Source organism: Acipenser ruthenus, chromosome 1 (genome assembly GCF_902713425.1).
Source record: "Acipenser ruthenus chromosome 1, fAciRut3.2 maternal haplotype, whole genome shotgun sequence".
Lineage (NCBI taxonomy): Eukaryota > Metazoa > Chordata > Actinopteri > Acipenseriformes > Acipenseridae > Acipenser > Acipenser ruthenus.
This window is the reverse complement of record NC_081189.1, coordinates 118,396,121-118,684,478: the sequence shown is the minus strand read 5'-3', so window position 1 is coordinate 118,684,478 and position 288,358 is coordinate 118,396,121. Positions and strand designations below refer to the sequence as shown.

General features: G+C 41.8%; 1 protein-coding gene and 1 pseudogene across 2 annotated transcripts in view; both read right to left on the bottom strand.

Moving 5' to 3' along the window:
* Positions 1–25,971, bottom strand: part of LOC117421122 (cytochrome P450 26B1) — a 32,098-nt gene extending 6,127 nt beyond the window's left edge. Inside the window, exons 1-5 of one of the 2 annotated variants that reach the window (XM_034035085.3) lie at positions 25,908–25,971; positions 24,680–24,917; positions 10,337–10,561; positions 3,861–4,136; positions 2,709–2,864 (exon numbers count right to left, since the gene is read on the bottom strand). In XM_034035085.3, the coding sequence (XP_033890976.1) occupies positions 2,709–2,864; positions 3,861–4,136; positions 10,337–10,561; positions 24,680–24,883 (861 nt within the window). In that variant the 5' untranslated portion in view covers positions 24,884–24,917; positions 25,908–25,971. Of the gene's footprint in view, positions 1–2,708; positions 2,865–3,860; positions 4,137–10,336; positions 10,562–24,679; positions 24,918–25,178; positions 25,887–25,907 lie in introns of those variants that run through there. The other variant, XM_034035084.3, reaches the window with a different exon arrangement.
* A 47,846-nt stretch (positions 25,972–73,817) lies between these two features.
* Positions 73,818–260,781, bottom strand: LOC117421123 (exocyst complex component 6B-like; annotated as a pseudogene).
* Positions 260,782–288,358: the final 27,577 nt, after the last annotated feature.

The window sequence follows — 288,358 nt, the reverse complement described above, 5'->3', positions numbered from 1 at the left end:
TTCAGTGGGCGTCCTCTGATCCCACGCAATTCCCCACACAGCTCAGGAGAACTGAAGGTTCAGTGGGCGTCCTCTGATCCCACGCAATTCCCCACACAGCTCAGGAGAACTGAAGGTTCAGTGGGCGTCCTTCGATCCCACACAATTCCCCACACAGCTCAGGAGAACTGAAGGTTCAGTGGGCATCCTCTGATCCCACGCAATTCCCCACACAGTTCAGGAGAACTGAAGGTTCAGTGGGCATCCTCTGATCCCACACAATTCCCCACACAGCTCAGGAGAACTGAAGGTTCAGTGGGCATCCTCCGATCCCACGCAATTCCCCACACAGCTCAGGAGAACTGAAGGTTCAGTGGGCATCCTCTGATCCCATGCAATTCCCCACACAGCTCAGGAGAACTGAAGGTTCAGTGGGCATCCTCTGATCCCACGCAATTCCCCACACAGCTCAGGAGAACTGAAGGTTCAGTGGGCATCCTCTGATCCCATGCAATTCCCCACACAGCTCAGGAGAACTGAAGGTTCAGTGGGCATCCTCTGATCCCACGCAATTCCCCACACAGCTCAGGAGAACTGAAGGTTCAGTGGGCATCCTCCGATCCCACGCAATTCCCCACACAGCTCAGGAGAACTGAAGGTTCAGTGGGCGTCCTCTGATCCCACGCAATTCCCCACACAGCTCAGGAGAACTGAAGGTTCAGTGGGCATCCTCTGATCCCATGCAATTCCCCACACAGCTCAGGAGAACTGAAGGTTCAATGGACGTCCTTCGATCCCACACAATTCCCCACACAGCTCAGGAGAACTGAAGGTTCAGTGGGCATCCTCTGATCCCATGCAATTCCCCACACAGCTCAGGAGAACTGAAGGTTCAGTGGGCATCCTCCGATCCCACGCAATTCCCCACACAGCTCAGGAGAACTGAAGGTTCAGTGGGCGTCCTCTGATCCCACGCAATTCCCCACACAGCTCAGGAGAACTGAAGGTTCAGTGGGCATCCTCCGATCCCATGCAATTCCCCACACAGCTCAGGAGAACTGAAGGTTCAATGGACGTCCTTCGATCCCACACAATTCCCCACACAGCTCAGAAGAACTGAAGGTTCAATGGACGTCCTCCGATCCCATGCAATTCCCCATTGCTGCTCAGGAGAACTGAAGGTTCAGTGGGCGTCCTCTGATCCCACGCAATTCCTCACACAGATCAGGAGAACTGAAGGTTCAGTGGGTGTCCTCTGATCCCACGCAATTCCCCACACAGCTCTGGAGAACTGAAGGTTCAGTGGGCGTCCTCTGATCCCACGCAATTCCCCACACAGCTCAGGAGAACTGAAGGTTCAGTGTGCATCCTCCGATTCCACGACCAAGCCCGCTTCCTCTTTTACACCCAGGAACTCGAAAGCAGATGTCAGCGAGCTACCAGCCTCTGGAGGACAAAGGCCAGTCCTGCAAGTGTCAGCCTGAGCTCACTAGGCACCTGGCCAGCAGGTTTTGCCTTGCTTCCCCGTGGGAGTGCCAGAGCCAATGCAATCCTACCTCTGGAATCCCCAGCGAAGACCAGGACGCAAACCTGCACTCTCCCAAACTGTATGACTACCCTGCACACCACACAGCTGTGCTTTCACCAGGGGAGCCAATATACAAAAAAATCTTTCAGGTTGTATACTGTAGGTTCAATACATTTGTTTTGAGGGATTTAACAAAAAGGCTGAAATACAAATATAATTGTTGAGAACTAAAAATGAAAACTTAAGATGTGCCCCAAAATACTTCTAATCATGTATTATTATTATTATTATTATTATTATTATTATTATTATTATTATTATTATTATTATTATTATTAAATATGGGTTTGTTCTTATGCTTTTACTGTATTATTTGTAGTTGCGCTGAATTGCTGCTTTTTGGAGGTGATATATCATCAGCATGCTTCTATAGATCATGTTGGAATGTGTATTTGCAAGTGAAAACAGTTTTTTATTTATTTTACACACACTGGTTTAAAGAGAAAGCCTTTGAAAAAGGTCTAATGTGTATTACTGTTTGGATTAGCAGTAATAAAAACACAACCCTTTTTAAACTTAATTAAACTATCTTCCCAGTGTGGAAGTATACCATATCAGTAACATACTGTATGCGGGCAGTGTTGGGAAATACATTCGATATCTGAGCCAAAATTCAGAGGTCAACAAACACGAAGGAACCTCCTTAAGTATTCAATGGAATCTACTAGGTTACACTGTATTACAGTACAAGAGAACCTGCATGGAACAAGGTCCTTGTGGTGATCTGTGAGTACTACCTGTCTGGAGGTGCCATAACCACATCGGAAACGCATTCCAACTTCCCTGCACCAGCAGACTGTGCTCATTTTACTGCACATTCGTTGCAGCTGATTTTCCTACAGATATCCTTTGATCCAAAAGACATGGCTTGATTATGTTTTGGTAGGTTTTGTAGTATGTGATGTAGTTTTTCCCATCCAGTCCAATAACCACAAGGACGTGGGGATTAACACTCTGAGCAGCCCAGGGAGCGGACAGCTTGGAAAGCAGAGCGAAAGACCTGAGTGCCTCCACTCCCAGAGCTAGTCAATTAATTGAACCCTGAGACACCAAAAACCCAGGAGCTTTGTGCGTTTAGTGAAGGGCTTGTGAGTCATTTGCTCAGATATGTCTAGTAAGAAAGTAACTGCAGTAGGTGTACCTTGAGCTCCTGCATGCTCAGCTCATTGCCGTGCTCCTTGCCGCTGTCAATGAGGATGTCCAGGGCGTCTGCATAGTCCTTCCCTTGGGTGCTCTGCAGCTTCTCCCTAATTGCCTTCTCTATGCCCTTCTGGAGGGTGTCCCTGGCTCGGATACCCTGGAGGAGAATAACACCCGCAGTCTGGAGAGCTGATAATACACACACACTGATAACACACACACCATACACACACTAATAACACCCACAGTCTGGACAGCTGATAATACACACACACTGATAACACACACACCATACACACACTGATAACACCCGCAGTCTGGAGAGCTGATAATACACACACACTGATAACACACACACCACACACACACTGATAACACCCGCAGTCTGGACAGCTGATAATACACACACACTGATAACACACACACCACACCACACACACACACACATGCAGTCTGGACAGCTGATAACACTCACACACACTGACAACACCCACATTCTGGACAGCTGATAATACACACACACACTGATAACACACACACCACACCACACACACACACACATGCAGTCTGGACAGCTGATAACACTCACACACACTGACAACACACACAGTGTGGACAGCTGATAACACACACTCACACACACACGCACACACACACACGGTCCTGTTCTGTTGAGTCCTGATGGAGGAGAATAACACACGCAGTCTAGACAGCTGTCATCACACACACACACACACACACACACACACACACACACACACACACACACACACACACACACACACACCATGCAATATGTTCTGATACGCAATAGATTTCAGTAAACAATACACTACCCTACTTTTGCCCTAAGCAGATACACGGTTCTCTGATATATACAGTAAGTAACAGGTAAGTGTGGACGTGCAGTTCAAATACTGTAACAAAAACAAATAACAAAACTAAATTCTCCACCTGCCTCTGTTATTTTAAAACTAACAATACACTATTTTCAAAGGCACACCTTGTGTGTCCTTAACCCTAGATTTGAATATTACAACAACATTCACAAAGCAGTCACTGTGCAAATCACAGAAGAATCATTTTGCTAAACAGAATGCGTTCGAAGGCAATGGCAGGTTTGTAAGAACACGAAATCAACTGGGAGGCTCACCTTGCGGTAGCCGCTGAAGGGCAGGTCGAGGGGCAGGGAGAAGACGTTGTTGACAAAGTCCTGGAAGGTGTTGAAGAGGTGCCTCATCTCCTCGTCTGAGACGCGGAAGCCCAGGAGCACGCGCACGGCCATGTGGAAGGAGAGCCGCTGGGACTCACGATACACGCTGATGGGCTCCGGCTTGCTGCTCCACACCCTCACAGTGTCCTGGATCACCTGCTGGATCTTCGGCAAGTAGCTCTCCAGAGCCTCGTGGCTGAACATCTTTGCAAACACCTGCGGGGAGGGGGGGGCAGAAGGGAGATGGGAGGAGTCAGCGGCTGGTTTGTTGCAATGCTGCTTGTGCTTTCTGCATTGGATTGAGACAAAGTTTGCCCCCAGATATCAATCCTGCCTATGGCCAAACCTCCCTCTGTCAACACTTGAGTGTATGTGAGGGAGTGCTGTGTTGTGAGTAGTGGTGTTCTTTGGACTCAGTCATCTAAGTTAATCCAATTTGTTTTCTTTTGATCTCTAACTTTCAAGTAATATTTGCGTATAGCCATATAGAACAAGAAAATCTAGATTTTTCAGTCGCACAGAAAATCCTTTCTTCTCTTCTTCTTCTTCTTCGAGTGCACAACAGATTGAACCATTTCTTAAAAGGAAAGTGGAGGTGAGAGGAGTGGTGGGAGTGGGAGTAGCAGGGATTAAAGACTTAGGTTCACAGGAACATTTTGTTTCTTTTCCATGACAAAGGAAAAGGACAAGGGTGTCAGTGAATTGACTGGTGGGAATTGAGTACTGTGTGACAGATCTACAAAATCTACATGAAAAGTGTGTACAGAACATAGGGTAAGACATGTTTCCATTAACAATGTGAACCCTGAAATCCACCTGCTATGCCTGCTACTGCCAGGGGTCATTCAGGGACAACCAGTGCAGTTACGAAGCTGTATCGCAATGTTTGGAAAGGTCTTTTTCCCTCCTAATGTGGAGTAGTGGTTAAGGCTCTGGAATCTTGACCGGAGGGTTGTGGGTTCAATCCCAGGTGGGGGACACTACTGCTGTACCTTTGAGCAAGGTACTTTACCTAGATTGCTCCAGTAAAAACCCAACTATATAAATGGGCAATTGTATGTAAAAATAATGTGATATCTTGTAACAATTGTAAGTCGCCCTGGATAAGGGCCTCTGCTAAGAAATAAATAATAATAATAATAGTAAAGCTGAGTAGGTACCAACCAGGTTTCCTGTTTCCTCATCAGTGCCCTCCAGTGGGCTAATGTAGAACTGCAGTAAAATCTGCTCCCAGCAAGTGCTTACCAACATCTGCCAAGACCCCCCCAGTACACAAGCACATGCGGACCGCAGTGTGTTTACTGTTCATATTCGGATGCCAAGTGAACATTTAATTGAATCTGACTCTTCTGTTTCAATATGGAAAACCTGCTCTCTCTCTCTCTCAGGATTGTGGGGCGTGGGAGTCTGGGAGCGTGTGTGTACGTTGTTGCCAGTCGGCGCGCAATGCATTATTTTGAGTTTTTAAACTTTAGCTTTTGTTACTTTTTGTCTACATTATTTATGTATTTATTTATCTATATATTTATTTATTTATACCACAGATTGGTAGATCTGCGGAACCCGATGGGTTCTCACTCGGGCGGGGTGGGAGGGTTAACCCAGAGACACGACTTCAGGTGTGTTCCTGATAGCTCAGCTTCTGTGGAAGAGGTGCTGTTAATGTTGAGGGAAACTGTTGGCTTTCATTTGTTAAATCTGCTTCGAGGATGAATAAGGCCCTTGTTGTTTTTTTGAGCCAGGAGCGATTGGTAAATCACATAGTAGGAGGCTGTGTGGTCCAGTGGTTAAAGACAAGGGCTTGTAACCCGGAGGTCCCCAGTTCAAATCCCACCTCAGCCACTGACTCATTCTGTGACCATGAGCAAATCACTTAACCTCCTCGTGCTCCGTCTTTCGGGTGAGACGTAGTTGTAAGTCACTCTGCAGCTGATGCACAGTTCACACACCCTAGTCTCTGTAAATCGCCTTGGATAAAGGTGTCTGCTAAATAAATAAATAATAATAAAAATAGTAAAAGAGGGTTTTTCAGTTCACAATTCCCTAATTACAGCAATGGCTTTGTCGACCCCTTCACTAAAGTCGTTATTTCTAATGTCCGTCCCCCCCCCCCCCCCCCCTCTTTTTTTGTCTCGCTATGGAAAGATCATGTCTCCTATTAAGATGATTCCGCTGGGCTGAAAAACAGAGGCAATCAAACACGTCATGTCTTTTAGGCAGCAAGTGTTTGTGTTGCTATACAGCCCCGATACAGTGCTAAATGTTACATGGAAATGTAGTGTTGATGGCAGAGATTATGTTGTGTTTGCCACGAGAGACATCATGAAATGTTTTAATTGTGGAGCAGAGTGTCATCTTAGATTGTCCCCTGCTATTGGGATAGAATTAACACAGCCTGTTCATAGTTCGGCACTAGTTTCCAAAGCTTACCATAACTGGAAGTTGTGTTGAACAACATGAAGGCTTTTTAACATTTCCTACCTGAATCACAACATTGACGGCTTGAAGCGGTTTGGATTTGCATGTTGGTTCAGCATTGTACGACCCTGAAAGTCACTGCGTCTCCCTGCTATAGCTGATATCCCCCAGTTGAAGAACAGATTTCTTACAGTACTAGTTGAAAGGGCAACATGTGTCCACATGTCTGAAATGCTCAGTATCAATTGATTTATAAAAAGAAAACAGAAAAAAAACGTAAATAATATTACTCGTGTCAACACATTTGCGCAAACACAATGGGTTGGTCATATTTCCATTTTTTTGTTAAAAGAAAATTTGGAAAATCTTTGTTTGACTGGTGTAGAACTGAAAGCAAGCTCACTGAGCTTGGTGGTTTCTCTTGCTGTGAGCAGTCACAAGAAAGGTAAGATTTTCCTGGCCTGGGCTACACATTTCTAATGCGCCTCTTTTGCAAGGGCTTGTTTGGTAAAATAACATCCAAGTTCCCGTAAAACCTCAGCTCCGAAGGTTAACAATAGCACTTTTTATATGAGATCCCAGCATGATCTGACCTCCAAATACCTTGGCTAAGGAAGGTTTTCCTAACTTGTAAAACGGAGAGTAGTTCTAAGCCTGTGAACTTGCCTTTCTCTCTCCACCTCCCTCTCTCCCCCCCTCTCTCCCTTCGCTTTGTGTCAGTGCTCATTCGTTGATCTACGAGAGAAGACTTTAGCAGTGCAACGTGAAAACAGCGTTGTGGTGTAATTATTTTCTTTAGTGTGGCGGAGAAACTGTCTGAAATATTTGAAACGAACATTGCTGCACATGAATTTGAAGGCAAAAATCCAAGTCACTGTTCACCATAAATTACATAACTGATAGATATTAGAAATAATTATCATCAAGCGTTTGCCTTGCACCGATTTACCACATTCCCAGAATTTGTGCGAAATGTTCTAAAATGGCACGTGATGTGTGGGATAGTAGGGATTAACAATAACATAAAAAAAACAGGATCAAAGTGCAGCTTCAGATTTTGTAAGCTAGTCAGAATCGGGATACAGGTGGAGGTGTGTTTCACGATTTTCAAACACAGGCCCAACTTGCAAAGTACATGGTAAGTATAGTGATCAACGTTTTGTTTTGCTGTGATCCTAGTATTTTCTGTTATGAGGACTGTAATCAATGAAAACCAAAACAGTGAGTTGTTTTTTCTTGTACAATGCCCCCTTTGCTAAAACATTTTGAAGAGTTTATATAAGTTAAATGTGAGTTTTAACTTGCGTACGCATCTAAAAATAAAAAGGCAGAAGTAAACCACAGTAATGATATTACTTCATGAAAATGTGTCTTTTGCCACTTTGTTTCTTGTGCAGAAACCACAATACCAGGGATAAAATAAAATAAAAAAGTCTATTTTTATACTGTTTCTGCCTGAAAAATCTTTTTCTGAAATAGATCGTGGTAATTAATCTACACAGAAACACAACAGAGAAGCACACAGAACATATTATTGTAAAGTATTCATTCATTGTGCATATCAGTACCTGCAAGTTTTTGTTGAGAATTTCATCCCTGCCAGGAATGTATAAAAACATGTATTGTTGGAGGGTTAAAATGCAGTTTATTATAAAACGTGTCCTTTAAACGCCCAGTGATGTATCCCATGTGTTTTAAAATCCTGCTAGAATGTTCAGGGCTTGTGGAAGTTTTGTTTTTTTCTGAAGGATTTTTTCTTCTTTCTCCACATGGGCAGTAGCACAAGGCCTCATGCATGCCTTTGGCTCAGTTAGCTATCTGTAGAACAAAATAGGTTTGCCCTCTACTGGGCCTTTTGGGAACTGCAGGCAACAGAGAGACACTGATGATTCATCACGGATGGTCAAAAGAGTTTGTCAATTAGGTTCAACGACATGAATCTGGCGCTTAAATTATAATGTATAGGATCAAAAGCATATTAACATACTTGCCAGCATTTGGAAACTGTTCATTGGGACACTTGTTGGGGGTGTGTTGGGTCATACACATTAACAATACAAATGCAAGCAAAGGCTCATTATCATATAAGCAATAAACTTAATCTCCACTCCCCCCCCAACTAAACACTACATGACCATCAGGATAATAAAAATACATAATGAAGCGTTCTTCCCTTTGTATAAGTTAGTAATCAGCAGATTTGTCTGCCATACGAAGAGTTCAACGAGCACTTTCTGTTTTATGTTGCTTTGATAGATGCCATTTTCATTTTGCTGGACCGGACAGGCTTTATTTAAAATACTGTACATTATATCTCAGAACATCCAATCATTATGAACACTGTATGAAAAAGAAGGTTGTAGCTAACTCCAGTCCTTCGCGTTCCACTGGCTCCCACATTTTACTTTTAATCATACACATCAAATCATATTCAATCAAAGCAGCAACAGTGACAGAACAATAAGCTTCTCCAATATGACTAGATATGACACGTCAATAAACTGAGATCTGGTCATGTGAACACAATCTCTGCCACGCAGTGCCGTGCATGAGGCTCAGCAGCCAAAAGAAAAAAACAGTACAGGGACGAGAGCGAACACCGTAGAGCTGTGAAAAATTTCCAAGGATAACTATCGGGATTTTCTTCCTATGCATCGAGACGTGGGACATTTGCTAGGAAATCGGGACTGTCCTGACCAGCCACTTTTTCAGGAACATTGGCTTGAAACCTGGTTCCAGGAGACCGGGAGACCTAGTTTGAGGCAATTTTGCACCCAAGTCTCCCCTGGTGTGCCATGCTTTGGCCTGAAACCTAGTCTCCTGAAACCAAGTTCCAAGCCACAAAGTGGTGCTCCCTCAGCCTAAACTTACAGCCCTGTCTTTCACTATTACCAGCCTGGATGCCCAGATACTGTATGATCCTATTCACCATGCTCGATATTAGTCAACACAATGCCGTGACGCAGTAGGATCCAAGAAATGTAATTTCAATGGTTGGGGACGGGACAGTCTGTACCAAAAATGTTACAGTACTAATTATATATCATTAGGTGCTGTGTGATGGATTTTGGTAAAGAAGGGATTAGCTGTTGATCACAATCCATTTACATTTCAATAGTACAGGTGTGTGAGGAGAAACATGACCCTCTCGGATTCCACACACTGGCCGAGAGACAGGAACGTTCTGTCTACGAGCGGGGGGGGGGGGGGGGTTGTGCATTCAGCAATTCAGTGTTGCACAGTCCAGCTGAAGAGACACTTCCTATGCAATCTGCAGCACTGGCTCGGCGAAATCTTCATCCCATTCATCATGACACGGCAAGCAACACTGTTGTTTTGGACCTGTGACTGAACACGGTTTCTCACAGCTATACAACGGCACCCTGCAGAGATGCTTGTGATAGAGATGTCATGTCGTTGAAATGTTAAGGGATAGTTATTTACTACGGGGAGAGGGGCTTTCAGGGATCTGCAATGCTTCTTTCCCAATCCTGCTGCAATTTCATCGGACACACTGCAGGTTCTCAAATCCATTTTGTCAGTCAATCCTAAGCAGACGACACCTTACCTCTCACTTAAAAAGCAGTTGCAGTGCAGAATTAATTTATTTTCAACAGTCTCATCTATGAAAAATCAGTATATGATTCATCAAGTTTTTGTTTGATGGGGTTGAGTTAGTCTTGTATTTTTGCTGTAGTACCCCTCTTCCGAATCCGAAACATACAGAGCAGCTCCTTAAAGAGTGGTATTATTAATTATTCATATAAAGTATAAGCAGCAAAGCCCTTCTAACAGTTTACTACAGTGATTTTGCACACACTTTGCCCATGATTATAATATAATACTTTTTTTTTATTTGTAGGCTTTACTGTACCCCTAAGGGCTTTACAATGCTTACCTTTGCTTCACCATGCTTTATTGCATGTTGCTAAGGAAAATGTTTCCCATGCTATTTTAACATGCCTGAGTTCCCCGCGCCTGCGTTCCTCCCGACCTACCTTCCTCTTGTTGCGATGGATGTCCCCGATGGAGTTGGCCAGGCTGTAGGGCCCCAGCAGGGTGCTGGTGCTCTGGGGCCACTCGGCGCTGACCAAGCTGTGTTCTCCCATCAGCACCTTCCTGATGTTCTCAGCCCCTGTGACGCGGATCAGCGGCCGGCCCAGCAGGTGCGTCTTGAACACGTTGCCATACTTCCGCCTCCGCGAGGAGTGGAATCCAGAGCCCTGCACCAGGTGACAGAGATGCCGCTGTTAACGGCTACAGCACAACAGCACGTGGTGACTGTCAACATGCAACATACAACCGGAACAAAGTGGCAGGTCTCCAACACAGACCACCAGAACTCCAATGCCATTTCCAATGTGCAGATTGGGAGGTTAATATTAATATTCTATGGACCTCTTCTAGAAGAGAAAATATGGTCTCATTGAAAATAAAAATTGCAATCACAAAAGGGGCCGCAAAACTACTTTATGCATGTATCATTATTATTATTATTATTATTATTATTATTATTATTATTATTATTATTATTATTATTATTGTTATTATTAAAATGATGTAGTAATTGTATCAGAAATCTGGAAGAAATATTATATGGAGAAAGATGTTTACTCCAGAGAGTAAGTTACAGACGTAACATGCTGTATTTTGTGAAAGGACAATAAAGCTGTCCATGTGCAAAAGGGACTAGGGTTAGGATTAGGATTAGGATTAGGGGTAGGTTTCGGGTTAGGATGAGGGTTAGGATTAGGGGTAGGGTTCGGGTTAGGATGAGGGTTAGGATTAGGGGTAGGGTTCGGGTTAGGATGAGGGTTAGGATTAGGGGTAGGGTTTGGGTTTGGGTTAGGATGAGGGTTAGGGGTAGGGTTAGGATGAGGGTTAGGATTAGGGTTAGGGGTAGGGTTAGGGTTCGGGTTAGGATGAGGGTTAGGGGTAGGGTTAGGATGAGGGTTAGGGGTAGGGGTAGGGGTGGGGGCAAGCATTTCCAGTCAGATCCTGGGCTGCTTGGGTAGGACTCAAATGAATGTAGGGATGCACAGGTACTGTATGCATTTTCCTTTAGCAATTTAAAATGTGGATGTTTTCAAAAAAGCATACAGCCATCTGGATTTTTTTTTTTTATCATTCTGTTTTCTACATTCTTTCCAGGCCACATTTAACACTGAAAACAATGAATTGACAATAGGTTTTTAGGCACCTTACGCTCCTGTTTTCTCATTCCAGGCAGTGCATGCCTCGGCACTCCGAGTTTCAGTGCATTATTGAGCATCTGGCTGTGTGCCAAGCCTTCACATAGACTGAGATAATCCGATTGTAATAAATAATACAATATGGTTGTGTCTAGTAGGGTGTAACGAGTAGCTAATAACACATTAAATGTTTCAAAGGGAACTAGGCAAGACAACCTAGACTCCAATGCCAAACGCCCAGTCTTTTTATAATCCTGCTGCACTCTGCTTAGTTATTAAAACACCCTGATGAACTAATCATTTATTTTGGTTCTAAAATGTTGTCAGTTTAGTCTTCATGAATGTTGAGGGACTATTGCATTGACACCATAAGAGCTTCAGCTGACAGCTTGTGCAATCCTGTCCAGCCTGATCAATTCTGATACATTCTGGGGCAGCATCAGAATCAAATCAGTCAAGTCAATTGATATATGTTTACTAACTGATACACACACGATATAAACGGCCAGGATTTTCCATGGGATAACCTTTGAAGCACAGCCTCTCTAAATCAGTACTGAAAATAAACAACCACTTTAAAAACCCCAGCTGCTTTTCTTAATATTTCAACAAGTGGTTCAATTGCTACGTATGGTACATGTATCTACCACATGCTGAAAGAGTGTATCGAGAATACCTCCCAGTTTATACCACATTTCCAGTTCCTTATAAATTACAATAAATAAATGGCTTGAACTGCTTGCATTTAAAACACTGCACTGAACTACCTCATCATTAAAAACAAATAGAAAGCAAAAAAGAAAGAAAGAGATGATGAGGTTAAGAGGATGAAAAGAAAGAAAGAAAGAATGAATAGAACTTGGATAAGAAGTTTCTGTAAGATCAGAAAATATCTCTGCAGCAAGGTTTGCTAAGCATTTCCTGTTGGGTTTTGAAAAAAGCACCATCCACTTCATGTCAGACAGCACTAAACTGAGTTCACTGAGAACGCTTGACACATGCCACATTACAAAACAGTTGAATGTCATATTACATGCACTCTGCAGGCTTTCTCTTAGTGAACAAGGCTTAATGAACGCAAACAGTGGAGCAAAGTCCTCACACACTGGAGACAGTTGTGTTAATATAAATAGTCCTGACAGTGATTCCTTACGCCACGAAACACATACCGTTAGTGGGTTATTTTCAAAGCTTTTTACTCCCAAATAGAAGGTAAAAACCAAGTTTTATGGTGTTCTTACTTATCAACCTTATCACTGGTTCAGATTTCCATTGCGATTAAATTATTTTGCCATTGTTTGGTTTGTTTAATTCTCTTTACAGAATGACTTACTGTCACTGGGTCAGTTTTCAACTAGACCATTGCATTGAAACTGACACGGAACACAGGAAGTGATAATGCACCAGGAAGTCAAAGCAAGTTTCCTAGTATTAAGCCGAGTCTGTGTGGCTGAGTTGCAAACCCTGCTTCCTCTCTCACTGGTCTGACTCCCGCTGAGATAAACACACACATTGTTTGCCAGTTCCACCGCATAACGATGTTCACCTCCAGTCAACACCTTTATGATGGCATTAACAAGACCTGCTGCTGCTTTTCTCTAACATTAGTCATATAAAACACAATTCTTCTGTCAGCTGAATGGTCTATATTGTGCTTAATCACTTAATTATTATGAGACGTGCAATGTTTCGATTGTTATATTCTGGTACGATTATCTGTAGGTCCCCTTCCCCCTCCTCCTGCCTCCACATCCTGGGTTAGTTTACTGATCTGAATGTATCTCCCATCGACATTTTACAGCAGAAACCTGTCTGGGATTGTCCTCTGCAATGCCCAAACTAGAACAGACACAAAATAAAAGCTGTGTACAAATTTAGCACAGGATTAAATGTTAAGGGAATCATGCCCAACATCTGATAGAACATGAATGTGTTAAATGCTGTGTTTAAAGCTGCAGAATACAGTACAATGCAGACAGCCCTTGACAATCCCTTTGTATGTGCACCCCTCATAACTGAGTCATACATTCTGATGAGAACTAGAACAGCAACATTGCAAGTCGAAACAGCACATTCCATGAATGGCATTGCATAATCTACTGTAGAAGCCTCTCAAACTGGCCTCAACCTGACACAATGCTCTGTAACAAATCCAGAATGAAATGATTAGGTATGAAGGTATAGGTCACCAATTTAAAGCCATTTTTACTGGTTCCCTCCAATAAGAGAAAAAAAATAACGAACCAAAAACAACACACGAATACATGAAACACAATAGTGTCTCCACAATCTCATCTCATCTCATCTCTGCTAATAAAATTAACTGGCATTCGTGGAATGTATTTAAGTGTATTTATTTGACATTCTTAAATAGAATGGGACTTGTTCAGAATGGTTTCATTTAAAGACAGAGTATAAAGACATGGGTCCTAAGATGCCTGAGACAGACAGACAGATACATACATAGATAGGGAGATTAACAGACAGACATACAGACACACCCATTGATATGCAGGTGAACATGCAGCTTGTTCAGAATACTGCTGCTAGAATTCTGACTAAAACCAGGGAAAGTGAACATATTACCCCTGTTTTGGCCTCTTTACACTGGCTCCCAGTGCAGTATAGAATTGATTTTAAGAGTTTGCTGTTAACGTACAAGGCCCTGAATGGATTAGCATCTAGTTGTTTGCAGGAGTTATCTTCCAAACCGCACTCTGAGATCACAGGATGCGGGGCTACTGGTTATTCCTAGGGTCAACAAAATCAACATTGCCTACGTTTGTCAGGGAAGCTGGGACCGTTACAGTTTTCAAGTCCAGACTAAAAACGCACTTTTATAAAATGGCTTATCTTAGTGGGTTTTAATGTAACTTTAAAATTGCTGCTTTGGTTTGTTCTTTTTTCTGCTATGTACTGTACAGTGCTTTGCGATACTTTTGTAAAGAAGCGCTATAAAAATGCAATAAATAAATAAATAAAAACAGCCAAACAGATATACAGACAGACACATAAATAGGCAGGTAAATAGTTGGACGACAGCTACACAGATATGCAGACAGATAAACAAACACACAGACAGACAGACAGTCAGAAAGATACAATTGCAAAGGCTTTAGCAAAAGAAACTATTCCAACCCCTACCTGAAAAATAATCCCCAGCCTTCTATAACAACACCCTGCATGTGTCGGAGCTGAAAAACAACCCCTAGCCTTCTATAACAACACCCTCCTTGTGCCTGAGCTGAAAAACAACCCCCAGCCTTCTATAACAACACCCTGCTTGTGCCTGAGCTGAAAAACAACCCCCAGCCTTCTATAACAACACCCTGCATGTGCTGGAGCTGAAAAACAATCCCCAGCCTTCTATAACAACGCCCTGCTTGTGTCGGAGCTGAAAAACAACCCCCAGCCTTCTATAACAACGCCCTGCTTGTGTCGGAGCTGAAAAACAACCCCCAGCCTTCTATAACAACGCCCTGCTTGTGTCGGAGCTGAAAAACAACCCCTAGCCTTCTATAACAACACCCTGCTTGTGCCTGAGCTGAAAAACAACCCCCAGCCTTCTATAACAACACCCTGCTTGTGCCTGAGCTGAAAAACAACCCCCAGCCTTCTATAACAACACCCTGCATGTGCCGGAGCTGAAAAACAATCCCCAGCCTTCTATAACAACACCCTGCTTGTGCCTGAGCTGAAAAACAATCCCCAGCCTTCTATAACAACGCCCTGCTTGTGTCGGAGCTGAAAAACAACCCCCAGCCTTCTATAACAACACCCTGCTTGTGCCTGGGCAAGGCTGCCTGGCAGTGACAGGGTTAAGATACAGCACTCAATCGTTCTTTTAGTTTTTTAAGGGGTGCCATAAAGGGGTTGCTTTTTTTTCCATAGACTCCTTCCAAACAGAGTCCAAGACTAAAAATACAAATTTTTGTATAAATTGGACACCGGTCGAAACTCCCACCACATAAAGGTAGCCTTTGTGCAGCAGTGGAAATGTTATACAAATGAGCCTTTTATTAGCACCACAAAAAAAGTGCTTTAATTCTATTTATTCAGATCAGTACCAGGGGTTACCCTAACATAGGAGTTCACAGCCCGGGTTTGTGTGAAGCAGGTACATCGTGGAATCATGGCTATCAAGGGTATAGTATATACACGGAATAATACTGCTACTGTATGATATTACAGCATATAGTGCATGTGTGTTTGTGTGTGTCTATGTTTGTGTTTACTCAGTTCAGTTTAAGCATATTATTCTGAGATTCTGAAAAGTACACAAATACCATGAAGCTGTCTTAAGAAGGGTCAATTCAGACACTGACTTTAAGAAATAGGGATCAGGTTTAGGAATTTCCCGATTAGAATGTATTTATTTTTCTATAACCGGTACAATACGATTATATTGATAATCCCACCAGGACTTTTCAAAGTATTGATTACCAACATAATGTGTGGGTGTATATTTCACAGGCATCATTATTGTTTTTCAGCAAAGAAAAATAAAAATGTAAAGACAGAGTTTTTCAGTATCAATACAGCATTTTGAATATAGTTAACAGAACTCAACACTTGGCTCTAAACATAAAAACAGACAATGTAACACAGACCAATATCATAAAACTGCTCAGTCAAAATCCAAAGGTAAAGCTTACAAGAAACTGAGTGAAGCAGACAAACGTTTTGGCTTGTTCCTTCTTCAGTGTAAACCCATTACGCTGAACACGACCCTCACTGAAAGGGCTGTCTATTTCACTTAATTTCATCAAACAATGAAAGACATCATCCTCCATATACATCTGCACACTACTGAGTACCTGCTGTCAAGCAAGCAATTTAGGAGAATAAAGGGTTAGTGATGTTACGGAGGAATAAAAAGAAGGTATGTTCGAATTCTTTATTAATTCCATTAACATTGCTGTACAGCCTGACTCAGTAGGGAGATTACCGCTGTACAGCCTGACTCAGTAGGGAGATTACCGCTGTACAACCTGACTCAGTAGCAAGATTACCGCTGTACAGCCTGACTCAGTAGGGAGATTACCGCTGTACAGCCTGACTCAGTAGGGAGATTACCGCTGTACAACCTGACTCAGTAGCAAGATTACCGCTGTACAGCCTGACTCAGTAGGGAGATTACCGCTGTACAACCTGACTCAGTAGCAAGATTACCGCCGTACAGCCTGACTCAGTAGGGAGATTACCGCTGTACAACCTGACTCAGTAGCAAGATTACCGCTGTACAGCCTGACTCAGTAGGGAGAATACCGCCGTACAGCCTGACTCAGTAGGGAGATTACCGCTGTACAGCCTGACTCAGTAGGGAGATTACCGCCGTACAGCCTGACTCAGTAGGGAGATTACCGCTGTACAGCCTGACTCAGTAGGGAGATTACCGCTGTACAGCCTGACTCAGTAGGGAGGTTACCGCTGTACAGCCTCAGTACAGATTACCGCTGTACAACCTGACTCAGTACAGATTACCACTGTACAGCCTGACTCAGTACAGATTACCGCTGTACAGCCTGACTCAGTAGCAAGATTACCGCTGTACAGCCTGACTCAGTAGGGAGATTACCGCCGTACAGCCTGACTCAGTAGGGAGATTACCGCTGTACAACCTGACTCAATAGGGAGATTACCGCTGTACAGCCTGATTTAGTAGGGAGATTACCGCTGTACAGCATTATGGATATTCACCTTGGGGCCTCCGTTGTGAAAAGCCTGTAATTGTGCAAAGCCAGGCCTCATTATGTGGCTGTTTTGTCTTTTAAAACAGGAGTTGTTTGAGGAAACTTTGGTTTCCATAAGTGAACGCTGGGGCATTGGACCACAGTGCCAGCCAATTCTTAATCTGGTCAATCTTTTAAAGAAAGCAAGAGCTGCTCTCTGTTCCTGTGGCACACACAGAGCTAGCACGGGCAATGCGATCAGACTGTCGAGGGGTTCCCAGCGCTAGTGACAACATCCCCTCCTCCAGCAGTGGAGCTCTGAGACCGCACTGTGAGCCCAGGACCCACGTGGAGGTGTTATTAATAACAAGCCAGAATTGGCAACCCCTTGGACAGCGGGCCAGGCCACCCTGCCACAGTGCTGTAGGCTCAATCAACCCAGGCCACAGACTGAACCCAAGACTACAGGTATGACATCATTAGAATATCAATAGGAACATTATTCTTGTCTGACAAGCAAAATATCTCAAATTCTTAGGCGGCACTTTTTCAGGAGCACTTTATAAGAGATGTATGTATAGATAGTTGTGCATTGTATTTTTGCAATAGAGGAAAAAGCGTAAGCATTGATGCTAATTGATGTGAGTGGGTATAATAACATATCAGGTTTGATGCAAAAGTTTACTCAGTAAATCACAGCTCACTGGCCTGGGGGTATTCCATCTATTTAATCCCCAGTACCCAATATGGTTTCAAACATTTTGGAAACAACATAAAATCTACAGTCTCCAATGGGTGTCAAACGTCTCAGGTATTTTTCTAAAACAGACCCCAGTGTGCTATTGAGCCTCAGCATGGATGAAGAGCTCATTCATAAAATTGGAGGCAAACCCCGTGTGCAACTCCCCCCCGATCAGCAGCAATCTGCCTGTCTGGCTGCTGCGAGGGAGCTGTTATTGGTAACCTCCCACACAAGGACTACAAGTCAAGCTGCATCCTAATGAACTGTGTCTGCCTAATGCTACAATCAAGATCTGGAGGCCTGCCATGTCACTAAATTAGCTTTAGTTACTCCTAGCCTAACAAGCTGGGGACAAGGGTTCAGGCTTGTGGTTTAGTGGGGTCAAACCAGCAATAGTACAAACTTCAAGCGGGAGTACATTGTTAAACAAACAAATAATAGCGTCTGCAAAGGTGGTGATTACAATGTGATGGAGACCACGTTCCACTGTGCTGGGGGCTACTAGAAACACACGCTTTGGGAACTGAGCCAGATCAGTGCAAGCCAGCGGTGGTCTGACTGAATTGGGAATAGTGCATGAATAGTGTGTGAAATGTGCATTCCAGATATGTAAAGCAGATATTTTGGAATGCCTGTTCTGTTAACACTGCTGTTTCTACACTATCCTGGGGTTTCCTGGGTCCTCCTGTCTTTCTATAAATAATCAATTCTTCTTCACTGGATAGCAGAGGGTCTCTCAGAATGAGGTCAGTATGAAAGGAAACAATATTAAATAGAAGCACAGATTTGTTGTGTTTAACAGGACAGACGTTCATCATCACGGCAGCTAGTCATGTTTAAAAAGCACTCAAAACAACATCATCTGTAGGAATGGTAGAAAATAATACAGCAGGGTACTGCACTGAAACACATTTTATTTCAAGAACGACTTTGTAAATCAGATGTTATCTTAACTATAAAAAAAAAAAACTCAATACAATTCAAATGAAATCAAATGATAAATTGAAGAACGTTGTCAGTTTGACTGTATACTTCTCATTCAGCGTACTGAATACAAGAAGGTTGAAACAGTCTTTCCCCCTTTTATGCTTTGCCCCTTGTTTTGGAATGCTCTTTGTGATGGGAGACCCACGCAGGCAGCAGATAAGAATGAGTTCTTAACAGAGTCGTGGGGAAACAGCTCCCTGCAAGTGAAAGGAAAGCACTTCCGTGAGATACTAACAGCACTGTTACAGTTGAACAGCCCACAGATCAAGAGAGCGAGTGGCTTCAGATCCAGTCTGAGAAATACCATGCAAACAGAATGATAATGCTGCACACTGAACCCTGAATGTGAAATTACAGACGTGCTCAAATTTCTTGGTACCCTTACAGCTCATTGAAATAATGCTTCGTTCCTCCTGAAAAGTGATGAAATTAAAAGCTATTTTATCATGTATACTTGCATGCCTTTGGTATGTCATAGAATAAAGCAAAGAAGCTGTGAAAAGAGATGAATTATTGCTTATTCTACAAAGATATTCTAAAATGGCCTGGACACATTTGTTGGTACCCCTTAGAAAAGATAATACATAATTGGATTATAGTGATATTTCAAACTAATTAGTTTCTTTAATTAGTATCACACATGTCTCCAATCTTGTAATCAGTCATTCAGCCTATTTAAATGGAGAAAAGTAGTCACTGTGCTGTTTGGTATCATTGTGTGCACCACACTGAACATGGACCAGAGAAAGCAAAGGAGAGAGTTGTCTGAGGAGATCAGAAAGAAAATAATAGACAAGCATGGTAAAGGTAAAGGCTACAAGACCATCTCCAAGCAGCTTGATGTTCCTGTGACAACAGTTGCAAATATTATTAAGACGTTTAAGGTCCATGGAACTGTAGGCAACCTCCCTGGGCACTGCCGCAAGAGGAAAATCGACCCCAGATTGAATAGAAGGATAGTGCGAATGGTAGAAAAAGAACCAAGGATAACTGCCAAAGAGATACAAGCTGAACTCCAACGTGAAGGTACGTCAGTTTCTGATCGCACCATCCGTTGCTTTTTGAGCGAAAGTGGGCTCCATGGAAGAAGACCCAGGAGGACTCCACTTTTGAAAGATAAACATAAAAAAGCCAGACTGGAATTTGCTAAAATGCATATTGACAAGCCACAATCCTTCTGGGAGAATGTCCTTTGGACAGATGAGTCAAAACTGGAGCTTTTTGGCAAGTCACATCAGCTCTATGTTCACAGATGAAAAAATGAAGCTTTCAAAGAAAAGAATACCATACCTACAGTGAAACATGGAGGAGGCTCGGTTATGTTTTGGGGCTGCTTTGCTGCGCCTGGCACAGGGTGCCTTGAATCTGTGCAGGGCACAATGAAATCTCAAGACTATCAAGGCATTCTGGAGCGAAACGTACTGCCCAGTGTCAGAAAGCTCTGTCTCAGTCGCAGGTCATGGGTCCTCCAACAGGATAATGACCCAAAACACACAGCTAAAAGCACCCAAGAATGGATAAGAACAAAACATTGGACTATTCTGAAGTGGCCTTCTATGAGTCCTGATCTGAATCCTATCGAACATCTATGGAAAGAGCTGAAACTTGCAGTCTGGAGAAGGCACCCATCAAACCTGAGACAGCTGGAGAAGTTTGCTCAGGAAGAGTGGGCCAAACTACCTGTTAACAGGTGCAGAAGTCTCATTGAGAGTTACAGAAAACGTTGGATTGCAGTGATTGCCTCTAAAGGTTGTGCAACAAAATATTAGGTTAGCGGTCCCATCATTTTTGTCCATGCCATTTTCATTTGTTTTCTTATTTACAATATTATGTTGAATAAAAAATTAAAAGCAAAGTCTGATTTCTATTAAATATGGAATAAACAATGGTGGATGCCAATTACTTTTGTCAGTTTCAAGTTATTTCAGAGAAAATTGTGCATTCTTCGTTTTTTGTCTGCATGTGTTGGGTTTTTAGCTTTCATTAGCTACTATTAGCTTTAGTACATCTTTTGTACTTTCTCTTATATTTGCAATGTGTGTTCTGTGCAACCTGAACCATTTTATTTGATTTTCTTTTTACTGTAACTGCTTGGGAACCTGACTCTGACAGGTCTACGGAGCAATAATCAAAGCTGGGTTAGCTCTTCAGAGCTGAAAATCTTTCAGGTAAGACTTCCGGGAATTTGCAAATTAATGGTTATGTCAATCCATCAACAACTACTTGGCCCCTCCTTTAAATGGCACATGTCATTTTAAGGTACACCTAACTACCTTAGAAGTTGTAATACAGTACATAACATTCCAGGCAACATCGACTGCAAGTACTTTTACTTTTACAATCCTCCCCCCCCCACACACACACACACACACACACACACACACACACACACACAAACATAACCACACACACACACACACACACACAAACATAACCACACACACACACAACCACACACACACACACACACACACACACACAACCACACACACACAAACATAACCACACACACACAACCACACACACGCCTGAGCACACAACCACACACACACAACCACACACACACACACAACCACACACACACACACCTGAGCACACAACCACACACACACAACCACACACACAACCACACACACACACGCCTGAGCACACAACCACACACACATACACACGCTTGAGCACACAACCACACACACACGCAACCACACACACACATGCCTGAGCACACAACCACACACACACACGCCTGAACACACAATCACACACACACACACAACCACACACACACACAACTACACACACACACGCTTGAGCACACAATCACACACACACATAAACACAACTACACACACACAACCACACACGCCTGAGCACACAACCACACACACACACATGCCTGAGCATACAACCACACACACACACCTGAGCACACAACCACACACACACACAACCACACACACACACGCCTGAGCACACAACCACACACACACACCTGAGCACACAACCACACACACACACAACCACACACACACGCCTGAGCACACAACCACACACACACACAACCACACACACACACATGCCTGAGCACACAACCACACACACACACACACCTGAGCACACAATCACACACACATAAACACAACTACACACACACAACCACACACGCCTGAGCACACAACCACACACACACACCTGAGCACACAACCACACACACAGACACACACACACACACAACCACACACACACGCCTGAGCACACAACCACACACACACAGACGCCTGAGCACACAACCACAGACACACACCTGAGCACACAACTACACACAGACGCCTGAGCACACAACCACACACACACACACAACCACACACACACACCCACACACCCACACACACGCCTGAGCACACAACCACATGCACACACACGCCTGAGCACACCACACACACGCCTGAGCACACAACCACACACACACACCTGAACACACAACCACACACACACACCTGAGCACACAACCACACACAGACACATGCCTGAGCACACAACCACACACACAGACACATGCCTGAGCACACAACCACACACACACGCCTGAGCACACACAGACACACGTCTGAGCATACAACCACACACGTGCCTGAGCACACTATCACACACACAGACACACACACCTGGGCACACAACCACACACACAGACACACACACCTGAGCACACAACCACACACACACACAACACATGCCTGAGCACACACAGACACACACACACATTCCTGAGCACACACACATTCCTGTGCATACACACAGGCACATGCCTGAGCGCACACACACACACATCTGAGCACACAACCACACACACACGCCTGAGCGCGCACACAGACACACACCCACACACACTGATTCCTGAGCACACACACACACCTCAGCACACACACGCCTGAGAACACAGACATGCACCATACATGCCTGAGCACACACAAACACACACATGCCTGAGCACACACAAACACACACATGCCTGAGCGCACACATACACGCATATGCCTGAGTACACACAGACACGCATGCGCACACACACACACACACACACACACAATTGCTCTGAAAAGGGCAAGGTAACCAGTTCAGATCTTACCTGCCCCTAAACTGATTGAATGATAATAGGTGCATACAGGGTCTGTGTCATATTGAGGTACAGTAAAGCCATTCTTGTAGAAGAATGTAAATAAACGAAATAATTAAAACTGGCATCTTACTTAGGTAAACTTTAAACACTTTAAAGTATGCTAGTATGCACTGCACACTACATACATACATACATACATACATACATACATACATACATACATACATACATACATACACAGCTGTGGCCAAAAGTGTTCACCCAGAGAATTAACTAATTATGCTTTGAATGAAATCGACTGAATAATGTTACATGAACACATTGAATTACATACCGCTTGGTAATTCTGAGAACAAATGAAAAATGTGACATTTTGAAATCTAAATACTGTACTACTATTATGGCTTCCGGTAGGCTTTGGCAATATCATTTTGTAGTTTATTTGATTACATGATGTTAAATAAAAGCTATTGTTTTGTTAATTATGTCTCAATCCTAAAATTCTAGGTGATGCAACACTTTTAGCCCTAGCTGTATACATACATACATACATTACACATACATAGGCTACTATGTAATATAATTCACACAAATATTTGACTAAAACCCCCTTTAAATACAGTACACATCTGATAGAATGTACCCTAACCTTGCGAAGCGTGCGAATTGGCCGGCAGTTTGGGGAGCTTAGACAAATGCCCCTTTAAACGCAGGGTTCCGTATCAATCGCTACACCGCCAGAGACAGCTAATTAGTGGTGGTGTTCATTTTTACTGTATAACCCGATATGACACATGACACTGTGACTATTAACACTACACAGCTTATATTAATATGTTTATATGTGTTTGTTTATCTTAATCTTCATAACCTGCGCGAAATGTAAAAACTGCGTCACCACATGCGTCAGGTGTGGGCTAGATCAAGCAGAACAACTCATCAGAATACCATCACTGGGTATGTTGCTACCACATGTGCTGCAGATCGACATATATCTCATTTTTATTGAAACAGCAATTGTAACTGTGAAATACATCTGTAACAACTGTCAATGTAGCGTTTCTGATTTACCCAAAACTACAGCATAGCTACACAGCAGACAGGCAGCTGACCTGCTGAAATGTTGACTTAATATAACACATATTTATTTAATTACGAATTAATTGAATGTTGCTGGAAATTAAGCACAATAAATATCCGCGCACAACACAGAGGAGTAAATGCGCATTATACGAAATAATAATAATAATAATAATAATAATAATAATAATAATAATAATAATAATCGACAATTTAGCTAACTGACATAAAATAAACCAGAAAATGACAGGCGCAAACAAAACACAACAGATAACCACGGGATGGTCTTAATTAGTTTTACACACCATTAAGTCTTTGAGAAGGTTTTACCGACAGCAGAAATCAATATATCAGTCTCGCTAACAAATTGCATGTGGCAGCCATCACCATCGCTTTCAAGCTGCCCCGGACCACCTAGGACAGAATGAACCAGCGTGCGGTGCAACACACTGCCGCTGCCGCGCAGTCGAGAAAGTCAGGCGGGCAGACAGACAGGCAGCGACTCAACACAGAAACTCAGAGGAGCCCGTAAGAAAGGACGTCCTTCTTACCTGGAAGAACCAGTGACACGTCTCTCCGATGACGGGGAAGCCCATTGAGCCCTTAGGGATGGGCAGTTTGCAGCTCTTGTCCCGAGTGGATGTCCATCGAAGCTGCCACAGTTGCTGGGATACAGCTAGCAGGAGAGCCATTGACACCAGGCAAGCGGCGACGGTGGCCAGGACAGACACCAGGTCAAAACTTTCAAAAAGCATGGTGACGCTGGCTGAGGAGTCCTGGATCACTTCTCTTGATTTAAAAATGTCACAAAAAAAGGGATTTCAAAGCATTACAAATGTATCAATGTACCTGAGACCACAAGCAACATAGCAATATATATATATATATATATATATATATATATATATATATATATATATATATATATATATATATATATATATATATATATGTGTGTGTGTGTGTGTGTGTATATATATATATATATATATATGTGTGTGTATTATATATATGTGTGTGTGTGTGTGTGTGTGTATTTAAAAAAGTCACCTTGTATTTTGCATCCTTCGTGAAAATAATGTATTGTTTAGAATAAAAAATAAAACAAAAATAGCCAAAATAAAAAAAATCGATGCTTTCTGTTATTATTATTTTTGTATTATTAATATTATTGTGTTTAAATTTAGTCAGCAGTTAGGGTTTAAAATGATTAATATAACTCCTTGCGCATCCGAGGTGGATTATTAGAAACATCATCTTAGCTTGAGGCATGTATTAAGGCAAGCCTCTTCTTTAAACACAATATATTTCATAACCTGTATCTATAATTGTATCTATCAACAGGTATATATTAAATTAGTTTGTTATGAGTATTTATTTTCCATATGAAGTTAAATACAAAAAAGAAACGTTTTGAAAAGAATGCACTTGTTGTAAGTTAAATTATTTATATATAAAAAGTTTTGACTCCAAAAAAAGTTATATATATATATATATAATTTGCCAATAAAAATAATAGTAAAAAAACTGTGTATTTTAAATACAATTATTATTATTTTTTAAATCTTATATATTCGCAGAATACAGTAGCACTTATATCGCCCTGCTATAATAACTCCCTTGCAGCTTCCCCTGAGTTGAAGTATTGTGGATGTGTTTGAATTTTTCTGATGGTATAAAGTTAAAGATTCATTCTCTCTCTCTCTCTCTCTCTCTCTCTCTCTCTCTCTCTCTCTCTCTCTCTCTCTCTCTCTCTCTCTCTCTCTCCCACTCACTCACTTTTTTTCCTCTCTCTCTTTTTCACACACGGTCTCTCAATGTGAGTTCAAGTCGCAAAGCGAGACTCCAATGTGTGTTTATATAGTAGAGGCTGCGCGGCGGGCAAGCGGCCAGGCTTCTGGCTGCTCCCCCCACTCTGAGGCGGGGTGAAAAGTCTGAACGGGCCGGGCGCTGGAGCGTGCGGGACCTGGACTCGGGCCCAACAGAGAGAGAGAGAGCTAGTGCGAGAGAGCGACAGACAGGGAGAGGGAGAAGAGAGCGAACTTCTCACCTGCAAATCAGAAATTTTGAGGCTGTATAAGAAGACATTTACTCACAGCAACTTTGCTCTGAAGCTTGCTGTAGTCTACTACTACTTTATTACATTGTTAATATAGTTTGTAACAGGATACAAGTCAACATGTTATACTGAATATACCACAGTATTCTTTTTAAAGCATTTGGCAGTTATAACCTATATGTTATTCCTACATCTAAAAGTCATATTCATTTTATTAAAATGCGTAGTGCATACACAGCATGCTTATAGTGCGGCTCATTCGTGATATTCAGTAATACATAGATTATATATATATATATATATATATATATATATATATATATATATATATATATATATATATATATCAACATTATTATTATTATTATTATTATTATTATTATTATTATTATTATTATTATTAATTTGTTTATTTGTCATGTAGGCCTATGTTTGTTTGCTGTTAATTTTTTTTTCACATCATTGTAGTGTAGGAAGCCTGTCCAATAGCAGCTGTAATCAAGCCTTAATCGATTAGTAATTCAGTTGAGGAAGATATTTAATGATCCGGATCTTGTTGCATTGATTTATATCCTCCAAAATGAGCCGCTATCAAGGGGAATTGCACATCGCTGCTCAGAAAAGTCATAACTTGGTTATATTTCATTCATGAAATCAGATAGAATGAGTCGTTGACTGTAGCAATAACAACACCTACAATAAATAAATTACTACATGGAATGGTGGAGCTCGTGTCTGAGGTAAGACTTTTACTGTTTCTTTAATGCTGTCTGTGGTAACTTTGGATTTTCGCCTCCTTCTCTTTCTCTCTCTAGTTCTCTGTCAGTTTTTTTGCCAAAGTAAATGTGCCCTGTGTTTGCACCGAGAAAGACTCGCTCTCCAGCACAGACATAGGAAACATTTCTCCCTGCCCTGAAATGCCGCCTTGCGGACATCTGCGAGATAGCAGTCTTGTAATATCAGCGGGTAATTCTATAGCGGCGCTTTAGTGCAGAGAGACGGGTTTGAGTATAAACTGTGTGCATTTATACTCAATACTCAAGCATTTGTGAGAAGGATTACCTGTGTTTACAACACGGGACCCCGGTGGAATCTGCTGTTACTTTCATAAGGAAATCGAAGATCAGACATGTCTTTTTCATCAATTATAATTATTAACCCCTTCCTTTTGTGTATTGCAGAATTATCTTGTTCATGTAAACTCCCGAAGACGTGGAACTGTATCCTTCATAACATGAAGATGCAATCTCATACCTTTCGTTCTCTGGTTTTAAAGATCGTATTAGGGAATTGTTTAGAACCTCCTGCAAATGCTTCTCCTCCAGTCCACATGAACACATAGATGTATATTATTATCGGCTGCTATTCTAGATCTCAGTATGCTGCTAATTAAATTTGAACCACGCTTGTTTTTATTGTGTTGTTTGTGCTCTTTTTTTTCCGGGACCCCCTCGAGAAACGAGACATCGGTCTCAATGGGTCAGTCTCCTGCTTAAATAAATAAATACATTCATTTGAACATGATTTTTAGCGGCCGATGACCAGTTTACACTGGGTATCTGTTTCGGTTTAAAGCGTTCACCGTCTGCTTGCCTCTTTAGAAAACTCAAACAAACCTGAATATTATTTTTTTTCTAGGACTAATCAGCTGCACTTCACAGAACTATAGGTGAAAAGTTTGTGTTCCTAATCGCTTAGTTATATATATATATATATATATATATATATATATATATATATATATATATATATATATATATATATAATCCAGGTATCTATCATTATTCACAATAAAAACGGAAATACAGCTCAGTCATTGCTATAATGGATTTGTACTTGTGTTAATTAAAATGAAACATTCCCGAATATATTGTTTCACTGTAACTGTGGTTCACCGGTTCCCACTTTGTTGCGGCTTCTGAGTCATTTGGAAATTTTCAAACTTTTTTTTTTTTTTTAACATACAATAATTTGACTAGAGCGCCCTGACTGACCTGTGCGAAGACATACTACTCGTAAAATATTCTTTAAAGTTGGTTATGTAAAATAAAAGTGCAACTCAAAAAGAATAGTTGTGCATGAAATACACTGCAGCAGTGCTGGTATCGCAATCCAAGTTTACACGAATTCACTTACAAACCAACTCTGCACTTTTTAACTACAGTTACGGCAACATAGGCTAATGCTACAACGCACCCTATGCTGCGCTGATTTTGCAAGTTGTACATACTTGTATGTGTATGAACAATGCTTTGTCACATTTAAACTTTCCAAGACCCCTGTCCCAGTGGTATTCCTGCTTTGCGCATGTAATTCATATCATTTCTATGGCACTGTTTTTTTTCAATTTCATTAAGAACCCAATGCTCTCCAGAAATTACGTATAATGGGGCACCCCTGCTAAACGACTCGAGTTATTGGGGTTCACAGCAGCTGAGAAAACCTTCACGATTTATTTATTTAGTATTGTATTGTTTTTCTAACAAATAAGATTCAAGTTGTGCAATTCCAAAATCAAGTTTTATTCAGTTCAGGGATTCCCTGTTGTTGAAACTAGACCTGTTTGGCTCTCCAGTTTATTTAGTATGTTCACCTGCAGACAGAACACGCCTCCCTCCCCATCTCCCTTCCTCTGACACCCTCCCCTCCCTCTCCCCTCCCTCCTCCCTCCCCCTCTCTCCCCCCTCCTCTGCCCCTGCGCTAAAAACAGGAAAAGGAGCAATGTCTTTTTATCCCCACATGAGGGTAACATTTTATAGGAAACAGTATCTGCTAAAATACAACTAAAAAAAACTATTTGCCTATTTTGTATATTATTAGCAAAGAACTGCCCACACACTTGTACTGCAGGTAAATACGATGCACCTGTACTGCAGGTGAATACGATGCGCTATACTGCAGGTGAATACGATGCGCTGTACTGCAGGTGAAAACGATGGAATGTACTGCAGGTGAACACGATGCGCTGTACTGCAGGTGAATACAATACACTGTAATGCAGGTGAACACAATGCACCTGTACTGCAGGTGAATACGATGCACCTGTACTGCAGGTGAATACGATGCACTGTACTGCAGGTGAACACGATGGAATGTACTGCAGGTGAACACGATGCGCTGTACTGCAGGTGAATACAATACACTGTAATGCAGGTGAACACAATGCACCTGTACTGCAGGTGAATACGATGCACCTGTACTGCAGGTGAATACGATGCACTGTACTGCAGGTGAACACGATGGAATGTACTGCAGGTGAACACGATGCACCTGTACTGCAGGTGAATACGATGCACCTGTACTGTATTCACGATGCACCTGTACTGCAGGTGAATACGATGCACCTGTACTGCAGGTAAATACGATGCACTGTACTGCAGGGGAACACGATGCACTGTACTGCAGGTGAATACGATGCACCTGAACTGCAGGTGAATACGATGCACTGTACTGCAGGTGAACATGATGCACTGTACTGCAGGTGAATAAAGTGCACTGTACTGCAGGTGAATACGATGAACCTGTACTGCAGGTGAACACGATGCACTATACTGCAGGTGAATACGATGCACTGTACTGCAGGTGAATACGATGCACTGTACTGCAGGTGAATACGATACACTGTACTAAAGGTGAATACGATGCACTGTACTGCAGGTGAATACAATGCACTGTACTGCAGGTGAATACGATGCTCTGTACTGCAGGTGAATACGATGCACTGTACTGCAGGTGAATACGATGCACTGTACTGCAGGTGAACACGATGGAATGTACTGCAGGTGAACACGATGCACTGTACTGCAGGTGAATACAATACACTGTACTGCAGGTGAACACGATGCACCTGTACTGCAGGTGAATACGATGCACCTGTACTGTATTCACGATGCACCTGTACTGCAGGTGAATACGATGCACCTGTACTGCAGGTGAATACGATGCACTGTACTGCAGGTGAACACGATGCACTGTACTGCAGGTGAATACAATACACTGTACTGCAGGTGAACACGATGCACCTGTACTGCAGGTGAATACGATGCACCTGTACTGTATTCACGATGCACCTGTACTGCAGGTGAATACGATGCACCTGTACTGCAGGTGAATACGATGCACTGTACTGCAGGTGAACATGATGCGCTGTACTGCAGGTGAACACGATGCGCTGTACTGCAGGTGAACACGATGCACCTGTACTGCAGGTGAATACGATGCACCTGTACTGTATTCACGATGCACCTGTACTGTATTCACGATGCACCTGTACTGCAGGTGAATACGATGCACTGTACTGCAGGTGAACATGATGCACTGTACTGCAGGTGAATACAATGCACTGTACTGCAGGTGAATACGATACACTGCACTGCAAGTGAATACGATGCACCTGTACTGCAGGTGAATACGATGCACCTGTACTGCAGGTGAATACGATGCACCTGTACTGCAGGTGAATACGATGCACTGTACTGCAGGTGAATACGATGCACTGTACTGCAGGTGAATACGATCCACTGTACTGCAAGTGAATACGATGCATTGTACTGCAGGTGAATACGATGCACTGTACTGCAGGTGAGTACAATGCACTGTACTGTAGATGAATACGATGCACCTGTACTGCAGGTGAATACAATGCTCTGTACTGCAGGTGAATACGATACACTGCACTGCAAGTGAATACGATACACTGCACTGCAAGTGAATACGATACACTGCAGTGCAAGTGAATACGATGCACCTGTACTGCAGGTGAATACGATGCACCTGTACTGCAGGTGAATACTATGCACTGTACTGAGGGTGAATACGATGCACATGTACTGCAAGTGAATACGATGCACTGTACTGCAGGTGAATACGATGCACTGTACTGCAGGTGAATACGATGCACTGTACTGCAGGTGAATACGATGCACTGTACTGAGGGTGAATACGATGCACATGTACTGCAAGTGAATACGATGCACTGTACTGCAGGTGAATACGATGCACTGTACTGCAGGTGAATACGATGCACTGTACTGCAGGTGAATACGATGCACTGTACTGCAGGTGAATACGATGTACTGTACTGCAGGTGAATACGATGCACTGTACTGCAGGTGAATACGATGCACTGTACTGCAGGTGAGTACGATGCACTGTACTGCAGATGAATACGATGCACCTGTACTGCAGGTGAATACAATGCTCTGTACTGCAGGTGAATACGATTCAACTGTACTGTAGGTGAATACGATGCGCTGTACTGCAGGTGAATACGATACACTGTACTGCAGGTGAACACGATGCACTGTACTGTAGGTGAATACGATGCGCTGTACTGCAGGTGAATAAGATACACTGTACTGCAAGTGAATACGATGCACCTGTACTGCAGGTGAATACGATGCACATGTACTGCAAGTGAATACGATGCACTGTACTGCAGGTGAATACGATGCACTGTACTGCAGGTGAATAAGATGCATTGTACTGCAGTTGAGTACGATGCTCTGTACTGCAGGTGAATACGATGCACTGTACTGCAGATGAATACAATGCACTGTACTGCAGGTGAATACGATGCACCTGTACTGCAGGTGAATACGATGCACTGTACTGCAGGTGAATACGATGCACTGTAGTGAAGGTGAATACGATGCACTGTACTGCAGGTGAATACGATGCACTGTAGTGAAGGTGAATACGATGCACATGTACTGCAGGTGAATACGATGCACTGTACTGCAGGTGCATACGATGCGCTGTACTGCAGGTGAACACGATGCACTGTACTGCAGGTGAATATGATGCGCTGTACTGCAGGTGCGCTGTACTGCAGGTGAACACGATGCACTGTACTGTAGGTGAATACGATGCGCTGTACTGCAGGTGAATACGATACACTGTACTGCAGGTGAACACGATGCACTGTACTGTAGGTGAATACGATGCGCTGTACTGCAGGTGAATAAGATACACTGTACTGCAAGTGAATACGATGCACCTGTACTGCAGGTGAATACGATGCACATGTACTGCAAGTGAATACGATGCACTGTACTGCAGGTGAATACGATGCACTGTACTGCAGGTGAATAAGATGCATTGTACTGCAGTTGACTACGATGCTCTGTACTGCAGGTGAATACGATGCACTGTACTGCAGGTGAATACAATGCACTGTACTGCAGGTGAATATGATGCACCTGTACTGCAGGTGAATACGATGCACTGTACTGCAGGTGAATACGATGCACTGTAGTGAAGGTGAATACGATGCACATGTACTGCAGGTGAATACGATGCACTGTACTGCAGGTGCATACGATGCGCTGTACTGCAGGTGAACACGATGCACTGTACTGTAGGTGAATACGATGTGCTGTACTGCAGGTGCGCTGTACTGCAGGTGAACACGATGCACTGTACTGTAGGTGAATACGATGCGCTGTACTGCAGGTGCGCTGTACTGCAGGTGAATACGATGCACTGTACTGCAGGTGAATACGATGCGCTGTACTGCAGGTGAATAATATGCAATGTACTGCAGGTGAATACGAATCACTGTACTGCAGGTGAATACGATGCACCTGTACTGCAGGTAAATACGATACACTGTACTGCAGGTGAATACGATACACTGTGCTGCAGGTGAGCACGATACATTGTACTGCAGGTGAATAAGATGCACTGTACTGCAGGTGAATACGATGCACTGTACTGCAGGTGAATATGATGCACTGTACTGCAGGTGAATACGATGCGCTGTACTGCAGGTGAATAATATGCGCTGTACTGCAGGTGAATACGATGCGCTGTACTGCAGGTGAATAATATGCGCTGTACTGCAGGTGAATACGATGCACTGTACTGCAGGTGAATACGATGCACCTGTACTGCAGGTAAATACGATACACTGTACTGCAGGTGAATACGATACACTGTGCTGCAGGTGAGCACAATACATTGTACTGCAGGTGAATAAGATGCACTGTACTGCAGGTGAATACGATGCACTGTACTGCAGTTGAACACGATGCACTGTACTGCAGGTGAATAAAGTGCACTGTACTCCAGGTGAATACGATGCACCTGTACTGCAGGTGAATACCATGCACCTGTACTGCAGGTGAATACGATACACTGTACCTCAGGTGAATACAATGCACCTGTTCTGCAGGTGAATTCGATTCACCTGTTCTGCATCGTAATGTAAAATAATAATGATAATAATTTGAATAAATAATAAAGGAAAACAGTAACACCTTAAAAGGGTAGGGGTTTATTTATTTCATTCAATACATTAACTGTATTCCTGTTTTCCAATAAATTATTACAAATCATTGTCTTTTGTTTCTTATCTAACGTACTAATGCTTTGCTTTTCTTTCCTCTTTGTATGCTTTTTTGTAAGTTTTATTTATTTATAATTCATTTTGGACATCGTTGTTCTTTCATTCTTTATTTCCCTTCCTTTTCCGTTTCCCTCCTAAACTGCCTCTTGTCTCAGCCTGTGTTACAACAGCCCTAGCTGTATGAAACACACTCCGCTGTTCACTGTGCAACACCAATGCACCAACAACCAGTCGGGTCTATTGTGGATAAGGAGGTGCCTTTTTCATACCTCTTCTGGCATTAGTTTGAAGTGAATTGTTTCTGCAATGGATGTGCTTTGTTGGTATCAATGCACAGCAGTAGATGAGCACATACTAGTCATGTTACAGTTGTATCCTCACAATGTCGATCAAACAGTAGATGAAGGCATGGGTTAATGTTGTACCTGCCTTTTTAAAAGCTTCCCACAGTAATTGTCCCTTTCCCGTAGTTATACTATGTTTTTACCATAGTTTACCATGATTTGCCATGTCTTTTAATATGCTTTAACATACCTCTCTGGGCTTTACCATGCTCATATTCACCAACTATGCCACCCAGCTCCTGGTCCAGGCCCTGGTACTCTCCCGCCTAGACTACTGCAACTCCCTCCTGGCTGGCCTCCCTGTGTCTGCCACCCGTCTGCTCCAGCTCATCCAGAACTCCGCTGCTCCCACGCAACTCCACTGCTCCGCTTACTCCACTGGCTCCCAATCACCGCTCGCATCCAGTTCAAGACTCTTGTACTAGCCTACATATGCCTTGACCAGACTGCACCCAGCTACCTCCAGACCCTCATCTCTCCCTACACCCCCACTCGACCTCTCCGCTCCGCCTGCACTAGAAGACTGGCTCTACCTCTGCTGCGCTCCCCTGCCTCCATAGCCCGCTCCTTCTCCACCCTTGCTCCGCAGTGGTGGAATGACCTTCCTACAGATGTCAGGACTGCCCAGTCCCTGACCACATTCCGGCACCTCCTCAAGACTCACCTCTTCAGACAGCACCTGTAGAACTCCTCTGTTTGTATCCTGGGACACTATCACCCTTCATTTAAATGTGCTTTATTTTGCTCTTATCTGCCCCCTATTTTACTGCATTGTAATCTGTCAAGTGTTATTTAATCTGTAGTATTTTGTATTTAATTATATCCTGATGTAACTATCACTGACACTGTTATCTGCTCCGTTATTGAATCGTATTTTGTCATATTCTTGTACTTGCTAGAACCAAAGTCATTGTATTTTTATCTTGCTCTTAATTGTATTATTACTTGTACTGTGATTCTTGAAATGTATTTTTGTTAGACTGTAAGTCGCCCTGGATAAGGGCGTCTGCTAAGAAATAAATAATAATAATAATAATAATAATAATAATAATAATAATAATAATAATAATAGCAGCAGCTGCATATGCTACCTGTACTACTTTAGTGCAGTTAGAACATAACATAAGAAAGTTTACAGACGAGACGAGGCCATTCAGCCCATCTTGCTCGTTTGGTTGTTAGTAGCTTATTGATCCCAGAATCTCATCAAGCACCTTCTTGAAGGATCCCAGGGTGACAGCTTCAACAACATTACTGGGGAGTTGGTTCCAGACCCTCACAATTCTCTGTGTAAAAAAGTGCCTCCTATTTTCTGTTCTGAATGCTCCTTTACAAAGTTACTTTATAAATGCACAATATGCACAAATATATATATACACAAATACATATATATATATATATATATATATATATATATATATATATATATATACACATATATATATACATAGAAATATATATATATATATATATATATATATATATATATATATATATATATATATATATATATATATATATATATATATATATATATACATAAAGAGAACAATACCTGCTAATCATAGATCTCCTGATCACGTGGTTTGTTTCCTAGAAAAAAAGAAATGAGTTATTGAAATTGATTCTGCACCACATAAAGTCCAATATAATAATATATGTTAATATAGTGTTTATAGCTGTTTTCTATTGATATTTTGTTGATGTTGTGTTGCTGTTCTGTTGTTTGTCTTCTACGTCGTTGCATATTTTTTCGAACACTAAAAGGTCTTATTGCTGTAGACTGGGGGTGATGTTTCTCACTCTGCTGTGGTTCCGATCAACCCATTATGCTGTCAGTAGAACCAGTCTGAAAAGAATCTGCTGCGATTTCCAAAAATATGTTGCTCTTTGTTTTTTTGCAACAAAAAAATAACTAAATAAAAAAAAATCAGACATGTTTGGACACATTCGGCAAAATAATAATTTTTGCGAGGAAGTGATGAATTATGAATTATGCCAACACAAACAAAGCCATGTCTAGGGTTTCGATTACTTAACAAGATAATCCACAGCATTGTTTTTCTATATGACAAAATATCAAACAGAATCCAAGTGAGGTTGTTGGCTGTCTGAGTGTGTCTCAGGCTGTCGGCTGCGCAAGCATCCAGTAAAATAACCAGCTACTGTACATAAGTTAAGCATTCCTTTTGTGGAAGATGCGAATGAATAAAAAATGAAGATATAGAAGACTGATGACATTACAAAACTGTTTAAATGAGCCCCATGTCTCTTTAAAACCAAATGCCCATATACTTGAACTATTAACAATTATTAATTGTTTCAGACATTGCCAAATAAAAAATAACTATATGCAAAAAAAAAAAAAAAGGGTTAACAAAATAAATACCAGGCCTGTGAGTAAATAAATGTGGATTAAGATCTGACTGACTGGCACATCAACTTTGTGCTGAATTACTAAACATTCATGCGCTCACACTGTTTGCTGGCCAATGTTGCTTGCAGGCAATATTTTATTTTGCTGTTTATTTTTATTTTATTTTATTTTTTACTTTTCTTAGGTAACCATTAAAAATGCAATATTGCTATTTTTAGAATTACTAAACAAAAGGAGAGGAGTAAGGAACCACTATTTGGGACATATAAAGGAAATATATGTTCCGTTGTGTTCCGTAATGTGTGGAAACATAGAATGCTATATCTAGTACAGCTGGAGAGAGTCCACCAGACAGATAAAGAAAAACAATAATTCATTCCTTAAAATGTGGGGCCCATTTCTAAATGAATTACAAAAATAGATTTTTGATATAGATTACTGTTGACTTACTACAGTGACTTTAAAAAAATGTAATCCTATTATGTAATAATCACTGAAAGTATGGGTGTGGGCTGTGGGTCTAGATTTGTACATGTATGAATGTTAAAGATATATTTGAGTATATGTTTGCATTATAATATTGCATGTATGTTATTTAAAATTGTAATTTAAATATTTATGAAAAAGTATGCAAACAGCTAGCATTTTTTTCAGTAAGGGATTCAACAAAACGTGCAAAAGAAATGTGTGAACAAATGTGTTTTGCTTAATAGGCATGTTAAACAGTTCTCACTCTTACTAAATGAAAGTTCAAGCGAATCCAGGTTTTGCAGTTAGTGCTTAAACCAGAATGTCCTAAAATGTGTCTTATTATGGTAAATAAATAATAATAATAATAATAATAATAATAATAATAATAATAATAATAATAATAATAATAATAATAATAATAACTTGCGTACCAGTTTAGAACTGTCCTCCGTACTAACCACGGGATCATCCCCAGTTAGGACCATCCTCCGTACTAACCACGGGATCATCCCCAGTTAGTACCGTCCTCCGTACTAACCACGGGATCATCCCCAGTTAGTACCGTCCTCCGTACTAACCACTGGATCATCCCCAGTTAGGACCGTCCTCCGTACTAACCACGGGATCATCCCCAGTTAATACCGTCCTCCGTACTAACCACAGGATCATCACCAGTTAATACCGTCCTCCGTACTAACCACGGGATCATCCCCAGTTAGTACCGTCCTCCGTACTAACAGCGAGATCATCCCCAGTTAGGACCGTCCTCCGTACTAACAGCGAGATCATCCCCAGTTAGTACCGTCCTCTGTACTAACCACGGGATCATCCCCAGTTATATCGTCCTCCGTACTAACCACGGGATCATCCCCAGTTAGTACTGTCCACCGTACTCAGCACTGTGACATCACAGTGGTATGGACCACTGGGACCACTCAGCACTGTGATGTCACAGTGGTATGGACCACTGGGACCACTCAGAGCTGTGACATCACAGTGGTCCGGACCACTGGGTCCACTCCATCAAAGTGGTTTGGGATTGGCTTTAATGGTATTATCACATATGTATTATGATAGCCTTAAATACAAAATAATAAGAATAGGAATAAGCATGCTGTATCAAATTTCTTGTAGTTTTATAGAGATATAGTTACCAAAGAGATATTTTAACCATAGACACACACATCTATTAATGAATGTTTCGTAAAGTGTTGCTTTGATGTTTAGTATTATACAAATAGTTTTGGGGTGATTGTGGCTGTGTATGAATAGTTCCTGTATAATTATATATTGCTAATAATTTCATAGATGCATGTCTTCATGCTTTAGTATTTTTTACTTTGAAAGGTATTCTATATAGCTTGTTTTTAAATCAATATACAAACCTCTTACACTTATGAACAGTTGTACAAAAGTAATTTACATAAAATCTGTGATTTAAAAAAAAACAACAAAACACAAACATGTTAAGAATTAGTGGAAAATGTAAGAGAATGGAAAATGAATGGTCAATATTGTGGTTGCACAGTTATACCCATATAAAATAAACCAAATTTATTTCATTTCCTTTAATGCTTACTATTCTGTCTTTCATAACTTTCTTATGCATTGTTCAGTTATGTGACAGTATATGTTAATTGTAGCATGTCACTTATAATGCACTGTGAGATCCCTGTCACCTCCCAATAAAGACAACACAGCTGAACACAACTGAAGGCCACATTTATATTAGATTAAATACAATTAAATTAACATAAACCCTAAAACTCTATACAGAAATACAATGATATATCATTTTACCATATACCAGTGAAGCAGCTTCAGCCTTGTAGTTCAACTACCTCATTTGGATTGCACTATGGACTGAAATAAATGATTGTGCATAGCACTGATATAGCTGTAATGGATAAGATGGATGAGGCCGTGATGTCATTTTCGTTTACTCCAGGCCTAGCTGTCCTGCCAAGTATGCATGCTGCTGTATTAACCACATACTTACCTTGATCATGCAGAAGGCCCATGAAATCACAAACTAGGCGGTAGAAGGGAACTGCACCAACTAATGCTGTGCTGGGACTTTCTTCTGCCTGGGTGATATTAGCTACTTGCCTTATAGACATCAAGCATTGGATGTCACAGCATTTTCTAGTTTTGAATTCAGATAAAACAGAGGTTATGCTAGTGGGCTCACAGAACCAACTAAAAGGAAATATGGGATCACATGAGCTTGACCCTTGCAGTCTCTCATCAAAACTTAAACTAGAAATTGGGGGTCATCTTTGATCTGATCTCTCATTTGAGACTCATATTAGGGAAGTTGCTAAAGTATCTTTTTACCATTTGGGAAATATAGCCAAACTTAGACCAATTATTTCTGTATCTGATGCTGAGAAACTAATGCATGCCTTTGTTTAATCTAGAATTGATTATTGTAATGCACTTTTTTCTGGTGTCTCAATACGTGTGGTATCCCGCTTGCAGCTTGTTCAGAATACCGCTGCTAGAATTCTTACTAAAACCAAGGAAAATTGAACATATTACCCCTGTTTTGGCCCCTTTACACTGGCTCCCTGTGCAGTATAAAATTGATTTTAAGATTTTGCTGTTAACCTACAAGGCCCTGAATGGATTAGCACTTAGTTATTTGCAGGATTTACTGACCCCGTATCTTCCAAACCGCACTCTGAGATCACAGGATGCAGGGTTGCTGGTTATTCCTAGGGTCAGCAACAGTAACACTGGAGGAGGGAGGGCTTTTTTTGTAGAGCTCCTAAATTATGGAATGCTCTGCCTTCGTTTGTCAGGTAAGCTGGGATGGTTACAGTTTTCAAGTCAAGACAAAAAACGCACTTTAATAAAATTACTTTCTTATATTAGTGAGTTTTAATGTAACTTTAAAATACCTGCTTGTGTACTATGTATACTGTTATTTAAATGGTCTGACTGTGGCAGTTGTATGTGTGGCATGCTATACATTTGTATTCTGGTTTGTTCTTTTTTTCTGCTATGTACTGTACAGTGCTTTGCAATACCTTTGTATAAAAATCGCTATATAAATGCAATAAATAAATAAATAAAATTATATTAAATCAATCTAACGTTTTGCAATGTTTTTAATCACAGTATATTTACGATCTTTCATATTGGACCTGCCGATACTAATGCCACTTACATATACACACTTGCATTAATTATAGAAACAGGCCAAATGGAAAATGAATAATAAGTAAAGCTCACAATAAATAGAGGGAATTTCCAGGTGTAAGCAATCACATGGTCTATTCAATCAGGCAAGGCCAGCCTTATGCCTTAAAGATTACAAATACATTTTCCTAGCTATAACGGCAGCAAAGTGCTTTATCGAATCTGAGTATTCTAAATTATTTTCAATTTCGCTCTCATTTGACAGTATGGCCACATTTGACAATCTTTTTTGGGTCATTAAAAACATAAAAACATAAATAAGTTTACAAACGAGAGGAGGCCATTCAGCCCATCTTACTCGTTTGGTTGTTAGTAGCTTATTGATCCCAGAATCTCATCAAGCAGCTTCTTGAAGGATCCCAGGGTGTCAGCTTCAACAACATTACTGGGGAGTTGGTTCCAAACCCTCACAATTCTCTGTGTAAAAAAGTGCCTCCTATTTTCTGTTCTGAATGCCCCTTTATCTAATCTCCATTTATGACCCCTGGTCCTTTTTTCTTTTTTCAAGTCAAAGAAGTCCCCCGGGTTGACATTGTCTATACCTTTTAGAATTTTGGATGTTTGAATCAGATCGCCACGTAGTCTTCTTTGTTCAAGACTGAATAGATTCAATTCTTTTAGCCTGTCTGCATACGACATGCCTTTTAAACATGGGATAATTCTGGTTGCTCTTCTTTGCACTCTTTCTACAGCAGCAATATCCTTTTTGTAACGAGGTGACCAGAACTGAACACAATATTCTAGGTGAGGTCTTACTAATGCATTGTACAGTTTTAACATTACTTCCCTTGATTTAAATTCAACACTTCTCACAATATATCCGAGCATCTTGTTAGCCTTTTTTATAGTTTCCCCACATTGTCTAGATGAAGACATTTCTGAGTCAACATAAACTCCTAGGTCTTTTTCATAGTTTCCTTCTTCAATTTCAGTATCTCCCATATGGTATTTATAATGCACATTTTTTTTGCCTGCATGCAATACTTTACACTTTTCTCTATTAAATTTCATTTGCCATGTGTCTGCCCAGTTCTGAATGCTGTCTAGATCATTTTGAATGGCCTTTGCTGCTGCAACAGTGTTTGCCACTCCTCCTATTTTTGTGTCGTCTTCAAATTTAACGAGTTTGCTTAATCTAAATCATTAATGTAGATTAGGAATAGCAGAGGACCTAATGCTGATTGATCCCTGTGGTACACCACTGGTTACCTCACTCCATTTTGAGGTTTCTCCTCTAATCAGTACTTTCTGTTTTCTACCTGTTGACCACTCCCTAACCCATGTGCATGCATTTCCTTGAATCCCTACTGCGTTCAGTTTGAGAATTAATCATTTATGCGGGACTTTGTCAAAAGCTTTCTGGAAATCTAAATAGACCATGTTGTATGCTTTGCAGTTATCCATTTTCAATGTTGCATCCTCAAAGAAGTCAAGTAGTTTAGTTAGACATGATCTCCCTTTCCTAAAACCATGCTGGCTGTCTCCCAGTATATTGTTACCATATAGGTAATTTTCCATTTTGAATCTTATTATAGTTTCCATAAGTTTACATATAATAGAAGTCAGGCTTACTGGTCTGTAGTTACCTGGTTCGGTTTTGTCTCCCTTTTGTGGATCGGTATTACGTTTGCTATTTTCCAGTCTGTCGGTACAACCCCTGTGTCAAGAGACTGTTGCATGACCTTGGTTAGCGGTTTGTAAATAATTTATTTCATTTCTTTGAGTAATATTGGGAGGATCTCATCTGGCCCAGGGGATTTGTTTATTTTAAGAGCTCCTAGTCCCTTTAACACTTCTGCCTCTGTTATGCTAAAGTTATTTAAAATTGGATAGGAACAGGTCGACATGTGGGGCATGTTGTCCGTGTCCTCCTTTGTAAAAACCTGTGAAAAGTAATCATTTAATATATTTGCTATTTTTTTTCTTCATCTATGATTTTGCCATTTGTGTCTCTTAGACATTTAACCTCCTCTTTGAATGTTCTCTTGCTGTTATTGAGTGCAAATATGTCTTGATCAATTTCAGCCTGGAAAAGCTGTGCTCCCCAGTGTAAGAGGTTTGATTTCTTCTAATAGGTCTTCTTCAGATAAAGTCAATCAAAAATAGCTTATTCAAGAATCAAAATGCAGCAGGAACAAAGCAAAGGAAATGCGATGCAGCAGTGATCTCACACACAGGCCTCAGTTGATGGTGTTTCTGAGCTGGCATCAGTGATCTCGCACACAGGCCTCAGTTGATGGTGTTTCTGAGCTGGCATCAGTGATCTCACACACAGGCCTCAGTTGATGGTGTTTCTGAGCTGGCATCAGTGATCTCACACACAGGCCTCAGTTGATGGTGTTCTGAGCTGGCATCAATGATCTCACACACAGGCCTCAGTCGATGGTGTTCTGAGCTGGCATCAGTGATCTCACACACAAGCCTCAGTTGATGGTGTTTCTGATCTGGCATCAGTGTAGAGGTTATTTTCTGAGCTGAGCTTTCATGGCATCAGAGATGTTGTTTTTTTCTGAGCCGGCATGTCATAGAGATGTTAGTTTCTGAGCTGGCATCAGTGTAGATGTTATTGAGCTGAGCTCAGAAATTACTTCACACAGCACAGATATACAGCTGGCTTACGTAATTTCCGTGACCAAATTTGGTCTTATTTCCCTAGCATGATGCATGGTGTGAGACAAAGCACATTAAAAGTTAATATTTGCGTTTCTTCTTCACTTTAAGAGTTTTGCTCACATCACAAGGTCAAACAACAAGACTGGTGATTGCAAAATACTGATGTGCACCAGCTATGTACAGCTTGATTTTAAAAGTTAATTAACCATGCGTTGATTCAGAGCTTACATTAAACACAGGAAAATCACACAATGTTTACCGACAGTTTCAATGATTTCTCACTTCCTTCATCATTTAAATGGGAAGCACAAATAACGGGTTGTATAATGAAAAGGTACAAAGGCTGATGAAACAATAAGAGCTGGTGCACTTTAACTGTAACAATGTGTACACAAGGTGCTTGTTCCAGTAGTGTGTTATTATGCATTCTATGACACTTACCGAAAGTTATAGCATGTCACTTTTGAGTTATGAAAAGCCGGTCACTCCAAAACAGGTGTATTCCAAGCTAAAGAGCAACAAGGTCAGAGAAGCAACCGTCACTGGAACGTGCAAACTGCTGCTAAACTATTTTGAACGTTTAGCACCAGAGAGCCTACTGGTGTTGAATTATCAACCGCTCCCATCCCTCTCACCTATGGCAAGCCTGTTATATTATTTAAATTTTTTCTTAGAAGAAAAATAATTAGTAAACAAAGAGGGTGTTTTAGATGAATAGATGTCTACAATTATTTATTTCAGCAATTTTTAATTTTTTTTTTGCAAAACTCAAAAAATGCTAATTCAAATGCATTCATACCCTTTAATGCCATGATAGTATTGTCTTCAAGGTGCTAGAATATAAAATAAAATATAATGGAGAACCTAATTCTAGAAACGTCTAGAAAATGATGGCTTGTAGGAGAACATGGGCAGCAGTGTGGAGTAGTGGTGAGGGCTCTGGACTCAGTGTGGAGTAGTGGTTGGGGCTCTGGACTCAGTGTGGAGTAATGGTTGGGGCTCTGGACTCAGTGTGGAGTAGTGGTTGGGGCTCTGGACTCAGTGTGTAGTGGTGGTTAGGGCTCTGGACTCAGTGTGGAGTATTATTATTATTATTATTATTATTATTATTTATTTCTTAGCAGACGCCCTTATCCAGGGCGACTTACAATCGTAAGCAAATACATTTCAAGTGTTACAATACAAGTAATACAATAAGAGCAAGAAATACAATAACTTTTGTTCAAGCAAAGTACAAGTGTGACAAACCACAATTCAATAATACAGCAGATAATAGTGATAGTTACATCAGGATATGATTAAATAGTGATAGTTACATCAGGATGTGATTAAATACAAAGTACTACAGGTTAAACACTTGGCAGATTACAGTATTCTGAAGTACAGGATTAAATGCAGTAAAATAGAGGGCAGATAAGAGCAAAATAAAGCACATTTACATGAAGGGTGATAGTGTCCCAGGATACAAACAGAGGAGTTCTACAGGTGCTGTTTGAAGAGGTGAGTCTTAAGGAGGCGCCGGAATGTGGTCAGGGACTGGGCAGTCCTGACATCTGTAGGAAGGTCATTCCACCACTGCGGGGCGAGGGTGGAGAAGGAGCGGGCTCTGGAGGCAGGGGAGCGTAGCGGAGGTAGAGCTAGTCTTCTAGTGCAGGCGGAGCGGAGAGGTCGAGTGGGGGTGTAGGGAGAGATGAGGGTCTGGAGTAGCTGGGTGCAGACTGGTCAAGGCATCTGTAGGCTAGTACAAGAGTCTTGAACTGGATGCGAGCGGTGATCGGGAGCCAGTGGAGCGAGCGGAGTAGTGGAGTAGCGTGGGCGAAGCGAGGCAGAGAGAACACCAGGCGGGCAGCAGAGTTCTGGATGAGCTGGAGCGGACGGGTGGCGGACGCAGGGAGGCCAGCCAGGAGGGAGTTGCAGTAGTCTAGGCGGGAGAGTACCAGGGCCTGGACCAGGAGCTGGGTAGCATAGTTGGTGAGGAAGGGTCGGATTCTTCGGATGTTGCTCAGGAAGAATCGGCAAGTGCGTGCCAGAGTGGAGATGTGCTGGGAATAAGAGAGGCAGGGGTCCAGGGTGACTCCAAGGTTCTTAGCTGAGGAAGAGGGAGAGAGTGTGGTAGATTCCAGAGGAACAGAGATAGAGAGATCAGAGGAGGGGGAGGAGGAGGGAAAGAAAAGGAGGTCAGATTTAGAGAGTTTGAGTTTGAGGTGATGTGAGTGCATCCAGGAGAAAATAGCAGACAGACAGGTAGAGATACGGGAGGAGATGGTGGAGTCAGAGGTGGGGAAGGAGAAGAAAATCTGAGCATCATCAGCATAGAAATGGTATGAGAAACCATAGGATGCGATGAGGGGCCCCAGGGAGCGGGTGTAGAGAGAGAACAGGAGAGGACCCAAGACTGACCCTTGGGGGACTCCAGTTAAGAGAGGGTGAGGTGTGGAGGTTGCTCCACGCCAGGTTACCTGGTAAGTGCGGTTGGAGAGGTAGGAGGAGAACCAGGCCAGAGCAGTGCCAGAGATCCCCAGGTCAGCTAGAGATGATAGTAGAATAGAGTGATCAACAGTTTCAAAGGCTGCAGAGAGGTCGAGGAGAATTAGGACAGAGGAGAGAGAGGCAGCTCGGGCACACTTAAGTGAGTTGGTGACAGACAGGAGGGCGGTTTCAGTGGAGTGAGCAGAGCGGAAGCCAGATTGGAGAGGGTCAAGCAGAGAGTGGTTGGACAGGAAAGCAGAGAGCTGGCGGCGTACAGTCCGCTCGAGGGTTTTGGAGAGGAAGGGTAGGAGGGAGACAGGACGGTAGCTCTGGAGGGAGGTGGGGTCGGTTTTTTGAGGAGGGGAGTGATAGAGGCTTTTTTGAAGGCAGAGGGAAAGATACCAGAAAGTAGAGAGGTGTTGAGGAGGGAGGAGATGAAGGGGAGTAGAGCAGGAGCAGCAGCTTGAAAGAGGTGAGTGGGGAGGGTGTCCAAGGCACACATGGTGGGTTTGTGACCCTGGAGCAGGGAGGAGAGGTCAGAGTCTGAGAGGGGCAAGAAGGTGGAGAAGGAGGGCGAGTAAGTAGGGGATGTAGTGGGTGTAGGGGTTGGAGCAGGAGGGGGTGCGGGGGAGGGAGAGGTGTTAAAGAGTTTGCGGATATCTAAGATTTTAGAAGAGAAGAAGGAGGCAAAGTCATCAGGGGAGATAGAGGAGGGAGGAGGAGGGGGGGAGGGTTTAGGAGGGAGGAGAAGGTAGAGAATAGTTTACGTGGGTTGTTAGTGGAGGCTTGGATTACAGATTGGAAATAAGCACATTTAGCAGAGGAGAGAGTAGAGGAGAAGGAGGAGAGGAGAGTGCGGTAAAGGTCTAGGGCAGCAGGGAGTTTGGTTCTCTTCCATTTCTTTTCAGCAGATCGCAGTGTGATTCTTGCCGAGCGGAGCGCAGAGGAGAGCCAGGGATGGGGAGGGGAGGGGCGAGCAGGTCGGGAGGTGAGGGGACAGAGGGAGTCGAGGGAGGAGGTGAGTGAGGAGAAGAGGGTGGAGGTAGCAGAGTCTACGGAGAGTTGTGAAAAGGAGTCGATAGGAGGGAGGTGAAAGAGAGCAGTGGAGGCAAGGATAGAGGGGGAGAGAGAGCGGAGGTTACGGCGAGAGGTGACAGTGGGGGTAGGAGGAGCAGGGAGAGGGGGGAGAGACAGAGAAAAGGAGATGAAATAGTGATCAGAGAGGTCCAGGGGGGTGACAGAGAGGGTGGAGGGGCAGCAGGCCCTGGAGAAGGTGAGGTCCAGCTTTGTGGGTAGGAGGGGACGGAGAGAGACAGAAGTCGAAGGAGTGAAGGAGAGGGAGGAATCCAGCAGAGTGGCTGGGGTTGGAGAGATGGATGTTGAAGTCACACAACAGGACAGTCGGGGTAGACAGAGAGGGGAGGGAGGAGAGTAGATAGTCGAGTTCATCCAGAAAGTGAGTGAGAGGCCCAGGGGGGTGGGGTTAGGGCTCTGGACTCAGTGTGGAGTAGTGGTTAGGGCTCTGGACTCTTGACCAGAGAGTCGTGGGTTCAATCCCCGGTGGGGGACACTGCTGCTGTACCCTTGAGCAAGGTACTTTACCTAGATTGCTCCAGTAAAAACCAACTGTATAAATGGGTAATTGTATGTAAAAATAATGTGTAAAAAATAATGTAGTTGTATGTAAAAAATAATATGATATCTTGTAACAATTGTAAGTCACCCTGGATAAGGGTGTCTGCTAATAAATAACAATTCTTAGAGAGTATCAAATGGTTAGGCATAGGATGATTGCTGTCATTACCAATAAGTCAATATGGGAAAAAGTAAAGAGCTATCTGAAGACCTTAGGCAGAAAATTATTTATTGTAATAAAGATGGAGAAGGATACAAGAAGATTTCCAAGCATTTGAGTATCCTAAATTGATTATATAATGTATATATATATATATATATATAGTGCCTATAGAAAGTCTACAGCCCCTTCACCTTTTGTTGCCTTATAGCCTGGAATTAAAATGCATTAAAATAGTTTTTTTTTCATTTATCTACACATCCTACCCCACAGCTTCCAAGTGAAAAAAATATTCTAGAAATTTGTTGAAAATTTATTAAAAATAAAAACTGAAATAGCTTGGTTGGATATGTGTCCACCCCCCTTGTTATAGCAATCCTAAATTTGCTCAGGTGTAACCAATCGCCTTCAAAATCACACACCAAGTTAAGTGGCCTCTCCACATGTGTTAAATTGTAGTGATTCACATGATTTCAGGATACATTCAGCAGTTCCTGTAGGTTCCCTCTGCTGGGTAGTGCATTTCAAAGCAAAGTTTCAACCATAAGCACCAAGGCGCTTTCAAAAGAACTCTGGGACAAAGTTGTTGAAAGGCACAGATCAGGGGATGGGTATAAAAAAATATTAAAGGCCTTGAATATCACTTGGAGCACGGTCAAGACGATTATTAAGAAGTGGAAGGTGTATGGGACCACCAAGACCCTGCCCAGATCAGGCTGTCTCTCCAAACTGGATGACCGAGGAAGAAGGAGACTGATCAGAGAGGCCAATGGCAACTTTGCAAGAGCTACAGGCTTGTGGCCAATACTGGTCAAAGTGTGCATGTGACAACAATATCTCAAGCACTGCACAAATCTGGCCTGTATGGTAGGGTGGCAAGAAGGAAGCCATTACTCAAGAAAGCCCACCTTGAATCCTGTTTGAAGTATGCAAAAAAACACTCAGGAGATTCTGTAGCCATGTGGGAAAAAGTTCTGTGGTCTGACGAAACTAAACTTTTTGGCCTAAATGCAAAACGTTATGTTTGGCGCAAACCCAACACAGCGCATCACCCAAAGAACACCATCCCTACTGTGAAGCATGGTGGTGGCAGCATCATGTTATGGGGATGTTTCTCATCGGCAGGGACTGGGGCACTTGTCAGGATAGAAGGGAAAATGAATGGAGCAAAGCACAGAGAAATCCTTGAGGAAAACCTGCTTCCCTCTGCAAGAAAGCTGAAACTGGGATGGAAGTTCACCTTTCAGCATGACAACGACCCAAAGCACACAGCCAAAGCTACACTGGAGTGGCTAAGGAACAAAAAGGTAAATGTCCTTGAGTTGCCCAATCAGAGCCCCGACCTAAAGCCAATCAAAAATTTGTAGCATGACTTGAAGATTGCTGTCCATCAACGCTCCCCAAGGAACTTGACAGAGCTTGAACAGTTTTGTAAAGAAGAATGGTCAAATATTGCCAAATCTAGGTGTGCAAAGTTGGTAGAGACCTATCCCAACAGACTCACAGCTGTAATTGCTGCCAAAGGTACTTCCACCAAGTATTAACTCAGGGGGGTGGAGACTTATCCAATTATGATCTCAGTTTTGTATTTTTAATATATAATTTTTTCTCAATAAAAACTTTTTTCCCCTTAAGAGTGTGGCGTGTGGTGTGTAGATAAGTGGAAACAAATCCTCATTTAATTTGCATGAAACTCTGAGGCACTGACACAACAAAATGTGAAAAAAGTCCAAGGGGGTGTAGACTTTCTATAGGCATTGTATATACACACTATATTATTATATTATTATATTACACAATGAAAACATTTTAGATATAAATTGTTCACGCACTTATATTTAGTAAACTGCATATTTTAAAGTTTCACTCACCATTAATGGTTTGAGTCGGATGTTTTAATGTGAGGTATGTCTGGAGTGAGATTTGTGGCTGAGAGTTGCAGTATGTCACGGAGATGGGCATCAGTTAGACTTGCTCTCAGGCGATTCTTGTTTAAAGTAATTTTAGAAAATGTTTGCTCACATATATATGTTGAACCGAACAAGCTGAACATTCTTTCTGCATGTCATCTCAAATGGAGGAAATGGGTCTCGTCCAGACACTTGTAAAATTCTGCCAAGGCAAAGCGTGTCATCACACTGCAGTTCAATTAGTTCTAACTGCAAGTTTTCATTTGTTTCTTCAATATTTACAGTGAAGGGGCAAGAGAAAATCTGAATCTCCTTGTCAATTGTTGAAAAGTCTTCAAAGTGCTTGTTGAACTTTGCAGTTAGGGCTGATATAATCGACACGTATTTCCCCATTGATTCTGAGATACGTTCATTGAGAAAACTGTCAATGAACGATTTTAATGATGGGAAGTGCACCGCGTTGTGCATTTGTGAAACGATGGCATTTCTCCCTTGGAGGCTAGTATTGAGCACATTACATTGCCCAGTGAGTCAACTAAAAAGCCAAGGTCTGCTAATCATGCAGGATCTGTGAGGTCGTTAAGAGGCTCTCTCTTTTCTCGTAAGAACTGCTCTAATTCCAATCTGAGTGAAAAAAAGCATTTCAATGCTGAACCTTGACTGAGCCAGCGTACATCACAATGATACATTATGTCACCATTTTCAGCTTCCACTTGATTAAGTGCTCTCGACTGAATAAAATGTATTGTTGTCATTACGTTTCCCAATTTGATCACTTTGGCACACACAACTTCCTGATGAATTATACAATGCAGTTAAACAGCCTGACCACCGTCTTCTAAGACTTTGTTGCAAAGCATAGTTGCCATCCCATTTCCCTCACCTATCATTGCTGAAGCGCCATCTGTTGTTACACCGCATAACTTGTCCCAAGGCAAACCAAACATTTAGCGAAACTGATTCTGCTTCGAAGAGATTGGACCCCTTTGTTGTCCCACAAAGGCTCTGGAGATCAAGGAGATGAGGAAGTTGAAGGGAGCTTGAGAGCAAATACGCAATGTCATTTTTTTGAATTTGTTTTATTGTGTATTAATTCCTATTATGCATTCTAATGATAAAATTGCATTGCTCTGCGGGCCAGATGAAAACAGCTTGCGGCCCGTGTTTGGCCTGCAGGCCGTAGTTTGGACACCCCCTGGGCTAAAATAATTGAATCTGTTCAGTCTTGAACAAAAAAGACTATGCGGCGATCTGATTCAGGCTTTCAAAAGGTATTGACAAAAAAAGAAACAAGGACCAGGGGTCACAAATGGAGATTAGATAAAGGGGCATTCAGAACAGAAAATAGGTGGCACTTTTTTTACACAGAGAATTGTTGGAGTCTGGAACCAACTCCCCAGTAATGTTATTGAAGCTGACACCCTGGGATCCTTCAAGAAGCTGCTTGATGAGATTCTGGGAACAATAAGCTACTAACAACCAAACGAGCAAGATAGGCCAAATGGCCTCCTCTCGTTTGTAAACTTTATGTTCTTCTTATGTTCTTGTTACATTTGGAGAAAGTCTGGTGAGGCACACAAAGAAAAGAACACCATACCTACTATCAAGCATGGAGGTGGTAATATTATTCTATGGGGCTGTTATTCCTCTAATGGCAGAGGAAATTTAGTTCCAATACATGGTCAAATGGATTCCATAGCATACCAAAAGATATTGGACAATCATCTGAAACCCTCCGCTACAAAACTTGGTTTAAAGCGCAACTGGATGTTCCAACACAACAATGATCCAAAGTACACATCAAAATCTACTTCAGAATGTTTAAAGAATAAAATCAAGGTTCTGGAATGCCCTAATCAAAGTCCCGATCTAAATCCGATTGAGAATCTTTGGTATGAGTTGAAGAAGGCTGTGCACAAGAGAAGTCGCAACACAGGACAGGACCACTGCACAACACAGGACGGGACCACTGCGCAACACAGGACGGGACCACTGCGCAACACAGGACGGGACCACTGCGCAACACAGGACGGGTCCACTGCGCAACACAGGACGGGACCACTGCGCAACACAGGACGGGTCCACTGCGCAACACAGGACGGGTCCACTGCGCAACACAGGACGGGACCACTGCGCAACACAGGACGGGTCCACTGCGCAACACAGGACGGGACCACTGCGCAACACAGGACGGGTCCACTGCGCAACACAGGACGGGACCACTGCGCAACACAGGACGGGTCCACTGCGCAACACAGGACGGGTCCACTGCGCAACACCGGACGGGACCACTGCGCAACACAGGACGGGACCACTGCGCAACACAGGACGGGACCACTGCGCAACACAGGACGGGACCACTGCGCAACACAAGACAGGTCCACTGCGCAACACAGGACGGGACCACTGCGCAACACAGGACAATGAATGAGAACTGCTTGAGTTGTCTGTAAAGTATTAGAAAATTACATTTTTTGGAAGAGCAAATATTAAACAGCACTTTTAAGAGCCAAAAAGTAATTCCTAGTAGTGTCTTCATTACCGCTGCTGAGAACCCAACAAACAAACACACCCCTAATGTACCGTAGTTTTTGAAAATACAAACTTCTACAAAAACTTAGCAGAAAAGGCAACAGTGTGGAGTAGTGGTTAGGGCTCTGGACTCTGGACCGGAGGGTTGTGGGTTCAATCCCCAGTGGGGGACACTGCTGTTGTACCCTTGAGCAAGGTACTTTACCTAGATTGCTCCAGTAAAAACCCAACCGTATATATGGGTAATTGTATGTAAAAAATGTGATATCTGTATAATGTGAAATAATGTATAATGTGATATCTTGTAACAATTGTAAGTCGCCCTGGATAAGGGCGTCTGCTAAGAAATAAATAATAATAATAATAATAATAATAACACAGACGTTGTCACGCCCTGTGACACCTGTAAATGCGGCTGCCAAATAAATACATAATAATAATAATAATTAGTACCTTTCCCAACACTGTCAGTCTAATTACACTCAGCACTGTTTATTTTTTCTTAAGGGTAAGATCGTAGGCCATTATTAAACATGAAGGCAGCAACCCCGTCTCTATGCTCAGCAAATACACAAACACGAAATACAGTACTTAACAAGTTTATCATTATTATTAATGCATTTCTTTGTTGTAATTGAGATACACACAAGGCTTATCACAGATCAATTAAATGCACTGGTGATGATGGGAGTCTGTGACCTGATCTGTCTTAGCCTTTGCCAAATAGACAGTAGCTTAGCTTTTTTATGCCAAATAGACAGTAGCTTAGCTAGTCAGTTTAAAAAAATACAAAAGAAAAAAGAAAATAAATAATTTTTACAGCTGAATTTAGCTCATGTCGGGGACGGGTTCCATTTAAATAGTATTACATGTCTATTTACAGGTTAGCAATACTGCCAGTATCATGTGATAGGCAAAATTCAGATTTATTCTGGATATATATATATATATATATATATATATATATATATATATATATATATATATATATAGTTTTTGCTCAAAAGAGCCAACTTCCCAACATTACAAAGGGAAAGTGTGTTTGAAAACAAACAGTGGAGGTACTTATAGGCTTTTGATGCCATAGTAACCACACTTAAATATATTAGTATGCTTGTGATGTAATTTACAACATAGTTACTGATGTAACAATCTACTATTCCTTTCTATTTACATTTTTATACATCATGGCATTGAGTATCCATTTATTTACCTTTATTCTTCTATATTGTACATTATCAAATGATATTTCTTCTAAAACTACAAATTGTAGGTCACTATGTTATGTTTATTTTTTATAAAGTATATGATATATACACACACACTGTATGTATATTGTTAACGTTTAATAATTTCATGATGCTTCCTCCCTCCCTCTCTCTCTATAATCATCACACATTATTTTGTTTGAGGAAATGAGAACTTTGTGGTTACAATGTCTCCGTAACGAGTCCACAGATGGCTGGATTACCAAACTGTCACTTAACTATGAAACTGCTGCTCCAGCAAGACGCTTACAAAGATACCAATGCCATTCTGTTTCAGGGATATCCATCAAGCCAGGTTTGTGTGACAGCAACATTTAATTACAAATCTGGCGTTATTTATTTTCGCTCTGATCTTTAGAGCCATGATTTAGCTATTCCCAGTCCATCATTTTCTTCAGGCAGCTGAGAAACTGGAGGGGATGTGGTTCCTGTTTCTCAAGAAATTAAATCAACAGATGCATGCAAAGTGAAGCAAAGCCACATGAAAACCTTGAATGTTGTGGGTAGTAAACTTATCTAGGAGGTACTTTGAGTGTCCTTTACAAATATGCAATGGCACTATTCCAATTGCTCAATATCAGCTACAGACAGTATGCCTGGGAGTAAACTTCAAGTGTGATTCAGACTTTTGAAATGCAGCCCCTGATCTACTTCCTGATTCATAACATACATTAAAAACAAAACATGAAAATAAATAATACTTCAATCTGAGAACGTGTGATGGGAATCTTTCCAAACTTAATTGACTTGACACAAACATTTCGGTCGAGCCAAGCCTAGTCTGACATCCAAACCGCAAACGCTCTGCCTAAAACACATCTAACCAGGCAAAGACCAAAATGCCATTGGGAAAATTCCAGTTACCATGTTAATAACCCTGTCCCCTGCAAATGTAATGTGTAAGGCCCTGAATCAGTACAGCTGGGTCTGAATTATTTTCTGTAAGTCTGAGTGTCCATCATTAACCATGATGGACACTCACACTGTCGTGGCAGGGTAGGATTGAGGTTTAAAAAATAAGGTAAACATGGAATTAACTATTACTCTATAAGGATGAGACCAGACCAGGCTTCCAATTTTAACAAGTTCCAGAGATGCACATTGCATTCTACATCGAATGTTTTTTAGATACAATACGTGACACTAGTATTAACAGAGACAGGCAATTGATCACATTACCTGAACCCCTGGAAACAGCCTCAGATGCTACACCAATGGTTCCAATGATCTGGAGGTATTGGGAGCTTCTCTGTCTGTGTCTGGTATTTACACTGATGATCTGGAGGATTGGGAGCTTCTCTGTCTGTGTCTGGTATTTACACTGATGATCTGGAGGTATTGGGAGCTTCTCTGTCTGTGTCTGGTATTTACACTGATGGTCTGGAGGTATTGGGAGCTTCTCTGACTGTGTCTGGTATTTACACTGATGATCTGGAGGTATTGGGAGCTTCTCTGTCTGTGTCTGGTATTTACACTGATGATCTGGAGGTATTGGGATCTTCTCTGTCTGTGTCTGGTATTTACACTGATGATCTGGAGGTATTGGGAGCTTCTCTGTCTATGTCTGGTATTTATACTGATGATCTGGAGGTATTAGGAGCTTCTCTGTCTGTGTCTGGTATTTACACTGATGATCTGGAGGCATTGGGAGCTTCTCTGTCTATGTCTGGTATTTACACTGATGATCTGGAGGTATTAGGAGCTTCTCTGTCTGTGTCTGGTATTTACACTGATGATCTGGAGGTATTGGGAGCTTCTCTGTCTGTGTCTGGTATTTACACTGATGATCTGGAGGTATTGGGAGCTTCTCTGTCTGTGTCTGGTATTTACACTGATGATCTGGAGGCATTGGGAGCTTCTCTGTCTGTGTCTGGTATTTACACTGATGATCTGGAGGTATTGGGAGCTTCTCTGTCTGTGTCTGGTATTTACACTGATGATCTGGAGGTATTAGGAGCTTCTCTGTCTGTGTCTGGTATTTACACTGATGATCTGGAGGTATTGGGAGCTTCTCTGTCTATGTCTGGTATTTATACTGATGATCTGGAGGTATTGGGAGCTTCTCTGTCTGTGTCTGGTATTTACACTGATGATCTGGAGGTATTGGGAGCTTCTCTGTTTGTGTCTGGTATTTACACTGATGATCTGGAGGTATTGGGAGCTTCTCTGTCTATGTCTGGTATTTATACTGATGATCTGGAGGTATTGGGAGCTTCTCTGTCTGTGTCTGGTATTTATACTGATGATCTGGAGGTATTGGGAGCTTCTCTGTCTGTGTCTGGTATTTACACTGATGATCTGGAGGTATTGGGAGATTCTCTGTCTGTGTCTGGTATTTACACTGATGATCTGGAGGTATTAGGAGCTTCTCTGACTGTGTCAGGTATTTACACTGATGATCTGGAGGTATTGGGAGCTTCTCTGTCTATGTCTGGTATTTATACTGATGATCTGGAGGTATTAGGAGCTTCTCTGTTTGTGTCTGGTATTTACACTGATGATCTGGAGGTATTGGGAGCTTCTCTGACTGTGTCAGGTATTTACACTGATGATCTGGAGGTATTGGGAGCTTCTCTGTCTATGTCTGGTATTTATACTGATGATCTGGAGGTATTAGGAGCTTCTCTGTCTGTGTCTGGTATTTACACTGATGATCTGGAGGTATTGGGAGCTTCTCTGACTGTGTCAGGTATTTACACTGATGATCTGGAGGTATTGGGAGCTTCTCTGTCTATGTCTGGTATTTATACTGATGATCTGGAGGTATTAGGAGCTTCTCTGACTGTGTCAGGTATTTACACTGGTGATCTGGAGGTATTGGGAGCTTCTCTGTCTATGTCTGGTATTTATACTGATGATCTGGAGGTATTAGGAGCTTCTCTGTCTGTGTCTGGTATTTACACTGATGATCTGGAGGTATTGGGAGCTTCTCTGACTGTGTCGCCTCTAGGCCTGATTATTTATACTCCAGTAGCACGTGTGTTTCAGTTATCTTACTACTTATAATAGAAATTAGTTATTCAGCTGTTACTCCATTCAAGTGCAGCTAACCACAAACTACTCTCTGTTACAAGGTTACTGTTTACCATAGTTCCACCGTCCCCATAGATTCTTGCACACGTTTTATCACTTTAATCATTCTATGCCTAAATTGTCTTAGCAACTCTACTCATGCTAAAGTCACCTCCAGCAAACTGGTTCAACGCTACCAACACATTTTCTCTCATATGATTACCAATACATTTCCATTGTGCAGGACGTACAGTTTTAAAACTTTGAGACAGTTCATCGTAACAGAGTGAGTGAGCTACGAGATCTTGATGCTAACATTATTATTGAAAACGAGATGCTCCACCTTATCCCAGTTCTCTTCTCTAAAGACTGTACTCTTATGTAAGTGTGCTCTTTGATTGTGGATGCAAAATGTTCTCATCAATCACAAAACGTATCGTGCAATGTTATTGGACATTTTAATCTAATAGAACTGTTTGAGAATGAGATCAACCCCATCATCGTACCCGCATCTAGCAAAAACAATTATGAGAAAAGCATTTTTATTGTATTGGTAGGGCTCCGGATTATATTAAAGGGGATTACTTCTAATATTGAACATATGGCAGCAGTTATGAGATAAACTGGCTGACACATACTCATTTACCCATCACTCTAACTTTAAGAGCCCCTTTTAGAATCAGCTCATTGAGAACTATGTGAATCATGCTGCCACTTAGCCTAAGCACACACGGCCGTGTACAATAGGCAGTATTAATTGTGTTATTATCTCTGTTCACCGACAGTCTCTTCAACGTCAGAGCACACTTCAACCAAAGTTGAGATGTAAAACACGTTTTTATTTTCTTCATTAGGAAGACAATGTAATTATAAATGCTCAATGAGAGAACGTAATACATGCAGTAAAAGAAATGTTTCACATTGGGAAAGACTTTGAGAAAGTTGAAACGTTTGTCAAAGTATTACAACATAAGTAAATAATTAAAAAATCCCATTTGAATCGAAAATAATGAATTTCACCCTAAAGGGAATATGGGTTTTCTGTGATTTTGCAGTCGTTGCAGATATGATTGGTGAGGGGGCCATGAAAGTTGCATCGTCGATTTTGGCTGAATGTTTATGCATCTGCTTCAGTGTTAATTGTTACTAACTACAAGACGAGGGGAATAAAAGTAGGGCTATTCGTAAGATTAATCACAGGGTGATATTTTTTTCAATGCAACAAACTAATTCTAATGGTAACAGCACTTGGACGGGTATCTTGTTTTAGCAGGAGAGCCAGAGCCAGCTGTCCACCCCCATGGCATTTGAGTAATGATAATTGGTGTATGAAAATAATTTCTCTCAAAGTTTTTAAATTACACTTTATGCAATTTTGACACTTCTATTTGAAGACAAAGTTGTTTAGTAAGCTTAAAGGAATGAGCTATAAAGACTGAGGTAGTGGGGTGACTTAAAATCAGTTAACCGTTGTCAATACTTTAAGCACAGCAGGAAAACCAGGACCAGAGGACAATGTTGGAATTAAGAGGAGACAGACCTAGGACAGAGGGTAGGAGACACTTCTTTACACAGAGAGTGGTGAGGGTCTACAATGGCTTAGCTGTCCAGAGTTTTTAAGTAAATCAGAAGACATAGAAGTTTTGAGATCAACCAGGCACTGATGGGCCAAATGGTTTCCTTTCGTTCCAAATTTTTCTTATGGTCTTATGTTTAATGAGTCATTTCCTAAAACATGATGTGGCCTAATCAAATGCATACAGTGTCAAACATTAGCACAAACTAAAGTTTTCAATGCAGCTGTCATTTTATTTGAATGCTTTGGAGCCCTGGAGCGAGGTTTCGATCATGAGTGGAAGTCTTGATTCAGTAGCCTCAATAGATAAAATATAAAATGTACTCACATTTTGCCTCAGTTGGCACTGGCTGTCTCAAAGTCTGCTTATTATTAGTGGTGGGACATATTATAATGAATCAAAGATTCAGCATTTTTATCTACCAAGACAGAGTGTCTTGGAATAAATATGGAGACAGACGGACAGATTGGCAAGCAGACTGGCAGGCAGGCAGCAAATGTCAAATGATTTCCACTTTGTGCTTTTTTATTTAATAAAAGAATAAACAGAATTCAAGTTTAAGGGCATTACCTGACATTTATTTCTAAATCATATCTAAAACTTATCATCAATCAAGCACAGATTTAAAGTAGAAATTTAAAACTTTTATTTTGGGCATAAGTCTTCAACCCACCAACATATACATACAAGATACTAGAGATATAGACAGACAACTAAATAGATATCTAGGCAGATAGATTCATGAATGATAGATAATGATAGATATTCTCAACAACAGCCCAATTACATCAGGGCTGGGCAGCACATTGGAAATGAGTAAATATTCTGGATAATTGAATACCTTATTCACTTAAGAGAAAACAAGACTGATGGCACTATGATAACCCCTCTCCATTCTGCCTGACACTAATAGAAGCTCCCTGCTTTGTTGCAATGGAAGTTCCATTTGCATTTACAAAGGCTCCCCCTGCCACCCCTCTCCCTAACCTGCCTCCCCCATGGCTGGATGACGGATGGCAAGAGGATGGAGAAAGCCTCCGAATTGGAAAGTGTTCATCTGTGACTGCGTTTCAAGCACAGCAAGGCGGCAGGCTTCTTCGTATTCTTCTGGTGTGGCGGCGGCTATTTTTAAAAAAAATCCTTTTACACCTGGCAGACTTGGGCTAAACCAGTGTTTTGTTTCCTTAGCCTTTCACCCCAATCCCATCAATAAGGAGCGCAAGGCTGCAGAGAGAGGCAAGTCTGGGAAAGACCCCCTCATTGATCTTCATTACCACGTCAGAATGTTTGCTGTGGCTGTCCAAGCGTGCGGGCTCTCTTGTGCTTCACTGCAACACAGTAGCTAGCCTGCCAGTCTGCATTTCCCCAGCCCCAGATTGTGCTCCTTCTTGTAAGCAAGGTTACACTTCATGAGGGAAAACTTTAAGAAAGTAACGTTGACAATCTAACACTAAAGACTTATCCCAAGACTTAAAGAAATTACCTATGGGTTGAGGGAATTTAAGAAGAATTAGTGGGGACTTGGTTGAAGTCTAAAATTATAAAAGGAATTAACAAAAGTTTACCCTTGCCAATACATTAAGTGCAGTACAGAAACCAGTATCAGAGGGCATAGAGAACGGTGAGGGTATGGAATGGGTTGCTTAGTCATGTAGTTGATGCTGAATCATTGAGATCCCTTATGCAAGACCTGAAATTACAGTTCCGTGATCAAATGGCTCCTCTTTGTACATTTTCTTATGTTTTTATATTCTTATCAGTGAATGAGCTTTAGAATTGCATATTGTATTGGTCTTGCAAGGTAAAGGAAAATTAAATTTCCTTAGTGAACAGTCCCAGTGTGGAACTTACTAGTGCTGACAAGGAAAAGTGCCCTATCTTACAGTGTCTGAAGTAATGAGTTACAGTTTCTGACACTGTACACTATCTCTTCTCCAAACATAGCCACATTCAGGGTTTTCGTATACTGACGTTAGAAATACAGAATGCCAGGCTAATTTGCTGAGAAGAGTTAAAGAACTATAAAACTAGCAATAAACAACTTTGTAGCAGGAGGTAGCAGTTAAACTAGAGATCTGGACAGTTACTTGCTAGTTTTATACTGTAAAATTGTTTTCATTTTACTGATATTTTATATATTTCAGCTCACCAGTCACACAAGCTGGATTAAATGTTGCTGTGACTATCTGACCACTTTCTAAGTGCTGTAGACTTGATCTTCTCCAACAGTCTGCAGTCTGGCTGTTCAAATAGGCTTGATTGTTCAGGATCAATTAGCGCTGGCCACTCCTTTGTGTTTGAGAAAGCTGCCGGATAGATTTCCGCGTCCTGAAAGGCAGTGGCTCACTTACACTTTAGCCGCCAATGCTACATGTTAGTTGTGTGCATCCTAAACAACAGTGTCGTTTAACCCCTAGAATGTTTCTGATCTTGTGTTTTTGAAGGAATCCGACGCTGAGAAAGCGCCGACAGGCATGTCTGCCCTTGAAAGGGTGCAACAAGACACTGCTGACAAACAGGCTGCCCTTTGTTCTACGCCGAGAGAAGACCCAGAACCCAGGCTCGCCCTTTCAATCCCCTTGAGAAGTGCCGGCTAGGCAGTAATACTTGTGCCTTAGAATCGGAGAAACAACCCAGAAGCAAGATGCAGTTCTACTCATTTCAGTGTGAGAAATGACAGGCTGGGTCTTGCTCAGGGGGTCGTTCTTCAAAGGAGATGACTCTCTCTTTGAATTAATGTCAGCTCATCCTGGTTCAAGGCCACATGTTCAAAGAGCAAAATAAATTCAGGAAAAAGGCAAATGATAGAGAAGCTGCAAGAACTGAACCTATTTAGCCTAGAACAAAGAAGAATTAAGAGAAACCTGATTGAATCGTTATAATATTAAAAGAAGTCGACAAACTTAACCATATCTTATACTTTAATAAATATTATATCATGGAATATTGGGAGTTTTATTAGGTGTAGACCTGTTAAGCATTAAGCCTCTGCATTTCCACTAAACCTACCATTACTACCAACCAAGTTCATACAATTAGCTGTAGCAGGATAGTGTCCGAGTCGGGAAAGCTGCAGTTCAAGTATGTATGTGCACTTTTAATAAATAAAGAACAAAACAGGTACAAATAAACGGCACAAGGGCCAAAATAAAGAATTTAAACACAAAACACAATAATCAGGACTATAGAGCCAAAACTTAAGGCTGGTTCATACTTCAGACTCTGACATCATTTCTGGTCGGAGTCGACAGGTCAGGATTACGTCATCCACACTGTGTGGATTACGTCATCCACCACGATGTGTGTCTTTTCTTATGCATCTGCGACCTGAAATCGCATAGGGTCAGATAATGTTGAGAAATGTCATGGTCGGAGTGAAGCTGCACAGCTTTCATAGCTGTCTGCGCCTGATGTATCACATTCACCTGCAAGAGAAGTATGAATCAACCCTTACGCGGGTCAGGCTGGGCAGTGCCTTCACTGGCTTTTCCTTTTTTTTATACATGTGGCCATTCCCCAATTAGCACTGAATTACCTAATTGGGGAATGGCCACACCTTTGATTGTTGGCAGGGACAGATTTAACCCCATCCCTGCCTTTCGCCACAGTAGCCTATGCATTTTCGCATTCCTACAAAGCAATCTGTTTTTTCTTTACATTTCTGTTACTTTCCTCCTGTTGCCAACAAGTCACCTTTGGAATACACATATCAGACAAACTAACATATCTTTCTGCTTCAGTGCCACTAAATGAATGGATGCTCCATTCCTCCATACTGATGCTCAAAATAATCAAATAATGCTTGTACCTTGTATTCAGCCAATCACCTCTCTACAACACCTGCCTCTAAATTACTTTATAATCAAGAAGGAACCAATTACCCTATCAACACTAAAAGTACTTAAACAATATAACATTTACGCAGCAATGACTTAACATAAAAACAAATAACATTAAAAATCTCTTGGAGTCATATATTTGTAAAAAAATCCCTTAATCTCGAATGAAGCATTAGTTAGACCTCCTGTCTTGTTAGCTAAGGTCACGCTAAGATTATACAATGCCCAAGTTAAGACCCCACCTAGAATACTGCATCCAGTTTTGGCCACCTCACTACAAAAATACATAATTGCACTCAAGAAGGTACAAAAGGCAACTCGGCTGATCCCAGGACTTAATGACATGGGATCAGACAAAAAAGGGAAAGAGGGGACTTATTTGGTCTTTAAAATCATAAATGGTATCGATAAAGTTAACCCAGACACTGCTTCAAATTTAGAAGAAGAATAACAAGGGGGTATAAATGAGAGCTAGGTAACAGTAAGTTTATAACAGAAGGTAGGGAGCACTTTTTACAGGTATAAATGCATGGAATAGCCTACCAGGTGAAGTAGTAGGATCTAAAACACTGGGAACATTAAAAAAGATTCTGTGCTTTTAAATTAGTTCCCCCAGTAGGGCAGAAAGGTGATACCCACCAGGGATTGAACCCACGACCCTCCGGTCAAGAGTCCAGAGCCCTAACCACTACTCCACACTGCTGCCCCAGTTACAGTAAATAATGTAACATTACTTTGGCGTGGCCCAAAGAAAATAATTAATTTCAGTTAGTTAATGTAGTTAAGGGCAGCAGTGTGGAGTAGTGGTTAGGGCTTTGGACTCTTGACCGGAGGGTTGTGGGTTCAATCCCAGGTGGGGGACACTGCTGCTGTACTCTTGAGCAAGGTACTTTACCTAGATTGCTCCAGTAAAAACCCAACTGTATAAATGGGTAATTGTATGTAAAAATAAAAATATGATATCTTGTAACAATTGTAAGTCGCCCTGGATAAGGGCGTCTGCTAAGAAATAAATAATAATAATAATAATAATAATAATAATAATGTAACAGGCAGTGATGTGTGCTACACTGCTGTTACAGATTCTGTTCTGTCCCTTGTTGATGCAATGCAATGAGATGAGGTTAAAAGCTCTATAACGTAGGGTATTATCATAACCATGGTTCCCTGAAATAGAAATGTAACCATTACCGAATGGGTATTTACCTCCTAAAGACCCGGAAACCTGAATGAGATATATCAAAGCTGCTCACCGAGCCTGTGACACAATCATGTCCCACCCCCGAGGGCAAAAAGGGATTTTGCGCACAGCGCCCCAGCCCATGCTGGACATGTCCGTGGTGATGACCTCTCTTCTGGTGACACTGCCCAGTGCTGTGCCTTTAGACAGTGCTGAGACACTGTCAACAGGCGGTCGCCGTTCAACGCGGGCTGAAAAACCCTGTTGTTCAACCAGGCTTGGAGAAGGTGCATGCGCAGGAGACCCAATGGAAGGGTCTGGGAAACTACTGCCATCACGGGAGAGGTGGTTGGCTGATCATCAAAGATGGACTGCCTTGTCTCACCTTGTGTTGACCAGGACACTTGCAAGACTGCAGTGGCCCTCTGGATCAGCGGTAGAAGCTCTGCTGACAGGGAGAGCTCAACTGCGGAGGACATGCTGTCTGACTTCATGTCCTCAAACAGGAACGCCAGCTCCTGTTTGTCCCCCAGGTGGCGTTGGACAGCATGGGGAAGCACACTTTGCAGGAGTAAGGGACACAGAGCGACCACAACTGAAGCAAGTATCTTGGTCCTGCGGAGTGCTGTTGAACCCAACAGCTGCTGTTACTACACGTATGCCATAGCACGTTGCTGACAGGCCTGCGCTTAGTCTCTGTGAATACAGAAAAATAGAATGAGAAAAAGAAAAAATTCTCAACTAAATACAGTAATAACAATCACCAAAATTTAACAAACCATAATTTTAGCGAAAGCCAAAACGATAATAACTACAGCCGGAGCTATTGCAGTCTGTCACAACCTGAGCACAGTCAGCCGCCTTATGTAGCTTGATCCATGGGAAGGAACGACTCAAGCCACTGGCTTCACACGGGGCACAAGGCCGCAGTGGGACATAGCAAACAACAGGCTGTAGTGTACAAATATGCGTAATTAGTAAAACTAATACAGCGATTATTTTAATTATCACATATACTTTGTGTAAAAACACAATAAATACAAAATATATAGCAGAGAAAGTAACAAGTACTTATCTAAAACAGCTCTCCTGTCAGGTCAGTTCTTGAAAGGAAAAATGTCGTTGAGGTCTGTAACCGCAGTGTTTTTATGCCCTCGGGGGCAGGCAATGACAGTGTCACAGACTCGTCAAGCAGCTTTGATATATCTATTCAAGTTACGGGTCTGTAAGGTAAATACCCACATGGTAAAGGTTACCTTCATACTTGAAAGGGAACTCATAACTTTCCCAGAGTTAAATTTGACACAAAGATTTTGAACATAAGAACATAATAAAATGTATGGACAACAGGAGGCCATTCGGCCTATCTAAGCTCGCCCGGTTCCTAGTAGCTGCTCCTAGAAGCTCTTCCACTTGATCAAGGGTGGATGTTCGGGGTCCCCGAGTGGCTCATCCAGTTAAAGCGCTGCCGCTGGGAGTGCAGGCTGAGTCACACAGCTTGGACGGCGCTGGTTCGCGTCCGGGCTGTGCAAAGAGGCTGAACTTTGCTGGGGACTCCGAACGGGGCGTCACATTGGCTCTGACGCTCTCGGGGTGGGGGATGCGCAACAGCGAACCCTACTGGCCAGACACGGAGCACATTCAGAGTGGATAAGAGGCAGGGCTGGTCTCTGTTCTCCAGGATCGGTAGCCCGCCCACCTCTGCTCTGGTGTAAAAGCGATTCTGGCTTTAGGCTTGTGAGATCGGAGGATGCTCACACGTCCTTAGAATGTCTGTGCTGTGTGGGGTCTCACTGCAATGAGGAGAAAACACATAATTGGACTTTCCAAATTGGGGGAAAAATAAATACAAATAATAATTGGTCACTTTAAATTTAAAAAAAAGTGGATGTCCAATGTCTACCTTTGGCAACTTTATTTTTGTTTGTGTGTGCATTGTAATGAGGTACAACAGCTACTGTACATAAATGTTATGAGTTGAGAAAACTAATAAATATATTGTAACACAGCAGGGAGGGGGTTAATCCTCCCTGCATGGAAAATGCTCAGTAGTTTAATGTAATTGTTTTTGTTTATTGATTAATTATTTCTGTTAATTGTTTTATTGTTAATTATCACCTGCACCTGGCTATGATTGTAATTTAGAGCCAGGTGCAGGGTTTATTAGGAGAGCAGTCAGTCTGTTCCTGGCTGCTGAGTAGAAGGAAGCAGAAGGCTGTGTGTGCTGTTTCCGAGCAGTCTCCTTTGTAAGTACTGTGTGTAGGGTTGTGTGTTTGTCTGTCGGTAAACAGCTTAGCTGTCCGGTATGGTAGTTAGGGTGAGCCTGCCTGTTTAGTTAGTGCTCTAAAAGGAGCTAGGTGTTTGTTTTGTTTATTTTGTGTTTTGTTTATTTTGTTTATTAAAAATATAGCACGTCAGCGCGTAAAAAATCCATTCCTGCGTTCTGGGTCTGATTTTAAAGGGGCAAAGAACCGTGAATGGTGCTGGCCGGTTCACAATGTAATAATTAAAATAAAAAACCAAAGGCCTGTTCAAGTTTGAAGCATGTTATTTCCAAAGTTGAGTTTAATACAGTTTTACATTCTGAATATACAAGTCTATTAAAACATGCTAAACCACAGACCCATCTGCTCTTTATATTCACACAGTTATTTTTACACACCATGCAGCCCCCCTTCCTAATAATTGTGTAATGTCTCAGTAGCTTTGTTTGTGTCTGTTAGGAGATAAAACATTCCCTTTAAATCTCCAAAATCTAAAGAGGTCTCCTCCCTCCCTACCTCAACCCTCATTGTGCAAAATATTGTGCAATATAGCTAATTCACATTATTCGAGAGAGAGATGTGGCGACCTGTCATAACCTGAGGGACAAGCAGTGAAAACGTCACACTAGAGAGGGAAAAGAGAGATAGGGAGGGGGGTACTGTTTAATATAGAGGGAGGGAGGGGGAGGTAGGTACTGTTTAATATAGAGGAAGGAGGGATGGGATACTGTTTAGTATATATATATATATATATATATATATATATATATATATATATATATATATGTATATATATATATATGTTTTCTTTGTCTTTATATATTTTAGTTGTTTGTGCCATGTATGTGCTTTGGCAACACAATTCCTTTTATTGTCATGCCAATAAAGTCAATTTGAATTGAACTGAATTTAATTGAGAGAGAGAGAGCTGTCCAGTTACACATTAGAAACATGTGCTGGGTTATACAGTGACAAGTTTACTGTTATATAGTTGAAGTTCGACAGCATAAAAAAACCCCACACAAAAACATTCTAAAAACATTCCAGTCCTTTGTGCTGACACTCAAGTCTTCCTGTTTCTGCAGGTAGTCTAAAGATCGTTGACTGGCAACGTTTCTGGTGTCTTGGTTGAAAACAATGACTTTGTTAACTCCGGGTTACAGTTCAACCAGACCTTTTTAGAATGGTGTTGCACAGAGTGGTGAGGGGAAAGCCATCAGTTACACAGCAGACAATGCGTCCTGGGGCCTGGAGACCCATCGCTGGTTCAAGCTTGGTTTTCAAAAGGTATGTGGTCCCGTTGGCAGAGGCAGGCTGTGGAAACGGGGGGCTAGGTAAAGTGTCAGCTGTTCCTGAGCTAGCAGAACAAGGTCTGTTGTAAAAACTAAAGCAACTTAACAGGAACACATTTGTTTTCCCTGAAGTTGTCATAACCTGCTGAAGATACTACCCTGTAGAAGCGGGTACCCAGTTACCTTAGTACTGTCACGTGTGTTAGTCATTGTTAGTACGAATCGCCCCATAGACTTACACAAATGTTGTGCTTTACCCCGGGTGCATGTGACTGACAACCACTGGCACAGCTGAACACAATCACTGAAGTATTAAAGCCAGAGCTCTTTATTTTGGAGACACTAATTCGATTTTTTTTTTTTTTTATCCTGCTGTTTCGCTGTCAAATCAAGCCACTTGTAGAACAGGAAGGTTGTTCCAGCTAACAGAAATACTGTCGCCAAATAGACGTGTAACCTGAACATATTAATTGAGAAATCACTACTATACACAATTACACAGTTGCTTTTACAGACAAGGAATATTTTTTTTTTCAGCTGTCCATCTGCCTGTACAGGTCTCACAGACTCATCGCAGGGGAATCAAGTTAATCCCCGCGAATCATCCTACTTGCAGGTCTTGCTGGATTTACTCCTGTATTATAAGCTTAGCAGTTCTCCTTTAGATGTGTGACTGTTATAGCATCGTGCAATATTAATAGTACTTTAACAGAGCTTGAAATTGTAAATAAACCCATCGACAGTAGCAAGTAAAAGCAGGAGATTACTTATGCTGACCATGCAGAGTGTCTTTCTGCTGATGTACCGACATCTAAAACCACTTGTTGGTTACATAAACAAACTGGACTGTCAACAAGCGATGAAGTAAAGCACTCAATATGACAATGACAGTATGCTGCAAACAGACCCCAATTGACAATGTGCAATGTAGAGCGGACAGTGGTAGTTGTATACAGCATATATACAGTGGCTCTCAAAAGTATTCACCCCCCTTGGACTTTTCCACATTTTATTGTGTTACAACATGGAATCAAAATGGATTTAATTAGGAGTTTCTGCCACTGATCAACACAAAAAAGTCCATAATGTCAAAGTGAAAAATAAAATCTACAAATTGTTCTAAATTAATTACAAATATAAAACAGAAAATAATTGATTACATAAGTATTCATCCCCTTTGCTATGACACACCTAAATAAGCTCTTGTGCAACCAATTGTCTTTAGAAGTCATAATTAGTTGAATGGAGTCCACCTGTGTGTAATTAAGGTGTTTCACATGATTTCAGGTTAAATACACCTGTCTCTGGGAGGTCCCACAGTTGGTTAGTACATTTCCTAACAAAAACGACATCATGAAGACGAAGGAACATTCAAAGCAAATCCGGAATACGGTTCTTCAAAAGCACCAATCAGGGGTAGGATATAAGAACATTTCCAAGGCATTGAATATCCCCCGGAGCACAGTAAAGTCCATTATTAAGAAATGGAGAGAATATGGCACAACTGTGAATCTGTCTAGAAGAGGCCGACCTCAAAAACTGAGTATCCGGGCGAGGGCACCAAGAGGCCTATGGCAACTCTAAAGGAGTTACAGTCTTCCACGGCTGAGCTGGGAGACACTGTGAATACGGCAACAATAGCCGGGTGCTTCACAAAACTGGCCTTTATGGGAGAGTGGCAAAAAGAAAGCCATTGTTGAAAAAAACTCACATCAAATCTCGGCTAGAGTTTACCAGAAGGCATGTGGGAGACTCTGAGACCAAGTGGAAGAAGATTCTATGGTCTGATGAGACCTAAATAGAGCTTTTTGGCCTCAACGCTAAGCGTTATGTTTGGCGCAAGCCTAACACCGGACATCATCCTGAGAACACCATCCCTACCGTGAAGCATGGTGGTGGCAGCATCATGCTATGGGGATGCTTCTCTGCGTCAGGGCCTGGAAAGCTTGTGAAGATAGAGGGCAAAATGGATGCAGCAAAGTACAGAGAAATCCTGGAGGAAAACCTGCTGAAGTCTGCAAGAGACCTGGGACTTGGGAGAAGATTCATCTTCCAGCAGGACAATGACCCCAAACATACAGCCAAAGCCACACTGGAGTGGCTTAAAAACAAAAAGGTCAATGTCCTGGAGTGGCTCAGTCAAAGCCCGTACCTCAATCCAATTGAGAATATGTGGAAAGAGTTGGAAATTGCTGTTCGCCAAAGGTCCCCATCCAACTTGACGGAGCTTGAGCAATTTTGCAAAGAAGAATGGACAAAAATTGCAATGTCCAGATGTGCAAAGCTGGTAGACTTATCCAAATAGACTCATGGCTGTAATTGCTGCCAAAGGTGCCTCTACCAAATATTGACTCAAGGGGGTGAATACTTATGCAATCAATTATTTTCTGTTTTGTATTTGTAATTAATTTAGAACAATTTGTAGATTTTATTTTTCACTTTGACATTATGGACTTTTTTTGTGTTGATCAGTGGCACAAACTCCTAATTAAATCCATTTTGATTCCATGTTGTAACACAATAAAATGTGGAAAAGTCCAAGGGGGGTGAATACTTTTGAGAGCCACTGTAATAGAGGGATGTCTGTCTTTTGTTACAGAAACATGTTTTCTGTTGCCTGTAAGCAGGATTCTGTCTCCTGTGTCTGGATGAACAATATCATTTTCATATTTGTCATTCCAGTTTGTCTCATCCCAGCGGGACGTTTAAATGAACAATCCGGGTCCGATTTTACAAACTTAACCAAATCGCTTTCCAATAGCTTTGAGGTGTACTGTACATGCCACTCAGAGAGTGGTGTCTTATTGGATTGCATTTGAAGCCGAGGGGCCCTGCACTGTATAGTGTTACATTCACAATGGTGTCTGCTTCAGTGTTATACAATGTTGTTTGCGGATTCATTACTTTTCACTTCTAAAACAGTGTTACAGTTTATAGCCTTACAGTTCATTGGGCAAACACCAACGAAGCAGCACTGTTCCCTGTTCAGGTGAGTCCAGTATTAAATATGAGAAGAACAAAAAAAACAGGTTCAGATTTTAACACTTTAAGTTACAAGGGTCATATGTGTCCCACAAACACAATAATGCTAATGAGGCGCACGAAACACGGATTAAAATGTACTGATCTGGTCATCCAAATGGTCAGTTTCTTCCTCATGATACTCGAGTCCCTCTCAAATGTATTTTTAAGAAGAAACCGTTTGAACAAGCACTCAACTGCTTGTGTACCTGCAGGGGTAAAGGAAGATGACTGGGTACCCTACAGCTTTGCATCAGTGAATGAAGATGACTAGGTACCCTACAGCTTTGCATCAGTGAATGAAGATGACTGGGTACCCTACAGCTTTGCATCAGTGAATGAAGATGACTGGGTACCCTACAGCTTTGCACCAGTGAATGAAGATGACTGGGTGCCCTACAGCTTTGCATCAGTGAATGAAGATGACTGGGTACCCTACAGTTTTGCACCAGTGAATGAAGATGACTGGGTACCCTACAGCTTTGCATCAGTGAATGAAGATGACTGGGTACCCTACAGCTTTGCACCAGTGAATGAAGATGACTGGGTACCCTACAGCTTTGCATCAGTGAATGAAGATGACTAGGTACCCTACAGCTTTGCACCAGTGAATGAAGATGACTGGGTACCCTACAGCTTTGCATCAGTGAATGAAGATGACTAGGTACCCTACAGCTTTGCATCAGTGAATGAAGATGACTGGGTACCCTACAGCTTTGCATCACTGAATGAAGATGACTGGGTACCCTACAGCTTTGCATCAGTGAATGAAGATGACTGGGTACCCTACAGTTTTGCACCAGTGAATGAAGATGACTGGGTACCCTACAGCTATGCATCAGTGAATGAAGATGACTAGGTACCCTACAGTTTTGCACCAGTGAATGAAGATGAGTGGGTACCCTACAGCTATGCATCAGTGAATGAAGATGACTAGGTACCCTACAGTTTTGCATCACTGAATGAAGATGACTGGGTACCCTACAGCTATGCATCAGTGAATGAAGATGACTGGGTACCCTACAGCTTTGCACCAGTGAATGAAGATGAGTGGGTACCCTACAGCTTTGCATCACTGAATGAAGATGACTGGGTACCCAAAAGCGAAAGGCAGCATAATTTACTGCAGTGTGGCTCAGCAATGTAAATAACCATACCTGTCTGTCACTTGGAAGATATTATTCATGTTGCATCAGGAAACTGCAAAACCATATGATATTGAGTAGAGTTCTGACCACAGCTTAGCTATAATCACACAGCCAAATGGGATTTAACGAGATACAGAACCCCCTGCAGAGGTTACAAGAAACACTTCACCTTTGCTGTGTCCCGTGTCGTCCATATCGCAGCGTTATATTTTGAAGCATATTGCTGACTTTTTTATAATTTGTAATCATCAGGGATCCTAGGAATCCGTTTGCAGCGGAAAAACACACTGTCGGAGAATTTTTAGTTTTACGTTTGCAAAAAAACATGCAAGGCTTTTTTTGGTTGTTTATAACCAAGTCAATACACTTACCATATACAATGCTTCTGGTGAACGAGACACACTCACGTCACATTCATACTGAAACGTAGCTGCAGTTTACTTCAGTGCGTTTTTACTACTCAACAAGCTGTTTAAAGATGCAGAAAAAAATCACCCCTAAAGACCAGGTCAATGAGTTTGGCAACAGCCATCCAGGTGACAAAGACTAACTCCAGATAAACTAATATAAATACTATTTTTTGTTTTTTATTAGTAATACACAGACGTATTTTTAATGTTTAAAGTAGAATTGTAGGTTTGTTTATATTACTGATTGATGGCACTCTGGTGAGTTTGTAACTTCCTTCGAATTTGAAAGTGTACCAATAAATACTTCCTGTAAAAAATAACTGTTATTCAATAGTACTGTTTATGTATCATATAATCTGACCGGGGGCGGCACTCGATTTTAGCGTTTTATTTTAATTGCGGAATAACGCAGATTTTTTTTTTTTTAATCAGAGAATTTCGCTTTTTGTATTGCGGAAAACTATGATCCCTGGTAATTATACACCAGGGGGGACATAAATCAACTGGGCAACACCGTCCCCCGACAAAAAAAAAAAAAAAAAAATCTCTTGAGGATCGCAGTGTATCCAGATCACGCTCCCTACTGCAACAGTGCTGGTTTTCTGTTCCACTCATTTCAAACAGAGCACCAGCATTCCTGCAGGAGGGAGCAGGAACTGAACACACTGCCATGTTTAGAAATAAAATTTTAAAAAAAAACATTCCTGAATGTCCGAGCAAGAATTCTCTAATTGATTTTCCTATGATGTGGGAATAAAAACAAATATCAAAACCCTCTGGAATATGCTGAAAAAAACACTGCTGTGATAGACACAACACAGGATTCAGCAATGGTAAAGTAACATGTTTCTGGAATCATGAGTATGGGTATGGAGTACAGCATGGTATCATTTATGACTCCCCTTCTCTAGCAGTTTGACTCATTCCAGATTTTAGCATGAGCTTAATTAGACAGGCAATACACCTTAGTACAGATAATGTGCAATTCTAATAGGAAAACCTGGAACGACTCAATTCTCACAGGAAAACCTGGAACAACTCAATTCTCACAGGAAAACCTGGAACGACTCAATTCTCATAGAAAAACCTGGAACAACTCAATTCTCACAGGAAAACCTGGAACGACTCAATTCTCATAGAAAAACCTGGAAAGACTAAATTCTCATAGAAAAACCTGGAAAGACTCAATTCTCATAGGAAAACCTGGAACGACTCAAGCCGCTAAGCAGAAACAACAGTGGGGGCACTGGTCTGTTTAAAAGTCAAACCAAGTCACTGGCGCTGGTGGACAGACCGTTACGACTCTTCCAGTTAACCAGTCTGACCCCCAAAAGCATGATCTGTTACTTCAATGAGAAACTGCAGACCAGCAAAAAAGCTGGAGCTTAGTAGAGTAAAGCAGAGTCGACGTGGCTGATACTGAATAAAGTGTGCACAGTCTCTGCCTTGCATCACTAACTGTGATTCGTAGGATTGCTGCTGGATTTAAACAGCTCCTTTAACAGTCATTATTTTGATCAAGTATTGAGAAATCCTAGTTTACTAAACAAGTATTTAAAATGTCAGGATATTAAACCTAAGACAGATTGAACAGTCCTTCGTATTGAGGTGCTGGTGTCAGAATGCAGTTGAAACACAATAGCAGCCTTTTGTCATTACTGTAGTGGTACTTTGTAAAGTCATAGCAGAGGCACTGTATGCACACATTACTGTAGTGGTACTTTGTAAAGTCATAGCAGAGGCACTGTATGCACACATTACTGTAGTGGTACTTTGTAAAGTCATAGCAGAGGCACTGTATGCACACATTACTGTAGTGGTACTTTGTAAAGTCATAGCAGAGGCAGTGTATGCACACATTACTGTAGTGGTACTTTGTAAAGTCATAGCAGAGGCCCTGTATGCACACATTACTGTAGTGGTTCTTTGTAAAGTCATAGCAGATGCACTGTATGCACACATTACTGTAGTGGTACTTTGTAAAGTCATAGCAGAGGTACTATATGCACACATTACTGTAGTGGTACTTTGTAAAGACATAGCAGAGGTACTGTATGCACACATTACTGTAGTGGTACTTTGTAAAGTCATAGCAGAGGCACTGTATGCACACATTACTGTAGTGGTACTTTGTAAAGTCATAGCAGAGGCACTGTATGCACATATTTCTGTAGTGGTACTTTGTAAAGTCATAGCAGAGGCACTGTATGCACACATTACTGTAGTGGTACTTTGTAAAGTCATAGCAGAGGCACTGTATGCACACATTACTGTAGTGGTACTTTGTAAAGTCATAGCAGAGGCACTGTATGCACACATTACTGTAGTGGTAGTTTTTAAACTCTCTCCCTCAGGAACTTTTGTTATGAGGAAGAATGGCCACCCAACCTCATGCAGACAATAAATGTTTGCAGTGCCAGGTTATCCTGTGGAACAGTCACAAGTCTCCTTTGCAGGTCACAAGCTGGCAAGAGTCAGATGTTAAATGAGGGTTGACATAAATCCAATTTCTGTCTCAATTGTATTAGCATTATCAGTCTAATTCCAAGGGCACTTAGTGATTAGTTTAATGTAGCAAAAGAGATCACAACCTGCCCATTGAAGATGATGGTATTAAATTAGGGGGGCCTCTCTAATGCGCCGTATGAAACACTTGCAGGCTAACAATCATGGGGTTTCCATGCAGGTCAGCTTACATATGAAATGGCGATGCGCTTGCACGTTTGGGAGAATTACTCATGTAAATCAGGTTTGTGGCAATTTTGGGAACGAACGAACGCTTTCCGTCCGGAAAGGTAGGGTTTCTAAGCCAGGGTAGTATACATAGCATCACCTGATCCCCTATATTCTGTATTGCCTGAATTAAAGGGAAATATATATATATATATATATATATATATATATATATATATATATATATATATATATATATATATATATATATACATATATATATATATGAGTCGTAAGATAAATTAGTTGAAACAGTATTCACTACTAATGACATGACACCCCATTAATGACATTTGAAAAACAATTTGGGCAAGAGCAGTAAAACACATTATTAACCAACCAGGCACAAGGTATTTTTCTTTATTACAGCAGCTTAGATTCACTTGTGTACCAGTTCTCTGCGCATGTAAACCACATTTTCACAACATAATCTTCAGAAACAGCACAAGCACTTTACGCATAGCTAATTTACATATCAACCCCACCTTTCCCATTCATTTGCATGACGTCGGGTGATAAGCCCGGTTTACTCGAGTGAAATAAACTGACCGAACGGAAACCCAAAAAGCACTTTATACGAGACATTTTTCTCGTGTAAATGTCTCAAGTTAAAAAAAAAAAAAAAACTTGCATGGAAACCCTGTGAATCTCCCGCTTGCCCAACACACTGCATTGATTTTAAATTAAAACTGAAAGCAAGTTGGCTAAATCCCATCGCGGAGACCCCCTATCCAGATCTCTATACGCAGAAAGAAATAGTCAAGGCATATATTCCTTTTTTTGGTTGCCTATTCTAGGCTTTTATTACACCAACTCCCAATGGAACAATAACAACATAAAAAGTCCACGTTTCTGAAAAAAAAAAAAAATCTTACATTCCCATCCCTGTAGGGGGATTTCCCTTTCCCCATAAGATTGCATTTCAAAGTAATAGAAACTCCACTGAAATATACTATTGCACCTAAATTCACAGCAATGACCAACAAGTTATCAGATGATCATAGCGGTGCTTGCGATATGAACCCCACATCCCCAGAAAACAATGCAGCTGCCTGTCTCCTTTAAAAGATACTTGCAGCTGCATTACAGCAGTCGTTTGAAGATCATTTTCAGGACCCAGAGAAATCTGTATTGCTGTAGCACAGTAAGCACTGAAGGGAGCTGTCTGGCAACACGGAAAGCTATTGACAGTGAAGAAGGAAATATGATTCGTTCCATTTGCTGTTCAAATGGAGAGGCACAGTCCGAGGCCTGATTAGCTTGCTTTGGGAGTAGAAAGCAGTGTTGAAAGTCTTCACAAATCTAGACTAATGACGAAGCAGATCTGCCAAAGCTGGATGGCACAGTGACTGTAAGCTGGTATTAAGTGTTCTTAAAACCACAAACAGATCTGAACCCTGCAGAAATCCACCAAAGGGAGCTGAATTGCAGGTTTCTTATTCCTGTTCCGTGTCGGCATGGGTTTCTTTATTTCTTGAACCCTGTTCAGGTCCTGTTCCTGCTTTGTCAGCAGCAATCTTCTTTTCTTTCTGATACTGTATATCCATTGTCAGTTTGATGTGCCTATTTATTGCCATCAACTTGTCACAGCTGCCCAGGAGAGTGGGATTTGAGCAGTTAGTGGCATTGGTGTCTTTCGATGTTTCCTTATGGTCTAACTTATATCCTAATTGCTAAAGGGCTTTTCTGTTTTCTGCACTGCCCTACCTTTATCAGAACTAGGAACTGGACAGAACTGGCAGGACAACACCAACCTTCTTCTATCCGCTGCATCAAGCTTGGGCTTTAGCAGATAAACAGTGGATCTACTGCCATGGTTCACAGAACCCTTGCTGCAAACCCAGAAGCAGACAATAACACACAACTGTAGACAGTCCCAGAAGGGTTATTTTAGTTTTGTTGGGCCTCATGAGTATAAGAGAATGTGAGCTAGGTGCCGCTGAATCCTGGCCATTGAAGCACTGCTCGGAGCAAACAGAAGCATTAAATCTGGAGTATATGGTGCTGCTGGTACATCTGCATAGTCAGCCAGCATTCCTGCTGTCATGGCACATTAGCACTGCTCCCCTGGCTCAGGAAGTTGGCATGAGGAAACAACTGGGGGTTTTCATTATTAATTGGAGACATCTGGTATTTACTTGGCCAGGGTGGGTTGGAGGGGAGGGTTAAGCAGAAAAAAGGGGTGTGGCCTGCCAAACCAGGCAGCCAATCATTAGTGGTGGGCGTTGATGAGGCTCCTCAGTTGCTTTACGACAGTGTCGACCAGCTTCTGCTTGTCACGCTCGTTTTTACGGAACTGGGCAAACGTTGTTCTTGCGGCTTGTGTCTTTCATCCTGGGAGGAAACAGGAGACAGGGGGGTTAGTTTGAGATCCACCGTCATATGAACTCTATGGAAAAACATATACACGTTATACACATTATAAAGTATAGCATAGATATGAAATTTAACATGAAGTGACCAAAAAGGGTATTGTTGAAATAGCCATGCACTGCAGATGGGTTTTTTTCGTGTGTATCGAATACTATGTAGCCCCACTTGTGCTCATTTTAAGGTTTTCTTTCTACTATGCATTTTTTAATGCAAGAGCCATCTTTAAGACTGCAGTCTCCAGTATGTTGTTTAGCATCATGAGATGTGATGAATATTAAAAGATGACTCCAGTATGTTCATCATTATGAGATGTGATGAATATTAAAAGATGATCCCAGTATGTTCATCATTATGAGATGTGATGAATATTAAAAGATGACTCCAGTATGTTCATCATTATGAGATGTGATGAATATTAAAAGATGATTCCAGTATGTTCATCATTATGAGATGTGATGAATATTAAAAGATGACTCCAGTATGTTCATCATTATGAGATGTGATGAATATTAAAAGATGATTCCAGTATGTTCATCATCATGAGATGTGATGAATATTAAAAGATGATCCCAGTATGCTGTTTAGCATTATGAAATGTGATGAATATTAAAAGATGATTCCAGTATGTTCATCATTATGAGATGTGATGAATATTAAAAGATGATCCCAGTATGTTCATCATTATGAGATGTGATGAATATTAAAAGATGATTCCAGTATGTTCATCATTATGAGATGTGATGAATATTAAAAGATGATTCCAGTATGCTGTTTAGCATTATGAAATGTGATGAATATTAAAAGATGATTCCAGTATGTTCATCATCATGAGATGTGATGAATATTAAAAGATGATTCCAGTATGTTCATCATTATGAGATGTGATGAATATTAAAAGATGACTCCAGTATGTTCATCATTATGAGATGTGATGAATATTAAAAGATGATCCCAGTATGTTCATCATTATGAGATGTGATGAATATTAAAAGATGACTCCAGTATGTTCATCATTATGAGATGTGATGAATATTAAAAGATGATTCCAGTATGCTGTTTAGCATTATGAAATGTGATGAATATTAAAAGATGATTCCAGTATGTTCATCATCATGAGATGTGATGAATATTAAAAGATGACTCCAGTATGTTCATCATTATGAGATGTGATGAATATTAAAAGATGATTCCAGTATGTTCATCATCATGAGATGTGATGAATATTAAAAGATGATCCCAGTATGTTCATCATTATGAGATGTGATGAATATTAAAAGATGATTCCAGTATGTTCATCATTATGAGATGTGATGAATATTAAAAGATGATTCCAGTATGTTCATCATTATGAGATGTGATGAATATTAAAAGATGACTCCAGTATGTTCATCATTATGAGATGTGATGAATATTAAAAGATGATTCCAGTATGTTCATCATCATGAGATGTGATGAATATTAAAAGATGATTCCAGTATGCTGTTTAGCATTATGAAATGTGATGAATATTAAAAGATGACTCCAGTATGTTCATCATTATGAAATGTGATGAATATTAAAAGATGATTCCAGTATGTTCATCATTATGAGATGTGATGAATATTAAAAGATGATTCCAGTATGTTCATCATTATGAGATGTGATGAATATTAAAAGATGATTCCAGTATGTTCATCATCATGAGATGTGATGAATATTAAAAGATGATTCCAGTATGCTGTTTAGCATTATGAAATGTGATGAATATTAAAAGATGACTCCAGTATGTTCATCATTATGAAATGTGATGAATATTAAAAGATGATTCCAGTATGTTCATCATTATGAGATGTGATGAATATTAAAAGATGATTCCAGTATGTTCATCATTATGAAATGTGATGAATATTAAAAGATGATTCCAGTATGTTCATCATCATGAGATGTGATGAATATTAAAAGATGATTCCAGTATGTTCATCATTATGAGATGTGATGAATATTAAAAGATGACTCCAGTATGTTCATCATTATGAGATGTGATGAATATTAAAAGATGATCCCAGTATGTTCATCATTATGAGATGTGATGAATATTAAAAGATGACTCCAGTATGTTCATCATTATGAGATGTGATGAATATTAAAAGATGATTCCAGTATGTTCATCATCATGAGATGTGATGAATATTAAAAGATGATTCCAGTATGCTGTTTAGCATTATGAGATGTGATGAATATTAAAAGATGACTCCAGTATGTTCATCATTATGAGATGTGATGAATATTAAAAGATGATCCCAGTATATTCATCATTATGAGATGTGATGAATATTAAAAGATGACTCCAGTATGTTCATCATTATGAGATGTGATGAATATTAAAAGATGATTCCAGTATGTTCATCATTATGAGATGTGATGAATATTAAAAGATGACTCCAGTATGTTCATCATTATGAGATGTGATGAATATTAAAAGATGATTCCAGTATGTTCATCATCATGAGATGTGATGAATATTAAAAGATGATCCCAGTATGTTCATCATTATGAGATGTGATGAATATTAAAAGATGACTCCAGTATGTTCATCATTATGAGATGTGATGAATATTAAAAGATGATTCCAGTATGTTCATCATTATGAGATGTGATGAATATTAAAAGATGATTCCAGTATGCTGTTTAGCATTATGAAATGTGATGAATATTAAAAGATGATTCCAGTATGTTCATCATCATGAGATGTGATGAATATTAAAAGATGATTCCAGTATGTTCATCATTATGAGATGTGATGAATATTAAAAGATGATCCCAGTATGTTCATCATTATGAGATGTGATGAATATTAAAAGATGATTCCAGTATGTTCATCATTATGAGATGTGATGAATATTAAAAGATGATTCCAGTATGTTCATCATTATGAGATGTGATGAATATTAAAAGATGACTCCAGTATGTTCATCATTATGAGATGTGATGAATATTAAAAGATGACTCCAGTATGTTCATCATTATGAGATGTGATGAATATTAAAAGATGATTCCAGTATGCTGTTTAGCATTATGAAATGTGATGAATATTAAAAGATGATTCCAGTATGTTCATCATCATGAGATGTGATGAATATTAAAAGATGATTCCAGTATGTTGTTTAGCATTATGAAATGTGATGAATATTAAAAGATGATTCCAGTATGTTCATCATTATGAGATGTGATGAATATTAAAAGATGACTCCAGTATGTTCATCATTATGAGATGTGATGAATATTAAAAGATGATTCCAGTATGTTCATCATTATGAGATGTGATGAATATTAAAAGATGACTCCAGTATGTTCATCATTATGAGATGTGATGAATATTAAAAGATGATTCCAGTATGTTCATCATTATGAGATGTGATGAATATTAAAAGATGATTCCAGTATGCTGTTTAGCATTATGAAATGTGATGAATATTAAAAGATGATTCCAGTATGTTCATCATTATGAGATGTGATGAATATTAAAAGATGATCCCAGTATGTTCATCATTATGAGATGTGATGAATATTAAAAGATGATTCCAGTATGCTGTTTAGCATTATGAAATGTGATGAATATTAAAAGATGATTCCAGTATGTTCATCATTATGAGATGTGATGAATATTAAAAGATGATTCCAGTATGTTCATCATTATGAGATGTGATGAATATTAAAAGATGATTCCAGTATGTTCATCATTATGAGATGTGATGAATATTAAAAGATGACTCCAGTATGTTCATCATTATGAGATGTGATGAATATTAAAAGATGATTCCAGTATGTTCATCATTATGAGATGTGATGAATATTAAAAGATGATTCCAGTATGCTGTTTAGCATTATGAAATGTGATGAATATTAAAAGATGATTCCAGTATGTTCATCATTATGAGATGTGATGAATATTAAAAGACGACTCCAGTATGTTCATCATTATGAGATGTGATGAATATTAAAAGATGATTCCAGTATGTTCATCATTATGAAATGTGATGAATATTAAAAGATGATTCCAGTATGTTCATCATCATGAGATGTGATGAATATTAAAAGATGATTCCAGTATGTTCATCATTATGAGATGTGATGAATATTAAAAGATGATTCCAGTATGCTGTTTAGCATTATGAGATGTGATGAATATTAAAAGATGATTCCAGTATGTTCATCATTATGAGATGTGATGAATATTAAAAGATGATTCCAGTATGTTCATCATTATGAGATGTGATGAATATTAAAAGATGATTCCAGTATGTTCATCATTATGAAATGTGATGAATATTAAAAGATGATTCCAGTATGTTCATCATCATGAGATGTGATGAATATTAAAAGATGACTCCAGTATGTTCATCATTATGAGATGTGATGAATATTAAAAGATGATTCCAGTATGCTGTTTAGCATTATGAAATGTGATGAATATTAAAAGATGATTCCAGTATGTTCATCATCATGAGATGTGATGAATATTAAAAGATGATTCCAGTATGTTGTTTAGCATTATGAAATGTGATGAATATTAAAAGATGATTCCAGTATGTTCATCATTATGAGATGTGATGAATATTAAAAGATGACTCCAGTATGTTCATCATTATGAGATGTGATGAATATTAAAAGATGATTCCAGTATGTTCATCATTATGAGATGTGATGAATATTAAAAGATGATTCCAGTATGTTCATCATCATGAGATGTGATGAATATTAAAAGATGACTCCAGTATGTTCATCATTATGAGATGTGATGAATATTAAAAGATGATTCCAGTATGTTCATCATCATGAGATGTGATGAATATTAAAAGATGATCCCAGTATGTTCATCATTATGAGATGTGATGAATATTAAAAGATGATTCCAGTATGCTGTTTAGCATTATGAAATGTGATGAATATTAAAAGATGATCCCAGTATGTTCATCATTATGAGATGTGATGAATATTAAAAGATGACTCCAGTATGTTCATCATTATGAAATGTGATGAATATTAAAAGATGATTCCAGTATGTTCATCATTATGAGATGTGATGAATATTAAAAGATGATTCCAGTATGTTCATCATTATGAGATGTGATGAATATTAAAAGATGACTCCAGTATGTTCATCATTATGAGATGTGATGAATATTAAAAGATGATTCCAGTATGTTCATCATCATGAGATGTGATGAATATTAAAAGATGATCCCAGTATGTTGTTTAGCATTATGAAATGTGATGAATATTAAAAGATGATTCCAGTATGTTCATCATTATGAGATGTGATGAATATTAAAAGATGATTCCAGTATGTTCATCATTATGAGATGTGATGAATATTAAAAGATGACTCCAGTATGTTCATCATTATGAGATGTGATGAATATTAAAAGATGATTCCAGTATGTTCATCATTATGAGATGTGATGAATATTAAAAGATGACTCCAGTATGTTCATCATTATGAGATGTGATGAATATTAAAAGATGATTCCAGTATGTTCATCATCATGAGATGTGATGAATATTAAAAGATGATCCCAGTATGTTCATCATTATGAGATGTGATGAATATTAAAAGATGATTCCAGTATGTTCATCATTATGAGATGTGATGAATATTAAAAGATGATTCCAGTATGCTGTTTAGCATTATGAAATGTGATGAATATTAAAAGACAATACTGTTTAAAGATGGCACCTACATTAAACATTTTACTGGCTTGGAAAACAATTTGAATAACTATCGCTATATTCCTGTCTAACAGCTTGTCATGGGTATTATCTGGTCGTAGATTATCTGGTCATAGTTTTGGCTTCAGGTTGCAAAGCTGCCACACTGTCCTGATATGTTTTGCTAAAATAAATCCATCTTCATAACACTTAATGTGTTGTATCAGTTCAAAGCGTATTTTCTATTTGAACCGTTTCTTCTGAGACAAATGTTAATAATAAGCATACTCTTCTAAATGGCATGTGTTTTTTTTTCCTAAGAACTGGCACCATGCAGGAATCTCATGATGTAATGAGTTGTAGTGAACGCAAAAAACAACAGGAATATTGCAAGCACATCCCATTGTAAAAACAAAAACATGCATTCCACCCCTGTAATTTTGGAATTATTGCTGTCACAAAATTATTTGGTGTCCCTGTATGCAATGCTTCTCATGCTAATTGTAACAGAAATCATTAAACAGGAATGTGACGAGGTACACTCCGCCCCTGTTTGCAGTACACAGCAGTAAATAAAAGAACAAACCACAATACATTTGTATTGTCACACTCAGCCCATTTAAATACAGACTTAAACAGTATACACTATACAGAAGCAGCAATTTTAAAGTTACATGAAAACTGTAATGATCCCAGCTTCCCTGATAAACAGAGCATTCCATAATTTTGGAGCTCTTCAAGAAAAAGCCCTACCTCCCATGTTGCTTTTGTTGCATCCTGTGATTTCAGAGTGCGGTTTGGAAGATACAGGGTCAGTAACTCCTGCAAATAACTAGGTGCTAATCCATTCAGGGCCTTGTAAATTAACAGCAAAATCTTTAAATCAATTCTATACTGCACAGGGAGCCAGTGTAAAGAGGCCAAAACAGGGGTGATATGTTCACTTTTCCTGGTTTTAGTCAGAATTCTAGCGGCAGTATTCTGAACAAGCTACAAGTGGGATACCAAACGTTTTGGGACACCAGAAAAAGTGCATTACAATAATCAAGTCTAAATGAAACAAAGGCATGCATTAGTCTCTCGCCATCAGGTACGGAAATAATTGGTCTAGTTTGCCTATATTTCTCAAATGGTAAAAAGATACTTTAGTAACTTCCTTACTATGAGTCTCAAATGATAGATAGGATCAAAGATGACCTCAAACTCTTAATTTGTAGTTTAAGTTTTGATGAGAGACTGCAAGGGTCAAGCTCATGTAATCCCACATTTCCTTTTAGTTGATTCGGTGAGCCCACTAGCATAACCTCAGTTTTATCTGAATTCAACTTTAGAAAATTCTGTGACATCCAATTCTTGATGACTGTAAGGCAAGTAGCTAATAACACCCAGGCAGAAGAAATTCCTGGCTTTAGGGACAAATATAGCTGGGTATCATCAGCATAGCAATGGAAGTTCACTCCGTGTCTGTGGATGATGTCACCCAACGGTAGCATATATAATGAAAACAACAAGGGACCTAGAATGGAGCCCTGTGGAACACCACAGACAACTTCCGATAATGCAGATTTTACCTGCCCAATAGAGACAAACTGAAACATATCAGAAAGATAAGATTTGAACCAGGATAGGACAAGGCCAGACAGTCCCACTGAGCTTTCAAGACAATACAGTGGGATGGAATGGTCTACAGTATCTAAGACAGCACTTAGATCTAAAAGAATTAAAACTGATGGAAAGCCTGCGTCAGAGCTTATCAGCAGATCATTCACAACTGTGACAAGGGCCGTCTCGGTGCTATGTGCAGCATGAAAACCAGACTGAAACTTCTCGAATATACCATTAAGAGTTATGAGACCTGACATTAAATACACACACACACACACACACATATATAAACCAAGCTGGGACTTATTTTGATAGAATATGGTCAGGGATTACTGGTACATAACCTTTTCAGTAAGTCCTTTTAGCCAAATAACATTTGACAAAAAACACAAGGGGCCACATTCATACTGTATTTAACACTGTGCTAAGTTAAGACATTTGGTTTCTAAAAAGAAAACAAAACACCGATGTTAAAAAGGTTTCAAATAACTAATGAGTTGAATTTTACACACACCTAAGCTTTTTCTTGCTAGTTCTGTAACATAAGCAGTTTGTTTTCATACACATACATATATCTCATTGCATCTCCGAATGTTAAACACCAAATTGGCAGCAGGGTTGGGGGTCAATTCCTGTTTTTCAATTCAAGTTCCTTTTTAAAATACATTTTAAATTCTAATTCCAATTTCCTTGTAATCAATTCCAACAGATCACTGATCAAAATTGCAATTGATATTCTGTTAAAACAAGCTTCTCACAGTGGCAACAAATTACTTCAATTGTCATTTCAATTGTCAATTGTCAATTCAATTATCTTGAAATGAAAGCAATTAGAACATAAGAAAGTTTACAAACGAGAGGAGGCCATTCGGCCCATCTTGCTCATTTGGTTGTTAGTAGCTTATTGATGCCATCAAGCAGCTTCTTGATGGATCCCAGGGTGTCAGCTTCAATTGAACAACTCACAACAATTATTATGTCTCTAAAATATCAATTCCAATTCAAAGGAATTGGAATTGCTTTTAAAAAGGAACAGGAATTGACCCCAACCCTGAAACCAAGTTGGCCTTTAACATTCCGAGATGCAACAAGAGAAAGACAGAGGCCAGAGAGAGAATGAGAGAGACTGAACTGGAATCAACCCTTGACTGCCAGGCTTAACTGAAGCACAAAACAGATTTAGAGTACCCAGCCACCGCAAACAGCTGCATGTCAAACATTTAGTATTTTCACAATGGGTCATCCAAACCAACACCAGAAGTTACGGGTTAAATGCAGTATTTCAACAGTGAATTTGAGAGCACATGACACAAAGCCAAATATGTGTGGGAGAGAAAAAGAAAAGAACAAGTCACACAGAGCTAGGAATGGAAAGCACTTAAGAGTCCAAAGTTGACTTTGAAAGGGACAGACCATGACGTTTCAAAAGAACAGCAGAGCAAGTAAAAGGACACAATGCGAGTCAGACAGAAAACAAGCAAAGGCAAGAGAAAGCCAAAGAGCGCTCAGGTGTAGCAGACGGCCAACAAAAACACAGCCAAGCAGCCAGACTGTCCGAAGCTGGAAAACAGAAACAAGGACAGAGAAAAGGGGACAAGGACAACATGAACGGAAAGGGCAGGCAGCAGGAAAGGTGCTTCCGCTCTAGACATTCTTTTTAGAAAAGGCCAAATTTAAAGAGAGAGAAAGAAACAGACACTGGTGAGTAAACTGTACCCTCCACAGTCGCACCACTTAAGATATACAACAGCCACCCTGGCTCTCCATGCCTGGTAAAAAGAGGCTTAGTAAGGAGCAGCTTTGATATAAGTGCTCAGGTGATTCGTGCTGTAAGATATCTATCCCATTCGGTAATGGTTATATTTCATACTTGAAAGGGAACATCCCAACGCACAGTGTATCATTGTTTTTACGGTGAAAGACAGTTAAACTAGTTAATTCACTATTTCACTGGTATTATTCTGTTCTGTGGTGCACTGTTGAAAGGGTTACTCTTACTTAATAAAGTTTGGGTACTCTTCAGCTCTCAGCATTTACTTGTAGGAGAATTGATATGCCATACTGGATGTCCAAAATGGAAATGGAAATGTTCCCTAAATTTAAACGGCGTGGCAGTCTAAGTAATCTACACCGTCTTGCTAGAACCATGTTTCATGTGGGGAAGTCAACAAACTGCTTTCTTTAGGTTTGACAAGTGAGCAAGTAGAACGGTCTGGCGGTCCAGTGGGCTACCAGGAGCCAATGGCCTATACCCTACCAAGTATATTATTAATACAGTTCCACAACTACCTAATTATTACTAGTTACAAGAAGGGAATTAACCTCTAATGAGTCATACAGTCCGACTCTTTTGGCCCTAATATCTATCTTTCATTTCCAGGAAGATTGTAATCATTCTTTTTACAATCCCACTAATGCAGTCTTAGAGCCATGTCTCTTTTTGTCGATAAGAAAACAAAAGATCTCTGTTTGCCTCTCTGACTCAGAAATGCCTGCTCAGTGAACTAAATGTTGACGACCAGTGGACAGGGTTTTGCTGTGTACAAAGGGTACGGAGTCAGTACACGCAACGTGTTTTTTCTAGTGTGTATCATGGCTGGTTTTAAATGTATTCTTTCTAGTTTCAGAAACAAACCCAAAGTTTGTATTTATTTTAGGTTTTAAAGGATGGCTGCCCATGTCAGTTTCTTACCTCTTATTAGCTTTACTAACATTTTATTACTGATCCCTTTTTTTATTGTGTTGAGAATCTTTTAAAATGTGTTTTTTTTTTACATTCATTCAGAATATGCAATGATTTCAAATGCTATCTTTATCTACATTGCTATAGATAAAGGTATTTTATATATCTGTATTTTCCAAAATGAAATATAAAAAAAAAGAAAAAAAGAAAAGAAACAAAAGAGCTTCAACACAAAACAATGGAACGGGGAGAGATTATCCCAAGAACGCAGAAACAACACAGGAGAATCCTGTTTAACCGCTGCAGGTACACAAGGAATTGAACTCTTCTGAATGGCTTATAATACACAGAGGATATTGAATGATCGTTTATGGTATAAGGTTTGTATTCACCACAGGTGGATGTCCCAGTACACCACAACATGGGTGAGTGGTTTATGTAAAGACATTCTGCTCAGATGAAATGCGTATACCATGATCGATCATTCAGCATTCTGTTTATACCACATGTATATATATATATATATATATATTTTTAAATAAATAGCAATACAATTTGCACATTTTTTTATATTAAATCAATTCATTTGGGGATTAATTTCATTACTTTACTTTCATTGTCAACAGACTGTACTTCGACGTGGATTCGTTTCGAACCCTCCTTTTAGCTAAGTCAGATGAAGGCAGATTGGTAACTGGCATTTCTTGACTAAGAAAATCGGAATCCAAATCAAAACAACAATAGAAATTTGAAATTTCAGACATTTCCAAGTTGTTATGAAACACGTGTCGGTGTCAGTAATGTTTGAAGTATCACAGCGCGGCTCCATCCTGAATTCCAGCAGCACACCACCGGATTGGAATGGGACAAAGGCACATTCGAAACTAGTCTGGGTAAACATGTTGTTCCTCTCATGAATAGTGAGACGCTGGTGGTATAAACTCAGATACTCACTTCTCCAGCAGGGCCAGGGCTGTGTTGGGGTTCACTCGGAGGTACTTGCAGGTGGGGCGTCCGTAGTCAGCCAGGTATGTGGACCAGTCCCACTGAATGAACAGGTCCAGGAGTTGCGGAGGAACACGTGATAGGAGAGGGTAAGAAAGAGTTAGGGTTAGGATTTAACCCTAACTGCCTGCTAGGGGTTTAATGATTCATGGCACATCGATGATACTTTCTTTACATTATGTATCGTATCGTAATAGAGTCATGTATCAAGGGTTGGGGTCAATTCCGTTTTTTTTTTCAATTCCAACACCATTTCCAATTCCTTTTAATATAGATTCCCAATTTCTACTCCATTACAGGACTTGGAATTGATTAAAAAAAGGAATTGGAACTGCTTACGATTGTAAGTCGCCCTGGATAAGCGTGTCTGCTAAGAAATAAATAATAATAATAATAATAATAATAATAATAATAATAATAATAATAATAATAATAATAATAATAACTGAAAAATAGGAATTGACCCCAATCCTGCATCTATCATTTTTATCGCAATACAAGACCAAAAACACAACATAGCTCATTGCAGTTCACCAAATGGTTCTTGAATAAAGAATGAGAGGGTTTTATAGTTGGTATGGATACATACCCTCCCTGTCTCATTTAATTGTCCATTGTTAAATGATCATTTGATCTTATTATGCATCATAAATGTATCGTGATATGAATTGTACCGTGATCTGCATACCGTGATTATTATTTTATTATTATTTATTTATTATCAGACGCCCTTATCCAGGACGACTTACAAGTGTTACAAAATATCACAGTACAAAGTATTGCATTACAAAATATCAGCTTACAAGTTATCATAATATAGACAAGAGCAATTATGAAAGTAAGATCAAAGATCAAATTTAAGAGCAAAATAAAGACTACAGTAAGGTATAATTAAGAGCAAGTTTGACTGAGAGCAGTTAACACTTTTAGTAAATATTCAAAAATAAAGAATGAACAGGTAGTAAGTATGATAAATGGATGAGAATGATTTCAAATAAGAGCAAGTACAAAAACATGAGTACGGTTACCTATGAGAGTAAAATCAAAGATACAGTTATAGTTAGGAGCAGTAGTTGAATGCGACAAGGTATGGAGCAGTTCAGTGCAGGTACAAGCTGATGCAAGAACTGTTACAATTGGATGCCATATCTGTAGGTAGGTCGTTCCACCACTGAGGGGCAAGGGTGGAGAAGGAGCGGGCTCTGAAAGCGGGGGAGAACGAGGGGTGGGTACAACTAGTCTGTCCAAGGTGGAAGGGCGAGACGGGGTGTAGGGAGGAATGATAGTCTGGAGATAGGAGGGAGCACAGAGGTCAAGACAGCAATAGGCAAATACAAGTGTTTTGAACTGGATGCGAGCAGCGATAGGGAGCCAGTGGAGGGAGCGGAGCAGTGGTGTAGCGTGGGAGAAATGAGGAAGGGAGAAGACAAAGTGAGCAGCAGAGTTTTGGATGAGCTGGAGCAGGCGGATAGCAGAGGCAGGGAGGCCAGCCAGGAGGGAGTTGCAGTAGTCAAGGCAGGACAGTACCAGGGCCTGAACTAGGAGCTGCATGGAGTAGTTGGTGAGGAAGGGGTGAATTCTGCATTTGTTGCTGAGGAAGAAGCAACAGGAGCGTGCCACAGTGGAGATGTGCTGAGTGTAGCAGAGAGAAGGGTCAATATGTATCGTGTCGTGGCAATACTGTACCGTTACACCCCTACTACCTCAAAATACAGTCAAATCATCTCTCTGCAGGTACAATTCTACATTCTGGACAATTTAAGTGCAGGACAATAAGTAATTGCATCATACCGTTAGATTAAAACTTGTAACCCTATTGCCTAATACAGCAAGCTGTCAGGTATTATTGCACACTGTCTGTCACTGTTTTCCACTATAAAGCCTCAACCCCATAAATGCTAGAGATACTACCAGTGCTGGAGAAGTTGCTTTTAAAAAGCAATGCATTACAGTTACAAGTTACTAGACTAAAACTGTAACTAGTTACAGTACAACATCTAAACAGTTACAGAAACATATAGTTACTGCTCAGGAACAGTTTACATTTCATATCGAATTGGTCAGGCTGCAGCTCGAAATATCTACGAAGATCCAGCTGTCATGATTTAAAACGCGTGTTCATGTGACATGCGAGGTTTGACTTGCATGGCTGAAGCGCTGTCTGATTTCCATTTTATGCATTAGCCGTAATCTTTTTTTCTGTTTTCTTTTTTTAAACGTAACTAAAGGTAACTATTATTTTTTCACATTAAATGTAATGCAATAATGCGTAAATGTAATCTGATTACGGATGGGTTTAATGACCTTCTGAACAAAGAAGGTTGGAAAGTCATCCACAAACCAGTTCTTCCATCGCAAAGGGAAAGGGTTCATTCGTACAATCTCATTGTGAAAATGAATTGTGAAGGAATGAAAGGAATGCATGCGATCTGACTGCTTCCTTATGAAATTCTTAAAATTCTCATAAATCATGCAACCGCAGTGCAGATCATAGTCTGAAATCTGCAACATCAATAGTGTTAACCACAGCAAGGCATTTAATCAGGTTTGGACAACCGATTTGCCAAGCTGGGCGAGTGCCTTCGCTTTGCTGCACCTGACTGTGTTTCATACCTGTTTACAGGAGCCTGTGAATGACAAACACAACCCAGCTGCTTACAGGCGGAATCAGCATCACATTCCCTATTGGAGTATTGGACAGGTAATAATCAACAATGCCTGGAGAACACTTTATTATTCACAAGCAGACTCTAGACTTCACAAAAGACTACAAATACACTGAAAATATGCATGTGCTTGTAATAATTTTGATGTGAAGCCCCAATTAGGGTGCCGGAGAATCTGATCAATGAATGTTTAACTGAGCAGAACAAAAGTAGAACAGAAACAAACAACATCAAAACAACTGCAATAATAACCTCTACTTTAGTGATATAAAGGGTGGTGGTACAACAGCATGGCACTGTTTAGATCGATATCATTACCCATGCTTTGTTAGATCAATATCTAAACCCACGCTTTGTTAGATCAATATCATAACCCATGCTTTGTTAGATCAATATCATAACCCATGCTTTGTTAGATCAATATCATAACCCATGCTTTGTTAGATCAATATCTAAACCCACGCTTTGTTAGATCAATATCATAACCCATGCTTTGTTAGATCAATATCATAACCCATGCTTTGTTAGATCAATATCTAAACCCACGCTTTGTTAGATCAATATCATAACCCATGCTTTGTTAGATCAATATCATAACCCATGCTTTGTTAGATCAATATCATAAACCCACATTTGTTAGATCAATATCATAAACCCACGTTTGTTAGATCGATATCATAACCCATGCTTTGTTAGATCGATATCATAACCCATGCTTTGTTAGATCGATATCATTACCCATGCTTTGTTAGATCGATATCATAACCCATGCTTTGTTAGATCAATATCATAACCCATGCTTTGTTAGATCAATATCATAAACCCACATTTGTTAGATCAATATCATAAACCCACGTTTGTTAGATCGATATCATAACCCATGCTTTGTTAGATCGATATCATAACCCATGCTTTGTTAGATCTGTATCATAAAACGCTTTGTTAGATCGATATCATTACCCATGCTTTGTTAGATCTGTATCATAAAACGCTTTGTTAGATCAATATCATAACCCATGCTTTGTTAGATCGATATCATTACCCATGCTTTGTTAGATCGATATCATTACCCATGCTTTGTTAGATCGATATCATAACCCATGCTTTGTTAGATCAATATCATAACCCATGCTTTGTTAGATCAATATCATAAACCCACGTTTGTTAGATCGATATCATAACCCATGCTTTGTTAGATCTGTATCATAAAACGCTTTGTTAGATCGATATCATTACCCATGCTTTGTTAGATCTGTATCATAAAACGCTTTGTTAGATCGATATCATTACCCATGCTTTGTTAGATCTGTATCATAAAACGCTTTGTTAGATCAATATCATAACCCATGCTTTGTTAGATCGATATCATTACCCATGCTTTGTTAGATCGATATCATTACCCACGCTTTGTTAGATCGATATCATTACCCATGCTTTGTTAGATCGATATCATAACCCATGCTTTGTTAGATCAATATCATAACCCATGCTTTGTTAGATCAATATCATAAACCCACGTTTGTTAGATCGATATCATAACCCATGCTTTGTTAGATCTGTATCATAAAACGCTTTGTTAGATCGATATCATTACCCATGCTTTGTTAGATCTGTATCATAAAACGCTTTGTTAGATCAATATCATTACCCATGCTTTGTTAGATCGATATCATAACCCATGCTTTGTTAGATCGATATCATTACCCATGCTTTGTTAGATCGATATCATTACCCACACTTTGTTAGATCGATATCATTACCCACACTTTGTTAGATCAATATCATAACCCATGCTTTGTTAGATCGATATCATAAACCCACGCTTTGTTAGATCGATATCATTACCCATGCTTTGTCAGATCGATATCATAACCCATGCTTTGTTAGATCGATATCATTACCCATGCTTTGTTAGATCGATATCATTACCCATGCTTTGTTAGATCGATATCATAACCCATGCTTTGTTAGATCGATATCATAACCCATGCTTTGTTAGATCGATATCATAACCCATGCTTTGTTAGATCGATATCATTACCCATGCTTTGTTAGATCGATATCATTACCCATGCTTTGTTAGATCGATATCATAACCCATGCTTTGTTAGATCAATATCATAAACCCATGCTTTGTTAGATCGATATCATTACCCATGCTTTGTTAGATCGATATCATTACCCATGCTTTGTTAGATCGATATCATTACCCATGCTTTGTTAGATCGATATCATAACCCATGCTTTGTTAGATCGATATCATAACCCATGCTTTGTTAGATCGATATCATTACCCATGCTTTGTTAGATCGATATCATTACCCATGCTTTGTTAGATCGATATCATTACCCACGCTTTGTTAGATCGATATCATTACCCATGCTTTGTTAGATCGATATCATAACCCATGCTTTGTTAGATCAATATCATAATCCCACGTTTGTTAGATCGATATCATAACCCATGCTTTGTTAGATCGATATCATTACCCATGCTTTGTTAGATCTGTATCATAAAACGCTTTGTTAGATCGATATCATTACCCACACTTTGTTAGATCGATATCATTACCCACACTTTGTTAGATCGATATCATAACCCATGCTTTGTTAGATCAATATCATAAACCCACGCTTTGTTAGATCGATATCATTACCCATGCTTTGTTAGATCGATATCATTACCCATGCTTTGTTAGATCGATATCATAACCCATGCTTTGTTAGATCAATATCATAAACCCACGCTTTGTTAGATCGATATCATTACCCATGCTTTGTTAGATCTGTATCATAAACCCACGCTTTGTTAGATCGATATCATTACCCATGCTTTGTTAGATCGATATCATAACCCATGCTTTGTTAGATCAATATCATAAACCCACGCTTTGTTAGATCGATATCATTACCCATGCTTTGTTAGATCGATATCATTACCCATGCTTTGTTAGATCTGTATCATAAACCCACGCTTTGTTAGATCGATATCATTACCCATGCTTTGTTAGATCAATATCATAACCCATGCTTTGTTAGATCGATATCATTACCCATGCTTTGTTAGATCAATATCATAACCCATGCTTTGTTAGATCGATATCATTACCCATGCTTTGTTAGATCGATATCATAACCCATGCTTTGTTAGATCGATATCATAACCCATGCTTTGTTAGATCGATATCATAAACCCACGCTTTGTTAGATCGATATCATTACCCATGCTTTGTTAGATCGATATCATAACCCATGCTTTGTTAGATCGATATCATTACCCATGCTTTGTTAGATCGATATCATAACCCATGCTTTGTTAGATCGATATCATTACCCATGCTTTGTTAGATCAATATAATAACCCATGCTTTGTTATATCAATATCATAACCCACACTTTGTTAGATCGATATCATTACCCACACTTTGTTAGATCGATATCATAACCCATGCTTTGTTAGATCAATATCATAAACCCACGCTTTGTTAGATCGATATCATTACCCATGCTTTGTTAGATCGATATCATTACCCATGCTTTGTTAGATCGATATCATAACCCATGCTTTGTTAGATCAATATCATAAACCCACGCTTTGTTAGATCGATATCATTACCCATGCTTTGTTAGATCAATATCATAATCCCACGTTTGTTAGATCGATATCATTACCCATGCTTTGTTAGATCGATATCATTACCCACACTTTGTTAGATCGATATCATAACCCCACGTTTGTTAGATCGATATCATAACCCATGCTTTGTTAGATCAATATCATAAACCCACGCTTTGTTAGATCAATATCATTACCCATGCTTTGTTAGATCTGTATCATAAACCCACGCTTTGTTAGATCGATATCATTACCCATGCTTTGTTAGATCTGTATCATAAAACGCTTTGTTAGATCGATATCATTATTATTATTTTATTATTATTTGTTTATTTAGCAGACGCCTTTATCCAAGGCGACTTACAGAGACTAGGGTGTGTGAACTATACATCAGCTGCAGAGTCACTTACAATTACATCTCACCCGAAAGACGGAGCACAAGGAGGTGAAGTGACTTGCTCAGGGTCACACAATGAGTCAGTGGCTGAGGTGGGATTTGAACCGGGGACCTCCTGGTTACAAGCCCTTTTCTTTAACCACTGGACCACACAGCCTCCTTGTATCATAACCAGTGCTTTGTTAGATCGATATCATAAATCCATGCTTGTATTACTGTTTTTATGATTGCTTTTGTTGTTTGTCACAGTAATTGTTTTTGTCTATATAAACTATTTGCTTCTTTTTTGCTATTGATTTTATAATGCTATTTTCTTGTCGCCTTTTCGTGCCAAGACCCCCTTGAAAAATAAGATGTATATCTCAAGAGTTCTATCCCGGTTAAATAAAAAAAGAAATCTGAATGTATGTGTTCTGTTGCATGCACAGTGCTGTCACTGCTGCACCCAAGTGGCTTTGAAAAGATTCAGACAGTTTGTAGGCCTGGAAAGCTGCAAGGGTTGGATTGTTCAAGGCTGAGAAAATCCCTGAACTCCTCTTTACCCTGACGATCGGAGCGGGCTGAGCCTTCACCTCCCTGTGAACTTCCACTTCATCTCCATTACCGGGCTCACCTTGCACTGAACTCCAGCATTATCACAGCGATGCTGAATAAACAACACTAAACTGTAATGAAGGGAGTGGGAGAAAGGAATTGTTATTTCCTCTTATGGTGAAGCAAGCCACTTCACTGACCCTTATACAGTATCTGGGCTTTGATTCACCAAGGCTTAATCCAACCTTCTCCTAAATTGTTTTGATAGATCACGCCACAATGTCCTGATGTTGTTTTTAGGGCACACATAGGATGCCTTTCTCAATATTCATAATGATAACGTGTTTAAGAAAGCACTGACTTTTTTGTTTTGCATTTTCTTTATTACAAGATTAATTGATTACTTTTAACATGAACACAGAATGTCTCTGAATACCAATAATAATAATGAAATATAACTAAGTGACCTATAGTATACTGCATACAATGTGAGAGCAGGGCTGCCTCCTTTGTGCTTCAGAAATCTGCAAATTTTTAAGGCCTTAGGTAACAGTTATTGTTCCTGTGCTACTAACTATTACAAATGCAGGCAAATGGATGCTTTACACTTCTGTGTATGAACTGTGTCATAGGGTCGCATAAATAATAACGACACATTTCATAATTTATTTATTTTTTTTATTTTTTTATGAAAGCATAGTTGCTGCTGTCATGAAAGACAGTATAAATGTTCTCTTTAAACAGTGATTTAATATATATATATATATATATATATATATATATATATATATATATTGTGACAAAGCACAACTCACTCGGGTTCGTGCCCCTTTAAAAATACGACCCAGAACAATGAATTGGAGTTTTAAGCGCTAGTGCGCTATTTTTAATAAACACAAAAGTAAACAAAAACACACAAAATACAAAAGCAAAATAAACACCTAGCTCCTCTTGGAGCACTAACTCAACTTCCAGGAACACCCTTCCTAACACGGGACAGCTAAGCTGTTTTCCCGTCCTTACAAAAACACACTGGTGTCACACCACACTTACTTCTTCTCTGGCTACTCGGAGACAGAGCACCTCTCCTGCCTCCTTCTACTCAGCAGCCTAGAGCAGACTGACTGCTCTCCTTATAAACCCTGCACCTGGCTCTAATTTACAATCATAGCCAGGTGCAGGTGATAATTAACAATAAAACAATTAACAGAAAACATTCCGCACATGTTTTTACTGCAGAGAGGTTTTAACCCCCTCCCTGCTGTCTCACAATATATATATATATATATATATATATATATATATATATATATATATATATATATATATATATATATATATATATATGTAAGGTAATATTTAAAAAAGGTGGCATGAACTACAAACTTTACTTCCTAATAAAATTATATATATATAGATTCAAAGTGATAACTCAAAATGTATGTGTATATATATATATATAAAAGATTTTAAAATGTCCTCTTTAGTGCCCTTGGAATAAGCAGAGGTCCCTGGATAGAAGCTTTCCCCTGGTTCAGCAGAGCTGTGCAAACACCAGAGTACCAGAGCGAGAGCCTTGAGCTCTGAAGCAGCAGGCTTCACCACGCCTTCTCATCCGCACCTTTGGATGGCCTCCGAGGTGCTACAATGTTTTCTAAATTCTTTGGCATTGGAACTTTGCCTGGGGTTTTATGAAACTAATAGCAAGATAATAATAACAATAATAATAATATTAATAAGAAAAATAAAAACAACATAAATCAGATAGCTGCACACAAGCTCTCTAGCTCTAGAGGAAATGCAAACATCAAGCCCTGGCTGTATAACAGCCCTAGCCATTCAGGGTCTGGGCTGCACAGCCACCAGGATCCAAACAAGAACTAAAACAGTGCTGAATCTCCGTGGGATCAGATCCAAACCCTAGTTTGAAGTGGTTACGTTATTCATCCGGAAACTTAAGAAACACTCCATGGAAGTTAAGGAGACAAACATTTTGGCCAGTGCATTCCATCGCTGAAATGGTTAGTTACGTCTGAGTCATGATAGCTAACAGTAATTAAAACAAGAGGTGGAACCATGGAAACCACAGGACGTTTGATCAACATGTGGCATTGATTCTGCCAAACACCATAGAAAGATGGGCAAAGGAGAATTTGCCATCTCCTTTAGAATTCAACAGTTCTGCAATTATTCCACTGCAAATCCTGCTGAATGCTGACACATGTGAGACCATGCCTATGTCAACAATGAAGGTACTTGTTCAGACTTTCAGATTTCATTTCAAGTTAATTTATTTTAAGTTTTCCATTTTATTGTGTGGTCCAGTACCCTACCATATTAAACTGAGCACCCCTGAAAATAGTTACCAGATACTGCTGTGTTTGTTTCTGCTCAGTCTCATGCTTATGTTGTGTCACAGTTTGGTATAAATGTCAATGTTGTTTCAAGACTGCTTATTTTAACATGACAGAGCACTGTATTTTGTATTTGTTTGACAGTGGCTTTAATTATTGCCCTTTACATTGCTGTGCTCTGCAGCTGTCATCTATCTCTTTTAGTTATTAATTCCAAGCATTGAAAAACAGAAATGAAATTAATTTGGGGTTGATGGAGTATATTTATAAAACAAAATTGCAATAATGAATCAATTTTGCACCACTTCAAAGAAACAGGCAATGAGATTGTGAAACTGGATGGGAATAATTAGACCAAAGTTCCAGCACTGACCCCACTGATTTTCAAAGCAGCCAGCGGAGATTTTGAAGGAAACAGCGAGAAAAAGAAAACCCCACGCTGCGAAACTCACAATTAACGCCCTGCACCATTCTCGTTCACCTGCTATCACCTGCACCATTCTCGTTCACCTGCTATCGCCTGCACCATTCTCGTTCACCTGCTATCGCCTGTACCATTCTCGTTCACCTGGTATCGCCTGCACCATTCTCATTCACCTGCTATCACCTGCACCATTCTCGTTCACCTGCTATCGCCTGCACCATTCTCGTTCACCTGGTATCGCCTGCACCATTCTCGTTCACCTGGTATCGCCTGCACCATTCTCGTTCACCTGCTATCGCCTGTACCATTCTCGTTCACCTGCTATCGCCTGTACCATTCTCGTTCACCTGCTATCGCTTTCAGGAGAAGTGACGTGGTGCAACTGGAATGAAGCAGAGGGAGGCTGCATTTCTTTCACATTGTTAACATTAAACGAGTGCTTGCCAAGGTTATAAGATCCATCTCATGAACCCTAATAATATCGTCCCCAGTCCCCCATTATCTTCTGCTGAAAATCTTTAGCTTCTTTGTTTGTTTCGGTCTGCTTTGATGTGAGACATGCAGCTATTTATAAATAATACAAGGCTAAAGATGCTAAGCTCCAAGTACCTAATCACTGTCTGGGCTACTGTTCAACCTAACACCTGTTGTCCAGCTGTAATCAACCTCACTATAGCACAGGTACTGGGGTGCATAATGGAGTACTGGTTGTTTATACTGTATCTCTCCTCTTGATTAAAATAAATAGATACTGTATGTTTAAACCTGTAAATTAAAACAGCTGAATCTGGAGAATGACTTTCCTTCCATCAAGCTCTGCATCTGCTTAGCAATGCAGTGTAATTTGCAACAGTGAGGTCATTTTATTGTTGTATTTGAAAGTGAGAGCCAGTTAAAAAAAAAGAAGTAATAAAAGAAAATCATGCATCAGTGGTGAATATGAAAAACTTAAAAGCTAGAACTCAACACAGTTTATCCATTTACTTTAATTTAGAATAGTTATATATCCAGAATTAAAGTAACCAAAAACACATGTTGAGGGTTGGGGGTCAATTCCTGTTCTTCAATTTCAATTCCATTCCCAATTCCTCTTTAAAATCAATTCCCAATTCATTCAAGTAATAGATATTTTAGAGACATAATAATTGTTCTGATTGTTCAACTGCTTTCATTTGAAGCCAATTTAATTGACTAACAGTGACTTCAATTTAAGTGATTTAAGTCACTGTTATGATGTTGGAATTGAAATACAGGAATTGACCCCAGCCCTGGTCATGATAAGTGATAAAATGAATGAAGCAGGAATCAAAGTATCATAATAACAGAGGTGGAATTTAGATGCACACATTTGAGGAAAGTCACTGTAATGAGAATAGAAATGCTGCATACACTGATGACAAGGAAATGCCTGGTTTATCATTTGATACAACAAAAATCCCTTCCATTGCAATGCCCTGGTGAACTATGTTTTGGACATAAAAAAACATTAAATAAAACACAGCTTTCTAGGAAATAGGAATAGGAAAGCACAGCTGAGGTTATCAGTTTTAAAGCAAGGGTAGGAACAAAGGTGTAAGAAAGTGAGGAGTATTTTCCTCCAAGGGGTTGAACAGCAAGTGACTGGGAACATTAACCTGGGGAGCCCCTGTCTCCAAGTCTTCAACTCTACCCACCATGACCCGTGCACGATGCTGTGATCACATGACCTCTTGATGTGTGCTTACACCCTCCACGAGCGTACTAACCTACCCTCAAACTCTGCCGCTTCCCTGGACACAGAGATCCATGGCCAGGAATAAGTCTGAACAACACCTCCCCAGAACAGCGATCCCTGAGCCGAGGGGGCAAAGACCACAAAGTCGGGCCAGTAAACAGCAGATGTTACTGACTGAAGCATAATCCCTGAGAATGGGATAAGGGTCTCCCTGGGCTCAGAGTTCATGCAGCGGCTTATCCACTGCACAGTGCATTCCCTGTAGAAGCAAGCCCTAGCACTACCAGGGGTGAGAGGGTAGGAAGCACACGTGTTTGGTGTGTGACGGACGGTGATGGTCTGATCCCTAGCCTAGTGCTGGGTGTACTGTACAACATTGATTTATACAGGGCAGACAGCTACTCAGTTAAAGAGACTTCCCTTGGGGATCACAGTTCACTGTGATAAGTACTGTATATACAGACGTGCTCAAATTTGTTGGTACCCTTACAGCTCATTGAAATAATGCTTCATTCCTCCTGAAAAGTGATGAAATTAAAAGCTATTTTATCATGTATACTTGCATGCCTTTGGTATGTCATAGAATAAAGCAAAGAAGCTGTGAAAAGAGATGAATTATTGTTTATTCTACAAAGATATTCTAAAATGGCCTGGACACATTTGTTGGTACCCCTTAGAAAAGATAATAAATAATTGGATTATAGTGATATTTCAAACTAATTAGTTTCTTTAATTAGTATCACACATGTCTCCAATCTTGTAATCAGTCATTCAGCCTATTTAAATGGAGAAAAGTAGTCACTGTGCTGTTTGGTATCATTGTGTGCACCACACTGAACATTGACCAGAGAAAGCAAAGGAGAGAGTTGTCTGAGGAGATCAGAAAGAAAATAATAGACAAGCATGGTAAAGGTAAAGGCTACAAGACCATCTCCAAGCAGCTTGATGTTCCTGTGACAACAGTTGCAAATATTATTAAGAAGTTTAAGGTCCATGGAACTGTAGCCAGCCTCCCTGGGCACGGCCGCAAGAGGAAAATCGACCCCAGATTGAACAGAAGGATAGTGCGAATGGTAGAAAAAGAACCAAGGATAACTGCCAAAGAGATACAAGCTGAACTCCAAGGTGAAGGTACGTCAGTTTCTGATCGCACCATCCGTCGCTTTTTGAGCGAAAGTGGGCTCCATGGAAGAAGACCCAGGAGGACTCCACTTTTGAAAGAAAAACATAAAAAAGCCAGACTGGAATTTGCTAAAATGCATATTGACAAGCCACAATCCTTCTGGGAGAATGTCCTTTGGACAGATGAGTCAAAACTGGAGCTTTTTGGCAGGTCACATCAGCTCTATGTTCACAGACGAAAAAATGAAGCTTTCAAAGAAAAGAACACCATACCTACAGTGAAACATGGAGGAGGCTCGGTTATGTTTTGGGGCTGCTTTGCTGCGTCTGGCACAGGGTGCCTTGAATCTGTGCAGGGCACAATGAAATCTCAAGACTATCAAGGCATTCTGGAGCGAAACTTACTGCCCAGTGTCAGAAAGCTCTGTCTCAGTCGCAGGTCATGGGTCCTCCAACAGGATAATGACCCAAAACACACAGCTAAAAGCACCCAAGAATGGATAAGAACAAAACATTGGACTATTCTGAAGTGGCCTTCTATGAGTCCTGATCTGAATCCTATCGAACATCTATGGAAAGAGCTGAAACTTGCTGTCTGGAGAAGGCACCCATCAGACCTGAGACAGCTGGAGCAGTTTGCTCAGGAAGAGTGGGCCAAACCACCTGTTAACAGGTGCAGGAGTCTCATTGAGAGCTACAGAAAACGTTTGATTGCAGTGATTGCCTCTAAAGGTTGTGCAACAAAATATTAGGTTAGCGGTCCCATCATTTTTGTCCATGCCATTTTCATTTGTTTTCTTATTTACAATATTATGTTGAATAAAAAATCAAAAGCAAAGTCTGATTTCTATTAAATATGGAATAAACAATGGTGGATGCCAATTACTTTTGTCAGTTTCAAGTTATTTCAGAGAAAATTGTGCATTCTTCATTTTTTGTGGAGGGGTACCAACAAATTTGAGCACGTCTGTATGTAATCAAGAGGCTGTCGTTGTAACAGAATGAGGTACTGTGTAAACCTTTTGTGTGTAAAAAGTGTTTTTGTACACACACACACACACACACACACACACACACACACACACACACACACACACACACACACAAACAAACACACACATTAGGCTCAAAACGATTGATTGTACAAAGTACTGTAGATGTTGATTCTTATGTCTGTGTTTAGATGTTTAGTGCTGACTGCATTCTAGCCAGCCACTGTTTAATCTGTTTTGGTTTCACAGCAGTTGCTGTTGAGTTAGGTTTACGGCTGTCGTGTTGCTCTGTATGTTTTTACTGCCCTAAGGAGAGTGAATGTACAAGAGTCAGAGCGAGTGTAATAAATATTTGGTTGCTGAAAAAAGCATTGTCTGTGCGTGTTTATGTACATAACACTTGGCTACAAGGATGGCATATACAGTATTTCGCTTACCCCACCACTTCCGTTTCTAGCGCTGCCTGGAGACACACCAGTTATGTGGAATCGCTGGATTAAATCTTTTGAGATTTATCTAATCGCCATTGGCATTGACGTGGTAGAAGATGCTCGGAAGCGGGCGATCCTCACACACTGCTTAGGAATGGAGGGTCAAAGGATCTTAGCAACACTTGGCGCGCTAGCCACTTATGCTGAAGCTACCAACGCACTTGCGGCTCACTTTGGATCTACTCACAGCATCCTCCTTAAGCGGTTCCAGTTTAGACAGCGCTCGAAACAGCTGGGTGAGTCTGTTTCACAGTATATTTCCTCACTACGTGAACTCGCAGCCCCTTGCAAATTCAGTACTTTGTATGAAGACATGATCCGTGACCAACTGATTGAAAAGACATCTAGTGCTCAGCTAAGAGAACGGTTACTATTAGAATCAGACGATCTGACTCTTACTAACGCTCTTCAGATTGGTCTGTGACCACCGCCAACCACCAAAGGGCCTGAGACACCCACCTGCCTCTAGTGCTGCTGGCCTGTCGCTCCGCTTTGCAGGACTCGACTGCCTGCACTCCAGCCCTGCACATGCTGGGACGTGAGCTCTGCACACCCACCAAAATGGTTTTCGGCCACCCTCCACATGCCCCCAGTGTATACTCGGGTCCTGAGTATGCCAGGAGGCTGCAAGACTGGCTGGAGGTAGCCCACCGCTTCGCCCGGGATGGTTGGGTACCATTGCTCTTTCCACTCATGATGGGTGAGTTGGAGTTGGCACTTCTTGACTTTCCTCAATTGCAAAAAAACTGTCAGGTGGCAGATGACTGTGAAAGGCTTTCTTTTTTCCCAAATTCTCTACTCTATACATTAATTTACTGTAATTAAATGATAATCATAATCCGATTTTGAATAAATTCACATACATACGTTGCGTCAATGATGTACGTTTACAGTTATCCTAAATATCATTATTATGATTAATGTTTTATGTAAATTTTAAATTATACAAACATTTAATTTTCCTTCAGGAATATTGTTAATTGATGGATCACAGGCCTTGAAACGGTGTACTTCAAAATCTGGGTAACATAAACAAATTACTAAGAACACATATACACACTGATTCTGAAAATAGAACAAGTAGAAATAAAAAAGGCTGTGTTTTTTCAACGAATGTCTCTGGGGAATACATGTATGCCAAAGGAAGTTAAAACCCTTTGAAGCATGTTAAGAAGTTCTTGGTGTCAAACTGAAGTCAGAAAGATTGAGCAAAAGTGTCTCTCAGATATAAGCTCCTAGGGCCCAGTTAGACGCATACTCTATGAGATGAACATTAAACTTCCTCCTGGTTCTTGCTAATATTTCTTCACTGAAAGGTCCATAGATAATGTCATAAGAATCCTTGTTTTCTGTGTAGGTCTGGGATGGATATAAGACCCACATTGCATGGCAGTTTGATCCATTCCTGGTTTTACTATGAGTTTAATAAAACACACCTGAGCTTGCTTCCTATACACTGGGGCTGATCAAGCTTGTAATAATTTAATTTAGCTAGCGCAGTCACATTATATGTGATTTTAGCTTTTCCATACTGTATATCTGGTGGACCATTTGTCAAATAGTCTATAGGAGGCAACTTGTCTGTCTGAAAGTAACACCTTTAACATTGATCCTTGGTCTGAACTTTCTATAACTAATGAGACATCTGTCTAATATAAAATTTAGATTTTCACTTGTACATCCAGTGGATATACGCCATGGTGATCTACTGTGTCATGTTCCTGACAGTTTTCAATTTCTAATGTATGGCTGTGGTGGGGGCTGGATGTCACTGCTTGTTTAGTTTGTAAAGCATGTTATTCACCAAGGATATCACTATTTTAAGTTCATATTCGGCTGTGTTTGAATGACTTAAATATCTGTTCTATTCAGGTTCTCTAGCTTCACTGCACCCCTGAACCCCAACTTTCTGATTTCACTTCACAGACAAGCTCTACTCCACACCTCCCGAACCAACCCTTCCCTCACTACAGTGCAAAGTCTGGCCTGATGTTGATCTGCCACGCTGGAGACAGAGGATCTTTTAAAACAGAATAGAGCCTCCCTGAGCCATTAAACAATCTGTTTATAGAATCCGAAAGTGAAGAGATGAAGGAAACCCCCCTTTCCCTTCCCCAGCGCTACACACAAACACAATTCCTTCTTGCCATGTCATCATAACCCCTGGATGGCCCTGCGTGGAGAGTGACATGCTGCTGTGAGGAATGAGCCGCAGTGCGAGCCAAACCAACACAGCTGCCCTCCAGGTGACCCACGCAGCACAGCACTCCGCTGCAGTCACACAGCTTGCATGGGAATACTGCTGCTGGTGAACATTTTTATTTGATTTCCCCAGAACAGAGGTATGCACGGCACCTCTAAGTGGCTGTGCCATAACTTTATTATTACTATATTATCATCTTCATCTTTAAATCTGCTGTTTACTCAAAAGTCCTTTGTTTACTTAACTGATTTAAATATATACACTTTTTTTTTTTTTAGACAGATGCATATCAAATCATTACATCTTTGCCTGGTGATGATCATCATGAATTTGTGGTTTTATTTTATGTGCAGCTGGAATGAGAATGAAATGCTGTCAAGGCATGTCACAGAGCGGGCAGAAAGCTTTGTGATCTGCCTTGAGGACCTTGACACTATAAGGAGGACGCGGCCTGCTCAGTCATAAACTAACAGCTAGACATGCTAGACAACACTGTGAAGCATTACTTAGAATACACAGCAAGCTTTTGCATGTCGCATCAATACTAATCACCCTGCTGTGGCTACATAGGGGCTGTGCTGGATTACACAGAATGAGAGTTTGAGTGGCAGTGCTGTATGGAAGCATTGCATTAAAAACATAAATGTGAATTCTTTGGTGAATCTCGTAGAGAGAGTAATGTGCCGGAGGCCCTCAGTTCTTGTTATCATTCAAAGCAAGCGCACTGCAGGGGATTCAGATAAAAGCAATCAGCACCGGAACAAGGAAGGAATTTCTCATGGCACGCCTGGAACAATGTGCATTGTTTTGACCCTAACTTGACCCTACAAGGGTAGGGCAGAAGGTTGCGTCTGGTCACAGCGAGGGGTCCCATGGATTTTAGGAGGAAAGGTATGTCAAATTTGGCAAGAACTGGGGAGATTACCAGAATGTGTCACTCATTACATGTCTGGATTAAAGGTGGATTACTATGGCTGTTGCTCTTGCCAAGGCTTCTGTGTGCAAACAGTTGGACATATATACCTGTCAGCACTGGAATAGGGAACATGTGCTCAACAGCAGGCATTCCCCTGAACCTTTTTACCTAGCTTTCTACTGCAGCTTGCCCATGTAGCATGAAAGCAGGGTGGTGTCCCAGGGAAGACAACCCAGTGTTCATTTAGCCTGTAAAGAGTCCACTTTCATTATCTAAAAATGCCCGAGGCAGTATCTCTTCATGCATGACAGCACGAATGCTTTTAGAATTGAAGTACAGTCTACTCTAACTAATATGGGGGGAAATATAAGGGAGTTTTGCCACGGAATGTGCCATCAAATGTCAGAGATAAAGAAAAACATCAGACAGTAGGAATTTCATGAATCATTCATTTCATATTGTGCCCTTCTGGGTGAGGTGCTGTTAAAGACGGCTGTCTGCATTCCAGTGGAATTCTGTCAGGTATAGCTGACTGAGGAAGTAGTAGTGTGTCAGTAAAGGTCACGTTGGATTGTGGGATTGATTGAATAAATGCAAGCAAGCAAAGATGGACAGAGTTGAACAAACATTTGTTGCTGTTTTTATTTTCGGTCTTTTCACAGCTATCAGTAGTCTTATTAATGAGGTTTCGTCATGCAATAAGAGAAAAACAGTGGAAAACAGCCGCCATTGTTCAAAAGTGTTTGTCTCTTTAGCACACGCCTTTTGATGACGTACAGCACAGGTATGAGATACAAAACTGTACTGTCTGAGGTGTAGCTGAGGTATAGCCCAGTGTCAGTGGAAACACACTCCAGCTACACCTCACCCAGACCGGCCAGCTCAGCTGTACCTGGGGAAAGGCATGGAATTGAGGCATTCAATAATAGTTAAAATACCATTTGGTGCAAGTGCCACCAAGGCCTCAAAACAATTATTTTATTGAATCTTTTAAAACCATGAAATGCCGAGGAGGATTTGACATACAATAACCCTCACTTAGACAAGTGAAGGACACAGTACTAAAAATGAGGTCTCCTTTCCATATCTAGCTTTATTAATAAAATTACAAAATAGAACAGATTTAGGGTAACGAATATCCAAGTGGATTGTTGTAACATAACATACTCTATATGAAGCTACGTCAAACGAAACAGATGGAGAAACTGGGAAGGATATTTACAGACTTCCTTACTAGGAATTGCTGTGTGTGTTTGAGTGTACTTGGCATTTCTGCTATTTATTTTATTAATATTTCACAAAAAAAAAAACCACAGATATAAAAACACCACATTTTTCAAGGGTGTCCAGAGACAGGGGTACACTGTATCATAAATTTCGAAGACAAACACGTCACAATCATATTACAGCGCACATCCTTGTGACTTGCAGCTTAACTAAAAGTGATTCGAAAGGTGGCTCCTTTCTGAAGGAGACTGTTGTCCGTTCTGAGGAGATTGTTGGCTGTGCACTGCTAAGGCGTATTTTGGCCTGATAATTCTTCCATCAGCATTGCTGACAAGCCCTTACAGCAGTCAGATCACCAGAAACTGTGTTGTAACACAATAGTGCGGTGGAAGTGCGGACACGCAGAGCTGTCAGTAATGAGGGCTCTGTGTGCTAGTTTTCCTTTCGCCTAATGATACACTTGCAAACAGAGATTAGATTAAAAAAGCTATTAGTTATTCCTGTTCCCCTTGAGAGCTGAGAAACAGGACTTTGAAAGTCTCTATCGATCGCAGTGCGGCTGGATGAAATTACAGTTTGGAGATGATCTCGGCTGCACGACACGATCGAAAGATGAGATTGCACTGCAGGGGAAAAAAACTGGGTGGGGGGTTAGGACATCAACAAGCAACTTGGTATGGGTGTAAAAGATCTTAACTATGTTCACTTTGTATCATTTTCAGGTTCAGTCTAAAGCATCCCTGTGACCTGAATAGAGCTCTCCGAATCACATCAGAAATTAAAGCACATTTGGTACACTAAGTATTGCTTATGAATGTTAAGGAAATTAAACATCACAACCTTGAATGGAACGCCTTTCAACTGTTTTAATAAGGGTGGATGAAGTCTAGCCAGACCACTACCCTTTTTAAAGTTTAACAAGGTCAATTTGCTGTAATTTTGCAGTTTTTACTTCAAGCTTGATTAGCCACAGTGTATAGGTAACAAGCTCAGGTGTGTCCTATTAAACTCATAGTAAATCCAGGAATGAATCATACTGCTATGCAATGGGAGTCTTTATTTGTGTTATACTCAATCTCCAGTTAGACATGTGCTGGCTAAATTTTCCTTGCACTGTGAAGAGTTAGTTGAACAAGCCTTCAGTTCTCCAACTCTTTCTTAAATCTGTCTTGCAGTCTGTGCATGGCTGAAGTCTATAGATAAGCCCTGTCTGCCAGTATGTGCCCAGATCTGGTGAGCAGGTGGACCCAGGCATGCTGCATATAGTCATTCATTAATTACTGTGTTTATATACAATGGAGTACCCATAGGGCCTTAGCATGACAACACAGACAGACAGTAGCAAACATGTCTGCATTGTGTTTGATCACAGCTTAGGGATAGAAATGAGACTCCGATTGCATAGCAGTTTCATCCATTCCAGGTTTAACTACAAACTTGATCAGTCACAGTGTATAGGTAACAAGCTCAGGTGTGTCTTATTAAACTCAGAGTAAAACCAGGAATGGATCAAACTGCTATGCAATGTGGGTCTTATATCCATCCCAGACCTACACAGAAAACAGGGATTCTTATGACATTATCTATGGACCTTTCAGTGAAGAAATATTAGCAAGAACCAGGAGGAAGTTTAATGTTCATCTCATAGAGTATGCGTCTAACTGGGCCCTAGGAGCTTATATCTGAGAGACACTTTTGCTCAATCTTTCTGACTTCAGTTTGACACCAAGAACTTCTTAACATGCTTCAAAGGGTTTTAACTTCCTTTGGCATACATGTATTCCCCAGAGACATTCGTTGAAAAAACACAGCCTTTTTCATTTCTACTTGTTCTATTTTCAGAATCAGTGTGTATATGTGTGCTTAGTAATTTGTTTATGTTACCCAGATTTTGAAGTACACCGTTTCAAGGCCTGTGATCCATCAATTAACAATATTCCTGAAGGAAAATTAAATGTTTGTATAATTTAAAATTTACATAAAACATTAATCATAATAATGATATTTAGGATAACTGTAAACGTACATCATTGACGCAACGTATGTATGTGAATTTATTCAAAATCGGATTATGATTATCATTTAATTACAGTAAATTAATGTATAGAGTAGAGAATTTGGGGAAAAAGAAAGCCTTTCACAGTCATCTGCCACCTGACAGTTTTTTTGCAATTGAGGAAAGTCAAGAAGTGCCAACTCCAACTCACCCATCATGAGTGGAAAGAGCAATGGTACCCAACCATCCCGGGCGAAGCGGTGGGCTACCTCCAGCCAGTCTTGCAGCCTCCTGGCATACTCAGGACCCGAGTATACACTGGGGGCATGTGGAGGGTGGCCGAAAACCATTTTGGTGGGTGTGCGGAGCTCACGTCCCAGCATGTGCAGGGCTGGAGTGCAGGCAGTCGAGTCCTGCAAAGCGGAGCGACAGGCCAGCAGCACTAGAGGCAGGTGGGTGTCTCAGGCCCTTTGGTGGTTGGCGGTGGTCACAGACAGCTGCACGGCCAGCAGTGCTTCAGCGACTGTCTCCGCCTCCTGGTCTGGCAAAGCATATGCCTCCGGCCACTTAGTGAAAGAGTCGAGTTCCATTGTGGGAGTCAAGTACCTCCCGGCGCAGTGCTTTGGAGACCACCACCTGCTACCTTGCCTCATCTGTTGCTGGCTCCTTCCATTGGCGCTGGAGGACTCCATCTTTCAGGGCCAGTCCAGACCACTGTGACCACAGACCTTGGATGGCAGTGGAGTGCCGAGCTACTTCCTCCTAGGGGGGCCTCTGCTGGTCCTCCAGCCACTGTATCACTGGAGGCAGCTCTGGGTTGTCTTCCTGGTGCTTCCTCCATTTGACTCGCTCCACCGGTACCGCCACGCAGCATCTCTCCTCCTCCCCTCTGGACAAGGCAGTCTCTCTCTCCTCCTTCCTACTGCAGTGCGCATAGCCCTCAGGTTCACAAGTATGATGGGAGCGGCCATCCGCATTGGCATGCCTTTCTCCAGCCCGGTGTTGAAACTTATACTGGAAGGCTGGCAGCTGTTCTATCCAGTGGGCGACCTGTCCCTTGGGCTCCCACAACGTCATCAGCCATTGCAGGGTAGCAAGGTCCGTCCAAATGGTGAATGGGAGTCCACAGAGGTAGTGGTGAAAATGGCAGGCTGACTCAACCACCGCCAGAAGGTCTCTTCAGGTGACGCAGTATCGGCGTTCTGCCTTGCTGTGCTCTCCTTCCTGCCCCGGGGAGTGGGGCTCCGGTGGAGCCATCACTGGAGACTGGCACTGGCGACTGGCACAGGATGCTCTTCAGACGAGCAAATGCCTCCTGGCACTCAGGGGTCCAAACAAAGGACTCCTCTTTCTGCAGGGGAGCAGCGACGGTGGCGAAGCCCTGCACAAACCTCCTATAATAAGAGACGAGCCCCAGGAAGCCTCTGAGTTGGTGGGGGTTGATGGGTGTGAGCCAGTTCCATACAGCCTATCTTGCTGGCCTCCGTGCTGATGCCCTCCTCTCTGACCCAGTGTCCCAGGAAGATGACCTCTCTGCACATCAGCTGGCATTTTTCCGGATGCAGCTTGAGCCCTGCGACCGTCACTCGCCGGAGCACTTCTCGGAGGGAATCCAGGGCAGCCTAGAAGGTCCTCCCATGGACTAGCAGGTCATCTAAATAAACCAGGGATGTGGGTTGGGGCATCCCGGCCAACACCTTCTCCATAAGCTGTTCAAATATTACAGGGGTGTTGCAAAGTCCAAACGGCATCACAGTAAACTGCCATAGCCCTCGGCCGGTAGAGAAGGTAGTCTTGTCGCTCAGAGGGGGACAAAGCTACTTGCCAGTAGCCGCTTCGGAGATCGAGAGAGGAGAACCACTTTGATCCGGACACCAGATCTAGGGACTCATCGATACGAGGGAGGGGGTATGAGTCCTTCGTTGTCACATCGTTCAGGCGCCGGTAGTCGATGCAGAAGCACCACTTGCCGTCCTTCTCGGGACCATGACCACTGGGGATGTCCAGGGGCTATCTGAGGGCTCAATGATGCCAGCTTCTCTCATCTCCTGGGGGACCTGTCTGTAGCCTCCTGACGTGCCAGTGGTTGTCGGCGGGGGTGGGGGGCCTGTTGCTCTGGGCAAAGCTCCTCGCAGTTCTGACACCAGACTGTGCTCACTGTGGCAACAGCAGGATCCTCTGCAGGGGCTGGCAAGGCCCAGTTGAGAGAGCTCGATGACGTTGGTGCTAGTAAAAGGTGAGAGGGGAGAAGGGGTCGATTCCTCTGTGCTCACCTGGGCCGGGGGGAAGGCTGAGTTCCCCCATTCCAGTGGCTCTATCCCAGCATCATCGTTACTCCAGGTCCAGGAACCCGTCCCTTGGCCAAGGGGCCCAGAGGTTGCAGGCCTTTTTGAGGCGGTGGCTGAGGTTTCCGACTCCATTGGTTGAGGCCGGGCCCCCTCAGATGTGTAATATCCCAGTCCTGAGGTCTAGTTGCCCACCTGTGTAGCGCAGGAAGTCCAGGCCTAGTATGCAGGGGTCCTACACAGCCGCTACCCAGACAGGTTGGAGTACTGTCCCTCCAGCTACTTAAATAGCGAGGTTGTCCTTTTTTGCATTGGCGCCTGCTCTCCTGTCACAGTGCGTCACTGTACGGTGGTGGGTTCCAGCCAGACCCCGGCGGGGAACACATCAGGGTGGACTAGAGTCACCATTTAGACTGTGTCCACTAGAGCAGTGCAGCAGTGGTCCTCCCAACCACAACAGCCGGTTCGTGCTGTCTGCGATCCGCAGCTTCTGGAGAGAGAACGAGGCCCCGCTCTCCCAGCTACAATGGTGGGTCCTGTTGGTGGGTGCTGCAAATTGGTACTCCTCCCAGTCATGCTCCCCCTCCTCGAGCACAGCCTCGACTCTTTCTCCGTGAGCCATGGTGAGATCTAGGGAGGCTGGGGCAGCAAGTAGGGCAGTCGGGGTCAGTCCGCGGACAAAGGCCACAATGGCCAGGTCCTCTTGGGTGGCTGGCGGAAAAACGGGGTACCCTCTTCGGACTAGGTACCTGACGTCAGCCGCCAGTATGCCCAATTTCTTTCCTGGGCCTGGGTTTGGTTGGCCAGGTGCAGGCCGACTGCAGGCTCCACTCTTCCGAAGCGTACAAAACATGCAACACAAGACAAGACATGACAAATGAACAACAAGACAAGCACAGAGTCCAGCAGGATGCCATCGCCTGGGTCGTTACAATATTATTATAGTGTTGGTCTCCCTTACCAGAGAACACGCAGCTGTACCATTGTTCACACTCGCTTTGTCCAAATTCAGCTCCGTATCGCTGCCCTAGTCAAAGTGGGATGATACCAAAGTATCTTCAAACAAACCAATAAATGAGCAGTCTGAGGCATCTAGGTTCAGCACAGCCCTGGACTCTGCATAGATCTGTTTCAACCCTGGATCGATTCTTCTAGCTGCGCTCAGGCCATCTGTTTGAGATTTTGAGCCTTGTCAAGTTTCTCGCCAAGAAAGGTATTGACCTCGGCCACCCCAATGCGGCGTTCAGCCTGACTGCCTCAGACATATACAGTTCATTAGTGATGCGCAATCGAACTCTGCAAACTGAGCCCTGCTAATTACACCCATCCCCCTCTCGCCAGCCAAGGCCCCAAGCAGAGTACAGTATGAAATTACAAGCAGTCTGGAGACGCCACAGCCAGGCAGGCAGGCAGGGGATCGGACCAGGGAGTCTACATCACAAAACCAGGAGTTAGCCTTAAGTGCTCCATGACCTTACAACGATTTAATTAAGCAGAACTCCTTGAATTTTACATCTGATTTATAATAAGAAGCACACAGCCTTAATACAATACAATTGATAAGGGCAATTAACATAATTAGTAGAGTATATATGAAAGCATCTGAGTGATCAGATGAAAGAGGAAAGCCATCATTATCATCATCATATTTACTATTATCATCATTATCATCATCATCATCATCATCATCATCATCATTATAATAATGTACTGTACTGATCTCTGGTTTCACATTTTTATTCATCTTTTTCTTACAGCGTTACTAATCAAAAACATGCAATGCTACTTCTTGAGAAAGCACTGGATTTGAGTTGGCCCTTTCCTTTGCATACCACATCAAAAGCTGCTGCCATTCAGATTCTATTCTGGGTTTTTAAAACTACTTCGGTAAGTCTCTGGCTGGCTACTGAATTGAAGGTAATATTTAACAGAGATGGACGATAATGTAAAACTAAATTACCCCCCTCTGAATCATTACAGACTCATATCTTCCAGCAAGATCCTCTACTTGTTGACCAGGTCCATCAGTCTTGCTGCTTTACCGAGGATGTTTATAATGCATCTGAGGTAGTTTTATATATTAAGACATGTTTTCATTTCCACAGACGCAGCACCACGCAGAATATTACCAAACACATACAGAAAACGTGTTCCCTGTAGTTTTAACAAGAAAGATGAAGATTCATGCTGCAGCAGTTCACAATATCTAGTCTCGTAGTTAATTCAGTCACTGCTGGAAGAAAGGGGATGGATTATAAATATTAATTATAACTCCTTTAAATCACGTGTTATTCACCTCTCCTTTCTTCCCAGTGCATTCCAACAGAACAAAGCACATCTGGTGCAGGCCATATGACAGCATTTTAAAGTAATTAGGAGTAACCAGCAGAATTCAGCAGACGAGTTTAACAGAAAAGACAAGTTCTTCCCAGCTATCAGAAACCCCATGAAAGAATCACCAAAGAATCACATTTTAGAATAAAACTGAAAAGGATTGTGGAACATTTCAGATGAAGACATTTAAAACCCTATATTGAGTCCAGCTCATGCCCTGATGCACAGGAGGCTGTGTGGTCCAGTGGTTAAAGAAAAGGGCTTGTAACCAGGAGGTCCCCGGTTCAAATCCCACTTCAGCCACTGACTCATTGTGTGACCCTGAGCAAGTCACTTAACCTCCTTGTGCTCCATCTTTCGGGTGAGATGTAATTGTAAGTGACTCTGCAGCTGATGCATAGTTCACACACCCTAGTCTCTGTAAGTCGCCTTGAATAAAGACGCCTGCTAAAATAAACAAATAATAATAATAATAACACTGTCATGACTCAGCATCAATGCTAACGAATGCCTGTGGATTCTTGCAACTGTATCCAGTCCCAGAGATGCAACTCTGGATTAGATGCAAGGAGCAACAGATTTCAATATCAAGCGCCCTTCTGCATTGGATTTACAGTAAGCCACAAAGCTGTAAGATGGGTTTGTTTGCTGTCGTTATCTTATAAAAATCACAAAGAGAAATCCTGAATTCTGGTGTTCCGGACACGAAACCCTAGAAAGGCAATACCACCTCTGGCTCTCACTCCCTTTATCAATTCGAACCATAATCCATGAAAGAAAATAAACATTTACTAAATGCAGAATCACTTGAATCCTTTAAGATTAAAACCCAATTTGCCAAAGTAAATGTTCTTCTGTTCGAAATGTTTCTGCTGTGTAAAACACTGGACACAATCTCTAATTGGCCATTAACAGTAACATGTTTCACTTTCTAGCACAAAACAATAAGAATAAAAACAAGATAAACTTACAAGAACAGTAAGTTAGGTCAACTAAACAAAGTTGCTGTATCTGTGTGACTGTCGTTCATATTTCACCACATAGAGAGAATTGGTGCTCTGTATACAAACATTTATAAAACACATATCTGAGTGCTTGTTATAAAAAAAATACATAAATAAAGAAAAGCACAGAGGAAGCACACACAATGAACAATGGGAAATGATTCAAAGTTTATTCAGAAGGAAAATTACATCTCTTGGACGTGTTACAGAAATTCCTAATACGTCTCTGAAGAGTTTTAAGTAATTTCTTACTTGGGGTGAGAGGGGTTGACTTCCCACTCCACGGTTTGCAGTGATGTCCATTGGGAAACGTGGCACCCTCCATCACAGTGAAAGTGTGCATCGGGGTTTCATATCAGGGCAAGCCAGCAGGCCGTACAGCACTGCATTAACTTTCATTTCAAGTTTTAATGTATATGAACATAGCTTGAAAGAACGAGATTTATTTAGCCCAGAATGTAGAACAATTAGGGGGGAGTTGTTAGTTGACAAAGTTAACCTTTACCAATACGTAGCACAGAAACCAGGAAAAGGGGACACAGTTGGAAATTAAGCCGAGTTCATGATGCCATAACGAAATAGAAATGTAACCATTACTGAATGGATATTTACCTCCAAAAGACCCGAATCCTGAAAATTGGATACCAAAGCTGCTCCTTTGAGCCTGTGATGCAGTCGTGACCCCGTCCTCGAGGGATAAAAGGACTGCGCTCACAGATCTCAGTTTAATTTTTCCTTCAAGCCTGCAGCAACCCTGAAGGTTAATGGTTACATTTCTATTTCACTGAACCAGGGTTATGATAATAACCTAACGTTCCCTATCAAGTATGAATTGCAACCTTTTTCCGAATAGTTGAGTGTACTAAAGCCGTCGCAAAGGCAAGACTGCAGAACGACCGGAATGATACAAGGCTAAGCCAAAGGCTTACTGCGTTACCAGTAACAATGGTAGAAATGACAAATAACTGCTTCCTAACGCAATTTGTCAATGCACCGATAAGAGGGGAGGTATGCCTTGATTTAGTCTTTTCAAATAAAGAAGACAGAATAACAAAAACAGAGGTCAGAGAACCATTGGCAAACTCACATCACAACATGGACTCATTTGAAGTGCTTTTTAAAACCCCAAAAGTAAAGACTAAAGCTAAGGTTTACAATTTTAAAAAAGGCAAACTATGGAGGAATGAAACAGCAACTAACAGAAGTAGTAAATGAAAGAAAACACCACAGAGAAAGGATGGCTATTTTTAAAAAATGTACTAGAGGCGCAAAACAAATACATCCCAAAAGTAGACAAATCAAAATCTAAAACAAAATGGCCAAAATGGTTTAATAGATCAATTAATAAGAATATTCAGAAAAAAGGCACTTTACAGAGCGTTTTAAAGGGACTTTCACCTACACATACTTGAAAAGGAAGTTAGAAAGGCTAAGAGAGAGATAGAAATGAACATTGCAAAGGAGGCTAAAACCAATTCCAAAAAGTTTTTCCAATATCATAACAGCAAAGAACATTCAAGGAGGAAGTAAAATGTCTAAGAGATACAAATGGTAACATGTGACAGACAGCGAATGAATCCGAGTCAACAATCTCCCTCCCGACCTGTGAGGGAATGGTATAACGGGAACAGTGTGCCCCAGACTGGATGGTTTGACGGTTAATTTCAGGGTCAGTCGGAAGTCAGCCATCCAAAAAGACGACGAAGACACAATACTAGAAGTCAGAGCCTTACTGCGGTAGACGTGATTGCACTCGCTACCAAAGGGGGCGTGACTGAAGGTATATCAGGGGATGTGGCCGAGCGATCTGTTCCTTTGTTACGGTTATGGACGGATTCCAAAAACTGTAAACTAACTGCTTCTGTGGTGACGACTTCCCTTCTGGTGACACTGCCCAGCACTACGCCTAGGCATAGATGGGCCAGCTGTTTCCACCAAGAGAGTGCCTTTAATCAGAGATGGGACACTGTCAATAGGTGGTCGCTGTTGATTGTGGGCTGGAAGACCCTGGTGTTAAACCAGGCCAGCAGAGGGTGCATGTGCAGGAGACCCAATGGGAGGGTCTGGGAAGCTGCTGCCATCAAGCCCAGAAGTTTCTGATACGTCACTACCGTTAGTGCTCTGTTGAGCTCAAAGAGCCCCAAGCAGGCAGCCATTCTTTGCACTCTGCTGTCCGACAGAGTCGCCAGCATGGACTTGGAGTCCAAGTACACTCCCAGATAGGAGGCTGTCTAGAGAGGTGTCAGCTGGCTCTTCACATAATTCACCGTAAGGCCCAACCGATGGAGGTGGTCAGTGACAAGTTCCACGTGGGCCACCTGTGCTGGAGACTCCGCACAGATTAGCCAGTTGTCCAGATAATTGAGTACTCTGATGCTTTTGAATCTCAATAAGGCCAAAATAGTTTCCATGCACTTCGCGAAGGCATGTGGAGAGGCCATATGGCAGGTCACGCCACCCAGATGTCTGTGGTGCACTGATGCCAATAGTCCAGATGGCTCCCTGAGAAGGAGCCCTGGACCTGTGGCAGCAAATTCCTAGGGCTGTTGCTTGGCCTGTGGCTTGGCCTGCACATTTTGTCTCTGTGCAGGGCAGTGGAACCTATTATGGTCCTTCACGGCAAGTGGCTGCTGGCCGGTCCTGAAAATAGCACCTGGCAGCGGGAGCAGCCAGCTGTGCCGGTCTTTGAGGCTCCTAGGCCCGAGGGCTTGGGACGCAGGTGAACCAGCTCCTTAGTGGATGCGCTGCAGCATCTCATCTGCCGCGGGACAAAACGTATGCCCTGGAGTGATCAGGGCGTCCAACAGCGGTGCTTTGTCCCAATCAGGCACACGTGCCTGGGAATACCAAAGATGCCTGCGGGCGGCTACCAGCGCAGCTAGGTGTCTGCCTACAGCCTGTCCGTTGAGCTTAGACAGCAGTTGTGGTGAGGGCCTGTGGTTTATGGAAAGGGACCACAGCAGTTGCGACTGGTAGTCTACCAGGATACTATTGTAGTTCCTTAACCTTGCGGCGAACACCCAACTGAGTAGGCCTTTTTGGTCAAATTAGGTGCCTGGACCTGGGCCTCTACTGGCAGAAAATGGGGGAGGGGAGGGGAGGGGAAGGAGAGGCAGAGCTTGAGTATGATGAAGGAGGATGATGATGGGCTACTTTGCCGGGTGCGACGTCTACTCTACCTTGGCGCAGAGTCATGGGGTGAGGACGCTGGGGAGGGTGATGGAAAAGAGTGCTGTGCAGGAGTCAGTGACGTAGATCGCTCTTTACAGCTGCAGGACAACCACATCTCCAGCGTGCGCTTGGAGTAACTAGCTGATTAACTAGCGCCTCCTTGGCATGCTCTGGGCCCAAGCAGGAAGAGCAGCTGTCGTGTTTGTCCTCCTTAGACAGATTGGCCTTCAGATGTGTAGACTTGTGTAACCTTTTTCAGTACTGAAACATCGAAATAATAATAATAATAATAATAATAATAATAATAATAATAATAATAAAATACCTTCATTACTCATTTCTTGTAAAGATGTCAACATATCTGAATTTTGTGATATAATAATAATTTGTGATTTTCCTCATCTTCGTTTGACAAGTTTTCAAACTGTCCGGAAACTAGTAGCAATCGCACTGATAAATCAGTGCAATTGGCGGGGTATGGGATTTGTAGTTTTTAATCTGTGATTAACAGTGGGCAGTGGATACCAAGAAACTACATTCGCAGAGTACGATTGAACTATGAAAGTTTATTATATATATATATATATATATATATATATATATATATATATATATATATATATATATATATTATAATGTTTTATGCTGTCAACCTAAAAAAAATGCAAACTTATAGTCAGTTATAGTCATAGGAGTTTCTCGTGGCATACGTGTGCCTAAATTAACATTTACGTTTGTACAAGCAAAGTTTTTGTCGCATATGCTGCCAAATTAGTCGCACTGTAGAGTTCTGTTGTTATGTTGCTTTGTTTCCAATTTAGTTCCTGAGAATAGTCCCCACAGTTATTATTATTGAGGTGTACTTGCCACTCTCTGTGTTATTGTTTTCTGTAAAACATTGATATCATGTCAGTTAAAAGGCTTAATGCAAAGCTTGTTTTAACTTTGCCTTTACTACGCCGGCCCGAGACCCGTGTTTACAACTGTACTGTCATATTTTCTACATTTTCTTTAAATTCTCAAATTAATAAATCGAAACCTGGATAGTAAAAAGAGACCCAGGTAGCGTTGGATAATTTAAAACCCGGGTTTCAGGTTATATATATCTTGACAGGACGGGTCAAAACCTGAGCAGGACCAGTTCGGTACCGGACCAGTAGTGGTTTGGAACCGGCTCGGGTCGGTACAAAGAACCGGGACAGTTCTGGTACTGGTACGGTAACCTCAGTCCCGGTGCGATAGGAGCGGAAGTGGGTCGGTGACCTTGGTACCAGCAGCATGGGTCCACCTGGTCGCAGTTACCGTGGGTGGCTATGCACAGGCAATGTACTGTAAAAGCCACTGGCAAAACCACTCAGTCAGTACCAACACGAGACTGAAGGAAGTGCTTTTTAATAGCTGTTCACCAAAGTGGCATTGAGACACTGTGGCTGTAATACAACCAACAAAAAGCCGAAGCACCTCAGTCCTGCGCAGCACGGCTGAGCCCAGCAGCTGCTCTTACTGTAAGCTTGTCAAGCACCGCATTACAGACAGGCCTACACACAATATCTGCAAAACACAAATAAAACAATGAGAAAAACTGTTCTTGGGTTTCAAAAAACAGTAATTTAACAATTACAAATATATAAAAATATATATAACCATCTCGTACTGGCAATAGCAACAAAAATGAGACAAAAATAATAAGCTCCAGTCGGAGCTATGCAGCCTGGGGGGAGAGCACAAAGTCAGCCGACTTATGATGCTGGGAAGGAGCAACTCTAGCTGCTGGCTTCATGCGGTGCTCAAGGCCACAGTGGGGCGTAACCAGTAACAGGCTGTAGTGCACCCAATACGCGAAAATAGAAAAACTATTTCAGTGATTCGCTTAATATCACAGAACAAGGCTCTCCGTCAGGTCAGTCTTGAAAGGAAGAATTACACTGAAGTCTGTGAGCGCAGTCCTTTTAATCCCTTGGGAGAGGGGCATGACTGCGTCACAGGCTCAAAGGAGCAGCTTTGGTATCCAATTTGCCGGATTCGGGTCTTTAGAGATAAATACCCATTTGGTAATGGTTACATTTCGTATTTGAAAGGGAACCAACATGCAGTCACCTGCAGTTGTATCTCCTGAGGGCAATACTTACCACAGATGGACAATAATGTAAAATGAAATTCTCAATTACCGACTAAAAATTCTGAAATGATTACTCTGCATACAATTTACTACAACTACCATTGTATTTTCAATCCCATTTGCAACACCAGAGCATCGGTTCATTGTACTGGCAACAAAGCTTAATAATGATTCTCAAGCTCAGATATTGTGTTTTACAGTCATCTTTGTATTACTATAAAATATTTTCCATGTGTAAGTTAAGAGGTTAAACAGATTAGGACTCTACCGCTTGCACCTTTGTATGTTCTTTTAATTGTTTTAACTCTTGTATTAAACTCAACTTAGTCTCCAGTACTGACATTAACACATAATCATTCATTGGGCACTGTTTGAGAAGAGTATGCATTATCAAAAGGCTACGCTGTACTGTGTATAACAAAAAGGAAGGGATAATAAAGAGAGAGATTACTCAGTAGCAGGGGAAGGTTTGAGTTTTTCTAACTGGCTCAACTCCTAGGTTGGGGAGATTGCCAGAGTCGTTCAGAGGTCGTGTCAAGTTTATCAGCGCAGGCCACAGAGAAGCTAGGAAGCTAGGCTAGGGTTAGCCTGAGGTCACAGCTTGATGTAACAGAACACGTTATCAGCAGTGACTGAAGAAAGTGATTACACCTGGCTTGTTTCTGGCTGTTAAGTACAGGAAGGTCAGCCAGCATGCTAAGGGGCCAGGGAGAGTTCAGTACGAACACGTCACTCACGCGTTTTCCAGCTCGGCCCCATTCAAACAACAAACGCAGCCAGATAAGCGGGCCATCTGCTTCCCCAGCTCCACAACAAACCGAAACAAATGATTTCACGCAAACATAAACAAAGACACAGCGGCAGCGGCTACTGCTGCTGCTGCTGCTTCAGTGCTGCCCCAATGCAACCTGGAACGATACATAAATTAGCAAAGCTGCAGTTTGGAGTTAGATTTGAGTTGTTCAGGGTAGACTCAATCTGGGGTCCCAAACAAAAAGGGAACCCGTCTCTGCTCCAGACAGCTTAACTATTCCCTGCCCAACTAGTCCATGGGAGTAAAAGTGACCTACAACACAAGAAGTCGTTCCGTATTAGGAAGCAGCAGGAAATGTTTAATCTGTTGTGGAGTTGTGTCTGAAATATCGGAATATCTCAATAAAAAAAAAAAAAAAAAAAGCTGATCAACACAAAAAAGTGGGGATCGTTGTGCAAACTGCTTTGCTGATCAATCTGTCCCAAAGTATATACTCTGTACAAACAACCAACACTATTTGCCAGCAAGCACTCTGTAACCCATGAGATATGAATGAGCAGTATCCAGTAAGTATACATTGAAACAGTGACAGATGAACTCATTGTCACAGGGGAAACAGAAGTACACATTACTTAAACAGCAAGGAGGAAGCCGACAGCTAGGACTGGCCTTGGCCTTCAAAAAGGGCCCACCCTGTCCTGTCTTTCAGATCTAAACAGGTCAAAAAGAAAAAGTAACCCTGACCTTGATTAAGACAAGAGGAGAAAACCTTTTGGATTGAAAAGCCATATTTTGTATACACTGTACTATAAGCTAACATGTTGTGTAAGGTGTCTCTGAGAGATGTCGGCTTGCGTAGTAAGGAGGCCAGAGGACTTTGTGTCCTACAATAAGTGACACCCAACACTCAACATATTAAGATGTATGAGCTCACTACTTCCAAAACAACTCGTCTTGCATGTACAAGCTTGAACAAGTCTGCCATCGACAGGCCAGCTTTAATTGCTCAGTACTTGATCGTCTTCTTTTAAGCAACATTAACTACATGATACTCCAGGAAGCTGCAGCGTTTGACATGAGGACTGAATGTGCCATGCCGTGAGAAGAAATCTACAGAAGCCTCCTGTAATGATCGGCATGGATTTTATTTTGCGATTTAACCTTTACTGATCAATTAATCGCCCTGGTACACTATTTGGAGCCTCATGTATATATGCTATATTAAATAATATTCTATTATATTACTAGAACATGCATGCTTTCAGTTGTATTTGAAGGTTATTTATTTTTGCTTCTTACTTTTGAGTTATACAGAGTTCTCAATGCACTGATAATTGCTGACTATTACCTGTACGATATTTAATAAGGAAACTGGTTGCTGATTGTGAACTCAAAGCCCACCGCCACTCTACCCACCAGGACAAGCCACTGTGACCTTTGAGGCCAGGACTCATCGAAGCATCGGGATGCAGCGTTGATGTGAAAGATTACAAGCTGACACTTAACTCCTGTGTGAGTGCCCTGCAATGAGAACTGCGAGGGAGGCAGAGTTCTGCCAAAGGGGCTTCATTACTATCACTCAGTTCAAGCTGCTCACTTTACAGGTCAAACTGAAGGCACTGATCCGTGCCTGACCCACATAGACATGCAGGAACATGAACCCCGAGCAGAGAGACAGCTCTGACAGAAACGGCTTTCTATCTGGGAAATCTAGAAAGCCACCTGATCCCACTGTTGCATCGGAAACAATTACAGAAAGTTACTGCCGTAGTCAACACAAGACTTGGTTGATGTGCAGCCTGTCCATTTGGATGTGTTTGCCCTGTGTTTCACTGCAGGATACCCAGGGGCTTTTGCTCATCCTACACCTGATCATGTCAGCTCAGGAGTTCAGAACCCATCCTGCTGTCAATCGCAGCCTTCCGCTTTTAATTTGTGATTAACTTAGTGCTTCTGAGCAGCATGTGACTGACAGCACTGGAGATTGAAGATCAGGGAGCGCTCCTTGCCGACTCGCTTCACTGCGATCCTTACCACATCCAATTGGAGACAATCCACTGGTACTCATTTCAAACACATATCCAGCAGCATTGTGAATTCATGTTTTATTGTTCCTATATCTACTGTAGTTACAGTCAAGCCAGTTTAATATCACCCCTGCTTATTATCACCATGTTGAGACATCCTTGCTGGAATATAAAGTGTGTTAAATGGGCACTAGCTCCTGATATCATTTTGGTTATTATCAATCCCTTTTAACAGTCACATAAATGATTTCCAGCACACTTAATATCATGTTGGAAAATAAAAGCATACGATTAGAAAGTTCACATGCAAGTAAGTTCTAACACATAAATTAGCACAATTTGGCATACTGTAGAAAACGCTATAATTTGTAGTTTACAGTGTCGTGCCTGTGCAGTAGTAGACTACTGATTTTATCAATGAACGCTTCTTTATTTTTAATGCACCTGATAAAGTCAACTTAATGCACATTGTCACCTCTTTTGCAGTCTCTTTGAAGTGATAGTAACCCTTTGCTGTCCAGTGCCCTATATATATAAGCGACTCATATATATATATATACAGTGCCTTGCGAAAGTATTCGGCCCCCTTGAACTTTGCGACCTTTTGCCACATTTCAGGCTTCAAACATAAAGATATGAAACTGTAATTTTTTGTGAAGAATCAACAACAAGTGGGACACAATCATGAAGTGGAACGAAATTTATTGGATATTTCAAACTTTTTTAACAAATAAAAAACTGAAAAATTGGGCGTGCAAAATTATTCAGCCCCTTTACTTTCAGTGCAGCAAACTATCTCCAGAAGTTCAGTGAGGATCTCTGAATGATCCAATGTTGACCTAAATGACTAATGATGATAAATAGAATCCACCTGTGTGTAATCAAGTCTCCGTATAAATGCACCTGCACTGTGATAGTCTCAGAGGTCCGTTTAAAGCGCAGAGAGCATCATGAAGAACAAGGAACACACCAGGCAGGTCCGAGATACTGTTGTGGAGAAGTTTAAAGCCGGATTTGGATACAAAAAGATTTCCCAAGCTTTAAACATCCCAAGGAGCACTGTGCAAGCGATAATATTGAAATGGAAGGAGTATCAGACCACTGCAAATCTACCAAGACCTGGCCGTCCCTCTAAACTTTCAGCTCATACAAGGAGAAGACTGATCAGAGATGCAGCCAAGAGGCCCATGATCACTCTGGATGAACTGCAGAGATCTACAGCTGAGGTGGGAGACTCTGTCCATAGGACAACAATCAGTCGTATACTGCACAAATCTGGCCTTTATGGAAGAGTGGCAAGAAGAAAGCCATTTCTTAAAGATATCCATAAAAAGTGTCGTTTACAGTTTGCCACAAGCCACCTGGGAGACACACCAAACATGTGGAAGAAGGTGCTCTGGTCAGATGAAACCAAAATCGAACTTTTTGGCAACAATGCAAAACGTTATGTTTGGCGTAAAAGCAACACAGCTCATCACCCTGAACACACCATCCCCACTGTCAAACATGGTGGTGGCAGCATCATGGTTTGGGCCTGCTTTTCTTCAGCAGGGACAGGGAAGATGGTTAAAATTGATGGGAAGATGGATGGAGCCAAATACAGGACCATTCTGGAAGAAAACCTGATGGAGTCTGCAAAAGACCTGAGACTGGGACGGAGATTTGTCTTCCAACAAGACAATGATCCAAAACATAAAGCAAAATCTACAATGGAATGGTTCACAAATAAACATATCCAGGTGTTAGAATGGCCAAGTCAAAGTCCAGACCTGAATCCAATCGAGAATCTGTGGAAAGAACTGAAAACTGCTGTTCACAAATGCTCTCCATCCAACCTCACTGAGCTCGAGCTGTTTTGCAAGGAGGAATGGGCAAAAATTTCAGTCTCTCGATGTGCAAAACTGATAGAGACATACCCCAAGCGACTTACAGCTGTAATCGCAGCAAAAGGTGGCGCTACAAAGTATTAACTTAAGGGGGCTGAATAATTTTGCACGCCCAATTTTTCAGTTTTTTATTTGTTAAAAAAGTTTGAAATATCCAATAAATTTCGTTCCACTTCATGATTGTGTCCCACTTGTTGTTGATTCTTCACAAAAAATTACAGTTTCATATCTTTATGTTTGAAGCCTGAAATGTGGCAAAAGGTCGCAAAGTTCAAGGGGGCCGAATACTTTCGCAAGGCACTGTATATATATATATATATATATATATATATATATACACAGTACTGTGCAAAAGTTTTAGGCAGGTGTGAAAAAATGCTGTAAAGTAAGAATGATTTCAAAAATAGACATGTTAATAGATTATATTTATCAATTAACTAAATGCAAAGTGAGTGAACAGAAGAAAAATCTAAATCAAATCCTTATTTGGTGTGACCACCCTTTGCCTTCAAAACAGCATCAATTCTTCTAGGTACACTTGCTGAAAGTCAGGGATTTTGTAGGCATATAGTCAGGTGTATGATTAAACAATTATACCAAACAGGTGCTAATGATCATCAATTCAATATGTAGGTTGAAACACAATCATTAACTGAAACAGAAACAGCTGTGTAGGAGGAATAAAACTAGGTGAGGAACAGCCAAACTCAGCTAACAAGGTGAGGTTGCTGAAGACAGTTTACTGTCAAAAGTCATACACCATGGCAAGACTGAGCACAGCAACAAGACACAAGGTAGTTATACTGCATCAGCAAGGTCTCTCCCAGGCAGAAATTTCAAGGCAGACAACGGTTTCCAGATGTGCTGTCCAAGCTCTTTTGAAGAAGCACAAAGAAACGGGCAACGTTGAGGACCGTAGACGCAGTGGTCGGCCAAGGAAACTTACTGCAGCAGATGAAAGACACATCATGCTTACTTCCCTTCGCAATCGGAAGATGTCCAGCAGTGCCATCAGCTCAGAATTGGCAGAAAACAGTGGGACCCTGGTACACCCATCTACTGTCCGGAGAAGTCTGGTCAGAAGTGGCCTTCATGGAAGACTTGCGGCCAAAAAGCCATACCTCCGACGTGGAAACAAGGCCAAGCGACTCAACTATGCACGAAAACACAGGAACTGGGGTGCAGAAAAATGGCAGCAGGTGCTCTGGACTGATGAGTCTAAATTTGAAATATTTGGCTGTAGCAGAAGGCAGTTTGTTCGCCGAAGGGCTGGAGAGTGGTACACAAATGAGTGTCTGCAGGCAACATTGAAGCATGGTGGAGGTTCCTTGCAAATTTGGGGCTGCATTTCTGCAAATGGAGTTGGGGATTTGGTCAGAATTAATGGTCTCCTCAATGCTGAGAAGTACAGGCAGATACTTATCCATCATGCAATACCATCAGTGAGGCATCTGATTGGCCCCAAATTTATTCTGCAGCATGACAACGACCCCAAACATACAGCGAAAGTCATTAAGAACTATCTTCAGCGTAAAGAAGAACAAGGAGTCCTGGAAGTGATGCTATGGTCCCCACAGAGCCCTGATCTCAACATCATCGAGTCTGTCTGGGATTAAATGAAGAGAGAGAAGCAACTGAGGCTGCCTAAATCCCCAGAAGAACTGTGGTTAGTTCTCCAAGATGTTTGGGCCAACCTATCTGCCGAGTTCCTTCAAAAACTGTGTGCAAGTGTACCTAGAAGAATTGATGCTGTTTTGAAGGCAAAGGGTGGTCACACCAAATATTGATTTGATGTACATTTTTCTTCTGTTCACTCACTTTGCATTTTGTTAATTGATAAATATAAACTATTAACATGTCTATTTTTGAAAGCATTCTTACTTTACAGCATTTTTTCACACCTGCCTAAAACTTTTGCACAGTACTGTATATATATATATAAACACAAAAAAACACCCAAAAAAACCCAAACAGTAAAATATAAAGCAAAATACAGTAAAATAAAACAAAGATATATCTAAAGATAAAGATAAAATATAAAGAAATTGCCACTGTCATGCATATTCGTGAGTAGTCAAGACTGGGGCGTGGTTCGGTAGCAGATAGATTTATTGTCTGTATCTATTAATTAATAGTAACTGCTTCAGATTGATTTGGCATGCAGACTAAAAAAAAAAAAACCTCGGGCTGCGACGGATATTCAGATAAATTGTAATATTGAAGAGATGGGCTTTGTATCACAAAACTGGTGTGGAGTCGGAAATCGTGTGTGACGGATAATGGGGATTGATTTTATTCCTAATACAAGGGCGGTAAAACGTGACTGACGTGTATCTGGGTAACGGATATCCGAGTGCTGACTGTGTGTATACACTGCTGTGCAAAAGTCTTAGACATGTTGCATTTTTCTACTCTGATGCATTATGAGCATCAACAATTTGCTCAAAGCCTCCACTAGTGTTTTCTACTATTATAACAACCTTGACTTGCATAAAGAAGGAAAAACATTGAGTGAAATAGCTCGCATTACTTGATTTTCAAGGTGTGGTATCCGAAGCATAATCAACAAGTACAGAAAAACATCATCTGTAATTGACAAACCCAGGACTGGAAGACCCAAAAAGCTGTCTAACAAGGATGAGCAATGCTTGAAGATAATATACTGAAGGAATAGAAAGAAGACAAGCGTTGAATTGAAAACAGAACTGGCTGAAGGCACAGGTGTCGTTGTCCATCAAATCAACAGTACGAAGGTCACTTTTGAAAGCAGTAAGAATACCTTTGTTAAGAAAGGGGAACAAGGGGCTCACGAGTGGCGCATCAGGTAAAGGCACTCCGAGTGGAGTGCAGGATGCTCCCTATAGCCTTGAGGTCGCCTGTTCGAGTCCAGGCTATTCTATTGCTGACCGTAGACGGGAGCTCCCAGATGGCGGCACACAATTGGCTGAGCACGTAACTCACTGAAGAGGCCCACCTATTATTTTTTAAAATACATGGATACCCTTGTGATGCTAATCTTAAAGAAGACGAGGTTCAGCAGTACAGTTCGGTTTTCTGAAACGTAGTGTTTCAGTGCTGTACAGACGTTCTATGTTGTTATCCGTTTCTCCAGTTTCTCTTTTTTTAACGTATTCTCATTTTTTTGATCATTAATGAACATTTCTGTACTGTGGGTGTTGTCGAGTGATTGAAAACAAGACATTTTGTGTTTGAATTGAAAGAGACGGTCTCGAGGAGTCAAATGGGTCAAAGTTCAAGTATATTTTCCTCTAGAGGAATTATCACTTTTTGACATCACTACTGTGGTATTATGCTTTTTTTTTTTTTTTTAGAATGGCTCAGGGTGCAAATATAGCCTTCATCCATGTATTATATATATATATACACACACAGTGGAATGAGGTATGGGAACATACCCAGGGCAGTAAAGGGTTAAAAGTCTTTGACATTACATTTGCAAAATAACCAAGCACTAATAAGAATGGCCTTTAATAGCCTACAAAATAGGTTTGTATCACACTGTGACTTTGATATTATGCTGTATTATTTATTTCTTAGCAGACGCCCTTATCCAGGGCGACTTACAATCGTAAGCAAATACATTTCAAGTGTTACAATACAAGTAATACAATAAGAGCAAGAAATACAATAACTTTTGTTCAAGTGTGACAAACCACAATTCAATAATGAGGAAAAAACATTGTTTTTATTGATCATATTTCAAGTGCTGGAGGGATTAAATCACTGAGGGGTGTCTATTACCATCCGGCGCCTGGCCTCAGTGAGTGTCAGCTGGTGTTAAATACCAAGGCTTGTCCATTGATGACCACTGCACTGCACATGCACTTCCCCAACTTCCAGTCATGCAGTGATTACATTGCTGACCTCTTCCAATCATGCAGCGATTACATTGCTGACCACTATCACTCTTCCAGTCATGCAGCGATTACATTGCTGACCATTATCAATCTACCCCAACCAGCTATCTCTCGTTCTTCATTTATTAAAGCAGTTCAAACTAAAATACAAGTAAAGGAACCAACACAGATGTATCCAAACATGAAGACACTGCTGGTTCATAATTTGAATAATGATTTAATACACCTTTATAATCCAGAGGCATGTTAATATGTTGTATTTTATCTTGCTCTTAATTGTATTAATACTTGTACTGTGATTCTTGAAATGTATTTTTGTTTACGACTGTAAATCGCCCTGGATAAGGGCGTCTGCTAAGGAATAAATAAATAAATAAATAAATAAATAAATAACAACAATAATAATAATAATAATAATAATAATATCTGTGTCAAACGCCATGCTCTTTACATCTGCTTTGCATGCGAGGACCATGACAAGCTCTCATGGTAGTGAAAGTTGGGTGTTCAAAGACAATGAGAGATTGAATAGTCAGTGTTAATCTAGTGCCAACAGGATTTTAAAATGAGAGATGACTTTATTAACTGCAGGACAGTTCTTAATAAAATAAATAAACAGTTTTAAGTTGAATGTATTATTTTTATTTTGCTAGAAATGTTTTGACTTGGCATGTTGTGAACAGTGCAGTTCCTCTGGTGACGGGGTAAAGGTTCATATGTTTCTGGCCCAGATGACAATGTACCTTACCACTGATCCAGTGAATCAGCACAGCTGTTTGAACTCTACTCTATTTGTCCAAGTTTCCACAGACACATTAAGCATGCAGTGTGTATATGAAGTCACTGGTCTCTGGGATATAAGACTTGAACAACGTGATCGCCAAGAAGCTTAATTTATCTAGCATGAGACATATAGCTATGGCCAAAGGTTTTGCGTCACCCTATAGAATTAACAAATTTTGCTTCATGAAGTTGAATGAAACCTGCTGAGTAATGTTACTTTAACATATTAAATTCCATGCTGCTTTTAAGTTTTCCATATACTTAACGAAAAACTGACAAATTGAAAAATGTGACATTTCTAAATCTAACATGAAATACAGTACTACTATTATGGCTTCCGGTAGACATTTGAAATATAATTTAGTAGTTTCTTTGATTGTATGATGTTAAATAAAATATTTAAATAATGTTCATATATGTTCATATGCTCGCCAGATCTGGGGACATACTGGCAAGCAGGGCTTGTCTATAGACTTCAGCCATGCACAGACTGCAGGACAGATATAAGATATAAGAATGGGTGAAACTGCTATGCAATAGGGGTCTTATTTCTATCCCGGAGATATATGACATTGAAGATGAGAAGGGGTGATTTACAATATGATCTACTTAGGTTTATAATATGTATTAGGGTTATTTTCATGCCATCAACAGGACTTCTCTGCAGACAAACAGCTAAACCTCAGTACACCAGTAAGATATGGTTAAAAGAAAAACAAATGAACAAAAGAGTTATATATCATTCTTCTAATAACAGTCACTGTGTTGAAGAAATCAAACTCAGATCGACGTTCAACTTTGTTGACAGACATAAAACAAATGTTGTAATTGCTGTGGAGACAGCAATTACTGTATTTAGATTTTGTGTGTGGGAATCAAGCCAAGCCTTTACTGAACAAACTAAATGCTCTACTTAATATATCATGTTACACTTATGATGTGTGCTACTGAAGCCAAAACTTGTTAATCATTGTAAAAATGATTTTATTATTATTATTATTATTATTATTATTATTATTATTATTATTATTATTATTATTATTATTATTATTAACAAAAAATATTGTAGTAGGTGAAGATGTCCTGCTGCACTTCTTCACTTCTGGTATTACAGTTCTGGAACTTGCAAGCCAACTCTGTACCAGGGTACCTCATGTAGTGACATCAAATTCTGGCACCATGTTTAATGTATTATTATTATTATTATTATTATTATTATTATTATTATTATTATTATTATTATTATTATCATTATTATTATTCATTAGCAACCACAGATGAGGATAGTTTCTCATTGGGTCTGGACTACTCAAATGACCCACCCACACATACATACAAAGGAGAGAAGGTTTGTGTCGTGTGTGAAGTTGCACGGGGGGCAGGGGTGGGGTGATTAGGGCAGTATTTTATAATTTAGCACCAGTAGGCTCAAAACAGTTTACACCAATTTTCAAAACGATTTGCACCCTTGTCAAGGATGCTGGGCTCAGGATCAAAGGTGTCAGTTGTCACCTTGCACATATGAATATGCATCACAGCAAAAATGCGTGAGGCTGATAGGCGGGATCGATATTTGTTTTTTAAAATGTTGACATGTTAAAACCCACGCTTGTAAGCAGCACTGATTAATGGCAGTGCCAGAGACAACAACAATAGTTTATGAATGATTAAGTAGGAGTCTGGATTGCTGGTTATTAATTGTGTAACAAATCATGACGCATTCTCGGTTTGTTTATTTCAATAACCTACCACCATGAAAGAAAAAAGCTAAAAATGTCTTCACTGTATTAGTGTTGTTGAACACGTTGGCTTGACAGCACAGCAGTATTTACAGAAGGATATAACTGAGGGAAAAAAATATGATTTTATGTGATATGCTTAAGTAAATATGTATTTTTTTAAACTCATGTTTGAATGTACTGGCTTTCAAACGTCGACACCTCCTCTCATCCGCGCTCAGTTTAGGAAGCGAAGCATTAGCGAGCTTCCACAACACCACTCCCTGTAACTACATCCCTCTTCTCTGAATGGACGGCTAAATCGAGATCCCTGCTATCACTGGCAGTTTCAAATGTCCATTAACAGAAAATGATTGATGTTATGAACTACAGTGATTCCACTTATCACTCTTGTTTTTTTTTTTTTTTTAAATAAAACAGCTAATGAGCAGCTAATGCTAGCACTAGCAGGGATGGACTTTCTATTGAATTGGAACCCTGGGCACTAGAATTAAATTATGGTTAGTAATAATAAGCTCAGTTACTCGGAAATCATTGACAGATCCCAGAGACGTTGAGACTCAATAGAAAATCGGGAGGTTGGGCAGGTATGGGTCACAGCCAGATAATACCCCTGACCCTGCAAGCGCAAGCACGCTCACTGCCTATATGAGCAATGCTTTCCTGTTAAATGTACTGACGCTACACATTTGCGTCTTAAAAACAATATGGAGGTCCGTATTTGTTTTTATTGATGCACATGCGTACCAGTTATGTGAACCCCTGGTTATACACATATATTACAAACACCTGTCAGAACACTGTCAATGGGGCGAAGGGCCAACATGGGCTGTCAAATTGATGTGATGAGTTTAAAGGGTATTTCAATTCATATTAATCAATTTGTGAGTGGAAAGAATCAGTAGTCATCATACTCACTGGTACATACTGTCAGCCTTATATAAGTGCAGCAGTGTGGTGTAGTGGTTAGGGCTCTGGACTCTTGACCGGAGAGTCGTGGGTTCAATCCCAGGTGGGGGACACTGCTGCGTACCCTTGAGCAAGGTACTTTACCTAGATTGCTCCAGTAAAAACCCAACTGTATAAATGGGTAATTGTATGTAAAAAATAATGTAATTGTATGTAAAAATAATGTGATATCTTGTAACAATTGTAAGTCGTCCTGGATAAGGGCGTCTGCTAAGAAATAAATAATAATAATAATAATAATAATAATAATAATAATAATAATAATAATAATATAAGTACAGCCCACTGACCAGCAACAGGGGAATGCAACTTGTCAGGGATTCTGTTTGCACAAAAAATTAATGCAGTCATGCGAGGGGCCGTCCATTTACACTGTGTGCTACATTTCTAGAGTTTATTTTTGTATTGAACCCCTGTTGTTGTTATTCTAAAGCATTTCTAGCCAGCTAACCACAGTTTCTGTTAACCGGTAAACTTTCTGGCAGAAACACTAGAAATATCTTGTAAAACTGTACTGGACCTGCATAATACAACACAACGCAGTTTTTATTGCACCTTTAGTAGAAGAATGTTAAGAAGATACAAACTACATGTTTTCAACTTCAGAATCAAGTCAGCATCACATTCATTTTGGGGAATCGATTGCAGCCAAGACTGATAACAGACATTTAAAAAAACTCAACAAGCTGGCTGCTAACTGCAGACCTGTTATTGGTACTTCTCTGGTGCTATCTGGGTTCACCGCAGGCGTCCGTTCTGATAGATAGACTGTATCTCTGCGCAGTCCTGCATTACTGGGAACGACGCATAAGGAGCTGACCCAGTGCTGACAGCAGATAGGAAATCAATGAAACACACAAAAAAGTAATGCACCCTTTAAGCCTACTCCTGTTTTGCAATACCGTGTCCTGGAATCGCGTGTGGGTCTCCCCAGCACTGTTCTGTAGTGCTGAAACGTTACCTACAATACCGTGTCCTGGAATCGTGTGTGGGTCTCCCCAGCACTGTTCTGTAGTGCTGAAACGTTACCTACAATACCGTGTCCTGGAATCACGTGTGGGTCTCCCCAGCACTGTTCTGTAGTGCTGAAACGTTACCTACAATACCGTGTCCTGGAATCGTGTGTGGGTCTCCCCAGCACTGTTCTGTAGTGCTGAAACGTTACCTACAATACCGTGTCCTGGAATCGCGTGTGGGTCTCCCCAGCACTGTTCTGTAGTGCTGAAACGTTACCTACAATACCGTGTCCTGGAATCGCGTGTGGGTCTCCCCAGCACTGTTCTGTAGTGCTGAAACGTTACCTACAATACCGTGTCCTGGAATCGCGTGTGGGTCTCCCCAGCACTGTTCTGTAGTGCTGAAATGTTACCTACAATACCGTGTCCTGGAATCGCGTGTGGGTCTCCCCAGCACTGTTCTGTAGTGCTGAAACGTTACCTACAATACCGTGTCCTGGAATCGCGTGTGGGTCTCCCCAGCACTGTTCTGTAGTGCTGAAACGTTACCTACAATACCGTGTCCTGGAATCGCGTGTGGGTCTCCCCAGCACTGTTCTGTAGTGCTGAAACGTTACCTACAATACCGTGTCCTGGAATCGCGTGTGGGTCTCCCCAGCACTGTTCTGTAGTGCTGAAACGTTACCTACAATACCGTGTCCTGGAATCGCGTGTGGGTCTCCCCAGCACTGTTCTGTAGTGCTGAAACGTTACCTACAATACCGTGTCCTGGAATCGCGTGTGGGTCTCCCCAGCACTGTTCTGTAGTGCTGAAACGTTACCTACAATACCGTGTCCTGGAATCACGTGTGGGTCTCCCCAGCACTGTTCTGTAGTGCTGAAACGTTACCTACAATACCGTGTCCTGGAATCGTGTGTGGGTCTCCCCAGCACTGTTCTGTAGTGCTGAAACGTTACCTACAATACCGTGTCCTGGAATCGTGTGTGGGTCTCCCCAGCACTGTTCTGTAGTGCTGAAATGTTACCTACAATACCGTGTCCTGGAATCGCGTGTGGGTCTCCCCAGCACTGTTCTGTAGTGCTGAAACGTTACCTACAATACCGTGTCCTGGAATCGCGTGTGGGTCTCCCCAGCACTGTTCTGTAGTGCTGAAATGTTACCTACAATACCGTGTCCTGGAATCGCGTGTGGGTCTCCCCAGCACTGTTCTGTAGTGCTGAAACGTTACCTACAATACCGTGTCCTGGAATCGCGTGTGGGTCTCCCCAGCACTGTTCTGTAGTGCTGAAACGTTACCTACAATACCGTGTCCTGGAATCGCGTGTGGGTCTCCCCAGCACTGTTCTGTAGTGCTGAAACGTTACCTACAATACCATGTCCTGGAATCGCGTGTGGGTCTCCCCAGCACTGTTCTGTAGTGCTGAAACGTTACCTACAATACCGTGTCCTGGAATCGCGTGTGGGTCTCCCCAGCACTGTTCTGTAGTGCTGAAACGTTACCTACAATACCGTGTCCTGGAATCGCGTGTGGGTCTCCCCAGCACTGTTCTGTAGTGCTGAAACGTTACCTACAATACCGTGTCCTGGAATCGCGTGTGGGTCTCCCCAGCACTGTTCTGTAGTGCTGAAATGTTACCTACAATACCGTGTCCTGGAATCGCGTGTGGGTCTCCCCAGCACTGTTCTGTAGTGCTGAAACGTTACCTACAATACCGTGTCCTGGAATCGCGTGTGGGTCTCCCCAGCACTGTTCTGTAGTGCTGAAATGTTACCTACAATACCGTGTCCTGGAATCGCGTGTGGGTCTCCCCAGCACTGTTCTGTAGTGCTGAAACGTTACCTACAATACCGTGTCCTGGAATCGCGTGTGGGTCTCCCCAGCACTGTTCTGTAGTGCTGAAATGTTACCTACAATACCGTGTCCTGGAATCGCGTGTGGGTCTCCCCAGCACTGTTCTGTAGTGCTGAAACGTTACCTACAATACCATGTCCTGGAATCGCGTGTGGGTCTCCCCAGCACTGTTCTGTAGTGCTGAAACGTTACCTACAATACCGTGTCCTGGAATCGCGTGTGGGTCTCCCCAGCACTGTTCTGTAGTGCTGAAACGTTACCTACAATACTGTGTCCTGGAATCGTGTGTGGGTCTCCCCAGCACTGTTCTGTAGTGCTGAAACGTTACCTACAATACCGTGTCCTAGAATCGTGTGTGGGTCTCCCCAGCACTGTTCTGTGGATAATATTTTTGTAAAACAGTTAATCTATGGAATAGCGAGATGTTTAGTAAACAAGGGGTCTTACAAGTAATGGCGTTTGTCCCTTTCTGGAAATAAGTTATCTCTGCTCATGTGAGACGATTTGCTAAAATCATTTGCACATAATGCAAAGGAGACACCTTGGTACCTCTTCAGGGATACCAAGGTGTTTAATGAGCCCGCTGTTTCAGCAGTGTAACACATGTCCCATCCCAAGCAGCACAAACCAACAGGGCTGGTCCAGAGCACTGACCTTCATCTTCCATCTAATACAAATCAAAATAATCCTGAACTATCTTTTCAAAATGCAGTATGTATGTCCACACAGCATCTCACTTATTGGAAAACCGCACACTGCATTAAGTGGATGAAGTGACTGTAATACGGTACGCATGAGTTGAGTATACTTCACAGTTCAAGTCTGGTACTGTACTTACTGTGGCAAAGGCTAACACGGTATCAGGTACCTTAGTCTGAACTGTGAGATCACTGGGGCACACAGTCTATTGCAATAAAGAATTGTGGTAACCCAAACAGGCTGGTAATTGTATATCACCGCAGATTCTCACAAACCCTGCTTAACTGGTAGCATGCTAATGAATCTGCAGCTATTACTCAGGTAGGCCCGGGGCAGAGGACACGGATAGCCTTACCACCCTACTGAGGAATGTGGAACAGGAATGTGCAGTGTTTGCTTGTTTTCAGCAATGCTGCAAGGCATCGTACCTCTGTTAATCTTTCTAGAGCTTCAAGTTTACATGATCATAGCAATAATCAGCTTGGGGAGAACTTCAGGTTCACATCATAGCAATAACCTTCGTGGGGTTAACAGGGCACATTTCTGTGGATACAAATCTATGCATGTGTTATTTTGATGACTGGCAAGAGGTGATTGCATGCGACTGATGCTGTCTAATGCTACTTTGATTGGGTGTACTTGTCAATTGGATGTTTTATACAATTCTCTCTGTGACTAGGTTGGGTTAGGCTGGTTCATCGGCAGAACCAGAGAAATCTCTATTGTTTAACCTTAGTTTTAAAATGCCTAAAATGACAAATGCCCTAAAAATTCTATTCTGAATACTTACTCACCAAGCAAATATCTCCTCATTAAGATCACATGCAGAAAACACCCTTGTGTAAAACCAAATACGGAATTAGGACAGTCGGTGTGACAACGTACTGAAACAGCACCTTTGATTGTAATTACTACATTACACCCTCATTATGATGAACCGTCGGCTACAGAATCTGGCCCCTGGACCCCAGATTCATAAAAAAAAAAAAAAAAAATAAAAAGATCATATAAAACACTGCAAATATCCCGGTCTGTATGCACGGGATGCCACCTCCGCAGTGACGTCAGCTCTTTTGTCTTAATAAAAAGTCTGCGCTGTGATAACAATGCCTCTGAAATGAAAATAATTTTATGTTGCAACAAAGCTAGAAACTAATTGATCGCTTGAAAAAAGGAGTAACGCAGGCGTATCTCTGTCGTGAATACAGGTTGTCTGTTTTTTGGCTTGTTCAGAAACCATGCGGCAAAGTAACATTGATTAAAAAAAAAACTACAAAAAAAAAAATGAGGATCTGATGAACTTTTCAATACAAACTTCTCGTTGGGTTGATTTGGAATAAAAGCTTAGTTTGGGATTCTTGCATGTTGGATTAAGATTTGGTGCACTTTGAAACGATTCATGTGAGACTGATTTTGAATAAAAGTTCAGCTTCAATTCAGGATTTTTGCTTTTTGTACTGCGTTTTAATTCTTTAACGAATAGGATAAAGCAAAGGCAGAATACTGCATGAGATGAACAGGTACAGGCAATTCTACTTGTATTCACAATATAATGTCATTAATTTACTCCAACATTTTGTCGTTCGTTTTGATTGTCCTTTCGGTAAAACTAACCCCTCGATATAACAAACAAAATACTTGGACCTCAACAGGTTCATTATAGCGAGGGTGTACTGTGTAATATATATATATATATATATATATATATATATATATATATATATATATATATATATATATTTATATTATTTGTTTATTTAGCAGATGCCTTTATCCAAGGGGACTTACAGAGACTAGGGTGTGTGAACTATGCATCAGCTGCAGAGTCACTTACAATTACGTCTCACCCAAAAGATGGAGCACAAGGAGGTTAAGTGACTTGCTCAGGGTCACACAATGAGTCAGTGGCTGAGGTGAGATTTGAACCAGGGACTTCCTGGTTACAAGCCCTTTTCTTTAACCACTGGACCACACAGCCTCCTATCTATCTATCTATCTATCGATCTGTCGATCGATCTATCTATCTATCTATCTATCTATCTATCTATCTATCTATCTATCTATCTATCTATCTATCTATCTTCATTTTGCTGCATACCAAACCATTTCTGCTGGTACTTGCGTGAGAACCCAATGCTAAATTTTATGTGAACTCCTGGCTATATTGTTTAATTAACTATACATTGTACACAATATAATATAGGTTGCTGTGTAAGACACAAGCTGCTTTTAAGACATTCAGGGTCAGAGACACCAGTAAACTGTGGACAGCTGCTTTGACCTCTTGTGGATTAGAGATCAGCTTGTATCATACAGCACTAGATTTATTTATTTATTTATTTCAAAGTTATGGCAGGGTACTTTCTGGAACTCTCTAGAGGCCACACACATGGTTTTAAAATGCTTAAAATGTCATTTAAAATGTGTGACCGAAAGGGATATAGCCTACTCTGAAGAGGCTCAAGGCTGTAGTGGACCATTAGATCAAGCCCACATGTCTCCCAGCTGCTTTGTCTATACAGGACCTGTCAAGCAGCACTGAGCCTGTTCATTCAGAATTGAACTGCGCTGGACTGCAGGGACTGCCATGACCTTGGGACCCTGTAGAGCCGGTTCAAGCTGACAGCCAGTACTGGGGTTTCTCCAGTGAGGAAGCCATGCAGTCTTTCTTTCCCAAGCCTTTTCCCTGATTTCACTTTGCTTTAAATATTTAGATTTTTTACATTTATCCAAACTCTGCACACACTCATGTTGTTTTTTTTTTTATTTTATAATTTTTCTTTTTTTATCAAAGCTGACGTTAAGATACAATAAATTAAACAAATTATTAAGGGATTGATGTAATTCCTTTAACAAAACGAAATGTTAAAATACAACCTTTTAGAAGAAAATTAAACAATGGTTTGAATTGTCATATTCCTTACTCAATCCATTCTGAGAAGCTCCAGAGCAGTTAACCAAGTATCCCCAGGTAAGACCTACAGAATATCATCATTTGGTAGTGTAGTTGCTTGGTATCTTGTGAGGCTGGTTCTGACTATCCCATTACAACCACTGTCTGTGCTGTCTGTGTATCAACACTACAAAACAATACAGCCCTGAACTGCATTTACCCTCCAGGCTCTTTACAGGAACGTAGCTCTTTGAACTAGGCATGAGAGGGAAACTCAAAACAAAAATGAAGTAAACACATGAGCTGTTAATGAAAGCCAGGAAGCGAGGAATTCTTCTATTGGCCAGTGTCAAGCGGCTCATGAAGATATGAAATTCTCAAAGCATGCCGCCGTGGCGGGCACAAGGTGACATCAGTCTCCATGGTTAGCTCTGGGCCTCATTACAAAGGCTTTGAACAACCAAAAAAAAAAAGAATGTTATCAGCTGCAATTTCTCACTCATTAAAAGGATTAAACTGGCAACGCTCCGAGTGAGTCTGCTGGCCAAATTGGCTTGGGGAATGCTGTGCTTTTAGGGGAATGCTGTGCTTTTAAGGGAACGCTGTGCTTTTAGGGGAATGCTGTGCTTTTAGGGGAAGGCTGTGCTTTTAGGGGAACGCTGTGCTTTTAGGGGCCGATGGACTGTTTGAAAAATAGGTTCTCCAATACAAGACCTAGGTAGTGTCCATTTCTAGCATGTTAGCATGTTCACAGATCATCTCTTCCTTACATGAGTTAAATACTGCATAACAAATAAAAGAAGATTCGACTTAAAAAACTGCTACCAATTACCTTCGTTCCAAATGAAACTCCCTCAGACTTGAACTGGAAGTTAAAAGCAAGGTTTTAATATCAATCTGTATGTGAACATAGGAGCAAACATTCCCCACGCCTCCACCACATTGTGTTTTTTCACAACTTAACTGTGGATGCATTGAATATCTCTTCAAAACAAACAAACAAACAGGGCCTTTTGCATTAAGCGACTGAGTTATTTCTTATTGTTTCTGTACATGTGTGAAGTTTCCTAGATGATTTGTAACACTGGTTTTCAAACAAACTAAGAAAATGATGACTACTGCCATTTACAGTACATTTATAAACTTTGTTTCTTTCATCAAACACTAGTTTATAATGCTTTTCAAGCATTGCCTAATCCCATAATACTGCAATGAAAATAGGTTAACTGCTTCATTCTTGTGTGTGATTCCAGTACCTTCCAAGCTGCTGTCAGAATCTAAGGGGTTAAGTCTACAGGGGGTCGATTGGCATTACTAGTAACAGGGACCCCAATGTGTTAATGTGCTTATTTACTCTAGCTGGTAAATTGCTGATCGAGTATCATTCCGCTGGCAGGGAGGGATCTGGCACTTACGCCAAGACTAACAGACCACCACTGTAACCTTAAACACTGGAAGCACAAACAATATTGATCCACAAGGACCTGACGCCAGCAAATGCAGAATTCAAACCGCAGATCCCTGGGAGACAATGAAAGACAAGAAGGGAGGCAGGATCAGGAATGTAAAGGCAGAAATAGTAAAACAAACTGTCAACATATCTATCTATATATATATATATGTATATATGTATATATGTGTATATATATATATATATATATATATATATATATATATATATATATATATATATATATAGTAACACAGCCTTACGACTCAGGTTCGTTTGCACCCTTTTAAAGCAGACACAGAACAGGACTTTTTAAGCACTTCCGTGCACTTTTATTAATTACAGAAAATAATCAAGCAAAACACAAAACAAAAATCCAGCTCCCATGTGGAGAACTAAAATATACTTTGCAAGCTTTTAACTAACGCAGACAGCTAAGCTGTTTACCGGTCAAAACCCACTTGTTTTACACACAGTTTACAAGTAAAAGAATTCCAATGGTTCACACAGTACCCTTCCTTGACCACACAGGTCTGATCTGCACATGGCTTTTCTCCGTCAGCCCTGTCTACACGGTTTCCCCTGCCTTTATCCATGGCTTAATCAGCCTCAGGTGTTTCACTTTAAAATGGAGGTAGGTGATTCCACTCTGGCTCCTGGTAACCCCGTGGCATTCTGGGGAATGTAGTCCTGCAACACCCTCCTGGACTACATCTCTTCTCCTCCCCCCTCTATTCTGCCACCACACACTCACACACACAGTAATTTGTTGCATACCCGACTGTGGTGGGACCAGAGTAAGGGCGGATATGTAAAAGGTCAGATCAATGAATCCTGTTTTAAATACCATTATACACAGCTGTAACAATTTATATATTCACAAAAGTATTATTTTGAGATTCATCTTTTATTAGATAGCTCCCCTAAATCCCTTGTTTAGAAAGATACAGGGTATTAATGCCTGTGACAGAGTAGCCGTCTGCAGTGTGGGTGCGTGCATTCGCTGCTGAGTGACAGGCAGGAGAGCGTGACGGCGGTTGAAGTTGATATGCCCCGCAGGCGAACAGGATTTATTTACATATCAACACACTGAACAGCTCACGTGACACTGCCAGCAGTGGTTGCGCACGGAGCACATACAACACAGTGTACTAAAACTTTGGTAGGATCTACAATCTCTGAACTAATCTTCTCTGTTCAATATTAATAAACTAACATTGCTGAAGAGGTTGATCATGGCGGATACACGGTCAGGGCGGATATGTGACAGGCGGACACGCGACAGATTACACACACACACTCTCTCTCTCTCTCTTTCTGTATATATATATATATATATATATATATATATATATATATATATATATTTGGCATTAAAGGTCCAGGTTTTGCATCCGTAAGTTAGCACTGGCAGCATGTATTGGTCAAAGACTTTCCTCTTGAGGCATAAAGGTAGTTTCCCTTTCAGAACCATGCTCAAGATGGGCCGAATGGCCTCCTCTAGTTTGTAAACCTTCTTAATCTTCCAGAGGCACGCCAGCCCATTTTTCCTGTTTTCGTACATTTGGTTCTGCGTTGCCGAAACTAACTGTCCTTAGTATACGTAGTTATTGACTTCTTTAAGCTCCATCCTAAGCAGTTAAGCGAATTACAGCATGAAATTATCACATCAAAGTATTCAAATATTGTTGTTTGAACCCCTGACCTTTTGGTTAATGCAGCAATTGCTTGTACTTCCATTTCACAGCATGTACAACAGTTCACAAAGATATTAGGAGACAGCTGCTAGGGTTCAACAGTATCAAAATCCAGGAGGACATGATCGAAAAGCAACTAACCTTAACCTCATCAAACCTGTCCTTTACAGACTAGTGCGGTGTCGAGTTTCTAGCAGGACAACAGTTAGGAGAAAGACACTCCCTGTCCAGTATCAGTTCTGCCCAGAGTGGGAGGGGGGGTGACTCCTGGGGTCACCAGGGGTCACTGCCTGCTGGAAGGAGAGCTGTGGACCACCTACTGTAGCAGCAACCGCAGGGCTTTTAATTTGACTTTATGAAACAGGTCCCCCTCTCTGACATAAGGGAAAGGGTTTGTTCGAGTAGCCCAGGAGTTAGACAGCTGGGCTGGTTCGAGAAAGCGCTGGGCTGCAGTGTGGAAGGCAGTGGGTTTGAGTAGCTCAGTGGTTAGAGTACAGGCCTGCAGTATGGACACTAGTCTGTTTGAGTAGCTCTGTGGTTAGATAGAGTGCGTTGGAAGGCAGTGAGTTCAAGTAGCTAAGTGGTTAGAGAAAGCGCTTGGCTGCAGTACGGAAGGTAGTGCGTTTGAGTAGCTCAGTGGTTAGAGTGAAGGGCTACAATGTGGAAGGCACTATGTTTGAGTAGCTCAGTGGTCAAAGTGCAGGGCTGCAGTGTGGAAGGCAGTGGGTTTGAGAAGCTCAGTGGTCAGAGTGCAGGGCACTAGTGTGGATGGCAGTGGGTTTGAGTAGCTCAGTGGTTGGAGTACAGAGCTTTAGTGTGGTAGGTAGTGGGTTTGAGTAGCTCAATATTAGAGAAAGCGCAGAGCGGCAGTGTGGAGGCATTTGGTTTGAGTAGCTCAGTGTTGGAGAAAGCGCTGGGATGCAGTGTGGAGGCAGTGGGTTTGAGTAGCTCATGGGTTAGAGAAAGCGCTGGACTGCAGTGTGGAGGCAGTGGGTTTGAGTAGCTCAGTGTTGGAGAAAGCGCTGGGATGCAGTGTGGAGGCAGTGGGTTTGAGTAGCTCAGTGTTGGAGAAAGCGCTGGGATGCAGTGTGGAGGCAGTGGGTTTGAGTAGCTCATGGTTTAGAGAAAGCGCTGGGATGCAGTGTGGAGGCAGTGGGTTTGAGTAGCTCATGGGTTAGAGAAAGCGCTGGACTGCAGTGTGGAAGCAGTGGGTTTGAGTAGCTCATGGTTTAGAGAAAGCGCTGGACTGCAGTGTGGAAGCAGTGGGTTTGAGTAGCTCATGGTTTAGAGAAAGCGCTGGGCTACAGTGTGGAGGCAGTGGGTTTGAGTAGCTCATGGGTTAGATAAAGTGCTGGGATGCAGTGTGGAAGGCAGTGGGTTTGAGTAGCTCAGTGGTTAGAGAAAGCACTGGGTTTCAGTGTGGAAGGCAGTGTGTTTGAGTAGCTCAGTGGTTGGTGTGCAGAGCTGCAGTGTGGAGGCAGTGGGTTTGAGAAGCTCAGTATTAGAGAAAGCGCTGGGCTGCAGTGTCGAGGCAGTGGGTTTGAGTAGCTCATGGGTTAGAGAAAGCGCTGGACTGCAGTGTGGAAGCAGTGGGTTTGAGTAGCTCATGGTTTAGAGAAAGCGCTGGGCTACAGTGTGGAGGCAGTGGGTTTGAGTAGCTCATGGGTTAGATAAAGCGCTGGGATGCAGTGTGGAAGGCAGTGGGTTTGAGTAGCTCAGTGGTTAGAGAAAGCACTGGGTTTCAGTGTGGAAGGCAGTGTGTTTGAGTAGCTCAGTGGTTGGTGTGCAGAGCTGCAGTGTGGAGGCAGTGGGTTTGAGAAGCTCAGTATTAGAGAAAGCGCTGGGCTGCAGTGTGGAGGCAGTGGGTTTGAGTAGCTCATGGGTTAGAGAAAGCGCTGGGCTGCAGTGTGGAGGCAGTGGGTTTGAGTAGCTCATGGGTTAGAGAAAGCGCTGGGCTGCAGTGTGGAGGCAGTGGGTTTGAGTAGCTCATGGGTTAGAGAAAGCGCTGGGCTGCAGTGTGGAGGCAGTGGGTTTGAGTAGCTCATGGGTTAGAGAAAGCGCTGGGCTGCAGTGTGGAAGGCAGTGGGTCTGAGTAGCTCATGGGTTAGTGTGGAGGCAGTGGGTTTGAGTAGCTCATGGGTTAGAAAAAGCACTGGGTTGCAGTGTGGAGGCAGTGGGTTTGAGTAGCTCATGGGTCAGAGAAAGCGCTGGGCTGCAGTGTGGTAGGTAGCGGATTTGAGTAGCTCAGTGGTTGCAGAAGTGGGCTGCAGTGTGGAATGTAGTTGAAACAGGTAACTCGGTGGTTACAGTGCTGGGTAGTTTTGTTAGACATTCAGGTCAAGCAGTTCAGTAGTTAATGTAGTTCCTTCAAGAAGCTCAATGATTAGAATACTGTGCTGCAATGATAAGAATCCCATTCCTGGCTCAGTTGACCACAGTCGTGTGCAGACAAAGCGTTTAAGGTTAGGGTTCACTGTAAGTTTACTCCAAAGTTGTGGCCGTAAGGGAGACAAAGCGCCAAGATGTTGCAAGATTGTCCAAGTGGTGTTGAACCAGAGTGCAGACAAAAATCTGCAGTGGGATTAAATGCTGTTCAATGGAATTTGTTGACATGTATAAAAGACATGTTTAATGTTAGGGGCTGAAGGGATACTGATCCAAGCTCGACAGAACAGAGCAGTTTAAGGCCTCCTGCTCTCCTGACAAAATGTAATCAAAACACTGAGGAAGCCTAGCCAAGCTGATGAACACTTCACTTGTGACTTCACTAAAGTCCAAACCAAAAGCACTTCTGGCCAAATACATACTATACATATTTGTTTGTTTATAATCCCCAAGCATATATGGGCTCCTATCAATGTTCCATAGTAACCATGACTCTATCTGCATTTTGTAAGGAGTTATAAGTTAGTTTTATATTGACCTTAAGAAGAGGTAAAAGGTCACGATCAAGGCCATTTTAAAATAGAGCATATAAGGGTTCTGTGACAGGCTGGCTGCAGGGAGGAACTCAGACCAGAGAGAGAAACACACACAGACAGTAGTGGTGAGTGAAACTGAGACGCAATGGTAGCGTTCAGAAGGTTTATTGCAAAATAAAAAGGTTTTAAACACAAAACAGGACACGGCACTTATGCCAAAATAAATATATAAACAAAACGCACTAACACACAAAACAAGCGGACGAACGTTTAAACAAGTACCGTGCTGGCACTTCCAGCACGCTGTAGCAATTGTTATTTACTTTATTTCTCTTCAGTTCTCCTTCTCTCTACACCCGTTCTCCACTCACGAACCCCCAACCCCGAGTGAGTGCTACGTGTCTCTATATATACTGTTGTGCTGGGATTCAATTACTAATTAATTATTCACTTGAATCCCAGCACGTGAATTCATTACGTGCAATCCCGTGCCTAAATACAATTATACATTTTAAATCACACGTGAAACACAGACCTGTTTATATCCCGTGTACCAATGCCTATACACCAACATTAACACAGCACACGCAACATACAACACAGAAATGCACACAGGGGCGGAGCACATTGCCACAGGTTCCTATCTGTGTTCCATAGTAACCATGACCCTATCTACACTCTGTAAGGACTTATAAGCTATTTTTACATTTGACCTTAAGCAGAAGTCAAAGGTCATGATCAAGGTAATTTCTGAATAGTGCATATGTGGGTTCCTATCTGTGTTCCATAGTAACCATGACCCTAACTGCACTCTGTAAGAAGTTAAAAGCTAGTTTTAAATTTGACCTTAATGAGAGGTCAAAGGTCAAGATCAAAGTATTTTTTTTTAATAGAGCACACATTAATTCCCATAGGCTTCCACTACTTTGTGAAGATTCATGAGTCTACAACATTCTACCTAAGATAAATACCGTACTATATGCAAATATTTGCAAATTGACCATAGATGAAATTTGATTGTGTTGTGGACGCCATGTTTTTTTATTATTTGTTTATTTAGCAGACGCCTTTATCCAATCAACTTGCCTTGAACAATCTTGACAGACAACCTTGCCAAGGCGATGTATGCAAAGTTTCGCTTCAATCGACACAACGGTTTCAGAGAAGATGACGCTAGAATATTTTTGACAAATCCAATATAGCCGCCGAACCATGTGACCAATCGACTTCTCTTGTACAAATCTAAACATAGGGCATAAGGGTAGTCTGTGTCCCGAGTTTCACATCTCTACCATAAACATTTTCGGAGAAGATTTTTTTAAATTGTCCAAAATTCTTGAAAAATCCAATATGGCCACCAAACCATATAACCTATGGCCTTAATTTTCACTCCAACACAACTTCCCAAATGCCTCTACCATCCTACCAAGGTTTGTGAGTTTTCGGTCAATGGTGTTGATTTTAGAGCCATTTGAAAAAAAAGGGAGGAAAAAAAAATCCTAACAGAAACAACTGGCTTCCCAGCCATTCTAGCTTGGAAGCCTAATAATCTTAACAATAACAATAGGTATCCAGCAACTTCATTGCTTGGCCCCCTAATAAACATCTCAGTTTGAATACAGTTATGTTAAATGCACTTCATGTTGGGGATTCTTCGCAACATCTATTGGCCATATTACACTGCTGTTGTTGTTGTTGCTGTTAATGTAATGTTGTACTGGTTCCAATAATGGGGTTTTTATTTATTTTTCTAAAAACGGAACACAGCGTAGTTTACAGGAAACAAAAGTATAGGCAAGGAGTATATCTTACTGCTCTTTCTCTTGCTTTTTCTTAGTAAATCTGCTTCATTAAAATAAAATAAAAATGTTTCTGGTTTTCAGTCTGTTTTCTGGGGTACACCACTCACAATACTTTAGTTATTTGTTTATTTATTTTTAAACTAAGGCTACTTATTTTATCTTTTTGGTAAGAAACTATATCTGCACGATAGATAAAGCATTCTGTCTTGGAAGCCACATGGTTATTATTATGAATGGATAATTAAGAATTATCACTGACATAAAGGAGGTTCTTATGTTAATTTAGTTCCTGAGAAGAATAGTCACCACCGTTATTATTGAGGTGTACTTGCCGCAAATGCAAAACCTTGTTTTAACGTTGTCTTTATTACACAGGCCAGAGACCCGCACTTACAACGCATTGTCTTATTTGCTACATTTTCTTTAAATTCTCAAATTAATAATCAATACTCGGGTAGTAAAAAGAGACCTGGTTCAGGTCAGGTCATTTAAAACCCCACGGGTACCTGGGTTTTCGAGTACCCGTGCCAACCTCTTAAATAACATGTATATACATCAGGGCTTGAAGTTAACGTATATTCGATAGCATTTTGCTACCTAAAACTCTTAATTTGCTACTAGTTTTTTTATGCAGTAGCATTTTTCTGATCCCTTACGCTGCAGTTTATATGACCGACCCTGAGTGAACACGCACATAATTACCGGTAATAATTTATTTAAAAGGGTACATTATTAGTATCTTTCATAGATACTTTGAATGCACCCCCCCCCCCCCCCCCCCCCCCGACAGTAGGTTGTGTAAATCAAAGGAAAAAACAATCCAATTTAAATGCATCAAGATTTCAGGTTGTAACACAAAAAACTGTGAAAATGGTCCAAGGGGGGTGAATACTTACTATAGGCACTGTAGTAAAGCCTGGCCATGCAGCATTTGACAGGCTGCACAAAACGTGACAATGAGCAGGTTTGTGAGATGATATTAAGAGAGGTAATTTCTCAAAGAACCTATGGTGCATGGCGAGTGGCTTTTGAAAAATTGTGATAATAAACAGGGCATGATATTAAGCAAGGTGATATAAAACAGGTTTATCTGTATTATAGTGTTGGGGCAAATATCCGAATATTCGAACAAACATTTTTTGACATGAATTCGGAAACAAAAATCACATGTTCGTATTCGCTAGAAATGACAAAAATACCTTGCATTTATTTACCACCTGACCAGACGTTGCGCGACAGTATAAAAACTGGCAAATGAAAAAGAGCTCCGTGTGAGTTAATAAAAAAAAAAACACACACAGGATCAGCACACCAGCTCGAGCCTCTATTTAAACATTTTCAACAGACCAGATTATGCGCACGCATGCATAGTGATCTCTATGGAAAGTCACTTGGATCAAAAAAGCATTGTGCTGCTTTAGAGCCAGAATCTCATGGGACAGAAAAATGGCAAGCACATCATTCTGAAATACCTCGCTTAAACAGAGCCCAACTTGCTGGAAATGTTGTGTAGTGATTTTTATATAGATGGTATATATATATATATATATATATATATATATATATATATATATATATATATTGTTGCGACATGTGGAATGTAATAAACGAGAACAAACATGGTTAATGTTTTCCCTTTCACTTCACAACAATATTTCCATATTTATTTTATTTGAAGTGTTTAAAGTTAAATTTCATTTTTCGTTTGCTTTTTCAGCTACAAAAAGGCACAAGTAAAACTCATGTTATTACTTTATGGCCACTGTTTACTGTGAAGAAACAGCAACTATTTATTTCAGGAATAAACAAAACAACATTTAACTTGAATTGCTATTTGGCATCCTTTGTTTTGTAGTTAATTCACTGGGGTAAAGTAAGGCCTACACAACATATTCTTTACTCCTGGGATATTTTTCTTCTTTAACGTTACATAGTGTTACGTTGAGCTGTAAAATAAAGGCATCACACAGAGGACCACGCCCCCTGCCCCTGCTGCTATGCTGTCTCTGCCTGCGTTCTCAGCAATAATGTTTTTTTATTACTTTTTGAAAACAAATGATTAGTGTTTGTCCGGTTTCTAGCAGCTGGTTGATCTCAAAACTTTGTCAAGTCAGGTCTTAAGGGATCCCAGTGATTCGACATCGACAACATGACAAAGTCACCCATTCCATACCCAGATCACTCTCTGTGTGAAGAAGTTTCTGTCTACACTTAATCTTAATACCCAACTGTCCTCTGTCAAATCAAGCCCCCGCCTTTGTTCCAGGCTAAATAAATGCAGTCCACCAAATAATTCTTCCTACTTCTCACAATGCAATAGCATTGACTACAGTGCATTCAGTGCAAGAGTTTTAAACACTGAAGCAATGTAAAAGGGTGCAGAGCCAGAAGTATTATGCATGTGGACCTAAATAATAATAACATTTGCCCTTCTATGGTTTGCACACCGTTAAAAATGACAGACTTTTACCACCGACCTTTTAAAGTTACACTCTAAAAAAAAAACTAAAAAAAACACATTTCTGGAAAGAAGACAATTATAGTATAATGGCACCCATCTCCTGTTATTATTATTATTTGTTTATTTAGCAGACGCCTTTATCCAAGGCGACTTACAGAGACTAAGGTGTGTGAACTATGCATCAGCTGCAGAGTCACTTACAATTACGTCTCACCCGAAAGACGGAGCACAAGGAGGTTAAGTGACTTGCTCAGGATCACACAATGAGTCAGTGGCTGAGGTGGGATTTGAACCGGGGAACTCCTGGTTATAAGGCTGTTTCTTTAACCACTGGACCACACAGCCTCCTGTCCTACAGTCTGCACTTTCGCACGTTGACACAATTAAAAGAAAAGCTATTAACAAATGGAAAACTAGGACACACGTTACATTTTCGATTTGCAGAAGTTCCGGGGGTTGCATACTTGCCCCGTACCATCACAGGGCACAATGAAGTTTTAAACAAACCCCTATCAAGATGATTTATCTATTCCTTTCAATGTCTGAAGCAAAACGCACAGGTCATTACTTCATTATTTCAGTTCCACAGGATGGAATCCTCCCCACCCCCCACCTCCCCACCCCAAAATAAAAGTGACAGCGTATTATGAATAGTTTTTCTCTTTGAAATTATAATACAAAAAATGAAAAGAGATTAAATCCTGCTTGGCTTGAAAGAAAAAAAAAAGTTATCTGAATGATTCTCCTTGTTTTTTTGTGTTTAAAAAAAAAAAAAAAGCAAAACGAAGTTAGCTCCAGAAATAAACAAAACAAAAAAAAACAAGGGGTACTGCATCATTATGCCAGCGGAGACAAAACCTGATTGTTTTAAAAGGAAGAAAGCCGCATCCATCATTGACTGTGACTTTATTCATACTTCTTCTCTGAGCTCATCCATCTTCGAAGCTCAAGCAATGACATGGATGCAAGTTCCTTCTCTCTCTTTTTTTTGTTTAGCTTCTTCTTGTTTAAAGAAATCAATACGGTCATCATTATATCCAGACTTAATGGGCAGGATAACATTTTCAGCCCCCCTCAGACACATATACTCAAACCAAAGCTCCAGACTAGCTTGCCAGGAAGCATTGGTACCTGCTTAGATTGACAGCCCCACAATGAGAGTGCATGCTGAGGTAAGCAAAAGAGGGACCGAGGCCTATTGTGGGCCCTTCCTTATAAACAGACACTTTGTCGGAGAGATGGGGAGGGAGTCACATGCAAATTCCTTTACTCAACACTTTATATGAAAAAAGCCACCCCATCTCCCCTTCCTCTTTCTGCAAGTGCTATTACACAGAAAGGGCTCCTCATCGTCTTTCCTCACTAAGTCAGAGCCGTCACTGACAAGGCTCTTCAGTCACTAGCCATAGCTGGGGGTCAACTGGGGGTTTGTATCTTTAACCCTTTGCGCAAAAGTCAAATTCATAAACTGAAAAGAGATAAAGACTGAATGAGAGAGGAGAGAAAGGAGAGTGTGAGAGAGAAGCTATGCTAAATAAAAATAAGTTTTAAAACAGGAGTGGAGGGACTTTTCTTGGATATAAAAAAGTGCCAAACTGCTCAAACGCAAGCCTTATAAATAAACAACAGACAAAAAAAACACACAAAAAAACTCCAAAACAAAACTCGGGGGAGTGGGGGACGGGGGGCGCAAAAGGAGCAAAAAGACAAAGACCTACTTGTCTCAAGTCGATGAAGGCCAACAACAAAGTGTCCCTCTGAAAACCAGGCACTGGCCCCGATCTGGCAAAGTCTGTGGGAAAGCAGAGAAGAAAAGAGGGACATTAAATAGGCATGGACAGGGAGATTGGCAGACGGATGACAGCGGGGCAAGAGGCCGGGGGAGAGAAGGGCAGCCGTACTAGGAGTCATGTCTCCGGGCCTGCCACCACTTTGTTAGCCTTCAGAATTTGTGTCATCAAAACTGCATTAATTTCCAGCTGCCTTGACAGCTGAGGGGTGGGGTGTACGGGAGACTGGGCTGTACCAACTCAACCTGAAGCTTATTCCCATTGGCAATGTCCTGGACCTACAGCAGGGGGTGTGAGCAGGCTTTAGCAGGCAGGCGGGTGTGTGTGTGTGTGTGCAGGCTTTAGCAGGCAGGCGGGTGTGTGTGTGTGTGTGTGTGCTGACTTTAGCAGGCAGGCGGGTGTGTGTGTGCAGGCTTTAGCAGTCAGGCGGGTGTGTGTGTGTGTGTGCTGACTTTAGCAGGCAGGCGGGGGGGGTGTGTGTGTGCAGGCTTTAGCAGTCAGGCGGGTGTGTGTGTGTGTGTGCTGACTTTAGCAGGCAGGCGGGGGGGGTGTGTGTGTGCAGGCTTTAGCAGGCAGGCGGGGGTGTGTGTGTGTGCTGACTTTAGCAGGCAGGCGGGGGTGTGTGTGTGTGTGTGTGCAGGCTTTAGCAGGCAGGCGGGGGTGTGTGTGTGTGCTGACTTTAGCAGGCAGGCGGGTGTGTGTCTGTGTGTGTGCTGACTTTAGCAGTCAGGAGGGGGTGTGTGTGTGTGTGCAGGCTTTAGCAGGCAGGCGGGTGTGTGTGTGTGTGTGCAGGCTTTAGCAGGCAGGCGGGTGTGTGTGTGTGTGTGTGTGTGCAGGCTTTAGCAGGCAGGCGGGTGTGTGTGTGTGTGTGCAGGCTTTAGCAGGCAGGCGGGTGTGTGTGTGTGTGTGTGTGTGCAGGCTTTAGCAGGCAGGCGGGTGTGTGTGTGTGTGTGTGCTGACTTTAGCAGGCAGGCGGGTGTGTGTGTGTGTGTGTGTGCAGGCTTTAGCAGGCAGGCGGGGGTGTGTGTGTGTGTGTGCAGGCTTTAGCAGTCAGGCGGGGGTGTGTGTGTGTGTGCAGGCTTTAGCAGGCAGGCAGGTGTGTGTGTGTGTGTGCAGGCTTTAGCAGTCAGGCGGGGGTGTGTGTGTGTGTGCAGGCTTTAGCAGGCAGGCGGGTGTGTGTGTGTGTGCAGGCTTTAGCAGGCAGGTGGGTGTGTGTGTGTGTGCAGGCTTTAGCAGGCAGGCGGGGGTGTGTGTGTGTGTGTGTGTGCAGGCTTTAGCAGGCAGGCGGGGGTGTGTGTGTGTGCAGGCTTTAGCAGGCAGGTGGGTGTGTGTGTGTGTGCAGGCTTTAGCAGGCAGGCGGGTGTGTGTGTGTGTGTGTGTGCAGGCTTTAGCAGGCAGGCGGGTGTGTGTGTGTGTGTGTGCTGACTTTAGCAGTCAGGCGGGTGTGTGTGTGTGTGCAGGCTTTAGCAGGCAGGCGGGGGTGTGTGTGTGTGTGTGCAGGCTTTAGCAGTCAGGCGGGGGTGTGTGTGTGTGTGCAGGCTTTAGCAGGCAGGCAGGTGTGTGTGTGTGTGTGCAGGCTTTAGCAGGCAGGCGGGCGTGTGTGTGTGTGCAGGCTTTAGCAGGCAGGTGGGTGTGTGTGTGTGTGCAGGCTTTAGCAGGCAGGTGGGTGTGTGTGTGTGTGTGTGTGCAGGCTTTAGCAGTCAGGCGGGGGTGTGTGTGTGTGTGCAGGCTTTAGCAGGCAGGCGGGTGTGTGTGTGTGTGTGTGTGCAGGCTTTAGCAGGCAGGCGGGGGTGTGTGTGTGTGCAGGCTTTAGCAGGCAGGTGGGTGTGTGTGTGTGTGCAGGCTTTAGCAGGCAGGCGGGGGTGTGTGTGTGTGTGTGTGTGCAGGCTTTAGCAGTCAGGCGGGGGTGTGTGTGTGTGTGCAGGCTTTAGCAGGCAGGCAGGTGTGTGTGTGTTTGTGTGCAGGCTTTAGCAGGCAGGCGGGTGTGTGTGTGTGTGTGTGCAGGCTTTAGCAGGCAGGCAGGTGTGTGTGTGTGTGTGCAGGCTTTAGCAGGCAGGCGGGGGTGTGTGTGTGTGCAGGCTTTAGCAGGCAGGTGGGTGTGTGTGTGTGTGCAGGCTTTAGCAGGCAGGCGGGTGTGTGTGTGTGTGTGTGTGCAGGCTTTAGCAGGCAGGCGGGTGTGTGTGTGTGTGTGTGCTGACTTTAGCAGGCAGGCGGGTGTGTGTGTGTGCAGGCTTTAGCAGGCAGGCGGGGGTGTGTGTGTGTGCAGGCTTTAGCAGGCAGGCAGGTGTGTGTGTGTGTGCAGGCTTTAGCAGGCAGGCGGGGGGGTGTGTGTGTGTGCAGGCATTAGCAGGCAGGCGGGGGTGTGTGTGTGTGTGTGTGTGCAGGCTTTAGCAGGCAGGTGGGTGTGTGTGTGTGTGTGTGTGCAGGCTTTAGCAGGCAGGCAGGTGTGTGTGTGTTTGTGTGTGTGCAGGCTTTAGCAGGCAGGCGGGTGTGTGTGTGTTTGTGTGCAGGCTTTAGCAGGCAGGCGGGTGTGTGTGTGTGTGTGTGTGCAGGCTTTAGCAGGCAGGCAGGTGTGTGTGTGTTTGTGTGTGTGCAGGCTTTAGCAGGCAGGCGGGTGTGTGTGTGTGTGTGTGCAGGCTTTAGCAGGCAGGCGGGTGTGTGTGTGTGTGTGTGTGCAGGCTTTAGCAGGCAGGCGGGTGTGTGTGTGTGTGTGCAGGCTTTAGCAGGCAGGCGGGTGTGTGTGTGTGTGTGCAGGCTTTAGCAGGCAGGCGGGGGTGTGTGTGTGTGCAGGCTTTAGCAGGCAGGCGGGGGTGTGTGTGTGTGTGTGCAGGCTTTAGCAGGCAGGCGGGTGTGTGTGTGTGTGTGTGCAGGCTTTAGCAGGCAGGCGGGGGTGTGTGTGTGTGTGTGTGTGCAGGCTTTAGCAGGCAGGCAGGTGTGTGTGTGTTTGTGTGCAGGCTTTAGCAGGCAGGCGGGTGTGTGTGTGTGTGTGTGCAGGCTTTAGCAGGCAGGCGGGTGTGTGTGTGTGTGCAGGCTTTAGCAGGCAGGCAGGTGTGTGTGTGTGTGTGCAGGCTTTAGCAGGCATGCGGGTGTGTGTCTGTGTGTGTGCAGGCTGTAGCAGGCAGGCGGGTGTGTGTGTGTGTGTGTGTGCAGGCTTTAGCAGGCAGGCAGGTGTGTGTGTGTGTGTGCAGGCTTTAGCAGGCAGGCGGGTGTGTGTGTGTGTGTGTGCAGGCTTTAGCAGGCAGGCAGGTGTGTGTGTGTGTGTGTGTGCAGGCTTTAGCAGGCAGGCGGGTGTGTGTGTGTGTGTGTGTGTGCAGGCATTAGCAGTCAGGCGGGTGTGTGTGTGTGTGCAGGCTTTAGCAGGCAGGCGGGGGTGTGTGTGTGTGCAGGCATTAGCAGGCAGGCGGGTGTGTGTGTGTGTGTGTGTGTGCAGGCTTTAGCAGGCAGGCGGGGGTGTGTGTGTGTGTGTGTGTGTGCTGACTTTAGCAGGCAGGCAGGTGTGTGTGTGTTTGTGTGCAGGCTTTAGCAGGCAGGCGGGGGTGTGTGTGTGTGCAGGCTTTAGCAGGCAGGCGGGGGTGTGTGTGTGTGTGTGTGTGCAGGCTTTAGCAGGCAGGCAGGTGTGTGTGTGTGTGTGTGTGCAGGCTTTAGCAGGCAGGTGTGTGTGTGTGTGTGTGTGCAGGCTTTAGCAGGCAGGCGGGGGTGTGTGTGTGTGTGCAGGCTTTAGCAGGCAGGCGGGGGTGTGTGTGTGTGTGTGTGTGCAGGCTTTAGCAGGCAGGCAGGTGTGTGTGTGTTTGTGTGCAGGCTTTAGCAGGCAGGCGGGGGGGGGTGTGTTTGTGTGCAGGCTTTAGCAGGCAGGCAGGTGTGTGTGTGTTTGTGTGCAGGCTTTAGCAGGCAGGCGGGTGTGTGTGTGTGTGTGTGCAGGCTTTAGCAGGCAGGCAGGTGTGTGTGTGTGTGTGCAGGCTTTAGCAGGCAGGCGGGGGTGTGTGTGTGTGCAGGCTTTAGCAGGCAGGCAGGTGTGTGTGTGTGTGTGCAGGCTTTAGCAGGCAGGCAGGTGTGTGTGTGTGTGTGTGTGCAGGCTTTAGCAGTCAGGCGGGTGTGTGTGTGTGTGTGTGTGCAGGCTTTAGCAGGCAGGCGGGTGTGTGTGTGTGTGCAGGCTTTAGCAGTCAGGCGGGTGTGTGTGTGTGTGCAGGCTTTAGCAGTCAGGCGGGTGTGTGTGTGTGTGCAGGCTTTAGCAGTCAGGCGGGTGTGTGTGTGTGTGCAGGCTTTAGCAGTCAGGCGGGTGTGTGTGTGTGTGCAGGCTTTAGCAGTCAGGCGGGTGTGTGTGTGTGTGTGTGTGCAGGCTTTAGCAGGCAGGCGGGTGTGTGTGTGTGTGTGTGCAGGCTTTAGCAGTCAGGCGGGTGTGTGTGTGTGTGTGCTGACTTTAGCAGGCAGGCGGGTGTGTGTGTGTGTGTGCAGGCTTTAGCAGGCAGGCGGGTGTGTGTGTGTGTGTGCTGACTTTAGCAGGCAGGCGGGTGTGTGTGTGTGTGTGCAGGCTTTAGCAGGCAAGCGGGTGTGTGTGTGTGTGCAGGCTTTAGCAGGCAGGCGGGTGTGTGTGTGTGTGTGTGCTGACTTTAGCAGGCAGGCGGGGGGGGGTAGGCTTCAGCAGGCAGGCGGGGGGGCTTGATGTGTTTTCCATGAAAAGAAGGGGGTAAACAAGTTTAGTCATACAACAAGAACTTTTTAACTCACACAAATTTGTGAACATTTCTTTTATCTTTCCAAACGTTATTGGTTTCCACAGCCTACAAAGGAATTATATGCTTGCTCTTTTTCATTTTATTGAAATGTTCTTTTGTCTTTGTTTGTTGTTTTTTTTTCTTAATTTTTTGCAATGTCTGGGTGTCAATTCTACTCTATTAAAGTCTCTAAATCCCCCCCACCCACCAGCGAAAATTAAACAACAAACACAAAATCAAAGACTGTAGAGTTTTGTGCTTGCTTCCTGACTTGAGGAGTCTTACAGGTTGCCAATAGATTCCTTTACCATTCACCAGAGCTTGGATTTGTTTACCGAGTATTCAACTAAGAAAAAACTAAAAGGGAAAGTTCAGGGCTAATTCTCTCTTTGTGCATTCCATTTGCTAGCAGCGTCAACCATTGGAAAGAAGAGGGGCTGAGGCCGCGACACAGATCCTAAAAGCTACAGACTGACAAAGTTTGCTCCTGGATCAACCTTGTGCGGACATGGATCACATTTTGTTATTAGATCAAAATATTAGAAAGTCAAGTAGACAAACATTTATTTATTTATTTAGTTACAATTTTATAGCGCCTTTAGCCAAGGCAGCCAAGCGCATATCATACAATGCAGCCATCAGTGTAAATGTTTGTCTACAGGATCATAGTGTTTGCAGATATTACAAAAAAAAAAGATTCTATAGATGGAGGTTAAGGGGTTAACAACACATAATGTACAGTACCTCTGAAAACGTGTAATTCCAGTCAGCATTAGCAGAACCCCATCGATAACTTTAAACACTCAAATCGCATATTCAGAAAATTCATTGAAAAAAAACTAACGGGTTGATTTTATCAACCTGTATCTGCAGGGTTCAGCCATGGCTGTTTACAGCACCAGTGAAAACATCCAAACTGGATCAACCACTTATTTCCAGGGGTAATCTTGGTTTTTCTAGTTGGGGTATCAGGCTGATCAAATCCAGAAAAAAATCAAGTAGACAAATGTTTAACCTTCATTGCCTTCGTCACCATCTTTCAAAGTAGTGGCTAGGGTTATTTCAATTAGAAGTGTGCGTGCATGGCACCTGTTAGCAAAAACCTCAATCCGTGCATCAGCAAACCACGGGCACTCCTTAAAGTGAGGAATGTATGAACACTAAATATAAAGGTGGGGAATCATGCTACAGTAAGAGTGGTAGACTGGTTGACTGGTAGACTGGTAGACATGGATGGTTGAGCCAATGGCTTACACTCATGACTACTAACGAGTGAAGCACACGCAACTAGCCTTGCATTGTAAAGTACTACACGCAACAAGCCTTGCATTGTAAAGTACTACATGCAACTAGCCTTGCATTGTAAAGTACTACACACAACTAGCCTTGCATTGTAAAGTACTACATGCAACTAGCCTTGCATTGTAAAGTACTACAAACAACTAGCCTTGCATTGTAAAGTACTACACGCAACAAGCCTTGCATTGTAAAGTACAACACGCAACTAGCCTTGCATTGTAAAGTACTACACGTAACAAGCCTTGCATTGTAAAGTACTACACGCAACAAGCCTTGCATTGTAAAGTACTACACGCAACTAGCCTTGCATTGTAAAGTACTACACACAACTAGCCTTGCATTGTAAAGTACTACACGTAACAAGCCTTGCATTGTAAAGTACTACACGCAACAAGCCTTGCATTGTAAAGTACAACACGCAACTAGCCTTGCATTGTAAAGTACTACACACAACTAGCCTTGCATTGTAAAGTACTACACGCAACAAGCCTTGCATTGTAAAGTACAACACGCAACTAGCCTTGCATTGTAAAGTACTACACGTAACAAGCCTTGCATTGTAAAGTACTACACGTAACAAGCCTTGCATTGTAAAGTACTACACGCAACAAGTCTTGCATTGTAAAGTACTACACGCAACTAGCCTTGCATTGTAAAGTACTACACGCAACAAGCCTTGCATTGTAAAGTACTACACGCAACAAGCCTTGCATTGTAAAGTACTACACGCAACAAGCCTTGCATTGTAAAGTACTACAGCCAGGGTCTGTACATTTATGTAAGTGTACATTTCCAGGCCTTTTCCAGGCCACACAGACATTTTTCCAGACCCACCATGCAAATCAAAAAACACATTAAAAAACAGTGTATCACATCAATGGACACAAAATACAGTACCATCTCAAATGGTTAATTAAAGTACATTGTGTAAACTGTAAAACTGAACTTATATACATTTCTTGTTTGTCATCTTCAGTGCATTTTTAGTCATTTATAGCAGTGCTGAACTGAGATATTTTCAACACTGAGGTCACCAGTACTTTCTGTTGTCTCAGCCAGCTCATCCGCAGCAGCCTTCAATGCTTTTAGGTCCTTGTCCAGTCGCCTTTTTTTTTCACTTTGAGTGTCTCCAGATTCTCAGTATCTCATTTTTGCTTTCCATTGAAGTCAATAGAGTTTGCCTGGTGAATTTCAGTTTTTCTGCTTTTCTCTTCTAAGTGTTGCATATATGTCTGACAGCATTGGCTTTGTTATCAATACTTTAAGCACACCACCAACAGTACTGACAGCATCACATACCATTCTTTGTGCCACAACCAACTCTTCTTTCATGTTTTCAACAGTGAGTCGGTTGTTGATAGAGAAGCCCTGTTCCACCGTTGCCTCTCCATGTGAAAGGATCAAAATCATCTTGATGACTGTTCAAACTCATGTTTTCCATTCATATGATAAACAATGAAGACATCAAGCCTTTCTGTGTCATTGTTAAACTCCTTGAACATTGACAGTTGATGGCTAACCTCTTCATTGAGAAAAGCTTGGTTCTGCCATTGAATACAGTCACAGTCCCTTTCACCTACTTACATAAGAACATAAGAAAGTTTACAAACGAGAGGAGGCCATTCGGCCCATCTTGCCCATTTGGTTGTTAGTAGCTCATTGATCCCAGAATCTCAGCAAGCAGCTTCTTGATGGATCCCAGGGTGTCAGCTTCAACAACATTACTGGGGAGTTGGTTCCAGACTCCCACAGTTTATGCAGGACTCTTTGTCACTGGTCATAGCAGTGGGGTCAAAGCAAGTTTTCATGCCATCACATACTTTGAAGGACACTTGTCCAAAAGCTTTGAGGTAGCAGTTATTAGGCACTTCTTACATTCCATGTGAAATTCTAGAACCTTTTTCTGTGATATTTTCTTTAAAGCTACTATTTCCTTCAACCGCTTTGAGGCTGAAAAGCCAACATCTACTTTTTCATAAGTGAAATGTAAGCTGGTATTTTCCACATCACGTTTTGCCAACTGAGCTTTAGATTTGGCCTCATCCAAGATCCGTCTTTTCATGAAACGACTCAGCAAACCACGAACAAGCTTTTCAGGATCCTTGCAGATCAAGGGAACTGTTGGCTTGTCAGTTTGATATCGCAGAAGAAACAGGTTAAACTGGCGAGCCGCTGATTAAAATAACAACTTTGCTGGCATGGCAACATCTGAGCATCCTTGCTTCACGGTTCCAAATGACTTGCAATGTGGCACATTGTACTTTTGAGGTTCTTTCTACACTGTTTCAGTATATTTCTTGATGCTGGCAAATACTAAAATAGCATGACTTGCCACTTTTTCATTCTCAATCCAGCAATGGGCACAGAAATTTAATGGAAAGATGTTACTACCAGTAATTGCAACAAAATACTCACATCAAGCAGAGGCATTCTCAGAAAGATGATACATGGCATAAAGGATTTGACACCCAAGACTCAAACCCTGCTTTAAAGGCGTTGTGGACAATGCAGGACACAACTACTAATGTTGATAAGCTGACGGCTATCTTTGTCATGCACTTAAGAAACCAGTTTGGTACAAAATGACCAGTTCACATTTGGGCCATCCATTGATAACTGAATCATTTTTGTGAGATTCAAGTTCGTACATTTTTCTAAAAACCATCACATCGCAAGGCTTGAAGTTAACGTATATTTGGTAGTATTTTGCTACCAAAAACTCTTAATTTGCTACTAGTTTTTTTATGCAGTAGCAATTTTCTGATCCCTTACGCTGCAGTTTATATTACAGACCCTGAGTGAACATGTACATAATTACCGGTATTAGTTTTTTTAAACACGTGTATTATTAGTATCTTTCAGAATTTGATGAAACATAACCTGGTTAACCGTACTGATGGCATATCAAATGCTTAGATGACAGATATAGTTGCATTCTTGTATAACTTAACAATAAAACAAAATACATTTCGACAAGGAATTGCATTAGTTCCATCATTTAGTTGAGCACAAGGTTTTTTCAATAAATACTTTATGATTTCAATACAGGCCTACTATGTGATAGTTTGGGATATTCAGTCTATTTAAAACAGTCGGTAGGTGTTTATTTTTTAAATTATTTTTATATATAATTATTAGTCGAATAAACCACTACCGAATAAGACCATTTTGCTACCTACTTTCCAGGCAGGTAGCAAATCCTCACCACTGACTTAAAAAGTTAACTTCTAGCCCTGCATTGGCATATGCATGTCCCATAAATGCACTTGTAAAATATCGTATAGTGACTTGCTTGGTACAGTCACCATAAAACCTGACACACAACCTATTTGCTTGTTGTGGGTATGTATACTGGTTCAGGTTTTCATCAAAAAAAATCACATAACTTCCACATACGTGATCCACTAACTGGTGCTTAAAGTAAGTCGCAAGTCCATGAACTACAACATAGACACACTTTTTTCCCCCGCATGTGAGGCCTTTGCAATGGCACTATCTGGAACCATGTGCAGCTGTTGTAGGAATAGCGACACATTACAACTTTCATGGCCCATGCCACTTCTGCTGTCCATACTTCATCTTTTATACCTGTGGTGGTTAAGCAGACTGTTTGGAACTGGCACTGTGTTCATGGCACTCTCAGTCTCTGAAGACTCGACAGTAGCTGATTTCACCTTGCCAGTGAGAAATGTTGCAATTGACTCACTTGCAGACTCCATCTGTTTAATAGCAAGTATATGCTTTGCACCCGGCATATGACTCCGAATGGCAGATTCCCCCATGCTGGATATATTAAAGTTCTTTCAGCATGAAAGTACTTACTCATTTTGGATGAGATTTTTTAAGTTTGGTTTTCTGCTTTTTCATGCCCAATACAACTTTTGTATATTAAATATTCTCTGCCATTAAACATTGTATTATAAAGTATGTTTAAAAAATAAAAAGTAATCACTGATTTAATTTTACAAAAGTCGCTTAAAACCATACAGCAGGTGAAAGCATTTAAATAAATAAATAAATAAATATACTACTATACTTCCACCATTTTCAAGGCTTTTCCAGGCCAATCCAAAAAAAAATAAAAAATCAAATGTAAGGCTTTTCAAGGCCTTGAATATTACCAAGTGAAAATCAAGGCTTTTCAAGGTTTTCCAAGCCCTGTACGAACCCTGACTACAGCTCACATCGTTGTAATGTATAGGGCAGCAGTGTGGAGTTGTGTTCAGGGCTCTGGACTCTTGACCAGAGGGTCGTGGGTTCAATCCCAGATGGGGGACACTGCTGCTGTACCCTTCAGCAAGGAACTTTACCTAGATTGCTCCAGTTAAAAACCAACTGTATGAATGGGTAATTGTATGTAAAAATAATGTGATATCTTGTAACTATTGTAAGTCGCCCTGGATAAGGGCGTCTGCTAAGAAATAAATAATAATAATATGTGAGGGGGCTCCCGAGTGGCGCATCCAGTAAAGGCGCTCCTCGCAGGATGTGCCCTATAGCCTGGAGATCGCTGGTTCGAATCCAGGCTATGTCACAGCTGACCGTGACCGAGAGTTCCTAGGGGGCGGCACACAATTGGCTGAGCGCTGCCCGGGTAGGGAGGGCTTAGGTCGGCAGGGGAATCCACGGCTCACCGCGCATCAGCGACCCCTGTGGCCGATAGGGCGCCTGTGGCTCTGCAGCGGAGCCGCCAGATCTGTGTTGTCCTCCGGCACTATAGGTCTGGTGGCATTGCTGTGGATCTGCAGTGCGAAAAATGACGGCTTGGAAGGAGCACGTTTTGGAGGACGCGTGTTCCAGCCTCCGTTTCCCGAGTCGGCGGGGGGGTTGCGAGCGGTGAGCCGGGGATACAGATAATAATTGGGCATGCTAAAATTGGGGTGAAAAACCGGGGTAAAAATAATTGGCAACGACTAAATTTAAAAAAAAATAAAAAAAATAAAAAAAAAAAAAAAAAAAAAAAATTAAAAAAATAATAATAATATGTGAATGGGCACCAAAAAAGGAGTAGAAGTGCTTAAACTCCTTCGCCCCAACACCCTCTTTCTGAGGCCCCGCTTTCTTCATTTTCTGGAATCAGCAGAAAAGACAAAACCTGTATAGTTACATTGAGGGAAAAGAAGGGGGCATCATAAAAAGAATGGCAGTGTGTGCCGTTTCCTTTCTCCTGAGCAGATAGAGGGAGGGATGACAGTGATGTATCACCGGGTCACTGCTGCCTCTATCAGTCTCAATATCAAGACAGACAGGCCTGGTGGGATGGCCCAGGAGTTGAAGGGGCACAGTGATGATGTAGAAGGGGTCTAGTGTTGTGTTCATTCTAAAGGCAAAGCCGGTGCAAATTAGGAGACAAGAACAGTTTCTGCCTCACTTCTGTAATTAAGGGAGGGCTGTGAGGAGACCAGGCACTTAAACTGGGAGAGATTTACTAAATGTTAAAGAAAAAAAAATAATAATAAGTACTCGTAAATAACAACCTGTATCTACATCTGAGGCTAATTTCTGTGCAACTAGATGTAATAAGTATGACTTTTGAAGCTAGTCACCCTTTACCATTGCTTAATGTAATACAGCTTGGCACATACAGTACATGTCAGTTTACTACACCAATGCAGGTCCCAGACAACTATAGGCATTTATTAGAGCTCCAGACTAACATATATCAGATCTTTATTGTTGGTTTTCTTAATGGGAATACAGACGTGCTCAAATTTGTTGGTACCCTTACAGCTCATTGAAATAATGCTTCATTCCTCCTGAAAAGTGATGAAATTAAAAGCTATTTTATCATGTATACTTGCATGCCTTTGGTATGTCATAGAATAAAGCAAAGAAGCTATGAAAAGAGATGAATTATTGCTGATTCTACAAAGATATTCTAAAATGGCCAGGACACATTTGTTGGTACCCCTTAGAAAAGATAATAAATATTTGGATTATAGTGATATTTCAAACTAATTCGTTTCTTTAATTAGTATCACACATGTCTCCAATCTTGTAATCAGTCATTCAGCCTATTTAAATGGAGAAAAGTAGTCACTGTGCTGTTTGGTATCATTGTGTGCACCACACTGAACATGGACCAGAGAAAGCAAAGGAGAGAGTTGTCTGAGGAGATCAGAAAGAAAATAATAGACAAGCATGGTAAACGTAAAGGCTACAAGACCATCTCCAAGCAGCTTGATGTTCCTGTGACAACAGTTGCAAATATTATTAAGAAGTTTAAGGTCCATGGAACTGTAGCCAACCTCCCTGGGCGCAGCCGCAAGAGGAAAATCGACCCCAGATTGAACAGAAGGATAGTGCGAATGGTAGAAAAAGAACCAAGGATAACTGCCAAAGAGATACAAGCTGAACTCCAAAGTGAAGGTACGTCAGTTTCTGATCGCACCATCCGTCGCTTTATGAGCGAAAGTGGGCTCCATGGAAGAAGACCCAGGAGGACTCCACTTTTGACAGAAAAACATAAAAAAGCCAGACTGGAATTTGCTAAAATGCATATTGACAAGCCACAATCCTTCTGGGAGAATGTCCTTTGGACAGATAAGTCAAAACTGGAGCTTTTTGGCAAGTCACATCAGCTCTATGTTCACAGACGAAAAAATGAAGCTTTCAAAGAAAAGAACACCATACCTACAGTGAAACATGGCGGAGGCTCGGTTATGTTTTGGGGCTGCTTTGCTGCGCCTGGCACAGGGTGCCTTTAATCTGTGCAGGGCACAATGAAATCTCAAGACTATCAAGGCATTCTGGAGCGAAACGTACTGCCCAGTGTCAGAAAGCTCTGTCTCAGTCACAGGTCATGGGTCCTCCAACAGGATAATGACCCAAAACACACAGCTAAAAGCACCCAAGAATGGATAAGAACAAAACATTGGACTATTCTGAAGTGGCCTTCTATGAGTCCTGATCTGAATCCTTTCGAACATCTATGGAAAGAGCTGAAACTTGCAGTCTGGAGAAGGCACCCATCAAACCTGAGACAGCTGGAGCAGTTTGCTCAGGAAGAGTGGGCCAAACTACCTGTTAACAGGTGCAGAAGTCTCATTGAGAGCTACAGAAAACGTTTGATTGCAGTGATTGCCTCTAAAGGTTGTGCAACAAAATATTAGGTTAGCGGTCCCATCATTTTTGTCCATGCCATTTTCATTTGTTTTATTATTTACAATATTATGTTGAATAAAAAATCAAAAGCAAAGTCTGATTTCTATTAAATATAGAATAAACAATGGTGTATGCCAATTACTTTTGTCAGTTTCAAGTTATTTCAGAGAAAATTGTGCATTCTTCGAGTTTTGTGGAGGGGTACCAACAAATTTGAGCACGTCTGTATATGTGGAAAACTCCTTAGTTATAGATAGAGATATGCAGACAAAGAGTTTAATACTTGTCCAGAAATAATTGCTAATATCTGTCTATAAACCTGTCTGAATCTTAGCATGACACTAAACGCCATTTCACAAAACACTAGGAAATGTTCTTATTAAAGTGAAAGCATACTGTTGAAGTAACACAACTAAAAAGAATCATGACATTTAAAGCTACTTACTTCGTAGTGTATTGTGGTAGATAACACAAAAACAATGAAGTGACAATCATTGGAAGAAAGAGGCCTGTATCAGCCAGCTAACAAGCGAGCAGACCAGGGCACTGACCAGAAGCTTCTCCCCTAAAGCATGTTCTGCTACTAAACCCAGCAGCAGCAGCGGTGCTGACCTGACTTTCCCCTGACTTCTTGGACATATATATATATATATATATATATATATATATATATATATATATATATATATATATATATATATATGTATATACAGCTCTGGAAAAAATTAAGAGACCACTGCAAAATTATCAGTTTCTCTGGTTTTACTATTTATAGGTATGTGTTTGGGTAAAATGAACATTTTTGTTTTATTCTATAAACTACTGACAACATTTCTCCCAAATTCCAAATAAAAATATTGTCATTTAGAGCATTTATTTGCAGAAAATGACAACTGGTCAAAATAACAAAAAAAGATGCAGTGTTGTCAGACCTCGAATAATGCAAAGAAAATAAGTTCATATTCATTTTTAAACAACACAATGCTAATGTTTTAACTTAGGAAGAGTTCAGAAATCAATATTTGGTGGAATTACCCTGATTTTCAAGCACAGCTTTCATGTGTCTTGGCATGCTCTCCACCAGTCTTTTACATTGATGTTGGGTGACTTTATGCCACTCCTGGCACAAAAATTCAAGCAGCTCAGCTTTGTTTGATGGCTTGTGACCATCCATCTTCCTCTTGATCACATTCCAGAGGTTTTCAATGGGGTTCAGGTCTGGAGATTGGGCTGGCCATGACAGGGTCTTGATCTGGTGGTCCTCCATCCACACCTTGATTGACCTGGCTGTGTGGCATGGAGCATTGTCCTGCTGGAAAAACCAATCCTCAGAGTTGGGGAACATTGTCAGAGCAGAAGGAAGCAAGTTTTCTTCCAGGACAACCTTGTACTTGGCTTGATTCATGCCAAAGCTGCCCGATTCCAGCCTTGCTGAAGCACCCCCAGATCATCACCGATCCTCCACCACATTTCACAGTGGGTGCGAGACACTGTGGCTTGTAGGCCTCTCCAGGTCTCCATCTAACCATTAGACGACCAGGTGTTGGGCAAAGCTGAAAATTGGACTCATCTGGGGGTGCTTCAGCAAGGCTGGAATCGGGCAGATTTGTCTTTGTGAAGGACACATGAATCAAGCAGTGTGTTTTGGGTCACTGTCCTGTTGCATTGTGTAGTGCCCCCAATGAGTCTGGTGGTATTTTCTTGTACATTGGTAGCCAAGATGCTTCTGTACACTTCTGAAGTCATTCTGCTGCTTCCATCATTCGTTACATCATCAATAAAGATGAGTGAGCCTATTCCAGGGGCAGCCATGCATGCCCATGCCATGACACTACCTCCACCATGCTTCACAGATGAGGTGGTATGCTTTGGATCATCTGCAGGTCCTTTTTTTTCCACACTTCCCATCACTTTGATAAAGGTTCATCTTCGTCTCATCTGTCCATAAAACTCTGTTCCAAAACTATACTGGCTCATCTCTGTAATTTTTAGCAAATTCTAATCTGGCCTTTCTGTTTTTGGTGCTGATCAGAGGTTTGCATCTTGCAGTGTAGCCTTTGTAATTCTGCTGCCGAAGTCTTCTGCGAACAGTAGATTGTGACACTTTCACCCCAGCATTCTGGAGGTTGTTGGTGATTTCACTGACTCTTATTTTAGGTTGTTTTTCACAGCTCATTTTTCTGTTATCAACTGCTGTTGTTTTTCTTGGCTGACCTGGTCGTTGCCGATTGCTGAAGACACCAGTGGTTTCTTTCTTTTTCAGGACATTCCAAACTGTTGATTTGGCTATGCCCAACTTTTGTGCTATGGTTCTAATTAAGTTCCTCTTTTCTTTTAGCATCCAAATCGCTTGCTTTTCTTTCATAGACAGCTCCCTAGTCTTCATGTTGGATTATGCCTACTGACACCAAATGCAGACTCCAAAGGCAAAAGCAAAGGCTAGAACTGGGACTACGCATTCACAGCTCTTTTATGTGTGAACAATCAATGCAACAGAAACACCTGATCGATTAGAAAAGCCTGTGAGCCAAATGTCCCAATACTAATGCTCACATAAAATGGGGGGATGGAACTCTGAAAGTGCTGTTATTCTTAGCTGGTAAAACATATATGTGTTGAAACAGCCAGAAATAACAGGTGACATATTGCTTGAGTGTACAGCAAAAATAGCAATTTTGACTTCTGTCCCAATATTTATGGAGGGCACTATATATATATATATATATATATATATATATATATATATATATATATATATATAGCTGCTAAAATATATATATATATATATATATATATATATATATATATATATATATATATATATATATATATATATATATATGTATATAATTACTGTTTTACTTCTCTAGCCTCAATTGTTCAGTAACCATTTTAGTAATGAAAAAGGTTTTTCTTGGTCTGCCTGCCTGAAACAATACCATTTACTTAGTTTAAACTGGCCTCAGGGATTTTATAGAAAACTGAGATGTCCACACAGAAATAACTGAAGCAGTAGTTTGATGCTGGGCTAACAGACGGCTATGCTGTCTGTCTGTCTGTCCAGTTATAACCCTACCAGTGGCAGAGTAATTATTGTTAAAACACGGTCCAAAATTGTCAACAAAGGAAATTCATCTTTCAGTGCTGGTCATTATCCTCAACTAGACAGCTTCCCTTTTAAACGCATCAGCAACAAAACCTTGGGGAAGAAAAAACACAATTTGAAAAATTGCTGGTGACTGGTGGGCTTAGCGAGATCTACTTTACTGGAAATGGAATGTATATTAGGAGATAGATACTCAAGCATCCTTCCAAGACAGTCACTCTCACTCAGATTTATACTGCATTGGGATTACTGGGTGACTTTCCCAGCCTTCTGTACAATCAAGAATCGTAATAAAACAAAATTGTGCTAAATCTGCTAAAATGACTCACCGAGCTCCAAACATCATTACTAATTTCTGATACTCTTTTAAATCTTCTTTGTAGCTGTTGTAGCTAAACAAACAATTCCATGTCCTTGCCACTGGGATGGAAATAAGACTGCGATTGCACAGCAGTTTCACCCATTCCAGACTTCGCAGGAGGCTGTGTGGTCCAGTGGTTAAAGAAAAGGACTTGTAACCAGGAGGTCCCCGGTTCAAATCCCCCCTCAGCCACTGACTCACTGTGTGACCCTGAGCAAGCCACTTAACCTCCTTGTGCTCCGTCTTTCGGGTGAGATGTAGTTGTAAGTGACTCTGCAGCTGATGCATAGTTCACACACCCTAGTCTCTGTAAGTCGCCTTGGATAAAGGCGTCTGCTAAATAAACTTTAATATGTGCTTGATTAGCCCAAGTGCACTGGTAACAAGCTTAGGTATGTCTTATTGAACTCATAGTAAAACCAGGAATGGATGAAACTGCTCTGCAGTGGGAGTCTTGTATTTCATATCAGCTGGGTCCCTGCTTTGTCTATAGCTCTGGGGATGTTGGGACACTGGGACAGTACTTACGCTCGCACTCCTTGACGTCGATGTTGAACTGCTGCAAAGCTCCCATGGAGATCTGCTTCACCTCGGACTCCAGCAGCAGCTGCAGCAGGGATGTGGAGAGGTGCTTGCAGGCAGACATGCAGGCAGTCTGCGCCACTTTACCCTGCGATGACAGGAGGAGGCATCACTTTACACAGTAATGCATAAATAATGCACTTCATCACCAACCTGGGTTGTAGCCATTTTCCAAATTTAGAAATACTAATAAATTCAATGACAAATATTTTCTAAAATTAGCTAAATTACCATCACAATTAATTTTTTACTGCTAGCAGCGTGTTACATAATAGCACTCCCCCTGCAACTGTGCACTTAGAATGCGTGTTCCTATAGATATTACCGGTATAAGAACCACAATTCTGGTGCTGGGCTGATAAAGATAATGCAGCTCTGGACATATTCTGTGTTTTTCATCACTTTAAAAGAACCAGATTTAGGGCTCAAAATGAACAGCTCTTGCAACCCATCACCAGAATAGTCTCCATAAGAACTGACATTCTGAGTTTGGAGCACAATTGATGTAGTCCCTTTTCTGTGCATAATACTGGAAGGGAAGTCTCTAACCTAAAGCTACATCAAGAGAATAAATGTTCTAGTAGCCCTGCCACTAACCAATTTTCATCCGAAATGGATAATTGATTCTCTATCTACAGTATTTAGGTAAATGGGTGACATCAGCATGTAAGGCGCCTCCACCACATACCCAGTGGGGGATCATTAGGTTTAAATAAAGCAGGAATACAGGAAGCACATTGTGTTTGGTCATGCTGTACCTCTCAGGGTGTTCAGGCTCAGGGAGTAATTACCAGGCTTGTCTCTTTAACTCTTCGTGAGTTAATAAAGTGGGCTTAAATTGGTGTTGTAGTACGAGCCTCTAATAGAATAGACAGGCCACTATGGACCCCCTCCCCCTGTTCTCCATTCTGACTGCAGTGATTGTGTCAAATACACCATCATCTCCTGCACTTTCCTAGCGGGTGTAATGCCTTGTACTCCAAACTATATCCACCGGAGTACCCCCCTCGGCCCCTTTTCCTTCAAAGAAAGAATGTCCTCTCTTCCCAGATCTCATTTAGCAGGTATGAGGACACAGGCAACTCAGACATTCTCCGACTGGAAGCCAAACAAGCATGACAGCCCACTGAATTGTACACTATTATTGTGGGGTGGGGGGGTGGGGGGGGGGGGGGTAACAATCCCTGTCCACTAATTTTTCAAAACTATCTTTCTCTTTTTCTTTCACCAAGCACCATATGCTGAATTGCTTAGTTTCCTGTAGACTAGGCAAACTATAAAATGGGTGCTGGGGGCACCAGCTTTTCTATCTTTCTTTTCTCTCTCCTGGAACACAGAGTCTGTACCTTTCTATTTAACCATGTGGCAGGTATGGAACACAGGCAGACATAGTAATGCAAGCATTTCCATACTCCTGAAGAAGGGGGGTGTCTTTTACAAGAGACCCACCACCCTCACCCCCCTTTACACAGAGGGTGGTGACGGTATGAAATGGTTTGCTCAATCATTGGGATCCCTTACGGCACGACTTGACTAAGTTTTGCGATCAACCAGCTACGAAGAACGAGCACTGATGGGCCAAATGGTCTACTCTCACTCAAAATATATTTGATGCTCTTAAATAGATGTCCCATACAGACCAGATACTGAATTCGACTCCTTTTCACAACTCTCCGTAGACTCTGCTACCTCCACCCTCTTCTCCTCACTCACCTCCTCCCTCGACTCCCTCTGTCCCCTCACCTCCCGACCTGCTCGCCCCTCCCCTCCCCATCCCTGGCTCTCCTCTGCGCTCCGCTCGGCAAGAATCACACTGCGATCTGCTGAAAAAGAAATGGAAGAGAACCAAACTCCCTGCTGCCCTAGACCTTTACCGCACTCTCCTCTCCTCCTTCTCCTCTACTCTCTCCTCTGCTAAATGTGCTTATTTCCAAACTGTAATCCAAGCCTCCACTAAAAACCCACATAAACTATTCTCTACCTTCTCCTCCCTCCTAAACCCTCCCCCCTCCTCCTCCCTCCTCTCTCCCCTGATGACTTTGCCTCCTTCTTCTCTTGTAAAATCTCAGATATCCGCAAACTCTTTAACACCTCTCCCTCCCCCGCACCCCCTCCTGCTCCAACCCCTACACCCACTACATCACCTACTCACTTGCCCTCCTTCTCCACCTTCTTGCCCCTCTCAGACTCTGACCTCTCCTCCCTGCTCCAGGGTCACAAACCCACCACGTGTGCCTTGGACCCCCTCCCCACTCACCTCTTTCAAGCTGCTGCTCCTGCTCTACTCCCCTTCATCTCCTCCTTCCTCAACACCTCTCTACTTTCTGGCATCTTTCCCTCTGCCTTCAAAAAAGCCTCTATCACTCCCCTCCTCAAAAAACCTACCCTCAACCCCACCTCCCTCCAGAGCTACCGTCCTGTCTCCCTCCTACCCTTCCTCTCCAAAACCCTCGAGCGGACTGTACACCGCCAGCTCTCTGCTTTCCTGTCCAACCACTCTCTGCTTGACCCTCTCCAATCTGGCTTCCGCTCTGCTCACTCCACTGAAACGGCCCTCCTGTCTGTCACACTGTTGATCACTCTATTCTACTGTCATCTCTTGCTGACCTGGGGATCTCTGGCACTGCTCTGGCCTGGTTCTCCTCCTACCTCTCCAACCGCACTTACCAGGTAACCTGGCGTGGAGCAACCTCCACACCTCACCCACTCTTAACTGGAGTCCCCCAAGGGTCAGTCTTGGGTCCTCTCCTGTTCTCTCTCTACACCCGCTCCCTGGGCCCCCTCATCGCATCCTATGGTTTCTCATACCATTTCTATGCTGATGATGCTCAGATTTTCCTCTCCTTCCCCACCTCTGACTCCACCATCTCCACCCGTATCTCTACCTGTCTGTCTGCTATTTCCTCCTGGATGCACTCGCATCACCTCAAACTCAACCTCTCTAAATCTGACCTCCTTTTCTTTCCCTCCTCCTCCTCCCCCTCCTCTGATCTCTCTATCTCTGTTCCTCTGGAATCTACCACACTCTCTCCCTCTTCCTTAGCTAAGAACCTTGGAGTCACCCTGGACCCCTGCCTCTCTTATTCCCAGCACATCTCCACTCTGGCACGCACTTGCCGATTCTTCCTGAGCAACATCCGAAGAATCCGACCCTTCCTCACCAACTATGCTACCCAGCTCCTGGTCCAGGCCCTGGTACTCTCCCGCCTAGACTACTGCAACTCCCTCCTGGCTGGCCTCCCTGCGTCCGCTACCCGTCCGCTCCAGCTCATCCAGAACTCTGCTGCCCGCCTGGTGTTCTCTCTGCCTCGCTTCGCCCACGCTACTCCACTACTCCGCTCGCTCCACTGGCTCCCGATCACCGCTCGCATCCAGTTCAAGACTCTTGTACTAGCCTACAGATGCCTTGACCAGACTGCTACCTCCAGACCCTCATCTCTCCCTACACCCCCACTCGACCTCTCCGCTCCGCCTGCACTAGAAGACTAGCTCTACCTCCGCTACGCTCCCCTGCCTCCAGAGCCCACTCCTTCTCCACCCTTGCTCCGCGGTGGTGGAATGACCTTCCTACAGATGTCAGGACTGCCCAGTCCCTGACCACATTCCGGCGCCTCCTTAAGACTCACCTCTTCAAACAGCACCTGTAGAACTCCTCTGTTTGTATCCTGGGACACTATCACCCTTCATGTAAATGTGCTTTATTTTGCTCTTATCTGCCCCCTATTTTACTGTGATATCTGTATAATGTGAAATAATCTATAATGTGATATCTTGTAACAATTGTAAGTTGCCCTGGATAAGGGTGTCTGCTAAGAAGTAAATAATAATAATAATAATAGTGGGTAAGTCAAACAATCTATCTGTGAGTAACTTGTGTTGATTTATGCCTCCCCTCGCTCATTGATTAATAGAACCATAGTGTATCCTCTCTATATTCTTCACCATGTTATGCTTTTTCATAGGTCACGCTAGTTTAGGGATCCCATAACAAGCATCTATAAATGTATTATTAAATGAGCTGATGATGTATAACTGCTTAGATCATTTATCTGGCTTACTAACCAATGTCCTTCAACCACTGGTAGGGACTGCTTTTGAAAATACTGAGGGGTTTTAGTAAAGTAGCACGAGGGGTGTGCAACTGTAATGTATGTCCCTGCTGCAACTTTGAGTTAGTAAATCGAAAATCTCCATATGAAACCACAGTTACAGCGGGGACAGAAATGAGGGTTGCACACCCCTTGTGATCAACCACCTCATGTAAGAAATCCGACTAAAGGGGTTATTTTCAGCAGCATGCCCATTAGAAAATGATATTAGCAGTGTGGAGTAGTGGTTAGGGCTCTGGACTCTTGACCGGAGGGTCGTGGGTTCAATCCCAGGTGGGGGACACTGCAAGGTACTTTACCGAGATTGCTCAAGTAAAAACCCAACTGTATAAATGGGTAATTGTATGTGAAAATAATGTGATATCTTCTGACAATTGTAAGTCACCCTGGATAAGGGCGTCTGCTAAGAAATAAATAATAACAATAATAATAATAATAATGATAATAATAATAATAACAACAACAATAATAATAATAATAATAACAATAATAATAATAATAATAATAATAATAATAATAATAATAATAATAATAATAATAATAATAGTTCAATCAGTTAAAGAACTGGCGCTCTGACGCATTCCACCACGTTCTGGCACGCACCGGCTTGACAACACCACTTAAGCAGCAACAGACCTGTGTTTGTGACACAGTTTGAACTTGCACTTGAAGTCTGATCATGAAGTATCATTTAGCCCTTTTCAGCAGGTTGTTTGGGATTGGATTACCCCATTCCCCTGACAAGCCAACACTGTCTGAGCACTGGGAGCCTGCAGGATTATCGGCAGGTGTTACAGAAATGTGGCTCTTTTGAGCTGACAGACACATTAGAAGGTGTCGTGCCTGGAAGCTTTGCATTGCTAAGTCCTGTGCAGTGTTCCTTAATAGCTCGGTACTTGTCGCCCAGACTTACTGGGATTTGCATTTGAAGTTTCTGTCTTTGTGGGTAAAATGATGAACTCTGGTTCAAGCACAACAGTGGTCATTTCAGCATTACGTTTAATTCGCTCTGTAATTTTTGCAGAAGCATAAGAACATAAGAACATAAGAACGTTTACAAATGAGAGGAGGCCATTCAGCCCATCTTGCTCGTTTGGTTGTTAGTAGCTTATTGATCCCAGAATCTCATCAAGCAGCTTCTTGAAGGATCCCCAGGGTGTCAGCTTCAACAACATTACTGGGGAGTTGGTTCCAGACCCTCACAATTCTCTGTGTAAAAAAGTGCCTCCTATTTTCTGTTCCGAATGCCCCTTTATCTTGGTACCCCTGGTCCTTGTTTCTTTTTTCAGGTCAAAAAAGTCCCCTGGGTCGACATTGTCTATACCTTTTAGGATTTTGAATGTTTGAATCAGATCACCGCGTAGTCTTCTTTGTTCAAGACTGAATAGATTCAATTCTTTTAGCTTGTCTGCATACGACATGCCTTTTAAACCCGGGATAATTCTGGTTGCTCTTCTTTGCACTCTTTCTAGAGCAGCAATATCCTTTTTGTAACGAGGTGACCAGAACTGAACACAATATTCTAGGTGAGGTCTTACTAATGCATTGTAGAGTTTTTTCTTTTTTGACCTGAAAACTTCAAGTCCTGCTTGTGTGTGTGTGTTCACATTTACTTTTTCCAAAATACTTGTTTTATTTCTTAGCAATATGGACTTCTGTTAATATGGGGCATAACACATTATTTTTAAACAAAAATACAGTGCATGGTGGGATACTACCGTATTAATTTCCAATGTTCATTGCGCTGCTAGGAACTGTAAACAAACTATTGTAATAGCATTAATGTGTGTGTATGCATTAGGCCAGACTAAACATGAAATAGTACTTCGGTGTGGATGCTACAGTTTGAGCTGGATTAATGAAAATGTGTTTGAGTACGGTTCTTGAGATCGGTTATGTAGTGTGGACAGGGCCTAAAAGTAAACATCCTTAATATTGCTGCAAAGCTAAATCTGAGGCTTATTACTGCCACCTACAGGAGTGGAGTGTACCTTAATCAATGCTGTTATATTGCAGAACAGTTTTTTTTTTAAACAAGCAAGTATTTTATATAATAGATTACTCTGAATATGCACGTCTGCGTCCCTTTCCATTCTGTGCGTCCCGTGAACGCAAGACAAAATATTAAACCCCAACTTCTGTACTTTACCTTTGACCCCGGTTGAAAGGATTTGCATGAAAATGTGGATGTGTGGTCCCTTTGGTTAGATCTCTTGATGTGGGCCATTTCGTTCTGCTCGGATATGCAGATTCCGAGATCCAGATAGTGAAAATAAAAAAATTTTAAAAAATTGGGTTTTTTTCTGGGTTTTTTTGGTAAGTCTCCAGCTCCAAAATGTTTTTCTGTTTGACGAGAAAAGCAGCTGTTCTGGTGAAAACAGAATGTGGACAGCCACCGCCGAGACCTCGGGAGAGGTTTGCCTGAGACAGACAGCACTTCCCGGGGCAGCAGTGTGAGGTACCTCCCTTAAATTTTACTTGCTGATACCTCAGCCTCTATTCAAGTTAGAAATGTCTTATTTTGTTCCTCTGCTCTCCCTCTACTGGACTATGGAACTGGAGCCTATAGTGTAGAGGTTAACACGTTTGCCAAGCATGTCAAAAATCAGCAGATCGAAAACTGATGAAAACTTTTTTTTTTTTAAATGATTTATACTTTCATACTAACATTATTTATTAGCTTTTGTTCATGAGTGCAAACACCCAAAATGCTAACAGTGTATTACATTTTATATACTATATATTTTAATGGTTACAGTAAAATTAAACATCCTCGCTTAAAAACTATCAACTATTACGTTTTTACATTATTTTTTTTAATTGAGTGACAATGAGTCAGTGTCTGAGACGGGATTTGAAGTGGGGACCTCCTGCACACCACGCTGAAATGGTTTTAACTGAACCTGCCAGAGAGAATCGTAGACTACAGCTGTGTACCAAGGTCTTGTCCCCAAGTGTGACGATGTGGCAAAGTGGTTCGCAGGGTACAGTTGTAGGAGTGATGCGGTGCGCAAGGAAGAGACAGACAGTGATAATCCAATCAAAGTGATTTATTTTGTAATCCAGGTCTGGTGACATTAAACAATAATCCCAGGCAATGCACAGCAATGTGTATTGCATTGTTGCAAATAAAGGGTTTGCAGTCCCAAATAATAAACACAGTCAATGTACACACACAATATACAAATACGGTCACCAGTCCTGGGTACGTGCTGTAGTGCTTGTGCTGCAAATACAATATATATTGTGATACAAGTGTAGTGATGTCTGGGTTTGTGCTGGCCTCTGGCGACAGCTCAGGAACGTGATAGCCATCTACTAATAACAACAATCAACAATTAGAGGCAAAACAAACAAACATTCACGGTACGATACATAAACACGGGTCCTTCCGGGTCATTCCTTAACCATAAACGAAGGAACAGATCACGTCGCTCTGTCCCCTATTAGAACCATCACTCATGACCCCTTGGTAAATGTTTGCAACCACTCCTCCAATCAGCGGCTGCCACATCGTTTCCCTTCCAGGTCGATGAGTTAGTGTACTGGAGTTCCGCCCCCTTTCTAGATGACTGACTTCCTTTTAACCCTGGGAATGAATTGTCAGGCCAACCAGTCCAGGGTACTCTGTTCCCTTTATTTAGTGCCCTCACAAGTCGGGAGGGATATTTACCACCAAGTTTCTGTACCACCAACCATTCAGTTTCTGTCACAGACGACTATCATGCAGGAACCTAAATACTAACATACAGCAACACACTGTCCATCCCTGCATTTTGATAATCTCAGTATCTTGTGGTAAAGAATGTCCTAACCAAGTTTAATCACAACGGGGTAAGTGGTTCTTTAGATAAAAGTAAAAACTTGGAGTAGGACACACAGACATACAGACAGACAGACAGCAGGCAAACAACCACTTTTTATATCCCCAGGACGCAAATATGTTCAATACCCTTTTAATTTCCATCACAACTGGATAAGCAGTCCTCTAGATATATTGATGTCAACTGTTAGTAACCTTTACAACCCCATAGCACAAGCCATGCATCCAAAACAAATTATATTGAGATATTAGAAATTGTTTTAAGAATGATTACAAACAATAATGGGACAGTATAATAAACAAATACATACATTTACATATGAAAGAAACTAAGATAATGAAATTTGAAGCAACGATCACCTGTGTACAATTTGAAAGGAAGTGGAAAATGTGCGACATACTGTACGTATCAGTGAGCTTTTCAACTATTGGGAACTGTGAGAGAACTGTCCAGGTCAAATTAGGTTCAAGCCCTACTTTAGACAAATTGTGCAATGCTGTCCCTAATCAGGTTGATTACAACTTGTTTCTCCAGAGCTTTTATTTCTTACTTTTATCAGGGAGGTAATGACCTATTTTCACTGCCAGATAAGTAGAGCATTATTGCACCACTCATGGCCACAGTGACCCGTGTCCCAAGCCTGACCCAGTCGCGACCGAGGTTTGAAATGGTACCATTAGCACTATCTGACTAATGAGCTTGGAGGAGCAGTCCAAGGGGAAATAGAGGAGGAAAACGTCCTTGCTTTGTGAAGCTGACAATCAGATCGAAGCGCTGACGTATAAAATAGTGATCGGGGGGGGGGGGGGGGGGGGGTTGGGAGGATTGGGAGGGCGTGTGCTGGAAACAGTAATTGAAAATGCCATTTTTGTTTTGTTTTACAAGTAAAGAAAATGATTTTTTTTCATGTCATTCCATTCGTGTTAGAAAAAAAAAAATCAGAAAGCAAAAATTAACATACATAGTTTTTTGTCTTATGAAGTGGTCAACTTAAAAATAAACAGTTTCTGCTTGTAAAATTATAAAGTTCATTTGTGGTATGTTTAATGGTCTCAATGCATTATTTAGGATACTATGCTGAGTATTCTTTATGTAATACTCTATTTTAGATAGTTTAGAAATTAGAGTTGAGTATTTTTTGTTGCTGAAATAGAAAAGCAAAGCAAGTGCAATCATCGAGACATATATTGTACTGGGTACATAAACATCTGTTGAAAACCGGTCAACTTGCTAGCTATGTCACAAGCAACAGTGTCTCAATCACAGGCACCTAACTTTGTGAGGTGTTGGTGTTTATCTGAATAATTGATTAATCAGAGCAACGATCGATAGATTAATCGATTACATTAATAATCGTTTCTTGCTGGCAGCACATACTAAGGAAAACAATGTTAAATGAATGAAATAGAACAAGCACTAAAACCATGCAGAAAAACTTCAGGGCCAATGCGTTTCGACCAACAGCACTGAGAAGTACGTTGGAAGCTGGAGAGATGAGAGTGCTCAGATGTTTTTGTTTCTGCATAAATTTGGTTTTGATTAAGCGCTTTGGTTTCCAAAGCTTTCTTCTGCATCATAGACGAGTTTCAAATTACTTTCTCTCAGCTCTGTTGACTTTCATAAAAAAAAAGAACATGAGGAAATTCACAAACGACAGGATGCCGTTCAGCTCATCAGTGCTCAGTCTCGTAGCTGATTGATCTTAAACTTTTAAGTTAGCTCTTAAAGGATCCCAGTGATTCGGTATCAGCGACATGGCTAGGTAGGCAACCCATTCCATTCTCTATGCCAGGTAGCAGCAGGCAGGGAGGGTACTCACGGGCAGGTGTGTAAAGACTGTGAAGGTGCTGCAAAGGAAAGCGATGAGGTCACTCAGGTAGTCGTTGGCCTCATCGCTCCCCTGCGCTGCCATCCAGTCGTATTCAGCCAGCTGCAGAAACTGGTCAATCTTCTGGTTCAGGTTGGTGTAGATTTCCTCCTCAGCCGTGTGCCGAGCGTCCTTCAGATCGTGAAAAAAGAGACATGTAAGAACCCAGTACACACATGCAGAGACACACACACACGCACGCACACACGCACACACACTCACACACGCATTCACGCAAGCACGCACACACGCACGCTCTGGAATTGTAGATGCTCTCAGATGCATTCTGAGCCATTTTGGACCACTTTCAGAAGGAAATCTAAACTTGACTTTGTAGAAAAAGAAATTCAGAAATGACTTCACTTACTTGTCATTTTACCAGATGGATCAACCTGATAAATCACACATGAGGCTAGTTAACAAACATAGTTTTTGAAATGTTACTGATCAAACCTTTTACATGTATGCCCAATTCACATAATAATTTTATAAAACTTCAGCTGCAAAAATCATATACAGCCTCTGCTTAACGCAATCAGATGTCGTAAATACAAGGTTCATAGAGTTTTTCTAATACAAACTTCAAGGACTTTTCAAGAACCATTTTCAAAGACCTAATTTAAGAAGTTTGCCATCATTTTCAATGTTTATAATAACCAACTGTAAAAAAAGAGCTTTTGCATTAACAGTTGATTTAACTGTATAATAACACAAATCTAAATTATACTAATTTTGAGTATAGATTAGTTCTGGACCAGTAACCTTTCTTATTCAGTAACACTGAGTCAGTTTAGGTACCTATAGGTGAGTGTTTCATTCTAAAAGCAGTAAACAAAGCAAAACAATTCAGTGTTTAATCAATGTCACAAGCAATAGTCCAATCATTTTGTGTCTCAATCATAGGCGCCTAACTTTGTTAAAAAGTAAGGGGGCAAACTTAAGGACTAACTGCCGAGCATAGAGAGGCAAATGTATTTATTTATTATTTTCCAATTAAGAAGCTTCAAGAAACCAAGCAAACCTTACTCTGTTCATTACTTTGCTCTTATTTGAATTTGATTTGATTTTCTACTGATTTTACAGTAATTTATAACTGCTCTTATCTGTAATGTAATATTCTGTAATGTGATACTTTGTACTGTGATACTTTGTAACCGTCTGAATATAATTTAATTAATAGAGAATTAAAAAAAAACTACCTAGTCTATATTTAATTAACCACTTTCTGTAGTCTCTAAACTGCCCAGCATCTTCTGTTGCAGTCACAGCGCTGCTAACATTAGCTGTTGTAAATAGTGCAGAGCACTATTTTTTTTTTTTTAAATGTACAGACGTGCTCAAATTTGTTGGTACCCCTCCACAAAAAACGAAGAATGCACAATTTTCTCTGAAATAACTTGAAACTGACAAAAGTAATTGGCATCCACCATTGTTTATTCCATATTTAATAGAAATCAGACTTTGCTTTTGATTTTTTTTTCAACATAATATTGTAAATAATAAAACAAATGAAAATGGCATGGACAAAAATGATGGGACCGCTAACCTAATATTTTGTTGCACAACCTTTAGAGGAAATCACTGCAATCAAACGTTTTCTGTAGCTCTCAATGAGACTTCTGCACCTGTTAACAGGTAGTTTGGCCCACTCTTCCTGAGCAAACTGCTCCAGCTGTCTCAGGTTTGGTGGGTGCCTTCTCCAGACTGCAAGTTTCAGCTCTTTCCATAGATGTTCGATAGGATTCAGATCAGGACTCATAGAAGGCCACTTCAGAATAGTCCAATGTTTTGTTCTTATCCATTCTTGGGTGCTTTTAGCTGTGTGTTTTGTGTCATTATCCTGTTGGAGGACCCATGACCTGCGACTGAGATAGAGCTTTCTGACACTGGGCAGTATGTTTTGCTCCAGAATGCCTTGATAGTCTTGAGATTTCATTGTGCCCTGCACAGATTCAAGGCACCCTGTGCCAGGCGCAGCAAAGCAGCCCCAAAACATAACCGAGCCTCCTCCATGTTTCACTGTAGGTATGGTGTTCTTTTCTTTGAAAGCTTCATTTTTTCGTCTGTGAACATAGAGCTGATGTGACTTGCCAAAAAGCTCCAGTTTTGACTCATCTGTCCAAAGGACATTCTCCCAGAAGGATTGTGGCTTGTCAATATGCATTTTAGCAAAGTCCAGTCTGGCTTTTTTATGTTTTTCTTTCAAAAGTGGAGTCCTCCTGGGTCTTCTTCCATGGAGCCCACTTTCACTCAAAAAGCGACGGATGGTGCGATCAGAAACTGACAAACCTTCACCTTGGAGTTTAGCTTGTATCTCTTTGGTAGTTATCCTTGGTTCTTTTGCTACCATTCGCACTATCCTTCTGTTCAATCTGGGGTTGATTTTCCTCTTGCGGCCGTGCCCAGGGAGGTTGGCTACAGTTCCATGGACCTTAAACTTCTTAATAATATTTGCAACTGTTGTCACAGGAACATCAAGCTGCTTGGAGATGGTCTTGTAGCCTTTACCTTTACCATGCTTGTCTATTATTTTCTTTCTGATCTCCTCAGACAACTCTCTCCTTTGCTTTCTCTGGTCCATGTTCAGTGTGGTGCACACAATGATACCAAACAGCACAGTGACTACTTTTCTCCATTTAAATAGGCTGAATGACTGATTACAAGATTGAAGACATGTGTGATACTAATTAAAGAAACTAATTAGTTTGAAATATCACTATAATCCAATTATGTATTATCTTTTCTAAGGGGTACCAACAAATGTGTCCAGGCCATTTTAGAATATCTTTGTAGAATAAGCAATAATTCATCTCTTTTCATAGCTTCTTTGCTTTATTCTATGACATACCAAAGGCATGCAAGTATACATGATAAAATAGCTTTTAATTTCATCACTTTTCAGGAGGAATGAAGCATTATTTCAATGAGCTGTAAGGGTACCAACAAATTTGAGCACGTCTGTATGTATTAATGTTGGACTTATGGCATCTTCTGAATGACTTTCTGTTTTTTTTATTACATTTTAAACCACTTAAAGGCAAAACCATAACAAGACATAGAATAATAGTGTGTGTACACAGAGCAAAAAAGTAGAGGGGCAAAATATATCGTTTGCCTCCCCTGAGCCTATGGTCTCAATCAAGTTACAGTTCAACAGGAGAAATATATACTAAAAGGTCACAAAAATCAAGTATGTGCAGAGACATTTAACAGTTTTCCACAGTAAATATAAATATACCAACCCTCTGATTTGTTTGGCATTTCTACACGAATCATAGGAATGGACCTGGGAGAGGCCATTTTGATGGAATTCCATCTACAGACAGAACACTTTCACCCATGCATGCACACACACACACATGCACAGAGTCACAGAGACACACACACACATGCACAGAGTCACAGAGACACACACACACACACTTGTTTAGAAGTAAGGTACACTCTTAAGGTTTTCAGTACTTTGTGTAGGAAAGAGGAACCTGGCACCCAATGGTCCTCATCATACAGGGTCCACAAGAAGATGGTGTTATACCATGAGAGACAGGGTCAATCCATCAATAAATTGGAACTAAACCAAAGGAAACCAATGGCAAACGTAGCGAGGACTCAGGGCCTGGACAGTCTCGGGGCTGAGGGCTCACCTTGAAGGTGGACGTGCCGTACAGCTTGGTGGCCTGGACGGTCTCTGAGCTGAGGGCTCACCTTGAAGGTGGACGTGCCGTACAGCTTGGTGGCCTGGACGGTCTCTGAGCTGAGGGCTCACCTTGAAGATGGACATGCCGTACAGCTTGGTGGCCTGGACGGTCTCCGGGCTGAGGGCTCACCTTGATGGTGGACGTGCCGTACAGCTTGGTGGCCTGGAAAGTCTCGGGGCTGAGGGATCACCTTGAAGATGGAAGTGCCGTACAGCTTGGTGGCCTGGACAGTCTCGGGGCTGAGGGCTCACCTTGAAGGTGGACATGCCGTACAGCTTGGTGGCCTGGACAGTCTCGGGGCTGAGGGCTCACCTTGAAGGTGGACGTGCCGTACAGCTTGGTGGCCTGGACAGTCTCGGAGCTGAGGGCTCACCTTGAAGGTGGACGTACCGTACAGCTTGGTGGCCTGGACGGTCTCAGGACTGAGGGCTTACCTTGAAGGTGGAGGTGCCGTACAACTTGGTGGCCTGGACGGTCTCAGAGCTGAGGGCTCACCTTGACGGTGGACGTGCCATACAGCTTGGTGGCCTGGACGGACTCGGGGCTGAGGGTTCACCTTGAAGGTGGACGTGCCGTACAGCTTGGTGGCCTGGACGGTCTCAGGACTGAGGGCTCACCTTGAAGGTGGACGTGCCGTGGAGCTTGGTGGCCTGGACGGTCTCAGAGCTGAGGGCTCACCTTGAAGGTGGACGTGCCGTACAGCTTGGTGGCCTGGACGGACTCGGGGCTGAGGGTTCACCTTGAAGGTGGACGTGCCGTACAGCTTGGTGGCCTGGACGGTCTCAGAGCTGAGGGCTCACCTTGACGGTGGAGGTGCCGTACAGCTTGGTGGCCTGGACGGTCTCAGGACTGAGGGCTTACCTTGAAGGTGGAGGTGCCGTACAACTTGGTGGCCTGGACGGTCTCAGAGCTGAGGGCTCACCTTGACGGTGGACGTGCCATACAGCTTGGTGGCCTGGACGGACTCGGGGCTGAGGGTTCACCTTGAAGGTGGACGTGCCGTACAGCTTGGTGGCCTGGACGGTCTCAGGACTGAGGGCTCACCTTGAAGGTGGACGTGCCGTACAGCTTGGTGGCCTGGACGGACTCGGGGCTGAGGGCTCACCTTGAAGGTGGAGGTGCCGTACAGCTTGGTGGCCTGGACGGTCTCAGAGCTGAGGGCTCACCTTGAAGGTGGACGTGCCGTACAGCTTGGTGGCCTGGACGGTCTCAGAGCTGAGGGCTCACCTTGAAGGTGGACGTGCCGTACAGCTTGGTGGCCTGGACGGTCTCGGGGCTGAGGGCTCACCTTGACGGTGGACGTGCCGTACAGCTTGGTGGCCTGGACGGTCTCGGAGCTGAGGGCTCACCTTGAAGGTGGACGTGCCGTACAGCTTGGTGGCCTGGACGGTCTCGGAGCTGAGGGCTCACCTTGAAGGTGGACGTATCGTACAGCTTGGTGGCCTGGACGGTCTCAGGACTGAGGGCTTACCTTGAAGGTGGAGGTGCCGTACAGCTTGGTTGCCTGGACGGTCTCGGGCGGCACGTTGGTGATGTTTGTGATGAACTCCTCCAGGTAGCGGCACGACTGCTCTAGGCGTGTGGTGTTGATAATAATCTGGACCAGCTGCAGGACACAGCAGGCAGGGAGAAGAGCTAAAACATTGTGTGTAGGGTGTCTCCTTGTTAGTAGAAAGTGTTTTGGGGCATAATAATAAGAGAAACCCTACTCACGATGTGTTCCCTTATTGTACAGTACACACCAAAACACAAAGATTGTACGCAAACAGCTACAAAACAAGATAATGAGTTGTTTTTTTAATTTTATACCATGTATTCTATGTAGAGGATGACATCTGCACTCAAGAGCAGATGTACTGAAAGTCTGACAAATCTTTAATGGCGATTACATTCTCATACACAATTCTTTTACAGGAACCCTTTCAAAAGGCTTCCTTAGTCTAGTTAAACAATGCAGACGATGTATTTTTTCAGGAATCAGAAATAAAAACTAATTTTACCTGTTGATCTTTGGGTAAACGCCTCTAATAAAGCTAGGAGTTAAAATGTGTACAACAAAAAACAACATTCATGATGTTTTATGGGGGCATTTACAAATCAAAAGGTTTTTTGAACTACAGGGGCTAGAAAAATGTCCAGAGCCTCATCACATTCTCATCATATAATGCCATTTGCTGCATTGCACAAGGCATACCTGTCCAGGTAACCAAACTCAGGTAAGCAATTTCTAGCTGCAAGAAGTACAGTTCACACAAAGAACACCTGCGATGATGTGGAGGGGAAGAGCTACGGATTTCTTTAAACCATCATGCTCGCAAATCACAAAAAGATAAATATATAATGAACATAATAATGAATGCTCCTTGAAAGAGTAGAGCTTTGAAATCCATATTGACAGCAGCTGGCCCCCAGGTGTATAGATTAAAAAGGAATCTATCATTTACTTTTTTTTTTATTTAAATGATAAAAACATGGAATGTTTAATTATGCACAGTACTGTGCCTGTATAAGGCACTGCATATAAGAGCATCACAAAGGCTTCTAAGCACAGTCAACCTCACTTGTGGCAGCAGTGTGTAGTGGTGGTTAGGCTAGATGGTTGTGGGTTCAATCCTAGGTGGGGGACACTGCTGCTGTACCCTTGAGCAAGGTACTGTGTGTTCCAGTGGTTAAAGAAAAGGGCTTGTAACCAGGAGGTCCCCGGTTCAAATCCCACCTCAGCTACTGACTCATTGTGTGACCCTGAGCAAGTCACTTAACCTCCTTGTGCTCTGTCTTTCGGGTGAGACGTAATTGTCCAGAGTCCGGGCCAACAGCAGGTCTGTTGATTTGTAAATCATGTCATCAATCTCTGTAGAACTGTACGAAAAAAATAAAAATAAAAAATCATTCATCACATGATGACCCGGTAGCAGAAACACAGCCTGATAGAGCAGACAGGGTTTAGATCAATTCAAAATACAAACCTTTTATCAATGGTGACCCGTTTCATTAAACATGCATTATATAACAAGCAATGCATTTTGACGTGTCTATTCAACCCAGGTGCTTTGATGCAAGTGCTTCAGGAATTGAAAGGTGTGGAACGGAATGACTAAAACTCTCTTATAATAATTCCCTTTTTTAACTTTTTTTTTTTTTCTTAAACTATGTTGCAGGTCCTCATATGTATGGAACGGCTGCTGATAGAACTGTCATACTGTGCGTGTTTGATCATATTTAGACGATAGTTTGACAAATCTCATGAAAAAAATCAGTCACATCATAAAAAGTGAGAATGTGCTCCAATACCTCAATATACTGTACTCTGGACATATTTACAGCAACAAATGTTTACCCATGTAAACGATACATATACTGTACAGAAACTCAAATAAGTAATTATGCAAATTTTGCGGCATGTAAATTTTGCAAAGGTTTTATAAAAGCAAAATTTGTGAATATGTCCTGCCAGCAAACATTTCATGCTTTACAGTGTATTGCTAAATGGGAAATGCAGCTACTGTACCTTTTTCATGATGTTTGCCATCAATCAATCAATCAATCAATCATTATTCTGTTGCTCTAATGTTAAGATTGTTATTTGTTCTTTATTGCTCAAATTTGCTTGCAGGCCTGTGTGGTTTTGCCATTTGGTATTGATAAATCACGAGATATTTGTGCCTTTGCTTCTGATTATTCGAGAACACACTGTGCTTGTGTCACAGTTATTTGAGGTTCCTGGAAAAGTAAGGGGTTACCCCAGAAGACCCCTATAATAAAGAATGAAACACTAAAGTCACCTCATTCTGAACAGTGGATTAAGGAGTAAGAGTCAGGGAAATTACAACAGCTCAGGAGCTCCCAGAGAGGTAATCATGCTACTGAAATAAACTATCAAAGGAAATAATTAACCTCCCCCTGAAAGTACTTCACAAGCCTTATTTCAGAGAGCAGTGTTCTGACATTGCTTTCGAACAATCTTCACGCCCACCCTCCTTCTAAGCAGCCAGAACAAAGAGGCTGGGCTGACGTCTGAAGCACTGGAGGTGCCCACTGAGGGACGGGTGAATGCTGAAAGTGGCCTCTTCAGAGGGATTAGCCCCGTGGCTGTGCACTCTCTACCCCCGCGAATAATGACTTAATTATTGTGCGGAGCCATCCAGGTGCAGCGACGTCACCGTTGTGCGTAAACCGAAGCCCGTCACGTAACAGCTGCTGCGGTCCGGAACTACAAACAGGACGTTAACCTTATGAAAGGAATGAGAGCGTGGTAAAGAGTCAGTTGTCAAGTCAGAGGCACATATTGGAAGGTGGGTTTGTTTTCATGTAAAGGACTCTACTGACAGTGTGTCACTATCAATCAATTAAGATTTATTTTTATTTTCTTATTCATCAATGTGTGTGATAAAAGCAAGTACAATAGCTTATTACAATAGTTCTCCAAGTTACTTCTCCCCTCAAATCAGGTTTTGCAGAAAATTGTTGAAGTAAAAACTCCCTTAACAATCATTACAGAGAAGGATCCCTAATGTTTTTAACACTCAATCATTAGATTTATTGGGGTACTACGATAATTCATAGGAATAAAAACCTCTCGCCCCAGCATGTGTCTTAAATGTGTGTTTCTATAAGTATTACTAATTTATTTTTCTTTCTTGTGGTTTAGCTAAACATTTAGTAAACCTGCTCTGTCAACGCAAGACAGACCGACGATGAAGGACCTGAATGGCAGAGAGACGCGCGCCGCTCCACACATGCCCCAGTGTGCCATGCTCTGTCATGTGTGAATTCATTTAGTACTACTGTTAAAATGTGACTCAAGGTCTGATTCCGCAGCAGGGTCAGGAACTACAGCCAGCATCACATTCTCCACGCAGGTAGATTTCAAAAGAGAGTACAATGACAAAGTTACAGGTGAAGCAGAGAGACGTTTAAAATACCAGTATCAATTTCTCATTTAGACAATGTTATTGAAGGCCCCCATCTCACACACACACTCATGCATATAGACAGACACTCACAAGCACACGCATGCATACAGACAGACACACACCCATGCATACAGACAGACACAAGCACACTCATGCATGCATACAGACAGACCGACAGATAGGCACACATACACAAGCACACTCATGCATACAGACAGACAGACAGACACACACACACATGCGCGCACACTCATGCATACAGACACACAGACAGACACATACACACACACAATGCATACAGACACACACACAAGCACACACACACAAGCACACTCATGCATACAGACAGACAGACAGACACACACACACAGAAATGGAAATTACTGCTTTTGGTCAGGCAAGATTAACTGTTAAACAAACAAAAGTAATCTTGGGTTTATATAAAGTAATCTTGGATTTATATAGTGCCTTTCAAAGCCAAAATAAATGAGGGATTGTTTTGTTAAACTAAATGAAATATGTTAGAGAGAGTGTGTACATTATTCATACCAACTACAAATTTCACTTATTCTTCATTCAAGAACCATGTGGTGAACATCGTGCTTTTGGTCTTGTATCACGATATAAATGATAGAGTACCTCTATTACGATATGATATATCATGTAAAGAAAGCATCACGATTCACTGATACGCAATGACTCGTTATACCCCTAGTGATGGCGGTGCAACTGTCTCAGTGTTGTTATGACATCCCTGGGTAATGACAACGGCTCAGAATCCCATTTCTCCTGGGCAACCAAGTATCAAGGTTTTAATTTCATTTTCTACTTATTATTATTAGATAAACTGATACAGTAGCAGTCTTTGATGGAGTCGTATTCCCGGTGCTTTTCATACTCCGTTATCCTCTTCTTTCTTTCAGTACCATAGTCCTTAAAATCACCTTGCTATGCAGTTGAATTTCTAATTTAACCCCAAAGATTCAGAGTATATCAACATGCAGCAACTCTCTCCACAACCATGAGAGACCCCCGTGCTTACTGTGCCAAGCAGAGAGGTGTTCCTAAGGACCTGCAAGAAGCGACAGCAACCATTACTTCTACAACAGGGGTATTGGAATGTAGGCACTGACACCTTAATACTTTGCCACATCGCAAGCATACTTTAAAATGAGCAAAAATAAGCACAAATGCACAACCTCTACAATGCCCAAACAATGAACATCATGAAAGCAAGAAAAAAGAACATCTATTTAAGATTCGTTTCCTTTTTTTTTATAGACACACTAATATTATTTTTTCATCCCCGTGACTTCACACACCATTCACCCCATTCCTCCGTGATCTTGAACACATTTACCCTGACTGCTCCGTGATTTTTGGTACAAATTTCTGTGAAAAAATCCCAGCCTTAATAATAATATCTGTATGTTCCAAACCGAAGTAGAACATACAAGCAACATTCCTGAAAAAGGTAGTGTCCAAAGTCTAATTATTAAACAGAGTTTGCAGAACTCAGAGGGGGACACTGTCCAGCACATTTTAAATATCAATGTTGGTAATGAGCATTTTCAGGGCACACATTTGTATTCCCGCTTGCCAAAACCCACAATACAAATCTGCTTTTAATTAACGGCTTACATCATTATACCAGGGTTTGAAGTGCACCAAATTAATCCACGTATTTGTTTATTAATTTATATCCAGGAAACACTGCTAGACGTAAACATATCATTTTCAACGTGCCTATGCTGGTAGCAGGCAGCAGACAGGAAGTCAATGAAAAGCATACTGAGGCCATGGTAAATCAAGCTTAACTCTTTGTAGTATAATGGACGCCCTATGCATGACTACTAGTCAAAGGAAATTCATGATTCACACCTGCATGTTAATTTCCCCCCATTTACATCTTCACTATGTACAAAAAGAACATGCAGTTCAAAAGAGGGTGAATCAGTCACAGATTAAACACAGTACTCACTGCTGCTGTGTGGGCAGGCAGAGGCTACCACGTGTTCTTTTTGAGGCTAAGTGCTACCAATGCCCACCATCACCTTCATTTTGTGACTAGAGAAGCTCCTTGCTTCGTGACTAGAGAAATTATCAGTTTAAGCTAAACCAGTAAACAGTAAGTATGTCCTACATCAGTGGTTCCTAACCTTTCTGAACCTTCAAAATTGATTAACTTACTTAATGAGGTGGCTGGTGCGGTTTTGGCATCAGGTACTTTATTGTCTTGTCGGACAGTTCCTGATACTCAGATTGAACGCGTAACCAGAAGTCAGCCAGATTTCGTTATGTGAAGACGAACTTTAAAAAGCTGTCACATGAAAGCTCTGTTGGACTGTCTTCCTCCTTTCATGTCAAGTTTGTGTGCTTTTCTGGTGAAAGCGAGTTGTGACTTTTAAAAAATGTCACTAGCGTTTCTGTGGACTTACCTGTATTTAATTAAATTTTTAATCAAATAAAAAGAATATGCAAAATGTTTTTTAGCCTTTGGGAATTCTTGGGGAGACCATGCCTCACTTGCCTCTGCTGACGCGCCGCCTCTGTGCTCCATTGCCACTTCATTTCCACTGGCTTTCCTGTTCAAAGACCCTGTTTTTATCCAGCGATCCCACGTGGGCTTGCGTCTAACGTGTGGCGAGTTGCAGCGTGTGACGTGATTTAATCACCAGGCTAAACGCATCACACGCTGAAACTCACTGCACATTTAGCCACACTTATACAATGTCTGCGAAGTGTAATACAGCAGCAGGCACTACGTTCTGCCGAAGATGGTTTGCGTTGTGAAATTGGGGACCTGCCGGTGAGAGGAGGCTATTTTTATTTTGTTTTCCCACGGACCCCTAGGGTTCTGCAGACCATTGTTTGGGAACCACTGTCCTAGCTCATAATGTGCAGGAAAAACCATGGTTACAAATACAATGGTTCTTAAGAGTCGAGAAAAGGTTTGGCACCCTCTGTTTTGTGTTAATAACATTGATGCTTTTTGATATGAATGTTTGTTTGTTAATAGTGTCTAATGTCTGTTTGTTAAAACTGCCATGCTGTTACCTTCAAGACACCTTTTGCAACAAGATTTTCCTGGTAAAACATGTCAAATAAAAATAAATAAATAAATATAAACATTTCACTTTATCTAATTAACAGTACATTAAAATGTTTTTTTTTAACATGCTCACTAAAATCCTTAACATATTTTTCTTCAGTGATAACACCAGCTCACCTACTCACCAATCTGATCATCCATCTCTTCAGAGAAAAACACCTGCTCACCTACTCACCAATCTGATCATCCATCTCTTAAATGATAACACCAGCTCACCTACTCACCAATCTGATCATCCATCTCTTCAGAGAAAAACACCTGCTCACCTACTCACAAATCTGATCATCCATCTCTTCAGAGAAAAACACCTGCTCACCTACTCACCAATCTGATCATCCATCTCTTCAATGATAACACCAGCTCACCTACTCACCAATCTGATCATCCATCTCTTTAGAGAAAAACACCAGCTCACCTACTCACAAATCTGATCATCCGTCTCTTCAGAGAAAAACACCTGCTCACCTACTCACAAATCTGATCATCCATCTCTTCAGAGAAAAACACCTGCTCACCTACTCACCAATCTGATCATCCATCTCTTCAATGATAACACCAGCTCACCTACTCACCAATCTGATCATCCATCTCTTTAGAGAAAAACACCAGCTCACCTACTCACCAATCTGATCATCCGTCTCTTCAGAGAAAAACACCTGCTCACCTACTCACAAATCTGATCATCCATCTCTTCAGAGAAAAACACCTGCTCACCTACTCACCAATCTGATCATCCATCTCTTCAATGATAACACCAGCTCACCTACTCACCAATCTGATCATCCATCTCTTCAGAGAAAAACACCTGCTCACCTACTCACAAATCTGATCATCCATCTCTTCAGAGAAAAACACCTGCTCACCTACTCACCAATCTGATCATCCATCTCTTCAATGATAACACCAGCTCACCTACTCACCAATCTGATCATCCATCTCTTTAGAGAAAAACACCAGCTCACCTACTCACCAATCTGATCATCCGTCTCTTCAGAGAAAAACACCTGCTCACCTACTCACAAATCTGATCATCCATCTCTTCAGAGAAAAACACCTGCTCACCTACTCACCAATCTGATCATCCATCTCTTCAATGATAACACCAGCTCACCTACTCACCAATCTGATCATCCATCTCTTTAGAGAAAAACACCAGCTCACCTACTCACCAATCTGATCATCCGTCTCTTCAGAGAAAAACACCTGCTCACCTACTCACAAATCTGATCATCCATCTCTTCAGAGAAAAACACCTGCTCACCTACTCACCAATCTGATCATCCATCTCTTCAATGATAACACCAGCTCACCTACTCACCAATCTGATCATCCATCTCTTTAGAGAAAAACACCAGCTCACCTACTCACCAATCTGATCATCCGTCTCTTCAGAGAAAAACACCTGCTCACCTACTCACCAATCTGATCATCCATCTCTTCAGAGAAAAACACCTGCTCACCTACTCACCAATCTGATCATCCATCTCTTCAATGATAACACCAGCTCACCTACTCACCAATCTGATCATCCATCTCTTCAGAGAAAAACACCTGCTCACCTACTCACCAATCTGATCATCCATCTCTTCAGAGAAAAACACCAGCTCACCTACTCACCAATCTGATCATCCATCTCTTCAGAGAAAAACACCAGCTCACCTACTCACCAATCTGATCATCCATCTCTTCAATGATAACACCAGCTCACCTACTCACCAATCTGATCATCCATCTCTTCAGAGAAAAACACCTGCTCACCTACTCACCAATCTGATCATCCATCTCTTCAGAGAAAAACACCAGCTCACCTACTCGCCAATCTGATCATCCATCTCTTCAGAGAAAAACACCAGCTCACCTACTCACCAATCTGATCATCCATCTCTTCAATGATAACACCAGCTCACCTACTCACCAATCTGATCATCAATTTCTTCAATGATAACACCAGCTCACCTACTCACCAATCTGATCATCCATCTCTTTAATAACACAAGCTCACCTACTCACCAATCTGATCATCCATCTCTTCAATGATAACACCAGCTCACCTACTCACCAATCTGATCATCCGTCTCTTCAGAGAAAAACACCTGCTCACCTACTCACAAATCTGATCATCCATCTCTTCAGAGAAAAACACCTGCTCACCTACTCACCAATCTGATCATCCATCTCTTCAATGATAACACCAGCTCACCTACTCACCAATCTGATCATCCATCTCTTTAGAGAAAAACACCAGCTCACCTACTCACCAATCTGATCATCCGTCTCTTCAGAGAAAAACACCTGCTCACCTACTCACCAATCTGATCATCCATCTCTTCAGAGAAAAACACCTGCTCACCTACTCACCAATCTGATCATCCATCTCTTCAATGATAACACCAGCTCACCTACTCACCAATCTGATCATCCATCTCTTCAGAGAAAAACACCTGCTCACCTACTCACCAATCTGATCATCCATCTCTTCAGAGAAAAACACCAGCTCACCTACTCACCAATCTGATCATCCATCTCTTCAGAGAAAAACACCAGCTCACCTACTCACCAATCTGATCATCCATCTCTTCAATGATAACACCAGCTCACCTACTCACCAATCTGATCATCCATCTCTTCAGAGAAAAACACCAGCTCACCTACTCGCCAATCTGATCATCCATCTCTTCAGAGAAAAACACCAGCTCACCTACTCACCAATCTGATCATCCATCTCTTCAATGATAACACCAGCTCACCTACTCACCAATCTGATCATCAATTTCTTCAATGATAACACCTGCTCACCTACTCACCAATCTGATCATCCATCTCTTTAATAACACAAGCTCACCTACTCACCAATCTGATCATCCATCTCTTCAATGATAACACCAGCTCACCTACTCACCAATCTGATCATCCATCTCTTCAGAGAAAAACACCAGCTCACCTACTCACCAATCTGATCATCCATCTCTTCAATGATAACACCAGCTCACCTACTCACCAATCTGATCATCCATCTCTTTAATAACACCAGCTCACCTACTCGCCAGTCTGATCATCCATCTCTTTAGAGAAAAACACCAGCTCACCTACTCACCAATCTGATCATCCATCTCTTCAGAGAAAAACACCAGCTCACCTACTCACCAATCTGATCATCCATCTCTTCAGAGAAAAACACCAGCTCACCTACTCACCAATCTGATCATCCATCTCTTCAGAGAAAAACACCAGCTCACCTACTCACCAATCTGATCATCAATTTCTTCAATGATAACACCAGCTCACCTACTCACCAATCTGATCATCCATCTCTTCAGAGAAAAACACCTGCTCAATCTGAAAAACCCTCACTGAAGAGAAGAATTTAGTGATGGTATATGCCAGTGAAAAATCCTCCTCACTCATCCCAATCATTATGAAGTTTCAAGCCAAGTCCCGTTCATTTCAAGCCTTCAAGTTTGCAGAGGAGGTCACGAAAAGTGTGTCAGTTACTGAGTGGTGGAAAACACATGCAGAAATGGTAGATGGTGAAAGTCTCACTGCAGTGTACCAGCGTTTGTCGGCAGTAGCTTCCACTGCTGGTTTTCTCATCATATGGAGTGGTGCAGTCAAAGCTGAGGAATCACCTTGGCACTGAAAAGGAAGCAAGCTGGTTTTCCTTTTCAGAGCATTACATCCAAAGTGAATAGGTTCCAGAAAGATCCTTAGCAGACAGGGGTAACATACAAAACTGGACAATGTGTATTTACTTGAATTACTTGATAAGAGAACCACAAGTGCTTAATAATTTAAATTAAATTAGGCCTTAATATGAACTTTCGTGTACATATTAGTTCATAGACAGGAAGAGTTTAAGATGTTAATAAATGATTTTTAAAACACACTTTTCATGACTTTCCTTGAGAAAATATATCAAATAGGTAGTACAAGAAAAAAATGATTAAACTCAATGATCTAAAAAAATATATATCAAGTGATTTAAATTGCAATTTAAAATTGACTTGATATAAATCTGCCGACCCTGTAAAAGAATGGTTTAAAAAATGCACAAATGAAAAGGAGAAAAATAAAAGTAGACTGTGACCATTTAAATAGTACCTGATTGAACGAAACAAAAATGCACCATTATTGCTGTTCTCCCACTGCAGCCCTGACCCTGCATGCTTCCTGCTATTGGCAAGACGGCCCTGTCACTCAGAGAGACTTCCTAATAAAGGCCAATTGAAACTGTCATCCAGCCGGACTGGGACGACTATTCAGCGCTGCTCAGATGACTAGAGGGGCACACAAGCAGCCTCCCAGCGCACAGACATTAAACCAATTTCCATTAAACCATAACGGAAACCATTAAACCTTAACGGAAATGGAGGGGAATGAACACAAGATACATTTTCTATTTAGATGTGAAATTAAATCCCTCAATTTGTGCTGCAGTGTTTTTGCAGCTTGCAAGAAAGGCAATGCTTTGCACTTGTTTCACAATTAAATAATGACCTTCATAATAACGATAATAGCCTGTAATTTAGGAGGCAAGGTTACCCATTCCTGTTACACAGTGAGCATTCCTGCCAAGCTCAGGCCCCGACAATAATCGACGAATTAACAGGAGGGACAGAGAAAGCAGAGCTCTTCAAATTAAACTGCCAATGTTTTGGTTGTCTTTTGAGGGGACGGTAATAAGTGATACTGATGATAATGTGTTTTATTGCAGCAGATTTAGTAAGAGTCCCAGAAAACACACTGACCTGAGGTTTACGGAAAGTGCACTGTGAGCTGCAAAACACTCCTGAGAGGCTGCCCAGGGTTTGACGACAAGGGCTGCCAAGTCATACTAACACAACAGCGCTCGGTCGATAAAAAAGGGATTCACTCCTCAGTCCAGCCTGATCCACACTGCTATACAGACACTTGAAACTGGGCTTTAAAACTTCTTTTACTCAAACCACCCACCAACCTGCAAACATATCGAACAATGCTTGGAAACCCAAGACCAAAATAGCTCCTGGCTGCTTTGACACTGGTGTCTGCCAATGCATGCTCCTTGCGTGCAAACAGAGGACCTCTGAACAGGTCACTCCTCCAGCCAAAAAGGCATGGGATCAAGCCAGAACAGTTGAGTCTGAGGCTAAAAGGGCAACCGGTGTGAACAGTTCTCATCTCTCCAGCACCGTCATTACCAGCACCTCAAAAATAATGAGCACTAGTTTAAAAACTCCATTCTCATCTCTCCAGCACCGTCATTACCAGCACCTCAAAAATAATGAGCACTAGTTTAAATACTCCATTCTCATCTCTCCAGCACCGTCATTACCAGCACCTTAATACAGCACACCCTCGCTATAATGCCCTTCATTATAACTAATCTTCGGCTATAATGAACCTGGCCCCTGGACCCCAAATTTAAAAAATATAAAAAAAGTTAATATAAACACACACTGTCAACATCCTGGTCTGTATGCACGGAATGCCCCTCCGCAGTGAAGTCTACTCTTTTGTTTAATAAAAAGTCCGTGCTGTGTAACTATGCATCCGAAATGAAAGTTTCAACAAAGCTGGAAACTATATTGATCGTTTGGAAAAAGGAGTAACGCAGGCGTATCTCTGTCGTGAATATAGGTTGTCAAAACGCAATCTGTTTTTTGGCTTGTTCAGCAACCATGCGGCAAAGCAAAACTGATTAAAGAAAAAACTACAACAAAAAAAAAACAAAAAAACTTGAGGATCTGATGAACTTTTCATGACAAACTTCTCGTTGGGTTGATTTGGAATAAAAGGTTAGTTTGGGATTCTTGCATGTTGGATTAAGATTTGGTGCACTTTGAAACGATTCATGTGAGACTGATTTTGAATAAAAGTTCAGCTTCAATTCAGGATTTTTGCTTTTTGAACTGCATTTTAATTCTTTAACAAATAGGATAAAGCAAAGGCAGAATACTGCATACATGAGACAAACAGGTACATGCAATTCTACTTGTATTCACAATCTCATCTCATTTCATTATCTTACTCCAATAGTTTATCCTTGATTAGGATTGTCCTTTCGCTATAATGAACCCCTCGATATATAATAAACAAAAGGCTTGGACCCCAACAGGTTCTTTATAGTGAGGGTGTCCTGTAATAAGGCGCACTAGTCTAAACACTCCATTCTCAGCTCTCCAGCGCTGTAATTACTCAGCACCTTTATAATTAGTTTAAACACTCTGTTCTTAACATTTTTCTCATTTTAAATTGGGAAAAATAGTGAGATTTCTGGCATTGATGGAAACATTTTTAAAAATAAAATAAAATAAATAAATAAATAAATCAGACAGAAGGCTGGCCCACAGTTAGTCTGTGTTGCATATTCACAGGCCTGGTCATGTGTAGGTTTTCAACATTGGAATTAAAATAATCAGAGCTCTTCCTCTGTAAGATACCTGCCCAGCTGCCCCTTCACTCTCTTTAGCACCCCCTCCCAGTTCTTCCTCTCACTGGTTTCATCCCCCAGGTGTACCCCCAGGTACTTGAAACCTCCCCTGCTCCAATTAATCCCGATTGGCAGGGCTGGTGGTCTTTGCCCCCCCCCCCCCCCCCCCCACCCACCCCACTGTCCCAGCAACAGGGCACAGCTCTTATTTCAGTTCACCTTGGCTGAGGACATTGTCTCAAAGTCTGCAAGGGTTGTGTGCAGTGCCCTGACATCCTGCTCCCCTCTCACCATTACCACAAGCTCATCAGCATACACCGGCACTCTGACAGGGTGGTATGGACAGTCTACTGATCACATGGCGCAGTTCATTGAGCAGGGGTTCAATGGCCTGGGAGTACAGCATGCCTGACAAAGAACCTTGTCTGACCCCCCTCTGTACTGCAAAAGGAGCACTCAGCTTGCCGTTGATCTTTAGCAAACTGTAAATGTCACTGTAGAGCACCCGAGTCATGGCCACAAAGACAGAGCTGAATCCGAAGGACCGCATGGTCCTCCACAAATACTAGTGCTCAACCCGGTCAAAAGCCTTTTCCTGATCCAGTGAAATCAAACCAGTATTCAAGCCAAATAACTTTGAGACTGCCAAAATATCGCAAATTAAAAATATATTGTCAAAGATTGACCTGCCAGGCACACAGTACGTCTGGTCCGAGTGTACCACTGACCCCAGGATCTCCCTCAGTCTGTTGGCCAGAGCTTTTGACAACAACTTGTAATCTACACACAACAAGGCAACAGGTCTCCAGTTCTTTATTTCACACAGGTCCCCCTTTTTTGGCAGCAGTGTTACTACTGCCCTTCTGCAGCTGAGCGGCAGCTCTCCCTGGGCCAGACTTTCTTTATAAACTGCCAGCAGGTCCTCCCCAGCTCATCCCAGAATGCTTTATAGAACTCAGTGGGGAGGCCATCGATGCCAGGGGCTTTACCATTGCTCAGTCCATTAAGGGCGGTGGAGTGCTCCTGCAGTGCTCTCTCCAGCCCGCTCTCTCCTCTTCAGGGACCTGTGGCAGATCTTGATGGAACCTGTGTGTGTGGGCTGTGTCTCTGCCTCCTGCCTCGCTGAAGAAAAGCTGTGTGCAGAACTGCACGGCCCTCCTGCAGATGTCCCCCGGCTCCTGCAGCTCTCTCCCATCCTCTGTGTGCAAGAAGTGGATCAGTTTGCTCTGTGGCCCTGTTTCTTCTCCAGAGTGAAGAAGTAGCAGGGCGTCCACCTGTGATACACTCTGGAACCTCAATCTCATTAGCGCCCCCTGTGCTTTTGTATCCAGCAGGTCAATGAGAGTGACGCTTTTTTTCCTTTGAGGTCCTCAACAAGCCTGCTATTTGGTGTGGACTCCAGAGCCTGCTGAAGCTCTAGGATGTCTGTCTCCAAAGCTCTCATTGACTTGTTAATGCTCCTAGTTTGGCTTAGTCCCCACATATTCAGGCTGAGATATCAGATACTATAAATTAAATATGACTGTATATAGGGTACAAATCACTAGCACTATTCCTAGTAACCATATCTTCAAAGCAATCAATATATTAAAATATACGCTAACACTAATCATTTTAATTTAAAAAACTGAGCACAGTCCACACCTCCCGTGTTATCCTGAGGCAAACCTTACATTTCTTCATTCACCATCTCGACAGCAAGCGACTGTTGATGTGTCATGGAGGCACATCCAATCTCTAGGGTCACTTGACAAGCGTAAGTTCATATTATTATTAGTATTATTGTTAATATTTTTAGTAGTAGTAAAATGTAACTGACTGATAACCTGCTGGGAACGTGATTTAAATAAAGCTCTGTCTTGCCTCAGTCCACTGCAGTTGGTGCTGCTGCAATGCAAGCTTACTGTATATATCGCAAGCAGCATCAATTATGTGTACATAAACAACATGTGTTTTTATTTATATTTAAATGATAAAAACAGGAGTATTGTTCTATATAACGTATTTTTAAACTACATGTGAATGTTTTATTCCATTTATATGGATTACCTGTAAAACAATAGGCCTTTCAATCAATTCTAAACAAGTAGCTATTGTGACGTCACCAGTAAATTACACCATGTAACAATTTTTTTTTTTTTTTTGGTTCCTGGGTAGTAAGTGTTATTTCCTAATTGCTTATGCCTCAAAAGTATAGAAAATGGCTATTATTCCCCACAAACTTTGCTTTTGTGACCAGGACAGTGATATTTTGAAATTTACCTATTTCCAATGAGAAAACGGGCGAATTTGTGTCTTTTCGTTCACAAAGTCAGAAAAAAACAACATATGAATCCAAATTAACATGTATTTATACTAAAGTAATACAAAAATGACTATAAAAGATTTAGAAGTGAGTAGTTTTTTGAGATTTACGATTATACTGTAAATCACTTTCACGAATCAGCCCCCAAATGTAGTCTCCCATCATGTTCTCGTTATACTGTCCTTGGTAGCGGCGTTCAAAGTCCAGTATATCCTGGTGGAAGCGCTCGCCTTGCTCCTCCGAGTACGCTCCCATGTTCTCCTTGAATTTATCAAGATGAGCATCAAGGATATGGACTTTGAGGGACATCCTACAGCCCATTGTGCTGTAGTTCTTCACCAGAGTCTCAACCAGCTCCACATAGTTTTCGGCCTTGTGATTGCCAAGGAAGCCCTGAACCATTGCGACAAAGCTGTTCCAAGCCGCTTTCTCCTTACTAGTGAGCTTCTTGGGGAATTCATTGCACTCCAGGATCTTCTTTATCTGTGGTCCGACGAAGACACCGGCTTTGACCTTTGCCTCAGACAGCTTAGGGAAGAAGTCTTGAAGGTACTTGAAGGCTGCCGACTCCTTATCTAGAGCTCTGACAAATTGTTTCATAAGGCCCAATTTCATGTGCAGTGGTGGCATCAGCACCTTCCGGGGGTCCCAGCTGTACTCATCATACTTCAAGGCGTCCAGCAAGGTCTTGATGCTGTTGTAATCCTCTTTGAGGTGCACCGAGTGAGCCAGGGGAAGAGACGGGTACTTGTTACCATTATGGAGCAGCACAGCTTTGAGGCTCCTGGATGAGCTGTCAATGAAGAACAGTATAACGAGAACATGATGGGAGACTACATTTGGGGGCTGATTCGTGAAAGTGATTTACAGTATAATCGTAAATCTCTAAAAACTACTCACTTCTAAATCTTTTGTAGTCATTTTTGTATTACTTTAGTATAAATACATGTTAATTTGGATTCATATGTTGTTTTTTTCTGACTTTATGTGAACGAAAAGACACAAATTCGCCCGTTTTCTCATTGGAAATAGGTAAATTTCAAAATATCACTGTCCTGGTCACAAAAGCAAAGTTTGTGGGGAATAATAGCCATTTTCTATACTTTTGAGGCATAAGCAATTAGGAAATAACACTTACTACCCAGGAACAAAAATTGTGTTACATAGTGTTATTATTATTATTATTATTATTATTATTATTATTATTATTATTATTATTTATTTCTTAGCAGATACCCTTACCCAGGGCGACTCACAGTTGTATAAATTATGCAAATTAGTACCATCGAAGGTTCGAACCTTCATTCTGTACTGTGTTCCGAACCTTTAAAGGTCAAAATGTACCCTTCGTTGCAGCCCTAATGAAATAATATACATAGAGGTTGCTATTTTTAGAAGGGTAGGGTACCACACAGTTTGGTTTAGTCCCCACATATTCAGGCTGAGATATCAGATACTATAAATTAAATGTGACCGTATATAGGATACAAAATCACTAGCACTATTGCTAGCAACCATATCTTCAAAGGAATCATCAGAAATAAATAACTATGTTTAGGTAAAAAAAAAAAAAAAAACATACATCAAATCTGTCTTTCGTATTCCGTCAGAATGTCTGTTAATTAGACCTGCTTTCATTTAGGGTTGAAAGGGCTTGTTTACAGAAGAGGCCGTGCCGTATAATCCTCTCGATGATTGCGTCTGCTGATATTCCTGTAAAGTCCCCATGTGTTTCTATTAGCTTATTGAAAACAGAACACGTTGGAATAAAACAAAAGCAATAAAACAACGTACCCTACAATTTGATCAAAAAACTTCCTGTACCCTTCTAAAGTTTCATGCTGTAAATAAAACAAAATAAACAAAACCAGAGTTACAAATAAACAAGTCACGGCACAGAGTCAAGCATTTCTGTGAGGTACTCACATACTGTACAATGCTAGGCTGAAGACCTGCTCTTAATTGAATGACCTGCACTGAGAGAAAGATTCTGTGCTCTTTCTGTATACAGCTGTTGCTAGCTGCTATTCTGTCCTTGTGTTGATTGACAGGTATATGTTTGAGTCTGGTAGCCATTAAATACTGTAATGATGGCTACCAGATTCAAACACATACCTGTCAATCAATGCAAGGACAGAATAGTAGCTAACAACAGCTGTATACAGAAAGAGCACAGAATCTTTCTCTCAGTCCAAGTCATTCAATTAAGAGCAGGTCTTCGACTCCTGCAACTCCTGCATTACCTCAAGGCATATATACACATTTTTAAACAAGATACAGCCTGTCATGAATGGGGTATAAGCTAACACAGCCTGTCGAGCATGGGGTGTAAGCTAACACAGCCTGTCGTGAATGGGGTGTAAGCTAACAGGATGTCGTGAATGGGGTGTAAGCTAACAGCCTGTCGTGAATGGGGTGTAAGCTAACAGCATGTCGTGAATGGGGTGTAAGCTAACACATCTTGTCGTGAATGGGGTGTAAGCTAACACAGCCTGTCGTGAATGGGGTGTAAGCTAACACATCTTGTCGTGAATGGGGTGTAAGCTAACACATCTTGTCGTGAATGGGGTGTAAGCTAACAGGATAATATTATTTAATATTACAGCCATTTATTTAGAAACTAAATGGATGTAAACTTATTTCACGGATATGATCGATCAGGCCCCCCTTACCTGCACAGGATACACTTAAACGTTACTGTCCGACGCAGTGGTCAATACATTCATAATTAACCATGGCCAGAGTTACAGTATGTGCCTGTGTCAGGATGGCTTGTGGTGGTGAGGTGTGGTGACGTCACGGACCAGGAAGTAACTGAACCAAAACAATGGATGGGCGGGTGAAACTGAACGCAACGGCGTTCAGCTTATTTTTATTAACTAAATAAACAAAACAAAAGATTTAAACAAATCAACAAACAAAAAGGCACAAGGGCCAAACAAATAAACAAATACTGTTTAGCAGTCGTTTTTAAATGTAGTTATTTCTCCTCGCTCTCTCCGCTCCCTGTACTCTCCTCTGTACACTCCTCCCCGCAGCACGGACAGCTGCAGGTTCTTATACTCTGGCCGAGGGGTTAACTACCTGTTAATTATCTTATTACCCCTCGGCCACAGTCTGCACGAGTTTAGTAAGGATGCGTGACTGTCAGCTAGTTAAATAATCAGCAGCTGATCAGTCACGCATCCTCACAAGGTTTTTAAATATAAAAACAATAAGAAATACGCGGCGCTGTTATCCGCGCCGCAAACAATAATATAAATAATAATAAATAAATATATAGGGGCGGGACTCTACGCCACACATGCCCCCCCTTGTGCGCAGCACACATGGCCTTTTCGGCCACCTCCCCCCTTAGTCTCTAAAGTCCCGGCTAGCAGTCCCGGCCCAAGAATAGGGGAAGCAGGTGTCTCCGGGGGCGGCCACAGCGGGATGTCCTCCTCCCACCCCAACAACTGTAGCGTCCCAGTGGACCACTCACAGGCCAGCTCCTCCGGCCAAGGAAATTTTGGGGGTGGTCTACAGACGTGCCCCCCCTTCTTCATGGCCAGCAGCTCCCCTCCGTGGGGCTCCGGCCACGCTTTCTCCTGCAGCGGGTGCTCCACTTCTCCCTCGTACCCTGTAACTGGTGGCTCTCCAGGCGATGCAGAGCAACAGGCAGCCCCAGGCGATGCGGAGTAACAGGCAGCCCCAGGCGATGCAAAGCAGACACTCTTGGGCGGTGCGAAGCAGGCATCCTTGGGCGGTGCGAAGCAGGCATCCTTGGGCGGTGCGAGGCAGGCATCCTTGGGCGGTGCGAGGCAGGCATCCTTGGGCGGTGCAAGGCAGGGCAGGAGCAGTCCTTCCCATGACGGTGGATGTGGAACCAGCAGGTATTCAACCTCTGCTGGTGGAGGTGGGAGGGGCAAGCAGTCCTCTCACGGTGGTTGAGGCGGAACTAGCAGGTATTCACCCTCTGCTGGTGGAGCTGGGAGCGGCAAGCAGTCCTCCCACGGCGGTTGAGACGGAACCAGCAGGCATTCACCCTCTGCTGGTGGAGGTGGGAGGGGCAAGCAGTCCTCCCACGGCGCTTGAGACGAAACCAGCAGGCATTCACCCTCTGCTGGTGGAGCTGGGAGCGGCAAGCTGTTCTCCCACGGCGGTTGAGGCAGAACCAGCAGGCATTCACCCTCTGCTGGTGGAGGTGGCGGAGGCAGAGGCAGCTCCTGCTGCTCTGCTCCTGGCGGTGGAGGTGGTGGAGGCATCTCCCGCTGCTCTGCTCCTGCTGGTGGAAGCGGTGGAGGTGGCGGAGACAGAAGCAGTAGGTATTCTTCCTCTGCTGCTGGAGGCCTGGGCGTTGGATGCACGGGCTCCCCCCCTCTGGGCGCTGGATGCACGGGCTCCCCCCCTCTGGGCGCTGGATGCACGGGCTCCCCCCCTCTGGGCGCTGGATGCACGGGCTCCCCCCCTCTGGGCGCTGGATGCACACGCTCCCCCTTCTGGGCGCTGGGTGCTCGCGCTCCCCCCTTCTGGGTGCTGGGTGCTCGCACTCCCCCCTTCTGGGTGCTGGGTGCTCGCACTCCCCCCTTCTGGGCGCTGGGTGCACCTCCTAGCCATCCTCCTGCTGTTGCTGCGGTTGCATTTTTTTTTTCCCCCCAAAACACACAAAAATATACTTTTTGAAAAAAAAAAAAAAAAAGTCCTTTTCCGTCCTGGTCCGGCTGTTGGAGGCGGCACCATATGTGGCAGGATGGCTTAAGAACATAAGAACATAACAAAGTTTACAAACGAGAGGAGGCCATTCAGCCCATCTTGCTCGTTTGGTTGTTAGTAGCTTATTGATCCCAGAATCTCATCAAGCAGCTTCTTGAAGGATCCCAGGGTGTCAGCTTCAACAACATTACTGGGGAGTTGGTTCCAGACCCCCACAATTCTCTGTGTAAAAAAGTGCCTCCTATTTTCTGTTCTGAATGCCCCTTTATCTAATCTCCATTTATGACCCCTGGTCCTTTTTTCTTTTTTCAAGTCAAAGAAGTCCCCCGGGTTGACATTGTCTATACCTTTTAGGATTTTGAATGTTTGAATCAGATCGCCGCGTAGTCTTCTTTGTTCAAGACTGAATAGATTCAATTATTTTAGCCTGTCTGCATACGACATGCCTTTTAAACATGGGATAATTCTGGTTGCTCTTCTTTGCACTCTTTCTAGAGCAGCAATATCCTTTTTGTAACGAGGTGACCAGAACTGAACACAATATTCTAGGTGAGGTCTTACTAATGCATTGTAAAGTTTTAACATTACTTCCCTTGATTTAAATTCAACACTTCTCACAATATATCCAAGCATCTTGTTAGCCTTTTTTATAGCGTCCCCACATTGTCTAGATGAAGACATTTCTGAGTCAACATAAACTCCTAGGTCTTTTTCATAGTTCCCTTCTTCAATTTCACTATCTCCCATATGATATTTATAATGCACATTTTTATTGCCCGCATGCAATACTTTACACTTTTCTCTATTAAATTTCATTTGCCATGTGTCTGCCCAATTTTGAATGCTGTCTAGATCATTTTGAATGACCTTTGCTGCTTCAACAGTGTCTGCCACTCCTCCTATTTTTGTGTCGTCTGCAAATTTAACGAGTTTGCTTACTATATCAGAGTCTAAATCATTAATGTAGATTAGGAATAGCAGAGGACCTAATACTGATCCCTGTGGTACACCACTGGTTACCTCACTCCATTTCGAGGTTTCTCCTCTAATCAGTACTTTCTGTTTTCTACATGTTAACCACTCCCTAATCCATGTGCATGCATTTCCTTGAATCCCTACTGTGTTCAGTTTGAGAATTAATCTTTTATGCGGGACTTTGTCAAAAGCTTTCTGGAAATCTAAATAGACCATGTCATATGCTTTGCAGTTATCCATTTTCAATGTTGCATCCTCAAAAAAGTCAAGCAGGTTAGTTAGACATGATCTCCCTTTCCTAAAACCATGCTGGCTGTCTCCCAGGATATTGTTACCATATAGGTAATTTTCCATTTTGGATCTTATTAAAGTTTCCATAAGTTTACATATAATAGAAGTCAGGCTTATTGGTCTGTAGTTACCTGGTTCAGTTTTGTCTCCCTTTTTGTGGATCGATATTACGTTTGCTATTTTCCAGTCTGTCGGTACAACCCCAGTGTCAAGAGACTGTTGCATGATCTTGGTTAGCGGCTTGTAAATAACTTCTTTCATTTCTTTGAGTACTATTGGGAGGATCTCATCCGGCCCAGGGGATTTGTTTATTTTAAGAGCTCTGTGTCCCTTTAACACTTCTGCCTCTGTTATGCTAAAGTTATTTAAAACTGGATAGGAACAGGTCGACATGTGGGGCATGTTGTCCGTGTCCTCCTTTGTAAAAACCTGTGAAAAGTAATCATTTAATATATTTGCTATTTTTTTCTCTTCATCTATGATTTTGCCATTTGTATCTCTTAGACATTTAACCTCCTCTTTGAATGTTCTCTTGCTGTTATAATATTGGAAAAACATTTTGGAATTGCTTTTAGCCCCCTCAGCAATATTGATTTCTATCTCTCTCTTGGCCTTTCTAACTTCCTTTTTGACTTGTGTTTGCAGTTCCAAGTACTCTTTCTGTGTGCTTTGTTTTTGGTCCCTTTTAAACGCTCTGTAAAGTGCCTTTTTTCACTGAATATTTTTTTTAATTGATCTATTAAACCATTTTGGCCATTTTGTTTTAGATTTAGATTTGTCTACTTTTGGGATGTAATTGTTTTGTGCCACTAGTACTACATTTTTAAAAGACAGCCACCCTTTTTCTGTGGATGTTTTCTCTATTTTACTCCAATCTACTTCTATTAGTCTCTGTTTCATACCTTCATAGTTTGCGTTTCTAAAATTGTAAACCTTAGCTTTAGTCATTACTTTTGGGGTTTTAAAAAATATTTCAAATGAGACCATGTTGTGGTCTGAGTTTGCCAATGGCTCTCTGACCTCTGTTTTAGTTATTCTGTCTTCATTATTTGAAAAGACTAAATCAAGGCATGCCTCCCCTCTAGTCGGTGCCTTGACAAATTGCGTTAGGAAGCAGTCATTTGTCATTTCCACCATTTCAATTTTGTCCGTCGTGCCCCCCATTGGGTTTTCCCATTTTATATGGGGGAAGTTGAAATCCCCCATTAGTATGGCTTCTCCTTTTCTACACGCATTTCGAATGTCATTGTACAACAGATTATTTTGCTCAGCGTCTGAATTTGGCGGTCTATAGCATGCTCCTGTTATTATGCCCTTTGAATTTGTGTCCATTATTCTGACCCATATTGATTCTGCATTGTTTTCTTTGTCCTGATTTAACACCTGGGCTTCAAGGCTATTTCTTATGTATAGCGCTACCCCTCCGCCTCTTCTGTCCTGCCTGTCTTTCCTATACAGTGTGTACCCACTAATATTATATTCGTCTCCATCACTCTCAGACAACCAAGTTTCTGTAACACCTATCACATCGTAGTTACTTGTTAGTGCAGTAGCTTCAAGTTCTAACATTTTGTTTCTGAGACTTCTAGCATTAAGATAAATACATTTAATAGTGGTCTTACCTGAGTTGTTGCCCTTGTTTTGATGTTGTCTCCCTTCTGTTTTTTTGTTTTCTCCCCCCTTCCTTTCTAGTTTAAATGCTTCTGGACCGCCTGAAGGATCCTTTCTCCGGGTAGATTGGTTCCCTTTCTGTTTAAGTGCAGTCCGTCCCACCTGTATAGATAGTCCTTGTTGTAGAATGTGCTCCAATGTTCAAGAAAGGTGAAGCCTTCCTGTGTGCACCATGATTTCAGCCATGCATTTTGATTTTGTATTTCCAGCTGTCCATATGGTCCTTTGCAAGGCGCCGGCAGTATCCCAGAAAATACCACAGTTTTGGTCTTGTCTTTTAATTTCCTTCCTAGCTCTCTGAATTTGTTTTGCAGGGATCTTGGCCTGTCTCTTCCAATGTTGTTTGTACCAATGTAGACGACTACTACCGGGTCATCTCCTGTTCGTTCTAGGAGCCTGTCCACGTTCTCAGTGCTTGACAGAGGCTCCTGGAAGGCAGCACACTGTTGTAGTAAGGGGGTCCAAACTGCGAACTGAACTTGCTGTGTTTCTCAGTATGGAGTCCCCAACAATCATGACCTCCCTTCTTTTTGCTGCCTGGTCAGCACTGTTTATAGGGTCCTGGGTGTTGTTTCTTTCATTCTCTTGATGTTGGTTTTGGTCATCTAAATGTTGAAGTGGTTCAAATGTGTTGGATGTCTGGATTTCTGGTGGTTGTGTTTGACGAAGTTTCTTTTTTTCCCTGCTTCTGCCTATCTGAACCCAGCTGTTTTGACTCTCTTCCATCTCCCTGGTGGCTTTCAGTCTGCTAGGGGTGCAGACTTCCATGAATTGTGGGTGTGTCAGCTCCTCAAGCTCCTGTTGCTGTCTCATTTCCTCCATCTCCTTTTCTAGCAGGCTTAATCGCTGAAGCAAGTCCTGGATGGTGCGGCACTTTACACAAACTTGGTTGAGCTCTGTTGGGTTTTCTCGGATTTCCCACATCATGCAGTTGTCACAGATTACTGGCTTGAAGACCATTTTTTGTTTAGTGTAGCTTCTGCAGCTGTCAACCTGCTTTCAAACTGCTTCTAACTGCGCTGTACTTGTCCACGACTGTACTTCTCTCACGATGTCGCTTCCACACGCTGTCGCTGGGAAGTCTGCCTGCCTTTTGTTTGTTTGTGTTTGTGCTGCGTGCTCCGCTCCTCCCCCGTGTCCCAGAACGCCACGGGATTTGAATCAGTTGCTCCGAGTTTCAGCTTATCAGAAAAATACACGCAGCTGCAAGGCTTTAAGCTGCAATGTTTTCTGATTAAAGCAACTCCAGATTTAACCCTTTGCGGTCCATTTATTAATCGCGCGTCAGGCACGCCAGGAATAATTAATTTTCACACGCGCAGTTAATTTTATACGCGCTGTTTAAAAGTATTTTTTTTCACAGTCAAACGGGTTTAAATGGCCCTGCATATCAACAAAGCACACACTAGGCATCTCCAGCCCCTCCCCAGTCTTTTGTTTGCTATAGCGTTCAGCTGTGTAAGAAATAAATAATAATAATAATAATAGTCGTACATACCGATTGATCATCTCCAGATCACTCGTTTTATCACCAAACTCCTCAATAATGCGATCAAAGTCATTATTTTATTACTATAACATCTGAAAAAAGCTCTGCAAATGTCCATGATAGTCTCAGTGCGCTGACGCACTTAGCCAGTTTGTTTATTATGGACGCCCATTATCTGATACCTGATACCATGTATGACTATTCATGAAATACGCCTTTTTTTTTTTTTTTTTTTTTTTCCGACTTGTCTCGGCTCCTGTCGCTACCACTCGGCAATTGAATGGTTTTCTCGGCTTTTTCCGGAGAAAAAACGACTAAACACCCGTTTATTGCGTTGCTATAATGATGTCGGACCCAGTCCGACAAAGGACCTGTGAGGAATAATTGCAATGTCGGACCCAGTCCGACAATGGACCGCAAAGGGTTAAAGATGTAATTCCTCCTTTCTGCTTCTAACTGCGCTGTACTTGTCCACGACTGTACTTCTCCCACGATGTCGCTTCCACACGCTGTCGCTGGGAAGTCTGCCTGCCTTTTGTTTGTTTGTGTTTGTGCTCCGCGTGCTCCGCTCCTCCCCCGTGTCCCAGAACGCCGCGGGATTTGAATCAGTTGCTCCGAGTTTCAGCTTATCAGTGGTGCAGCTTGCAGTGGTGAGGTGTGGTGACGTCACGGACCAGGAAGTAACTGAACCAAAACAATGGATGGGCGGGTGAAACTGAACGCAACGGCGTTCAGCTGATTTTTATTAACTAAATAAACAAAACAAAAGATTTAAACAATCAACAAACAAAAAGGCACAAGGGCCAAACGAATAAACAGATACTGTTTAACAGTCGTTTTTAAATGTAGTTATTTCTCCTCGCTCTCTCCGCTCCCCGTACTCTCCTCTGTACACTCCTCCCCGCAGCACGGACAGCTGCCGGTTCTTATACTCTGGCCGAGGGGTTAACTAGCTGTTAATTATCTTATTACCCCTCGGCCTCAGTCTGCAGGAGTTTGGTAAGGATGCGTGACTGTCAGCTAGTTAAATAATCAGTAGCTGATCAGCCACGCATCCTCACTGCGTTTTTAAATATAAAAACAATAAGAAATACGCGAATAATGACCACATTATCTGGAGATAACTTTCTTATATTAATGTGATCATAAACTTAACAAATGTTTATTTTTTTCGGTCGACGAAGAAATTTTGTGGGTGTTTTTTAAGTTATAATTTGAATATATTTGTATATTTTCATCTTCATCGCTTACGCTGTACGAAACCTGGTGAAGGAAGATGGAGGGTATTAAAACTTGCCTTCCGCTAGGCTGACTGATTAACGTGACCTCAACAGTAGGGATAGTGCCCCGTTGTGGTGGCCATCTTGGGGAGGTCGGAGTATCGTACTAGTTAAGAGCGAGGTTTCACACTGTATAAAGCTACCTGGGGCAAAATGACTGCTTTGGCAAGTAATGAAGCATGATGTTAACATATGAGAAGGTTAGTAACTAACAGTTAAATGTATTTTTCGGTCTTAAGTCCAGCTTTGTGTCTCAGTCTCTCTCCCCAGCTGAGCATCCAGGCCAACTCTGCAACGTCCGTGGAAGCAAAGAGCCAGGCAAACCGAGAGCACAATCAGCCACTTGAGCGCAGCGCTATCGCAATCTCCCGGGCCAACAGAGGGACGGCAATGGCCTTCAGATGTTTCCTTTACTTGATGAAGCAAAGACTTTCTTCGTTAAGAGCCTTTCCTATCACTGACTCATAGGGCCCAATTGTCTGGAAAAGCGCCCAAGGTTTATCTTTGGTGAGATGGGTTTCAGCCCTTGTACTTAAACAAGAGTCTACTCTAAAGGGCTGTTTTCAAAGAGAGATAAATACTTTTTTGTTTGTTTGTTTTAATTCACTCAGCAATCCTACAGAATCAGCACACAGCTTGACTTGGACAGGTATTGCTTCAACGCTGCAAGAAGAAACTGCTGAGCCTCAAACTTCTAGAGTTACACAAGATTTCAGGGACAAAAAAAAAAAATTATCTGTACAAGAAAGCAGGGCCCTTCCTTTTGCTAATCTCATCTCAAACACTCAATGCACAGCTACTTCACTAAATGGCTAATAAAAGCCTTTTTATTTCTTACAGAAATATGCCCACTGCAATATTGTTCACTTCTTTACTGACAGGTTGAAAGTTTTGGTAACAATTTGGGTGTAATTACTGATATTTAAAAACAAATCTGGCGATTTCTACTTGCTTCCTACTGTGCTGGTGATAAAGGCTGCTTACCTCACATGCTACCCCGTCAAGTTGTTGCATCTAAACTAAATTATCTAAAATATGCAGTTTTGACCAAAATGTGTAGCAAGTATATATTTTCTTTTTAAAACCAATATCCTGTACTGTACTACTGTAGGTTAAACAAGTATGCAAACTGAGAAGTCCTACACTTCCTTAATTTAACCTTGAGAGTGCAATCGTCCCCATTCTTACAATGCCAGTCATGAAGTTTGTTACAAAAAAATAAGGAGGTTCAAATATTCAGAAGTGGAATCAATATTCCTGAATATAGGTGGTTCCTAGGGGGAACAAACATGCTGGGGGGGGGGGGGCAATATATTCTCATATTCTCTGACACTGGTCATAAACCAATTAACCAACAACAGTGACATGAAATGACCTATGAAGTGGAACAGTGACTGACTAACATGCAGCTGTGTACTGAGTATGAAGGCAGTATCTCTAAGTCTTTTTTGTCATCCAGAAACCATCTTGGGTCACAGTTCAAAATGAATGGTAACGTTCAGCTTTGCCCATGGAGTTTCCAAAGTTCTGAAGACATGAAGTTGTCATCAGAAATGGTTTATGAGATATTACTGTAGCTGTTAAAGCAACCAGCAGAGGATTAACAAAACATATAAGGGATATGTTTGTACACTGTTTTTCTCTAGGGACAGTGCTTGAACTTTGTTCAAAGTTGAACAGAATGTTTTGAAAAAGCCCCCTCTAGCGAAGAGCAGAAACACGGCAAGCCTGTGTCGATGTGTACGCGGGTGTGTTCAGACTATAACAGGCCTTTTGTGAGAGCGGCCAGCCCCACTGACAGTGATTGATTGTCAGAGCGTATCATTGTTCAACTCAGACCTTCCGAGAGAGAGTCTGGCACATCCTGAAGTGCGGGCCTGCTTCCTGCCAGATACCCTGGCTGTCTAAAGTGGGCAGCAGTTAAAAGCAATGAAACTGTGTCAACACAGTGCCAACAATACTCCCAACTCCTGGCCTCTGGATAACCCAGGTCAACGGTCCTCAGGAGTACGAGTCTGTGGTTGTAAGTGTGTGTGACAGACTCTGACAACTTAATGACCTTACCAGTAGCAGAAAGCACAACCAGAAATGTTCTGTTTTGTTTTTTTTAAATACAATTAGCCGTCATAAATCTTGCACCACTAAAAGCTACAATGATCTAAATTAACTTAGTGAGTGAGTGATGTTACAGCCTTTTACCTCCTATGAGGCCAAAGTCACACAGAAACAAGCCGCTCCCTGCCCCTGACTTTTCTATTCTGTGCCATGGGAGAGCTGTTTTCCAACAAACTCCTTAATCATTAAGCCGACCCTGTCCAAGATTAATGCAACACAAAGAAAAATTCAATGGCTTTCTTAACATCTACAAAATATGAAGTACACATCAATTCATTCAACATGCAATTTAACTTAAACGATAAACAGTCAAAATTGATTTAAAAACTACTTTAAATCAATGGCAGTATGTCACTGAAACAAAAAAGACCCCAAGTTTTTATGTATCGTACGGGGCATTTCTACTCAAATGCAGACTTACTGAAACAGCGACTTTAAAACGGATCTGAGTTTTGGAATCAGAGATACATGTAGTGTCATTATCAGATCAATTACAAATTGCTTCCAAAGCCCATAATCAAGGGAGTTCAAAAGCAAAGCTGGAAACAAACAGCAGGCAGTCAGCTCCCATCATCTGTGGCAGTTTAATAATAATAATAATAATAATATATTTATTTATATAGCGCCTTTCATAGTGGTCCACCATCACAAAGCGCTTTATAGAGGTAGGCTGTGAACTGTGCATTAAATGCAGTCACTTACAATAGGACATTGATTTAACATCTCATCCGCAGGATGGAGCACAAGGAGGTTAAGTGACTTGCTCAGGGTCACACAGTGAGTCAGTCAGTGGCAGAGGTGGGATTTGAACGGGTGACCTTCTGGTTACAAGCCCTGGACTTTAACCACTGGGCCACACTGCAGTACATGGGTTTAACCTAGCAGTTAATTGAGGCTCACAAACCAAAAACCTTAGCGATCAATCAATTAATGAATTGATTAATTGGTGCATCTCTTACTAATACCCTCATTATGTGCTGGTCAAAGCGTAAAAGAGGGAATAATCAAACTCACCAGCACGAAAGCTATAAGGCAGATCGAAACATCTCCAAAGCTATGGATGTGTTTCGTTTCAATGTATTTTTAGAGCTACTGCATCCTTTCTACTGATTTTAAATTAAGTAAAGGCGGATTGCTGCCGCTTATACCCAAAAGGGGGACAGCGTCTAGGGCTGGAACAATGATCGAGTTTGTGATATTTGTTTAGTCCTGATTATTTACTGGAAAATGATAAATCAATAATCATATAAAATCGTCAATAAGTCATCTAAAGCTAAACAGGATCAGCACCACTGCTGCAGACACCCTCTGTACATAAAGGGATCAAAGCTCTGACTGGGACTCATCGACCCGCAGCAGCCCTTTCTGCTGCCTCACGGCGCCCTTCCTAATGAAGTTCCATGCTGTGCCACCCTGTGCCAACAGGCTAAAAGCACGATTCACATGTGCCTCACATCCAGCAGCAGGTCAGGACCTGGCTCAGTACAATGCATGAACTCCTGCCCTCGAAAGATAAGCTTTTTATCTTCCAGCACTTTTCATTTTCCATAACCGTGAGGTAAACACGGTCACAGTTTGAAGTAAATACTGACAACGGATCAAAACAAACTTCTTGTATTTCTTTCCCTTTTTTTTTTTTGCACAGAGGTAAACAGTTCACGCTAGCCGCTGACTTGTTGAACTCTCCAATCTAAACAGAAGCTGTCGGGCTGGAAGTGTTGCTGCCATTCCTCTTGTTTTCACACCACTCATACTTTTAAGACCAATTGTATTTCTCAGTATCCTCTGTTAGGATCCAAATTCAAGTACAATGTGATTTCATTTATTTATTTATTTAAATATAATAGTTGGTAAATCTCAAAAAATAGTATAGAGAGGAAGTGAAATAGTTTTCCCAGCCTTTGTGTTCTGACCAGCATTGTGATGACCAGGTCAGTGCTCTACTGCTGGGGTCAACTATATGTCACAAGGACCAGGTCCCGCAGACACATCAGGTCAATGCAACGAACTTGCAGAGTTAGTACGGCGCTCCGTACTAAACTCTACGCTGGTTAGTACAGTACTATCTGGAGATCATCTCCAGCTGCGTTACATGTTAGTCCCAATTGCAACGAAAAAAGAGCAACACTGGGGATCATCTGATCACGGCATTAGTGCGGAACACCGATGTTATTGCCTGAAAATCAGAATTGAGGGGTGGGAAATAAAAATCTGAGAAAATTATTGGATCATACAGAAGCATATTGCTGCCACAAGAAAAACAAAAACATCCAGATTTATTTATTTGTCCTCTTTAAAACAAAAATTCTTCTATTATTAAGGAGGGAAACATTTTTTTTCTCTCGTGTCAGCAATACGCTTCCGTAGGATCGTATTTAAAGAGGTCTTTATTGCATTATGCAAGGTAAACTAACGACTTTGTGAGTTAATACATTTATAACATACAGGTAAAATCCAATATTAGCGATTATTCCATTCAAACAATACAGATGTAATCATGAAAAGGTGCACACAAATTTGAATGACTAATTAGAAACTGCAAAGTATATAACAAATAATTTTTACCCCCTGATGTCTGTACCAGAGCAGTCATGACTTCGTGTTCAAAATTATATATTAGAGCAAAAACTATTTTTTATGGAGTGTATTAAAGAAAATATTGAAACTGTAGAGGACGGTAGAAAGGATTCGACGACTCTGCAGCGGACATCGTTATGGGCAGCACTTACAAGCACATTCAATGGTGCTTTCCCTGACAGGCGGCCAGGAACAGCCGCCAATTTAAGAAATCTTTGGAAAAGGCTGAACAGGGAGGCACGCAATGCTGTTATGAAGCAGTGCCAGCATCGTAGGTCTGGGGTGCCTGAACAACCTCTGCCCCACATTTACATTCAGCTGCTTAATTAGGAGGAGTTCAGCTGCTTCCCACATCTCTGCTTCTTGTCATTTTTAAAACTGCCAATGAGTGAACATGTAGGATACATCTGACATTTCTTCATTCTTGCTCGAGTTAATACGATGGAACAGCTCTTAGTCTAAAGAGGTTTCTGGACTGCGTTAGTACGGTACTTAGTCTCCTCTAGGGGCGCAAGTCCTTTAGTACAGGTTTGTTGCAATTGGGAACAAGTTTAATACACACCTGCGAATCATCTTCATTTGCTAAGTTCATTGCAATTGGTACTGACTTCCGTACCAGGCTAGCACGCATCTTCCGTACTAACCACAAGATCAACCCCTGCTTTCAGTTTATTGCAATTGACCCATCCAGACGAGGCAGCCAGATGACCAGGTCAGAGTCAAAGACCTTGCCCATCACCTCTGGACACCTGGTTCAAGCCAGTGGATTAAAGATATACCAGCTACATGTTCCGTCTATTTAATTCTTCCCTGTTTAATAGCCCATTGTATTGTTGTGCTCTGTATGATTCTCTCTGATTGTTGTCAGTTCATTATTTGCTATCCTTAGCAACAATCCTAGCAAAACCAAAGACTGCTTCTGAAAAGACTTCACAAGGCTGACTATGGGGAAGTGAGGTGGGGGACAGTATCAGGGCTGCACAGGCGTCACTGCACAGCGGCTGACCTGGACTTCAGTGCAAGGCTTAAATGCTTCCCTGCCTCACTGTTGTATAAAAGCAAATAATGACACTGTAAATCGACAATGGTAAACTGATGAGAACTTACCAGTACAGTGTAAATGTGCAAACACCGGTAAACAGGGGGAAAGTCCACTAGATCCTGGGCACCAAGCACCTGCTGAAGAAACAAAAACCTATAAACATGGAGATGGAGCTGGACTGGAGACACACCAGCACGGAAATTCAGTAACAGTGCTTCATCCGAGCACCAAAGTACTAGTCAGAACACGTGAATCAATCAGACGTGAATGCTACAAGTGGCCTATATAATTAATGATGGACTTATTTTAATTTTTATATTACTGGTGTTCTATGATCCAACATAAACTAAGACCACATTGACTGACTATATTATGATTAAATATTGCTAAAATACATGTTTACAATTGTATCTTCCCTCTGGATTAGTCTTTAAAAGGTGTGATGAATCCCCCCTCTTCATCTGGTGCTATTGGTACAGGCAGACAGGTACAGATCAAGCCACCCCCTGCCTTGGCTTTGCAGTGGTTCAGTCCATACAGTATAACCAACATTTCGCATTTCCGGTTTATTCAGAATTTTACCGAGAAATCACAGGATTTTTTTTTTTTAACTGAAACTATTTTTTTACTGATTTATACCCGATTTATGTCTACTATTCAATATTTTCCAGTACTATTTTCTAGGAAATACACACTATTTTGATTAAAATGCTGTTTTATTTTGATTCCGACATTTTATTAAGAAGCTCAACACTGACCTAGGATACAGCAGGTATGTTTAGACGTCAGAAGATCAAATAACGTTCAAACGTCGCACGTGATTGGCTCTCTGTGGCTTCACAAACACATTATCACCTGATTCTGTTGGCCAATGGCCAATCAAAGTCTGATTATTGTGGCAAGTGCTGGGTGTAGTAACTAGCTTGATCAAAACTAAATTGAAATACTTACACAAAAATATAATATTTTGAATGGATGACGAATGGGGAGAAAACGTAAATCAGTTTTTTTCTGAATATTCATAAACAAATGTTTTGAAGTACACAAAAAGCCAAATCACAGAAGTGGGCCAATGAGGCAGAGGATGCATAGCGCTGCAAATACTGCTGCATTGAGGTACATGTTCACACTGATAATAAAAGAACATACTGAAATATTATTATTATTTATTTCTTAGCAGACGCCCTTATCCAGGGCGACTTACAATTGTTACAAGATATCACATTATACATTATTTCACATTATACAGATATCACATTATACATTATTTCACATTATACAGATATCACATTATTTTTACATACAATTACCCATTTATACAGTTGGGTTTTTACTGGAGCAATCTAGGTAAAGTACCTTGCTCAAGGGTACAGCAGCAGTGTCCCCCACTGGGGATTGAACCCACAACCCTCCGGTCAAGAGTCCAGAGCCCTAACCACTACTCCACACTGCTGCCCTCAAATATAAGCGACACGTTAAACTAAAACAAGAAAGTGAACTGAGAGACTAGCAATCCCTTTATGCAGCTTTTACACACGCTTTAATAAAACGAAAGCGCAGAATGAGTGTGTTATGAGTTTGTCAGAGCACTGTGCTTTGCTGTCCAGCCTCTGTTTATTGCAGTGGGGTGTGGTGACTTCGTGCGACAGTACTGTCCAGCCTCTGTTTATTGCAGAGGGGTGTGGTGACTTTGTGCGACAGTACTGTCCAGCCTCTGTTTATTGCAGAGGGGTGTGGTGACTTTGTGCGACAGTACTGTCCAGCCTCTGTTTATTGCAGTGGAGTGTGGTGACTTTGTGCGACAGTACTGTCCAGCCTCTGTTTATTGCAGTGGGGTGTGGTGACTTCGTGCGACAGTACTGTCCAGCCTCTGTTTATTGCAGAGGGGTGTGGTGACTTTGTGCGACAGTACTGTCCAGCCTCTGTTTATTGCAGAGGGGTGTGGTGACTTTGTGCGACAGTACTGTCCAGCCTCTGTTTATTGCAGTGGAGTGTGGTGACTTTGTGCGACAGTACTGTCCAGCCTCTGTTTATTGCAGTGGGGTGTGGTGACTTCGTGCGACAGTACTGTCCAGCCTCTGTTTATTGCAGAGGGGTGTGGTGACTTTGTGCGACAGTACTGTCCAGCCTCTGTTTATTGCAGAGGGGTGTGGTGACTTTGTGCGACAGTACTGTCCAGCCTCTGTTTATTGCAGTGGAGTGTGGTGACTTTGTGCGACAGTACTGTCCAGCCTCTGTTTATTGCAGTGGGGTGTGGTGACTTCGTGCGACAGTACTGTCCAGCCTCTGTTTATTGCAGAGGGGTGTGGTGACTTCGTGCGACAGTACTGTCCAGCCTCTGTTTATTGCAGAGGGGTGTGGTGACTTTGTGCGACAGTACTGTCCAGCCTCTGTTTATTGCAGAGGGGTGTGGTGACTTTGTGCGACAGTACTGTGCAGCCTCTGTTTATTGCAGTGGGGTGTGGTGACTTTGTGCGACAGTACTGTCCAGCCTCTGTTTATTGCAGTGGGGTGTGGTGACTTGATTGACAATCTTACGTATACATTTGACAGAAAATTATGATGCTTTAGTTGGTAAACTTATGGAACTCATTGATGGAAATGTCCACTGTGATTTTTGATGCTTATTGATGCCTTGGACCGTCCAGTTCTGTCAATTTTCTTTTCTTTTTATGATTTTAAGGCGAAACGTTTTTAAGCGTTCGCAAAGTACCAGCTAACTTGGGAAAATGTGGAACTTAGAAAACAGAACTGCTATGCTTCATATTCCACATGTCAAGTGTGTATACTGAGAATTGTATTTCCCGATTTATACCGATGTTTCAATTAAAAACACTTTTTTACTGATTGTATCCCGATTTTATTATTTGTAAAATAAAATGTATAAAGATAAAAAACGAAGATGCGGGACACTAAGTATAACTGACACGTGTAAAACGGTTTGGAGCTGGAATCGGGTTGGGGTTCAATCTATTTCAACCCCATGAGTTTTGCATGGAAACATTTGTTGTCGTATTAAAACCAATGAATTACATGTATACGTACAGTACTGTAGCCCAGCTCTCAGAATGGCTTCTCTGTAGCCTGTGGGTGCTTGACTCCAGAATCTAGACTCATACCCTGGCAACATGTGTGCATATACTGTATTCTATGCAAGTGTACATCATAACAGAAAGCCAGGGGGCTCACATTTATAAGATCTCAACCGAGCCAGATGTGCACAGCTCGTAAAGAAGGTATATTACCACTGATGGCAAAACTAACAGTTTGTTTTTTCAGTGTATATTTGATTCTTATTCTGCTATCAAAAATAATCTATGAGGTTGCCAATAAGCATGTCAGGTTTAATCCAGACCACAGGCCTCATTCTACAAAGCAAATGATCCTGTTGTGCTCAGGGCAATGCTGGTGGGGATTGCTATAAACTGCCCTCCCTCAGCCCCCCAGGATCACAGACAGGAGCAGCTTTGTTTTAGTGCTACAGGGACGTGTGCTGCCATGGTTGGAAATGAGCGAGTCATTGAAATAGGAACAGCGAGATCTAGTGGAGGAAGCCGAGAATAAACTGCGGCCTCCTTAGGGAGCTTCTGCAGCCAGCTTGGAGTACAGCAGCAGCAGCAGGGGAGCATGGAGAGGATTAGCTGGATCCTTGGTACTGCCAAGTTAGAGCTAACAAAATAATCAAATTATTCTTCCTTTAGAGCTAGCCAAACTTTAGCCAAAAGAGTCGTACCGATTACCAGAGAGTTCTCATTATAAAAAATAAATAAAAATAAAAAAGTAACAAAAAAGCTCACTGTGCTAACAAAGCAATGCTTCAGTAATGGTGTTCTGCTCATTTACTCATTTTAGTTTATTTGTTCATTCTTTAACCAGGAATAAACCCATTGAGACGGAGGCCTTGTTTACAAGGGCGTCCTAGTATCATGCTTCCTGTTTAAACACAAAGTGAACAGGCTGCATTTGGACGGTTCTTGCTTCTGTCTGACATTACAAGGTGTTCTTGCTGTCTTTTCAAACCAATTCAAAACCTTAAATGGGATCCTTAATGAGACCCCCATTGGACAGCCCTGCTGTACTGCATTTCCATTCACTTCGTGCTTCGTATGCACTATAGCTTTCCTCCCTGAGTTTTAAAACCTGATTATACATTTCACCGTGACTTGCTTTTCTTTCAACCCCAGAACTCTAAATGCACTGGCTATGGTAAGTTGGAAATTAAGTGGCGAAAGACTTAGGACAAAGACTAGGGTGTGTGAACTATGCATCAGCTGCAGCTGCAGACGGAGCACAAGGAGGTTAAGTGACTTGCTCAGGGTCACACAATCAGTCAGTGGCTGAGGTGGGATTTGAACCGGGGACCTCTTGGTTACAAGCCTGTTTCTTTAACCACTGGACCACACAGCCTCCTAGTCATGTTGTTGATACTTAATCACTGGTATACTTTCCCAACGTGACACACTTTTGAGATCAGTCATCTACTAGGAACTGGCCGAGTGCTGATGGGCTGAATGGACTCCTCGTTCATGAAGTGTCAGTGAATAGGACTGGAACAGGGCACCTCGCATTCCCAGTGCAAAGCAGTAAGACTAAAGCAGTCACTATTAGCCAGTGTGAAGGAGTCATTCACAAAGCATGCTAAACATGATGAAAAGAAATTTCATACAACACTGTGATAAAGAGAGAAAGAACCGATGCTGTAAATCTCCCTCCCGACTAGAAAGGGCGTTGTGTAAGGTTGGTAGTACACTTCCCCACAGACGGGTCGACTCGGCGGTGGGCAGAAACAGGAAGTCTGCCATCTTGGAGCTGAGCGTACTCGAAACGATTCCCATGCGATCAGCTGCGGGCCAGGCAGCGATTGGTTACACCGGGGCGCCGGGCTGATTGCAAGGAGGAGTTGGGCAGTACAAAGGAGATGCAGCTACGTGAGTAGAGCCCCTTGCGCTGAAAACTTAATTGACGGCCGGAGCTTTGTTTGTTGTTGCACAGGAGGATTAAGGAGCCCGGGGCTGCAGCTACAGAGCCAATCCACACCACTGAGCACTTCCCTCACCTCTCTCTTTGGTAAAGGGGTGGCACCTTGGTAAAGGGGTGGCCCTTTTTTGTTATTTATTCAAATAAAACACAGACATTTTGGGAGAAATACTGTTTGGACATTATCTTTGTTTCCACACCACACACACCTGACAACAAGCACATAAACGTGTCAAATGCTATGCAACAATCTGCTACAGTCTTCATTTGAGCTACACTGTGTCAGTGAAACAAACAATCTGGAAATGTCCCTTACAACAAGTTGCATGAAAAATTGGTGTCCCGAGGGCTTAAAACCGGAAACTAATTTAGGTCAAGACCAACAGAACGTGTTGTAGTTGGTACTGGAGCATGAAGACTCAAGCTTTTGTACATCATAGTACATGAGGAAAGGAACACTCAAGCGCAAGCTGCCTGGCCAGCGCTTGTATGGAGGACTTCAAGAACATCAGCATTGTCTAGTAAACAAACCCTTTCAAAACGTGTGCATTTGGCTAAATGTAGGTGTGCCTTTTCTTTAAACTGAAATCTCTGGAGGAGAGTAACAAAGCCATACCCCACATGGGGGTTTATTCTTGCTTATTTTTCATGCAATTAAAAGACAAACAAAAAATAAATAAATAAACTCAGTGACGAGGCAGTGACAGCTCCAAATAAGAAAATGAAAGCTAAAAAATCAACCAACAGCAGCAACATTGTTTTTGGTGTGTTTGAATTTTACATGCATGTTTTGTTTATAGTCACTTGGTTTCAGCCAGTTTGATATCACTACCTGCGTTCTGTATTCCTAGATAATTCATAAAAAAACTCCCTTACATTTGAAGCCTTTTTCTTGACTTATTTTTGTGTTTTTTTGTAAAACTCAATAACAGCTTGGTTACCTTGCCACAAACACTTACAAGGCTGTGTCAAGCCAATGCCCGTGTTCAAACCTGTGAACTCTGGTAAAGTGCCTGTTTGCTTTTGCACGTAACCACACTGCCATGTGTACCTAAAGAAGGAATATGTGCTAAAGAACAAAACAAAACAACAGGAGCTTTAATCCCTGGCTCACAGCACAATAATAAATCAGAAGAAATAAGAATTATTTCGGGCATCTGAAAGCCCGACCAGCCTCTAGCAACAGCAGAACTCATTAGACATTTGTTTGTTTGTTTGTTTGTTTCCCCCAACGCATGGCTCAAGTGACAGCCCACAGCATTTGAAGGAGGAAAAAAAACTGTGATAAAAATGGTTCACATGTACAAGCGTCCCGGGCACAGCAAGACGTGCTCAGGGGCCAGCTTTCAGACACAGCGCTTACGTCAATCAAGGGGCGTGTCCGAGGTCCGAAGGCAGGTGGTACGTGGCTGTAAAAGCCCTGTGCTCTGATATGAGGGGAGTGAGAGGAAATGGGCCATTAGGAGGTTTGAAATTGCTTTGAAAATTGCATGGGAGCTGAAAACAAGCAGGTCTTGGTTGGAATGTGACCCTGACAAACAACTCTGAGATAAGGGCCCAGACGTGTATTATTGTCAGACTTTGTTGTGACACCACTGTTTTTATATATCTTACAGAAGGGGTTTTCATGCTCAAGGATGGGAATTATGCAATAAGAGAATAAAATTCAGGTCAAGAATATAAACTGGTGTTGCTTCAGTTAAAAAAAAAATGTTTATCAGTAGACTGGAGTGTTTTCTGTTAACAATTTGATGTTAAGGGTTTGTAAAAAAAAAAAACAAACAATTTAACAAATTTGGTAAAACCTCATAAAAGTGCCTGTTTTACCGCAGGAACAAAAACATTCCATTTGGGTGTCGGTCCGAAAGGGAAAAGTGTAGGACGGAAGACCACTATATAAAGTTCCTCAAAGCAGAAGAGCAAGGGGACTACAATGTCCAGAATTCCCAGCATAAAAAAACAGACAAATCAGCTTGTAATGCAATGACTACTCAATGGACAGGCACAGTAGTATTTAGAGACAGGACATCAAGATGCTTGTTCTCAAACACGTTCTTCCACCTTGCTGAGCACCTCACTAACGCTCTATGCTTCATGCAGATTCAGTAGCTGTTAAAGGGGAAACATAGGGGTCAATATCTGAAAGAGTGCCGTCTCTATCATCACACACTAGAGCTGCATGAACAGATTACTCGAATCCACCTCTCCACCTCTATCATCACACACTAGAGCTGCACAAACCGATTACTCAAATCCACCTCTCCACCTCTATCATCACACACTAGAGCTGCACAAATAGATTACTCAAATCCACCTCTCCAACTCTATCACCACACACTAGAGCTGCATGAACAGATTACTCAAATCCACCTCTCCACCTCTATCATCACACACTAGAGCTGCACAAACCGATTACTCAAATCCACCTCTCCACCTCTATCACCACACACTAGAGCTGCACAAACCGATTACTCAAATCCACCTCTCCATCTCTATCATCACACACGAGAGCTGCACAAACCGATTACTCGAATCCACTTCTCCACCTCTATCATCACACACTAGAGCTGCACAAACAGATTACTCGAATCCACCTCTCCACCTCTATCACCACACACTAGAGCTGCACAAACCGATTACTCGAATCCACCTCTCCACCTCTATCATCACACACTAGAGCTGCACAAACCGATTACTCAAATACACATCTCCACCTCTATCACCACACACTAGAGCTGCACAAACCGATTACTCGAATCCACCTCTCCACCTCTATCATCACACACTAGAGCTGCACAAACCGATTACTCAAATACACATCTCCACCTCTATCACCACACACTAGAGCTGCACAAACCGATTACTCGAATCCACCTCTCCACCTCTATCATCACCCACTAGAGCTGCACAAACCGATTACTCAAATCCACCTCTCCACCTCTATCACCACACACTAGAGCTGCACAAACCGATTACTCAAATCCACCTCTCCACCTCTATCACCACACACTAGAGCTGCATGAACAGATTACTCAAATCCACCTCTCCACCTCTATCACCACACACTAGAGCTGCATGAACAGATTACTCACATCCACCTCTCCACCTCTATCATCACACACTAGAGCTGCATGAACAGATTACTCAAATCCACCTCTCCACCTCTATCATCACACACTAGAGCTGCACAAACCGATTACTCGAATCCACCTCTCCACCTCTATCATCACCCACTAGAGCTGCACAAACCGATTACTCGAATCCACCTCTCCACCTCTATCATCACCCACTAGAGCTGCACAAACCGATTACTCAAATCCACATCTCCACCTCTATCACCACACACTAGAGCTGCACAAACCGATTACTCGAATCCACCTCTCCACCTCTATCATCACCCACTAGAGCTGCACAAACCGATTACTCAAATCCACCTCTCCACCTCTATCACCACACACTAGAGCTAATTTACCATTCCAAGAGAGACAAGTGAAGAAACAGCTGCTTGGATTTGTGTGGATTGCTGTTCTCCATGGTCTAAAAAAAGCAACTATCACCACAAATCCAAGCTGTTGGTTCTTCACTCGTTTCACTTTGAATGGCAAATTAGCCTGATCAACACCAGTGACCCTCGCCTGATTTCTGCAGAGCGCTCAATCCGAATAATCAAATCATCTGTTCCTGCAGTACGATCACACATACAGGACTGCTATAGTGGAGACATAGAAGTGTTCAGTGTCACTGACACATTGAACATGTTTATATAGAGCAGCGTTCAAGTTATTGGGATACCCCTGCTGGTTTGTGGTGCCTGTTTTATGAAGTTCAGACTGCTTGCTTAATAAACATCTTGATATGCCAGAATGCATGCCAATGATTTTACTGAGCAAACCATCTCGATTAGCAATGGTGCCATCTTCTAAGAATGAAGAACGACTACGGCTGGGTTGTTTATTGCCCTTTTAACACCAATCACATTAAAAGTTGTGGTCTTGCTGAATTACGGATTCTGTCCTGTCCCCTGTTGGTGAAATGAGATGAGATGAGGTTAAAAGCTCTAAAACCATGAATGCAGACGAGCCCGGATCTTTTGCATTGTGGTTAAGATGCTTGCTTGTGGTGCGTGGGGCCGCTGTTTTCCGCCCTGCTGCACATGCCAGACCAGCCCTGCTCATCCCTGGTCCTGTGTACCGTGGAGACAGGGTCTAAGGAAAGCCATGCCTGAGTGTAGAAATGGAGGCTTGACTGCAGTATGGAAAACACAGGACTCTTGGAGTTCAGTGTCCTCAGCAGTGGTGGATCTGGGCAGGGACTCCGTTTGAGATGTGCTAATGCTTGCGTTTCAAAGATTGGGCTGATTACAATGACGTCTCGCCTTGTACATGGACAGGCCTTTCCTCTGTAAATCATACAGATCTTAATCGCTTTCAGGAAAAGAGTAAGCCACTTGTGCAAACGGACACATACGCAGGGCTGGACAACAAGGGCCCAGCTCGCATGCCTCAGCTGTCTTTAGCTGGTTCATTCTGGGCCTTCCTTCCCCCCAGGTCAGTTTCACCAAGTGCTCTCATTGGCAGATCAAGAGCGTGTTTATCAGCAGGAAAAATCAAAAGGGACTTGCTGTGCTGCAGCGGAATCACACTAAATAGCTCAAAATTTCAAGTAAAATAGGGTGTTACTTTCTAGAACTGAAAGAGGTTTAACACAAAGAACACAAAGTATGCCAATGTCCCGGGATCCAAAATGAACTTTGGTTTAAGGTTTAAGGAACAACACGTTTCTTGACGTCATAACTCCACGCACGTACAGCCACAGTTATTGAGCTTTTTACCACGTACTTGGTTGTGAGTCACCAAATTAATAATCATTGCTTCCTGTGTCTCATGACTATGGAACTTGATTCCCAGACACAGATGTGGTGCATTAGCAGAAACATGGCTCTTTTTCTTGGAAACAATTGGCTTGTTATTCAAATAATAAGGTCTACCTAACTCCTTCAGCAGCAAGTACCTCAACAGAAAAAAAAGTACTAAAACATGTAAATATGCTACCAGAATAATGTGAAGTTTTTCCTGGAGTTATTTTCCCTAGACCTGGGGTTCTCTTTTTTGAATCTCGCCCCACCTTAGCATTTTTTTTTTATTTTGCTTGGCACACCACAAACCGATCCATTTAATGTACTGAACAAGGGTACAATGTGGAGAGAACAGAAGTGTCACAGATTCTTCAACACAAAATCAGCGTGCTTGGGTTTCTGCATTATTAAACATTATTAAAATGTTTCCAAACTAAATAATATCAAACATTTTAAAAAATATTAACTTAAATAAAGCATTTGCAAGTATGTCAAATTCTCATTCAAACTTAGGGGTGAAATCTTATTTTTTAAATATTTTATTAATACTATAATTACTGTATTATTAGAATGCTCACTGCGCCCCCATAGAAAATTTGGCACGCCCAACGGTTAAGAATTGCTGCTCTAGACCTAGAAGAAAGTTACTTCTGTAAAGTCTGTACGTAGGAATTGTATGTATGGATGTATGCACCATGCATCCATGCTTTTAGCTGTGGAATGCCCCTTATGAAATGCAGTCTGCCTGTAAGAGAAACTTGAAATAAATACCCCTGATTACTTCCACAGTATTACAAGTGACTCCCTTGTTTAACGAAGGAGGAGGGGTGGCAAAGAGTTTTTTTCTTGACACATCAGCTCTACATTTACCTCCTCCTCATCCTCAACATGCAGTATCCCAGAGTCCTGTTTGGACATGGGGCTGCTGCTGTCCCCCTCCAGCTCTTTGCCCAGCCCAGCCTCTTTCATGGCCCTCCTTGTGCTGCCTGCCCTCTGCTGGTAGGAGACGATACTGTCCAGACTCTTCTGCTGCTGGGCCTGAAACACGCAGGAGAACAATGTTAACAAAACCACCGCATGTTGCTTTTATTTCTGTTTGTATATCTTCAAACTATTACAGCTTTGATAAGATGGTGTTCAGCTAAATGTTTAACTAAATGAGCAGATCTATGCAAGGGTTCCAATTATTCAGCTTTCACTGCTCACTGTTGCTTTGATTCCAACACATCATTGATCAAAATTGCAATTAGCAGTGTTCTGACCCAGAGACTGAAGATGGATAAGTTTAAGATAATTGAATACGGGGAGTAGGGGCTGCTGTTTTTCAGTCAATATCAGGATTCTTCACTCTGCACTCCATGCAGTAGTGCCCTTAACAGTGAGCCACTGGGTCCCTGGGATCTTTAACCCCATCATTCAAAGTCCAGGCTATTAAAAGTAGTTTACCCTGCCAGTGAGTGCACCATGTCAAGCACTGTAGCACAGCGAGTGTTCCTTTAAGAGCTTTCTAATCCCAGCATATACCAGGTGGATGTGCTAAAGGAAATGACCACACAGCCATGCCTCTAACCACTAGGGTTACTGCAAAGAGGAAATCCCTTTTACACATCACAGGATCAGGCTAACCTGGGCTGGCAAATCCCTAATCCTACCTAGCCAGCCAGGGGATAGAGAAGAGAGCCCCTTACCGCATGGAATACAGAAACCACAGCCTCTCTGCGGGAGGAGAAAGCGGCTTCCGGTGCTAATGAGGAAAATGTGGAAGCCGCTTCTGATCTTTATTTATTTTTTACTTATTCCCCCCTCCAGAAAAACAGATCATTAAATCTAAAAGACAAATAAACTCCCCTCAAAAAAAAAAAAACAGGGGCCCAGATCATTTCCATAAAATGAACAGGAATTAGCGCCATGCAGCTCTAATTAGAGAGTCAAATTCACCAGAGTGCAGTGCGGTCCACAGCACAGCACAGAGGGAGCCCCAAGCCCTGCTGCAAGCCTGGTCTACTGCATACTGCCAGTAATAATAAATCCAACAACCAAAAATAAATACACAAGTCCAATTATAGGTGAATGGCCGGAAAGCTTGCAAGCTGTAATCACTGATTAACCTGCTTGGCTGATGTATGGATTACAAGTTATGTGTGAGTGAGAAGATGAGCCGATGTTGCTGAAATCTATCAAATTGAATAGGAATGGTCTAAGAACAAACTAGTGCAAAAAAACAGTGTGGATATCCTCCTCCTTCCCCATGTACTGCGACTCGTATCATATCGCAATCGTGACATGTGTGTTGTTACACCCCTAGCATACCCACACTTAAGGGGAAATGGAGTTAGCGGAGCCAAGCACAGACCATAAAGACCACAGTTTCAGACAAGCAGCTGATGAATGTGGCTGTCGAGGAATGTCTGTGATCACTGCTCAGCGGGACTGCTCTCTGCAACAGGCGCTCAGCACGGCTCAGACCGTCATTGGCTTTCCCGTGCCGATCGGAAGAACAGGACTGGCAACAGCCCCCTCCCCCTCCTTGTACAGTGTGTGAAACAAGATATCAGCAATAAATCTTGTCTTGGATAGCTTGGCTTGCAATGTGGCTTTAATTAATCTGCCCAAGCCAAAACCTATTCACTGTAAACCCTGGGAACAATGTGTGACTTATATATAAAACACAAAAATAGAAGAAAAAAAAGTTTCCAACAAAAATGTATTTTTCTTTTTTGTTGGTATTTGAAGATGTTTATACTGGGCGGCTCTCAAAACATACAAGCTGCTTTCCAGATATGCTGCGTTTTCATATGGAGTCTGGAAACAAAGAGAGGGCACTTCCACAAGTGCATTCATCCATGTATACATACTACTGTGTGTGTGTGTGTGTGTGTGTGTGTGTGTGTGTGTGTGTGTGTGTGTGTGTGATGAGGGGCTCAACTTCACTGTGTGTGTATGTGTGTGACGAGGGGCTCAACTTCACTGTGTGTGTGTGTAATAATATGGCTCAACTTCACTGTGTGTGATGAGGGGCTCAACTTCACTATGTGTGTGTGTGTGTTTGTAATGAGGGGCTCAACTTCACTATGTGTGTGTGTGCGATGAGGGGCTCAACTTCACTATGTGTGTGTGTGTTTGTGATGAGGGGCTCAACTTCACTACTTTGTGAGTTGTGTTATGTCTCCTGATTCTAGGTCTATCTTAAAAGAAAGTTGATGACAAAGTTAACTCTAGCCAATACTTAAACCACAGCACAGAACCTAGTATCTGCGGACAGCTGTAAATGAAGTGGAGGTAGACTTAGGACAGAGGGTTCACACAGTTCACTTGTTCACATAGAGAGTGGTGAGGGTATGGAATGGGTTACCTAGTCATGTTGTTGAAGGAGACTCTTCTTCACACAGAGAGCAGTGAGGGTATAGAATGGGTCACCTAGTCATGCTGTTGAAGGAGACTCTTATTCACACAAAGAGTGGAGGGTATGGAATGGGTTACCTAGTCATGTTGTTGTGTTGTTGAAGGAGTCTCTTATTCACACAGAGAGTGGTGAGGGTATAGAATGGGTTACCTAGTCATGTTGTTGAAGGAGACTCTTCTTCACACAGAGAGCAGTGAGGGTATAGAATGGGTCACCTAGTCATGCTGTTGAAGGAGACTCTTATTCACACAAAGAGTGGAGGGTATGGAATGGGTTACCTAGTCATGTTGTTGTGTTGTTGAAGGAGTCTCTTATTCACACAGAGAGTGGTGAGGGTATAGAATGGGTTACCTAGTCATGTTGTTGAAGGAGACTCTTCTTCACACAGAGAGCAGTGAGGGTATAGAATGGGTCACCTAGTCATGCTGTTGAAGGAGACTCTTATTCACACAAAGAGTGGAGGGTATGGAATGGGTTACCTAGTCATGTTGTTGTGTTGTTGAAGGAGTCTCTTATTCACACAGAGAGTGGTGAGGGTATAGAATGGGTTACCTAGTCATGTTGTTGAAGGAGACTCTTCTTCACACAGAGAGCAGTGAGGGTATAGAATGGGTCACCTAGTCATGCTGTTGAAGGAGACTCTTATTCACACAAAGAGTGGAGGGTATGGAATGGGTTACCTAGTCATGTTGTTGTGTTGTTGAAGGAGTCTCTTATTCACACAGAGAGTGGTGAGGGTATAGAATGGGTTACCTAGTCATGTTGTTGAAGGAAAATCTTCTTCACACACAGAGTGGTGAGGGTACATAATGGGTTACCTAGTAATGTTGTTGAAGGAGACTCTTCTTCACACAGAAAGCGGTGAGGGCATAGAATAGGTTAGCTAGTCATGTTGTTGAAGGAGACTCTTCTGCACACAGAGAGTGGTGAGGGCATGGAATGGGTTACCTATGCTGTTGATGCTGAATCACTGGGATCTTTCAAGTCCTGATTTGACAAAGTTTTGAGATTAATCAGCTGCTAGGTGTGGTATGGTATGGTGTGGTATGGTAGCTGAACTGAACTGAATTGTCGTATGTTCTCTTATAGTGTGGTATGGTATGTGAACTGAATTGAATTGTTGTATGTTCTCTTATGGTGTGGTATGGTATGTGAACTGAATTGAATTGTCGGATGTTCTTATGTAAGTGAGCATGTCTCTTATGGTATGATATGTTAACTGAATGTTGGTGGGACTTGTCCTTGTCTATAATGTGATAGACTAGTCTTGTCTGGTCTCAATTCAGAAAGGACATATACTTATTGAAGCATTGTGCACCTCTTTGAATATTTTGTGATATAAATTAATAATCATGGATTGATTAGGAACCAGACTTTTTAATTGCTATCCTTTTTAAATATGTATTTCTCTTAACCTGTGTCTCTCACCTGTTTTAAAAAGGTAGGTGATGAAACATCACTGCGAGGGTCACAGTTTTTAATCAAACGTGTTCTATCAATACAAATAAACTGATTGAAGTTTATCAGGAAATAATGTAGTATCATTCAGTATACTGGCCATTGCGTAAGGTGGTTTTTGCTACAGAGCAAAGTTGTTTAAAAGTAAAAATTGGAATCACGTTTTACAGGAAACTTCATCACCATAAAAATAAGTGCAAAAAATAACCAATTTCATTGACTCGTTGAAATAGAATACGCACAATCCCTGCTAGTGGAACCATGACTAAAGTGCCTGTTGTTTTTCCCTGCTGATTCTGTGTCCACTGCTTTTCCACCAGTCTCCACTAGGCTGGGTGCTCTTCAGCCACATAGAGCAGCTACTGTTCAGACAAGCCTGAGAGGTGCAAGAGCAGCTGCAGAGGCTCCATGGACACCACTCCATACTGCCCACTGGTGGAGAAGGACGGTAATGGAGTAACTAGGATACTTAACCAAACTTCCAGTCCTTTACTTGTGACCTATGCAATTGGGTATTTTACACAGATAACTTACTGAACTGTAGTGTTTATAAATGTGGTATTTCCATTAACAGATTCATATTTTATAAATAATAATAAAAAAGAATAAATAAATAGTTAAGACATGAAAAGTATAGTCCCATTACATTGTACACATGTATTAGAACAGCCCATTGCTTCTATTGGTGTTTTGATTTGTTGTGCATATAGAAGCAAACCACTGGAACTGAAAATCTTGTCAAAATAGACAAATTAGTGATTGTCTAATTTAATTGACGACTTTAATAGGCCACACATGCAATCAATGTAAAATAGCAAGAGAAAAGGAACACATACAAATGGTAAAATGCATGAGACTTTTTAGAACTTGTTTAGATGCCTAAATAAAGCACAAAGCAGTTTAACACTTTCACACGAGTGCCTAGTGTTTCTAAATCAACGAATGCTGACCGAAAATTAAAATTCTCACACCCAGAGGTTTGCATACAGGCAGGCAGGGTAAATAAAGGTTATAAATGACACATCTTGAGGTGTTCAATAAATGTGCACACTGCTGTACGAGTGGTAAGCTGTCCCACCTTCAGATGCTCTTTATAAATATGACCCTATTTGCAGAGTTGTTGGAAGCCTGAATCAGAGGCTTCAACTTGTGACTGCCTGGTTAGCGACATGCTAAGGTTTATCTGGGCTCAGATACTTTTATAAGCACCTCCAAACGGAGCAGAGGCAGGCCAGACAGCTCTTTGCCGGACTAATCCGTCTGATTCTCTTCTTTACACAATGAAATCTCAAAGTGCAGGGGGCAAAATGTTAAGAACATGAAAGCATGCAGGAACTCCCAGAGGAAAAGGCTGCAATACCATACAAGCAGTCAATAAAGGGAAAAAGAAGGGATTGTACTGCTTTAGACTGACCTCTACTGCAAAAAAGAGGGTACTGCATCCACATTTCAGCAATCCAATCAAAATCCATTAACCTACTAAAAAAATGAGTGATCATGTATGTGTTTGTCTTTGTGTGTATTGTTATGCATTTATTAATGCATTTATGTATCCATGTATTGATTTATGTATCTCCTTGTGTTTGTTGCCTAGATTTATTTTACCTGATGACACAATTTACATTGAGACCTTACAGTCATTCAAACACCAAATCACTCAACTCCTTTACACTAGACCAAACTCTCAGCAGAGTCACAGCAAGGAACTGCCCCCTCTCTTTGCAAGGGCACCTCAATAACTCTGACCCCACCTTGCTTCAGTCATTCGAACCACTCTTGAATCTCTTTCAAGCAGAGACTGACAACTATGTCATTAAAGGACCCAAAGCCTCCAAAAGGTGAATGCATTAAAACAACTGATGTTACCCCTAAAAATAAACAACTCTAACAGCTAGAACCATCTATCGCCTGTGTTAAACTACTGTATATCTAGATGTCTATAATGCATGTGCATACACTGTAGAATAGCTTCTTCCACTCAGATTAATTTTGGAAACTACTTGGGGGAACCTCTGGTGCAAATAGTTTTAATATTGTGCTCAACTAATCCAGTTTCTTTGCTTGAAACTCTTTTTATTTTGTTTGTTTACGGGTTCCAGTCACTGCTGCAGTGGTCCCCAAGGACACTCTTGTAAAGGAGATGTGACACAGCTAAGAGTTTTTTATTCCTGGAAACAAAACTGGGAACTGCTATGGTATGAACACAATGCCAAGATTATCCAATCAAACCCCACAGACTCTGTGTCTTCCATTTTATTTGATATGCAGCAAGCTAGCCAGGACACCAGAAGTAGCAAGCATGTCTTTTTCAAATTCAATAACTGTTATTTAAATGCAGCTCGACAGCCAGCTTTTGAATATTGACTAGGACGAGGAAGGGCAGTGACAGATGAATTGAGATGCTTTTGAATATTGACTAGGACGAGGAAGATGAATTGAGATGCTTTGGAATATTGACCAGGACGAGGAAGGACAGTGGCAGATGAACTGATGGCATTTGAATAACAGTTGTTGAATTTGAAAAAGACATGATTGCTACATCTGGTGTCCTGGCTAGCTTGCTGCATATCAAATAAAATACAAGACACGGAGTCTGTGGGGTTTGATTGAATAATCTTGGCATTGTTCATACCATAGTAGTTCCCAGTTTTGTTACCAGGAATAAAAAACTTTGCAATGTCACATCTAACCATTCACTCCTGTGCCACAGGTATTAGGGCCCCTGTAGTGACTGCCCAGGGCTTGAAGACAAGGGCTGCCAAGCTATAGTAACACAACAGAGCTGGGTCGGTATAAAAGGGATTCACTCCTCAGTCCAGTCTGATCCACAATGCTCTACAGAGACTTAAAACTGGGCTTTAAAACTTCTGTTACTCAAACCACCCACCAACCTGCAAACATAACGAATGATGCTTGGAAACTCAAGACTAAAATAGCTCCTGGCTGCTTTGACACTGGTGTCTGCCAATGCATGCTCCTTGCGTGCAAACAGAGGACCTCTGAACAGGTCACTCCTCCAGCCAAAAAGGCATGGGATCAAGCCAGAACAGTTGAGTCTGAGGCTAAAAGGGCAACCGGTGTGAACAGTTCTCATCTCTCCAGCACCGTCATTACTCAGCACCTCAAAAAAAAATGAGCACTAGTTTAAATACTCCATTCTCATCTCTCCAGCACTGACATTACCAGAACCTTAATAATAATGAGCACTAGTCTACACACTCCATTCTGAGCTCTCCAGCACTGCCATTACCTGCAGCTTAATAATAATGAGCACTAGTCTAAACACTCCATTCTCTGCTCTCCAGCACTGTCATTACCAGAACCTTAATAATAATAATCCATTCTTTGCTATTAACCAAGACTGGGTTAAAATGCAAAAAGCGAGGAACGTGCAATTCACAATGGCACAAGAGCAATGCAGGGGTGAGGGGGAGAACTTTCATAATTTAAAATTAACTAAAAGAACAAACTTTTTCAATTCATGAAATCCCAACAAGGAAGCCTCTTTTTCTTTCTCTGACTGGTGCTAACGCTGCTCTGTCTTTACTAGGCTGGAGACAGTTAGCCAGCACACTGCAGGCAGCTCTGATTCTTGGTGATACAAGTCCAGGCTCTCTCCAGTTACGGGTCCAACAATAGAACCTATTTCAAAGTTGGCAGCTGGAGGTAGATCGTTGACAGTCACTCCCCACTGCTACAATTACCAAGAACAGGGTTTTTATTTTTATCACCCCAGGGTTAACTAGATGCATTTCCCACTACATCTTGCCCTAAAGTTGCTTACCAATACCAGACCCTAGACCCAGGACTCAGCCTTGGGGCAATGCTGAAATGTGTTTCAAATTTGCTGTGTGAACTCAAAGTACCCAACAAACCTGGGAAGAAGCTGGCAGGAACGGCACGAACAGACCAAGTGATTTTTTTCTGGTTGAGAAAACATTATTTGCAGAGTCCTTTCTGTGTATTTTATAGAGGTTTACTGGGGTCGACCCTGCAAGATGTTCTGTGTGTGAAAGCAGTATAAAAACCTTCACAAGTTAAAATGTATTTACTTAACCAGAACACTTGAGAAGACACCAAGAAATAACTTTTTTAAAATCAATGGCAAAAGCAGATAAAATCATTCAAACAGGACAAAAAACACTTAAATAAAAAAAAACAGTAATACTGAGCATAAAAGCATAAAAAATCTAACAATTCCAATGTACATGATCCTGGTCATAGTCAGTGTTTACAGGATTTGCAACGCTCGTCAGATTTTAAATAAATATTTCAGTGACTTATAGGTATTGTGAAGAGGCTGTTTTTCTGTGCGAAGGCAATGTTCCAGAGATGAGGTGCTTGATATGCAAAGACACGCTGGCCCATATTAGATCTGAATTTAGGGATTTTAAAAAGTAGGCAGATCATTTGATCTCAGTGCATATGTTGAGTTACATGTCTCTAACAGAGATGTAAGGAAACTGAGCATTTCCAGTATACACCTTATAAACTAAACACAATTACAGATCATTCTATAACCTCCCTGGCTTCCACTATACAGGAGTGATCTTTCCTTTGGCTGAATGTGAGTCGTGCTGTTAAACAGAAAGGATGGAAATAATCAGGTTTCTTTCATTCTCCTTTGTCCCAGTTATACACAATTATACTGCGCTCAAAATCAAAAATAGCTTTGTTTGCAAACCGAGACTTTTTAATGAAAAAACGTGTTTGTGATTTAGAATAGAGAAAGCAGTTGGGGGGAGAATAAGAGCGTTCCTATTTCGCATTAACGAAAACTGAAATGACAAGGGACTGGAGGGCATTGGAAGACAAAAAAAAAAAGAAAGATTTTAAGCGGCCCGCGAGTTCCCAGGCCTCAAAGCGGGGCGCGAAAGATGTGGGCTGTGAGCTATTCCAAAAATCACAACAAGTGAAACTGGATGTAAAAAGTATGTTCTCAACATTTACATTTTGGAAACAGATGACCCTTGGTAACACGTTGAGCGAATGTGTCATTAACTATGTGCAGATGGGAGCAGCAGGAGAGCTGTTTCCATGCTACAGGCAAAGCGAGGTCATGTACTGCACTGGGGGGGGGGGGGGGGGAGGCAAGGAGCAGAGGGGGACAGGGTGCTGCAGTGTCTCTGCTCAATTTTTTATTTATTTATTTCTTAGCAGACGCCCCTATCCAGGGCGACTTACAATTGTTACAAGATATCACATTATACATTATTTCACACTATGCAGATATCACATTATTTTACATACAATTACCCATTTATACAGTTGGGTTTTTACTGGAGCAATCTAGGTAAAGTACCTTGCTCAAGGGTACAACAGCAGTGTCCCCCACTGGGGATTGAACCCACAACCCCCCTCGAGTCCAGAGCCCTAACCACTACTCCACACTGCTGACCAATGTGGGGGCCGTGTCTGCTCAATGTGGGGCCATGTCTCTGCTCAATGTGGGGGTCATGTCTCTGCTCAATGTGGGGGTCGTGTCTCTGCTCAATGTGGGGGCTGTGTCTCTGCTCAATGTGGGGGTCGTGTCTCTGCTCAATGTGGGGGCCGTGTCCCTGCTCAATGTGGGGGCCGTGTCTCTGCTCAATGTGGGGGCCATGTCTCTGCTCAATGTGGGGGCCGTGTCTCTGCTCAATGTGGGGGCCGTGTCTCTGCTCAATGTGGGGGCCGTGTCTCTGCTCAATGTGGGGGTCGTGTCTCTGCTCAATGTGGGGGCTGTGTATCTGCTCAATGCGGAGGTCGTGTCTCTGCTCAATATGGGGGTCGTGTCTCTGCTCAATGTGGAGGTCGTGTCTCTGCTCAATGTGGAGGTCGTGTCTCTGCTCAATGTGGAGGCTGTGTATCTGCTCAATGCGGAGGTCGTGTCTCTGTTCAATGTGGGGGTCGTGTCTCTGCTCAATGTGGGGGTCGTGTCTCTGCTCAATGTGGGGGTCGTGTCTCTGCTCAATGTGGGGGTCGTGTCTCTGCTCAATGTGGAGGTCGTGTCTCTGCTCAATGCGGGGGTCGTGTCTCTGCTCAATGTGGAGGTCGTGTCTCTGCTCAATGTGGGGGCCGTGTCTCTGCTCAATGTGGGGGTCGTGTCTCTGCTCAATGCGGAGGTCGTGTCTCTGCTCAATGTGGAGGTCGTGTCTCTGCTCAATGTGGGGGTCGTGTCTCTGCTCAATGTGGGGGCCGTGTCTGCTCAACGTGGGGGCCGTGTCTCTGCTCAATGTGGGGGTCGTGTCTCTGCTCAATGTGGGGGTCGTGTCTCTGCTCAATGTGGGGGTCGTGTCTCTGCTCAATGTGGGGGTCGTGTCTCTGCTCAATGTGGGGGCCGTGTCTCTGCTCAATGTGGGGGTCGTGTCTCTGCTCAATGTGGGGGCCGTGTCTCTGCTCAATGTGGGGCCCGTGTCTCTGCTCAATGCGGGGGCCGTGTCTCTGCTCAATGTGGGGGCTGTGTCTCTGCTCAATGTGGGGGTGCCAAATTCCTCATTCTTGAGTTAATATGCCAGCAGTGAGTAGATTAGATTTGAACACAAGATCACAGGAACAAAAGAAAATGTATAAACAAAAGGAGGCCATTCAGCCCATCAATGATCTCAAAACTTTGATTCGGCATCAAAACATGGCAATATAACTCATTCCATTCCCCTCCCCAGTCTCCATTCCGTACCCTCACCACACCCCACCCTAACTCCACTCCCTATTCCATACCCTTCCCACTCCATACCCTAACTCCTCCCCATTCCATACCCTAACCCCACTCCCCATTCCATTCCCACCCCCTTCCTTACCCTCCCCACTCCCCCTATAAAAAGGCTCCTTTGTCCATTTGTATTTGACATACTATGCAGGGGGAAAAAATTAGCAATGTAGATCTGGCTTGTGATCGCTGGGTTTCACACTGTAACAAACCTGAATTCACAAATCCAAAAAGACAGAAATCCTGGCATAATGACAAGAGAGAAACCTTTCCCTTCCAAGGCTCCTCGACCAGGCCTCCAGAGAGCTTACTGGTGACCGAGTGAACCCCCCTCTCTGGCCACAGCCTCACCTGCAGCTCAAGCAACCCTCTGCCTTCCAAGTCATCTGAACCTTCTCTGGAGAAGGAAGAGGCCAGGCCATTAAGGGAGGGACTGATACAAGTTAGTCTGGTATTATGTAGACATTCTATTTTTAGAAAGCTCTGGAGAGATAGCTTCAAAGTAAAAGGTAGAGATTCCAGTACAATGATGTAAAAAAAATCCTGGATGAGAAGGTCAAGTGAAAGCTAATCTCAGACTGGACATAAACAGACACATTCTCAGGAGATTCTGGGTTTTTAAGAATGTGGGGAAAAAAAGGCGAAGAAAAAAAAACGAGAAGGAAATACATTAAAAAATATATATATTTTCTTTCTGAAATAAGTGCGTGAGAAAGAAGCCATCACCACTGTAAACTTGACATGGGGTGACCTCATTGGACAGCTCCGTGTGCACAGAGCCAATGTAAGCTCATTATTACACCATAAGCAAAGGAACAGCAGCTGTAACATGTGCTTCTTTGAGCCCTGGTTAATCACCGGAAGTGCAAAACAGGTAAGGTGAATGGAATGATCTGTTAGCTGCAGCCACTTTCGATTGTAAGCATAATAAAAGGCAAGGGGAAGATTACCCTTTAAGAGAGGCTTGTCTGAATTCACCAGAATAGATGTGTGACGCATGACTATATTTTTCTTGGCTAAGATGATACGTGGTCTTACAAGATCCAAAATCTGTAGAAAGGGTCAGATTCTCAGTGCTAGAGACCAATCTCTAAGGTAGTGGAACGGTCCAAAAAACTGACAAACAGTTAAAAAGGGGGACATCCTCTTAATTATGAGCACACAGGGAATTGTGACAGAACTATTTCACACAAAGGGTAACAGACATATGGAATACGTTACCAGGCAAATCAACTGAAGCAGGGAGAACAAGTATGTGAGGAACACACATCTCCCATGATGCAGCAAATACAAAATTAGATCAATACGTAAAAAAAAAAAAAAAAACACTACTGAAAGAGACACACAGGCACCTCCCCAGATTCTAATACTCTCCATAACTTGAGATATGGTTCCCTAAAGCATGACATATACATTGCCCAGTCACTTGTACTGTATTTCCATGTTAATTTAGCCAACCAGCATTAACCGCCAGCACATTGCACTTATCACTCAACTCGGGTAGACTATCAATGGGGGTGCAGGAGGAATGGGGGAGAACCCCGATCAGCTGTCAATCCGTGTTCATGGAAACGAGGTAGTATTAGGACCTGTACCCAGTTAATATAAATAGTAGGCACTTTTTTTACACAGAGAATTGTGAGGGTCTGGAACCAACTCCCCAGTAATGTTGTTGAAGCTGACGCCCTGGGATCCTTCAAGAAGCTGCTTGATGAGATTCTGGGATCAATAAGCTACTAACAACCAAACGAGCAAGATGGGCTGAATGGCCTCCTCTCGTTTGTAAACATTCTTATGTTTTTAATTACATTTGCCCTGATCACAGCCTTGACCCAAAAGGACTCCACGAGGTGCTGAAAGAGGTCTCAGGGAATGTTTATGCATGCAGTCATATTTCACTCAGCTGGCACAGAGAGGCACGCAGAGGATCATGAAGATGATTGCATTGTTCATGTTCATCTCAAGCATGCTCAACTGGATTGAGATCCGGGGATGGTGGTGGCCCAACCATTTATTCACAAATCTGTCATAGTGGATGGGTAAATCAATCTAATTTCTAAAGTAAACACAGGCATTAGGGTACATCATAGGCAGGTGAACCTGAGCCACAACAATGCTGAAGTAACCTACGGCACCTTTCTAGTGCTGTAGAGATCACATGCCACATCACAGCATACTTTGCATGTCTAATGCAGGGCGATGCCAGATCCAATTGGCTAGACAGGTCCTAATAAAGTGGCCAGGCAGTGTGTGTGTGTATATTTACTCATAGACAGCGCCTCCACTTTATTCCACCGTCTTGGACATACATTCCCAGAGGGGGATTATTAATGGGATCAGGAGGGAACTAGACGCGTTTTTTCAGACAGAGACGCGCAGGGACGCAGGGTGTAGTAGGGAAGAGGAGATACGGATACTTAAGACAACTTTGTTGGGCCTAATGACGTTTCCCTGCTCCTCAGTGTCTTGTGAGCCTGATCGAAAGACAAGAAGGCAAATCTCAAATGTTCATTCTTCTACCCTGTTATTTATATTTTCATGCCAATATAAATGAATGTTTTAAAATCCTATTTTTTAATTTTATTTATTTATGTATTTATTTATTTTTTACTTGGGAACTGGAGACCACAAATGTTTCCAAATTGTGTGCAGCTGGACCAGAAACAAACATTTTGCATTTTCCTTCCCTGTGCCCTCAATGACACACAAACTCCAGAGCCACAAGCTGTCATTATCCCAACAAACACCGAATCCCACTTCTCTCTCCTTTATAAACAGTATAGTGTTTCTCTACCACATCAATAAATAAATCACATTTTGGACTTGAGTCTGACCATCCCCACCCCCACCATCTTTGATTCACCTCAGCATACATTTGTTCTGCATGTGCTCTTTGAAATGGAAGGTATTTGTCCTTGTGAAGCAATGAAGCAAGGCACGAACTGTTCTCCTACCGTGTGTGTGTATCAAGTTATATTTCCTGGCAGGCCATATATATATATATATATATATATATATATATATATATATATATATATATATATATATATATATATATATATATATTGTGTATATATATATATATATATATATATACACACAGTGCCGTGAAAAAGTATTTGCCCCATCTGATTTTCTGCATTTTTGCATATTTTTGACACAATATTATCAGATCTTCAACCAAAACCTAATATTAGATAAAAGGGACCTTGAGTGAACAAATAACACAAAAATTTGATACATATTTCATTTATTTATTAAAGAAAGTTATGCTACACCCAATGCCCCCGTGTGAAAAAGTAATCACCCCCTTAGACTCAATAACTGGTTACGCCACCTTTAGCAGCAATAACTGCAACCAAACGCTTCCTGTAGTTATTAATTAGTCTCTCACAGCGCCGTGGAGAAATTTTGGCCCACTCCTCCATGCAGAAATGCTTCAACTCAGTGACATTTGTGGGTTTTCGAGCATGAACTGCTCGTTTCAGGTCCTGCCACAACATCTCAATGGGGTTTAGGTCTGGATTTTGACTAGGCCATTCCAAAACTTTAAATTTCTTGTTCTTCAACCATTCTGATGTAGACTTGCTTGTGTGTTTCGGATCATTGTCTTGCTGCATGACCTTGCTGCGCTTCAGCTTCAGCTCACGGACGGATGGCCTGACATTCTCCTGTAGAATTCTCTGTTACAGAGCAGAATTCATGGTTTCTTCAATGATGGCAAGGCATCCAGGTCCTGATGCAGCAAAGCATCCCCAAAGTATGACACTACCACCACCATGCTTGACCGTTGGTATGAGGTTCTTACTGTGGAATGCAGTGTTTGGTTTTCGCCAGACATAACGGGGCCCATGTCGGCCAAAAAGTTCCACTTTTGACTCATCTGTCCATAGAACATTGTTCCAGATCATCCAGGTGCTTTTTGGCAAACTTGAGACGAGCATTCATGTTCTTCTTAGTGAGCAATGGTTTCTGCCTTGCTACTCTGCCATGAATCCCATTTTTGCCCAGTGTCTTTCTGATGGTGGAGTCATGAACACTGACCTTAGCTGAGGCGAGAGAGGCCTGCAGATCCCTGAATGTTGTTCTAGGGTTCTTTGTGACTTCCTGGACGATTTTACGCCTTGCTCTTGGAGAGATTTTGGCAGGACGGCCACTCCTGGGAAGATTCACTACTGTCCCAAACTTTCTCCATTTGGATAATATGGCTCTGACTGTAGTTCGGTGGAGCCCCAGAACTTTAGAAATGGCTTTGTAACCCTTTCCAGACTGAGGCATCAACAACTTTTTTCCAGAGGTCTTCAGGAATTTCTTTTGTTTGTGGCATGATGTGCCTCTAGAGCAGGGGTGGGCAATCCTGGTCCTGGAGGGCCGGTGTCCCTCCTGGCTTTTGTTCCAACTGTGCTCTAAATTACTTAATTGTACTGATTATTACCAATTATTGGTCTAATTAAGTAATTTAGAGCACAGTTGGAACAAAAGCCAGGAGGGACACCGGCCCTCCAGGACCAGGATTGCCCACCCCTGCTCTAGAGCCTGTGTGCTGACAACTTCACTCTCATGGTAAGGGCCAAAGTTAGACAGATTTATATTGGGCAGGGCTGGCCCAAATCAGGCCTGGTTGTTAACCAAAGTACTCAAACAGCTGACCCTAATTATCCCTTTAATTGGGTTGAGTTAACTAGGGGGGGCAATCATTTTTTCATATTATTATTTTATTATTATTATTATTTATTTCTTAGCAGACGCCCTTATCCAGGGCGACTTACAATCGTAAGCAAAAACATTTCAAGCGTTACAATACAAGTAATAAGAGCAAGAAATACAATAACTTTTGTTCAAAAGTTTGCATGTTTGATTACTTTGCACACCAAACAAATGAAAGCAGCACCAAACTTTGGTGTCATTTTTTCAGAGTGCGGATGTGTGTGTGTCTGTCTGTGTCTGTGTGAGTGTGTGTGTGAGAGAGTGTGTCTGTGTGTGCGTGTGTTTGTGTCTGGTGATGTCCGGTTGACCACCCTAACTAGTGGCCATTTTGAAAAGAGCTTTGAAACAGACTTTAAAGTAGTAAGTGTAAAAACACTAGGGCAGCAGTGTGGAGTAGTGGTTAGGGCTCTGGACTCTTGACCGGAGGGTCGTGGGTTCAATCCCAGGTGGGGGACACTGCTGCTGTACCCTTGAGCTATGGTACTTTACCTAGATTGCTCCAGTAAATGAGTAATTGTATGTAAAAATAATGTGATATCTTGTAACAATTGTAAGTCGCCCTGGATAAGGGCGTCTGCTAAGAAATTAATAATAATAAAAACTTGTCAGGATGTTCACAATGCAGACAGACATTATTTAAACAGTTGTAGCAACACCTGGGGACAAGTTATATTTATTCGTAACCCCGCTACTTACTCTTTAATGAGAGGTGTAAAAATTATATTCTATCTGCTCTGTGCATTTTAAAGGTGTAAAAAAATATTAAAACTTGGCTTCAAAAGAAACAAACTTGATTGATTCATTTGCTTGATTTGGTGCCTCGCCAATATATTATATTACTAGCATGCATGTTTTCTGCAGTATGAGAAGGCTTTTTAAACAATAATGTTCTCAATGCATATATTACCATGTACAGTTTAATAATATGCACATGCATGTTTCCAAATGGATCTGAAGGCATTTAGTGAAGCTATGTATTGTTGCACCCCAGTTTTTCAGAGTGGTTGACGAAGTGTTGGAGAGAATGTTGAAACCTGCAGGAATATCTTTCTTTTTCTTGTACAGTGGAGCATTATCCGCTGCTTTTGTTTGCTAACCCACATTTTTTGCACTGGCGACTCAAAATGCTTCAAATCAGCAGTCCCAAAACAGTACAGAGGCACTAATCTGGATGCAAATTAATACATCTCCCAATAGCCTTTGCACTCAGCTTTTTGAACAAGGGCAATTCGTTCTATTGAATTTTTTCTTCCCTGGGAGGACTCCAAAATAATTCTCACTAACAGGAAATTTGTGTAAAGTGAATTAGTATTACAAGAAGTAATTTACAATAAGTGGCTGCTAAATTTGGCCAGGACCATGTAGCAAAATGTGTAGCATCAGGAAATGTGCCTAACCCGAGTCTGTTTTAACGAGAATCGACTGTTTCCTTTTCAATAAAATGGGGCAGTATGGGCTGTCTTGCTAACTCTAATCTGCTAACTGCGATCCCTGGTATCCCAGCCTGCATTTACGACCGTCTCCTTCAATTTCCCCCTCTCACAAACCAAAAGCAGTGCTGTGCAGCCAGCCCGGTTCAGTGCAAAGCAAACTCTAAACTTAGGATATTCCGGCTGGAGCGGCCACGAGTCATTACCTGCTCACACACAATTTCACAGATAATCAGAAATGATTTAGTACAGTTATTTAATATCTGAAAACCGTTTTTGCTGGGGACTAAACCAATTTTTTTTTTTTTTTTTTGCCTTTCGCAGTGATAATCCTCTTTAACATATCTGATAGTTCAGCAAGTTTATTACATTATTAAAATTGTATGAAGTGACATTCCCAATGCTTGGCTTGCTCCCATGCTTTGCCAGTGCCACTTCCTGTTTGTTGGAATCTTGGGAGAATCACATGAGTATAAGAGCCGCAGCAAACAAAGGAAATACAGAAAGGTCCTAGCCTGGCAGACAAGTGTTTCGACAAGCGTCTTTTACAACGCTTTTGAAAAAGACACTTGTCATAACATTTGTCTACCAGACGAAGACATTTCTTTAGCTTTACTAACACCCTGTTCCGTTCATGATGTGTGCTTTTGAGTTTCACACAGCGAATAGCACCGCCTTCAGGGGAGGATTCAGAGTAACGTACTATGTACTTTCATTGGTAAACAGCAAAACAACAAGACACTTATACTATAAGACACCACTGTAATTCTAGATCATGAGTGTCCACTGTACATATTAACTTATAAATCATGTTTGTTTTTTAATTAGTATTATTTTAATTATTAAACACATAGTTAATGTTGTTATCCATGTTTTTAGAATAGCTGTCAGCTGTTTTTATTAGTTAAGATTGCATTCATAACTTTTACAATTACATAGTTAAGCTGCCATCAAACATGTGAGGGATGTAAAACCCTAATGAACTCCCAGGCTACTGGAAGTGTAATACCAGCCTCAAGCTGGACCTGGGCTGGCAGAGTTGAAAGGTCACGCTGCCACATGATTTGAATGGAATGAGGATGGCTGTTCAGTCCTGGCACTTTGGGTCCTCCAGTCAACTCAAACTGAGCTCAAAGCAGGTAAAGGCAGGTTTTTTTAGAGAGAATTGATAACTGCTCAATAATGGATCTCACAGAAACAAGATCCACTTAGAATGAATCCAAAACGCCATGAAATAGTACTAGGAAATGTATGAAGCAATTTAAATGACATGTGAAGCTCCTAGATCTTTAAGAACTGTGGCAAGCAGATCAAACCACTTTCCTAAATTCTTAAGGCTTATTTTAAAAGAGAGCACGTACACTAATTCATGACACTTCAGAAATGTAACAAAACCTTTGAATTATCAATACAAGAAAGAATTCTGGTGTTTTTGACTTCCAACTTCAAAAATCAAAAACAGGACATCAAATGTTTACTATGGAGTAAAATCAATTCCTTTGCTGTGTTTTAGACATCACACATTTGCATCTTTGAGTAAACTCTCTGGGTCCAATGGTTAACAATGGGTTAACAATCTATGCAATGATCTGCTGGCCAGCACAGAGTTTGGTTCGGAGTTTTAGTGCCTTCAGCTACAAAACTGTGTTGGAATAATCTAGAAATTGGAAGACATTGGAAACTGTGAGAAATAAATAAATAAAAGGAAAAAACAATAAATAAATACATTTAAAACAAACAAACAAAAAAAACAGGGGTCTGGCCAGCTCACAGCAAAAACATTTCCTCGGGATAGCAGATAAAGGAATTAAAATTAAGGGGAGACATTTCCTCCCTGCGCAGCTATTATGAAGGTTATTTATTATTTTAGTTTTATTTTTTACAAGCCCCTTCACAGATGCCTTTTTCGGGGCTCGTGCCAGTTCTCCCTGGGGCCCTCCAGTTTAATCAGCATCAGAAGTTTAACACATGCCTTGAAATCTGTACCAGAAGGGGAATGAAAAAAAACTTGCAAAGCATACCATCCCCACCGCTGCTCCTCCAAGTAATTATCCTTCAACTTTGGCTGAACCGCTGGAAATGTCAGGGCCCCGTGTGTTGCCAACGAGAGGAAAGGTCTCGGGGTCAGGGAGAAGAACAAAGCAGGCTGCACGGTGGCTTGGTGTTACCAGCATGCTAGAAACTGTATCCACCGTGGCTCTGGACCATAGGAGAGCACAACTGACAACTGCTATCTTTCCAATTTGAGAGCCCTTGTCCTGTACTGTACATGTCATCTTCACTGGGGGTATGTGGGATTTCCAGTGACACTGAACACTGACAAGTGAGTATCGGGCACAGACAGGGAGCCGCGAAGGACAGGCAGGGAAGATCATAAGGATCCTTCAAGAACCAACCACACAAAGTTCTGAGATAAATCAGCTACTGGGAACCGGAACGAGCATTGATGGGATCCTCTGGTTCATCAATGACCTCCACTGGTTCATAACTTTCCTGGCGGTCTCGCCGATCTTGTCCGAGTGCTTTTGGATGCTCTCCAGGAAGTCCTTGAGTTGGGACATGGACAGGTCCTTGATCTCAGATTGCAGTTTGTGGATGTTCTCGCTCATAATCTTGCAGAATCAGTACTGGCTGGCCAGCGGAAGGTAGACGAGTTCCAGCTACTCCAAGGTCTTCAGCGCCGGGTAATGTCTGAAAACAATAAACTGGTCATCATTCAATCATTCAATCATTCATTTAGTTTTTTATTTCAGATGTTTCACTCCAGGAATCAGCTCCTCAGCTGTATCGAATTGTTTTGAAAAGCTACTCGGTGAATCAGAGTGCTTCGGGTGACCCTAACAAAGGTCTGGTGCACAGTGTAGAGAGTGAAATAGACCCATAGTCCTTACCTGTCTTGCACTTCACTATGTTGGTCACGTGTGCGGGTGTATCATTTTTGTGATTTATTTTGTGTTAACCTATTGTGTATCGGCACTTGTTTTTATTCCCTTATGCTACAGTGTAAATGTGCAGAATTACACCATCAACAACATCAATAACAGTATTAGCTTTATTTTATAATTGTTCAACAGTGTTTGTGTTTAGATGTGTGTATTAACTGAACCAAGCACAGGGTTATGTTTGGGCCTTGATTTAAAATCCTTACAGTTCAATGTGAGAATGTGGGCAGAATGGAGAAAACTCCGGACCATGATTGGAGGTTCAATGAATGAATGACTCAGATTGTTTTAAATGAGGCAGGTGTGTATAAAAGGCTGCCCTGGGCTGTATGTTCAGTCCTGTAGAGGCTGGGGTTTAGGAAGGAGCTCCAGTGGGTTGCTGCCAAAAGGAACCAAAAGTGTGACTGTACGTCGTTATTATGTGTTTAAAAATAGTTTGCTTTCCTTTATTTTTGTTAAATAAAAGTGCTCAGTCGCACCACGATTTCAATGGCTGCCTGATGTCATGCCTTTTTGCCCGATCGCTTGTGCCAAACAGCTCTTAAACAGTTGCAGATCTCAAGTTAACTATAACATATTGTATAAGTAAATTGAACTCTGCAACTGTTTAAAAGCTGAAAACAAATAAAAATGTCTAATTAAACAAATGATCAGCTCAATTCAGGGTCTGGTTAAGTAATTGAGAGCTCAGCTGGAATGGAAACCAGCAGACACAGGGTGAGAAACCCTGCTTTACAGGTAAGATTAATCATTTTATTAGCTGGAACCCCTTCAAAGATCTCATGGAATTCTTTTGAAGAAGAGAAGGGGAGAGTTAGAGTTAGTGTCCTGCGCTTGCCATGGTGTCTTACAGATCTGACTCCGCAGCTGACTTACGAAGGTTGTACTGTAGCCTGGAAACTTCTTAGATCTAGTTATATAACAATCGTTTCACTGTGCAGTTACAAGCTGTACCTTCATTAGCCCAACAAATCTGAAGCAAGAACATATGTGGGTCACCATGACCTAGACTACAATCATTTCCAAAACATTCATCAAAAGTCTGAAATTCCAGGCCCCTCCATTATATGTCTGTTGCCTGAGAATCTGGACGCATCCCTCATGGGAGAGAAAAACAAAGGCGGTTTAAGCAGAAAGGCTCGTTCAGCAGCGTTTCCAGAATGCAAACCAACCCAATTATCCAGTTAGATTCTTCCAAAATACAAAAACAGATATTCACCAAAAGCAAGACCCTCACCACCACCCCAATCACCAGTAAAGGAAACTGACTGTGAAAAGCAGATTGTGAGTGTTAAGTGTTTTGTTTGTTTGTGGAAACTAACTGTCTGTGTTTGTCATTGTTAGACGGCTAACTCAAACCGGGAGCTGTCGCTACAGGCCAGCATCGAGCCCGGACTACACTTCACCACTGTCACTGTAATTACCTTGCACCGCACCTGCATTCAGAGCACTCACTATCAGGAGAAGTGACCAAGTCTGTGTTGTGTGTTATTCTTTGTATATATGCTGGCAATACACATCGTTGTGTACAGCCAGTATTATTATTTATCCGGATGCAAACCGGGAAACAGCAAATAAAGAACTGTTTTGAACCGTGAATTTTGTGTCTGTCCCTTATTTATTTACTAAGCAGTGTAAGCCACACAGTCATTTTAAACAGTGTAATTCTCCAGTCAAGATGAATGCAAGATTGATTCCAAAAGTCCTTTTGTAACGTTTAATATAAAACAGTTGTCAATGCTAGAACTCTCCACGCTTGCATAATATTCAGCCACACGGAGTACATAACGCTGTACATTCAGGAAAATTCATTTGTGACTTGCAGCAAAGCGAAGTTTACTGCAATTTTACAGTTTCAGTGTCTTAAAACGAAATATCATTACACAAGATTAGTTTGCTGGCAGTTTTGACTGCATTTTGTGTTATGTTTCCTGTATCTCTATGCAGGCCTGAAATAGTTAAGATATAAAGGAAACTCTTTCCTCTTGATCCCAGAAGTTCAAACATGTGTAAACTGCTCACCATGTGTTATTCAACTAAATAACTTGGGTAATGCATCATCTGAAGAGGTCACACACAGTCTACCTATGAACGAACTGTTCCTTTGTTCTGTTGTTATTGCTGTAATACACAATCACAGTATATTTTACTGTTTAAAAGGGATCATCTGATGCAGCTAGGATATTGTGTTTGGATCTGTGTAGATCAGTAGAGCAGGGAGTGCAATGGGATGGGATTAAGAAGCTCATCCCACTGACCTCTAAGCAGCCCTCCACAAGGAGCTATGAAAGCAGGGTCACAGAGCTCTGCAGGTCCTGTTACACTAACACTGGGTGACAGGGTGCCTAACTGTATAAGAGATAGCATCTGGTACAGTTTGGTAGAGACCGTTTCTGGATGCTACAAACTGTGCCAAATTAAAGAGACACCGTACAAGCAACGTAAAAATATAAAGTGCTTATATAAAAATAGAAAGTGCTGATGTTTTTAAACTTTCAAATTGCTCAAAGCAAATCTGTGCACCCCTGACTGTATGACACTTGCCACACCACGAGGTCATGCCACTCAAGGAACCGTCCTGAAGAATTATCCAAGTTTATAATGGCAATGCAGATTCAAATTCTGGCTTCACTTACACACACCCCTCACCTGGCTGATTAAAAAGCAAGCCCCCTCTTACCCCATACCCCTGAGGATATCCCTAAAAACAAGATGCTGCACTTTAGTGCATCACTTAAATAACAGCACCTTAAAAACAGCACACGTTTCTGCAGATGATAATCAGATTCAGTCACATCATGCGCTTTTTATTTATCCTGAAACCTATAAAACTGAAGCTTATAGAAATGTATTTCTTCGTTAAGCTTTCACTTGCCATCCCATAACAAGATCTGGATACGGGTTTGCAGCTTTGGCCACGTTGTAATGTTTAATGAATAAAGATGCCGGGGATGTGAATGAAGTGAACAGTCATCACGTGGCTTCAGCACGTGTTGGTCATGCGTTATTCAGTTGGTGTGGACAGTACCTTATTTATTTACTGAGAAGTATAGGCGACACAGTCATTATGAACAGTGTAATTCTCCAGTCAGGATGAGGGTTGGTAATGATCAAATGAATCCCTGATCACCAACAGTAAATCGACTCTGGTTGGTGACAGAGATGATTGTGTTATCTGGCCAGCACAAAAACCCAGAACGCTAATTCCACTCTACAGTCACATTTCCCCAGCTGAATTGCCCCATTATACTGATGTTTACCTTTCTATCGTGCACTGCGATTGTGTCAAAAGAAATCAAACATTCAAACACTGTATCTTGCTTGTTTGTTTTTTTATGCTGTAAGGAAGCTATGGGTTAGAGTTCATATGCAAATCAAACATTCCTGGGTTCTATTTGGCGCCCCCCTGAGGCGATTCCGAGTGGAGCAGCCAGTTCATGGCCAAATAACCTGACTGTTGTGCTTGCTGGACTGGAATGGAATGGGAGAGAATCCTCCTGTAATACTATCATTCCATCTTCAATTGTGCTGTAAAACTAAAACAAAACACATGAAACAGACTTACTGGAGGCAGTGTGGTCCAGTGGTTAAAGTCCAGGGCTTGTAACCAGAAGTTCACTGCTTCAAATCCCACCTCACTGTGTGACCCTGAGCAAGTCACTTAACCTCCTTGTGCTCCATCATGTGGATAAGATGTTAAATCAGTGTCCAATTGTAAGTGACTCTGCATATAATGCACAGTTCACAGCCTACCTCTGTAAAGGTGTGTGGCAAAGTGCCCCGCCCCTGTGTGCATTTGTGTGTTGTGTGTATGTTGCGTGTGTAAATGTTGGTGTATAGATTGGTACATGGGATATAAACGGGTCTGTGTTTCACGTGTATTTAAAAAGTGTATATTTGTATTTAGGCACGGGATTGCACATCACGCACGTGCATTTAAAATATAATATGTGAACACGGGGTTTCACGTAATTAATTCACGTGCTGGGATTCAAGTGAATAATTAATTAGTAATTGAATCCCAGCACAACAGTATATATAGATGCACGTTTCTTGCACTAGGGGTTGGGTGTTTGGAAGAGGAGAACGGGTGAGAGAGAAAGGAGTTAAAATAAGTGATAAGAATAATTAGAAGTGTTTTCACTCACCGTGTTTGTTCGTCTGTCTGTTTAAGTGTAGTACGTTTTGTTTGTCTTTTTGTTTTGGCTCGAGTGCCGTGTCCTGTTTTGTGTACCGTTTAAAACCTTTTTATTTGTTAATAAACGCTGAGTGCAGCCATTACACTCAGCTCATCACTATCACCGTCTGTCTGTGTTTGAATTCCTTCCTGCTTCCGGTCTGACGCCACCCACTCTGGCCGTCTTTGTGACACGTGGTGTCAGAAGTGGGATTTGAACCCACGCCTCCATTCGGAGACCAGAAGAGGGGGTTTTGTGTTTAAAAAAAAAAAAAAAAAAAAAAAAAAAAAGGATTACAAATATTGTTTTTGGGGGAAAAAAAAAAGAAAAAAAAGAGAGTCAATGGCAGAAGACGCCATCAAACTGCGGGGCTGGTTCCTGGAGAATGCTGGGCTGGAGGCCCAGTCTCTGCCCATGGTCGTCCGGGCTCTGTGGATGATGGACTGTGAGAGATGGGAGGCATATCAGGAGGAACACACCCCAAACACCTTGGAGGAAGGTGTGGAGTTTGTCCTCAGCTACCTGGAGGCAACCATAAATGGAACAGCAGCCCAGGTAGCAGGACCACCAGCAGAGGAGTACCTGCTGTCCCCATCTCCACCAGCAGAGGGTGAGTACCTGCTGTCCCCATCTCCACCAGCAGAGGGTGAATGCCTGCTGGTTTTGCCTCCACAGCCCGAGCGGGAGGAGCCTGAGCGTCCACAGCCCGAGCGGGAGGAGCCTGAGCGTCCACAGCCCAAATGGGAGGAGCCTGAGCGTCCACAGCCCAAATGGGAGGAGCCTGAGCGTCCACAGCCCAAACGGGAGGAGCCTGAGCGTCCACAGCCCAAGCGGAAGGAGCCCGAACGTCCTACGCCTGAGCGGGAGGAGCCCGAACGTCCTACGCCTGAGTGGGAGGAGCCCGAACGTCCTACGCCTGAGTGGGAGGAGCCCGAACGTCCTACGCCTGAGTGGGAGGAGCCCGAACGTCCTACGCCTGAGTGGGGGGAGCCCGAACGTCCACAGCCCAAGAGGGGGGAGTCGGTGCGTCCACAGCCCAAAAGGGAGGAGTCGGTGCGTCCACAGCCCAAAAGGGAGGAGTCGGTGCGTCCACAGCCCAAAAGGGAGGAGTCGGTGCGTCCACAGCCCAAAAGGGAGGAGTCGGTGCGTCCACAGCCCAAAGGGAGGCAAGTCGGGGCTTCCACAGCTCTGGGACCCAAGCCACCAGCAGAGGGGAAATGCCTGCTGGTTCAGCCCCAAGAGCCGGAAGGGGAGGGGTTACAGGCTCAACCCACTGAAAATTTTTGGGGGGGAGAAGGGCAGGATGCTGGTGTCCCCCAGCAGCCTCTCGCTATGCTGCTGAAGGCAGCACGGCGTGCACATGCCCAGCCGCCACAGCAGAGGGAGCCAGCACCGCCAGGAGCAGAGGAGCTGGAGCTGCCTCTGCCTCCACCACCTCCAGGAGCAGAGGAGCAGGAGCTGCCTCTGCCTCCGCCACCACCACCGCCAGGAGCAGAGGAGCTGGAGCTGCCTCTGCCTCCACCACCTCCAGGAGCAGAGGAGCAGGAGCTGCCTCTGCCTCCGCCACCACCGCAAGGAGCAGAGGAGCAGGAGCTGCCTCTGCCTCCGCCACCACCACCGCAAGGAGCAGAGGAGCAGGAGCTGCCTCTGCCTCCACCACCGCCCGGAGCAGAGGAGCAGGAGCTGCCTCTGCTGCCCGTACCTCCGCAGGGAGTACGGTGGCCGGAGCCCCAGAAAGGGGAGCTGCCGGCCACGAAGGGGGAGGAGGTCTGGAGACCACCAACCCCAGCAGCAGTTTCGCTGCCGGAGATCGTGGGGGAGGTCCGGAGACCTGCTCCCATTGCAGCTTTTTCGCTGCAGGAGTTCTTGTGGCCGGAGCCCCACAGGAGGGAGCTGCCGGCTACGAAGAAGGGGGAGGTCGGGGGACCACCTGCCCCCGCAGCTTTTTCGCTGCAGGACGGGACCAACAGGCTGTCAGCCGTGCCACTACCGGCAGGGGTGCTGACAGCATGGCCAGCCATGGGCCCACTGAAGCCTCCCTTCCCAGCCCGAGACTTTGTCCTGGACTGCTGGGTTTTTAAGGGGGGAGGTGGCCGTTGAGGCCATGTGTGCTGCGCACAAGGGGGGGTATATGTGGCAAAGTGCCCCGCCCCTGTGTGCATTTGTGTGTTGTGTGTATGTTGCGTGTGTAAATGTTGGTGTATAGATTGGTACACGGGATATAAACGGGTCTGTGTTTCACGTGTATTTAAAAAGTGTATATTTGTATTTAGGCACGGGATTGCACATCACGCACGTGCATTTAAAATATAATATGTGAACACGGGGTTTCACGTAATTAATTCACGTGCTGGGATTCAAGTGAATAATTAATTAGTAATTGAATCCCAGCACAACAGTATATATAGATGCACGTTTCTTGCACTAGGGGTTGGGTGTTTGGAAGAGGAGAACGGGTGAGAGAGAAAGGAGTTAAAATAAGTGATAAGAATAATTAGAAGTGTTTTCACTCACCGTGTTTGTTCGTCTGTCTGTTTAAGTGTAGTACGTTTTGTTTGTCTTTTTGTTTTGGCTCGAGTGCCGTGTCCTGTTTTGTGTACCGTTTAAAACCTTTTTATTTGTTAATAAACGCTGAGTGCAGCCATTACACTCAGCTCATCACTATCACCGTCTGTCTGTGTTTGAATTCCTTCCTGCTTCCGGTCTGACGCCACCCACTCTGGCCGTCTTTGTGACAAGGTGCTATATAAAAATAAATATATTATTATTACATTTAATAAGCCAAAAACACAGAGCTAAAGGAGCAAGTCCCAGTTATCACAGGAAAAACTGGGACTGGTAGCTCAATTCCTTACATCAATGACATTTCACAATGAATTTGTTTTTTTACTGGAAAGCCCATGAAACAAGCTGCATAATTACACTGTCAACACTTGCCAAGGTCAACCTCCATAGCGTGAACAATTAGGTAAAGGGCTGGGAAAGAAAGCTTCAGATACATTCTCACCAGGAGGTACATGGCTCTTCTCTGGAAAGCACGCAGCACCCAGCCGGTACATTTTGCTCCAGCACATGTGGTTTATGTATCATCAACCACAGAATGCGGTCCAGTTGAATTAGAATGACCCTACAGTCTAGTGCCATCATCACTGCTCTTTATTCGTGGCAAATGTGACGCAAATCAGTGACTTTCAAAGCCACTAAAATTATTCCAATATGGCTCAAGGATAAGGGAGGCATTGGGGAATAGATCTTAAGTTAAGGATGGAAACTTCAGCAATACAATGCCTTTAACCAAGAAGTCAACTACTATGTGCAGGTTTATATTTTACTACAGGCATCGTCTGACCCCTAGTGGTAATGTAAATAACTGCAATCTATAAAAGTGAAGTGAAACTTCTCCAGCGAGACCTGTACCATCTTCAGACTAAATGAGCTGCAGTACTTTTGTTACTCTTCAGAGAACTGTTTTGCACAGCAGTGACTAAATGCATAGGACTGTGCATTACTTTGATTTGGGTTTGGGTTTCATTACCGTGTTCATTAGTTCAAAACAGGGAATGAGTACACTGATAAATAAAAAGACAGACTGCATTTTTGTGGGTGAGTGCTGAAACTATGCAGAATGATGTTTGTTTTAGTTGGTGAGATTTTCTTGTGCGGTGTAATTTGTTCCAAATGGTAACATAATCTTAAAGGGTACAAGCTCAAATTAAAGGGCTCATAAGAATATAAGATCATGGAGACATTTAAAAACGTGTGGCCGTACGACCCATCATCAACTCATGTTGAGTCTTAAAGGATTCCAGGTAACTCCTCCACTTCCCAACTTATCATCATTATCATCATTATTATTATTATTATTATTATTATTATTATTATTATTATTATTATTATTATTATTATTATTAAAGTCATTTAGCAGGCACTTTTATTCAAAGCGACTTACAGAGACTTGGGAGTGAACTATGCATCACAACTACTGCTGCAGAGTCACTTACAATAGGACCTCGGTTTTACGTCTCATCCGAAGGGTCACAGGCAGTGAGTCACTGTCAACCTCCTGGTAACAAGCCCCTTTTTTTAAAGCCTGAGCTTCTATGCTGTTTTTAAAGTACTGAAAAGGGTTAACTGTCAACTCTTTTAAAGGTTTAAAGGCTTTGACCATGTGTGCCCTAGTCCAGACCCTCAAGTAGTTCATTGTCTCATTTTACCTGTTAAACTTTGAGTGGAACAGCCCTCCAGGACCGTGATTGGTGACCCCTGTTCTAAGTATTCTGGGGGCCCAAACACCCCTCCTAAATGTTTTAATTTGTAGCACCCCCCCTCTCCCCCCCAAAAAAAGGTTTAACACATTTTTATGAAGGGATGAACCCCCCAGTAGTAATTTTTTTTTTTTTTGGGCGGGGGGGGGGGGGGGGTAATTATGTAGTGGTAAAATTGCCATCATGAAATTCTTGAAAAAGTCTAAATAATGACTCTCCTTTAACATAAGAACATAAGAAAGGTTACAAACGAGAGGAGGCCATTCAGCCCATCTTGCTCGTTTGGTTATTAGTATCTTATTAATCCCAGAATCTCATCATCTCATCATGCAGCTTGAAGGATCCCAGGGTGTCAGCTTCAACAACATTACTGAGGAGTTGGTTCCAGACCCTCACAAATCTCTGTGTAAAAAAAGTGACTCCTATTTTCTGTTCTGAATGCCCCTTTATCTAATCTCCATTTGTGACCCCTGGTCCTTGTTTCTTTTTTCAGGTCAAAAAAGTCCCCTGGGTCGACATTGTCAATACCTTTTAGAATTTTGAATGCTTGAATCAGATCACCACAGTCTTCTTTGTTCAAGACTGAATAGATTCAATTCTTTTAGCCTGTCTGCATACGACATGCCTTTTAAACCAGGGATAATTCTGGTTGCTCTTCTTTGCACTCTTTCTAGAGCAGCAATATCCTTTTTGTAACGAGGTGACCAGAACTGAACATAATATTCTAGGTGAGGTCTTACTAATGCATTGTAAAGTTTTAACATTACTTCCCTTGATTTAAATTCAACACTTTTCACTATATATCCAAGCATGTTGTTGGCCTTTTTTATAGCTTGTCCAGATGAAGACATTTCTGAGTCAACATAAACTCCTAGGTCTTTTCTATAGATTCCTTCTTCAATTTCAGTATCTCCATTAGAGTTTTATAATGCACAATTTTATTGCCTGCGTGCAGTACCTTACACTTTTCTCTAGTAAATGTGAATTTGCCATGTGCCTGCCCAGTTCTGAGTTGCTGTCTAGATCATTTTGAATGACCTTTCTGCTGCAACAGTGTTTGCCACTCCTTGTGTATGATGTGTATGATGTGTATGAATATACATTGTTTTTATTCTATATTGATTTAATTATGGCAAATCTACTTTAAATATGTTTTCTGCTTATTATTGTGTCTATGTTTAATTTATGAAACGCTTACACAATGTAATATATTTATTTTATGTGGTTCATTAGAGACGAACGTGAAAGCAACTGGGACCTGCATCTTGCGGCGGTTGTAGACAGTGCGGGCTTGCAGACGCCTCGCACCAGCGCATTACTGTTATTCAACATGCCAACAGTCCCTACATGGTCGGAACAGTCCCGATTTCCTAGCAAATGTCCCGCAACCCGATGCATGATTTCCATTACACAAGAGTAGATGTTAAAACTTCATGCTGATTTGAACTCGGCTCTCGCCAAGATAAGCACCAACTAAGACGTAGCTTTACAGTAAACTAATGTGATCCATATGTGTCTCCATCCATTTACGTTTCCTTCCATATGATGATGTAGATATCCTTCTGTCTGGTGTTGATGGCTGAAGTGTAATGCTGGCTCCAGGGATCAGCTTATTTTGCCTCCCTGGCATTCAGCACACACAACGGCTGCGATGCTGGCACCGGGGATCAACCACAGTGCGGCCTCCCCAGCGCATCAGCATGACAACCGTCTGGATTGAGCTAAGTAGGGTACATCTATGGGGTCTTCAAGTGGGCACCTTCCATCCTCGGTGTTTCGTCGACTAGCCCACGACACCTCAAGAGGGCTTGACGGTGATTCTGGCATCCCAGCATCACCCCCCTCCATCTCCCACTCAACTCAGCCCAGCTTACTTACCTGTACATCAGCGTTTCTTTCTTTCTATTGTGCTTGAGATCTCCAGCCAGAATCTTTCCATCTCAACCACAGCCAGTTGCTGCTCCTCTCTGCTGCTTCAGATAAGTTCTTCACTGTGTGACGCAACTCTTGGCCACTTAATCCGAAGTCTCTGAGAAACCGGGTTGTAGAGTGTGCCACAAATCCTCGACAACCCACCTCCACTGGGTAAACCCGGACTCTCCATCCTCGCTGTTCCGCTTCAGTGGCTAGTACAGTATTTATTTATTTAATTTATATAGCGCCTTTCATACCGAAGTATCACAAGGCACTGTAGACAAATACATAAAAATACAATAAAATACAAAATATACAATAAGAATAAAAAATAATCATTAAAAAGTTAGCAATTATGTTGCATTAAAACCACCAAGATAAAAATGCCATTTTATAAAAATGTGTTTTAAGTTTAGACTTAAATATACCCACAGACCCAGCTTCCCTAACACATGGAGGTAGAGCATTACACAGTTTAGGGGCTCTAAAAGAAAAAGCCCCTACCTCCCGTATTGATTTTATTGACCCGAGGAACAACGAGCAGCCCCGCTTCCTGTGATCTAAGAGTGCGATTTGGGAGATACGCGGTCAGTAGCTCCTGCAGATAGCTAGGTGCTGCTCCATTCAAGGCTTTATAGGTCAATAATAAGATTTTAAAATCAATTCTACATTGAACAGGGAGCCAGTGCAAGGAGGCTAATACAGGGGTGATATGCTCATTTTTTTTGGTTTTAGTCAAAATTCTAGCAGCGGTATTCTGAACAAGCTGTAGGCGGGACACCGCAGTAGAGTTAGTGAAAACCACACACTGTGCTCTTCGTGTGGTTGACACATCTGCTGATCACTAACTTACACAAAGGTAAGAATGCTTCATCACGTCTATTTTTACTGTCATGATGGTCATGTTGTGTTGAGTTGGGGGGGATACGTCTATTATATGATAATGAGTGTTTTTTTTGCGTATGACTCCTCCCACGTGTATGATGCATATGACACACACACCCCCTCCCCCGCCCCGAGACGATCGTCCCGTTGAACAGTTTCCAAATGTTGGCAAGTATGGTTATTTGATTTATTGTTTCGATTTTCTTAAGTATTTCTCGTGCATATGCGGTTGATTTTCAAATGAATAATGAGAATCAATTGAAACTCGCTACATAAAAACGAGACCAGCTCCGCTCAGTAGGGGGAAGAGAGACAGGAGACGGAGAGAGAAAGGAGAACGGGGAGCAAGATCTAGATCCCGAGTAATTATTTATAGATATCTGTACCTTTGTTTTGGCCATCCAGCCCTTTTGTGTTCCTGTTGTTTTTTGCCTTTTCTTTTGGTGTGTTTATTAAATATGCACTATAGTGCTTAAACACATTCCCCTGCCTGTGTGTCTGTCTTCCAGGTCCGTCAGCAGGGGCTGACGTCATCGCTACACCTTCACCCCACCACAAGATGCTAGCACTGTTTTTTGCTTTTGACTGCACCAACTATGCCCGCTGGCTATCTGTGTACATCTGTGATAAGCTGCCAGATTATGCCTCTGAAGACCATGAGCAGTTTGTGCAAGGAAATCGTTCTTTGGCTCAGTCTAAAAATAAATTCAGCAAAGTCTGGCTAGACATGGCACTTGAACAAACAGTAAACTGTGATAGTAAAGTAAAAAGGGGTATAGTGGGTTTAACTTTAAATCCAGGAGCTTTCGCGTGATGGTTCATCACTGCTCATGAGCGCTCGGCTATCACAGCTTCCATGAAGGTAATGTGTGATATGGTAGACTCAGACATTTCATAAGGAGGCTGCGCCACGTCGCATGCAATGAGATGAAGGAGATGTAAATAAGATGGTTAGCGCCAGCACCAACTCCATGACAACCCCATTTGATTTGAATGCTGACTTGACAGCCCTCACCACATTGAAACTGGCATTGTTGCACCCGCAGAGGTTGCCACCAAGCTTGCTAATGTGAATGATGCAAGAATAAAAGCAATGAATCAGTTTGTGGAAGACAGACTAAATTCAAATACCACTGGAGTTGCACACGTTGAATTTGTTGCATGTCTTACTGTGAAGTGTGCATACCGATGATAGCAATGTTCCCCTTAGTGCTTCATAGTAAAGAGTTCACACGTAAGGCCACGATTTTGTCACTGAGGTCACGGAAATCGTGAAAATCACTGACATTTTTCAAATTCACGAAATCTTGAAAATTGATATAAAAACAGTTTTGATTAGGCGGTTCCTTTCTTTCCTTTAAAAAATGCATTATCATGCGCTGAAAATAGAAATCTGTGTATCTGTACATTGTTTGGTTGTTTCACACAGCATTTACGTGTAGCTATATAGCTCAGCGAATGAGATAGCTGAGCGAGCAAGCATGTAAATCAGTGACAGCTAAAATGAAAAAAAAAATTGAGAGCTGTTTTCTGTAGAGGCTTTCTTTACAACATGCTGTTTGTTTCAGAATCATGGAAACTATAAGCCTGGTTCATGCAGTACTTCTGTTGCAGATGAATGCGATATGTCAGGCGCAGAAAGCTTGCTGTGCAGCTTCACTATGTGCTGTACGGGACGCATCGCGTCGCATCCCTTTTGACTGCACAAAGTGGTCACAGCTGTTGTTCGTATAAATACAATACTTCACGTAATTGGATAAATGTACCTTTAAGTAGACGTGCTGAGCTTGAACCTCTACACAAGGTTTTCGCAGCGTGATCGTGAAAACCACATGACTGGAGACATGCATATAATCTCTCTCTCTCTCTATTAAAAAGAAATATTGATATAAATACAATAGGCACTCGTGTGAAAATGTTAGGCGTCTTAAAAGAAGTTCTAAAGTCTCATTCATTTTACCATGTGTGGTTCTGTGTTCCTTTTCTCTTACTATTTTAAATGAATTGCCTATTTAAAGTCATCAATTAATATGGCCTATTAAAGTCATCAATTAAAATTAGACGATTACTAATTTGCCTATTTTGACCATTTTTCAAGAGTTTTCAGTTCCAGCAGTTTGATTTCATACACAAAACAAATCAAAACAACAGAAGCAATGGGCTGTTCTAATATATGTGCACAGTGCAGTTTAGTGTCCCATTTCCACTGCCTGGTGCTTACGACTACATGCCAGCCGCTGCATAGGTTATTAAAGGCATGTCTACCATGTATTCTTGTTTTGCGTTTCACTTTCCATCCCTCTTCTTTTGGAGGGTTTATTCAATTGAAGGCTGTCTAAAATTGTATGTAGTGTCATAATGGAAATGAAGGTTCTTTCAATTTCACCTTGTTCTGAAGGCAGAGTTACCGTCGGTTTCTTTAAAACAAAAAACAATCCCATCTCACAATCCCCCAGTGACCTTTAATGCATGGCAAGGATTTCCGAGGTTTGCCAGGTTTGGCAAAGGCACTGAAACGCTCTCTTGGACGGTGAGCCGTGGGCAGCCGAAGCCTGTAGTGTCAGGCAGTGGAAACAAGGCATGTGTCTTCTAAGCCCTTTCAAATGGTTTAACCCCGGGTTCTTAACCCTAACACACTGCAGTGTTCGATAAACAGGGGAAGCGGAACTTTCTGTTGTACAATCTGGAAATTAAATTTAACATTCAAAAGGTTAATGCACCATTTGGATCAGTACAAGCACAAAACCCACACAGTGACATTTATTTAATCTCTTTACTGGGGTCAGCGAGGAGCACAATGCTAGTTCAAATCTTTAAAGGAGTGCAAAAGGGTAGGGTTGAAATTTCAACTGGCTTCACTCACTGTAAAACTTTCTGACCTATTCTAAACTGTTTTCTATGGACAGGGTTCATACACTTTTTCAACATCAAAATTCCATACTTTTTTCAGACTTCCATTTGTTTTTCCCAGTCTTGTGTTTTAGTTAGTTTCTACTAGTTTTTCGACAGTTATCCACATAGGCGGGCAGCCGCAGAGCATTACAGCTTTTTGATCCAGAGCAGAAGTTGCACTGGTTTTCTAAAAGTATTTGTCAGAATCTGGAGGTGCATATCTATCAAGGGACAATGTAGATACGCAGAAGAGAATTAAGATACAATCTAAGAAATGTCCAATATTTGAGAACTACATTGCATTATTTACAAAAAGAATATAACAAGTTGTATACAGCAAGTATACTTGTGCCAAAATAGGACAGTATAATGGTACCAATGGCATACTAAAACCAGACAATTTTGGCACAAGTATACTTGCAGGATATTACTTTTCTGTAAGGGATGATATTAGATTCTGATCCAAACGTCTTTATACCCTCTGTTAAATGTTGAACACTACGGGAGGTGAAAAATAACAAATGTGCACGCATTATAGATTAAAATGTGCAGGTGTCGTATAAATACTAAATGCAGCACACCCTCGCTATAACAACCCTGTTTGGGTCCAAAGCCTTTTGTTCGCTATAGTAAAAGGACAATCCAAAACGAACAATATAAACTGCTGGAGTAAGTTAAGGAAGTCACCTTGGATAAAAAGCATAAGCTAAATTATTAATAATATATTAGTACTGTTTTTATTATTTGATTTTCTTTATTAACATGCGTTTATACTACAGAAAGAGTCAGTGATGTTTATTTATTTTTTCCCTGGGTTGGGATATAACGTTAACGATTTAATAAAGGTAACAACAAGATAACAATATGTGAATCTTGGTGAGCAGAGTATAGTATCTTGTAATTCCAGTTTGTAACTTCATTTAAAAAAAATCATAGCCTTCAGAGTCATGTGACATATACCAGTGCGCTGACTGGATAGGAGTGCTTGAGTTGTCAGGATGTTGTCAGGGGTGTTACATGGGGGAATCCTCGTAGGATTTGGTCGCAAGCAATATAGTTGCTACTAGTAAATTGCCTAGACAATTGCTGCTAGAGCTGCTGGCCTACTTTCGAGATCAATTATTAACAATAAAAATGAATTGCGGAATTATTTTCATTCTCCTGTGATACTAGTAAAATTCCACACTTTCATAACAGACAAATGGTTTTTCAAGCCCTGGAAATGGGTTTGGCATTTTTCCATACTTTTTCCAGACTAGCGTACGAACCCTACGGAGCTGCCTCTTTCAAAGAAATGTTCACTCTTAAAAGTCATTGTAGAACTGTGACATGCACTTCCATTCACTACACAGGTCTTAAATGTCATTGTAGAACTTTGACATGCACTTCCATTCACTACACAGGTCTTAAATGTTGCCGTTTTGAAACTAGCAGTTTTTTTTTGTTTTTTTTTACCCTGGCTGAAACTGCTGTGAAGCAAAGCATATCAAAGACAGTAAAGGAATTGAGAAAAAAAAGTACCTCTTGGCTTTCATTTGTTCTTGCAGCTTATTGTACATCTCTAGAACTGAAAAAGAGAAAGAGAAATATGTTTAATTACCCTTCTACACAAAACAGAATTGTATAGGTATTGCCCATTTATCCTCATTCAGACCCCTTACTTACTAAAGACCCTGGTGTCTCTCAATAGATAATCCTCTACTCTTTCTAGGAAAGCAAGTTGTCCGGAGAACATTTCGGGGGACCATTCTACTTGTGAGATGTCTTGCTCATTATTTTAATCAGCATATATTTTTAAGAGGAGACGATTATCTAATCAGGGATACCAAGATATTTAGTGTGTAGGGTCTGAGTGAGGGAAAATGGGCACTACAACCCCCGCCTCTAGTCTTGCTGTAAACCATTTGCTGTTGCCATAATATGTGCAGGTATTATTCAAGAGACCATTCCTACACCGAATGCATGGCAGTCTCTTCATGTGCAAACGGAACTGTATTAACTCTCTCTAACCAAATTCACTTCTTTATTTTTTTCGTCGTTCAAATTTCACATTTGTTAGTTTCATTAGTGTGATAGGAAATAATATATACAAAATAAAAGGTTGCTGTTAAATTTGCATGAAATATGATGTCCTTACAATAGGAACATTATCACTGGTCCACCCTTTACCACACAGCCACTGTATGTGCATGTTTAAAATTAAACGTACAGACAGAAAGGTTCCTTAACATATCCCGAGATTCTGATACTCCTTCAATAGGTAGTTTTACTGACGCCCTGCAGTTCCGGATAATCAATAATTAAGGAGGGACCTGGAAAAGCTTGATAAGCCACAGTTCCATTTTCTTTTAAAAACCGACTGTATCCTTGCTTTTTATTACAAACCAACTTATTACATTTGTTTTCATTTTCAAGCAAAAATTAGGTGAGTCTGAAACTGTAGGTTATCACTGTAATTTTTCTTGGTCTCAGAAGACCACTCAATTAGCTGAATTAAAACTTGATTTCAAGGTCTATCACTTCTTTTATTTGTAGTACAACAATTTACCTACCACCTTTTAAATATGGTCACCACATGTGGCTTTTCATCTTAACCAAAAAAAGGGACAGAACTCAAAAAATGGAAATAAGACTCCCACTGTATAGCAATTTGTTCCATTCCTGGTTTTACTATGGGATAAATAAGAGACACCTGAGCTTGTTACCTATACACACTGTGGCTAATCAAGACCCACCTGTTCTCTCTTGCTTTCCATGCTCTTTAAGCCTGATATTTGCTATATGCTGCTGTGTTGCTGCTACAATTTCATGTATTATGTTACTATCATGTATTGTGCACTCTCCACTGTATTTAATGTATTATGCATTTTTTTTTTTTTTTTTTTACTGTATATCATGTATTATGCATTTCTCTGTATTTAAAGTATTATGTATTTTCTTGTTGTTACTTCATCTTGTAAAGCTCTTTGTGATGGTGGTCCACTATGAAAGGCGCTATACAAAATAAAGATTGATTGATTGATTGATTGAGGTAGTTAAACTGCTATGCAGTAGGAGTCTTATTTCCATCCCTGAAATCAAAGGCATTGTTAAACTAGTTTAGTTGAAGAAAGTAAAGAGTAATGGGCACATTTTATACACAGAGTAGTAAAACAGGGCTGATTCTGCATCAGCTAAAATTGCAACAGGAGTTTTATTTCCATCTCTGAAAATACAGTGAAGTTCAGGCTTGGAAGGACAAGGCTCCTATTGACCCAGTTGTAAAAGCAGCAGTTCTAGCCAGTGGAAGCTGTAGTATCTGAACTGAGAGCACCTGGGAGACAGAGGCTGAGCTTGTCAACGGTAGCTGCGATGTTTCTCTGCTGTAACCGGCACTGCCCGAGCTCTTCCATGGAATTCACCAGGTTTCTCTGCTGTAACCGGCACTGCTTGAGCTCTTCCATGGAATTCACCAGGTTTCTCTGCTGTAACCGGCACTGCCCGAGCTCTTCCATGGAATTCACCAGGTTTCTCTGCTGTAACCGGCACTGCCTGAGCTCTTCCATGGAATTCACCAGGTTTCTCTGCTGTAACCGGCACTGCTCGAGCTCTTCCATGGAATTCACCAGGTTTCTCTGCTGTAACCGGCACTGCTCGAGCTCTTCCATGGAATTCACCAGGTTTCTCTGCTGTAACCGGCACTGCCTGAGCTCTTCCATGGAATTCACCAGGTTTCTCTGCTGTAACCGGCACTGCTCGAGCTCTTCCATGGAATTCACCAGGCTTCTCTGCTGTAACCGGCACTGCTTGAGCTCTTCCATGGAATTCACCAGGTTTCTCTGCTGTAACCGGCACTGCTTGAGCTCTTCCCTGGAATTCACCAGGTTTCTCTGCTGTAACCGGCACTGCCCGAGCTCTTCCATGGAATTCACCAGGTTGCTCTGCTGTAACCGGCACTGCTCGAGCTCTTCCATGGAATTCACCAGGTTTCTCTGCTGTAACCGGCACTGCTCGAGCTCTTCCATGGAATTCACCAGGTTTCTCTGCTGTAACCGGCACTGCCCGAGCTCTTCCATGGAATTCACCAGGTTTCTCTGCTGTAACCGACACTGCCTGAGCTCTTCCATGGAATTCAAAGCCCATCTCTTCAATGTTACAATTTATTTGATTATCCGTCACAGCCTGATTTTTTTTTCTCTAGTGCCAAATTAGTCTGTCTTTATTGTGCAGTTACACAGCGCTTCCTCCAATTCCCCCCCCCCCCCCCCCGATGAAAATACAGCAAAAACAAAGCGAACGAGACAAGCTACTGTAATGTGAAACCGTTCATCATCAACAGTTTTAGATACTGTGATGATTCTTTTTGTTTTTATCTTTAGTTGCTTTTATGCATTTTCATTTGCAAGTGAACTGCGGCATTAGGGCCTTATTGAACACTATATTCTGCAATTTTTAATACTGACTTTGGATACTGTTTTAATTGTGGAAAAAAAATGGTTTTAAATCTTTTGCTGAGTTGCATTGCCTTTTACGTTTTACGCAGTTCTGTGCATGGGTAACTGTCACAAGGCTGGCTGAGTGGTGACACGTCAGACCCGGAAGAAACACACACAGACAGTAGAGCAGTAGCGTTCAGAAGGTTTATTGCAAAATAAAAAGGTTTTAAACACAAAACAGGACACGGCACTTACGCCAAAATAAACAGACAAACAAAACGGATTAACACTACCAAACGGTGGACTAACAGACAAACGAACAAACACGGTGAGTGAAAACATATATTTACTTTTTCCTTGGTTTACTTTTTATTTTCTCATTCTCCACACCCGTTCTCCACTCACCGAACACACAACCCCGAGTGAGTGAAAAAATGCTGTTTTTATTCAGTTGTACCGAGACTCGATTGCTAGTCAATCATTCAATTGGAATCTCGGTACAACTGCACGTGAATTAATTAAGTGCACTTTCCCGTGTTCACATACTAATACTTTAAATGCACGTGATGTGATGTGCCATCCTCGTGCCTAAATACAAATATACAATTTAAATCACACGTGAAACACAGACCCGTTTATATCCAGTGTACCAATGCCTATACACCAACATTAACACAGCACACGCAACATACAACATAGAAACGCACACAGGGGCGGAGCACATTGCCACAGTAACATTTTGATTTAATTCTGCTGTTGGGTTGTTAGTGGGACATTTTACATACTGCTACAATACTTATCGGATTTAAAAGTATGTACTGTATTACAGTCCACGCGTCGTCTCTTTTGGCAAGTGATATTTTCAGATTCATATCGTTGTAAATTAAAATACTTCTGTTGAAAATATAGTACTGTACCGACAAAACCAACTACAGTTCATTTTAATGGAAGCCTACTTATTTAAAAACACAGTCCTTTCAGCTATGTATTTTTTACATTGTATCTTTTTTGTCTTCCCTGAAAAACGGACAAGGGTTGGAACGGGCCCAAATGAAATAATCAGATATGCGTCACATGCTTTTAACCGTCACTGAAGTCATAATTTTATAGGGTGGGATATGCAAGTGCTGACTGTATGACATGCATATTTCTAAACATTTAAAACATATAACTCTAAAATACACAGTACCACCACTAACCCTTTGCAGTCTATTTATTAAGTGCATGTCAGGCGCGTCAGGTCCAATTTATTTTCACACGCGCAGTTAATTTTAGACGCGCTGTTTAAAAGTATTTTTTTTCCAGTCAAACGGGTTTAAAAGGCCCTGCATATCAACTAAGCACTCACTAGGCATCTCCAGCCCCGCCCCACCCTTTCGTTCGCTATCGCTTTCACATATGCTAAGAAATAAATAATAATAATAATAATAATAATAATAATAATAATAATAATAATAATCGTACATACCGATCAATCATCTCCTGATCACTCGTTTTATCACCAAACTCCTCAATAATGCAATCCAAGTCATTATTTGATTACTATAACATCTCAAAAAAGCTCTGCAAATGTCTGTGTTCTCTGTGTGCTGATACAGTACCATTCAGCTTGTTTCCTTATGACCGCACCCGTTATCTGATGCCAGGGGCAGGTATGACTATTCATGAGATACACCTTTTTTTTTTTTATCGGCTTGTCTCGGCTCCTGTCGCTCCCACTCGGCCATTGAATGGTTTTCTCTTCTTTTTCCGGAGAAAAAACGACTAGAATCCCGTTTTTTTGATGATGTCGGACAGGGTCCGATAATGGACCGGATAGGAATAATTGCAATGTCGGACCAGGTCAGACAATGGACCGCAAAGGGCTAAACACCAAAAGGTGTTTAGAAGACAGGCAACCTAGTTTCAAACATTAAATTATTGAGATTGATTTAGAAAAAAAAAAAAAGAACATGCATGCCATGCAGTTAATCATGGAGAGAGACAGACAGCTGGAGCTGCATTCATCTTGGTACAGGAACCAGCTTCAGGACTATGTGTAACTGCGTGTAGGCTTTGTGTCGGTGCACATTTTAGATTGTCTTGAAACAAATTTATAACAATGTGACTGATAACTGCACAGCTAGAGGTTCCTTGTGTATGAGACAACAGCACTCCAGTGCACACCCTACCTCCTTCCCCGCATCCTGCAGTTTGCTGTTGGTGTCTGTTACCTGACTCTGAAACAAAGGGTTAAAGATGTCTGAATGAAGACTCAATGTTGGGTCTAAGTAAATCTGCAGCTCTAAAAGGTGAGGGCTGTATTTCGCTATGTGTGTGCTTCTTAAAAATAAAACAGAGAAACCCAGGAAACCTATTTATAATAACCCAGTACATTTCAAAAGCATTAATGTGTTTACACCACATTCAGCAATTTAACCTTTGGCGGTGGTAACTACACTTTTTATTTGATTCACTGTTAACTGATTCATTGCAAATCTTGCCATGAAACACAGACCATAAAAGAGCCTGCTAACTGTGGAAACAGTCAGTAGGGGACCTCTTGTGGATAAATATTCTCAGTGCAGCCCCAGTTCCAATATACCGACATGTACAGAAAAATGGAAATACGAGGCTGGTGTGAAAACAGATATGCAGGGCGCCTCAGTTTCCCCCTAGACTCTGATAACTTTCATCACAATTGTATTAGCAGCTCTCTAGATAACTAACATGCCACTACAGACCATGTTAGACAAGTGAGGAAATCAGACCAGCATGCTATAGTACTTTCATAACCATCAGTTATACAGCAGCTGAATGTAGTATTTTGGAAGTGTGTTTGTAGCCTGCAGTGTGCTAGTGGAGTAGATGGAAGATGTTAGGCTCCTCTGCTCACTTCTTGCACTCAATGGTCTCTATAGAGAACCTCCCTGTTAGGTTTACTTTCTGAAGGTTTGTTAAGGGGCTTGGCTGCTCGCATGCAACTGCACAAATGTGCAATATGAAACATTTTACGATTCTCAACTCTGCAAACGTGCAATCTCTGAAAAAGTTCATATGTAAAAAACAAAAGTTGAAAATAAAAGTAAATATATATATATATTGTGAAATAGCTGGACGTGAATTAGCTCCCTACCCTCAACCGTATGGAGTGGCCTCCCAGAGGCTGGGTCAGGAGGTGAACTACCCTGGCTAGCCCATGCAGTCACCTTCCCAGGAGATTCTCAGTCCTCACTTACACACCTGCTGTGGCAGCACTGTTCCTTGAACCAGGGAGAGCAGCGAGTGTGAGTCAGATAAGAGGAAATGAAGAAAGAGGCTCTCAGTTAGGGTTTGGAAAGCAGCACACCACCACACACTACGTCTGTAAAAGCCTGGCTCCCCGCCAGCTGTCCCAGAAATGACAGGACTCTAAATGTGCATTTTGTGCATTTTGTTTTCATGGGATATTTTATTTATTTAGTTAGTTTATTTCATAATTTATACAGACGGATCACCCTGTGTACAGGACATTCCCTACAAGGGGAAGAGGGATAAAGACTTTGTTTTTTAATGAAGCCAGTTACGGCAGAGGGAATTAAGCCAGACCAAGGATTGACCTGTATGGAACTGTGGGTGGAAGATACCAGGTCAACACCACTGAGACAGCAAATACACTGAGAAGACTTGCACACAAGGTTGATTTTCAATAGCTTGGCTAAGAAAAGGGCTGTACCTTCTCCGCTGGTTTATAAGTAGCCGTCTTTGTTTTCTGTGTTTAATTTTCTTCTGGTGTCCCAAACATCTGCACAAAAAGACCTTGGGGGCTTCTACGTATCTGCTTGACACGATCGACACCCATCTTGTCTGCTCACCATGTTAGACATCTCTGCCCCTGCTGCACTCAAGTCAGGCTGTGTTGCAGCTGGTCAGAAATGGCAAATAAATCAAATGTTATCGCATGAAGCCGCAAGCCTGCTGCACAAACAACAGGCTTTATACCGACTTGAAAGAAATCCGCAACTCTAAAAGGCGGGAGCAGTGTTGGGGTCTGTTTTTCAATTCCAATTCCATTTCCTATTATTTTTAAAAATAATTTCCCAATTCCAATTCACATTCCCTTTTAATCAATTCCAACACATCACTGATCAAAATTGCAATTAGCACTAATGTTAAAACACAGTGGCAACAAACTACTTAAACTGAAGTTGCCGGTAGTCAATTAAATGGGCTTCAAATGAAAGTAGTTGGACAAATCAAAACAGTTATGTTTCTAAAATATTAATTCCAATTCCTTTGCAGGAACAGGAATTGGGAATTTATTTTAAAAAGGAATTGGAATTGAAAAACAGGAATTGACCGGAACCCTGGGCGAGAGCTGTATTTTGAGCGCTCCTCCACATAAACACATCATAAGCAGTTGTTTAAGTGGGTGTAGCATTGGGATTCGCCACCCCTGGCTTTTTATTCTTTTCAGGGTTCCCATCAGCCTTCCCCTGGACAGCGGTCTGCAGGTGTGTGAGTGGGTGGCACCGTCCTTACCTTGAGTTTCTGAGCCTCGCCCCTCACTTTGAGCAGCTCTGTGATGGAGTCCACGAAGCCCTGCTAGTGGAAGTTCCACATCTTCTCTATCTCGCGGTCGTGGTTGCAGATCCACCCCTCCAGCTTCTCTATCTCGTGGGCGTGGTTGCGGATTCGCCCCTCCAGCTTCTCTATCTCGTGGGCGTGGTTGCGGATCCACCCCTCCAGCTTCTCTATCTCGCGGTCGTGGTTGCAGATCCGCCCCTCCAGCCTCTCTGTCTCGCGGTCATGGTTGCGGATCCGCCCCTCCAGCTTCTCTATCTCGCTGTCGTGGTTGCAGATCCGCCCCTCCAGCTTCTCTATCTCGCGGTCGTGGTTGCAGATCCGCCCCTCCAGCTTCTCTATCTCGCGGTCGTGGTTGCAGATCCACCCCTCCAGCTTCTCTATCTCGCGGTCGTGGTTGCAGATCCGCCCCTCCAGCTTCTCTATCTCGCGGTCGTGGTTGCAGATCCGCCCCTCCAGCTTCTCTATCTCGCGGTCGTGGTTGCAGATCCGCCCCTCCAGCTTCTCTATCTCGCGGTCGTGGTTGCAGATCCGTCCCTCCAGCTTCTCTATCTCGCGGTCGTGGTTGCAGATCCACCCCTCCAGCTTCTCTATCTCGCGGTCGTGGTTGCAGATCCGTCCCTCCAGCTTCTCTATCTCGCGGTCGTGGTTGCAGATCCACCCCTCCAGCTTCTCTATCTCGCTGTCGTGGTTGCAGATCCGCCCCTCCAGCTTCTCTATCTCGCGGTCGTGGTTGCAGATCCGCCCCTCCAGCTTCTCTATCTCGCGGTCGTGGTTGCAGATCCGTCCCTCCAGCTTCTCTATCTCGCGGTCGTGGTTGCAGATCCACCCCTCCAGCTTCTCTATCTCGCGGTCGTGGTTGCAGATCCGTCCCTCCAGCTTCTCTATCTCGCGGTCGTGGTTGCAGATCCACCCCTCCAGCTTCTCTATCTCGCGGTCGTGGTTGCAGATCCGCCCCTCCAGCTTCTCTATCTCGCGGTCGTGGTTGCAGATCCACCCCTCCAGCTTCTCTATCTCGCGGTCGTGGTTGCAGATCCGTCCCTCCAGCTTCTCTATCTCGCGGTCGTGGTTGCAGATCCACCCCTCCAGCTTCTCTATCTCGCGGTCGTGGTTGCAGATCCGCCCCTCCAGCTTCTCTATCTCGCGGTCGTGGTTGCAGATCCGCCCCTCCAGCTTCTCTATCACGCGGTCGTGGTTGCAGATCCGCCCCTCCAGCTTCTCTATCTCGCGGGCGTGGTTGCGGATCCGCCCCTCCAGCCTCTCTGTCTCGCGGTCGTGGTTGCAGATCCGCCCCTCCAGCTTCTCTATCTCGCGGTCGTGGTTGCGGATCCGCCTCTCCAGCTTCTCTATCTCGCGGTCGTGGTTGCAGATTCGCCCCTCCAGCTTCTCCATGAAGTGTACATGTTCCTGCCCGTCGTACACCGACCTGAGAAAAAGGGGACTGGATTAGAACTCGAGGTCCAAACAAAAAAAATCATTAACAAGCAATGCTGGGCCGAGCTTGATCCCTTTGGAAGCTGTGTTTGTTCTATTTGACCCAGAACTGGACATGTACTGTATACATTCAGTCAACAACAATTCACATTTCTATAGCGCCTTATATCACAAGGATCCCAAAGCACTTCACACACAGAATAATAATTAACAAGTGCTACAACTATTGTATACTGTATATTGTACAGAAGGACTCTGTATCCAGATATAAAAAACAGTGTGGGCCCCAGTCCTCCATCATCATCCATGGGCCCTACTTTGAAGATGGTGCAAAGGCAAGTGAGGAATAAAATTATTTGAACAGTATGAACCTAGAAAGAAAGTACTCAGACCAGTGATACACAAATACATGTCAGGTGTTCGATACCATTAGTACCACCATTGAAAACGGGCTTCTGCTTCAAAATGTGGCCCTATAACCTCTGACCTGAGAAAATCTGAGAGAAACTAAAAATTCAGACATGGTTTAAAACATTAGCTTTAGGTCAAACTGCAATGTTTTAATAGTACTTTGTTTCCATCGCGTACAGTGCTTTGTTTCCATCGCGTACAGTGCGTTGTTTCCATCGCATACAGTGCGTTGTTTCCATCGCGTACAGTGATTTGTTTCCATCGCGTACAGTGCTTTGTTTCCATCGCGTACAGTGCGTTGTTTCCATCGTGTACAGTGCGTTGTTTCCATCGCGTACAGTGCTTTGTTTCCATCGCGTACAGTGCTTTGTTTCCATCGCGTACAGTGCTTTGTTTCCATCACGTACAGTGCTTTGTTTCCATCGCGTACTGTGCTTTGTTTCCATCGCGTACAGTGCTTTGTTTCCATCGCGTACAGTGCTTTGTTTCCATCGCGTACAGTGCTTTGTTTCCATCGCGTACAGTGCTTTGTTTCCATCACGTACTGTGCTTTGTTTCCATCGCGTACAGTGCTTTGTTTCCGTCACTGTGGCAATGAGGCCACGCCCTTGTGCGTAGTTTGTTTATATGTTACGTGTTGTGTGTAAATGTTGGTGTTTATGTATAAAATACACGGGATATAATATGGGTTACGAGCACAAGTGTTTAAAAATGTAGATTTGTATTTAGGCACGAGGATGGCACAAATCACTTCACGTGCTGGTTAAAATGTAATGTGTGGTCACGGGAGTACACTCAATTAATTCACGTGCAGTTGTACCGAGATTCCAATTGAATGATTGACTAGCAATCGAGTCTCGGTACAACTGCATAAAAGCAGCATGTTTTCACTCACTCGGGGTTGGGTGTTCGAGAGTGGAGAACGGGAGAGAGAGGAGTAAAAGAAAAGTAAGAACATAAATATAAGTGTTTTCACTCACCGTGTTTGTTCGTTTGTCTGTTAGTCCACTGTTTGGTTGTGTTTATCGTTTTGTTCGTCTATTTATTTTGCCGTAAAGTGCCGTGTCTTGTGTTTTGTGTTCAAACCTTTTATTTTCTGTTCTGTTTAATTATTAAATGCTGAGCGCGATCATGCGCTCAGCTTCATCAAAACCCCAAGTCTCTGTGTGTTACTTCCTGTTGCTGGTCTGACGTCACCCACTGCAACCGTCTTTGTGACAGTCACGTACAGTGCTTTGTTTCCATCACTTACAGTGCTTTGTTTCCATCACTTACAGTGCTTTGTTTCCATCACTTACAGTGCTTTGTTTCCATCGTGTACAGTGCATTGTTTCCATCGTGTACAGTGCTTTGTTTCCATCACTTACAGTGCTTTGTTTCCATCACTTACAGTGCTTTGTTTCCATCACTTACAGTGCTTTGTTTCCATCACTTACAGTGCTTTGTTTCCATCACTTACAGTGCTTTGTTTCCATCGTGTAAAGTGCATTGTTTCCATCGTGTACAGTGCTTTGTTTCCATCGCGTACAGTGCTTTGTTTCCATCACGTACAGTGCTTTGTTTCCATCAAATAGTGCTTTGTTTCCATCGCGTACAGTGCATTGTTTCCATCGTGTACAGTGCATTGTTTCCATCACTTACAGTGCTTTGTTTCCATCACGTACAGTGCTTTGTTTCCATCAAATAGTGCTTTGTTTCCATCGCGTACAGTGCATTGTTTCCATCGTGTACAGTGCATTGTTTCCATCACTTACAGTGCTTTGTTTCCATCACGTACAGTGCTTTGTTTCCATCAAATAGTGCTTTGTTTCCATCGCGTACAGTGCATTGTTTCCATCGTGTACAGTGCATTGTTTCCATCACTTACAGTGCTTTGTTTCCATCACGTACAGTGCTTTGTTTCCATCAAATAGTGCTTTGTTTCCATCGCGTACAGTGCTTTGTTTCCATCACGTACAGTGCTTTGTTTCTATCAAATACAGTGCTTTGTTTCCATCACGTACAGTGCTTTGTTTCTATCAAATACAGTGCTTTGTTTCCATCGCGTACAGTGCTTTGTTTCCATCACGTACAGTGCTTTGTTTCTATCAAATACAGTGCTTTGTTTCCATCGCGTACAGTGCTTTGTTTCTATCAAATACAGTGCTTTGTTTCTATCAAATAGTGCTTTGTTTCCATCGCGTACAGTGCTTTGTTTCCATCACGTACAGTGCTTTGTTTCTATCAAATACAGTGCTTTGTTTCCATCACGTACAGTGCTTTGTTTCTATCAAATACAGTGCTTTGTTTCCATCGCGTACAGTGCTTTGTTTCCATCACGTACAGTGCTTTGTTTCTATCAAATACAGTGCTTTGTTTCCATCGCGTACAGTGCTTTGTTTCTATCAAATACAGTGCTTTGTTTCCATCATGTACAGTGCTTTGTTTCCATCGCGTACAGTGCATTGTTTCCATCGTGTACAGTGCATTGTTTCCATCATGTACAGTGCTTTGTTTCCATCATGTACAGTGCTTTGTTTCCATCGTGTACAGTGCATTGTTTCCATCGCGTACAGTGCTTTGTTTCCATCGCGTACAGTGCTTTGTTTCCATCACGTACAGTGCTTTGTTTCCATCGCGTACAGTGCTTTGTTTCCATCGCGTACAGTGCGTTGTTTCCATCGCGTACAGTGCATTGTTTCCATCGCGTACAGTGCATTGTTTCCATCACGTACAGTGCTTTGTTTCCATCGCGTACAGTGCTTTGTTTCCATCGCGTACAGTGCATTGTTTCCATCGCGTACAGTGCATTGTTTCCATCGCGTACAGTGCATTGTTTCCATCACGTACAGTGCTTTGTTTCCATCGCGTACAGTGCTTTGTTTCCATCGCGTACAGTGCATTGTTTCCATCGCGTACAGTGCATTGTTTCCATCGCGTACAGTGCATTGTTTCCATCGCGTACAGTGCATTGTTTCCATCGCGTACAGTGCATTGTTTCCATCACTTACAGTGCATTGTTTCCATCACGTACAGTGCTTTGTTTCCATCGCGTACTGTGCATTGTTTCCATCGCGTACAGTGCATTGTTTCCATCGCGTACAGTGCATTGTTTCCATCGCGTACAGTGCTTTGTTTCCATCACTTACAGTGCTTTGTTTCCATCACTTACAGTGCTTTGTTTCCATCACGTACAGTGCTTTGTTTCTATCAAATACAGTGCTTTGTTTCCATCATGTACAGTTGGTACTTTTGGTAAGAATGGGATGTTCTGATAAATTTGCACAATACTGTATGTCCATAAACTGCACCAGAACTGGCCTGCCATGCTCAACATTGTTACAAGAGGGCTGAACCAGACTCCGCATTCAGCTGCTGCTCAGATAAACAACGTATTGAATCCTCAGCAGCTCAGAGCCTTCCATTAACAAGGTGTCATTGTGTTTTACAGCCTCCGGTTAATGGAAAAAATGGAGAGAGAGACTGAGAAAGGAAGTGTTTACAGCTTCTCCGATTGCCACTTACAGCAAAACACGTTTCTGGGCAAATATCATTTAGTTGTAAAGAACAGTTTTATACTGTAGCTGCAGCTTAGCAGGTACCTGTAGAAAAAAGTACTCGAAAGAAGTCAGCTGCAAAAATATATTAGAATACAAGAGCATAAGAAACTTTACAAGCAAGGAGGTCGCGCACGTGCAGTTTTGCAGAACCAACGCACTTTTTCCTATACGTTGTCTATTAAATGTACATGTTTGGCCAATCAAATAATGAGTAAGTCTTCCCCTATAGAAACTTAGTAAAAGCACAGCAAATAAAGCATAGTGAAAGTCTGGTAAAGCATAGGTAAGAATTGTAAAGAATGGCGAGGTATGGTAAGGCATATTAATAAGCATGGCAAACCCTGGTAAATGCATAGTACAGTACATGTATAATCATTATTATTATTATTATTATTATTATTATTATTTTTTTTTTTTTTTTTTTTTTTCCAAGACCTCATCGCAGACTTATGAAATCGGGTTTGTAGGTAGGTGGCTATGTGCAGATAACCAAACTAGTGTCCAAATTTGCGCAAGTCACATGGTTCGGCAGCCATTTTGGATTTTGCGTAATTTGTTAAAATGCCTGTGTATCGGAAACCACTTACTGCAGAGTTCTGAAAATTGCTATACATGTTGAGGGATAGTCCATGATTAACTTCTGTTAATATGAAGCTGATTGGTTATGTGGTTTGGCAACCACATTAATTAATGACATAAAATTACCATAAAAATATAAAATCATCAAAATTCAAACATCTTCTTCTCTGAAACCGCTTATCCGATTGAAACAAAAATTGGAATAATACATCTCAGTATGGTCATCTGTTACGCTTGTTCAAGGGAAGCTGCTACTGTGAAAATCATGGCGTCCACGCTGCATGACATCATCAACATACGCAACTGGCTATAAAACTGCCTATAACTTCTTATCGGCTGCACCAAAATGCACAAAATTTGACTTGGATGTAGAGGACTATGGGATGTTGTGCCATGGTCAATATGGCGGCCTTTGGTCACATGGTCTGGCAGCCATCTTGGATTTAATGAAAATGTTCAGCAATTTTCAAAAGTCTTCTTCTCATGAACGGTAAATAACACAGCTGCGAAAAATGTTGTACATAGTGCGCTAACCAATGCGCTTAAATTTCACAATAACTGCTTGGAAGCTGTAAAGTTGCTCGCAACTCTAGTTATTATTATTATTATTATTATTATTATTATTATTATTATTATTATTATTATTAATTTCTTAGCAGACGCCCTTATCCAGGGCGACTTACTTATTATTATTATTATTATTATTAGTTTTATTAGTAGTTGTATTAAAGTGGTAAAATGTGACTGATAACCTGCTTGGAACAGTGACTGTTAAATAAAGCTTTGTCTTGCCTCAGTCCACTGCAGTTGGTGTTGTTGCAATGCAAGCTTACTGTATATATCACAAGCAGCATCAATTATGTGTGCACAAACAACGTGCAGTTTTATTTAAATTATAAAAACATGATTACTGTTCTATATAACCTATTTTTAAACTACATGTGAATGTTTGGTTTATTCCATTTATATGGATTACCTGTAAAATAATAGGATTTTCAATCAAATATAATCTAGTAGTTACAGTGATACCATGGAAGGTTCGAACTCGGGGTACTGCATGCAAAAAAACAAACAAAAAGACCTCAACTCCCAAATCTGGGAAAGAAATGTTCTGTGTCAAATAGATCCATCCTGGTAAAACATCTCTCAAACACACAAGCAGTAAAGGAGAGACACACTTTTCTCTCAGGCCTTAGGATCCAAGCATCCGATTCATTAAAAAAAGCGCTACAGTAATTGATTGGTTTATGTATTAACTTATTCATGTTCTTATTGTCAATCTCCCCCTCTCCCCATCTCACAAAAAACATCATCACCCATATTTTTTTTCTTCTATTTATTGAAAATATTTATATTTTGATCAACTCAAGTTCTCTTCTCTTCCTCAGCTTCCCTGCACTGTATTGTGCGACAGGTCATGAAGACACATTTACAGCAAGTGACTCAGAAAATGCATTTTGCGTGTAAAAGGGTGGGGCAGTCTGTTACGATAGAGCGAGACAGAGACAGAGGAACAGAGAGGACGCAGATGACATGCAAGCACAGCATTATACCAGTGCAGGGTGCAATACTAGGCGCCACCACCGAGCTGCCAGCAATGGTATCACTTGGGGTGACAGGGCTCTTTCAATGGGGCCATGGCTACAAATAACAATGGCAAAACAAACACTGCTAAAACAAAGCTAAGAAAACACAAAGTATGTGGCCTAGTTCAGCCATCTAAAAAGGGAGGTCCCACGCCTGGAATGCATCTCCAACTCTGAAACTAAACAATACTTTGTATTTGCTAATCCTACTGTAGCAGCAGACCACACAATCTGGCTTCCAGCACCCTTTTATCAATTTGGCCAGATACATTGACAATCAATTAATCAACTACCTTTCTTCCAAATTCCTCACAATTTTATAAGCCAAAATATAAACCAAACTTCCATTTGCAAGCAGTCCTTGTTACAGCATGCCTCTCACAGAACCCCCCCCCCCCCCCACTAAGGAAACCTGGGAAACCGAGTTTTCGACGTGGGCAATGATTAAGTATTGTCAAGAGGAATGTGGGCCATGCGAGACTACAAGCCCCACAAACACATACACTCGAGTGGTCGAAGGAATTCTAGGAAATTGAGTTTTCTTTTGGTTAATTATACTTTGAATTATACTGCATTAGCGGCACAAACCGACGACACCTGCTGATATTATGTATGTTTCTTTTTTCCTAAACTATAAATACTACATTAGGAGCATGCATGTGGTTGACAACATGCCCTTCGTGTTTTCTATACTATAGAAAATCTATATTATTATTATTATTATTATTATTATTATTATTATTATTATTATTATTATTATTTATTTCTTAGCAGACGCCCTTATCCAGGGCGACTTACAATCGTAAGCAAATACATTTCAAGTGTTACAATACAAGTAATACAATAAGAACAAGAAATACAATAACTTTTGTTCAAGCAAAGTACAAGTGTGACAAACCACAATTCAATAATACAGCAGATAATAGTGATAGTTACATCAGGATATGATTAAATAGTGATAGTTACATCAGGATGTGATTAAATACAAAGTACTACAGGTTAAACACTTGGCAGATTACAGAATTCTGAAGTACAAGATTAAATGCAGTAAAATAGGGGGCAGATAAGAGCAAAATAAAGCACATTTACATGAAGGGTGATAGTGTCCCAGGATACAAACAGAGGAGTTCTACAGGTGCTGTTTGAAGAGGTGAGTCTTAAGGAGGCACCGGAATGTGGTCAGGGACTGGGCAGTCCTGACATCTGTAGGAAGGTCATTCCACCACTGCGGGGTGAGGGTGGAGAAGGAGCGGGCTCTGGAGGCAGGGGAGCGTAGCGGAGGTAGAGCTAGTCTTCTAGTGCAGGCGGAGCGGAGAGGTCGAGTGGGGGTGTAGGGAGAGATGAGGGTCTGGAGGTAGCTGGGTGCAGTCTGGTCAAGGCATCTGTAGGCTAGTACAAGCTAGTATTGTACTGTACTTGAAACTTGGCTGGGCAACCTGGCTGAACATGATGGCAAAAAAAAAAAAAAATGAGCTGAAATATTATTATTATTATTATTATTCATTTCTTAGCAGACGCCCTTATCCAGGGCGACTTACAATTGTTGCAAGATATCACATTATACATTATTTCACATTGTACAGTTATCACATTATTTTTTTTTTTACATACAATTGCCCATTTATACAGCTGGGTTTTTACTGGAGCAATCTAGGTAAAGTACCTTGCTCAAGGGTACAGCAGCAGTGTCCCCCACTGGGGATTGAACCCACAACCCTCCGGTCAAGAGTCCAACCACTACTCCACACTGCTGCCTGAATATGAAGATGGATAACAGAGAAGATACATTCAGCAATTAAAATGTTCAAGCTAAACCCTTATAAATATGCATGGTCATTCTGCAGTTGTCATGTAGTTCTGCAGTTGTCAGGTTCATTTACCATATTTGACCATCTTTGCCATACCTCCCCAGGCTTTATTTATTTGTTTATTTAACAGACACCTTTATCCAAGGCGACTTACAGAGACTAGGGTGTGTGAATTATGCATCAGCTGTAGAGTCACTTACAACTACGACTAACCCGAAAGACGGAGCACAAGGAGGTTAAGTGACTTGCTCAGGGTCACACACAGTGAGTCAGTGGCTGAAGTTCAACAGGGTTATTCATTTGTGTGTTTTTTCATTTCTTTTTACAAGATAGAGGGCCCTTGTGAAGCAAGTGTGAAGGCAAAGACAATTACATCCAGAGGATAGTATAATGGCAGCCAGAATCTCCTCTGAACAACAGCTCAGCTGCTTCACACTGCAACAAAGTTATTTCTTGCTAATTAAATATCATTACGATTATTTAATTCCTCTCAGATAATTTGCCATTACTTTTGCACCTGCTTCAAAATATGGCCCATATTTAAGAACATAAGAACATAAGAAAGTTTACAAATGAGGGGAGGCCATTCAGCCCATCTTGCTCGTTTGGTTGTTAGTAGCTTATTGATCCCAGAATCTCATCAAGCAGCTTCTTGAAGGATCCCAGGGTGTCAGCTTCAACAACATTACTGGGGAGTTAGTTCCAGACCCTCACAATTCTCTGTGTAAAAAAGTGCCTCCTATTTTCTGTTCTGAATGCCCCTTTATCTAATCTCCATTTATGACCCCTGGTCCTTTTTTCTTTTTTCAAGTCAAAGAAGTCCCCCGGGTTGACATTGTCTATACCTTTTAGGATTTTGAATGTTTGAATCAGATCGCCACGTAGTCTTCTTTGTTCAAGACTGAATAGATTCAATTCTTTTAGCCTGTCTGCATACGACATGCCTTTTAAACCCGGGATAATTCTGGTTGCTCTTCTTTGCACTCTTTCTAGAGCAGCAATATCCTTTTTGTAACGAGGTGACCAGAACTGAACACAATATTCTAGGTGAGGTCTTACTAAAGCATTGTAGAGTTTTAACATTACTTCCCTTGATTTAAATTCAACACTTCTCACAATATATCCAAGCATCTTGTTAGCCTTTTTTATAGCTTCCCCACATTGTCTAGATGAAGACATTTCTGAGTCAACATAAACTCCTAGGTCTTTTTCATAGTTCCCTTCTTCAATTTCACTATCTCCCATATGATATTTATAATGAACATTTTTATTGCCCGCATGCATGGATGAGGGTGCACTGTCAGCCAGGAAGGCATGGACTATCCACATTGCCAGCCTAGATAGGGCTGCAGTTCACGTGAGTTCACTACAGAGGCATGCCTAGGGGTCCATCAGCGTGAGCCGTGACTGGCAGCTCTTAAGTCAACTTGAACATCTTGTAAACTGGCACCTCTCACCCCCCACAGCGCAGAAATCCAGTGTTAATGTTTATTTTATTTATTTATTTATTTATTTAGCAGATGCCTTTATCCAAGGCGACTTACAGACACTAGGGTGTGTGAACTATGCATCAGTTGCAGAATCACTTACAACTATGTCTCACCCGAAAGACAGAGCACAAGGAGGTTAAGTGACTTGCTCAGGGTCACACAATGAGTCAATGGCTGAGATGGGATTTGAACCAGGGACTTCGTGGTTACAAACCCGTTTCTTTAACCACTGGGCCACACAGCCTCCTAATGTGTGCTCATATTAGGAAGAAGGTCTTACTGGTATTAAAGGGCAGAGACCTTTTTAGAAATTCTATTAGAATGCAACGCAGTAATTTTAGAAATACCACAAAGAAACAAAATAAATGCAATGACAAAGACAAAGGTTTCAACATTGAAAAAAGACTTGAAATGTTTGTCATGAAATGTATTTATGCAGTGAAGAAAGAAATGCTTCAATAAGAAGAACTCAGAATGATTGAAGATACTGCTCTTATCTCAGCATTTGTAAATAAGCATGTACAGTGATTTATTTATATAGCGCCTTTCATACTGCAATATCTCAAAGAGCTTTACAAGTCAATAAAAAACAAAAGTGAATCAGATTAAAACAATGTAAAAATGTGAACATGAAAAGGTAAAATTAATCAAAACATAAAAACATCAGTATGAGAGATGATTGTATGTCTGTATCAAATTAATGTTTTGAACTAGCAGTTATCTGCATGTAGCAGCATAACAATGGTCTTGTGAGTGGTTTAATAATTTTATAACCTTTAAACTGGTTTACCAGAAACCAACGGGGACAAACTTTTTATTCACTTCCAGATCATTTAGGGATTCCTTTGTATTTATTGGCAAAGTGTTTAACCAGCTGATGAACATCTATATGAGTTTTGGGTGCTTGTTTTGTTTTGTTTTGTTATTTAAATGCACCAGAAAAGCCCAGCTAACTTTTTTTAGGCATGCAAAATGGGTGAAGGGGCTTGGGTTTTACACTGAAAACGAAGGGCCCTATTGTGATGAAACAAGTGCAATCGCAAACGCAGTGGTTACAGTCAATCGCATCCGCCCCGCAGGGAGTCGCTTCTCAAAGTGATTCAAATTAAAAACACAGCGCAAGCTCGTTTAGCAGTGTCCAGCCTGTCAGCGGAACGCGCTTTGTGCTTCTTTTCTTTCTTTGATTTCCTCTTTCTGTCAGTTCAAATGCACGCAGTTGTTACTTAGGACTACTTTGCTTTTTTATAGTCTGTTCAAGTGTTAAAATTCTTGATTGCACTACTAAATAAACCTGGTTTCAGTGGGTCTTAACGCAGTGCTCAGTAGTATTTGGGATCCCATTTCGCTGTCATCAAAATCGCTTCGGCGACCACGCCCCAAAATTTATGCCGACCAGTGACGATGGGGCAGGCGTTCAAACGGCGCAAGACATGTCTTCAGAATACCATTTCACCACAGTATTTTTGTTTACGTCTTCGCTCCATTTATGCGTCACAGAATCAGGGGCAGCACCGTTCTTGCTTGCAGTTGCATTTGCGCTGTGATCAGAATACAGCACCATCATGGCCCAGATATTCGAAGCGATGTGCAATCCCCTCGCAAAATGTGTGCTTTTGTCGCCACTTAGAGAAGTCCAATTGCTGCTGGTATGCAACCAGTCTTTCAAGGTTTAAAAAAAAATAAAATGCTGATCTTCGGCACTGCCGTTTTTAAAACGGGGAAGTGGCGTTGGGTTTTGAAGTTGTGGTTAACTGTAGAGTAGGAAAGCAGCGTTGATCCTAGTAGTCTGAGTAGCTCCGACCTGTGCTCCTTACACTATAACATATTTACAGTGTGGACTGTAAAACAAACCCACAGTGCTGAAAACACTACTCTATTCGGAAGCCTGAAGACAGGAATCTGGCATGGAGCTGACCAAGAATGCTGCCTGTGGATCAATCAATCTTTATTTTATATAGCGCCTTTCATAGTGGATCACCATCACAAAGCGCTTTACAAGATAGTGAGGAACAATGCATAGTAAATTGAATACATGCCCTTATCCAGGACGACTTACAGTTGTTACAAGATAACACATTATTTTTACATACAATTACATTATTTATTGTACACTTTTTTATTTATTTTTTTTACATACAATTATCCATTTATACAGTTGGGTTTTTACTGGAGCAATCTAGGTAAAGTACCTTGCTCAAGGGTACAGCAGCAGTGTTCCTCCACCTGGGATTGAACCCACAACCCTCCGGTCAAGAATCCAGAGCCCAACCACTACTCCACACTTCAGCAGGGACCTGGTTGCTCAAAATCCCTTAAAAAATAGGAGGTCCAGGACCCAGGGCTGGTGCAGGACGTACGCTTTTCTAACCCTTGGTCAGCAGGTGGTGCAATGAAAGCTGCAGTTCTGTGATTCGGAATGGAACTTTTGTTTTTTTGCTAAATCACCAATCGCCACTAGAGGGAACCAGAGCTATAATCATACAGCAGATGTGGCGCAGCTGTTTCACTTGAATGTAACGGGAGACTCGTATCCATCATGCCTGATTTTCATTATGAAGGTCTTGTCCCTAGGGTGACCGCCAGTAAATAATTGGACGGGACAGTCCCTAAATCTAAAACATAAAACTCTACAGACCAACTATTATGTGACTTTTTACACTCGCATCACATCTTCCCTAACAGCCCGACATTGATATGATTTGGCGACAGCAAACAAAATACAATTCGTAGAATATTTTAATTTCAGTGTTTTCTTTGTTTATGCGAAATGGATGACTGTGAAAGTTGAAGTGACACTGTTAGCGATACGTTGGAAAAGGAAGGAGTGCCTTATTCGACTAGGCCTACTAGAAAAACAGTAAGCACCTGTGCAAATTCAGAGTAATGGGTTAGGTTGTTAGGTCATACACGGGGATTAGGAAAAGTGTAAATGATGCAACACGTTTTTTATACATTGTGTAGAAAAAAATTTAGAATTGGAAACGGAGGTTAAAACAATATTAAGAAGCATTCAAAGTTGATATTTAATTTTGAAATACTGTTATTAAATAAATATGTAAACAGCTTAGCTAGGCATTGTAAAGCCCAGACAGGTATGTTAAAGCATATGAAAAAGACTTGGTAAACTGGTAAATGCATTGTTGGAAAAACAACAATCCCATACATAATAATAATATTCAAGTTATATTTACTACCTGCTAAAAAGAAAATATTTAATATATTAGAAAGCTGCTTGTTCACAGTTAATGATAATAAAAAGACCACTTAAAGCTAGCGTTCCTAACGGCAACTCACACCGCCATTTCCACTGTGGATTGCATGTCTGAGATCGTCAAAGACATTGTAAATGAAACAAACTGTACTGATCTCAAAGACATCCCGCTGCACAGAACGTAATGCACAGCAGTGATACATCAGTCCTGGGGCCATGCTTTTTAATTTTTTATTATGGTTTCTTTCGGGAAGAAGTAGGCAGGTTTTTGTAGATATGCATGTGTAGCGATTCTGGTTCCCGCAGGCAGGCGCATCACACAGGGCGAAGCAATCCACACACAGGCAGAGGGCGGGCGCAAACCTGGTATCTCTCGCACTAAAGCATAGCGCCGATACCGCTGTACAAAAGAGCCGGCTCCCCTACAAGGAGCATATTTGTCTTTGTGTGTGATTACGTCACCTACCACCCCTATTGGTGCCTTCCCCCGTGCACGCTACACATGGTTGAAAGGTCGCCGCTATCCACTGGGTATTTGTGTCCCCCAACAAGCGATATTTATTGACAACACGCTATAATACATGAACAAATGATCACTGCACTTTATCTGGTAATAACCCTGGGCCTTCCTTGTTTACAACACTTTGAATCTAAGCTAAATTCAATTAATACTTTAGTGTAACCACACACACCGTATGCACATTCATTCCCATTCACGTCAGTACACTCTATAACCTAACGTTGATTTATTTTTTATTTTTATTTTTTTACAATTTACTATTATTGTAGCGTGCACGAGGGTAGGGGTCAGGGTTGGTAGGTGACGCAATCAAATATGAAGACATGAGCCCAATGCTAGCTCCTGCAAGAGATCAGGCTGTTTTGTACAGCGGTTTGGGCGCTATGCTTCAGAGCAGGAGGTCCCGGGTTTGTGTCCCACCTCCGCCTGTGAGAAACCCCTGCCTGCGTAACCGAGATCGTAAGAACAGAAGAAAGTTTACAAACGAGAGGAAGCCATTCGGCCCATCTTGCTCGTTTGGTTTTTAGTAGCTGATTGATTACAGAGTCTCATCAAGCAGCTTCTTGAAGGATCCCAGAGTGTCAGCTTCGACAACATTACTGGGGTGTTGGTTCCAGACCCTCACAATTCTCTGTGTAAAAAAGTGCAACCTATTTTCTGTTCTGAATGCCCCTTTATCTAATCTCCATTTGTGACCCCTGGTGCTTGTTTCTTTTTTCAGGTCGAAAAAGTCCCCTGGGTCGACATTGTCAATACCTTTTAGAATTTTGAATGCTTGAATCAGATCACCGCGTAGTCTTCTTAATTCAAGACTGAATAGATTCAATTCTTTTAGCCTGCCTGCTCTTCTTTGCATTCTTTCGACCAGAACTGGACACAATATTCTAGATGAGGTTTTACTAATGCATTGTAAAGTTTTAACGTTACTTCCCTTGATTTAAATTCAACACTTTTCACAATATATCCGAGCATCTTGTTGGCCTTTGTTTATAGATTGTCTAGATGAAGACATTTCTGAGTCAACATAAACTCCTCGGTCTTTTTCATAGTTCCCTTCTTCAATTTCAGTATCTCTCATATGATATTTATAATGCACATTTTTACTGCCTGCGTGCAGCACCTTACACTTTTCTCTATTAAATGTAATTTGCCATGTGTCTGCCCAGTTCTGAATGCTGTCTAGATCATTTTGAATGACCTTTGCCTCTGCAACAGTGTTTGCCACTCCTCCTATTTTTGTGTTGTCTGCAAATTTAACAAGTTTGCTTACTATACCAGAATCTAAATCATTAATGTAGATTAGGAATAGCAGATGACCTAATACTGATCCCCTGTGGTACACCACTGGTTACCTCGCTTCATGTTGAGGTTTCTCCTCTAATCAGTACATTCTGTTTTCTACATGTTAACCACTCCCTAATCCATGTGCATGCATTTCCTTGAATCCCTACTGCATTCAGTTTGAGAAATAATATTTTATGCGGGACTTTGTCAAAAGCTTTCTGGAAATCTAAATAAACCATGTCATATGCTTTGCAATTATCCATTGTCGATGTTGCATCCTCAAAAAAATCAAGCAGGTGACACGATCTCCCTTTCCTAAAACCATGCTGACTGTCTCCTAGGATATTGTTACCATATAGGTAATATTCCATTTTGGATCTTATTTTAGTTTCCATAAGTTTACATATAATAGAAGTCAGGCTTATTGGTCTGTAGTTACCTGGTTGGGTTTTGTCTCCCTTTTTTTGGATTGGTATTACGTTTGCAATTCTCCAGTCTGTTGGTACAACCCCTGTGTCAAGAGACTGTTGCATGATCTTGGTTAGCGGTTTGTAAATAACTTCTTTCATTTCTTTGAGTACTATTGGGAGGATCTCTTCTGGCCCAGGGGATTTGTTTATTTTAAGAACTCCTAGTCCCTTTAACACTTCTGCCTCTGTTATGCTAAAGTTATTTAAAACTGGATAGGAACAGGTCGACATGTGGGGCATGTTGTTTGTATCCTTCTTTGTAAAAACTTGTGAAAAGTAATCATTTAATATATTTGCTATTTTTTTTCTTCGTCTATGATTTTGCCATTTGTGTTACTTAGACATTTAACCTCTTTGAATATTCTCATGCTGTTATAATATTGGAAAAACATTTTGGAATTGGTTTTAGCCCCCTCAGCAATGTTCATTTCTATCTCTCTCTTGGCCTTTCTAACTTCTTTTTTGACTTCCGTTTGCAGTTCCAAGTACTCTTTCTGTGAACTTTGTTTTTGGTCCCTTTTAATCGCCTTTTTTCGCGGAATAATTTTTTTAATTGCTCTATTAAACCATTTTGGCCATTTTGTTTTAGATTTAGATTTGTCTACTTTTGGGATGTAATTGTTTTGCGCCTCTAGTACTACATTTTTAAAAAACAGCCATCCTTTTTCTGTGGATGTTTTCTCTATTTTACTCCAATCTACTTCTGTTAGTCTCTGTTTCATACCTTCATAGTTTGCTTTTCTAAAATTGTAAACCTTAGCTTTAGTCATTACTTTTTGGGTTTTAAAAATCACTTCAAATGAGACCATGTTGAGGTCTGAGTTTGCCAATGGCTCTCTGACCTCTGTTTTAGTTATTCTGTCTTCGTTATTTGAAAAGACTAAATCAAGGCATGCCTCCCCTCTAGTCGGTGCCTTGACAAATTGCGTTAGGAAGCAGACATTTGTCATTTCCACCATTTCAATTTCGTCCGTCGTGCTCCCCACCGGGTTTTCCCATTTTATATGGGGGAAGCTGAAATCCTTTGCCACCGCCACTGATCAATGTGCTTTCATTACTGAACTTGCATGCTTGTTGGGCAGTCATTTTTCGAAAACAAAGACGATGCGAGCGATTGTAAATTTTAGACAAAAAGGAATTTAGATATCCATTTTAAATTAATAGTTGCATTAAAATTAAGATTACTAGCATGCAGTTTTAATAGCTTTACCGTGATACATATTTGCTTTGTATTATTAAATGACAATCACAAACCGTATCATTGAAAGTGGTTTGTAAATCCCTTGCTTGCAGGCGTTCTCTTATTACTAAACTGTTTGACGTGGGCAAGTTGTTAGATTTGATTAGTGAATGGCGCTGCCTCTCTCTTTAGTGTGTGTGGGGAGAACCTGTGTAACTTGGCATTGATGGATTTTGGAGTTATTAAAGTGATTGAACTTCCGTTCATCTGGCTTCTTTTCTTGCGACAAAAGTGAAATCACAAAAATGCAGGACTTCAAAGCACTTAGCCTGTGTGACTGCACACTGTATGCTGTGACAATGCTGAAGACAATAATTACAGACATTCTCAAACAGAATGGAGAAACTAAAATATTCAGCTGTGTTTCTATGTTCTGTTTAAAGAAGATAGCTAGCAGTGTGACATACAGAAAGGATTACACAGCCAGGCTCCTGATCCTTGTTTGTACTACACATTGAGTTATTGTTGAAACTATTAAGAAACGGTTTGAGGATTCCAATACTTTAGCATTCTGTGGGCCATATTTTAAAGTGTTTACTCCAGTCTTTAATTAACTCCTGTTATTCTAAAAGAGGTCAAACACCTGTTCATTTTGCAAAACTAGAAGCAAACAGTTCTCTTCGAAAAATCAGGAAACCTTTTTAAAACCAGAGGTCCTATTGTAAGTGACTCTGCAGCAGTTGTGATGCATAGTTCACCCCCTAGTCTCTGTAAGTCGCTTTGGATAAAAGCGCCTGCTAAATGACTAATTAACAATAATAATTTGCCTCTGCCTCGATTTTCAGTTGGGGTTCCTTTTCAAAACTGTTTCGTAAAAAGCAGCCCACCCCAAGAAAAAAAAGTTTAAGAACCTCTTTCCGACACATTGCGGATTCCCATGACAATTTATCTCAGGGCTGAGGACCCCCACCCATTGATTGAATCCACACAAATGTAATAACTGCTCTCCTTGCAATTGTATACTGGTACACACAGGTAACACAGGTTCTGGAGATCAAGATTATGAAAGTCCGATCTGTGGAGCTGTGTGTTAGGGTACCCGCGGGGCCCTTGGTGTATTTTGAGTTATTTTGCATAGTTTGGGTTGTGTAGCACGGGTGATTTAAACTGTTTGTTGGCTTGACAAATCACCTCTCCCGATCCGCACGGGGGTGGCAGCGGTGAGCCGGGGTGAAATTAAAAAAAAATGATTGGGCTTTCCAAATAGGGGAGAAAATGAGAAAAATAACTGGCAATTAAAATTTTAAAAAAAATTAAAAAATCTTCAAATAAAAAATCTTCAAATCTTATTAGTAAAAAAAGGTTTAAATAAAAGTCTTTCAATGCAGTGTTTTGTTTCCAGAAATAAGGACACAGATGGCTCCCCTGGGTTATCTCTTTGTCTCTGCTGTTGATGTTTGGAGTGTGAAAGTTTCTGTGTAATGTACCAACATGTGTTATCTAGGAATCTACTCAATGGGCATGCCCATCACAATGAACCACAATGAAACAAAAACACATGCAAATTATAGCTGAAGAATACAATATAATGTTCTGATCATATTTGGAAGGTGAGCAATATCTTAATTGCAGCACAGAGACCAGGAGCAGAGGACCAGAGTCTGAAATGAAGAGCAGATGGACACAGAGAGTGGTCAGGGTATGGAAAGGGCTACCTAGTCATGTTGTTGATACTGAATCACTGGGATCTTTTAGGAACCGACTAAATAACGTTCTGCCACCAATTGTCTACTAGGAACTGGATGAGCATTGATGGGCCAAATGGCCTCCTCTCATTAAGAACTTTTATGCTCTTCTTATGTGAGGTGCAAATCACTGAGAAGTCTAGAAAAGAACAGGGTAACTTTGCACAATGTTCATTTAAATTAAACTGGATTATTACATTATAACTGTCAATGCCACTGTCAGAATGTAAACATGGTTTCCATGTTGAAGTGGGAGTGTATCACACCAGGTATCTGGATTATATTTGGAATGCATTATTTGCTGTTTCAGATGTTTTTGCATTCCTGTATTTAACTGTTATCTGATCTTGCTTCAGGGTCCCGCCAACAATATTATTATTATTATTATTTATTTCTTAGCAGACGCCCTTATCCAGGGCGACTTACAATTGTTACAAGATATCACATTATTTTTATATACAGTTACCCATTTAAACAGTTGGGTTTTTACTGGAGCAATCTAGGTAAAGTACCTTGCTCAAGGGTACAGCAGCAGTGTCTCCCACCGGGGATTGAACCCACGACCCTCCGGTCAAGAGTCCAGAGCCCTAACCACTACTCCACACTGCTGCGTAGACTTAAATTACATTTGTGAATAGGGCCCTTGATGTTTGAGACGACTAAGCTACTTAATCCTGTCAGGGTTTATTTAAAAAAAAAGAGATCCCTACAACTATTTTATTCTCTTATTTTTATAACATTTGGTTGGTGGTGCTCCTCTTCGTTTTCAGAAAACAAAGATGTCAATTTGCCTAAGGGGCTGTGTGACAGGGCGAGGTGCTCTGTACATTGATTTGTTTGTTTATTTTCAAAACAGGGTTTCCCCCCTCCCTACCTGTATTATTTTGTATTTGTTTTGTATTATTATTATTATTATTATTATTATTATTATTATTTATTTATTTATTATGTATAGAAGACGGCGAAGCGCTGCAGGTTTTGTTATTGTTTATTATTGTATTTATAGATGATGGCGTAGCCGTGCGGTTTTCTTTATTTTAAAACGTATTCTGGCAGAGGCAAGATTGGTGCTCGTCCTCTGCTAGGAATAATTAATAAACTCGTGCAGAAGGTGGCTATCTCCGAATTAATTAAGTGATTAATTTTGTTGCTAATCGGGAGATGGTCACCAGCATAAAAGCCTGCAGCTCTCCACCCTCGCGGTGGGTGTACGAGAGGAGCGTAGAGAGTGGAGAGAGTGAAAGCGAAAGGCAATCTGCCCAGCCTGACCTGTGTTGTGTTACATTATTTTGTGTTTGTGGTTTGTTTTATTTAAACCTTTTCTTTTCGCTCTGTGAGCAAAGTCTTTTTGTTCAAACCTTTCATTTTTGTACTTAAATAAAACGGCGCCGCCTTTAACTGCAGACCCTAATGTCAGTTTCCCTTCCTGCCTCTGCCGTGACGTCACCACCCAGCCATTTCTGTCACAGGCTAAACTGTAAATCTCTGAGCCATTGTTTTGTTGTTCCTACTACAACAACCTGACCTTTAGAAACAGAGAGAATTGAAGCTTGCCCCAGATTAATTAACAGGGCCATAAGAAGGTGTTTGCAGTCAGCTTTGTAGGGGGCTGTCATACTCTGCTAACTGATGGTGAATTTGCAGACTGTCAACGACTGTCATTGTGAAACCATTCCTGCCCCATGACATCACACCTTCCACCGGACACAGGCAGCATTCTGTAACCTTTGCTCACTTTTATGGGGGTTCATTTTTCAAAGCGATTCACTTTAGCTTTTTGTTTTTGACATCAGCACAATTTTTTTTCTGACTGGAAAAGAAATACAACACCTTTACTATTTGATAACGAATAACAACTCTTAAGAATGACAGGACTACCATAAATTCCATTTAAAATGTTCAATTGAATTTATTTTGTAACGCCTTTCATACCAAAGAATCTCAAAGTCCTTTCCATGTCAGTTAAAATAAAAATAAATCTGCAGTATCAAGAAGTAATAAAAATGATTAAAAAACAATAAGAATAACGACAATAATAATGATAATAATATCAATAAATAAAATAATCTAAAAAAAAAAAATTAAGAAAACAGGAAATTAATAAGGTAAAACACACATATACAAAACTATGCAAATAAAATAGATAAAAACAATGATATTTGTAAGTCAGGTTAAAAAGGCTAACCTATAAAAATACATTTTTAATCTTATTGACCGAAGCAGCATTTCAAATAGACATTATTATTATTATTATTATTTATTTCTTAGCAGACGCCCTTATCCAGGGCGACTTACAATTGTTACAACATATCACATTATACATTATGGGGCAGCAGTGTGGAGTAGTGGTTAGGGCTCTGGACTCTTGACCGGAGGATCGTGGGTTCAATCCCAGGTGGGGGACACTGCTGCTGTACCCTTGAGCAAGGTACTTTACCTAGATTGCTCCAGTAAAGAAAAAAAAAAAAAACAACTGTATAAATGGGTAACTGTATGTAAAAATAATGTGATATCTTGTAACAATTGTAAGTCGCCCTGGATAAGGGCATCTGCTAAGAAATACATAATAATAATAATAATAATAATAATAATAATGAACTCTGCAAGGGATAATAAGGTAAAATGATGATTTGATAATGAACAAGAGGGCCTCAATAAGGGCCTCACGAGGGCCTCAATAAGATGTCAGAGTTGTTCATTCCTGGTTTGCTTACTTTAAAAACCTGATAGCTTTTGAGAATGTAGCCCATTGTGGTATTTAAAAAACAAAAACAAAAAATATTATGGGTTTATTTGGTTAGATCATCTCATAGCCTCAGCTGGACTTTTTAAGAGCATTTTGCATCAACTTGGATCCCATCAGCCACCTGTCCATGGTAATCCGGGAATTCCCATTTAAAATACTCTCAAATGCTGTAAAATGCTCAACACTATAAAAAATCAACACAAATGTATCTTTACAAGGTATTGGTGGATCAAATCAACCCCTAATCCCACTAAAACAGTTTTGAATAAAGATTGTTCTCTGTCGAAAGTAAAAAAAACATGTTTTGTTTCAAAAACAGTTTCTAACGAGCTCTGAATACATTTCATTGAAAGTTTTTATTGACGATTTTTCAACTGTGCCTCTCAGATGGGTAACCGACACTCTTTCTTTCCCCAAAACTCACCTGATAGAAAATAACCAGCTTTCAATACACTTAAATGAAAACCAGAATGTACCCCATTTCTGTGGTAAAACTGTAAAAGAAGCTTGATGTTTTGAAAAAATGCCTATTTCATGGCTATATTGGTTTATGAAGACATCATGAAACACAATGAAAGATTTTCAAAACCCTTTTTTCTTTTTTTTCTTTTTGAAGATATTGAAAAAGACACGTTTGTCATTGAATTTATTATGTTTCTTTTAATATTTTTAAATTCACCACTATTATAGGTTTAATAAGTATGGATACAATTAGAAAGAGCCCAGATAATAATGTCCCTTGAATTTGTTTATGGCACCAATGGGGACACTGAATATTATAGATAGATAGATAGATAGATAGA